Raw genomic sequence first — 253,969 nt, 5'->3', positions numbered from 1 at the left:
CAGAATGGTACTGCTATCTATGTTTCTTTGGATTGTGTTCGTGGGCGGATTAACCAGATCACCCATGAGGGAGGCACCAACATCTCCATTCTTTGGTTGGCATCATGATCCCAAATATGCAGATCTATGGTTTTGTAATTAACTAAAAAAAAACTTTTGAAAAATTGGTGCTTTCATAAGGTGCATACACACAAAGTAGAAACAATACAGGTTCAATTTTTAATAGCTGAAATGCACAGGTGCTTTTAATACTTCTCTGGTATTCAGATTCTATTTTTATTGGAATTATGTGAGAAGGAATGTAATGTACTGTAACAAATCAGTTACAGAAATTGAAATATGAACACTTTTTTTTTCTTCTTGGCTGGAACAATGACCTTAAAAAAGTACTTTTTAAGTGCTTTGGCTGGTTGAGCAATGACCAATTGAAGTTTTTCATATCTGTTTGATTTGGAATCGATTTAAATTTGTGCAAACAGTATTTACGTGTGTTTGTTAAAGAATGTGATTTTTTAATGTGTATTTGCGAGCTGATGTGATGAATTTGCTGCACTTTATCATAATGAAGTGCAGAATGTTGTACAGTGCACATCTTTTGTGTTTGTCTTTTTAAAACAATTGGGATTCAAATAATATAGCTTAATCTATATGAAAGATATCGATGCATTATTGACTTGTATTTTTTATTTTAATATTTTATTATAGAAATCAAATAACAAAATCCGTATGCATCTTTCAGATCATGAATATTTATATTTAGTACTATGAATGATTACTGCTGATCGTTATGTCCTCTCATTGTAATTTATATGAAAAAATACAAAACAGAGACAAATTTGTCCTAAGTTACAGTGTAGTGTTTTTAACTGTAAGTGGCATGTGTCTTCTATTACTGTAAATACTGTTGCCATGTGTTGCCTTTGCATACCATGTTTAATTGCTTCTGTATGTGCTTAAACTACAGATCACAAACAGTGAAGTGAACAAACATTTGGCAACATTAATGCCATGTCTGCTTTGAACTAGTGCATTTTGATGCAACGACTGGTAATTCATTTACTGGAGACATGATGTAGAGTGTAATCTTTTATAAAACAAAATTAAAGTCATAACTATTTTGCCAAAGAACAGAATATGCTTTTTATTATTTTATGTAAAAAAAAAAAAAAAAAAAAAAAAAAAAAAGAAACATTCTTAGAAAAATCTAGAACATGTTACATGTGGTTGTTATTGGTCTTGTACTAGTACACTGGTTGCTTTGTAAATGCAAATAAAATATATTTACCAGTTTTTGCTAACCATATGTTCAGGATCAAGGTGTCCACCCATAGTTGATCCCAGATGGGTACCAGACTACCTTCTAATGGGCAAAGCGTCAACTTAAAGAGGGCAGCAGTTTGGTGAAACCTCAGATGGCTGTACTGAAACGATACTGAACTACTGAAGTGTGACAAAGAAAGAATTATGTCACTGAAGCAAATAGTGCCCGAGATATAGCCTATTTGCGATACACTTCTTGCAAAAGATTAAAAGATTTTCAGGAACTTGATAATGAAAACAATTGTCTGCCGAAACATGACTAATAGTGCTTAAATTAGCACAAAAACTGACTGTGAGAAACAATAAAATGGGAATGGAAAGCAGGTGTGTGAAGCGCTGAACCAGATGTTTCTGGTGTAGATCAAATGAGATGTTGCTGCACATAAGAAAATATCCATATAACATGCTATAGTTGGAAAGAGAGACAGACATCAACTATACAGAGAGAGAAAGAGAGAGAAATATATAGAATAGATAGTAAATATACAACTACTATAGTAGTGTATAGGCCCTATCTGACATCTTAAAGTTGCAGATGTTTGGAAAGAGATTGTTTTGCTGGTTAGTTTCCATATGTGAACTTTCTGGTTTTTACACAGTGGAGGAAGTTTTTAGCTCTTTTACAGTATTTTTTATAGTATGTTTAAAAATTTTTAGACCATCTTTTATGACCAATCATAAATATACTAATGCAAAAGAAATTCAGGAATTTATATCCCCATGTGAACCCTGAAAAAAATAAAATAAAATGAAGAATAGGGGCCTAATTTATAAAATGTTATGTAAAACCTTCCTACATTTGATGTGAGATCATTTCTCAACTGTGCATATATGTGATTCAGATTCGAACATACGCACAAAAATGATCACACAAAAATCTTGCATACACCTCTCTTCCAGATGTGAAATCTATTTCTGCATTATAGGCCATTTATATGATTATTTTGAGATGTCTTTGCCCATATACTCAACAATTCACATAAACCAGAACAAATGAAATCTTTAAGAAGATTTGCAAAGAAAACCATTTGCTTTTAACATGAAATGACAATGAATTACAGCTGTCGCAAAAACCCGAACACAAACACAACCTCAAAAACTAATACAGTTTGATTGGATGCACTCACAAAAAAAACCCTGCTCTGTCAATGATTAAGAAAGTTTACATTCTGGTCAGAAATGTGTTTACTTTGAAAATATTTCCAAAATCAAGTAATTAACTTAAAGGCAAAGTATGCAAAATTGTTGCAGTAAAATATCCAAAAACCACTAGGCCAGTGTTATATATTTTGTTCAGTTAAATACTTACAATATCCCAAATGTTTCCAACTATTTGTAAAGCGTGAGAAAATCGCGATTTTAACCAAGGATCTGGGACGTGTCTGGGAGTCGCCTATCAATGGCGTCATATCTGCGACTTCGGTAAAGTTGGTTTTATATTCGCACATTCGGAATTCTGATAAATTCAGACTTTCCAATAAATGTGCACTAAACTAATGTTTGCGAATTTTAAGCAGCGACATGATATTGACAACCAACGATTGTCAACTTACAACATTTTTCACAGTCGATCAAAATAGGCAAGTATAGTTTTAATGGCATATTTACTTGTGAATGTCCACTGAATGTCCAATGTAGTGTGATTAACAAGGCTATTGAATACGGATGTCCGAATGTGTGAATATAAAACCAACTTTACCGAAGTATATCTGCGTTACCCTCGGTTTCCGGTTTTATTTTGTAGAAACCATGGAAACAGCAAAGGAGCTTATATATATTTAATGTTTTATGAGAAAAGGAAACATCTATTTGGTTACATTTAACATTTATAGACAGAAAACAAATTATTGCTATATAGCTCAACACGTCTTATTGTTTAAATCTAGTTTTCTTGATTTTCCGAGATACTTTTATTTCATGCATTTTGTCAAATGGCTAATACGGCATTTTCATCATACAATACGTTTTAAAATTAATTGCATTCCATTTATCAGCCACCCAGCATTTATTAATGATATTCTAAAATCGATCTATCTTCCTGCAGTGTGCAAAGTGTCTAACAGCAGCCAGTGAGTGAACGCACAGAGTAACGTTATAACATCATTTTCAGCACAGTCAAATGTATCTAATATGATAAACGGTGCTGTATTACCTCATACTCATGACCGGATGAAGCGTAAGAGGCGTCTGCGGCATAATAAGAAAGAGCTCCACTGCTCGCGAGGTGAGTGTCGCGTTTGTCTCTCATTGGCAATCGCTCCAGCGGCCTCGTTCAGCTCCAACAGCACTCACCCTGCTCTGCTTCATACTACAGTAATGTTAATAATCTCATTCATGAATATGATTTCTGCGCGAGTCCCGTACCAATTCTTTTCCACTGACTGTGAGGTGAAAATCTCCCAATAATCCGCGCGCAAACTTGGCGTCATCAAGCTACAACTTTGTTTTGAATAGGCGACCTCTAGCGGCGAAAAATGTACATATCGTAGGTTTAAATGAATATTGGGGATTGAATTCACGTTGAAAAAAAATGTCTGCAGAGATACACTTACTGTATATTAGAAGTTTATAGCTTCTCCCAAAATAATGAATACTTTTGATAGAATTTGTGAAATTGACCCATTTAACCCATGCATAATATTGTTTAAAATAAAACAAGCTGATTAATAAAACCAGTATGGCATTTGTTGGTTCACATGTATTTCATTTTGGAACAAAAAGACACAAAAACAAATTGAACGGTGCCAATTATTCCAGTCTATCAAGCAGATATAATTTAGATGCATACCTTAAGCTGTTTGTAATGAACTCAAGTCACAAACAGTTTACATGACCTTCTTTTTAGAAATATTATGTGATGATACTTGTTACTGATCTCTCTCACACACCTTCTTTTTATCCCCAATTTCATCCTCTCATGTGTTCTCTCCTCCATCTCATCTCTGTTTGCTCATTAGGCTGTTTACTGAGGCATGTTAATGAAGGCCAGCAGGTCACCACGCACAAACAGAGAGAAATTCACAGTCTGCAGCTCATCAAAACCTTTTCAGTCTCACCAGCCACAAATACCTTCCTCCCACTCAGCAACATTTTCCAATGAACTCATAAAGATGAACTTACCGTGTTTCCTATAGAAAGCATATTAGGTGTCTATGCAGAATTATAATCATTACCAAGATATGTGTGATGGTAACCATTTCACGCTGTTTGGATTTTTGTTTGAACACTGGCAAAAATTTGTCCAGTTAATTAAATCTAGATATAATTAGCGAGTTTGTTAAGATGCAACTATTGTTTTGCCACTGGCCATGACTCCATATTTCTTAGCAAATTTTTAAGACAGTCACTTTTACTCATACACAAGGTTAATGATTTCAACAAACCTCTTGGCTCTAACCCCAAGCATTAAAGGGTTAATTCACCCAGAAATTAAAATTCTGTCATCATTTACTCACCCTTATGTTGTTCCAAACCCTTTCATTCATCTTGGGAATACAAATGAAGATCTTTTTGATGAAATATGAGAGATTTCCATAGACAGCTACAACTAAGACTTTGATGTGTCAAAAAGTTCATAAAGAGATTGTAAAAGTAATCCATATGAATTGAGTGACTTTGTCTAAATCTTCTGAGACATGATCACTTTATATGCTTGAATTAAGCTCTCAGATTTCATCAGAAAGATCCTCATTTGTGTTCCGAAGATGAACGAAAGTCTTACAGGTGTCGAACGACATGAGGGTGAGTAATTAATTACAGAATTTTCATAATTAACCCTTTAAACTTACCACCATTTGTGCCACTGGCATGAGTGATATATATATATAATCACATGGCTTGTAGAAGACAGGTGTAGTATCAGTTTTCTAAATGATCATATTTTTACCTTGCAGATGATATAATGGGCAAAAAAGAGACATATCTACAGACCAGAAGATCATAGAGACTTGGAGAGTCTTTGACTTGGACCAGTAAGAAATCAAATAGCAACTAGCCAGATCACCATAACAACTACCACTAAAAACAACCGTTAACAGCCATATTAACACCCTTATATCTTGGTGAGTTTGCACCAACAGAAACAACTCACATTTTCTTCAGAAAGTGTAAACACCTAGTTTGGAATACAAAACTATTCTGGTCACAGTTACTGAATGACATTGATTGATTTGCTTTAGTTATAGCTGAGAATGAGCCAAGAATATAAAACACCAAAATGGAGTGAAAAAAGGAATGTATTAGCATTGTTCCAAAACATGTCAGGAAGAATGCTCTTGTCCTGAAACAATAGGCAGCTCAGACTCTGACAGGACACAAGATGTACTTGGTGTACTTTTAAAGAGCCGAGATCAAATCCATTCCCCTGTGTGCAGCGAGGTTAATTGCCTTCAGCAGCAGGAACTGAAAGATTAAGTGTGTGTAAACAGCTGTAAACAAATTACCTTCAATATACACTCACAAGCTGGCTACTCTGAGCACAGAATAAATTGTAGTGTTAGAAATTGGCTTATGTCATTATAATCACCAAGCCTGCATTTATTTGATCAAAAATACAGTAAGAACAGCAATATTGTGAAATATTATTATAATATAAAATAACTAAAATATGAATATATTTCAAAATGTAATTTATGTCCTATGATAGCAAAACTGAATTATAAAGCCGACATGAAAATGGAAGTTGCGATAGTCTTTTCTTCCCTATTGTGACATGAAACGGCTTCTCGAACAAGAAAAAATTGTCCATCTGAAACTGATGATTGTTGTGGTATGCTATTGGTCGATCTCATGTGAGTGACAGGTTGTCCCGCCCTCAAGAATCATTTCTTATTATTATCAATGTTGAAAATAGTTGTGCTGCTTAAGATTCAGGATTCTTTGATAAATATAAAGTTCAAAAGAACATTTTATTCGAAATAACATTATAAATGTCTTTACTGTCACTTTTGATCAATTTAATGCATCCTTGGTAAATAAAAGTATTCAATTTATTTATAAATCAAACATTGAATTGTAGTGCGGTATGTAGCAAATTTTTAAGTAAAAAAATAAAAAATAAAAATATAAAAAAAATAATAATAATAATAATGTGAGTGGTTTTTGCTTGTGCAAATTTCACTTCCACAAAGCTTGTTGTGGATGGTTGCCAGGACGTTGTTATGCAGTTGCTATGGTGTTGCTAGACATGTTCCTAAGTCAACATATTTTGTTGATCCTGAAGCAAAATTCCTATCTGTAAATTTAGTTCTAACCCTATCCCTACCCCTAAACCTAACCATACCCATAACTTATCCCTAAAATTAAAGAGAAATGATAGGTGAATAACAGTGATGTAGGAGCAGCTAACCCTGGTTGTAAGCCTAAACTTAACATAAACTGTAAAGCTGTCCCTCAAATCTGATTGACTGTTTGGAATGTTGTTCTAGGAACAACAAAGATTGTTGCTTTGACAGCCTTATTTTCTGTTCTGAACCCAATATCGTGCTGCATACTATAGAAGCTTGTTTCTGCCACAGAATAAAAAAGTTAAAAAAGGTATATAGGGATCTTACAATTCTTACTTTTTTTCTCAGAATTGCGAGCTATATACAATTGCGAGAAATAAAGTCTCAATTGTGAGTTATAAAGTCTGAACTGCAAGATACAAACTCGCAATAGACCTTTAATCTGTGTAGTGCCATATTTAAGTTTTGGAAATTCAGGAATGAAACTGAGGCTGTGATGAACAGAATACAGTGCATTCAATTGATTGTACTGTTGTTTAACAACATAGATTGTTCAGCTGATGAAAAAAACACTTTCAGCAGACAAAAACTCCATGAAACAGTTGTGACTTGTGACCTTTATATAGCACTCGACATTATAAAGACTGCAAGTCTGTCCCTCACAGCCCTGTTTTCTTCAGTGTTAAATTCAACATGAAAGTGAATGTGAAGGCCATACTCAGAATTTGTCCTCTGTATTTAACCCATCCAGTTCAGTGCACACACTAGGAGTATAATGAGTAGTGAATCAGAGCAGTGGGCAGTCATTTTTGCTGTGGCACCTGGGGAGCGATTGGGGGTTAGGTGCCTTCCTCAAGAGCACCTCAGTCGTTTCCTCCCGGTATTGAGACGCGAAACCACAACCTTTGGGTTACCAGTCTGACTCTCTAACCTTTATGCCACGACTGCCCCCTAAAATGGTGTCTAACTTGACTAAAGTCTATTGCGAGAAATAAAGTCAGAGTTGCGAGAAATGCAAGAAAAAAGTCAAAATTGCGAAATTCATATCTAACAATTCTGACATTTCTTCTCACAATTCTGGCTTTATTTCTTGCAATTCTGACTTTTTTTCTCACTGTGAGATATAAACTCACAATAGAGAGTTATAAAGTCTGAATTGTGAGATATAAACTTGCAATTGCAAGAAAAAAAGTCTGAATTGTGAGACTAAAAGAAGCAGCTACTTTTTAAAAAAATTTTAATCCATAGTTTTAGTGTATCCTCTGAAATCTGACCTCTTGAACACACGGCCAGAGTTTCTGCATATCAGGATATCCCTCAGGAAGTCCAGGGGTGATATCACATCAGATATACTGCTGTCATGCAGCGGGCCGAGGGCTGAATCTTTTCCTGTGAAGAACCTGCATGGCACATCTGGTTTGGATTAACTGCACCAAAAAGCAATACAAGCAAAAAGCAACATATGACAGTACTGCCAAAAAACCTCCTGGAGGAGACAGCCTACTAAAGATCTTGGCGCTCGCGATTGGCAATTAAGGGGCTGTTTACATGACACCGTTTTCAACTATAAATGGAAAACTTCATGTGACGTTCATTTTCAAGACAACGGTGTATGGTGGCCTGAAAACGCGAACCTTTGAAAATGATTTTCAAATGCACTTTTTTGAAAAAGATAGCATTCATGTTCTCTCCATGTAAACTACAGAAACGCGAATTGTGCGTTTACATGACAATGATGTACTAAAAACAGAATTTTTTTTTATTTGTTTTTTTTCGCATACAAACAACGTCAAAACAATCCCTGTTCACACGGATATACAAAAACGAACGCATTATTCTGCCAGGCCAGTAGTTGGCGATGTCACTTTGTAAAGAAACACTATGCGCCTATAGACTGAACACCTAATACACATGTGGATGATGTCACTGTTTTCACAAATTTGTGTTTTTGTTGTGTACATGGGGACGATAACGGTATAATTTCAAAAACTTGCATTTTCAAACCAGTTTTCAAAAGCGTACGTTTTCAGGCGATCAAAACATTGTTGTAATGAAAATCAACGTTTTTAGCTGAAAATGGTTTTGTGTAAATGGCCCTTAAAGAATTTGGACGTAGTGCTCTTTTATTTGTTAATGACATTAATTAGAGGGCGTTTACAAGGCGGAGATCTGAAGCGTTCAGTTGTGTTCAGTTCAGTTGTTTCAAGATCATTCGTGAGTTATAAATTTCACATCTGAAGCGAGGTGTACACACATTTGAGAAATGATTGTAAGATCAAGTCTAGCACGGTTTCTATAAAACATTTTATAAATGAGGCCTCTTCATTTTAACCCATTTTTAATCTTCATTTTAATGAATACATTTTCAAAATTAAACTCTTGATGCCATCAGGGTGTGGGTGCTGTTTGTTCTTTTTTCTCAAGAAATCTTTTCCATCTGCTTTTCTTGTTCTAGGTTACATTATTCTGTGAATATGAAGAGATAGAGGCACCATTTGTGGTTCCTCAGATCATCACACTGGCAGTATTTCAAAAAGCAAGAACCCTAAAGATCAGAAGTCTAGGATCTTCAGGATTAATATGTATTAACTGAAACTGAAATGTACAGTATACAAACCTTCAGAACACGCATTTAAACATTCTGCATACACCAGAGGCCATTACAAGCAGAAAGTAAACTGTTGATTTAAAGTCTTTTGGATTAAATCAAGATTCACAGCGTAAGTAAATGTGTGAGACTATAAAGCGAACACTTCAGCAGAAGACTCTATCTGTATGGTAATGGTTTCTGATCACATCACGCACATACTGTTGCTGATGCATTTTATCTGCAGTGACATGATAAGAAACAGGGCTAAACAGATAATAGCGGAACTGATGGTTTTCTATGTATAGCTGCCTGAGACAGATTGCATGACTATATAGGAAACAAATTTGCCTTGGTAGGCAACAACAAAGAAAGAAACTAAAAATTAGGAAAAACCAAAGAGGAAAACTGAGAACAATGGATGTCTTCTGAATGTAAACACTGTGACTGTCTGTCAAGAACAATTTGGAACGAAAAAAGAACAAAGGGCAGCTTTGGAAATTAATTTCATGTATGCATACAGAAGGAAAACAGGCTGAAATGTTCTGCTTTTTCATCACTGAAAAGTGACAACAGAGTGTTTTTTTTTTTTGGTACTGACAACTGTGCAAATCCAGCTTAGATCTGTGAGCTGCCAAACCTCAGTAAGGCTGAGGCTGTTGCTGCACATCTATTTGTATTCAGTGTCATGCGTGTTTGAGATGGTGGGTTTGGTACATTTGAGGCATTTGTAAATGGCACGAGTGCTTATCTTCTTTCATGCATGTTTGCACTGCTTATGATATGCTATAGGGCATTTGTTCAATTTCAATTGAGTTATGAAACTCCTCAGAACTGATTGAAATTAAATATTAGAATTAAAATTAAGTTGTATATATATATATATATATATATATATATATTTTTTTTTTTTACAAACTTTACAACATACATAGTATTTATTTATTTTATTTAAGTTTAGTTATTTTTCTATGATTAATAAATAGAAATAGAAAATCACAACTGAGCACAGTACACTTTACTTTCAACAGCTATAAGCAAGCTGCAGTCCACCATTTTCCCTCTTTGTCGCCATCTCTGTTTGAAACCTGCAATTGCAGTCATATGCGGAACAGTTATCTGTACGTGCGTTGTGCATCGGCACAGCTCTTCAGCGCGGATGAATCTAATGCTTGCTGTCAATCACTACACCGGTGTGGATACTGTACTTCAGAACCACAGATTCTACGTCTTGAAAGTGTGACAAATATAAGAATTTTCACCGGAAAATATCATCTGAACAAGTAAGTAACATTTCTGCCACTTTTGTTCTGACCAACTGAGGAAAAAAGCATTAGGCCTACGATAAATCACGCTGCCAACGATGATTAAATCTAACGATCGCTTAGCTCGGATCATGCCAAACCGATTACTGATATACTTTATTCTCAAATTGTTAATGTTAACAACATCAGCATTGTGTGACTGTGTGTATTTAGTGTGTATTAGCATTACTTGTAGATTTCAGTTTCTGTAGCCACTCTGCAGTCTTTTGCTTTTGACTTACGAGTGAATCTCCAATTGTCACTGCTGATTGTCATTTAGATCTTTCTGGATTACAATCCACCATCAAAATGATGGTGGACTCCTTACTTTCTGATTACGGATGTGACGTAATGACGCACAGACGAACTGCTGCATGCTCGAATTTCCCGCGGAAATCCACCATGTCGCTCTTATTATAAAACATTATTACAAGCTTACCGTTGTGAATCGAGCTAAGATAATGAGATGGTTTTGAACACTGGCTGGTTATGTACTTGCTCAAAAATTGATTTTGGATCATTTTTAACCAAAAAAAGTTATGGACTGCAGCTTTAAGAGTAATCAAGATTATATTCCTTTAATAAAGCAATTCGTCTATACAATAATATTTATAATTTATAATAATATATAGGTGGCCACTGCTAATAGAATATGATGTTTAAAATGATATTAAGATTTATTTATTTTTTTCTATCTGTGGTTTAGTTTGAACTTTTGTAGAAGACAGTGAAGACGTCATCGGTAATATTTCACTCTTGGGATATAAGCCATTTTTTATATGCTATTTACAAAAAATAAAGAGCATATTGTACTGAAGTTCACAGTGCACTAGTAAGGTCACAGTGCCCTCTGTGGGCTGATATCAGTCAGTATTCAACTCTCAAAGAAATTTATTATTCCTGTCACATCCTCTGGGGAGCCCTACTACATCACAACACATCTTACACACCCTGATGAAATGTGAAATTACATCCCCAATGACTCGAATAATCATGGCAATCTAGTTTTCTCTTCCAGTTTATTAATAATCTACCACTACAAGTCATTATCAGTCACAACAGAATTATGTAGTAGACAGACAGAAGACAGATTATATAGATAGATAGATAGATAGATAGATAGATAGATAGATAGATAGATAGATAGATAGATAGATAGATAGATAGATAGACAAAAATGAAGATGACAGCACATTGAGCAGTGAAAATGCTAATATACCCCCTTCAATGGCACAAAAGTATGTGGAGACATTTATGAAGTGCTGTTAATACTGACAGTACTGAAGGCTAAGTACTTTGCTGTTTTGCAATATTGTAGAGATTCAGGTGCTGTGTGAGTGTTTCATGGTAATAAGAGGCCTGACTAGGCCCAGTAAAACAGCAGCTCTCCTTGTGCTCTGCAGTATTTAATGAAGACCCTCTTCAGATGCCACTTCACTTTAAATGGCTTTATGTAACTTTTTGGGGTAAATTTAGCAGTCTGTTCACACTTGACAGTGCTTCATGACTTTTAGTTGGATCTCTGAAGTATACACAGAAAAACAATATATTTTAAATGTACTTCATCATTAAAAATGTGTAATACAAATACTTTTTTTAAATACATGACATACAAGTTTCAATAGGAATTACATGAAAAAATATTTTTGTAGTTTGTACTTTGTAGTTTAGTGACCTGCAAATTGATACAACCGTTACAGTAGGCCTAAAGACGCGTACGCGTCCGCGGATCCGACATGGGTCCGCTTGTTGGTACATTCCGCAGTACACTTTAACCATATTTAAAAGATTAAAGCTGCAAGCAGCATTGAAAGGGCTTTTTACACCCTGGGTCACCGCCACCCGATGGCCTTAGGAAAACAGTGTCATACATCGCGTCAGAGGATTACTCATTTGGTGCAAGTCGACTTGCACATTCTGCATGCGGTCTTTCACTGGAAGCTAGTTGTTTGAATTTATAACGTTTTAAATATAGATATTTTTCTTACAAAAACACATCCCTTCGCTTCAAAAGGCCTTATTAACCATTGGGAGTCGTATGAATTTTTTTTTTTTTTTTTTATGGATGGATGCATTTTTCTGTCTTCAAAATTTGGCCTACCATTCACAACCATTATAATCCTTGGAGGACTAAGGATATTTTTTTAAATATATCTCGGATTGTGCTCATCTGAAAGAAGATAGTCATATACACCTAGGATGGCTTGAGGGTGAGTAAATCATGGAATAATTTTCATTTTTGGGTGAACTATCCTTTTAAGTGGGTCAAAAAAGCACTCTAAAGTGCAGCTTATTGCATTTAATATAAATTTAGACTATAATAAATTTTCATTTAGTGTTAAAAGTGTCCAAAATATTGCCCACACAGCAAAAGAACTCCACGGCGGATCGGCCGCGGAGGTATCGCGGCTTCCGGAACGTATCCGCGAACGGACCCGTATCGGCGTCCACTTGCTCGCAGTGACGGATCCGCAACGAAGGCGGATCGCAGACCCGCCGTGGCTCTGCGCTGCATCCGCGCTTAAAACCTTACCTCCTCGGCGGGTCCGTTTGGGACCGGCAAATTGATACAACCGTTACAGTAAAGACATGGGTCTGCTCAGGATCCGCTGACTGACAGTAGAATTTACGGCGCCGCCCGGAGGCGGACCTGATCCTCTGGGCGGCGCCAAAACGAATGTGACAGTCACGCGGGTTTGGCGACTTGAATGCGGATCCGCCTAGGAGTCTCCTGCTGTGTGGGTGAGTTTGCACTTAACTATACAGTATTATTATGTAATACTCTTTTTAAAAGTATGCTGTATTTCATTTTCACAAGGGTAGGTGTTTGTTATGTTATTGCTAGGGTGTTCTGAATGGTTGCGAGAGCATTGTTTGATGCTTTTTCTAAGGTATACTGGGAGGACGCTTAGTCAGAAGAGCACACTGTCTTTCAAATAGTTAGCCTATGACTCAAGAGATGAGGTTTATTAAAAAATACAGAGACAGACTTGTTTGGCAGTAACATTTATTAGTGTTTCCCATGAAAGTAAAACACATTTCAAGAGGGTCTGTTATCTGCCTCTCTCTATATAATTTCAACACACTAGGTTTATATCTTCCATCTGAACATCAGTTCTTCAGATAATCACTTTTCTTTCAAGCAATGTTGGGTGAGAAAGAAAAAAATGAATTAACCCGGTCACATGGGTGACCCTGACAACACATGACTTCCTCATTCGACAAACTGATGGACATGTTGGGTAGCCGAGAAACAGTGGGAAAACACTGCTCTTAAAGGTCTGAGAGCTGCTACGGGGCAAAGCAAGAGAGAAAGACACACAGGAAGAAGAAGAAGAGAGAGTGCGATAGAGAAACATTGAGACTTTAAATATGCTTATATAGAGGCATGCCAAGAAACTACACACACTAATATTAAAGCTGCGGAAAACAACCAAAGCGAAAGACAGAGAGAAAGATAAAGATACGGTTGCAAAAGCATACAACTTCTAGCCACATAGAACATGCTTGCTTAGCAGATAAATACGTTGGGTAATGCTAACACAGAGTGAGCAAGCTAGCGACAGTGTACTATATATATTTGAAGCTAAGCTATCCATATTGCCACTAAAACTAACACCAGGTTACACTATTTATATATATATTTGAATATCTGGGATTGTATTTCACAAGCTCGGAAGGCAAGGCGTTCATGCACGTGCAAAGAGAGCAGGTTTGTAGCAGCAGCAGCGGGGAAAGACGGTACGGTGGGCGTTCCAAGACTACCACGGTGAGGATGTCAATGCGTTTGTCATGATTACAAGAGCTTAAAATACACAAACTATGTGACACAGCTTGTCGATCCTGAAAAGGGACAGAAAGAACACTCATATCTCAAAAATTACGAACTTAGCATTCCTTCTGTGCTGAAAAAGCAACTTAAACTAGCCGGTTGTTAGCTGGTTGAAGTTGGACTTCCAGCCTGACCAGGCTGGAAGACCGTCTCAGACCAGATTAGGCTTGGTTCAGGTTTGTTTTTCAGCAGGGTTGACTATAACGTCCTGTAAGGATACAGGTAGTAATGTAGCATTAGCAAATCTACAGAGGATTTCAACTATAAAGCAACTCTCATCCTGAACGGACATCCAAGCTGGGACACATTCAGACAATGCTCAGTTTCTTAAAACATCAAACTATGAACATCCATTGGACAGATCATCATACATATAAGCTAAAGTGCACAAGCTCCTCTTAAGGAGAACTGGACAATACTGGCAATTAATACTAAGGCAATACAGTTACAAACACACAAAAATACAAATCGGCACAGGATGTCAAGTTTATCACTTGGGCACAAATACAACCATCATTGGTTCAGAAATGGCTCTCATAACTACTGAAATGTGCTATAATAATCATTTCAAGTTAGTATGTTAAAATGCAGTGGCTTCAATTGGATTTGGAGCCAGTTCCTTCATACACATATCTTTGCAGTTACACAAGTCGTCATATTCAACACATCTGACACGCGCACACAACCATTTATGATTAAATATTTGTTGAATAGAGAAAATAATATTTTTTACCACACAAATAGACTCTGGCTTATATACAATACAGTAATGTATTCACATAGATATGTACTTGGTCAAGAACATCTTAAAAGTCTATTTACACTATCATAGGGCAGAACCCTATTATGCTTGTGTTATTTTCTTTTTGGAGTTTATATATAATATTAAATTTAGCACTGTTAATACCCTGAAATATCTATAATTCTATATAAGAAAGCTAAATAAGTATATGAACAGGTTGGTAAATTAAGAAATCTATTGCTATTATGTATGTAGGACGTTACTACACGTTTAGACTAAATTCGTTTTGATTTTTTTAAATACAGTATATAATGTGCATGTGCTATTGTTTGTTTTCAGGGGACATTGCTGATAGAATGAATTTTTTACTTTACTTGCTTAAAAGTGAACATCTACCTGGGCAGCACAGAGTTTCCAAGAATAACCGCCATTCAAATGCTGTTTTATTGCACTTTTCCAAGAATAAAGTTTCAGAATTTCCAACTAAAGGAATAAAGAATATAGTTAATTAATTGTACATTTGAAGTGGAATTCTCATTTTAAAATTTGTTGGTTTGTTCTGGGAGGATACATTTATTTTTGTTCTTTTTTTATTATTACAATTTTAGTTTTGTCAACTTTTATAAGCATAGTAGCATATAAAGGACCTTAGTTTTACATTTTAAAGTTACATTTTTTTTGTCAACATAGACATGTTTATATAAAGTAACTGTTCACTATAGATGACGGCAGCCTCGTCAATATTGTTTTCCAGTGCAATCATTATATTTGTGCTTGTTTTTGCACATTAATTAGTGCCAAGTTCTGTCAACTATTAATGAACTTCGTTGTCACACTTAATACTCAATTGCTCAGAACTCTTATGGTTCTGAATCTTGACAAATCAGTAAAACGTAAGTCACATATTGTCTGTGATTGCAAAAGCTTTAGGTATGATGAAATGGTTTTGGATAAATATGTGTCTTTACTATTATAATACAGTCATATATAATATTAATGAAATCTGGCACTTTGAATAACTGGTCAAATAGAAACTTATGACCTGCACTGAATAGAAGCAAATAACTCTTCATATTCTCATTAAACACATGTAAACAAAGAAAGTCATGTCAAAGACACTAAGATAGACAGTAAAAGCAGACGGTAACACTTTTACAGGGCTTTGGACCACGAAGCCCACAACAACGCTACAATACTAAAGTCTAGATATTTTCATTTTGTCATTTTTTTAAATCATACTATCTTTATGTGACTTTGGAGAAGAGGAATCAAAGATTTACCGTTACATTCACAACAAAATTCGATCCATCCAGGGACACAGTAACAGGTTTTGGTGTTGTAAGTTTTTAAAGATCATGTCCCAGTCGCTCAATCTCTTCAATGAGGAAGTCAATGTCTTCAAAGGTAGCAGCTGGGTTGGAGATGACCATACGGAAGAAGTTGACCTTGTCTCCTTGCGGCTGATAGCTCACCATGGTCGTTCCATACTCCATCATTCTGGCTTTGATTACAGGGGCAACCTGTGAGAGAACATTTTATTAGCTTTGGGAATGACAAAATGTTTTGTGCTTCATGTTTTTCACATTTTTTTAAACACACTTTGCCCTTGCAAAACTTGCTGGGTGTGGTAACGTAATCGATTACATTGATTATGCACTGTTTATGTTCATCGATAATCCCCTGTCATGTTTCACACAAAACAAAACTCTAGAGCAGATGCTAATGACTGGCAGCACCATTTAATACGAACCTGCACATTTTCAGGACTCACGTTTGCATTGAGTGACAGTATCAAATATGGCGATGTCCATAACATCAGGAAGATGACAGTGTGTTATTGAATAAATGAGTCCAATCGAGTTCATCCATCAGATATTTTAAACAACCAGCAAGGACTTTAAATGCTTAGTAACCAAGTGCAGAGAGTATGTTTGAGCTACATGCCTCGCATCTCGTACCCACTGCAGCTCCGCTGGACCTGCGAATGAACGCAAATCATTTCTCAGTCTCCGTGAGTAAACTAAACCCATCATGATTATACAGTTACCATTCAGTCATGTTGGAATTGCGTGACTCTCTTCTTTGTGAAGGTACAAGTTTCCTCTGCTGTTACCCAGCCTGCCGCCACTTCTCATAGCAGAGCTGCAGGTCTGGTTAACACTTTGGGACACCTGAGGGTTACAGTGGGAGCTTGTCCACCGGGTCAATCCCCACCGAGCTCCCGCTCCTTTAGCGTGCCATGTGCCGTCGAGCTGCCGAGTGATGCCGTGGGTCCCTCTCGTGGGGGACCCTGTGTGTCATTCAGCGCTCCGGATGAAAATCAGATGTCAATCGCTGCATCAGAGAGTGGGCTATTGTCCTCTGGAGAGAGTGATGAAGCTGAGCTTCCCCCCTTGTTGGTGATTGCTCACGCTGAATCGGATTTAGAGTTGACGACCATGCTTGCCTGGGCCAGCGAAGACATCGGACTCAAGTAGAACCCTCCACCTTGTCCGGAGCTCTTGCGGTTGATGATTGGTTCCTGGGTGCGGAGCACGGTTCACAGCCACATTCCACTCCAGTGCCTTTCTTCCCGGAAGTGAATGAGGAGGTTCAAAAGTCATCGTAGGCACCTATTAATGCCCGAAGCCTCCTCCACTCTCACTGCCGTCGATAGTGGGGCTGCCAAGGGTTAAATGGACATTACAGAGTTGGAGTGTGCAATTGCGCTGCATTTATGCCCGCAAGGTGCTGTCACCTGGTGAAATTACTCCTGACAGCAGCCCTGGCTAATAAGGCTTAGAGTGTGCTGGGCCACCTCTGCTCTGCATGCCATGGCTGTCCTGAGGTCCATCAGGCAAAAGCTCTCATAGAGCTGCACAAGGGTAGTTCTGAGCCTGGGTTGATGCAGGAACTGCGCTCAATAACTGACCTCGCCCTCTGGGTAACAAAAGTCATGGAGCAGGCCCTTAACCAGATGATGTCCAGCTTGGTGGTCCAGGAGCGCCATCTCTGGCTGAACCTGGCTGAGATGAAGTATGTTGAGCCCCCAGAAGGAAGGTGATGCACCCTGTCCAGGATACCACAAAACCCCTGAAGCGCCCATCAAAGCGGCCCTGAGACAGGCAACCCAGAGATGGAGGGAGCTACTTTGAACCAAGAGGTGGTGATTGCACCATTCCTTCCCCTGGAAAAAGGCCAGGTGGAGAATCTTCTGTTTCAGTTTATTTCTGTTCCGTCGCTGGCCCCAGGACCAGTGGTACCCACTTTTTCAATAAAAGAGCATTTTCCTCAGTCTCTGAGCCATACCGGGCATGGTCTGGCAGTGAGCAACACCACGTTTCCGTACTTTCAGCAGCTTGGGCTAATGGCGGACTATTGTCCTCTGGAGAGGATGATGAAGCTGAACTTCCCTCCTAATGGGTGACTGCTCATGCTGAATTGGATTTAGAGTTGACGGCCACTCTTGACTGGGCAGGCCTGGGCATAGGACTCGAGTGGAGCCCTCCACCTTGTCCGGAGCGCTCGCGGTTGGATGACAAAGACGCCCTGTCCTGCATGAGGAGATTGTGGTCCTGCGAAGAATCTCTAGCCAAGATGAACTCAGGGTTTCACAGCTCATACTTCATAGTACCCAAGAAAGGTGGTGGATTACAGCCAATCTTGGATCTGTTTTTTGAATCGGGCCCTACACAAGCTTCCATTCAAGATGCTTACGCAGAAAAGCATCCTTACATGTGGTCACCCCCTGGATTGGTTTGCAGCGATCAACCTGAAGGATGCATATGTCTTGACACACACTGGTTCTTTGGTTTGCTTTTGAGGGTTGGGCATACCAGTACAAGGTCCTCCCCTTTGGACTGTCCCTGTCTTCCTGCATCTTTACCAAAGTCACGGAGGCTGCCCTTACCCCACTGAGGAAGGTGGGTATTCACATCTTGAACTCGACTGCTTATTCAAGCTCACTCTCGAAATCTGTTATGCAAACACAGGGACCTGGTGCTCAGGCATCTCAGCCATCTGAGGCTTTGGATGAACTGGGGAAATAGCAAGCTCACCCCTATGCAGAGCATCTCTTTTCTAGGTATGGAGTTGGACCTGGTCAATATTACGAAGCGTCTCACCAACGAGCATGCACAGTCAGTGCTGAACTGCCTGAATACATTAGGGGGAAAACAGTGGTTCCACTGAAATAATTTCAGAGACTCCTGGGGCATATGGCATGGACCGGACCTCGACTGCAGTGGCATGGCAGTGCTGATCACTCTACGCCAGTTTCAACTATTGTTTTAGGGCAAGCACAGGTTGGTCTGCACGGACAACACTGCGATGGTTGCGTACATCAACAACCAAGGCAGGGTACGCTCATGTCACATCACAACTCACCTCCCCTCTCCTCCTCTGGAGTCAGCAGCAGCTCAAGTCGCTCTTCACCGTTCACATCCTGGGTGAGCTCAATTGTGCAGCCAATACCCTCTCATGACAGCTCACATTCCTGGGAGAATGTAGACTCCACCCCCAGGTGGTCCAGCTGATCTAGAGTCTATTTGGGGATTCACAGGTAGACCTGTTTGCCTTCCAGAGGACCTCCCACTGGCAGTTGTTCTATTCCCTGACCGAATTAACCCTCAAAAGCAAACAGCTGGCCCCAGAACCTATGCAAGTATGTGTTTCCCCTAGTCAGCCTGCTTGCACAGACACTGTGCAAGGTCAGGGAGGATGAGAAGCAGGTCTTGTTGGTCTTGACCTTGTTCTCGGACCTGATGCTCCTCATGACAGCTCACCCCTGGCAGATACCCCTGAGGAAGGACCTGCTTTCTCAAGGATGGGGCACCATATGGCACCAGCATCCAGACCTCTGGAACCACCATGTGTGGCTTCTGGACAGGACGCAAAGGACTTAAGTGGCCTACCACTGGCGGTGGTAGACACTATCACTCAAGCTAGAGCCCCCTCTACTAGTTGCCCTTATGCTTTAAAGTAGAGCCTGTTCCCTGAGTGGTATTCTTCCCAGTGGGAAGACCTCTCTAAGGGACATGTTGATGGAGAAAAACATGAGATGGGAGGGAAAATTATATGTAAATGCTTTTGTGTTCTCTCACAAATGTTTTGCGTTCCCCCTAGTCCCTAGTAACTTTGTTTCTTCGCAAGTGAACACACAACACACACAAGTTTCGTGAAGGAATGCAAAGGTTTTGCAAGTGAATGCAAAGTTTCTCAGGGGAAACACAACATTTTTGAAAGAAAAGGCAAAAACATTGACATATAATTTTTCCTGTTATCTCATATGTTTTTCCATTACCATGTCACTTTAGGGGATCCATACCTTGATAGTACAAATCATAAGAAATTTATTTGTATGCTTTTTACATTTATTTGGATGTACATTTAATGATATACGTTAAATCAATAAGAGAGTCGAAAGAAAATAATTTTCAAGACAAAGTGGAGTCTCTACGTTAAGCACTTCAAGCTAAATTCATTGCAGAATTTTAATATTTTTGACATAACCCTGTCCAGAATTTTTGAGGTATATTAATACAGTGCTTTCTTGTAAGCATACATCTGTTCTTGGCTTAGCTTGAAGCAGAACTGAATTGATTAGAGCAGTAGTTTTGGACAGTATGTGGGACTGTAATCTGAATAAAAGACACGCAGCCACTCATCACCACATAATTACAATCACTTCCCCTCAAATCTGTTGCAGGTTTCCAGCTATTAACAGCAGTGGCCTGTATCCAGCACCTACATAACCTTCCATCTCTATGAAACAAGCCTTGATATACTGGAACCTGTCCAGTTGTGTCTAAAAAACGAACAAAATACTGTTCCTATGGGTACCAAAAGTCTCTAAAAACCAGTTTCTATTATTTGTAACACAATAAGCGTTCTAGTTTCAGGTAGATGAGGAGGGGTTTGTGGGTAGTGTTAGAGACCCTCTTTGTATGAATAGCACGGGCGCCATCTGTTCGGCCTAATTGCTGGTTAGAGATTTGCTGGCATGGAAGTGACTGAAGAGCAGCCAGCCAATGAAAGGACACCTGATGCGCAGCCCCTCCCCCTACAGTGACATCATTGCAGGGATGTAATTTTAGATATTTTTCTGGTTTGAAACATCTAGACATTACAAAAAGACATCACCTTACTGTACATTACCTGCACTTTTTAAAAGTGTACTTAAGTGTGTTAACAAACATAGTCATGAAAATGTATTCTTTAAATACACTACAAGTGCACATTCAATCCAATTAAGCACACATCTTTTTCACAAGGGATGTTTCTCTGGCCAACACAAAATAGAAAAATAGAAAAATCTCAAAAATAGAGAATCTCATATATTGTATAGGCTAACGGAGGATTGTTTGTTCTTTTGCTAAGATAATAGCATGCAGTATTAACCTGATATCTCAATGTTAAATATGTTTTTGGGTTAATTAAATGACCTTGGGGTCTTTTAGAGCCCCCAAACAGAGCCTTAGGGTTAACATTCTTTTTTACTGCAATATATCATCGCTGCAAAAGCAATATGCATCATTTGAAATGTAAGAGTTCAGTTCACATCTATTGATTGAATCGAATTTTTCTCACCTTGTGCAGACGCTTCATTTTCTCCACTTTGTCCTCCAGGTAGCGCACACCCGGTGGAAGGTACCAGAAACACACATTGGTATGCTGAGGCTGCAAGGACACGAGACCACCAGATAGCATCAGCGTACGTTCACGCAACACACACACATACCTATCACTCAATTTAACGTACAACACACGCTTGCATAATAGAGCACTCTGGGGAGTCCATTAAAGATCCGTGACGGAATATTTGATTAGGGGCCGTCTAGGGCCATAATGGGAATTTTTGTCGCTGTCAGTTTGGAAGCAGCCATGTAATCTATTCAATCAAAAGGCTTTGTGTTGAGCGCTTGAGCAGGTAGCTCATAGACAGACACTACAGTCCATTAGAGGCCCTCATCCCCATTGTGGGACTCCAGGGGCCATGCTGGAGAAGAATGCCTCCATGCACCAGTGAAAAGGACTCATTAGCCATTCAGATGGTGGGACACAAAGACAAAACACAGATCGAGTCATACCTCACAGTGCTAGAACCAAAAAGAGCTTGCTAAACATCAGATCGAGAGCTGAAATGTTTTGTTAAATGTCATTCGATCATACTGCAACACCGCAACCTTCCTCGCCTTGCACTGCACTGACTTCAACAAGGGTGTGCTCACTGAGAAGCCTCCAGCCAAATCATTTTGTCACATTGGCACCAGGCACAATTTACATTTAAATGAGCCTCGAACGACTGCTCAGTCATTTCAAGGGTGAAACATTTCATGTTAGCTGAATTAGTGCACACAATCAGCTCTGCATTGGACAAAATTACTTGGAAATACAGGGCTTGCATTTAAATTTAGAGAGGATCATTATTTTTAAAAAAAGGCTGATAAAAAGTGATTTAGAAATACTGTGTTTTGTATCTTTAGCAGATGTGCTATTTCCTGACAATTCAGGATGGTAACACGTTACAAATAAAGTTCTAGTTGTTAACAATCATCAATTCTATGTTAATTTCAACATTTATTAATAAATTATTAATAAAAACAAAGTTGTATCCGTTAATATTATTTAAATGAACCTGAGCTGACAAGAACTAACAATGAACAGTTGTATTTTTATTAACTAAACTTAGCAAAGATTTTTAAAAAATACCATAATAAATGTATTGCTCATTGTTGGTTAATGTAAGTTAATGCATTAACTAATTTTAACTAAAGCAACCTTATTGTAAAGTGTTACCAATTAAATTAAAGGAATTATCAACTGCATTAATTTGAATAACTTTTTAAAAATTCTGAATACATTTAAACAATTAAATAAATCACACTACACAGTTTAGATTCTTTAAAAAGCATAAATAATATTAAAGCAGCATCTATGAATTCATTAGCACATACACACATTACACAGACACTGCCATTTAAAAGGTTGGGGTCAGTAATTTTTTTATTATTATTTTTTTTTTTTTTAATTAATGCTTGTTTTCAGCAAGGACACATTGAATTGATCAAAAATGACTGTCAAGACATTTATATTGTTACACAATATTTCTATTTCAAATAACCACTTAAAGGGTTAGTTCACCCAAAAATGAAAATTCTGTCATTAATTACTCACCCTAATGTCGTTCCAAACCCATAAGACCTTCGTTCATCTTCAGAACACAAAGTTAAAATCCGATGGCTTAGTGAGGCCTGCATTGCCAGCAGGATAATTAACACTTTCAATGCCCAGAAAGCTACTAAAGACATATTTAAAACAGTTCATGTGGTTCAACCTTAATGTTATGAACCAACAAGAATACTTTTTGTGTGGCAAAAAAACAAAAAATCTTTATTCAACAATATCTACAGATGGGCGATTTCAAAACACTGCTTCGAAGCTTTACGAATCTTTTGTTTCGAATCAGTGGCTCGGAGCTTGTATCAAACTGCCAGAGTCACGTGATTTCAGTAAACGAGGCTTCGTTACGCATAAGTGTTTTGAAATTTCAATGGTTCACCACTGGGGGGCGTGACTTTGGCAGTTTGATATATGGTCCGAACCACTGATTCAAAACAAAAGATTTGTAAAGCTTCGAAGCTTCACGAAAGAAGTGTTTTGAAGTCACCTATCTCTAGATATTGTTGAATAAAGTCACTATTTTGTGTTAATTGTCTTGCTGGCAATGCAGGCCTCACTGAGGCAATCGGATTTCATCAAAAATATCTTAATTTGTGTTCCGAAGACAAACAAAGATCTTACGGGTGTGGAACGACATGAGGGTGAGTAATTAATGATAGAATTTTCATTTTTGGGTGAACAAACCCTTTCAATTAGGCATTGTTATATTCATAAAAGAATCCTGAAAAAAATATATACCATGGTATACCATATAATATATACCATATATACCATAAGAAATGTTTCAAGCAGCAAATCAGCATATTAGAATGATTTCTGAAGGATAATGTGACACTGAAGTCTAGAGTAATGATGCTGAAAACTCTGCTTTAACATCAAAGGAATAAATTAAATTTTAAAATATATTCAAATAGAAAACAAACCCCCTAGAGTAAGTCCATGTTGTTAATTAATGTTGTTAATTACAGACCCCAAACTTTCGAATGGTAGTGTGCATCTATATCATGTTGAGTCCCACACAGTCAGATTTTGAACATCAACATAAAGCCTAATCAACACTGCAGCTTGTTTATACAGGAAGAGCCCACCTTACTGAGACGGGTGGGTTGTATTGTATTGGATTATATCACAATAATGAAATGCCACCGAAAATGAATTCAAATTGTGGTGTGGTAGCCTCACTGTAAAAATAACAGAAAACGTCTCTCCATTATTGTGGCTTTATTGTGATATTATTATTATTAGCATTATTGTGTGTAATATGCTGGGGGCGTCAGTGCACAGACTATGTGTGGTCCATTAATATCCTATTCTGTTTGCTCAAACCAAACAACAGCAGAGAATTTCTGTCAGCAGAAATGGCCTGTTGTTTTTTAGTTTACTATTTTGCCTAATTCCTTTTTTGAGTAAGGAGATTTTCTCTTTGCTCTATTCTTGAATTCTACTGAATAAAAATCATTGATGACAGGATGCAAGAGTAAGCCAAAAGAATCAAACACATCCAATAAGACTTACCTTTCCATCAAACACCATATCATATCCTTCCCTGTCCTTGATCTTGTTGTAGAGATATTCTGAAAGCTCCAGACATTTGTCAATCTGAGCCTCAAAACCAATAGTGCCCTTCAGAGAAAAAGAGAGAGGACAAACATTGTGACAACATAATACCTCACTATACAACCAATCAATTTGGATGACCTTGTAGCAAAACTACAGTCCCAAGTGTCTTTAGAGGTCATTTAAGGCAGGGCAACTGTGATGCTGACTTGTCTTAGCGCCAACTTATTCTTGTCTTAAAATGTTAAATAGTTTAAAGTTAGGTTAACCTAACGCCCGGGACACACCAAGCCGACATCAAAGAACTAGCGGTGATGAAAGCTGACTGTGTTGTCGCCTCTCGTTAACTGCGTCTCGGCCAAAAAACTGCACTTAAACACACCAAAAGGACTAAAGGCGACTGTCAACTAGCATGTGAGTTCTGCGCCTGTGTGTAAGTATATCGGTCTATTTCAGCAGGAATCAATAGTCTATTTTCATCATTCAAAAAGGGAAACCGAAACTAGGACTGCAGATAAACAAACCGTAAACAAAGCAGCGCTTGCTTACCATTTTGAATATCAATCACACTGATCAATTTCTTCATTCCAGTCGATTCATTTTTTCATGAAAATTTGTGCATTCGAATGCTCAGGTAAGATGATGTAAAATAATTACAGCCTTCTGTCTGCACCATCTTGACTTTCATCGTTTTCGCTTTTTAGCAAAGCTGAACAGCCAATCAGAGTTTTCTCTCTCACCGACAGCCCAAAGGCGATTTAACATTGCTGAATCGACCCAAAAACCCCTAACAGCGTCTGACTAGAGCCAACGGTGTGGAACACACCGAAAAAACTAAGCCGGCCAACGCTCAAAAAAGGCCTGACATTGCCCGATGTCCGACCATCAGCTTGGTGTGTTCTGGCCTTAAGATGGATGGATGGATGGATGGATGGATGGATGCATTTCATCAAAAATATCTTAATTTGTTTTCCAAAGATGAACGAATGTCTTATGGGTGTGGAATGACATGAGGGTGAGTAAGTAATTAAAAATTCATTTTTGGGGTGAATTAACTCTTTAAACATAAAGCTGTCAATACCTTAGCTCTCCACATTAGCCATAGTTTGAAGATGTCAACATGGCGGCCGCACTGCAGGGCCTTGTCCCCTGTGTCGTAGGACAGATCATAGTGCTTGTCCTGCTGGAACAGATAACAGGCCTGCATCTGATTGCAGCTCTGCATCAGTCCCTGGATCAGATAACAAGAAGAGGATGGAAACAAATTACACAAAATAATAAATTTTTTGTTGCAATGACATTCATATGACTACTGTGCATGTTTGAATACTTTTTGGGGCCTTTGTAATAATATGTTAAGTTTGGGTTTTGATGGAGAAAACAAAGAGTCTCACCTCCTCTCGAACCAGCAGAGCAGAGCACTGCAATGGCACAGCCATCATTTTATGAGGGTTCCAGGTCATAGAATTAGCCCTAAAATTGTATAAAAATAATTAAAATACCACATCATTGTGCATGAAATGAATAAATAGCTACATAATAATTTATTTTGATTCAGACAACATTTCTCCCTGAGGCACTGTGCTGTGCAGTGAAATGTCAAGTCAATAGAAAAATGATCAATTCCAATAATTTCATGGGGGAAACTTTTCAAACAGAAGTTTGTGGATTTCTCAATCGTATTTCAGTCATGACAACTCTTGGAATTAAGCATTTATTGATGAGAATAAAATGTAAGGGTTGTCACGGCGGACTAGATATCTTACGCAGCTGCTGCTACTGACAAGTACGAAGACTTGATCTGTTAAACATGCTCAGACATAAAGATTTAAGAAACATGCAGCTGCAAAAGGTAAAGTAAGAGTAACCCTCATAGCAAATCTAGACAGGTGGTGCTGGGGAGGAGGAGGGCTAAAATTAAGAATTCTCATAGCTTACACAGAGACTGTGCACCAGCTAGTATAGTTGGGATAATAAAGAGTTGTATAGACTAAAGGCCTGTTCACACCAAGAACGATAACTATAAAGTAGGGCTGGGACGATACAATAATTCTCGATCGATACAATGAATCTGGATCGATCCTGATATTTTCTTTCTCAAATCGATTCTGAGCTTAGGTTTAACAGCAGATGGCGCTCTAGGCTAGTTTTTAACCACACTCTCAAACGCTCAAGAAGAGGACTGCGGGACAGCACTCGTGCGTTCGTAATGTCATGTAAGTGGTTAAATATACTTGTACCTCGGCTCTGAGTGCTTTTATGATGCAAGATTTGTAATTCGCTTTAACCTTTTTGAACTTTATGAATGATTATTTTAGGTTTAAGTGGTGTGTGTAAAGGAACTGGAAGCAGGCAGTGTACATGTGTTTCTAAAGCATGTATAGTAGTGCCATCTGCTGTTTAAAAACTAAGCTCAGAATTGATTCTAGAGAGAATCGTGATACATCGGAAAATATCAAAATCGCTCCAGATTCTTTGTATTGCAAATCGAGAATCAATGTATTGTCCCAGCCCTACTATAAAGATAACAATAAAGTTATAGTTCTAAAAATCATTCTAAATATTAAAGAATAGCAGAGTTCACACCACGACTACAACGATAACGATATAGAGAAATTATATCGTTGGGATCACTTTCAGAATGTTTATTTTTTTCCAGCTGTTGAATGATAAAACACTGTTGGCCAATCATAATCCATTCTAATTTTAAGGGCTTGAGCATTTAAAATAGCAGACGACATTGCGGAGAAGTTAATCACAGAGGTCCAGAAAAAGCCACCACTGCTTGACAAGTCAAACCCCCTTTTCAAGGATACTTTAAAGAAAATGTATATATGGAAAACAATCATACCATTGGAATAAATGGTGAGAAGTATTAACGATGAGATCATTATGCCAGGCTAGCAAACAGTGTAACATAAAATTACCTCAGGTATCCAACGCTAGTTTCAGACAACATTGTCTTGCTTCTTTTGAAGATGTCGTTATTAATCCACTATATTGACTTTGTCAGCTAAATTCACTGTTAGATTAGATCTGTCACACTAGCTATTCACTCAAAACGTAGCATGCCGAGGACATCTTCTGGTTAGAAATGTGTAAACGCAAGAACAGCAAAAACATGTTGAACACACTTGTAACCGCAGCATGTGAGCTTAGAAAAAACGGACCATTATTGTTTATTGGTGTGGGCGCATATATAGTTATCATTATAGTTATCTTTATAGTTATCATTCTTGGTGTGAATGGGCCTTAAGAAATGTTACCAATAGGCCATGGCACCAGTGTTGAGAGAACCAATAAGCCAACAGATAGATTTTCATTACTGAACTAGACATTTGGTCGATGAGAAATGCAGATTGTACTGACCTCTCGACTCCATTCAGCTTCCACCGGTGTTTCCGGGACATTAGCAAACTTCCGCCCCATGCTCCCTGTATGAGCACAGAGGCAACAGTCATTTTAAAGGCATTCTATTATGTGTTAATAGAAACATGTTTGTATTTCTCATTTTAAAAAAAGGGGAAGGAAGGTTTATTCTTGATATACTAATACAGATATGAGAGAGGCTGCTCACTGCAATCAATAGGTGGAGCTTGCCATCCAGACCCCCCCTCGGTGGAGCTATAAGGTCCAATCACCCTAACCCTAATCTTAATCCTATAGCCCTAATTTTCTAAGCTCCACCCCTTAGAACCATAGAGGTGGATCTGGACTAGGTCAAGCTCCACCCATTTTACCTAATTGGCTCTGCAATGAGCACCACTTGAGATATGACCGAAAGCATGATACTCGTCTTTATTATTATATTTCTAAAGGCAGATATTATATTTCTTTTTTCATTAATATATTCAGATACATCATATTTACAGCCCATTTGAGACCACAGAGGACTGGGATATTGGTCTCATCTGTACTACATGACTAGCTGCTGCCTTTAGGTTGATGAATGAGGCTGAGTACATCCAAACGCAATGCATGAATTTGAGCTCCGGCATGCCTCCACAATATGTCTGGGTTATTGTGGAAATGCCAGAGGCTACAGCATCACAGGAAAAAAATGAGTAAAATTGAGGAATAAGGTATTGCATTAATCTTATCAGCCCCATGAGAATGAATACACACATGTACACACTCACACAGACTGATTGAAGGTAATTCCTCTAATAGGAAACATTTAGTTGAAGCTACACTTCTAAAGGAGGTCATTTATTACATGCCTGCTAAATTCACTCTGTGCCAAATTTCAAACACAGCTGGTTCAACAGTAACAAATCATGAGATTTTTACATTTTCCGTAAAAGAAGAAAAAAAAAGTGTCACAAGCAAAAAACTTCTGGGTGGCACTTGGTGTTCGGGGTGGTTTTTAGAGCATTGGTGGTCGCTAGAGTGTTCTTATTGGTTACTAGAGAATTGCCCTGCAGTTGCTAAAGTGTTCTCAGTGGTTCGTAGGTGGTTGATAGGGCATTGCAATGCATTTGCTAAGGAGTTCTAGTACATTGCTATTCAGGTGCTAGGGTGCAGTTGTTCTAGGTGGGTACTAGATGTTATGAGTGGTTTTTAGCTTGTTTCTATGCAATTTCAAGGATATTTTAGTGGTAGGTAGGTGGTTGCTAATGTATTCTGACTGGTTGCTAAGTCATCACTTTGTGGTTGCTAGGCTGTTGTATTTAGATTCACATGTTTTATTGTCCACTAGGTGAAAATTAGAAGTTTGATTGCTTACAAAAGTAACAACACACCTTTTCTCAACAGTATAGGAGATGTCCTACACAGAAGTTCAATTATTAGGGTTAGGGCCATGTTCAAATCCCTGACTTTACATATAAGCAATATATACACTACTGTGCAAAAGTCTTAGGCATTCATAAAGCCTAAGCTTTACGAATCTTTTGTTTCAAATCAGTGGTTCAGGGCGCTTATCAAATGTGAAATATTGAAATTGCGAAACACCTATGACGTAACGAAGCCGCGTTTACTGAAATCAGGTGACTTTGGAGCTCTGAACCACTGATTCGAAACAAAAGATGCGTAAAGCTTCAAAGCATTGTTTTGAAATCAGCCATTACTAGATATTGACGAAAAGTCGTTATTTTGTTTTTTTGGAGCACAAAAAGTATTCTCGTTGCTCTATAATATTAAGGTTGAACCACTGTAGTCACTGTAGAACTGTTTTAAATATGTTTTCAGTAACTTTTTGGACATCTGAAAGTGTTAATTATCTTGCTGTCAATAGAGGCCTCACTGAGCCATCGGATTTAATCAAAAATATATTAATTTGTGTTCTGAAAATGAACGAAGGTCTTACGGGTGTGGAACGACATGAAGGTGAGTAATTAATGACTGAATTTTCATTTTTGGGTGAACTAACCCATTAATTGTAATAATCCAGTGAGATTTTTGAATACAAAAGGAGTCTGACAACAGCTGGTGCTCCACACGGAGATCTGATCTCACCATCTTCGAATCTGTCTGTGATTACATGAAGAAACAGATGAAACTGAGACAAACTAAATCCAGGAGAACTGTGGCCATGTCTCTAAGACCGATGGGCAAAGATACAGTACTGTGAAGAGTTTTAGGCACTTGTGTAAAAATGCTGTAAAGTGAGGATGCTTTCAAAAATACTGTCATATATAGATTTTATTTATCAGTTAACTTCTATTAACTAAATCAAATCAATATTTGGTGTGACCACCCTTTGTGTTTTAAATAGCTTTTGTCTTTGGGCATCATTTTTCAGGTAGCTTTGCAGGAAGGTTTCTTCAAGCATTTTGGAGACACAGCCAGAGTTCTTCTGGATTTAGTTTGTCTCAGTTTCATCTGTTTCTTCATGTAATCACATGATGGTGAGATCAGATCTCTGTATGGAGAACCAGCTGTTGTCAGACTCCTTGTGAATTCAAAAATGACACTGGATCATTAAAATTAATGGCAAAATGGAAATTTTATTTCCTACTGACACACTACAGCAAAAGATATAAATAACTGGCTTAAAACCTTTTTTCGGGCGTGAAAATACTGAGACATTTGCACAGTACTGTATTTATAGAGCTCATCAGCACTCAATAGCCCTATGTTACAGGCAGTAATGCAGAACAATCGAGAAGGTCCTCAGTTCTGCATCCAGAGAATTATACTTAGGCTGTGCCAACACTGAGATCACTCTTGGATCACCGTCCACTGAGGTGAAACGTTCAGGAAGTTCATGTAAGTTCAGGGAAGCAGATCTACTCACATCCACATGCATCCAGATATCATGCTTCTTACAGATGTCCGCTATAGCGATCAAAGGATCAAAGGCACCATAAACCGTAGTGCCGGCCGTGGCGCTGACAAAGAACGGCACGTATCCCTGTGAGAAAGAAATCAGCGGGTTATTCGAGGGCCCATTTTGCCACAGAACCAGACAGATTATTCAAACAGACCCAGGAGAGACACATGAGACGATCACGGAGATACGGTCATTGAAATTACCTTCTGCTTGGCTTCAATGATCCTCCTCTCAAGGTCGGAAGGAATCATCTTACCCCTGGCAGAAATGAGAGCAGTAAAGCTGAAGTCATATGGTTTAGTGTTTATAACGTTAAGAAGTACATTTCTCAGTCGTGAAATAATGCGTCAATGGTGACAATCCAGACTAACCTTTCATCGGCTTTAATACAGATGACACTTTCTGTACCGATTCCAAGTGCGGCTGCTCCTTTCTTAATTGAAAAATGGCTCTGAAAGGTATAATGATAGAATAATAATAGAAACTGCTCTCAGAATATAGTGTCGTCATATGCTGGAATTAATAATAATAAATCTGTTACAAACATATATTAAAATGTTGTGCAATTAAATAATTGTTGTTATTTTTGGAAATATTTCACAAAGTTGACATGAGATGTATGCTGTCTTCAAAGAATAAAATCTATTATTTTTTCTTGGCTGGGCACCAAATAAAACACATTTTGTCTCTAATCATAAAATGTAATTTTTTAGCTCTATTAGTGAAAAAAAGGAAAAAAAAAACACCAAATGCGAGATGTGTGTGTGTGGTGGGTGACCTTCTTCAAAACCTGATTTGCTTCTATATATATATAAAATGTATTTATTTATTTTTGCCATTTTGGATTACTGTGGTCTATGCACCTACACTCTTAAAAATAAAGGTTCTTTGTTGATATATATGGTTCCAAACCTTTCTATTCTACAAGTGTTTTTTTATTGTGGAAAAAGGTTATTTCAACTATTAAAATGTTTTACACATTAAAAAATGGTTCTTTTAAGAACTGTTCACTGAAAGGTCCTTTGGGAACCAAAAAAATGGTTCTATGGTATTGCAGTAAAAAACACCTTTTTGAATCTTTATTTTTAAGATGTTGTGGTGATTTTTCAGTAAGTTTTATTGTTAATTAGAAAATTATCAAAATGGGGACAGAAATACAGTTTAGTGCATAGCATAATATATGTTGTATTACACAAATCATATAATAATGGTCATGAAACATGTTACATTAAAATAAAAAAGGTTAATATTTTGACACCGATGATTGAGTCATGTGCTGTTTAGGAGAAATATCTTCACTAGAGGTTGTTGTTAATTATTAAATTTAAAAGGATAGGTAAAAAGAGATAAATAAAAGGACGTACATGTTCAGATGTGAAGGCCACCAGTCTAGGTACGGATGACATTCCTTTCTCCTTCACCTCAGGGAACATTTTATAGCGAGCCAGTAGCATGGCATACATGTTGGAAATGGCGCCACCTAGAGAACAATAAAGCAATCCTTCCATTCCATCACTCAGGTAAAGCTTTACTGAAGTCCTGAATGTCATATACTGTGGTCTAATTCTCCAGAACACATCCCAGTTGTGATTTGCTTATCAGTACCTAAAATCTTATTCACTCAGAAGGGTTTTTTTTGCAAAGTGGGACAGAGAACAGCAGTGCAGAAATTACAAAGAATTGCATCAGTTTCACCTCTAATCATTTCATTTTCTTAATTGATATGGTTGAAGTCACACATTCATCGTTATCGTTAGCTCAAATAACTGAGATTCTTCTTTTCAAGATCCTCAAAGAGTAATGCAGTCATCCTGCCCTAACAACTTCAGACTTTCAGCCAATTCAAGTGCTTGCGCTCATGTCGTAACAGAAGCACACTGTGCAGAATTCGGCAGGTCACGCAGATTGACAGCTGCTTACCCGGGGAGAATATTCCATCACCGCGGCCATCCTGCCAGCCAATGATCTCCCTCATCTTCTTCAGCGTGACGTACTCCAACAACACGAAGACTGGAGCCACCTCATAGGTGAACCTGTTTGCACAGAGATCACATGACCCAGTTACACAAGCCAGAAAAAAATGTCACGACTAGCAAACATCACGACAACCTGTTTCGCAACTGATGTTTTGCAACAGTGCAGGTTTTACAGCAGCATGTTGTTGCAGCTTAAAACAATGGTGGACATGAAATTTTACAGTATTTTGATTTTTAAAATAAATTCTTTTAAATAATACATTTGATTTCTGATATAACCAATTAAACAAACTGAAAAAAGCTGTTTTCCCACAAACACTGTTATTACATTGTTGTTACACCGTTATTACATTGTTATTACATTGTTAAATTAAAGCTGATTCCCAACAACAACAAAAAAATTATTAGCCTGAATCTAATTTGAATTTCCATCTCATTTTCTCTCTGTGAATGAATCTAAGCACAAGATGAGGAAGGGGAGGTTATATTTTCTAGTCTGAATTCATTAGTGCCTTTCATTTTATTCCTTTCAATTGATATCTATTAGGTTAAGCCAGCCACCACAAAGACCAGGTCAGAATAATGCTTTTGAAGACAGAGAAAACGGAAATGATCTCAACCTGCTTTGTATTTTAATGGAAGGAGACACACACTCACATATTGGTGTTGGCAGTGGACGTTAGCCAATCCGCAGCCAAGCCAACCACGTCTAACCCAGTGGAGAGCTGATTGAAATACCTGGGGTGTGCTGAAGACAGAGGGAAAATACAAAAACAATGAATTTAACGTGTAAAGATATTTATGCCCCACTAATCGTCCACTATTAATAGTCACTTGCGGCTTGATGTAAAAGCTCAAATGAATTTCAGACCGGCGCATACAGCAGAAATCAATCTTTCTGATCATTCATATTCCCAAAACGAAAATCACTTTTCAAAACAATGGCTCTTATTTAAAATGCCACCAGAGAAAATAAAATCGTCCCTAGACGCATTCATTTAATATCACGTCATGTCCTGATCTGATTCGATTCGCCTTCAGGCAAAAATTGATGCGGTCTAAAAAAAAAATCTGTTTTACAAGCGAGGCAAACAATAGCAGAATTTATGTAATGTAAGATGATATAAGGAACATAAAAAAAGAATATAAATTTTAGTATGAACCCTTGTATATATTGTTTACAATTTAAAACACTTACCGGTTTTGATGGCGTATTTTAGCGTAGCGCGACAGCTGATCAGAATATCATCTAAAGTCTCGGGTTCGTCCGAAAGCTCCCAATTATTCCTTTGGAGCAATTCATTTGGATAGTGAAAATCAATCACTTTCGTTGATCTGTCAAAAGATTCCACTATATAAGCCAGCAATATATCAACAACCTCCTGCAGAAAATTCATAGTCTTCGCGTCCCCGTCCAATGCAGGTAAAAGATCTGTAACAAAATATAGAATATGATTGCATTAAAATAACAGATGATGGAGTTTAGTGCAAACAGCAAGAATGAGATAGCTTAATTTAACCTTGAATAAAAAAGAAAGGACAACATCTCCATTCATTGATAGCTCTTTTATCCAATCATTTACACTACAATGCACAGACAGGATTTTATTTTATTTGTTCCTTCTTTTTTTATATAATTGTTTTTATTCACAATTATGACATTTTCAAAAAAAAAAAAAAAAAAATGTTTTGGAAATGACATTTCAAAATAAGTAGCCTGTTAAACAAACTACGAGCAAAATCAAGAAACAGATAACCAAAAATATATATTAAAAACGAGTTTTAACGAAAACGCCGCTTGGATGAAGCACAAACAAAACAACTGACACCATTTAGAAATCGAATAAAACCACGTAATATAACCAATATAACCACGTAACATGTCTAGGCAATTTGTCCTTTTTTCAGGTTGATCTGTGCTCCAGATAGTGATGTGATATGAGGTGATTTACCTGTTGAATAGAGATCAGAGAAACACGCGGTGGCTTTGGAGCAGTTACAGGGTTTATTACAGCCGCAGCTCTCGGCTGAAGGCTCATCTTCAGCTTTAACCGGGGCTTGAGCTGCTTTCTCAGCCTCCCCGACATTTAACAGAGCTACAGAAGAAATTATTACTCTATTAACTGAACAAAAAACAACATCTCAAATTGTAGGAAAGGGTTACTTTTTAAACTGCACCTAATTCGTGTAGGAGTTTTCAGAGTCTAGACTCTAAAAACGAAAATATGCTTTTTAAAAATGATTTTAAACAGTTTAACCATATATAAAATGCCGTTTTCTGCATTCGGATCTTGTTCTAATCTGGCGCTGATCTAATCATAGCCATATTATATTTTAGGAATATAGGTGAGGCACAAATAAAGATCTTAAATATAGACTTGATGTTAAAAATAAACGTACCACATAATTTAGAGCCGATGCCTCCGCTGAATTTCTGGGCCGCCGCCTGACACCATGCTCTGGCTGAAACGATCAAGCGCGTGTGATTTTAACAGCATACCCGTCATAAAACTTCCATTAAGAACATCAATAATCCATGGCAGGGAATTAGTCTTAAAATACCGAAATAAATTCGGTTGTTTATCATACGACACACTTGACATTACATTTCGAGGTTTAAATTAACCTTGAGCATTCAAGACACAATAAATGTCGCATTTCTTTGTCTCATAGCCACTAATATATAAAACACAATTTCAGGTTTCCTTTTGACGCCATGCCACTTACGGGTGTTCGGGCTTTGACTGCCGTTTCCAGCCGCGTTTTCAGCACCTAAAAACCAAAACCCGTGTGATGCCATCGCGAATAGAGCGGATCAGAGCAGCGACAGAGAGACGCGAGCAGCGGCCATCCAGACGCGCGTCACGGGGGAACGGGAGCTGTCCGCAGCCGTGGTGCTGAATCCTGCCCAATGCGCCGAAAATCCAGCTGCGTGCGCGATGTATTCACAATCACACCTGTCCAAACGCTTCGAATCAAGTGCCTTAATTTCTAAGGTGCTCATAAAAAGATGTTCAAACCTCTCTGATGGAGAACAGCCGAGACAGAGTGTCTTTATTCAATTGGTGCGCCGTGCGCAATGATTTGGAGCAGCCGGAGACCGTCACTGAACTCATGGAGAAACACTGGCACTGATGGAGACACAGGCATCCACTGGCTCTCATTCTCTTTCACATATAGCTCAGCTGCAAATGCAAGTTGAGGATTCACAGTACATTTCTAAAAGCAATCCGTTGCGCGGGCTCTCCAACATGCAAACTTGCAACTTTAGCGGTAATAAAAGCTTCTTGTGGCGTAAAAATAATCCGCCTCACGTCACCAGAGAAATTCCGACGCGATTCGGCTCATGACGAACTATTTTGCGTCGCTAATCGTGACCACACAAACTAGTTTATGCGCCTCCTGGCGCACCACCCGCATCTGTGCTTTTATTTTTTTTAGATTCTGTAATTGCTTTACTCTAGCAGTGAACAGACTTCATCAGAAGCAGGAGGAGCAGCCTGGCTGCTTCATGGACCATGACATTCAGATCTGTGGTCCATATCCCTGCCCCCATCATCAAACCATTTCGTATTAATGTGAAAATTGGAGACCCAGTTTCAGACATGATTGGGATAACCTAGAATTAATCAAAACATTACAATGAATTTATTTATTCTCAATGCCAGTGTGTGTTGTTTGCGGTGATCGTGCGCCATGGCACACATGCTATTTATTTCTGCATGTGTAGAATAAAACGAAACCCTATATAATGTAGAAATGACGTGAAATACAAATATGCAGAAAATAACAGCTTAAGCTGGTTATGGTTGGTGTGTAGACCTTGTTTAATCGAGAAAAATACATAGAAAAGCACGTCAAGAGAGTTACATCGTGGAAATGTTTTGTTCAATGTATGTCATGAAGATACTAAAATGAGCATCACAGTGAAAAAAAAAAAAAAAATTGATCAATTATTAAATATAACTGGAATTCATTATGTATTTATTTCTGGAACCTGCTTTCCACTGTAACTGTTACATGAATTCCAGAACCCTTTAATACAAATAATGTGTTTCATATGAACTAAGATTAGGCTAAGAAACAATGACACATGCTGTAGATGGGAAGGGCATAAGAAAATGAAACTGATTCAATAATTACATTTCTCTGTAGCTTTTAACATCAACCATTATGTACACTATTGTATGAATTTTATCATTTAATTTGACTAATTACAGAATTAAATAATAAGAAAATCATATTTACAAATAAGTGACATTTCAAGAATACAAATATATTCGTATGTATGCATTATATGAACAAGATACAAGTGCATACTGTACAGTATGTGCACCTGGGAAATTATAAATATAATCCATATTTTTATGTCCTGTTAATATTTATGCAGAAATGATGCAGCAAGTCTGACTCACTAAATCAAAGCATCCAGGATCCATTAGAGACATTCATTCAAATATAACCCCTAATTAGTGGAAATATATAGGTCAATTTATGAATGTCTTTGAAGACAAATCTTTATTCACAAAGTGACTTATAAATGGATCAACATAGAAAACATCAACTGCTAAACCTGAGTTAAAAATCAAGCAAGTGCAGCACAAATGTCTGGTTACAATGTCAGCTCTTTGGCTCCATCCATGAAAACATCATTTCTATTCATTAAGTCTCTGATTAGCTAGATATTGTTACATTCTGTACAGCAAAAAACAATAATTGGACACTATTTTCGTAACTATTTAAACTAAACCCATATTGCAGTATTTATTATAAATGATTGATTTGTGCACATCATTTATCTTTTTGTAAATAAATGTTTTTTAAAAAGTTTTTTTTTTTTTGTTAAAAAAAATTAATGTGCCCTCATAATCTTTAATTAAATAACATCTCATCTCTTCTCTGATGACGTTTACTGGCGTGAGGGTGGGGCAACATGTCACTCACATGAGATCCACCAATAGCAAATCACAACCATCCAATCAATTCCCAATAGACAAAATGAAGTCCCGCCCTACATTTTTTTCTAGTTTGAGAAGCCGTTTCACCTGGATATAAATCACAATAGAGAAGAAAAGACTATCACAACTTCCGGTTCTTTGGGAAGCCAACCCAAAACGGTAACGGTCACCCAAAGTTTTTTTCTTCCCCTCCAGTGAGCTTTTAGCCACCACAATCGGATCAGTCAGATTTGTGAACAAATCATTTCAATCGATTCAAGTCTGACTCAAAAGAATGATTCTTTGATGAATTAAACATCACTTTGTGGCTTATTGTAGATTTGAAAGCTTCAGTTTCTTGATTTTTGTAATCGTGTGGAAAAGAGCAGATGGTACATTATTCAAAATATCTCCTTTTGTGTTCCATGCAAGAAAACCACATGGGTTTGTAATGACACGATGATGAGTAAATGATGCCAGAATGTTCATTTTTAGGTGAGCTCTTCCTTTCAGGACAAACAGCATTTCTTTGCTGACCACATCAGTCACTGACAGTATTTACAGTAGTCCTGTTGTTGAGGGTTATGGCTGTGTTAGAAGTCTTCGTCTCTGGGAGGTCTTCCTCAGTATCTTTCTGTAGTCATAGGGGTTTTCCTCACTTTGACTCTCTGTAGAGGGCATTCTAGAGAATGAGTGCCTGTGGACAGAGAGGGGCAGATAAAGCATGACTTCACACAGAAATGAAGATGCAAGTGAGAAAGTCAAAGAAAGCGGGGATATCTGCATCTTCTGCTCGAACACATTTATCATGTCTACCGCTCAGTGTATAGCAGTGTGAGGTCAACGTCTTGAGGAGGGCATTTGTTAGACAGAATGATGCAAATGTTTTTTCACCTCTTCTCATTTGGATCGTTAGGGATATCAGATTTAGGGATCTCGGACAGCGGTGTCTCAGAAGAGCGTCTTCTTTCAGTGGAAGCTCTCTGTTTGCTGGACCGCCGTCTGTCACTGGGCAGGCTTGTGGATTTACTGCTGGACAAACCCTGGTAGTACTGGTCATCGTTGTCCAGCTTTTTGGGGCTGGTGGGTGCAGAGAAAATAGATGAATTTGTACCTATACAGTCTCAAAAATAAAGGTTCTTTATTGGCATTGATGGTTCGGTGAAGAAACTTTAACATCTACGGAACCTTTTCAATAAACAAAAGCTTCTTTATAATGGAAAAGGGTTCTTTAGATTATTAAAATGTTCTTTAAATTGTTCTTTTAAGAACTGTTCACTGAAGTTCTTTGGGCAACCAAAAATGGTTCTTCTATAGCATCGCTGCAAAAATCATGGACCAATGAGTCTTTCACATTGAGTTTTAAAGGATAGTTCACACAATAAAATTAAATTCTGTCATTATTTATTCATACTGTAAGTCATTGATTTGTTTGATTTTGATTGAGTCATTGATAGGCTATTTTTAAGGTGTCCCCATCTACTTTTTTGAGTTTGAGTGAATCATGGCAAAACTATTCCTGTTTACAATGCTGTATTTGTAATTCTTTGTTTCAGAAAACCCTGCTTGCCTTTAGCCAAAGTTTATTGTTCCCGATCATAAATAATGTCTATTTTGTCATAGCAGGCTGCTATTAATGGGCAGCCATTATGCTATATTGAGTGCATTTCATGGCTGTTCTGCGATATGTAAGTGATGGCCTTCAGGACAGGCTCTGATTCATGGCTCCTTAGCAGACACAAATGTGAATGTTCTTTCAGTAGACTTTACCCATTGTCTCAGGGCTTATGTAATGAAAACAGCGATCTATGAAGCCAATGAAGCCAAAAGCCTACAGCCTGCCAGCTAGACCTCTGACGTAACTACATCAGTCAGCACTGGCCTTCTGATGCACTTCCTGTCTGTCTCTCTCCATTTGTATTATATCAAACAAACAACTAAATATATAAATTAAAGTTTCCTGTTTGTCATGTGCTTGCCTAGTCTTGTGTCATGTTCTCTTTGGTTTGTTGTGGTCATGTGTCTTGTTCTCTGTTTGGTTCATTGTCTTGATTGTGCACAGGTGTCCCTTGTCTGCTCATTAGTCTTGTGTATTTATAGCCCTCTTGTTTCATGGTTCCTTTGTCTAGCTTTGTTTGTGTAACCCAGTGTGGTGAGTTTGTTCATGTCATGATTATATGTCGTCAAGTCATGTTTAGCTCTGCAAAGTCTTTGGTTTATGGATTATTCACGTATCTTGTTTAATAAAACTGCACTTGGGTTCACAATGCAACTTGCCTCAGTGGACTATTTATTAAAGAAATCTAGATCCGTATCAAGGAACCCAGTGTTCGTCTCCTGTGCCTTCGTCAAGGGAATCTAGCCATTGAGGATTATGTTGAGGAGTTTCTTGAATTTTCTCACCTTGTGGATTTTAATGACATGGCACTAAAGGACATTTTAGGATGGGGCTAAATGAACCAGTTCAGTCTCGATTGCCAGAGGCAAAAATGAATTTTTCCCCGGCCCAATTCATTGACTATACTCTGTTAATGAGTGGCTCATCATTTACTGTGGGTTTTGTGGATGAGGAGCCCCGCAATCCCACAGTACCTGCCAAGCCAGAGAATGTTAAAATCATGCCTGTCAAGCCTGAGTTTCTTCACGTCATGCCTTCCAAGCCTGAGTTTCTTCACATCATGCCTTCCAAGCCTGAGTTTCTTCACATCATGCCTGCCAAGCCAGAGACCGCTCACGTCATGCCTGCCAAGCCTGAGTTTCTTCACATCATGCCTGCCAAGCCAGAGACCGCTCACGTCATGCCTTCCAAGCCTGAGTTTCTTCACATCATACCTGCCAAGCCAGAGACCGCTCACGTCATGCCAGCCAAGCCTGAGCCTGCTCACGTCATGCCTGCCAAGCCTGAGTTTCTTCACATCATGCCTGCCAAGCCAGAGACCGCTCACGTCATGTCTGCCAAGCCTGAGTTTCTTCATGTCATGTCTGTCAAGCCAGAGACTGTTTACATCATGCCTGCCAAGCCTGAGCCTGCTTGCGTCATGCCTGCCAGGACTGAGCCTGTTCACGTCATGGCTGCTCTGCCAGAGCCTTCAGCCAATATGGTCTGTTTTGGTTCATGTCTTTAATTTTGAAGTTTCGTCATACTCATGTTTCCAGTTTGTCATGTGCTTCCTTAGTCTTTTGTCATGTTTTCTTTGGTTTGTTGTGGTCATGTGTCTTGTTTTCTGATTGGTTCATTGTCTTGATTATTAGTCTTGTGTATTTATAGCCCTCTTGTTTCATGGTTCCCTTGTCTAGCTTTGTTCATGTAACCCAGTGTGGTGAGTTTGTTTGTTCATGTTATGTTCATGCATCAAGTCAAGCTGTGTTAGGTTTAGCTCTGCTTTTTGTTTATTTTGTGTTTGGTTTATGGATTATTATACAGATTATGCATATAAATCTTGTTTAATAAAAACAAGTGGAAATTCGTTACAAAAGAATTAATATAAAATAGAAAAATATATTATACTTGCATATTTTTATTACCAAAAAAATATTTATAATAATTTAATGCTTTTAAATATGATACTTACAATGATAAAGTATTTAAGCATTTTTTTCATTGTAGTAATATTTGTTTTTGTCTTTATGCTGAATGCAAGTTTTACAAAAATTCATGAAAGCAGAGATGTCTCTCAGATTCATGTCTGAGAGACATTACAAATGCCAAAAAGTATTAATATATGAATAATTGAATACTATATGATACTTAAAATAAAGACAAAAAATAAAGAACTTTTTTAGTGCTTGTTCTGAATTAAAAAAAAAATTGTATTAAATATTTGTTGGATTTTTTTTTTCATTGTGTTTTATGTTTTTCTGAGTTTATGCTGAATTTATTATTTTATTTAAATAATGACTGCATTTGTGTAAGGAGAATTTGTCTGGAAAACATGAAATTGCTGTAATGTCAAAATGCCAAAAATCACAATGGTCATAATAAAATATGCTTCATTTTCTTCATGAGAAATATAATTTCTTTTTGTTTTCTTTGGATTTTTCAGTGAAATGTGACCTGGACGTGGTTAGATTCATATGGCAGATACACAGTCCTGTAGAAACCAAGTGTTCTGCTACATCTGTCTGCTGTGTCTCTGTAGTTCTGCACATTTGTACTGCAGAACTCCCTTAATACCTGCATGTCCTCAGCATGCCCTTTTCCCCCAAGATACCTTAATGGTCTCCTATCTCTCTCTGTTTTCTCTCTTTCCACTGCCAATCCCTTCCTCTATTTCTTTCTGACACAACATGTGCCAGTTATCAGACAGAGCCAGAGATTTGTCCGTTCTTCTGACCTTCTCACTCTTCAAGTCAAGTCAAATGCGCAAACCATTTTACCTGCTCGTGTGACGTACAGTATTTACAAGTGAAACAGGATACTCAATGAGAAAAATATACAAGACCAGGAATATTATGAAAGTTGATTTCATGAATACTGATGTCAGCTGGTGTATGCTGCTGCTCAAATTGACTTTATTCATTTGCAAAAATGACTCGTCCTTGATGTTGTGCATCTCTATGAGTTCTGTTATAAAGCGTCCAACACCCTGTCTGTCTGTCAGAGCTGTTCGTCACTCGACTGGCCTGTGAAATCTCCTGTCAGCTGCGCTCATGGAGGTCCAGATACATGTTCACACACACAATATTTCACACATGCTGTGACACTGCGGATGTGTCACGCTGGCTTCACTCCTGACAGGAAAACACTACAGGAACGAGCCATAATGTGCCAGCTATTAGCGTAATTTGATCAATCTGAACATTGTCTATAATTCAGTTTTTATTGATTTTATACCAAATACTTTACCTATATTCTTTACATGCATTACTTTATGGCTAGCATGAGAACAACTATCATTGCATTAATTATTAGTCAGACAGACTAGATGGTTATACTAAGAATTTTTTAAGAGCAATTAAGATATGAACCTATTAAAAAGTGGCCTGGAGACAACACTGGCATTTTTATTAACACAATTATTCAATTTGATTTTAGGTGAACTGATATCATTCATGTGTGTTGGGATTTAGCTTTATATCAAGTGTTTTCTTATGCATTACTTTGCTTTTATGGCTTGGTTTGGAACAGTAGTATACTATAGTAATACCCTTCTGAAGTATTTGTGCCAGTATGCAAAATTTCTTACCCATGATGACCTACAACATTTCTAATTTGTGCACTGAACTTTATTCCACAATGCACTGCGTTTGATTTGCTTTTGACCATTTGACCATTTGATTTTTGCCTCTAAATCAGTTAAACGTTATTGGATTTAACAAAATTAAAATGCAAAATTACCACATTTACACTACTGTTCAGAAGTTTGAGGTCAGTAATAAAAAAACAAAAAAAAAAAAACTTTTGTTCAGCAATTTATATAAAAAAAAAAAAAAAAAAAAAAAAAAAAAAAAATAAATATATATATATATATATATATATATATATATATATATATATATATATATATATATATTTTTTTTTTTTGCCATAACAGGAATACATTTCATTTTAAAATATATTAAAATAGAATACAGTTCCTTTAAATTGTAATTAATATTTCTGTTTTTACTATATTTTTGATCAAATAAATGCAGTCTTGGTGAGCAAAAGTTGCCTCCACTTGCTTATTTAAATATTTAATGTGAGGTCATGTGACAACAATTTACCGTATTGTTTCACTGCACACGGTTTCATATGCTATTAAAATAATGCAGTATACAGTGTATCATGCGTAGTATGCTGTACACTAGTATTCCATTCCAAACATAGCTTTTTTTCTCTCTTTGTCTGCAAAGCAGCAGTATCTAGGCAGATTGTAGTTTAGTCTAACACTTCTTCTAATTGATTTACCTTTGTTTTCTCGGCCTCCTTTTATCGTCCTGGACAGACCTCTGGAAAAGACCCAGCATGAGAAAGATCATTTAAGCAGAAGCCCAGATAATTCTCAGATAAAGTGAGTGTCATTGTGTGATGCTGACTCACATGAATGAGTGTGTAGTATGTGGAGTCCTCTGGCGTGTTCAGGGTCTTTGGTTGTTGTGTGCGGCGAGGCGTTCGTGACTGTTTTGTGTCGGCTGTTGGTTCAAAACACATCAGAAAAATAAAAGGTGAAAATAGAACAGGAAAACCAAATTAACATTTAAAAAGAGTCTAGTTATATTTGACCTTGAAGCCTTTTGAACCTTTGCTATATATTTTATTATGGTCCCCTGTGTGCACATTGAACAAATAGAATACAACAAATAATTCCCTGGAGGGAGCCCCATTGCTACAAACTGAAGAATAGGATCAGCACTCAACATCCAGCTGACCTTTGACCCCTTTGTTCTTATCGAACAAACCACGCGGCACGGTTTAACCCTTGGGTCTCGCTATTTGTAATTATCCACTAACAATCAATCAGAAATGCCCTACCAGTCACAATGCGCTACAGACTGACACAGACACGGAAGCTCTGTTCCAAACCCTAGTGAGTAGTCTTCCTGTATACTGCCTACATAGGCAGCTACCTTCTAAGGCAGCATCTTAATTGAAATTAAACCTCATGGGTGACTGATTTGAAACACTCAAAATAGGCTATTCAATTCTCAATTGATTGCAATAGAGTTTGATATTAGCATGTTGCTAAGCTAACAGTGCAACACTGCAAAAATAGTAAATCTTTCATGAGAATGACTATTAGACTATTTGTATTAATTTTATTACTGGAGGAAATACATTTATAATTTTGGTATCATTTCACAATAAGGTCAAATTTTTTAACATTAGTTCATTTTTTAACATTATCTAAATTTGACTAACAATGAGCAATGTATTTTACAGCATTTATTAATCATTGGTAATGTTAGTAAATAAAAATGTTCTTGTTCATGTTAGTTCACAGTGCATTAACTAATTATAACAGATACAACTTTTAATCTTAAATATATATTAGTAAATGTTGATTACTATGATCAACTATGATTAACTCTTTCCCTTAGCATTTTTTTTTCTTTTTAAAGTTGCCAGCCACCGCCAGCATTTTTGAATATTTTCACAACATGGCCCCTAGAATATTTTGATATCTGAACATGCAATATAAAGAACGAACAGACCCTCTGCTTTAAAAACAAACAAACAGAAAAACATTTTATTCTAGCTTAATGCATCCTTTTTTCATCAGCACTTAAATGTGGGAAAGTTTCATAAAAAAGGCAACATTTTGAGCAAAAAGCTAAGAAAAATGCATTTTTGTCAAAGACTTTGTCCAGATGGACAATTTCATTCGATAACGTTGGGCAGTTTTGATTTATATGCTGTTTAATATTTATGATTGTGATATTTTACATATGCATCTGCTTACATATGCTATCGCAAGTTTCTGCTTCTTCTTCGCCTGTGTTTTGATCAGGAGATTCAGTGCTCTTTCAGAAGATGCATAATAGCGCCCCCTACCATATAACAGTGAAAACACGGAAAGCCGGAAATTTCCATCAATGGCAGGGAACGAGTTAATAAATGCTGTAGAAGTAATGTTCATTGTTAGTTCATAACTAATGTATATGTTAACAATATGTTAACAATGTACAATACACACTATATTGCCAAAAGTTTTGGGAAGCCTGCCTTTATGTGCACATGAACTTTAATGGCATCCCATTCTTAATCCGTAGAGTTTAATATGGAGTTGGCCCACCCTTTGCAGCTATAACTCTTCTGGGAAGGCTTTCCACAAGGTTTAGGAGTGTGTTTAAGGGAATATTTGACCATTCTTCTAGAAGCGCATTTGTGAGGTCAGGCAGTGATGATGGCAAGAAGGCCTGGCTCACAGTCTCCGCTCTAATTCATCCCAAAGGTGTTCTATGGGGTTTAGGTCAGGACTCTGTGCAGGTCAGTCAAGTTCCTCCACACCAAACTCGCTCATCCATGTCTTTATGGACCTTGCTTTGTGCACTGGTGCGAAGTCATGTTGGAACAGGAAGGGGCCATCCCCAAACTGTTCCCACAAAGTTAGGAGCATGAAATTGTCCAAAATGTCTTGATATACTGAAACATCAAGTGTTCCTTTCACTGGAACTAAGGGGCCAAGCCCAACCCCTGAAAAACAACCCCACACCATAATCCCCCTTCCACCAAACTTTACACTTGGCACAATGCAGTCAGGCAAGTACCGTTCTCCTGGCAACCGCCAAACCCAGACTCGTCCATCAGATTGCCAGACAGAGAAGCATGATTCGTCACTCCAGAGAACACGTCTCCACTGCTCTAGAGTCCAGTGGCGGCGTGCTTTACACCGCTGCATCCGACGCTTTGCATTGCACTTGGTGATGTAAGGCTTGGATGCAGCTGCTCGGCCATGTTAACCCATTCCATGAAGCTCTCTACGCACTGTTCTTGAGCTAATCTAAAGGCCACACAAAGTTTGGAGGTCTGTAGCTATCGACTTCTCTGGACTGTGCGCCTCAGCATGCGCTGACCCCGCTGTGAGATTTTACATGGCCTACCACTTTGTGGCTGAGTTGCTTCCACTTTGTTATGATACCACTAACAGTTGACAGTGGAATATTTAGTAGTGAGGAAATTTCACGAATGGACTTATTGCACAGGTGACAACCTATCACGGTAATTCACTGAGCTCCTGAGAGCGACTCATTCTTTCACAAATGTTTGTAGAAGCAGTCTGCATGCCTAGGTGCTTGATTTTATACCTGTGGCCATGGAACTGATTGGAACACCTGAATTCAATGATTTGGAGGGGTGTCCCAATACTTTTGGCAATATAGTGTATGTTAACAATGTAAAATGTTACCATAATTTCTGTTGAATTTTGAATTATTTTTTACCTTGTGCTGTTGCAAAACATTCAGCGTTTGCCTTCTTCATGAAGGATACATGCAATTTTCACCAAAATGTAAAGAATAATTTTGCATGCTTACTGTTTTGGAACAGCCTTCATGTAGAGAGCACACTTATGATGCCTAAAAATGCTGTCTTATGTAGGTTTTGAAACTGAGCTATAGAGTGTTACACACTGGAATGCCTTTGATAGAGAATACTTGCTTATAAAATATGATTTTTCTTAGAGATAAAGAACAAAAGATACAAAAATGACCTTTGATGTATTTGAATATTTGCTAACTCAAGCACTGTTTATCATGTATAAAAGTCAGGTATAAAAGAAAATTAATCAATGTCCACCAGGACCAGTGGGAACAGGCTGGAGAGTTTGTCATATTTATTGAATGTGTCTCTTGAAAGGTCATCAGCATTTCTTGATTGCTCAGAGGTATAAAGCCAATTTGCAGCTCTTATATTAATGCTTGCTGTAATTGCTGGGGCAATGCGATTAGCATTTAAAGACCTTTCATGTACACGGAAATGTGACTGCCATTCAAAGGGCACTTCTATGTGGAAACAATAATAATTCCATAATAATAATTGTTTCCACATAGAAAGATTATGGTTATGATTATTTACTATGACTGTGGAGCTTACAGATACATCTTACAATACAATAAATCATTAATAAACATGACAGATGACCACAGCGTTTACAAAGCAAATTAAATCTCCTTAGCAAGATTTTTGGAGAAGTTCAGCTTTCACAGAAATTGAGACTATGTGACAGAAGAAAACAGATCAGGAGGCCACATCTGTCATAAACAAACCATAATCACTGCTGACAGAATAATCTGGATTAATTTAAACACAAAGTGCATATCAGGAATAATAGAATCTGCAAGAATTATCCTTCCAAAAGCAATCAGATATATCGCAACAAAAATCAAATGAAGAGTAAATCTGTGCAGGCGGGGAAATTTTCTGATGACACATCTTGTTGAGCCCAATTTGCCTGTTGTGGCACTAGACATCCAATTTTTGATATGATCAGACAGTCACCGTTAGAGGAAACTTCACATACTGATAAAATCGATATTAAGCAAGTATAATTAAGGTAGAACTTTCTTACAGCTATTTTAATCTGATTCAGAAGCAGGTTTGGATAGTGCATTAGCTATATTTTTCCACCTTTGAAAAAACTTGTTTTCTGTGTAAATAACCAAAGCAGCCCTTCTGAAAAAGAAGTACACTAACATCATTTTAAAAAGAGTACTTGTTACGGAAATAAAAGATGGTAAAACTTTGGGTTTGGGGGCCAATTTCTTACTATTAACAGCTTGTATATTACTATGAAATTGGCAGTTTATTAGTACTTATAAAGGACATATTAATGTATTTTCTACATCCCTTTATCCTAACCTAATACCTAAACTTAACCAGTACAACAACTATCTTACTAACTACTAATAATCAGTAAATTAGCAGTGTATTGAAGCAAAAGTTGTAGTTAATAGTGAATATGTGTTCCCCAAACTAAAGTGTGACCTAAAAGATTATACTAAAGTGTGGACTTAAAGTAATGTTTTAGGACACTAAATTGCATGTTAATTGCAATTAAATGAAAACACTTTTCAGTTTAAATTTATATGAAATACAGATAGCTGAACATTGTATTTATATATTTTTTTTACTTAAATAGGGCTTAAGTACATCTTTATATGTAATTTCATAGTTACTATTCTTGTCTTTGAAATATGGTTAAAGTGTCAATGTACTGACAAGTATTTATTATAAACTAAAATATACTTTAATATAATTTTTATTGAAATTTGTATGTCATGTATTTAAATATAATTGTTATTACACATTTGTAATGGAGTTGCAAAATACTTTATATTAACTTTAAATGTGCTTAGTACGTAAGTCAACACATCAAAATAAGTGTAATTTTTTAAAGCATGGCAAATGATTATTAAAACTTATACTACGGGGCTACTGATTGCGAGATTTTGAATGGTTGACCAATGTTCTACTATGCACAATTAAAGTAGTTCCAGGCAGGTCTTACCTATTCCATATTACTTCGCTTCTTATTGTGACCACATTACTACCTTGAGGGTGCATTATTTTTCTATAATTTAACGGCCCATAGTCAATTTTTCCTTACATAATCATTCAAATGTACTAACAAGTAATTTCATTTGGCATTATTACAATGTACTGTAAAGGAGTATTTAAAGGGATAGTTCACTCAAAAATGAAAATTATGTTATCATATAGTCACCCTCATGTTGTTCCATTCTTCTGTTGAACACATAATAAGTTATTTTAAAGTATTTTGGTAACCAGACATCTGATGGCACCCACTGACTTCCTTAGTATTTTTTTACTACTATGAAAGTCAATGGGTGCCATCAGCTGTCTGCACAGAAAAATCCCCAGAGTTAAATCAACTCTGCTCAGAGTACATATGGTCCCTCTCTAAATAGTGTTAAAGTAACACTGAAGCAGAGTTAAAGTTAATGAGATAATTAAGCAATTAACAAGGCTGTGACTGAAGTCAGTTGTAGTTCTTGTGTTTCTCTTTTCTTCAGTGATTCTGCTTGTTAACAGCAGGTGTTCATCACTAATGCACAACCATTATTTAATTAATTGCTTAATTATCTCATTAACTTTAACTCTGCTTTAGTGTTATTTTAACACTATTTAGAGAGGGACCAAATGTACTCTGAGCAGAGCTGATTTAACTCTGGAGATTTTGTTGTGTGGTTACCAACATTCTTTAAAATATCTTCTTTTGTGTTCAACAGAAGAAGAAAAAAACATACAGGTTTGGAACAACTTGGGGTTAAGTAATGGCAAAATTTTAATTTTTGGGTGAACTATCCCTTTAAGTGGTTTAACAAACATAGTCATATAAGTGTACTCACTTAAAGTACACCTAAATGGCCTTTTATTTCATTAATATTATATTGCCTGCAAGTGTCGTTTTTAAAAATACAAAAAGTACACAACAAGGGCACATTCAATACAATTAAGTACACTTCTTTTTCACAAGGATGGGGGAAAGTCGTATAATTTTATTGCCTAAATGTTTCATTAGCCCCTTTCACACATACACTGTGTGCAGAATTATTAGGCAAGCTGACTTTCTGATCATATTTTTTTTCCAAGCACATTTTACCAATTTCAATCCACATCAATCTTAATAACTACTATTAATAATGTTTTTAATCATTTATAAGTGATATATAATTGTTCATGAAGGCTGGAAATGAAAAACGCTTTATATTCAGGTGTGCAGAATTATTAGGCAGGTTTGCTTTTACAGGCAAAATGAGCCAAAAAAGAGATTTAACTCAGACTGAAAAGTCAAAAATTATTAAATACTCACAAGAAGGACGCAATACTAATGCAATACTAGAAATTGCAAAGTTAAAGCATGACCAATGGACAGCAAAATGCTCATTGGGTCAGTGGGGTCATACAAAAACAGGTGGAAAAGAAAAGACACATGTTAACTGCAAAAGAGTTAAGAATTAAGGTGAAGAATTAAGTGTGAAACCATCAGGAACCCTTTAGTCTCCAGCGCCACCATTTTCCAGAACTGCAACCTACCTGGAGTCTCCAGAAGTGCAAGGTGTCAAGATCTCAGAGACTTAGGTTAGCTAAAGAATCCTAAAAAATGACCCGCTTTTAATAAGAATCACAAGCGGAAGTGTTATAAAATACATGAAGACTGGGTTTTTATAGGCCTTATAGACAGACAGATTGAGAGTGACTCCTGAAGGACCAGCACCACATCCTCTTTTACCACTGTTTGAAGAATTTATCTTCCAGAATCTGGTAGTAAGTTTTGGAAGATCATTTTTAGTCCATCTCTGCAAGACGGATATTTCAGGATTAGAGAGGGACTAAAAGTGAACTCCCACACTTTACTGCCAGATTCTGGAAGATAAATTCTTCAAACAGTGGTAAAAGAGGATGTGGTGCTGGTCCTTCAGGAGTCACTCTCAAGCTGTCTGTCTATAAAGCCTATAAAAACCCAGTCTTCATGTATTTCACAACACTTCAGCTTGTGATTCTTATTAAGTGTGGGTCATTTTTTAGGATTATTTAGCTAACCTAAGTCTCTGAGATCCTGGCACCTTGCACTTCTGAAGACTCCAGGTAGGTTGCAGTTCTGGAAAATGGTGGCGGTGGAGACTAAAGGGTTCCTGATGGTTTCACACTTAATTCTTCACCTTAATTCTTAACTCTTTTGCAGTTAACATGTGTCTTTTCTTTTCCACCTGATTTTGTATGACCCCGCTGACCCAATGAGCATTTTGCTTTCCCTTGGTCATGCTTTAACTTTGCAATTTCTGGTATTGCATTAGTATTGCGTCCTTCCCATGAGTATTTAATAATTTTTGACTTTTCAGTCTGAGTTAAATCTCTTTTTTGGCTCATTTTGCCTGTAAAAGCAAACCTGCCTAATAATTCTGCACACCTGAATGTAAGGCATTTTTCATTTCCAGCCTTCATGAACAATTATATATCACTTATAAATGATTAAAAACAATATTAATAGTAGTTATTAAGATTGATGTGGATTGGAATTGGTAAAATGTGCTTAGAAAAAAAATATGATCAGAAAATCAACTTGCCTAATAATTCTGCACACAGTGTACATATTTCCGGCTGAATTACCGGTAAATTATCGTTAAGAGATCATGTGTGAACAGGACCTTTTTAAAAATACCAGTAAATTGGTTCTGGCAATTTCCCGGTATGAGAAGTTATAACACTACCAATAAATTATCAGTATGATGCGATGTGTGAACAAAGAACAGGATAACCAGTATGAGCACATACAAGGTCAGAACGCACTAATGTAAGAAGTCTGCTTTGGGCCAAACATAAAGCTCTGCCTGAGCCATATACGGTAAGTTCTGCTGCTTTTAATTGTTTTTCTATGTAAACGCACTAAACGGATATCTGACCCTTGTACCATGACCCTGCCTTCTTTTCCAATCATCAGTGTTGCGGCTCTGCTTTTATTGCGTAGCCAACTTATAATGCAGTACTATAGTAACTATTATGCATCTCGTGTTTTTAAGAGCAAATCCGCATTCTGTGTGATCATCCCCTTGTGCCTGTCACTCAGACAACACTGTTGTCAAATTAGACAGATAGTAAAACCAAAGTGCTTCTCATCCAGGTGGATGAAGAAAGCGGCTCAGCATCAAACATCACAGAGTTCACCGTATTTTGATGCTTATGTGTGAATGGTATCTTATCGGTAAAAAAAATATGGACGGCACGTTTGTGTGATAATTTTACGGTAATTTACCGCAATTACTGTGTGAAGGGGCTATTGTTTGATGATGCAGTAGTGAAGTGCACTGCAAATGTCAGGAAGTTTAGAAGACCCAAACAAGACAGTTTCCTGCTTAATTATCATGAGCCGGAATATGAACAAATCACATTGTTTTTTACACTTTTTGCTTCCAAACTTTGGTGTACCAACTAGTTTGGGGGAGGAGGTCAGGGAAAGAACAGATAAAAGTAATGAGACTTGTTTACCTGGTGGCTGATAGCAGCCCATGTAGCCATTCATGGGTTGTCCTTTCACAAACATCCCATTTTTGCTGGGGTTGAGCTGATGGGCAAGGATGATTTCATTTAACTTCTTCTGCAGGGAAAGGTAATCCTCAGAAGCCTTGGAAACCTGAGCAGGTTACAAAGAAAAATTAATTTTGTGTAAAAGACTCATAATTTGTAAAGAATATATATGTCTTAAATCAAGTCTCATATTTAAATAAATATATAATCAACACCTCTCTGAAGAGCGACTCCACTTCCTCGTCCTGTTTTTGTGATGTAGCTTTCAGGTTCTTTCTGTCTTTGTAACCTCTAAAATTGCTCTGGATTTTAATGGCTGCCTGCTCCTCATCGTATTGGCCTTCTTCAGCCTGTATGTCCTCCTCTTCCTCTACCTCCTTCCGTTCCAGCTGAACATCTGTGATGTCCAGAACTTCCTCATTCTCCTGCTCCTCCACCTCTTGGGACATTTCTTGCTCTCTTCCTGTGGCTCCTTCTCTCTCAGCTCTCAATTTCTTTCTCTCCTTGTGGCCTCTGAAATTGCTTTGTAAAACAGTTGCAGCATGTTCTTCATCTGCCCCTGATGGACTGGAATCCAGGTCTTGGTCTTGCTCAAGTTCTAATGGAGGAGGTGGAAGGTCCTCAATAACAATGTCTGGTTCTGAAGCTTCTGGATTAGCCAGATCATCTTTAGCCTTTTTCCTTGGGATTTTGCCTTCATCCTGTAGTCTTTTACGCTCTTTGTGGCCACGGAAGTTGCTCTGAAGGACCACAGCAGCTTTGGCCTGTTCATCTTCTCCTGAGGGTTCAGCTGGAGCCTCATCTTCTTGTTCCATTTCCTCTGTGAATTCCATCAGTTCTTCTGGAGGTGGTGGATCTGGAATAGGGAGCTCCTCCTCAACAGAAGGTCTCTGTGTCTCCTTCTTCCCTCTAACCGGTATCTTACCCTCCTCCTGGAGTCTTTTACGCTCTTTATGACCTCTGAAGTTGCTCTGTAGAACAGTGGCTGCCTTGGCTTCCTGTTCAGGGTCCTCATCTCCTCCATCTGCAGCCTCTTCTTCAGTCTCCTTTTCTTCCTCTATATTCTCGTGCCCTTCCTCTTGTATAGAATCCAAATCTTCTTCAGAAGTAAGTTTTTCAGGGTTGGATGAGGAAATGGCCAGCTCATCCCCGGTCAAGGTCTTATTCCGTTCCCGACGCTCCTTGTATTTCTTCCTTTCTCTGTAACCTCTGTAGTTGCTCTGGAGGACCACAGCAGCCTTTTCATCAGCATCATCCATTTCACCTCCTTCCTGTGGTGGCTCCTCTGAAACTGGACCATCTGCTTCTGATGGGACCTCTGCCCCTTCCTCTGTTTTTTCAGTCTTTTCCTTTTGCATGGCTTCTCTGTGTAAAACAAATCAGTTTATACCACCACAGCATTGTCAAATTCTTGCACTGCAAAAAATGCTGTTCTTACTTAGAGTTTTTGTCTTGTTTCTAGTCAAAATATCTTAAAGTTCTTAAATCAAGAAGCATTTTCTTGACAAGTAAAAAGTAAGAACAACATTTTTTGCAGTGTGATTCTATGTGTATCTGACTCTGACTGGTCGATTGCAGCATTAAAGGAATGATTCACCCAAAAAATGAAAAATATCCCATTACATACCTAATTATATCCCATTATTTACACCTAGGATGGCTTGAGGGAGACTAAATTATAGGATAACTTTCATTTTTGGGTGAACTATTCCTTTAAGTGTCTAAGATTTTAATATATCCATTCATACATCTTCAAAAAAACGGTTGCCAGAAGTAGGGTTGTGGGGATGCTGCCAGTCTACTATACATTCACACATACACCTATGGACAGTTTAGAGTTTCAAATTCACCTATCCCACATAACTTTATATTGTGCGCGAAACCGGAGCACCCAGAGGAAACCCACGACAACACGGGAGAACATGCAAAAAACAGGCAGAAAAGCCTTCTGACTCAGCCCGGACTCAAATTGGCAATGTTAAAGAATTAGTTCACTTTAGAATTAAAATTTCCTGATAATTTACTCACCCCCATGTCATCCAAGATGTCTTTCTTTCTTCAGCTGAAAAAAAATTAAGGTTTTTGAGGAAAACATTGCAGGATTTTTCTCCATATAGTGGACTTCACTGGGGTACAATGGGTTGAAGGTCCAAATTGCAGTTTTAATGCAGCTTCAAAGGGCTCTACACGATCCCAGCCAAGGAATAAGGGTATTGTCTAACGAAATGATTGGTAATTTTCTAAAAAAATAAAAACTGATATACTTTTTAACCACAAATGCTAGTCTTGCACTGCTCTGCGATGCGCCACACATTACGTAATCATGTTGGAAAGGTCACGCGTGACAAAGGTGGAAGTACTGCGGTAGGGCTAAAAACTCCTCATTTTCTCATCCAACTTCAAAATCATCTGACATAGTTGTTTTACCTTTTTTTTGCAAAGGCCGTTTGACTTAGTCTTTGCACGTTCGCTTTGTAGACACTGGATCGGTACTTTTGCCTATCACGTGTGACTTTTCAAACGTGATTACATAAAAGGGTGGCGCATCACAGAGCAGTGAAAGATGTGCATTTGGTTAAAAAATATATAAATTTTTATTTTTTTTTAGAAAATGGCCAATCGTTTTGCTAGACAAGACCCTTATTCCTGGGCTGGTATCGTTTAAAGCCCTTTGAAGCTGCACTGAAACTGCAAGTTGGACCTTCAACCCGTTGAACCCCAGTGAATTCCACTATATGGAGAAAAATCCTGGAATGTTTTCCTCAAAAACCTTAATTTCTTTTCGACTGAAGAACGAAAGATATAAACATCTTGGATGACATGGGGGGTGAGTAAATTATCAGGAAATTTTAATTCTGAAGTGAACTAATACCGGTGTTACTTCATGCCTTTTCATACCAACACAAGTTGGAATAGCTACTGTAATCAACACTATCTCATGAATGTAGTAAAAATGGCCTTGCAGGACAGTATTCATTTTAGGGTCACCATACAGTATACCGTTTGTTAGATAGTTAGAGATTCTGGAGTCCCCAGTTAAAGCAAGAAAATGAAGACAAAGCTTGGAAAAAGGAGTAATAAAAAGAGCAGTAAGGAGTAAGAATAAGAGCATTAAGAAAAAGAGCTTGATAAGAGAGAATTTAAAATGACCTTTGATGAACCTTTGACTGAATATTATAGATTTTGTTTGTCAGCAGATTCTTTAAGCAAATCTACAATCAGATGGAATAAGAATGGGTCTTACTTTTTCCTCTTAAAGCTCTTCCGCTCTTTGTGTCCCCTGTAATGGGCCTGGATCTTTGCAGCAGCTTTGTTCTTCTCATCTACTAACTCCTTGTATGTCTGCCTTGCCAGATATCCTCTGCACACTGCATGAAGATAGTGTGATTTAGTGATTGTGTATGACTTCTAAACCCATTTAATACAGTGTCTTCAATACTTTTAATGATTTGTTTGTCTTACAAGCTTGAAATTGGGTTAAAGCAACTTCTGACTTTGCTTTGCTTTTGTCATCAGCCACTCGTTTCCGAACTTTGTGTCCTCGGTATGCTAGAAGAAAGAAGATTTTAGAGCTGGTCCAACAGAGTATTGGACTTTTTGCATCAGGTCAACAACATGAGCTCACCTGATTGTAACACCACGGCACTTTGTTCTCTCTTTTCCAGCATCAAACGATATCGTCTGAATGCCATCCACCCCCGTACATATGCCTGGACTAGAACAATCCGGTCCGTGGTCTGCCTCACCATCAGATTCAGCTGCTCCGCATGATAGTACTTAAGAAAGACCTGGACACATAACCATCATACTTATGAGCTTTCTTGAACATCAACTGCAGTAGTTATTAATGCTTTTCTTTAACAAACCTTTGTTTTGCCCAGAACCCAGTTCTCTAGTTTGGCCTTCTCCAAAATAATCGCACATGTCTCTGGATTCATTGCTGGCTCTTCATTGGCTCTAAATGCTAATATAGAGTACCTGAAAAATCCCAATGGTTATTAAAACACTGAACATAACAACTGAGAAATTCTACATTCAGGAGGCAATCCCTTTTTTCACCGGGAATGTGCTAATGCCAGTACTGGATCTGGTGGTCCACTACATGTGCTGGTCATATAATTAGAATATCGTGAAAAAGTTCATTTTTTTATTGTAAATTATTTTTAAAAATGAAACTTTCATATATTCTACATTCCCTACATGTAAAGTAAAACATTTCAAAAGTTTTTTTTTTTACATTTTGATGATTAGAACGTACAGCTCATGAAAGTCCAAAATCCAGTATCTCAAAATATTAGAATATTTCCTAAGATCAATCAAAAAATGGATTTTCAAAACAGAAAAGTTCAAGTTCTTTAAAGTATGTTCATTTGTACACTCAATACTTGGTCGGCAGCACATATTACAGCAAATGACTTGCTCTAGCACAAATTACAGCATCAGTGAAGTGTGGCATGGAAGTGATCAGCCTGTGGCACTGCTGAGGCACTACTAAGCCTTCAGATCATCTGTATATTGTTGGATCGACTGTTTCTCATCTTTCTTTTGAAAATATCCCATAGATTCAGGGGTCAGGCATGTTGGCTGGCCAATAAAACACAGTAATATCATGGTCAGCAAACCACTTGGAAGTGGTTTTTGCACTGTGGGCAGGTGCTAAAGTCCTGCTAAAAAAGGAAATCAGCATCTCCATGAAGCTTGTCAGCAGATGGAAGCATAAAGTGCTCCAAAATCTCCTGGAAGATGGCTGCTTTGACTTTGCACTTGATAAAACACAATGGACCAACACCAGCAGATGTCACGGCCCCCAAATCATTACTAACTTCAGAAACTTCCCACTAGACTTCAAGCAGCTTGGATTCTGTGCCTCTCCAGTCTTCCTTTAGACTCTGGGACCATAATTTCAACATGAAATGCAAAATTTACTTTTATCTGAAAAGAGGACTTTTGACCACTGTTCACTGTCCAGTTCTTTATCTCCTTAGCCCAGGTAAGATGCTTCTGACGTTGTTTCTGTTTCAGAAGTGGCTTGGTAGTCCTTTTCCTGAAGATGTCTGAGTGTGGTGACTCTTGATGCGCTGACTCCGGCTTCATTTGACTCATTGTGAAGCTCTCCCAAGTGTTTGAATCGGCTTTACTTGACAGTATTCTCAAGCTTGTGGTCATCCCTGTTGCTTGTGCACCTTTGCCTACCCAATTTCTTCCTTCCAGTCAACTTTGCATTTAATATGCTTTGATATTTCACTCTGTAAACAGCCACCCCATTCAGTAATGACCATCTGTGACTTACTCTCTTTGTGGAGGGTGTCAATGATTGTCTCATGGACCATTGCCAAGTCAGCAGTCTTCCCCATTAGTGTGGTTTCAAAGAACAAGAGATATCTGGAATTTATACTGTAGGGATGTTTATTTAATGAAAATCAAAGGTAAATATTCTAATATTTTGAGATACTGGATTTTGGACTTTCATTAGCTGTACGCTCTAATCAACAAATTAAAAAAAAAAAAAAAAACTTTTGAAATGTTTTACTTTACATCTAGGTAATCTAGAATATATGAAAGTTTCATTTTTTAAAAATAATTTACAATAAAAAAAATGAACTTTTTCACGATATTCTAATTATATGACCAGCACCTGTATATGCATTTCCACAGACGAAAAGGTGAAGCTCCTTGTCTTTGAAACTTATTTGTCATATATTTGATCAACTTTTGGCTGTTGCATCAAAGCCAGATTGTGATGGCATAATGGATTCTGAATTAAAATAGATTGGATGTTAAAATAAAAACTAAGATTGAAGATCATGATGGGTTTCATAATTGGTTTTGTGCAATGAAAAAGTTCCATGGATGTTCAGTTTCTTCATGGAACCATCAATGTCAATAAAGAGCCTTTATTTATAAGAATGTAGTAATATTACGTCACTGTTCAGTTCTCAAGTCAGTGGAAACACAGCCTGGTTATCAAGTCCCTTGGCAGAGGTATTGACTCCAGCACCAACACAGACACCATTTAGGTGGAAAAGAGGTCTATGCAAAATTGATATTGTTGGATCATCTGTCTGACCTCTCAATGAAATTGTTGAAGAGAATGCGGTGAGAGTAACCCTGTCTGCGGATCTTGGCCGTCTCTAGGATTCCAGTGTAGCGCAGTTGGATCAGAACCTTCTCCCTGTCGAACTTGTGGGCTTGACGATCATTATTGGGTTTTATGCAGCGCACAAAGTGAGGCTGGCCTGCCACCATCTTTGATAACAGGTCCATTAGAGAATACTGCAAAGTACATTGAAAAAAAGCAAGATTGTGAACAAGAGTGTGACCATTTTATTGGTTCTCATCATTATAGTCTTCAAAAGTCTTACTCTGAAGTAAGAGGCTACAGTTTGTGTCTTCATGTTGGTGGTCTCTCTGGGGTGATGTGTGCTGTCCCCTGTGCTCTCCGCCTGTACAAACACAAAATATTCAGCATGCTGATCATGAAAATCTACAGAAGAGATAATGGGTCTTTTTGTAAACATAAAAGGGGTCTTTTTATAAACATAAATCTGTTTATAATAAATTATTGCGTGTTGCTTCTTGGAGAAAAGTTATTCAACAAATCACCATGTGTACAGTGTCAACGGGCAAGGCAAGCATTGTTTTGTCATGGGTGGGAGTTAATTTCCGAGAGGAAGACTGAAAAAGAAATGCATAAAGATTGTGATAAGACAGTCTGATTTGAATCCAGGAAAGTATATAAAATTATTTGTTAAAAATTAATAATATACATGAAATTAACTACATGAATCAATTTGCAAAGCAATCTAACAAGCATTAATTTAGGGGGAACTTATGCCAATCATCAGTAAGACCAAATTTCTTCTCTAAAACCGGCCATGAATTTTTCACCAGGCTATATTATCAAGGTGTTTTCGAATACTGAACACAAAGCAGAATCACACACTGACACAGGTGCTTTTATTTTACGTGGGCTAAAATGGATGAAATCTTTCATGTGAAATTTTCTAAAGACAGCATGCTTAAATATGCAAATGAATGGTAATGTATGCAGGTCTTCATCAAAGACATCATTTCAATATGTTTAAAACCCTCACTCATTTCAGAGTATAACCTGAATGAGAGCTCTAAGTAGCTCAAATGTTCTCTTAATAATTCTCTTAGGAATAATGACCTTAATGCTAAAAAATACAATTTGGAACACAAGTAGATGTTTTTTAAAAAACACACAACTGCACAGAAAAAATTCACAATTCTCCTTATTCCACAGGGACACTCAATTCTAATGCCAATTATATGAACTAATCAAGCTGCAAATGAGTCAATCTACAAATGCATTAGCTATTAGACAGCTGGTAGGGTAATGTGACATGAGAAGATACTCTTTCATTCTCACAGACATGTCGTTTTCAAGAAATGGTGTCTCAACTAAATTTTATTTGTTCAATGTTCGATTCTCATAAAATAAGTCTACTAACTGTAAAAAAAACGTTGCTCTCAGATTTAATCAAAAATGTCTTAATTTGTGTTCTGAAGATGAACGAAGGTCTTACAGGTGTAGGAACGACATGAGGGTGAGTAATTTAAGTATCCCTATTATGGATTTTTGAAAATTACCTTTCATGGAGTGTGTAACATAGCTCTAAGTGAATGAAAACATCCTGCGAAGTTTTAAATCTGAAAGTGCACCATATATAAAGTATAAAGTCTCTCAAAAGTAATTAGTCAATTAAACGAGTCGTTTGTAAAACTTATCCCAAGCCGTTTCGTTGTGACGTCAAAACGAAACATTATCATTTTGCCTGCCCAATTATTGCGCGTGCAGACACCAGGGAAAACTTGAAACCGCTGTTTCCGTGAAGAATTCGTCAGTGGTTCATCAGTGGGTATCTTTACATCTTTACCACAGCAATATAGCCCAAACCTTGTGCTGTGCTCCCGTCACTTTACTGACGACTGCTTCTTCAACCTAAATGCGTTCAATGAAGGATTCGCAAGCCGGTTGTTATTGAAGTCAGTACCCAGTTTATTTGGACCAGCTTCTTCCTCCTCCGAATTACAATCTGTATGTATGATTAATAATAGTTGCTGTTATGTTCTCTGTAGCATGCACAATATGTATTTAGTTATGTGTGTTGTGTACGCTTCGCGCAGGTTGTAGGTCTCTTAGCTAACAAGCTAACAGCAATATGTGTTCGCTCGCAATTGTCTAGAAATGTGTTACATGTTTGTCGTTGTCATTACTTGGAGTTATGATAAAGAATAGAGCAATACGTTGGTGTACAACTGCAGTGCTTTATCAATACGTTTCTGTGTTGGTCTAACGCATAGGGGAGAGCGGGGCACAATCTAATGCTTTTTGACTTTCTCAATTTGTGTAAATCTACTTAGGGTTCAGAGAATTTCTTTTGTTCCATATTAATTTCACACGTGTCTGGTACAAATATGTGGCTTTGTTTCATTAATATGTGGCTTTGTTTCATTAATACAGCATATACTTTATTTACCCCAAAAGAAGGGAAGTGAAATATGACAACATGCCCCACAGGTGGGGCACATTGTAACATGTGATGGGGCACGTTGTAACATGACCATATGACAACTAAAAATGTTATCTGATTTAATTAAAAAAATATACATGACAAACTAAAATATTTTGTCAATAAAAGACAATAATAATTTTTTCATATAAAATAATGGCATTTTTTTAGAAATTCAAATTTAAATAATTTTGTGGTTTGACAGTGAACACTCTCACAGAACACGAGATAAATAGACGAGCCAGTACAAATGCTGTAAATTTCTTGAAATAATATTTTCTGGTTCAGGTTCTTCCTCTCACTCTTTATTCATATTTTTTCCATGGTTTCTCAAAAGAAATTCATTAAAGTTAAATATGCCAGTTGTATCGTAACTGTATAGAAAAGCATAGTTCTAGTAGCGGGGCACATTGAAACACAGTGTTACAACGAACCTGATCTGTGAAACTGGAATTTAAACCTGGTTAGTGTCTTCTGATAGTTAGTGAAGCATTAAAGAACTATCTAAACTGCTAAATACCAGATTGGAGTTTAAAATAATATCAGATTTGTCTAATTTTAAATAAACACAAAAAATATAGATGAAAAATTTGCTTAAGTAAGAAATTTACTTTTGCTATTGTTCAGTGATATCTTCCAAAGATGTATGAATTTTGGCGCATTTTTTTCTCTATATATTGTCAAGATGGCAACTAGTAAATATGCTAAGTTTCTTCATGCTAGCACGTGTGGAAGTATTTAAACCATGTGTGTTACAACAAACCCTGCATTAGTTTGTGCCCCGCATTCCCCTATACCATGACTGCTTGTGTGTTTACCACCGAGCTGTGGGCTAGCTTCACTAACATAAACGCGAAACAACTTATTTCCTCTCTGAGTCTTTATTTTTAGAACAGAGCGGAGCACCATCATTATTATAAAACAATGTAAGTGATGCAAGCACTGTATACTGTACTCCGTGTTAATCAGCAGAAGTCATCTGACCAATCACCGCAGATTAGCGTCACGCAAACGAGAGGTTTGGAAAAATTAATTGTTGAGCGAATCGTTTGGAGTCATTGAGCAAATAAGGTAAAAATGAAAGTGTTTTTTGACCTTGCATGCTTGTAAACCTGTTGTTGGGGATTCCCAAAACAAAAATAGGAACCTTTCAAATGCCATGAATAGGGACACTTTAAAGGTAGAATTTTCATTTTTGGGTGAACTAACCTTTTAATATTTATTGCATTATTTTAGTGTTGTGTGTTACCCTGATGGTGTTTATTCTTTGTGTGTATGACCCTTTGCACTTTCTATATATGAGTATTGGCTATGTTTTATTGACAGACCACTTACAGTGAACTTGATTCTTGTGTTTTGTTTTATTTTACCACTTGTATTATTGGTTTCAGTTAATTTTAAAGGTGCCCAAGAATGCTTTTTCACAAGATGTAATATAAGTCTAAAGTGTCCCCTGAATGTGTCTGTGAAGTTTCAGCTCAAAATACCCCATAGATTTTTTTAAAGTATTTTTTTTAACTGCCTATTTTGGGGCATCATTAACTATGCACTGATTTTTTCAGCGCGCCGCCCCTTTAATTCGCGTGCCTTTCATAATGTTGGGAACATGGGCTGGCATATGCAAATATTGGGGTGTACACCCCGACTGTTACATAACAGTCGGTGTTATGTTGAGATCCGTGTGTTTTCCGGAAGTCTTTTAAACAAGTGAGATTTACATAAGAAAGAGAAAGCAATGGAGTTTGAAACTCAATGTATGTCTTTTCCATGTACTCTTATTCAACTATGCCAAGGTAAATTAAAATTTTGAATCTAGGGCACCTTTAAGGTTGAATGATTCCTGGTACTTTGGGTCTGAATTTTTTTTTCTTGAAAGTTCAGAACTATTTCAAATTAAACAACAAAAAACGTCTCAGGTTATGACTATAACCATAGTTCCCTGAGAGAGGGAACGAGACACTGCGTCCCGAAGGGAGCGCTATGGGAACGCCCCCTTCGGGACGCAGTGCGAGTTCCCTCGAAAGGGAACGTCTCAGGTTATGACTATAACCATAGTTCCCTGAGAGAGGGAACGAGACACTGTGTCCCGAAGGGGGCGTTCCCATAGCGCTCCCTTAGGGACGCAGTGCGAGTTCCCTCGAAAGGGAAACACCATTTCCTGAGAAAGACCCACATGTACACAAACAGAACACCAAAAACAGTGAGCACAGTGTCGGCTGGCAAAAGGCACATTTCCTTTAAGAGCACTTCTCTACTGTACAGCACAAATACTACAGGATCATTACCTCACTGAATGATACAGAACTGAACAACATAAGACCCTCCAACTTTAGATAGAAGACATTATAGAAAGGAGGAGTGGGAATTTCATTGATGGAAAAGTAGAAGAGATGGAGAGAAAAAATAGAGTGGGAAAGAAAATTAGTGAAAGTGAAAGCACTGGAGCTCCTATAAAATAAAACAGCACAACCTTGATCATATTACATATGAACATCCAAATTGACATATCAATAGCTATTCAGGTTTCAGCAAGTTATTGTTGCTCATATCACTTCCATGAAATTTGCTAATCAAAACAGGTCATTTACATATGGAAGTCTTAAAGGCACAGTGGCAATAAGAGAACAGAGCAGAAAAGAGGGCTAAACAAGGTACCTTGGCAAAGTTAATGGTGCGCTGTGATTGTTGCGTGCCCATACGAGCAGAGCCCATAGCCTTGCCTTTAGTGTGAGCCAGGTTACCTGCACAAAGAGAAAGGTCAGGGGAAATAATATCACACACATTAGTAATCTGCTGTTGATACTTTATTAGATAAGTCAAATGTTGTTCAAAGATAATCTACCATTTATTTCACGGTTAACCATTTCAAGGGCACTGAGATGTATGGTCTTCAGAGGTCAGTGCTGTGACAGATAAATAAGCTTCACAATGGTCAAGTAGCTAACAAAAGACATATGAATGAAGTCTAGGTTTCAAATCCCAGCAGACTTCCTGGAAACAATCCCGAGTGAATCTCACTTGGACGTAATCGACTGTGTCAGTCAGACGAACCTCCATTCATCACATTAGATCACATGGGAGTGAGCACATTTTCCTTTTCTAGGGAGAGTGCTACATACATTCGTTCAGACCAATAGATCAACATCCCTGTTTAATGTTTCAGACAGGATGGTGTTTGTACTGACATTTCCAGTCCGTGTGATTGTGGTGTGACCTATAATGCAGTGTAATCTAATAGAATGTGACTATACTGACCATTGGGCCTGCTCATGCAAGCTATGCTTAAATCAAGGCTAGTATTGCTTTCTCTAGTGGATCATGTTAAGGGAGCACCACCTGTTAGAAGAATATTTTGGTTTAAACACAATTTAAGGGACCTGGTTTCACAGACAGGGCTTAGATTAAGACAGGAGGAGGCCTTAGTTAAATTAGGACATTTAAGTAGCTTTTATAAAAGTGCTTTAGAAAAAAAAAACATTACTGGTGTGCATCTTGAGACAAAACAATCGGCACTGACATAGGCTGAAGATATGTCAGTGCAAGTAGCTTTTAGTTATGACAGCTTCAAACATACATTTTAATATGGAACTAGGCTTTAAAGGGTTAGTTCACCCAAAAATGAAAATTATGTCATTAATTACTCACCCTCATGTCATTCTACACCTGTAAAGACTTTCGTTCATCTTCGGAACACAAATTAAGGTATTTTTGATCAAATCCTGATGGCTCAGTGAGACCTGCATTGATAGGCAAAATAATTAACACTTTCAGCGCCTAGAAAGCTACTAAAGACATATTTAAAACAGTAGTCTTTAGTCTTTAGTAGCTTTCTAGGCATTAAAAGTGTTAATTATCTTGCTGTCATTGCAGACCTCACTGAGCCATCAGATTTTATGAAAAAGATCTTAATTTGTGTTCTGAAGATGAACGAAGGTCTTACAGGTGTGGAATGACGTGAGTAATTAATGACAGAATTTTCACTTTTGGGTGAACTATCACTTTAAAGCCTTGTTCGTGAAACTGGGCAAAGATAACAGAATCTGTGTCATGTTGTTAGCAACCGTGTCACTGGTCCATCAGTCTAAAGGACAAGTGTGTGTGCTTACAATGAAAGACTTTGGGGCATATTGACTGGAGGGTTTAAAAGCACAAATGTACAGCTTGTATTTTCATTAAAGCACTAATTTAAATTATTTCCAACCAATAAAAGTATTGTTCATGCTGTAAAATTGTCTATATTGTCTTTTGAAGATGCACTACTTTTATATGTGGATGAACTTTAGATTATGTGGCATTTGCTCCATTTTCTGGATTCTGTATTTTATGATTTAGTACAAATTTATCATCAAAACTGGAGTCTAATTAAATTAATTCATAAAACTAACAATTTAATCAATCTTTTAAAACGTAATGAAATAAAAATTGACACAGTTGCTAGAAGAAATTATAAACTGTATATTGGTATAATGGTTGTATATAATATTCTTTAAAGGTGCCATCGAACGTTTTTTTTACAAGATGTAATATAAGTCTAAGGTGTCCCCTGAATGTGTCTGTGAAGTTGCAGCTCAAAATACCCCATAGATTTTTTTTAATTCACTTTTTTAACTGCCTATTTTAAGGCATAATTAGAAATGCTCCGATTCATGCTGCGGCCCGTTTAAATCGCACGCTCTCCGCCCCCTCCGGAGCTCTCGACTCTATCACTGCATAAAAAAAGTTCACACAGCTAATATAACCCTCAAAATGGATCTTTACAAAGTGTTCGTCATGCAGCATGTCTAATCGCATAAGTATTTATTTTGATATTTACATTGATTCTGAATGAGTTTGAGGCTATGATCTGTGGCTAACGGCTAATGCTACACTGTTGGAGAGATTTATAAAGAATGAAGTTGTGTTTATGCATTATACAGACTGCAAGTGTTTAAAAATGAAAATAGCAACGGCTCTCTTGTCTCCATGAATACAGTAAGAAAAGATGGTAACTTTAACCACATTTAACAGTACATTAGCAACATGCTAACGAAACATTTAGAAAGACAATTTACAAATATCACTAAAAATATTATGTAATCATGGATCATGTCAGTTATTATCGCACCATCTGCCATTTTTTGCTATTGTTCTTGCTTGCTTACCTAGTCTGATGATGAATCAGCTGTGCACAGATCCAGACGTTAATACTGGCTGCCCTTGTGTAATGCCTTGAACATGGGCTGGCATATGCAAATATTGGGGGCGTACATATTAATGATCAAAACTGTTACGTAACAGTCGGTGTTATGTTGAGATTCGCCTGTTCTTCGGAGGTCTTTTAAACAAATGAGATTTATATAAGAAGGAGGAAACAATGGAGTTTGAGACTCACTGTATGTCATTTCCATGTAACTGAACTCTTGTTATTCAACTATGCCAAGGTAAATTCAATTTTCAATTCGATGGCACCTTTAAAATAATAATAATAATACTCACATTAAATTAACATTAAATTAATACTAATTTAATGTTTTAATATAATATAATTACTACTACTACTACTACTACTACTTTTTAAAAAAGTCAAATTTTACAATAAATAGTAGTAACATATATTTCTGTTTCAATGATTAAAGTTAAAGTTTTATTTTGGTGGGCTTGTAGTGAAGACCTTTGAGTTTCAGTATGTATTTGCCAATAGCTTTTATCAAATGAAATGGTGAAATATTTGTGAAGTGATTCTCAGAGCAGCTCTGAAGATGAAGTTCATGTGGTGTGTCTCATATATTGAGACAACAGATGCCAAAAAACACCAAAAGATTTGCACATGCTTGAGTATAAAAACTGTGCCACTCATTCACACAGAGATATGTAGAACATGAGAGCTACATATATAAAAATTACTTTAAAAGTTTATGACCATTATTTTCGAATTTAGTTTTCTGATAAATATCTATCCTGTATATAAACGTATTGTCCAACCCTAATCTAGGATTTCACGTGAGTTAGGGCCTCAGTTTATTTTGCCAATGAAGAGTATTCACACTGCAGGACTCAAAAGTCATGGAAACTGGTGGATGTACTCAAAGCAACAAAATGTCCCCATCTGCTTTGTTCTTTGGCAGCACAATGGAAAAATGAGTCCTTGAACGAGGCAATTACACAATGATAGCACTGACTGACACATTATTAGAGGTCAGTGTTTAGAAAATCTATCTCACACAGACAGGGCGAATTAAACATACACATATGCACACACCTAAAGCTTGCATGTCTGGATGAATGTGTGTGTATTTGTGGGATCCCTATCAACATGAAAGAATAATATATGTATACAAAAGGACAAAAACTGAAGCATCTAAACAGCAGATGAACCAAAGGCTTTAAATGTTTCAACAGAGTAAAAAGTCAAAGCAAACCTGTTTTAGTGAGCGGGTGAGTCACCAGTTTACGGATCAGTTCATTTTCTGACGACCTCAGCAGAAGAACAATATCAGCAGGCAGAGCATCTCTGTTCTTAGCCAGGAAGCCGCTGGCATTATAGATCACCTAATCACATGAGAAACAAGATGTGTTTACATCCAACAGACTATTATCTTGACAGATGAACTTGGCTTAAAGAGATGAAAATTTACATTTTGTCATCATTCACGCACATACATAAAATAAGATATTTTAAGAAATGTCTTAGTGTTTTTTATCCATACAATGGAGGTCAAAGGCACAAACTGTTTTGCTACCAACAGAAGAAAGAAAGCCATACAGTCGTGGAATGGCTAAATGATAATAGAATTTTTATTTTTGGGTCAACTTTCCCTTTAATTCTCCTTCATATCTCTGTTTCTATAGTACTGTACATCTAAAAAAAAAAAGCTTAAATAAATATTGATCAAATATAAAACATTTCTACCTTGCCTGCATAGTGATGGATTCCAAAGCCCAGATCAACTCTCTTTGGTCTCCAGAAGTTTTTGGATTTTAAGTTGTCCTCAAATTTCTCTGATTAAACAAAAGACGCATTTATTACAATAAATTCATTCACTCATTCACCCATTAATTTGTTTCATTAGCTCATTAATTTATTCATTCATTTAACTGTTCATTGATCCACTCATTCATCTCGCTCACTCATTCATACATTTGCTCGTTCACTGACCCGAATCAAACTCTCATTCATTACTTCATCCTTCATCCATTCATGATATCATGAATACATTCATCCATCTGTTTTATTCAGTATACAGTAAATGAATAAAGCTAGGTCATAGAAAACCAGCTAGGTGTCTAGTCTTGGCATGTTGAATTATTGATCTGTCACTCAAAGACTCCATTGAGAGAGTCCTCAAGAGAACTTAGCATGCCAGTAAATGTTTGATGACAGCCTCTCCCTTGTTCTTGTGGGTCTGACCAATATGTCTGAGAATGTGTGTTTTTGTGTGTGTGACAGAGAGAGAGAGAGAAAGAGAGAGTGAGCAAGAGTGTAAGTGTCCCTGGTCATAAGCCACCAGGTTTACACAAATAAAGCTATAAGCTCTATGATGTTTTAGGGAGGGGAACTTGCCGACGAGGGTCTGGTCAGTTGCCTGAGGAAAGCGACTCTCCTCGTCCAGTAGCGATAACATGCCCATGGGCTTCTGAAGGAACAGGTCCAGCAGCGGTCTGGTTGTCTTCATATTCGATCACTCGAGCATCCACATCTTCATTCAGATACTCATCCTGCAGAGAAACCACATTATTTGATGAACTTTTTGAGGTTACTGGATGCAAATCTCTGAACCATCTGCATAGTTTTGTTTGGGACACTTAGAAGAGATGCTAGATGCTGTTCTGTTGAGCTTTCTATTCATCAAAGAATCCTGAAAAACAGTTATGATGGTTTCCACAAAAATATAAAGCAGCACAACTGTTTTCAACATTGATAATAATACGTAGTACATGTTTCTTGAGCAGAAAATCGGATGGATGGATAGGATGGATAGATAGATATAGAGTTTATAGAACTCGATTGAATGCTGTTAACTGAGCGCACAGCTGTACACACCCGAATCGCGCACACAGAGAAAGGCGTATTTCAGATAGTGTGCGAACACGAATTGCTTCCTCTTGCTTCCTTGCGCTTGAACGGATACATACACAAAATTATGTTAAAATACCCATCTCCCCAAGTATTCTCGTAAATACAGTCAGTTATGTCTTAAGTGAATGTAAACAGTTAAGAAAGAAATTGGATGTGTATCATTATATTGGATCCTTACATTAGGTCTTAAAATGATGGTAGCCTATAAATACCTGCTGCTGTCTGTAAAGTCGTTGTTTTTGTTATTTTTGGACCAAAATGTATTTTCGATGCTTCAAAAAATTCTAACTAACCCACTGATGTCACATGGACTACTTTGATGATGTTTTTATTACCTTTCTGGACAATGGACAGTATACCGTACATACATTTTTAATGGAGGGACAGAAAGCTCTCGGACTAAATCTAAAATATCTTAAACTGTGTTCCAAAGATGAACGGAGGTCTTACGGGTTTGGAATGACATGAGGGTGAGTCATTAATGACAGAATTTTCATTTTTGGGTGAACTAACCCTTTAAGTAATAAATGAAAAGTTAGTTACATCCCCCCACCATTTTTTAAAAAAAATTTCTGATCTGAAAAATTATCCGATCCGTGACTCAAAAACCATAAGATGATCCGAACCATGAGTTTAGTGATCTGTTGCACCACTAATAGACAGATAAATGCAGTTTAACAGACTTCTTTCAAAAAGAAGTTTTCAGTATTTCAGCTTTCAGTATTTATGTCTTTTGGATAGAAAAAAAATCTGAACACACACAATTTTAAGAACATTTCTTCATCCGGTCCAGATGACACTGTGGTTTCTTTAATTTCTCACCCCCAAAACAACACCAAAAAAATAAATAAATAAATAAATAAAAAGTGTGATTGACTTTGCATGTCAATCAGGTGGTCTTTTCCTGTATAAGTGAGCAGTTCTTGGCCAGAATATGCTGAAAATGGACAAGACCTCATGCTGATAGTCAAAATTCTGGTCATGTGAGACTAATTTTACATGAAATGTCAGAAGAAAACTCTTTATTATCAAACAATGCATTCATATATTGAAATGTCTTGTTTGATTACACTATGTCTCTGAATGTGATGTTTTCTGTGATCTTTACACTCGATACTGTTGTTTTGCACCTGAATTTCTCCTTGGGGAAAGTATATCTGTTCATCTATCCACAAATATTTGTAAGCTCCCAACAACACTGCTGAACTCTGCTGGCTAATGCCTGGAGCTCCATAACCTCCTAAATCTGAGCAACATGTTATGTCAGGCAATTCCTGCCGCTACATGATGACTTCCTGTGAGCAAAACACTCAACCCAAAGAGCAAATGATTTGGCTGTCTTGTCTCTAGACTGCCATGTTGATAAATAACAATACACACATGGACCAAAATTATTCACTGGCGAAACGCATCAACACACATACAGAAGCTTGTCCAAGAAATCTAATCTCTGGTGTGGATTAGAGCTTTTAGCCGTGGGTAAAGTCATCCAGTGAACAGGGAACAACCTCATTTTTTGGGACAGTAAGACTGCTGCTGACATACAAGCCTCAGGGATTCAAAAACAACAGCGATTCAAAGCAAAGGGCACACAAAAATAATAGAAAACACGCTCTACGGTGTTTACTTGAGGCTACATACTCCTGAGTGCTCTGAGTAAAAATATAAATACGGAGAACACACATCAACAAATAGGTTATGAATAGATTATACAGGTGATGCTCACATTTCACTCAAAAATTAATGAAAACAAAATATTTTAAGCATATAGACCATTTTAATTTGCATTTTGATATTATTTTTATTATTTTAATGACAATTAAGCACTCTTTCCCCAAATTCTCATTGTGATCAAAATATCATTCTCATACATTATTATTTGGGGTTGGAAAAGGGCTGGATCTATTTGCAAACAGCATCTTTTTTTTTTTTAACCACAATAGTAATGATGAGATCTGACAACTAAAGAGACAAACACAGGGCTGTAAATACACTAATCAAGGAAACGAGACACAGGTGCAGGGAATGAGTCAAACAATAGGTGCGTCCCAATTCGCGTACTTATGCACTATTCTATGACTTTTTTAAGTATAAATAGTGCGAGTAGTGCGTTCACACTGAAAATTCCAAAAAGAAAAAGTACACTTTAAATACCCGGATGATGCACTAAATTAACGGAAAAAACGAAGTGTGGAATGTTGGGCACTTCGTGCACTCAACTGTCGCAGCTTTAATTACGTAGTGGAGGGGAAGGGAGGATCAGACTTTGTTAAATGACAAAATAACCTTACAATTCACCTACAATAACCTACAATTCAATAACCTACAATTCACGCACTACATGGATGAGTGCATAGTGCACAAGTACATAGTGTATAAGTGTATAGTGTATAGAGTGTCATTTGGGACGCAACTAATAATTTACCATAGTAACACAAGCTAACCTATAGAAAACAGAATGGGAAAACAGTGCAAAAACCAAATTCAAAGTGAAACTAAAACAGATTCTAATTCAGATCACCTGTAATATAAGATTCCTGTAGTGCTTCTAATTTAAGCTGATTAAAATGATTAATTGGTTTGAGTAGGACAAACTTAAATTAAACAAATGAGTTCAGTCAAATTAACTTTTATGAGTTTTACTCACTTTCTTTTTCTTTCAAGTTCACAGAACTGATATATTTCAAGTGATCTTAACTGTTTCATTGTTATTTCTTTTAATTTAGACGAAGTTAAGAGTTTAACTGAAACTGGATAGGGATTTCTATTTCCCAGGAAAGAAAGGGAGAGTAAATGCTAAAATTAAGTGTTATATAATGTTTTTGTGCAAGATTAATGTTAAGTGGGAGATTTAGTAGTGATTAATGTTTTGTTATGCTAAATTAGAAGAGTTTCTGTTAATGTGGGTTTTTGGAGAATTACCATCATGGTATCAAGTGGTGCACGCAGCTTGGTTTAAGAGCAGGTACGTTAGATGCTTCATATTGTTGTACTCATTCAGCAAGTGTTATACCATGCTATTGTTAACATGTTAGCAAATTAGCAAGTTAGCATGTTCTGAATTACCTTGTTATAGCTAGCTAATTTTACACTAATAAAAATATTTACATTGGGGTTACATGATAAATTTAAGTTAAATGTATGAGTGTACTCAAACATTTCAAGTTAAAAACAATTACAATGTATGAGTAGTAAAAAAAGTTAAGTTAAAAAAAAAACAAACAAACAAAAAAATCAGTTCTGCTTACTTAAACTTTGAATTTCCTAACTTAAAAAATTTGAGGCAACTGATTGTCTCAAATCTTTTGAGTTTTGCCAACTTATTCGGCAAAGTGTAATTTAAGTTTTTACCATGTACATTAAAGATTATCTAAAAATAATCTAAAAGCACATTTTCCCCCAAATTCTCATTAGTATAATATAAAATAAACATTCCCATTTTTTTAAAATGTTTTTGTTATTTAAAAGTATTTATATTTTTGTAGTGGTATGTTTTACAGCCTTTTAATTAATACTTGTTTAAATTAAAAAAATAATAATTGTTATTATAGTATGTATAGTACTGTATTACAGTAATAAGAATCCATGAAAATCTATAAGAATCATCACTGATAAAAAATATAATTACAAATAATAATAATAATCTATTCAAAAGTAAAATAGGAAATAACTGTATATTTTTGTAGTGGAATGTTTTATTCTGATATTTTTAAGAATAAAAATATTATAGTATGTTTTCATTATATATGACCTAGGCATTTCTTTATGTTTTTGTGAAGATTTACCCACATAAATACCAATGAATTATGCCATCAAACCACAGATATGTGAACTTCACACTCACACATTTACATAAAGCAGCATTTGCTGTCCGCTTATAGAAACACCAGCAAAGTCAGCGTAAACCTGACGTAAACCTTGTTTCAGATGATTTATGAAGGCACTAATGTGGGTTAGTCTCAAACGTTTAGAGGCACCAAATCACTTTCCCCCCAAGGCTACAGTCAGTCTAGTCAGTCTGGGGAATTGCCACGCTTGTCTGCGTAAAAAGAAAACTGAATATTCTGCTCCCCTTCCCTCCCTCTCTCACAGCACTGTGAAACGATAAATGATGAGGTGTTATCACCATTTAGATGGAAATAAGGTTATGCTGAGGAAGAGAAATAAAAATGTTCCCAAAAGGCATAAAAGCTCACAAACTATTCAGGATTGGATGAGATGACTTTATCAGAGTCAGGATGTACCTGCTCCCAGGCGAAGATGTGCTGGTTAAAGTAGAATTGGATCTGCTCATTGGCGATGTTGATGCAGAGCTGTTCAAAAGAGTTCCTCTTAAAGTTTTCAAAGCCGAAGATGTCCAGGATGCCGATGTTCAGACCCTTGCCTTCCTCTCTGGAGAGAAATACAAGGATAGAATTAGGACACTTTTTATATAGAATTTTAAAAATGCTAATATTAAATAGCTGTCATTATTTCTTTTCAGCATTCAAATAGCATCTAACAACTATTTACACTTACTGCAAAGAAAATACTGCTATTTTCACAGAGTAAATAGCATCTATTGTTATTTACACTTCAGCCTCTGCCAATTCTTTCTAGTATTTGGTCAATTAGGAGACTTTTTATATAGGAAGCTTTTTTCCGCCTCAGAATAATAAAAAAAAAAGATAATTGCGCAATTCTGACTTTTTTTCTCAAAATTGAGTGAATATTAAGTCACAATTGCAAGATATAAAGTCAGAATTGTGGAATTACAAAGTCAGAATTATGAGTTATAAAGTCAGAATTGCAGTATATAGTCACAATTGAGAGATATAAAGTCAGAATTACAAGATATAAACTCACAATTCTGACTTTATAACACACAATTAGTTTATATAACGCAATTCTGACTTTATAACTCACTATTGTGAGTTTATATCATGCAATTCTGAGAAAAAAAAGTCAGCATTGTGAGAAAAAGTCTCAATTACCTTTTGTTATTTTGATTCAGTGGGAGAAACAAGCTTTCATAGTTGTATCTATCCTTGTATTGAATGATCAATTTGATGCAAATGTTTATATTGAGATTTTAGATTTTTGATTGCAAACATTGAAATCTTGGCAAATCCAAGCACAGTTTAGGCACGCTCTCTTTCTCTCACCCTGACTGGTTGTCCGGTTTCAGGAGAGAGTTGATGCGGTTGACGATCCAGCTGAACAGGCGTCCATAGAGGGCTTTGCCCATGGCGTCCCGCACCTCAGTGGCCTTCTCCACTGTGTTTGACCTGACAATGGTTTCGCCCCGTGTGACCACACAGTGAGAGGTCAGGGCTTCCTGTAGCTCATCCGCACGGATACACAGCAGTGAAGCAGCTGCACATACAAACATAACAATGTGATTAAATTTAGGAGTACAAAAAGTAAGTACTACACTGGTGATTATAAAGTACATACTTTCAGTACATGTGACAAGCCAGTACACCAGTTTTGGGACATGCTACGCATCTCATGAAATGCATACGCTGCAAAATTGTATCCCACAAACCAGAGGTTATTATATAGTTAAAAAAGAAAAAAAAAAAAACTTTCATTATTTGAAAGACAATAAAAAATTATTTTATCTCATTTTAGTTGCCAACATGTCTTATTTTCATTTTGTTTAACTTGATGCACTAAGATAACTAAAACTCAAATAAAAAAAAAAAAAAAAAATATACAGACATTTTAAAAATAACAAAAAAAAATGACACACAAGAAATGTTAAAATGAAAACAGAAATAAAAAGTAAAAACTAATTCAATAATATTAATAAAAACTATAATAGTGTCTCAGAAAAACTCATTTCTTTTACATTCTGTTAGCTTTAGCATTTAGCCAAATTAATTACCATAAAACTAATTCGAAAAGCCCTTTGCTAGGCTAATACTGTATATTTTTTATACTATTGTAATATTTATTAATATTTTGAATTAACTTTTATTTTTATATTTTCAGATTTAATTTTACTTTAAGTAATTTTAGTACTTCAAAATCAACTTATTTCAGTTAGTTGCCAAGTTTAGGTTTTTCATCTAAATAGCCTATATTTTATTTTATTTAAGTTTTATTTCAAAATTTCAAAAAACATTTTTAATAGTTTTAGTTTTAGTTATCACTCGATTTGGGACACATTAATCAAGGTTGGTGAACGTCAGTCCTGGAAAGCCTCAGTCCTGCAGTTTTGCTTCAACCCTAATCAAACACACCTGAACAAGCTAATAAAGGTCTGAAGGGTGACTAGGAACAGAGATTGTATATAATAGGGAGATAAGAGGGTCTGTTACCACTGGAGAAAGCGTAACAGCTAACTCAATCACGTGCGGCACCTCTCAGCCTATCGTGTAATGGCAGTGACGTCAGTCGCAACATTCCCTAGGCTGCTTTCTCTTAAAAAAATACATTTTTATCAAGCTAAAATCTACATATAGTTCCCAACGAAAGTATTGTTTAGTGTAAAACATGTTGAAGATTAGCAAACAGACTGTCCATTAATTAAATGATTAGCTATTTCCCCACAAAAGCTGTTTAATCAGCCTCTCATCCATTGACTTCCATTCAAAAAACGGCCTCTGGTCTCCTTCCCTGCGTACCGCCGGGGCGGGGCATTAGCATTAGCTGTTACGCTTTTTTGGCTAAACCTTGCAGGCTTGCCTTTAAGTGGCTTTGCTAGGAAGCTACAGGCAGGTGAGTTTTTATCAGGGTTGGAGCTGAACTGTGCCTTGGCTCTCCAGGACCAGGAGGGTAACCACTCTTGCACTAATCCTACACAGATATTCTATATAGCAGTGTTTATCAACTGGTGGGGAGACCGTTTTGAGTGGGTCGCGGAGTGTGCAGTCAAAGAAACAACAACAAATGTAATTCTATGTTTTTCTGATGTGAGACTTTTATTTTGAAAGACGTGTGGGAAAGGCTAATTTTACACTGTTGCCACTGGTTGTTTTTTGCATGCAGGTATGAGCAGTTTCCAGACTTTAGGGTATTTTTACCATCCTAACTGTTGTTTCCATAACCCCAAAATGCCACTTTATTTTCACTTTGTGATATTTTGTATATTTTTAAATGACTGTGGTGGCTCATATCAATTTACCAACTTTTTTGTACTAACAAAAACTAGTTTGGGACTGCTATTTAATAGCGGTATTTTGTACTGTTTATTCTTCAGTATTAGTTGTATTCTTACAATTTATATGTATGTTAAGTAACGTAGGATGGTACTTGTGTGTGTGTCAACCGTTTTTGTGTAATAAATGTGCTTGGTTTTTAAAAAGCAAATTTATTATAATTTTTAAAGGCTAATGATACACATACACACATACACACACAATTTTTTTTAAATTCTTTTAGTAATTATTTCAAATTCCTAATAAAATCGGGTCACGGATTAATGACCATGGGAAAATGTGGGAACCACTGCTATATAGTATAAATGGTGTGTGACTGGAGCCGCATCCCAAATTACATACTTGTAATAATCATTAATTGTGCACTTCACTAGTTATGATATACTTTTAGGTTCAAATATTTAAAACTGCTGTCTCATACCATACACAATTTTGATTTCCCTGCAACAGAAATGGCGAATCATCACAAACCCACAAACCCCTTCCCAACTGTAGCACAAGGGGTTAAATTATCTAGACACTTTAGGGTGGGTGAAATTATCTAGACACTTTAGGAAATCAACCCAGTATAATTTGAGATGCACTAACCCTGCAATACCATACTATTTACTACCCATGATGACTTAAACAAACAAAATTCCCCTTGAACTAGTCAAATGTGGTTTGCTGGTTTAAGTTGAATAAACTGGTCTGGATAAGCTGGGCAAAAGTGCCCTTAAACCCTCTAAAACTATTAAGTCAGTTAAGAGCAATAAACCACCTTAGGCTTGTTTTGGGTTTTTTTTTTTTTTCAGGAGGGATGCAAATAGGGATTTACCCAGTATTTTTTGTGGCTCTTCAGAATTATATAAACACACAATGCCCATGAACGATTATATAACTGTGCTCAGGCTCAGATCAAGAGGTTGTGTTGTACAGAGAGAAAGGTCAGCCTTGAAAAAACTGGAATGTGTGTTAATTCTTACCACTCTCTAGCACTGCCATGTTGGAAATGTTGCTTTTGTCCGTCTGATGTTCAGAAGCCACTGATGTGAACTCGACATCACCTGCATTTAGGATCCCAGCTAAGATACTGTACACGCTTCCGAGCTCCTGATGAAATTATGACATACAAATGCACCGCCGTTGGTCATATTAATGAATAAATAAAATGTATTAATTTAAAAGTACCACAGAAGAGACATCAAGCATAAATAACATGATTTATTACAGGACATCACAACTAATAACATCTGCATTTAAGCATCCTGACCCAGAGGAATGAATATGCTGCGTATTTCTGCAAATGTAGCATAGCAGATAATATAAAGTGGCACATTGCCATGTCTGTCTATTCGATTATGTGGATTCCCTTAAGAATACCGTGTTTAGTAATGTCACAGCAGTCAAAGTCATGTCAGTCAAATGCCTGTGATTACTTCTATCTCCCTCGAGAAATGGAAACTTAAACTGACATTACAGAGATAGAATAAGCTTCCTATAGAAAACATTCACATTTCATAACTCAGATGTTGGACTGGTTATGAAATATTCCATTAAAGAGCCATTAACCAATGGTTAAAGATAAGATAAACAAACATTGTGAAAGATAACTTTAAAAACTGGAGAAGATATTGTTGAATAAAGTCGTTATTTTTGTTTTGTTTTTGCGCACAAAAAGTATTCTTGTCATTTCATAAAATTAAAGGTGCCCTAGAACCATTTTTTACAAGATGTAATATAAGTCTAAGGTGTCCCTTGAATGTGTCTGTGTTTCAGCTCAAAATACCCCATTGATTTTTTTTAATACGTTTTTTTAACTGCCTATTTTGGGACATCATTAACTATGCACCGATTCAGGCTGCGGCTCCTTTAAATCGCGCGCTCCCTACCCCCCCAGCTCTCGACTATAATACAGTGCACTTACAAAGTTCACACAGCTAATATAACCCTCAAATGGATCTTTACAAGATGTTCGTCATGCATACTGCATGCATGCGTCGGATCATGTGAGTATAGTATTTATTTGGATGTTTACATTTGATTCTGAATGAGTTTGATGGTGCTTCGTGGCTAAAGCACTGTTGGAGAGATTTATAAAGAATGAAGATGTGTTTATGCATTATACAGACTGCAAGTGTTTAAAAATGAAAATAGCGACGGCTCTCTTGTCTCCGCGAATACAGTAATAAACTATGGTAACTTTAACCACATTTAACAGTATATTAGCAACATGCTAACGAAACATTTAGAAAGACAATTTACAAATATCACTAAAAATATCATGTAATCATGGATCATGTCAGTTATTATCGCTCCATCTGCCATTTTTCGCTATTGTTCTTGTTTGCTTACCTAGTCTGATGATTCAGCTGTGCACATCCAGACGTCCTGCCCTTGTGTAATGCCTTGAACATGAGCTGGCATATGCAAATATGGGGGTCATACATATTAATGATCCCGAATGTTATGTAACAGTCGGTGTTATGTTGAGATTCGCCTGTTCTTCGGAGGTCTTTTAAACAAATGAGATTTACATAAGAAGGAGGAAACAATGGTTTTTGATACTCACTGTATGTCATTTCCATGTACTGAACTCTTGTTATTCAACTATGCCAAGGTAAATTCAATTTTTGATTCTAGGGCACCTTTAAAGGTCCCGTTCTTCGTGATCCCATGTTTCAAACTTTAGTTAGTGTGTAATGTTGTTGTTAGAGTATAAATAAAATCTGTAAAATTTTAAAGCTCAAAGTTCAATGCCAAGCGAGATATTTTATTTAACAGAAGTCGCCTACATCGAACGGCCAGTTTGGACTACATCCCTCTACTTCCTTCTTTAATGACGTCACTAAAACAGTTTTTTGACTAACCTCCGCCCACAGGAATACACAAGAGTTGCGTTTGTAGAGTGTGTTTGTCGCCATGTCGTCGAAACGCTGTTATTTTCATCCCGCAGTCCAATCATCGGGTCTGATTCCGGCTCAAATTGATAGGGTAAAATTAAAGACATGTTTACAATAACACTGAGCGCGTGCATCTCCACGTTATGGTAAGAGGCGTGACTTTTCCAGGCAAGATGCGCTAAACTGCTGTCGAATCACAACACAGGAACCGCTGGCCCAATCAGAACTCGTTACGTATTTCTGAAGGAGGGACTTCATAGAACAAGGAAGTCATCAGCCCGTTTTTATGACAGTGGAAACAGCGGTATACAGATAAGTAAATTATGTGAAAAATACTGTGTTTTTTTACACGCGAAACATGAACACATGTTATATTGCAAACTATAAACACAATCAAAGCTTCAAAAAACCACGAAAAACGGGACCTTTAAGGTCGAACCACTGCAGTCATGTTGACGGTTTTAATGATGTCTTTAGTTTGGCCCTTGAAAGTGTTGATTATATTGCTGTCTATGGACGAGTCATATACCTCTCGGATTTCATAAAAAATATCTTAATTTGTGTTCCGAAGATGAACAAAGGTCTTATGGGTGTGGAACGACATGAGGGTGAGTAATTAATGACAGAATTTTTGTTTTGTGGTGAACTAACCCTTTAAGTTTATTCTAATATATACAAATATATATGATACATCTAAGGATGTATGCCAGTGGACGGTTACTGCTGAGCTTTTGCAGTGAATTCTGTTTTCATTGTGTAGTTCTTCACAAGAATTCAGCTGCTTACATCATTTCTTCTTTGTAGCTTCTAAAATATACTTTCGCTTAACAACCTCATGTGGTTACATTTCTGTATAAAGAAAATTAATTGGGTTTTTACTTCCATAACCCGACTGTTGTGCTCTGTTGTGATAGTTTCATGATCTTGGGATATCTTATTTCACTGATAAGCTTGAATGTGGCCTTTCAGACAAAATGGGCCCTGGCAATGTATTCCAGCATGCATCATTGATTCGCTTGATGCTAATTGTGGAGACTGATGGCATTAGAGCACTGGGTCACAACTTCTACATAACCCTCCACATAGGCCATCATCAGTGTTCAGAGCACTGGGCCTGAATGGACAGACAGGCTGTTCTCATGGTCCCTGCACATCAGCGTTCCTCCTACCTATTACCCTTCATTATTTAGTAATGCACTAAATGATGTACCTTATGTAGTTAATGTACCTTCTCCAAAAGAAGCAACATTTGCAATTTAGTTCAACAACAGTCAGTGCTGTCGCCTCCAATTTAAGAATTCTAATGTTCTAAATGACACATGGTATTGAAATGACAGTACAAAAATAAAGGTTCTTTGCAGCAAAGAACACTTATTAAAAATGTCACTACTAGTATTCTTGAACCCTTATTTTTTATATCGTAAGCACTTCATGTGATAGGTTTGTGTACCTCTAGGGTGAAGCCAATGACTTTGAAGCACTGCTCCACAGTCTCAAACTGCTCCTTGTAGAAGGCATTGCCCACAATGTCAGGCACTAATTTAACATTCTCATTGTGGAGATACCTGGAATTGAGAAAAACAAAGAGTACAAAATAGAAAAGAGGATGTCAAAGAGGATAGAGATAAAAACAGCAGGCTGTTATCAGGTGTTCAAGAACTTACTTTGGAGTTTTGCTGTCTGACAGCTTGTAGTGGCCGAGTTTCTTCCTCTCTGCCAGACCGGCATAGATATAGTAGAAGATGTGAAAGTTACGCTCCCCTCTAATAAAAAGAATGCTTGGTTATAGGATGGATTTTAGCATCTCAGCAATTGAGTAAAATTACTGGTGGTAAACAATGTCAAGTAAACAGAGGAAAGTAAATACTTTTTATATATTATATTATATATATATATATATATATATATATATACACACACACACAAATATTGTAGTCTTGACTGCATTCATCAAGCTCAACCATCCACCATTCAAACATGTTACCAAAATTATTGTAAGAAAAAAAAAGCACATTCTCCCGAAGCACGAGCACACTAAAAACCTGTTAAACAGCGTGTGAGTACTAAACTAAGTTCTCTTTTATATCTTATTGTGCTTAAACAAATGTTTTCCTTTAAAATCCTTATATTTTGGGGTTCAAATGTCCCCACATACATACACACACACACACACACACACACACACACACACACACACATATATACATATATATATATATATTACTGTATTTAGTATGTTTATATAATCATGTTTATATAAGTATGTTTATATAATCAGTCAAAAAAATTGTTGAAAAATATTATTAATTGATTTTTAATAATAGTATTAAATTATTTTTTTTCTTTTTGTACCCTAAATGATGTACCCTATTCACCCTATTCATTGAAAGTGCTAACTGATAAAACAGGATAACTATTAAACAAAATCAGTCATTTTGATCAATCCTTATCATGATATTTAATTTGGTATGCATGCTGAATTTGGCTTCAGCTTCATGGTCAAGGCCATATGCGATGAGTGGACTCTTACACAGCCTGGTGTACGACCCGAGACTTCTCCAGGAGGTATTCTGAGATCTGAGCTCCCACCACTGTACCTCCACAGGTGAACTTCATCTCCAGATACTTCCCAAAGCGACTGGAGTTATCATTGATCACAGTGCAGGCATTTCCAAAGGCCTCCACCAGACCATTGACCAGCAAAATCTTCTCCTGGAGGGTCCGATTGTTGGCCTGAAGAAAAACAAAAATACAAAAAGAGCTGGTCAGATAGACATTATTGTGAAATAAAAGTGATCAGGACAAAACACACACTTATTACATGGCTACTTCCCAATAAATGGGCATAAAATTGACTTGAGTTGAAAGTATTGTATTTTCTGAGAAGAAAAAAAGGATGAAGTGACATGAGAGAAATTGTATGACTAAAACTTGTCATAATAAAGCAGTGAGAACATAAAGCTGCTCTCCAAACCTTTCCGAGGACGGTCAGCTGTTGGACTAACAGGTGGGCACTCTCTGTTTTCCCTGCGCCGCTCTCTCCGCTGATAACAATGCACTGAACACAGAGACGAATACAGTTCAGACCATGACTGATACACTCCAGCAGCTCATAGAGGAACATACTCTACCTGATCAGCATTATAGGACACCATGGATTGATATGCGATGTCTGCGACTGCATATATATGAGGAGGGTTGGACGTTCTTTTGGCTCCAATGTAACTCTTGGAATGCTGTCAGAGAAACAAGGTATTCAACAACTGTGCTTGACTCATTTGATGGTTAGACTCACATTTCCTGAAACAAAAATCAGAGTGGTGCTTTCCCATATAAAACACACAATCTCCACTATGCTAAAGTATTTAGGGCATTGCTATGTGTTTGCCTGGGTGTTCTGAGTAGTTGTCAGCATGTTTTAATGGGGTTGCTAGGGTGGTCTGAGAGGTTTTTGGCACTTTGCTAAGCAGTTGCTAAGGTATTTTAACAATGTTCTATGTGGTTGCTAGGGTATTCCAGATGCCCAAATAGCAATCCTAAATGGCTGCTTTGATGTTCAAAGTGTTTTTAGCATATTGCTATTGCTAAGCTGTTATGAATGGTTGCTTGGGCATTGCTATGCAGTAGCTTTGGGTGTTCAAGGGGGTTGTCAGGGCATTGCTATACGGCTGCTACGGTGTTCTGAGTGGTTGTTGTCAGTATGTTGGATAAGCTTGCTAGATTAAAGGATTAGTTCACTTCAGAATTAAAATTCCCTGATAGTTTACTCACCCCCATATCATCCAAGATGTTTATGACTTAACTTTCTTCAGTCGAAAAGAAACTAAGGTTTTTGACGAAAACATTACAGGATTTTTCTCCATATAGTGGACTTCACTGGGGTTCAACGGGTTGAAGGTCCAAATTACAGTTTCAATGCAGCTTCAAATGGCTCTACATGATCCCAGCCGAGGAATAAGGGGCTTGTCTAGTGAAACGATTGGTCATTTTATAAAAAAAATAAAAATGTATATAATTTTTAACCACAAATGCTCATCTTGCACTGTTCTGTGATGCGCCATGCATTACATAATCACATTTGAAAGTTACGCGCGACGTAGGCGAAAGTACAGATCAAGTGTTTACAAAGCGAACATACAAAGACTAAGTCAAACGCCCTTTATAGAAAAAGGTAAAACAACAGTCTAAAAAATGCTGGGTTAAAAACAACCTAAGTTAGGTTGAAAATGGACAAACCCAGCGAATGGGTTGTTTTAGCCCAGCGGTTGGGTTAAATGTTTGCGACATTGACACGTGCTGGACAGTTTTATTTAACTCAACTATTGTTTAAAAATTACTATATGGCTAGCTTAAAAAGAACACAAAATAGGTTTGAAATAAAAAATCAGACACATAGAGGCAACAATAATAATCAAAAGGTGAACATTTATTAATAAGCAATTTAATAAATGTTTATTCATTCATTAAACTTCACAAATGTTCATTTATTAAACATACTAATAAATGTTAATTTACAACATACTTTGGGTTCCTTTTAATCAAGCAATACATTCATTTTTAAACAATAGTTGAGTTAAATAGAACTACCCAGCAGGTTGGGCAAACATTTAACCCAGCCGCTGGGTTAAAACAACCCATTCACTGAGTTTGTCCATTTTCAACCCAACTTGGGTTGTTTTTAACCCAGCATTTTTTTTAGAGTGAATGATGTCAGACGATTTTGAAGTTGGAGGAGAAAATGAGATGGAGTTTTTCGCCCTGCCGCAGTACTTCCACCTACGTCACGCATGACCTTTCCGACAAGATAACGTAATGCGTGGCGCATCGCAGAACAGTGCAAGATGACCATTTGTGGTTAAAACGTATATTATTATTATTATTTTTTTGTTTTGTTTAGTTAGACAGGACCCTTATTCCTCGGCTGGGATCGTGTAGAGCAGTGATTCTCAACCTTTTTTGAGTAATGGACCCCCATCATATTTGGAACCAACTTCAAGGACCCCAGAATAAGACTTTGTGACGACCAAATGTAATAAAGTATAATTTATTACTACGTTAGTTGATTTGTCCTATATTTAGTCATATAGTCAGTTATATTATACATATATTACCTTCTTCTTTTATGGGAACATGTTAAATGTCAATATATACAAAAATTCATATTCAGATATTTTATAAGGACCCCCTGGCTTTATGTCAAGGACCACTAGGGGTCTATGGACCCCTGGTTGAGAAACACTGGTGTAGAGCCTTTTGAAGCAGACTGAAACTACAATATGGACCCGTTCAACCCGTTGTACCCTGGTGAATTCAACTATATGGAGAAAAATCCTGGAATGTTTTCCTCAAAAACGTTAATTTCTTTTCAACTGAAGAAAGAAAGCCAAACATCCTGGATGACATGGGGGTGAGTAAATTAACAGGAAATTTTAATTCTAAAGTCAACTAATCCTTTAATGCAAGTTAACTGTAAGGTTAAAATTATTAGTGTGATTGCTTTAAAATCAAAAAGTTTAAATAGACTTTTTAGATTTGAAGTACACTATGAATGCACATTCAATACAAATAAGCACAAGAGTTTCCCAGCATACTTAAAGGGATAGTTTACCCAAAAAAAAATGAAAATTCTGTCATCGTTTACTCACTCTCAAGTTGCCCCAAATCTGTATGAATTTCTTTCTTCTGCTGAACACAAGAGAATTTTGAAGAATGTTGGTAATCAAACAGTTGATTGGCCCCACTCACTTCCATAGTATTTTTTTTCCCATAATATGGAAGTGAGTGGGGCCTATGAATTGTTTGGTTACCCAAATTCTTCAAAATATCTTATTCTGTATTAAGCAGAAGAAAGAAATTCATACAGGTTTGGAACAACTTGAGGGTGAGTAAATGATGACAAAATTTTCATTTTTAGATAAACTATCCCTTTAAGTGGGTCAAAAAGCACTGCAAAGTTCAGCTAATTGCATAAAAAAAAAAAATAATACATTTTCATTTAATTGTAATGAACATTTAATTAGCTAAATTGCCTGGAAACATTTAATTCAGTCTGCACTTTATACTTTTAAAGTATATTTCCGTAATAAGTACTCTCTTTAAAGGTATGCTAAAGTGTGGAGAGCATGTGAATGAATGAAAAAGGGAAATGAAATATACTCTCTTTCTGCAGAAGGTACAATGACACAAAACACACTGACAGGTGAGACAGAAAGTGAATGAGAGATTTGGTAGCAAATGGAATGTAGCTGACTATGAAATGTTGATGGCATCCATAATGAAATATTATACACGCACCTCAGGCGTGTATAGCTCCGTTTTCTGGAATGGATTGACCGCTATAAGAATGTCTCCAACATAGGTGTAGACGTGCTCCTTTGCGTAACGTCTCTGTAGCTGTTCGGTGATTGTGTTCTAACAGAGAAACAATTACACATCACAGATGGCCATCCCATCAAACCACTGCACGCCACTGCACAACAAAATAACCACCAATACCGCACAGGAGTCTGCATTTTCATGCATGACCGAACCTAGACACAGTAAGATGATTCATTATCTGACTACTGCATTCATAGCTCTTTACATTGTGATTACTGCACTCTGTGTACATTTTGTTGCCATATGCGGCCAATATGACCATTCAAGACAGTTACACACATCACAGGTCTCCATCTGGTGACATCAGTCCAAGGACACAGGCATAATTCAAGATCTTCCTGTCAGAACTGCTACCATAATGGATGAGAAAATATATCTAGTGTCAATGAGACCCTCTGAACTGATAGATCACCTTAAATGTGTTTCAATACAAACTCTGTTATTGTTCACTAATCTGTCTATTTATTTACTTGACAGTTAAAATATAAGACTGCTAGGATGAGTTATGGTCACTTGACAGTCCCTCTGAAAAATGCTCCAGGAAAATGTAAGAAAAATTCCAGCTGAAATGAATGGGCTGTCTGACAGCAGGATGGAAAATTTCCTGTCTTTCCTTAGTCTATGTATTGATGATCAAAAGTGTGTGTATGTGTGTGTGCTGTGGCCTTTCTCTTGTGCGGTCCGTATATATTCTTACTTCATCTAGAACCTCTAGGGTTGCCAGATCATCCACGTCGTCACACGTTTGACTTTGAGACTTCATATGGCTGCCTTTTTTGGTGTGGATACGCTCATGCCTGCAACAAACGATTATAGTCTTTGAAAAACAACCATGAAAGTTAAAATCACATAAATTACTCACACAAATTACCTTGTTGGAATTATTGATAAAGGCATTAAAGATAATGATGAAATAAAAATCAATAGTTACATAAAAATTGCTTTCTTACCCAAGTCATTTGAAGAGCACTATAACTAATTTCAATCTTTATTTCAAGGTTATTCTACTCTATAGCTTTGTTTCAAAATCTACACAACATAAATATTAAAATGGATTGAGGCAAGAAAAAAAAATTGTTGAATATGCTACATTTAAATTTAATAATTTAGAAGACGCTTTACACCAAATGAGGAGAATAACTGAAGCAATTAAACCAACAATAGGGTAACAATATGTAAGTCCTTAGTCTAACACAGTACATGTAGCAAGGTTTTTTTTTAAATACAGTGGTGGTCAGAATTATTGGCACCCATTGGTAAATATGATCAAAGATGACTGTAAAAATAAATCTGCATTGTTTATCCTTTTGATCTTTAATTCATAAAATTAGCAAAAGTCTAACCTTTCATTGAAGAAAAAGAATTGAAAGTGGGGGGAAAGTCACATTATGAAATAAATGTTTTTCTCCAAAACACATTGGACACAATTAGTGGCTCCCTTTTATTCAATAATTTTTGCAACCTCCTTTTGCCAAGAAAACAGCTCTCACTCTTCTATAATGCCTGATGAGTTTGGAGGACACCTGACAAGAGATCAGAGACCATTCCTTCATGCAGAATCTCTCCAGATCCTTCATATTGGGCTCAGTGACACATTTTTGTGTTGGTTTTGATGTTTGTTTTGGATCATTGTCCTGATGGAAGATCCAACTATGGCCCATTGTTGGATTTCTAGCAGAAGCGGATTTCTAGCAGAATCTCTCCAGACCCTTCATATTGGGCTCAGTGACACATTTTTGTGTTGGTTTTGATGTTTGTTTTGGATCATTGTCCTGATGGAAGATCCAACCATGGCCCATTGTTGGATTTCTAGCAGAAGCGGTCAGGTTTTGAATTTTTATCTGTTAGTATTTGATAGAATCCATGATACCATGTATCTGAACAAGTTGTCCAGGACCTCCAGCAGAAAAACAGGCTCACAACATTAAAGATCCAGCAGTATATTTAACCGTGGGCATGGGGTACTTTTATCCATGTGTGCACCAAACCCATCTGGTGGGTTTGCTGCCAAAAAGCTCTTTTTTTAGTTTCATCTGACCATAGAAGCCAGGTCACCATTTGAAGTTCCAGTCTTGACTGACAACTGAATATGCTGGAGATTGATTCTGAATAAGAGCAGAGGATTTTTCTTGAAACCCTCCCGAACAACTTGTGGGGATGTAGGTGCTGCTTGATACATTTTTTTTAGGCTTTCTGAGACTCAAGACTCAACTAATCTCTGCAATTCTCCAGCTGTGATCCTTGGAGAGTCTTTGGCCACTCAAACTTTCCTTCTCACCATGCATTAGGACGATTTAGACACTCATCCTCTTCCAGGCAGATTTGTAACATCTTTAGTTAACTGGAACTTCTCAATTACTGCCCTGATGGTGGAAATGGGGATTTTCAGTGCTTTAGCTATTTTTTTACAGCCACTTTCTATTTTGTGAAGCTCAACAATCTTTTGCTGCACATCAGAACTATATTGTTTGGTTTTACTCATTGTGATGAATGTTTAAGGGAATTTGACCTTTGTGTTTCCTCATGTTTATACTCCCATGGAACAGGAAGTCTCGGCTGGACAATTTCATGTTCATGATCACCCTGGTGTACTAAAAAAAATGTAAATATGAATGGGAATATACTTCAGAGATATTTTACTCATAAAATATTCTATGGGTACCAATAATTGTGGCCAAAGTGTTTTGGAGAAAAACATTTATTTCATAATGTGACTTTCCCCCCACTTTCAATTCTTTTCCTTCAATGACATGTTAGATTTTTGCTAATTTTATGAATTAAAGATCAAAAGGATAAACAATTCAAATTTATTTTTACAGTCATTTTTTATCATATTTACCAAGGGTGCCAATAATTCTGACCACCACTGTAAATAAATAAAAAATAATTAGACATACAGAATATAATAGTAAGTGTTATTATTAATGGGTCAAGTGTTGATGGAAAAAGATGCATCTTTAGCCGTTTCTTAAAAATGGCTAAAGGCTCAGCAACTATGCTAACAAAGAAATGCTGACCATGCTTTTTTTTTAATACTAAATAGTAGCCTATTATTAAAATATCTCTAATCTAGTTTTACCAATAAATAATATAGCTGAACTAGTTTACCCAAAATTTCTGTCTTTCACATCAAACACAAATGTTAGCTTAGCAACATGCTAATGGCAAGCCCTCACATACTTCTTTTGAGTAACAAATGCTGTCTAAGAAGGTAGCATCCTATGTAGACAAAGTTCATGTTTGTAATGTAGTTGAATTAAATGCTAGGTAAAGTATCTAGTGTAGGCAGACCCATAACGTTGGTCCAGACCATGTATTTACACATTTAACTTTTGTGAAAACACAAGAACACAACATTGGGTACACAATAAACACTTCTGGGAAAGTCACAAGGGGAGTTGCCACAACACATGGCCAGAGACAGAAAGCTGCTACTGCTACATCCACAGGAAGTAGGGTTGATCTAGCCCATGTGACAGTCAATATCTCATACCTGGCATCACTGTCTCTCCTTTCTGTATTTCCGAGATGGCTTAAATGATAAAAATAAAATTAATATCTTAGAGGCATAGCAGGGGATGTGATGGGGGTCTCGGCCCCTCTAACCGGTCCAGCCACAATGGTTAGTACTGCAGTCATCAGAGATCCCATATTTTTATGTACATATTTATGTAAGCTTTAAAATAAAAAGAAATGATGGCCCTGTTTACACCTGGTATAAAGATGCGTTTTGGTTACACAAGTAGAAGTGGGAGACATGTACCCATTTACACCTGGTGTTTTAATCTGTCTCTTTTGTCCACTTTTAACCACTTCTGTGCTGATTTCTTTGAGGGGAGGGTCTGTGGGCGGGTAAATGTATGGCCTTTTTCAGATCTTTCAATCTAATGGACGAAATAAGCTCAGGCAATTTACAAAGGAATGCACTCAGAGCAATATTAATTTCTGCTCTGATAGCCGCAAGTCCAAGGCAAACGATGTGAGTGCATGTTAGAAATCAGGAATGGTGAGAGAACATTGTGCTAAGTACATTTTTCGCTTCCCATAATGTTTACGCATTAAGTCAGAGGGTGGAGAGTAGGCAGTCTTTTGGGGATGTTCGAACACGTTCGACTACGCGAGCGTTGACAAGAAAGTCAAACACGTTTTTGACTACCTCTAGAAGTGTTCAAAAGTGGACAAACTCAAAACATTTTAGACCCTGTATTCAGCATCGTCCACTTGTGAGCTGATTGACCAAAATTAATCTTAATACCAGGTGTAAACAGGGCCTATAAGTCTGAAGTCCTCTTCCTGACTAAGGGTTGGCCCTTGGCCAAATGCAGTGGCTATAGAGCCCAGACCTTATGCATCAGGCAAAGGTCTGGATATGCAAGACTACTCACAGAAAGCACTAGAGCTGATTTTTATGTCTTTCTACCTTGTTTTCTCAATAACGCCAATTTGCTGGTTGAGGTCGATTAGTTCCATCAGCTGCTTCTGCAGCGTCCTCTCTCGGCCCACAATCTGTTTGATGAAGACATGCTGAAGAAGGTCAAGCACATTGGGCCTCAGCTCAAAATCCTTTATCAGACACCTGAAGGGGACACAATCGAAAAATGGGGGAATTTGTGCTGAAATGTCCCAAGATGTCACATAAAATGGCAACTGATAAGGACCATATTCAGGAAAAACACAAACAAGCTAAAGGTCGTTGAGATTAACTCAGTTACAAACAATGTTCTGGGAAAACAGCAGGAGGTTAATTGGAGTATGACGAGGCATTATGAGAAGCTCTTTATGAGAGTAATTAACCTACAAAATCAGTATAGAAAAGAAAAACTAACACAACTTTAACAACCATCAAACTTTATATCTACGTACATCACTGGCAAATAAAAAATTCACTTAATCTGTGTTACTCACTTGCATATAAAATCGTTAAAATCGTTTGACCAGAGCTCTGGTTGATGTAGGGTGGGTGGAGGATTTCTGTTCAGAGAAAAACAGATAAATAGGCAAAGATAAGTGTGAGATGAGAAATGAGGAGACAACTGCTCACAGCAAATTGATCCCATTAATTTAAAAGGGAAAAAAACATTCCTCACTTGATAAGATTATTAGATTACTGCTTAAAATTGTCTGCTGTTTAAATGAATCATTTCAACGTTCCTTATAAGTAAAGACGATATAATGTATACACAATAAAAAATGTCTATATACCAAAATGCATACCTGCATATAAAATAAGAGAGACCGCTGAAAATTGTCACTTAAGTCACTAACTAGAAGGCTTTAAGTTGGTGATCATTTTAAGGTATAGAGTAGAGTGCAACACTCAGGTTCCGGAAATGACAAATCCACAGGGAAATTGATTTTGGATGATAACTTATAAACCTTTAAAGACAAACCTACAGTACTGTGAGCTACGAGGTTGTTATTCAATGGTATTTGCTTCTGCTGAAGCCTTCAGCCTGCATTATTTCAGCCTGTTTTTAAGATAATTGTGTTTAACAGTGAAATTCCTGATGAAAAACAACATTACCTATGATGCTGTACACAAAATAACACCAATCGGAGAGTTGAAAAAAGCAACACATGCCAAAATAGCTCTTTAGCTCCGCCCACTCCCGTGAAGCACTGTGAATGATGAAATCAAGTCAATCTACAGGTGCGTTCATGCCATGAACTGCCAACTTGTAAAAAGCATTCACTTCCTCGTAGAGCTCGTAATTACAGCTTGTGAGATAGGAAATTTCCTAGAGCTCCTACTTGTACCACGTGACCACTGCAAATTCATTTAGGCGTTGATAGTAGTGTTTCCATAGAAATGCATAATTCTGAAGACATGATTGGCTCCAAATGGAATGTCATGTGTTGTCATCAAATTGATTCCGATTCTTATCGATTTCTAGTTTTGATTCCAATAAGGTAAACAAACAAACAAAAAAACTTAAGTATCATTCTTTTTGCAGAACATTTCTTTGCAGCTAAATACCATGAACAAAAATCAACAGGCTAAAGAACACTTTCACAAAAATTTTAACAAAAATACCATAGCAAAAACAACTAGTCTAATATAAATTTCAAGCATTATTAAAGACAAGTGAACACTCTTAAATAAGAACAGATAAATTAGCAATAGGACAAATAAATACAACTGAACAAAGATGTGATTGAAATAAACAGTTTTTTTAAGATTTTCAGGTATTCAGGTAAATAAATTGTAATCAAATGTAAAATAACATTGCACTTTATAAATAAAATATACATTAGAAATATAGTTACAAAAGTTATTCAGTCAAGATCAGCCAGTGAATTTTCTCCTTGTCTTTTGTTGTTTTGATTATTGTTAATTACACATACAGAAGCAGGATTATTGGGCTGCTATCACTTTAAGAACGAATGCACGGATCTAATATACTGTTACACATGTTTTCTTTCGCAAATGTTTACGTTCATTTAAGACATAAATGACCCTGAAAATGCTAAAGAATACTCGATTCAGTATTTGCGCACTATATGAGAGGTGGCTTTTCTTTGAGTCTTCTTGTGCTTGAATGGTTTAAAATCACATTAAAATGCACACAAAGAAATCAATAAGAGGAATCAAAATTTTTATTTTATAACAGGTATCCGATTCCTGACTATTCCAGAATTGGAATTGATTTTTGATTCCCAACCCTATTTATAAATATATAATCAACATTGTAAATGAGTAGTTTTATATTTCTCCATCGTTTTTAATTCAATTATCCTGTTCGCCGTGCTTTATGGGATTGTAGTTCTTTCCCTCATTAAAGCAATTAAAGGGATAGTTCACCCAAAAATGAAAATTCTGTCATTATTTACTCACCCTCAAGTTGTTCAAAACCTGTATAAATGTCTTTGTTCTGCTGAACACAAAGGAAGATATTTGGAAGAATGGTTGTAACCAAGCAGATCTCGCCCCCCATTGACTACCATAGTATTTATTTTCCTACTATAATAATCAATGTGGGGCGATATCTGCTTTGTTACAGACATTCTTCCAAATATCTTATTTTGTGTAAAGCAGAACAAAGAAACTTTTGGGTGAACTATCCCTTTAAGTACAAAGTCTTCTATCTTTGTTTTTTTGTTTTATTTTCAAATACTTTTTTTTCTTCAAATCAAAGTTTTCAGTGTTGTGATTCACCTCACAGCTGGTTGGCTTGCAAGCATATAATTATAACAAACAATAGGATAAAAATGACAAACTATTTCCATGTTTTCCCCACAAAATTACCTTCTATTATCTATGAAAGCCTGCTCTCTTTCTCTCACTCTCTCTGTACGCACAGTACAGACATACTAGCGCACACGGAAACAAATGCCCACAGAAACTTATTGTCAGCGCTGCCCCACAACTTTACCAGTAAAATAGGTTCACAACTGAAAAGCTATGACATTTCTCAGTAGTGAGGTAGCAACATCACTGTTCTTGAAGCAGTTAAACTTACAGTTGCTGCAGAACACATGCTTTATCTCTCTCTCTCTCTCTCTCTCTCTCTCTCTCTCTCTCTCTGTAATAATAACTGCATTAATCTGAAAATTGGTCCAACACACTAGAGCATTTTAAGGACAAAAAATCTGACAAATGTCTTGAAATGAAACATCTGAAAAAGTCTTGAGGTGTGGTAACCCTAGTATAAGTGCCCATAAATAAATAAATAAATAAACAACATGTTTATTTATCATGTTGTAATGTATTTTGTTTGTATGTTTTGATTTTATCTAATAATATCTAATAAAATTACACATTATGTTATGTTGTTTTTGTGCCGTTTCACTGTTTAATTTAGCTGAAAAGCCACCATAACCCATATTTAAATTGAGATATGTTGTGGAAGATGGTGTATTTATTACTTTAGATACGTACATCATCTTTGAAAAGAGTTATTCTTCTCAAATCAGTACCAAAATAAAAACAGGCTGAGGTTGCACAAGTGAAATGGCATTTTCAGTAAATTTGTGCTCTTGTGAAAAGCTTTGTCCATGAATGCTGGCAGAAAGCTTTTCCCTGCACATGTAAATAAGTAAGCAGATAGACACTTAACGGTGTCACGGAGGACCTGACAAGCGTTCCCTGCTGTGGAACAATAGAGCTAATTAGCCATCATTTGGTGTCCTGGTGAAGGGGGCTATTAACAGAGGGAGAGCAGGGTTGAGGAGGTGTACTCCAGTCCAACGGCTACCGCGTCAGGAGCGCGCTCAGTGCCTCTGACAGCGATTAATTACCCTAATGGGGGGGCATACATCTCTGCTTATCACACGCTGCACCCCACACAAACAGCGGGTGTCAATGGAAACGGCTGGAGAAACGCTTGGACTGTTAAAATGCATCCTTATCGGAAACACAGCAGCATAAAACAAAAAGATTACAGATGAAAACAACATGCCATCTGCAATTTTATGCACAATGTTAAGAGCACAGCATTAAAAAGACAACAGCAATGACGTAGGCTGGGATGTGTTTTTTTTTGTTTTGGTTACTCATGTTACCAATAAAAGCACCAAATAATGGGGTCGGTAAGATGTAATGGTTATGAAAGAAGTTACAATTGAAAAAAAAAATTTTTTAATTTTTTAAAATGTGTACAATTTAATTTGTTCCTGTGATGGCAAAGCGGAATTTTCAGCATCATTACTCCAGTCTTCAGTGTCACATGATCCTTCAAAAATCTTTCAAATATGCTGATTTGCTGCTCAAGAAACTGTGATACATCTTTTCAGGATTCTTTCAGGAAAAGAAAGTTCAAAAACAGCATTTATTTGAAAGCTTATAAATGTTGTGTCACTTGCTTTTGATCAACTTAATGCATCCTTGCTGGATAAAAGTATTAATTTCTTGATGAAAAAAATGGCTGCCTTTAATGTTTTTATATGTTAAAATGCTTAAAATTTGAATTGATTTAATAAACATTTATTAGAGATCCTCAGTTAAAACATTTTTGTTCTGTTTTCACATGTTCACATATCAGTGACGTACTCAGATTGTGCATGATTGGATGCTTATTTCTGGTTAATTTTGGCTTTTATGCTCCTGCACTCTAAAAAATCTTGGGTTACTTTTTTCTACCCAAGCCTTGGGTCGAGCTTTTTGGGTCATTTTTTGGGTTATTTTTCCAGTGTTTGGGCAGTTTTTGTGTCACCCATCTCCTGGGTCAGATGTAACAACCCAGTGTTTGGGTAGTTTCTGTTTTACCCAGATCCTAGGTCAGACGTAACAACCAAGGGGTTGAGTTATTTATCGCAGGCTTTTTGCGACCTTTGCAGGAAAGAGCAGTGCAGCTCCATCAAATTGGTGCATATCTTTGGTAAAATACAGGTTTGTGTACCTTTCATTTTATCTAAAAAATTTTTATTATTATGTATATCATTTAATTTTATGCAAAGCAACATAGGGGCGCGATGTGAGTCGCCAAAACAAGTGTCGCATCAGTCTTTTCGAGTGATTGAAATGCCTGATGCTTTGCATAAAATGTTATGATTTTATTAAAAAAGATACAGAATATAAATACTTAAGATGTTAAAATATGTTCTCAGAATTGTACACTGATCATTTATGGACATGTTATGGAGTCAGTCGCAGCATTTTTCGGCTACGAGTGAAATGCAGGGCGGCTATCTAAAGTTTGCAGTTCCCCCGCCAAACACAAGCCATCTCTGGCACGAGATCCAGCGGCGTTACACTTGAATTACTTCTAAATGTTTAATTTTTACTTCTAATATTTGTTAAACGAGCTTAAATGTAGGCAATATATTTTAAAATGATAAAATATGCTATACTATAAAATATAATAAAGGAATAATAAAATAAACGAAAATAAAGGAATTATCATGCAAACCAGTGGTTGTGAAAAATCAAAAATAAGCTAGTATTATAGTAAAAATGAATCAACCCATTGCTGGGTTAAATAAACAACCCAATTTGCTGGTTAAAATTAACCCAACGTGTTCTGTCCTATATTTACCCAGCCCTAGGGTTGAAAACAACCCAAATTTGGTTGTTTGTAACCCAGTGATTTTTAGAATGTGTCCACTGGCTAAATGTGTGTATTCCTATCCGTGGTTTGCTTTGTTGGTGGCAGGGGGGCTGAACACAGACATGGCTCGAGGCTTAGTCTGGTCTAATCTGGGTCACACAAATGTAACACTTAACATGCCATCAGCATGTGCCACTGGCCTAGTGCCGTTCAATGGGCACGTACCAGCTCTCAAACCCTGCAGTGCCACCATCATACCAGATCTCCTCTAATTCAACCCAAGACAAAATCATTCAACACAAGAGACACAAGTTCAAATCTGACTAATGCAAACCTGAAACATGACAGTTCTGCAATAAAATGGGGATGTAAAAAAGACACATATAGAGTGATATAGATCAATTTTGGATTTAGTAACCAAAAGACCCAATTCCTCATGTCTTTCCAAACCCGTAAGACATCGTTCATCTTTGGAACACAAATGAAGATATTTTAATGAAATCTGAGAGCTTTCTGTCCCTCAGTTGACAGCTACGCTACTACCACTTTGACGCTTCAAAAAGTTAATAAAGAAGTCACAAAACTAATCCATATGACGTGAGTGGTTTGGACCAAATTTTTTGAAGAGACACGATCACTTTATATGATGAACAAATTTAATTTAGGCTTTTATTCACATATAAACATTGATCAGCAAACATAAACAGAAGCTCAACTGAACTTGCTTCACTTGTGAGAACAAACATCTTCCAGAAGCTCAAAAGTGCTGTGTAACACACGAGAACGAACATCATTGGTTCTTGCTGAAGCTCAAATGTAGTGCATAACACGAGAACGAACCTCATGCTTGAGCTTCCGTTTACCATAACTGATGTGTGATTTGATGAATGTTTATATGTGAATAAAAGGCTAAATTCAATCTGTTCATCATATAAAGCAATCGAGTCTCTTTAGAATATTTGGACTAAAGTTCACATGGATTAGTTTTATGATCTCTTTATGAACTTTTCGAAGCGTCAAAGTGTCACTTGCATAGACTGTCAATGGAGGGACAGAAATCTTTCAGATTTCATCAAAAAGATCTCAATTTGTACGAAATTCTTACGGGTTTGGAACGACATGAGGGTAAGTAAATTGTGACGGAATTTTCATTTTTGGGTGAACTACCCCTTTAATATAGTTATATATTAATATATATTAAAATTCTAAAATAAAAATAATATATATATATATATATATATATATATATATATAAAAATTCTAAAATAAACAAATACATTTTTTATGAATATATAAATGTAACCTGTAATAAATGTATATATAAATCTAACCTGTAATAATAATACATTTTTTTTTTAATTCTATTTAAAATAAATGCAATTCTTTTGAACACTGCATTCATCAAGGAATCCTGAAAAACACAACTGTTTCAAACATTGATAATAATCAGAAATGTTTCTTGAGCAGCAAATCAGCATTTTAGAATGGTTTCTGAAGGATCAAGTGACACTGATGACTATAGTAATGAAAATTTCAGCTTTGACATTAACATTAACATAAAAAATATTATGTTAAATAATTATTTTGAGTAATATGATTTCACACTTACAGTTTTTATTGTATTTTTGATCAAATAAAAGGAAAAAAGAAGAGATTCCTTTAAAAAATATTTTGAACAGTAGTGTATATCCAAATATAAATATTCATTTCAAAATAAATCTTGAGTGAAATATTTTGAGAACATACAAATTTGAGATTATAATGGCTGCGTTCCAGTTTTGTCACATTGCATTGCTCGTTCTCAGTCTGGATAGGTGGGGGTGTAAGGTTTGCTTTTTTCATATAAGAAGGAAAGACCCAACAAAGACAGCCTGCAGTGTGTACATGTGCAGTCAAAAACATTACCACACCGCTCTGTGATTATCCCCATCACCCCCACCACTGCTCTGACAGCACAGCGCTCAATGGACGGATGCTGTGTTTGTGTGTGTGTGTGTTTGTGATTTATGAAGACACAAATTTGTATAATTACATGGGTATTACACTGGTATTACAACATAAACATGAAATATGAGGACATTTCATGAGTCCTCATATTTAAAATAGCTTTAAAAACATACTAAACATTGTTTTATTAAAAATGTAAAAATGCAGAATGTTTTCGGTGATGAGTAGGTTTAGGAGTAGGGGTAGTGTAAGGTGATAGAATGTACAGTTTGTACAGTATAAAAACCATTACGCCTATGGAATATCCTCACTTTGATAGCAAAACAAACGTGTGTGTGTGTGTGTGTGTGTGTGTGTGAGTTGTATTAGAACACAAAAGTGCTGCACCATCAAGATGACACTAGTGATAACAGTTCTGAGCCCGAGAACAGTAAACAATCAGATTTCACCTTCAGACAAGTGGACGCACGATGGAGAGAAAAATTGCTTGGTCTCTTTCTTGCATCCACAAAGATACATGTATTTCAAGAATCTGAGGTACATTAAAGCTGCTCTAACCTCAAAAAAGAATGAACATGTACTGGTTTCCGACAGCTCCAAGGCCCAAATATACAGCAGTGTCATCCATCTCTATGCTAAAATCAAATATTATTCCAAACACTGACACAAATGTGACCCTGTGCACTGTTTTGTATCCAAATATCAAAAAGTGTCATAAATGTACAAAAATGAGGGCGTCACCTTGGAATTTTGAAGAGAGCTCTCATTGGATGAAGTTCAGCGAGGGGCGGGTCTCCATCACCCAGCTCTATGGCCGTGATACCCAGAGACCAAACGTCACAGCGCTCGTCATACGTGGAGTCGAGCTGCTGCTCACACGCGATGACCTGGTCAAATATACAAACACATTCATTACTGAACTGCAAATATTTATAACGGACACTGACTGCTGACCACAGTAACCAGAGCACATTAATAAATGCTAATAAAATGGTGAAGTGCATATTTTTTCGTCATTTGTATATTAAAACGTCACTAGCGAGCCCAGAAATTACACAGTTCGGCTTTAACAATTTAAATACTTATACGTACTTAATGTATTATAGTATTGGAATGTACAGTATTTAATTTATTCATATTTAAAAAAACAGAAATCGAAAAATATGTCAACAAAAGGTAGTTTTTCAAATGTACGGTGATGGATTCAAGAATTCAAGAATGGGATCCCACTTTCAATTCATCAGTTTTTTTGAATTGCAATTAGAATGACAAAAAGAAGTTTTATTATTATTAAACTCAAAGACATTCTACACATTCTGGGAAATGAAGCATTCTTGATTATAATATTTTTTGCACGTTAACTATAAGACCTTATAATTACATAGTTTTAATGTTTAATAGTACAGAAAATACACAGGAATATTACAGACTCTAAAAGCATGTTAACATCTCATTAACATCCATAAAAATACAGAAAATAGAAATATAATTTAAAAAATGACTAAACTGGTGATGACAGACATAAAATGAATAAAGCAAAGTAAATGAATGTTTTTTCCTGAATAAAATGACATTTGATGAAAAATTTATTTTAAGGTGTACTTGTTTATACATTTAAGTACTGAGGAATACTAATTAACCACATCTACTTACTATAGGGTTAAGGTTAGGATCAAGGTTTGGTTTAGAGTTAGTTTTATGTAATTATGCACAATTTATAGTCATTACAATAACTATATGTAACATGCAGAACTAGGACTCTGTGAAATAAAGCATTACCAAAATGGCTTATGTATCCATTAAGAGCATTACGTTTACATCTCTTTATTGATCTATAATATTGCACAGTACACCAGAGAAAACAGAAAACCTGAGAATAGAATACAGGTGGTCTTACCTCAGAATTAGAAACAAAAATAATAGTGTGTGCAGTATTTAATCCATGTGATTAGTCCAGAGATGAACCCAGAATGTTCACTGTAGATGTTTAGGAATCTAAAAGTGCACTAATGATAAATCTCTGTTTGTGTTTTGATTGTATTGACACCTAGGACAAATTGAGGCACGTAAGCCTCTACCCTCGAGTCATATGGAAATTTTGGCTTCAACACTCTAAACAACTTCAGAGCTGTAGTCCTTATCCCCTGTCTCATATGGAAATCTTATGGAAAAACTAAGCCAACAAAAACATTTGCAGTCCACAATGTCACCCCCATGCTTTGCAAATGACTTGTCAATGTGTCTTACCTCAGGGGCCATCCAGAAGGGTGTTCCAACTGAAGTGTTCCTCCTTAGCCGAGTGTTTGTAAGCTGGGCAGATACTCCTGATGAGTGGAAGAAACACAAAAACAAAGTTTTATTTAAAACAAATTTTATGGATGACTGCTGGTTAAGGGTCCCGTTTTTCGTGTTTTTTGAAGTTTTGATTGTGTTTATAGTTTGCAATATAACATGTGTTCATGTTTCGCGTGTAAAAAAACACAGTATTTTTCACATAATTTACTTATCTGTATACCGCTGTTTCCACTGTCATAAAAACGGGCTGATGACTTCCTTGTTCTATGAAGTCCCTCCTTCAGAAATACGTAACGAGTTCTGATTGGGCCAGCGGTTCCTGTGTTGTGATTCGACAGCAGTTTAGCGCTCCGTGCCCGGAAAAGTCACGCCTCTTACCATAACGTGGAGATGCACGCGCTCAGTGTTATTGTAAACATGTCTTTAATTTTACCCTATCAATTTGAGCCGGAATCAGACCCGGTGATTGGACTGCGGGATGAAAATAACAGCGCTTCGACGACATGGCACAAACACACTCTACAAACGCAACTCTTGTGTATTCCTGTGGGCAGAGGTTAGTCAAAAAACTGTTTTAGTGACGTCATTAAAGAAGGAAGTAGAGGGATGTAGTCCAAACTGGCCGTTCGATGTAGGCGACTTCTGTTAAATAAAATATCTCGCTTGGCATTGAACTTTGAGCTTTAAAATTTTACAGATTTTATTTATACTCTAACAACAACATTACACACTAACTAAAGTTTGAAACATGGGATCATGAACAACGGGACCTTTAAGGATATCTTTGAATTGTCTGCAAGTACCTATTATTGGACAGATAATGAACTGGCTTTTAGCCAAGTGGCAATGGAAACACAATTTGAATAGAGATCAAACAAGGTCACAAACAAAAACAAAAAATGTGTTGTCTTGGTTTGTGTTGATCAAAGTAACCCAACACTACCCCCAAGCCTCCTGACTCAAACAAAAGTCGTTATTTCACTGTAAGAGCAGCATGGACATTATGCTATAAGTTATATTTCCGAAAGACCCTTCTGAAAAATCCAGCATTGCTGGTCAACAGCATAAGGTATGTTTTGCATGCTGGGACCAGCATGCAAAACAATCAACTGCAAATAAAATCAATATCTCACCAGAGGATGATTAAACAACTCCAAAAACAGCATTACCATATTCACTTATTACAAACAAGTTTGGCTTTATTTCTTTCATATGATACATGGATAAAGCTAGACCAGCACTATACCAGCATAAACCAGACTGGACCAGCATGGAATCCAGCAGGGAAGGAAGACACAATTTCCATTTTTGGGTAAACTATACCTTTAAAAAAAAAAAAAAAAAAGAGACATTTAGATAAAAACCTAAATAAAGTGGTGCAGGAATGACTTAAAAACCTGCAAGACTAATTCTCCACTGGCTCCTTTGAGATTTTCCTATGGGGTTTTATAATGGAGTTTTTCAATTTATGAGTAAAATACTGTGTCTGTGGTAAAGAACTTGACAATACTTGAAAAGTTTGCTCTACAATGTAAATTACTCCCAAAAATAATTTTGAAGCAGTTCTTTTCATTTTAAAAAAGCATATGTTTCTAACAAACAACTGGTAACACTTTACTATAAAGGTTCATTAGTTAAACATTGGTTAATGTATTAACTAACATGAACTAACCATGAGCTATACATTTGTTACTGTATTTACTAATCTTGGTTAACATTAGTTAATGAAAATACAGCTGTTCTTTCTTTGTTCATGTTAGTTCACAGAGCATGAACTAATGTTAACAAGATTTTAATAATGTATTAGTAAATGTTGAAATTAACATCAACAAAGATTAATAAATGCTGTATAAGTGCAGGTCATTATTAGTTCATGTTAACTAATGTAGTTAACTAATGAACCTTATTGTAAAGTGTTACCAAGTAACTAGATAAGAACGTTTGGAGTGTGAGTGTGCTATTTGCATTCTGAATTGTAATTAGTGTTTTCTATTTGCTTCTATGTAAGTAAATATAGTCAGCAATAGCTAAATGGCTAAAGTATAGCCTAAAACGAACCTAATCTAATGTAATGTTCTGAGCACAAACTTCAGTACATTTTCCCTGGGAATCAACCAGTATTTTAATAATTGGATTTCTGCTGTGAAGAACCATGACCATAACCACATTCAATTAAAATCTGTTAATCACAAAGAATCTGAAATGTCTAGATTAGACCAGATTAAACATTTTGTGCTGCTAAAATTAACTATGTACACATGAATCATTTAGAATCTTTTTTTAAAGGAATCTTTCTTCTATTTCTGATCACATTATAGCTTTTGAATCCCCAGAATTAAGTAAACAGCACATTCTTGGCGGTATCAAAAAGGATTCGTTGCATTCATAAGACTCACAAACATATTAAATCCCCACTACACCAGAAACAAACACAAAAACATGGCTTCACATATGCTGCGGGCTGTAAATGGACAGCAGACAATAGATGTACTGAAGAACAACAGACAAAAACACACACACCCCACTAAACAGTCTCCTGCGGCTGTTCCCTTTCTGCTACATTAGATCTGCACGGGGCCCCGGGGCCGGTCTTAATAATCATCAGAGATAACACTGCCAATTAGAATATTCATGACAAAGCCACCAAAGCGCCCTCCTCCATCCATCCCCCTCCCCTTCCTCTCGCTCTTTTTGTCTAATAATGCAGCTTCTTTCGTTCAGATGAGTCAGTGTGTGGGCTTTATCTGCTCAGCATAGCGTGAGCCCCTTCACAGGGATAACGCATTAGCACTGCGTGACTCTGAGCGCGCTCTGAGACGTGGGCATGTGAAACCCCTGCATACAGCCGCGGTCCGACAGCCACCCACTCGCCGTGGCTCCATTTCTGACAGTGGGAGACAGATATCACCCCCAGCACATCTCTGGCCAAGCACTCAACAAATGCACTCTTTTTGGAAAAATTAGGTTGACAGGGTAAACTGAGTGATGTTCAGGTGAGGTTTGGGATAGAAAGAGAATGGAACAATATCACTATACTGTTTTTACAATAGTTTTGGCATAAAGCATATGGGGTTAGGGGATTTACTAAAGACACACACTGAAAAATAGCGCTGAAAAGGCGTGGACACGGATATTTTTGCGGCTGACCTTATTACATATGCATTTGAAGGAGTTTCCCTTTCAGACCCAAAAATTTATGGGAGGAGAGTATTTAAATGAATTATGCAAGGTGATTTACGCTAGTCAATTTACTGGTATTTGTGCCATTATTTACCGCCCAAAAAGCAAGTCTTAAAAGGATAGTTCACCCAGAAAAGAAAATTTGATGTTTATCTGCTTACCCCAGGGCATCCAAGATGTATGTGACTTTCTTTCTTCAGTAGGACACAAATGATGATTTTTAACTCCAACCGTTGCAGTCTGTCAGTCGTATAATGCGTGTCAATAGGAACTTCCTCTATAAGAGTCAAAAAAACGTGCACAGACAAACCCAAATTAAACCCTGCAGCTCGTGACGACACATTGATGTCTTAAGACAAGAAACGATCGGTTTGTGCGAGAAACCGAAGAGTATTTATATCATTTTTTACCTCTAAAACACCACTATGTCCAACTGCCCTGCAAATCCAATGTGTGAGGTCAAAAAATGTGTTCTGATGACGGAAGTGATGTCTCGCGCTTTCAATGAGTGCGTTCAGATCTCACACACCGGATGTGGAGGGCTGTTGGACATAGTGGTGTATTAGAGGTAAAAAATTATATAAATACTCTTCGGTTTCTCGCACAAACCGATCGTTTCTTGTCTTAGGACATCAATGTGTCGTCACAAGCCGCAGGGTTTAATTTGGATTTGTCTGTGGATGTTTTTTTGTCTCTTATAGATGGTGTTACCACTGACACACATTATACGACTGACAGACCGCAACGGTTGGAGTTAAAAATCATCATTTGTGTTCTACTGAAGAAACAAAGTCACCTACATCTTGGATGCGCTGGGGGTAAGCAGATAAACATCAAATTTTCATTTTTGGGTGAACTATCCCTTTAACCCTCTGAGTCTGAGGCTATTTGGGGCTTGGAGAAGTTTTGACATGCTAATTTGTGCGCTGCTTTTCAGTTGTTCATAAACATTGCATAAATGACAAAAGTGTCTTACACTGTATTCAGCACAAACTAGGCTACCATAATATGTGAGGAACATGTACGTACATGTTTGTATTTTTGAAGGAATAATGTTTATGCTGGTTATTGAAAAAACAAAAAACTTAAGTCACTGAAATGGCCAAAAAAAGTATATTAAATCTGTGTTCACAAGACTTTTGGGTATTGGAGGTTGTAGACAGAGTCTTTGCTTCAGAATTATGTAAAAATTATGCTGCCTACTCCTTCATATAAAACAATATATTGGGTTTAGTTTTTGTAAGACACTTTTTGTCAAGAAACACTGTATGCGTGGAGGCGTGAATGAAAATAATGGGCCATTTCTGAGAAGACAAAAGAATCACATAATAATGACCTGAAATGACTTGCATTAATGAGGCCTACTCTGTGAAAAAAACCCTTGTAATAATGTCTCAGCTTCATAAACAAACTGTGAAATATTATTACTTTAAAATAATGTATTCTATTATATTCTTTAAAATATAATGATTTCTGTGACAAAGTTTGAACAATTTATATGGCATCATATAGGCTTTTAACACAATTTGGAGAAATATTGAGGGATTCGAATTTTCTATATTGAGAAGTAATATTTATTGTCATCACTATGTTGGATTTTTTTTATCATACTTGCCAGGAGGGCGCTCTTTGTACACCTAGTCCAAAATTATTCTAAAGAAGAAGAGGACATTTCAGGAATGGTGTTTTTAATTCATACTTGCAGCCAGAGGGCGCTTACCACATTCAAGGTCCAGTCTTCTAGAAGTAACCATTTCTTTAACATCCAAATAAACACTTTTCAAGTAAAGACATCGTTAAATTTGCGTCTGATAGTCTCCGTGGGCGTGGCCGCAACGTGACTACAGTGGTCCAACTTTAACGTTTGGTTTTCGATGAAGATTTAAAACGAACAGTTTCTTTAATGTGTAATTTTTTTGTCATTTGTTCATAAGGACAAAAAAACTTCGTTCAAAAAAAACGCATTGCTTTATTTTACAAAAAGCACTTTGTTTTTACTCTGAGTGTACACAAATAAAAGAAGACATTCTATAGTTTCAATTGATATATTACTACTCTATGACAAAAAGTGACAGAGTATTTTAAGTCTGTTTTGCTGCAATGTGAAAAAAATCCTGCAAAACGCGCCTGCGCATTTTCAGACCTCAGGGAGTTAAACTAGACACTAATTTGCGCTGCTCTTGGTAGATTGCATCAGTCTGATTGGAAATGATCTGGCTGTATCTGTGTTCTTTATAGGGTTAGTTCACCCAAAAATGAAGTTTCTGTCATTAATTACTCACCCTTGTGTCTTTCCAAACCTGTAAGAACTTTGTTCATATTCGGAACACAAATCAAGATATATTTAATGAAATCCGAGAGGTTTTTTATCCCCCATAGAAAGCAACATAATTACCACATTCAAGGTCCAGAGAAGTAGTAAAGACATCGTTAAAATAGTCAACGTGACTACAGTGGTTCAACTTTAATGTTATGAAGCGAACAGAATGCATTTGCGCACAAAAACAAAACAAAAATTGCAACTTTATTTAACAATTTCTTCTCTACCCTGTCAGTCTCCTACACTGTTTATACTGTATAGACAGTGCAGCGCTTCCATGTTCTACGTCAGTATTATAAGTATAATTATAATGAGTCGCCAATAATGAGTCGCGTTCTGACGTAGAACCTGAAAGCGCTGCACTGTCTATACAACATAAACAGTGTAGGAGACTGACAGGGTAGAGAAGAAATTGTTGAATAAAGTCATTATTTTGTTTTTTACACACAAAAAGTATTCTGTTTGCTTCATAACATTAAAGTTGAACCACTGTAGTCACGGTGACTATTTTAACGATGTCTTTACTACTTTTCTGGACCTTGAATGTGGTAATTACATTGCTTTCTATGGGGGATAAAAAACCTCTCGGATTTCAACTAAAATATCTTAATTTGTGTTCCGAAGAGGAACGAAGGTCTTACGTGTTTGGAACGACATGAGGGAAATAATTAATGACAAAAATTTAATTTTTGGGTGAACTAAACCTTTAATGTGCGCATTGCCAGTAAATCACCCTTAGAACTTCCCACTCCCATCGGCGCTTTTATGGGTTTGCGCCCTGTTTAGTAAATCTGGCCCCAATATATTAATTATGTAAGTTAGAGATGTGCCCGAAGCCGAATACCATATTCGGAAAGGGAATGACGTGTACTACTGAGCACCTAAAGGGAATACACATGACATGGGAGGAAAAAATATATTTCTTTGTATATATATATATATATATATATATATATATATATATACATACATACAGGTGCTGGTCATATAATTAGAATATCATCAAAAAGTTGATTTATTTCACTAATTCCATTCAAAAAGTGAAACTTGTATATTATATTCATTCATTACACACAGACTGATATATTTCAAATGTTTACTTCTTTTAATTTTGATGATTATAACTGACAACTAAGGAAAATCCCAAATTCAGTATCTCAGAAAATTAGAATATTACTTAAGACCAATAGTTATTAATTTTTTAGAAATCTTGGTCAACTGAAAAGTATGAACATGAAAAGTATGGGCATGTACAGCACTCAATACTTAGTTGGGGCTCCTTTTGCCTGAATTACTGCAGCAATGCGGCATGGCATGGAGTCGATCAGTCTGTATCACTGCTCAGGTGTTATGAGAGCCCAGGTTGCTCTGATAGTGGCCTTCAGCTCTTCTGCATTGTTGGGTCTGGCATATTGCATCTTCCTCTTCACAATACCCCATAGATTTTCTATGGGGTTAAGGTTAGGCGAGTTTGCTGGCCAATTAAGAACAGGGATACCATGGTCCTTAAACCAGGTACTGGTAGCTTTGGCACTGTGTGCAGGTGCCAAGTCCTGTTGGAAAATGAAATCTGCATCTCCATAAAGTTGGTCAGCAGCAGGAAGCATGAAGTGCTCTAAAACTTCCTGGTATACGGCTGCGTTGACCTTGGACCTCAGAAAACACAGTGGACCAACACCAGCAGATGACATGCCACCCCAAACCATCACTGACTGTGGAAACTTTATACTGGACCTCAAGCAACGTGGACTGTGTGCCTCTCCTCTCTTCCTCCAGACTCTGGGACCCTGATTTCCAAAGGAAATGCAAATTTTACTTTCATCAGAGAACATAACTTTGGATCACTCAGCAGCAGTCCAGTCGAGACGCTTCTGGCGCTGTCTGTTGTTCAAGAGTGGCTTGACACAAGGAATGCGAGAGCTGAAACCCATGCATATGTCTGTGCGTAGTGGTTCTTGAAGCACTGACTCCAGCTGCAGTCCACTCTTTGTGAATCTCCCCCACATTTTTGAATGTGTTTTGTTTCACTCTCCTCTCCAGGGTGCGGTTATCCCTATTGCTTATACACTTTTTTTCTACCACATCTTTTCCTTCCCTTCGCGTCTCTATTAATGTGCTTGAACACAGAGCTCTGTGAACAGCCAGCCTCTTTTGCAATGACCTTTTGTGTCTTGCCTTCCTTGTGCAAGGTGTCAATGGTCGTCTTTGGAACAACTGTCAAGTCAGCAGTCTTCCCCATGATTGTGTAGCCTACAGAACTAGACTGAGAGACCATTTAAAGGCCTTTGCAGGTGTTTTGAGTTAATTAGCTGATTAGAGTGTGGCACCAGGTGTCTTCAATATTGAACCTTTTCACAATATTCTAATTTTCTGAGATACTGAATTTGGATTTTCCTTAGTTGTCAGTTATAATCATCAAAATTAAAAGAAATAAACAACTTTTTTATTTACAATTTGGGTACCACAAAAAATAAATTTGGCATAAAATGCAAATTCACCCAAGCTAGCCTGTTACTGATTTTACTGTGAACAATTCAATCATGCACTGGACTTCAATTATTTAGTCTACTTAAAAGTAGGGAAGGCAATTTCAGAAAGGCTAGCAATAGAAAGCCAGCTTTGAATAGATAAGATCCCACCCTCCTTTCAGAGCGCTCTCCAAAGCCACGCCTCCTTCAAAACACATGAACGCACACAGCTAGTGCAGAGTCTGCAAAGCATCATGAGAGACGAACGTTAAATGTCCTCATGTCTCGAAGCACATAACATTACAATAATAAAGAACGCAAACAACTTGGGCCACGTTCACACAGCAGCAGAATACGGTTGTCAGTCCTGTATTTGAGTCCTTAATATGGTTACGTTCACATGCAGTAGGGTTATTTACGGGGGTGACAACTGCATTTTATAACCGAACTCACACCTGTTTATTTTCAGGACTCACAACCGCATTCTCGGAATATTCACGCTGAGTGAACGGAACAGAACTGGACAACTAGTTGTCTGTCACGTCATACAGTGCGAGAAGGCCAACTGACTTTTTCCACACTTTGATAACATTAGCTAACAAGCTAGTTGTTTACAACATAATAATCTGGTAAACGGATGATGATGTTTTTTTATATCATATTTTTAAGATACATTTGGTATAAAAAAGATGGCATTCATTTGTTTAGGTTTATGACTCTTGTTAACAGCTTAGCACAAAGTGTACTTGTTTTACTCCATATGAGCACAGCGTCCTTCAAGCCCTGTCTGAAATGAAGGCCGAGTACATCATTTGATTATTAAGCTTCCATAAATGATATGCAAATTGGGAATGATTTGTTTGGATCATGACAGAAACCACTCCATGGTTTGATAATCGTGACTTTCTTTTCTGCATTGATACTTTTGTTGGGGCAGGACATATTGAAGGGCTTATGTTTTTTTTGTTTGTTTGTTTTTTTGTAATATCTACTTGCCTTTAGTTTGCATCACAGTCTCCTACCCTACTGTCAGATGCTACAGCTACACCATTATGCAGGGGAAAAAAAATTCTTTTTTTTTTTTTTTTAAATCTATTATTTGTGGCCATTTAAAAGTAGCAGTGTATTCTGACACAATCATTTTAGCAGTCAACATATTAATCTCAAATTTTGCAAATGTATATTTTATTCTCCCCTCTCTGATATTATATGTTATGCTTTATTTAATCTACTCAGCTTAAAATAGTTAATAATGAAGCACTGTGTACGTTTTTATGGTGCCATCATTTGTATACAACACTGAGAAGGAGAATGTCATCAATATTTTTGGTACAAGAGAAAGACGTAGAAGTACACTAACCTATATATGGCCTCAACTAAAAGCTAGAAATGTAAGCTTTTTCATGAGGCCTTTAAAGCTTTAAAGACCTTTCAAAAACATCTCTTTGTGTCATGCACTAATGCCACATTACCATTTTGCATTATGTGGTTGCATTAACACTAATCAGCCACTCTGCATGCACTGCTTATGTAAATGTACCATGTTAAATTATGAAACATGAAGCATTTACATAAATGTTTTTACATATATATTTGAAAACCATATATTTTGAAAGAAATAGCTTAAAGAGGATGTTTATGAGAATGTTTAGTCTATGTTGAAACTGTGAGGAATTTTTATACTCAAAACTAGAGAAAAATAAATAGAAAAATAATATTTAAAAGTCATTGTCAAATTTATTTTAATTTTGAGGCAAACATCATAAAATAAGTCACAATTAATGACCTTTAAGAGTGGAAAAACTCCATATGATCATGTCCAGACAGATGGAAGGATAGCCAGACAGATAGATACCGATTTGCATACTATCTGTCCCATTTGAAATTAGAATTAGTGTTTCCCAAATCAGATGCTGAAATGAGTATCTCAAAAGCACATGGATAGTTTAATATTTCTGGTGGAAATTTGAAGTGCAGATCCAGGCACACTCAGCTTAACCCCATTAATGGCTAATAATGCCCACAACCAATTGTATGTTGGAAAAGAAATCAATAGGTTGTTTGCACATGACGTCACAGCAGCAGCGCGAATGAGTCTGGAGGGCAGGGAGTGATTTTTCTATATGGGAATCCTATCAAAAACTCAAAATTCGTATGTTTTGCGTCGTTTATGGTTGGTCAGATCGATAAAATCGAGAACCCAGAAGGTGTTTATATCGTTTACACATTGCTTATACCGTTTTTTATAACTTATATCGTTTTTTAACTTTAAAAGTTGTCGCCTTTAATAGCGTTTTGCGTCGGCTGCTGATACTGAAATTAATACCTGCTTACCTTTTTTGTTTTTGACTTGGTTAAATATCCACATTCTTCATGGTATCGTTTGCAGGGAAGAGAAGCTATTATATCCCACTGAATGATAATTTGGTGTTTTCACTTCAGTTTTGTAGTATTCCGTTCACAATGTTGATCTGGTTACCATGAGAACAGTGTCACGCGCTGCTGCTTCAGCCATCATATGGTAGAAAATGTCAAAAAAAATAAATGTTTAACAAGCTGACAGAAGTCGATTAAACAGCAAAGACAACACTTTCAAAAACACTCAGCTATATGTGATTATTTTATTGAGTTACAGGGAGTGGGTTAAATCAGTGACATTAGATCTGATACGGCGTCTTCCCGTCACCTCCTCAACCTGCTTCCCTTACTGTGTTTTTACATGTATAAAAGGCAACAATTGTATTACACCGTCCAGTTTTTTCCCTGAATGATGATGTGAGCTCCTGTTGCAATTCTCGATTCAGCATGACCTACAATGGCGATATTTTTCACAATCGCGACAGAAAATCAAAAATACTGCCCTATAACTTCACTAGCAGAAAGGCAGCGCGATGTAACAAACCCAGACTAGATCTGAACGCGGCGTGACGGCAGCTTCACATTGTCTATATATCTATCTCCTCGATGGCAGGAATTCTTTTAATTCAGTGGAAAAGTCGCTCATCTTCATAACATAAAGATCACGTCCAACATATGTTGTGATTTTCTGTTTATACCTTTCTAAACCAGCACAGAAAGGACTTTTCTCCATCTCTTCCATTCTAATTTTCAATGCTTGCCCTCCACCGGTATTTCGCGCGTCACCAAAACCACGTGATTGCAAACAACCTATTAGGACCACAAACACACATAAAAAAGGGTTAAGAAATTACATCTCCGCATAAAAGACCCACCAATGGCAGATCAATGTGCTACTATATTTCTCTCCAATAGGGGATTAAATGAAATTAAATGTGAAGGATGTTAACTAAGATAATTGTCAAGGTAGTTTAAATGGTGACAGGTTGCACGTAAATTAGAAACAAAGTAATCTGTTAAAGATGCAATTATGAAGTATATTGTATAAAGCAAAAAGTCCCAAGGCTTGCCTATATTCTTCTGCGACACACTCAGTAAGTATGTACCTTTTCTTTACAAAAACAGTTCATACTTTTAGGCTGTAGTATAAGTAGGTCAATTTTGACGCAGCAACTGGCTATATGCTGATGGATTTCTATTGGTCAAATTTCTGTGATGTCACTGAGGAGTTCAGTCTCTGTCCTTGACAAACTCTGACAGAAAGCTCATCCTGCTGACAGCAACTTTACTACAGCAGTTTTGAGTGCTTGCATGACTCATCACTCTATCACGCTCTCGTTTTTCTGTCTTTATGTCTCCAGAACACTCACTACACCTCTCCTCTCTCTTTCTATAAACCCATCCCCCAACACCTCCCTAAAAAAAAGAGAAGGATGTCCCGTTATCTCCCGCATCCCTCGGATGCATTCGACTAATTATGGGCTTTATGTGCCTCTGCTCTGGGACTGATACTCGTTGGAGGGGGGCTTTGGGAGGGGTTGGGGGGCACTATCTCCTCTCAGGGGCTAAATGCGGCCCAGAGAATAACATAAGAAGAGATTACATTTAAAGTGGATTTTAGGCTGGAAATTAATAGTGAAAGGGGTGAAGGGAACGTGTGGAGCATAGCAAACATTAGTCAGTGCAACATCACAAAAGCCTACGATTGGCTGTTTATTCCCAGGAAAAGCATTTACTGGTTTTCTAAAGGTTTATAAGCTCTTGTATATGGCTGTTCAGGCAGAGGCTCTTAAAAATGCTTCACTTACAGCCTCAATGATAAGGCCACACGTTTCCCCGAAGTAATGAAAAGAGGCATTCGGGAATTGTCCGTTTCACTATTGTATTTTTGCTTGGGATTCAAGAGCTGGTTTTATTTGGAACTAGTTTCATTTTTGAGAAAATCCAGAACAGTCAATTGATTTTTATGTATTTTAAGCACCATCAAACAAAAGCAAGAGCACCCTCAATTGGAGACTGTCCTCCAAAAAAACACCTCAACCTCAACCACCTTTTTACGACCTATATTTATGTTTTAAAGTCATATGCCCTCTAGCTGGCATAAAAATAATGACAGTGTCGTGTTACATCTGTTGCAAGCGGCAACCTCCCCCAGTCTCTTGTGAAGCCAATACGGAAGTGACTTAAACGGCGATTCATCGTCTGGCCGCTAGGGACAGGCTCCAAAAGAGAGCAGAATCTCAGTGAGTTCCATGTTAAATTGGCCAAGTTTACAGCAGAAAAAAACATGTTTACAAGTTGGTTCAAATTGTGGTTTTGGTCTATACTGCTAATTTTCCCTTCATGACAACTGTGAGGGGGGTGAATTTTTTTCTAACTCATTCTTTTAAATTATATTAAACCTTAAAGTTCTGCATAATTAAGGGCATGGTCACTTGAGTGACAGGTAGATGCCGCTGCTGTCTGTGAGCCGTCACTTTACCTCAGCTAATTCCAGCTGCTGAATTTGGCATCTCAGCCGTATTTATGCTCGATTATTTTATACAATTATAAAATATGGCTTGCTGCATAATATTCGAGACTGATGTGTGTCTGTGTAGATGTGCATGCATGCGGAAGAAACAGAACACACGTTGTTGGATCGTGGCATTGGCTAAAAGTTTTGTTTGTGAGATTTACTACAATGACAATACCAGGAGGATATACAACTCTGACAGCACTGTCTGGATATTATAACTAAAACTGCTGCACTATTTTGAAAAAATATACTTTGGACACGGGCTCATTTGTTTGTTAGATACGATCGTATACAGTTTTACAACATAAACGCTGCTCAGATTACATCCTTTCTTGAAGAACGATGACAGAGAGCAGAAGAAGAAATGTTATGCAAACAATGGATAATATATCAATATTTCATGGACAAAAAGTACTGTTTTTTGTTTTGCAATGGACATTTATATTTTACCCAAGTGCCACAGATTGGATTCATCTCGCGATCTCTATTATAAAGGTATGAAGTCCCATTTTAATTTTCCATGTTGTTATTTGCACACCCAACACAAATTACTGGTGTTGGAGCATCTATATCTTTAAAAAAAACACCGTAGATTGACAGTAAACCTTTAGAACTTTCTGATGATAAAACTTATCTTCATTAATAATTTAGATAGTATCTAAGATAGATAGATAGCTCCTTTGCTTGCTAACATGGTCACGTCGAGCTAGGCGGGCGTGGTTTCAGCAACCAGTCACATCAGCTCAAACCACCTCCCCGCCTTTTTGCCCATTTTCAGTTATCCGGGAGTGACGTGTGGTGACGCGCAGCTAAGATGCGTGTCTTAGCATCCAATTTTTACCTAGGAAACTTTACGCGTCAAAACTGCTGTTCAGAAATCTATGGGTGACGTCACGGACACTACGTCCATATTTTTTTACAGTCTATGGTCTGTCGTCATGAAATGACGTATGACTGTTGTTACCAATCAAAATGTGTGTTCATTTAAATGCAATGTGTGGACTTTTTACACCAATTGTCCTTTTTTTTTTTATTAACGACTATACCTACCCCACCCCTAAACCTACTCTTAGTGATTTATAGTGCATACACACTTTATAAGCACATGCGTTTCCTGGGATTGAACCCATGATCGCATGATCACGTGATTGCATATTGTTACATATTGCAATGCTCTACCAATTGAGTTATGCGAAACCCGAAATATGACGCAGATAAAAGGGAACAATGCATTAAAATGTAAGTGTCCTATTGTCGATAGGGGCGCAACTTTAGTAATCGCTCCTATGGGTCGTATTTCAGGGAAGTGACAAACAACCTATGCGTATTTGAGCTCCGAAGAACGTCAAATGTTTCTATTTACAACGTGCTTCTTCAGTGGTAAGCAATGTAGCCATTCACAGACATGTTTGTTAATCTCTTGAACACAGTGGCCAATCAGGGGTGTTTAATTTAGACAGAATCCACTCACCGCTAAAACACCGGAGTTGTTGTTCAGTGCTGAGTTTTGCACACTCACGAAAAAGTAATGATTTGTAAATAATCTTTTAAATGTCTCAATGTACATTGCTATTCATGTTATGGTGGCGCCGTTGCTTACACATCTGCACTGCTAGAGTACCCTCTCTAATTCCAGAAGCACCCTCAGTGATTTGATTCTGGAACCGGGCCTGAGTGGAATCACAGAATCCTGAATGTTTCCAATCACATCATGCAGCTCTGTTTTAACACACTCTATTAAGAAAGACTCATTTGGTGAAGAAAAGCTAGAAGCAAAGTCATTAGTAACTGAAAGCAGACAATATCCTCTGTCCCAATGACATGACAACAGTCAAGGGCTTTAATGCAAGTGTGTTAGACATCCATCATCAGCGTACATGTAAATGCACTGCTTTTGATGAGAAGAAATAAGTGCTATTCAATTAGCATTGAAACACTCACATGTAATGGCTTTGACCCGAGTATAAAACATGGTTGATCAAGCTATCGGTCTCTCACTTCCACACAAACACACACTCAATCATTCAGGCTTTCTCTTTCACAGCCAGCAGTCACTTCTCAATAAAAGAACAACTTCCTCACCAAAGTCAACCAGCTTGATTCCTCCTTCTGTGGTGAGCAGGATGTTGTTGCCCTTGACGTCTCGATGGATGGTCTTATTGATGTGTAAATGCTGGAGACCCTTCAGAGACACAAGCACATGTTACAGAGCCAAGCAGTGAAATGGCTCACAGAAAAGGTGCATTTAAAAAAAATACAGAGGAATCAGGTTGGTTTTTCAGTTTTACCATGAGAGCTTCATGCAGGATAAAGGCTATGATGGGTTCCTCCATGCGGTCTCCTCTTTTCAGCATACCTTTAGCCAGATCTGTGACAGACCCTCCGTTACACAGCTGCAAAGAAATACTCTAATTAATTTAAAGAACACATTTTTATGCAAACATATACAGAGCAACCTGTTAAATATTGCAATACAGCCTGTTTCTGGTAAGCAAACAAACAAATAAATACATAAACAAACTCTTAATTCAGATTGGATGAGCCATATTATCCATATTATACAGAGTAACACTTTAGTATAGGGAACATGTATTCTTTTCCCTCAATAAACTCCTAATTTACTGCTTATTAATAGTTAGTAAGTTAGTTGTTAAGTTTAGATATTGGGAGAATTACCTAAATTTGCTGTAATTTTCTGTATTTTTGTAGTATTTATTAAAGCTGCAGTCTGTAAGTTCTGCCACTTTGATGCCATCTCTGTTTGAAACCTGCAATTGCAGTTATTTGCGGAATTATCATCTTTATGTGGGTTGTGCATCGGCATGACTCCTCAGCGCGGATGAATCTAATGTTTTTGGAAGTCTTGGAAGTATGACCAAAATAAGAATTTTCACCAGAAAAAGTCATCTGAACAAGTAAGTAACATGTCTGCCACTTTTGTTCTGACCAACTGAGACAAAAGCATTAGCATACAATAAATCGTGATACCAATGGTGATTTAATCTAACGATTTACTTTAGTGTGTATTAGCGTTACCTGTAGATTTCAATGTCTGTAGCCACTCCGCAGTCCGAAGACTTTTGCTTTTGACTACGAGTGAACCTCCAGTTGTCACTGATGATTGTCATTTGGACCTTTCTGGATTATAATCCACCATCAGCATGATAAGTTTAATTATTCTGCCTTCACGTGCTATCAGAAATTTGAAAATTCCCACTTCTGATGTTGTGATTATGAGCTCATCGCATTCAACTTTCAAAATGGGAGGGCGTTCGTGTGCAATTTTTACCTAGGAAACTCGTATTTACGATAATTCCGAGAGCACGTGAAGGCAGCATTATTGTAACTGCTGTGAGAAAAGTCTATAAATGATCCATCATCCTCAAATGTGATAACTGGGACTCAAATTATAAAACATTATTACAAGCTTAACGTTGTAAATCGGGCTAAGGAAAGAAGATAGCTTTGAATTAGCGTTTATTTTTAAAATGTATATTACTTTTTATTTTATTTTTTAGTCATTTTGTTATGCTTTTGTCATTTTACACAGCTGCAAACAAATGAATAAACAAATTAATTGTTATTGTTTAGTAAATTCATTCATTCATTAAAACATTTTGTATCCAAACATATACAGTATATACAGGTTGTATACCATATATTTGTATGGTAATACAACCTGTTTCAGAAAGTAAGTAAATAAATAAATCTTAAAAGGTGAAAAACTTTCTAAAGATCACTTGCTTTTAAAAGGCCTCACATCACTTAAACAAATCAAACATTAGATATAAAAATGAATCCATTTCTGATTCTTCATGATTCGACACTAAAATACTGCTTATTCTTTCTTTTCATCAAGCAGACCAGTAGATCAAATGATAGGTTCCTCATGCTCAAATTAACAATAGGAAATATAATAAGGTTGTAAAATTGTTCAAAGAGGTCTTAAATAGTCCAGGGAAGCATGTTTAAAATGCCCAATTTCCATTGCTTTACAAAGTCTATTACATGATTTTTGTAGCAACAACTCCCAGTAAAACTAACTAAGGGTTGATGCTGTGGTAATAATCAATGCTAGATGTTTTCCTTCAGTCAGAGGACATGGAGGTGAAAATTGTTCTTTTTTCCCAAGCAAGCTCTCTTGAAATTACATAAAATTGTCTAGCATGTTGCCAAGGCAACAACAATACCCTCTTATTTAGAGCCATTTAAATCGACCAAAGGCAAACACGGCTGTCTTTGGACCGCTGCTATTGTAATGGGACAAAATGTTTGTTTGAATGCTCTGACAGACTCTTAGACCCAAAATCTATTCTCTTCTATTTTGATGAAAGAAATAAAAATACAGAGGCAGTGATGTGCACCTTGTACATCAAGAAAAAAACATGTCTAACCATTAAAGAAAAACAGCAAATTGGCCCTAACATTACTAATGCAACCAATTACAAATCCTTTGAAAACAATCTGCTTGATCCTGCCTTTCAGCAGAACACTGAACACTTCAAAGGGAACATCAATGACTCACATCACTTTATGTCCCGAGAGGGCATTTAAATTTTCAAATACATTTACTGCTATTTCCAAGACGCCTCCCAAGGAGTTCAGATGAGAGGGTGGACGGGCTTGATTTCCCTGATTATGCATAAAGCTCAAACATCTGCAGAACCAACAATTATGTAAAGCCAAATTGTGTCATTTCTGTGGCACCAAACAGAACTACAAAAATAACTGCATTTCTAAATTTTCCTGAAAGTAAGTATTGTTGGCTTGCCGTTGCTGGTGTTTTGAGTGGCTTTACACATTCCTATATGGATATAGGTCATTTCTAGGTACTGACTCAAGTAAAAAGAGCGAAATCTCCATGATTTTTCATCTTCTGTTTTATTGTCTGCCAGGGGGAAAGCTACATTCCATCCAATTTTTGTAATTAACACCCCAGTGAGTTAGGCAATTTGAGTTATCATTCATGTCTGTAGTACAAACCTGTGGGGATTTACTTGCCAAAATGTAATAGTTGGTGCCAATTCACACAAAATGCGTTTTTGCATTTCAAAATGTGAAATGCGGGCCAATGAAATGAAAAGAGCAAGGTCTAGATACACGTTTAAAATAACAACAACAACAAAACATTTAACTTGAGCTACATGTTTTAGAACGCTGTGTATTGCGCAAGATGATGCAAAAGACAAGATGTGAGTGCAACGGTCAAATAGGCAAACTCTGCCCTGGAGGGCCACTGTCCTGCAGAGTTTCGCTCCAACCCTATGCAGTACAACAGGAAATGGCAACAAATCCCCAATGCTAGGTATATTCATTTATTTTGAACAGACAGTAGTGCAAATTACAGTTTGTTCCACCTAGCGGCATTTAGTCACCCCTGAAGTAGTTGGTATAGTACAGCCTCCTTTAGTATATTAAGCAGTAAGCAGGAAACAAAATGCACTCTTGCATAAAAGCATCTCTTGTGTAACAAAAGTATGAAATAAATAGAATAATGAAAAATAAAACTTGTGCAGAGATTAGTTTTTATACTCCTGTAGTGTTTTTCTGCTTACCTCCAGTGATTGGCTCATCTGGATGATTGTTGTCTGATATGTGTTGGCATGTTGGTCATATTTCCACTCACATACCGTACAGGTCAATCATGTATATGTCATTTATATGTCCCACCCATTTCTAGGACATGCATATTTAATCACTGGACTGTAGTAGTGAGACTTCCAGGACATAAATCAGCATTTTGTATCATTATAACAGCGGAAACAACTTAAAATACTCCATTGCCCATACTCCAGTTTCAAATTATGTATAACATCATTCGAAACTGTAAAGGGTCTACTTTTATTTGTGTACACTCACAATAAAAACAAAAACATTTTGCTTTTGTAAAATAAAGAAAACAAACATGCTGCTGCTTTCTGCCATCCCAGTTTCCTTTCCGTGAAGTTTGTGCATGAAGCGTGTGACAAATTAAGACAGATGTTTTGAGAACGTTTGTCTCTTCCCTCACCTCCACATACGAGGATCTAGTCGACATAATGACCCGCGCCTCGACCAAGTTAAAATTAGACTGGTCAGTGGAGAGTCATGCCTGTACGTACTCCTTCAGACAAATTAAGCTAATGACGTTATCTCTAGGCGCTCTTATATTCTCTGCCAGCATGTCTGTGACATCACCTGTGGTAGCCAATCAAAACTGGTGTGTAACAGATCCCATAGCGTCAAATCCTTGACGCAGAGTCTCGTTCCCCTTCTCAGGGAACCATGCTTACAGTCGTAACCTGAGACGTTTGTGTAAATGTCGAGTTTAATATTGTTTTTATACAACAGTTCAATAAACAAAAAATATAATAATGTTACTTACATTTTAGACACATTATTGACAGCTATGTTGTCTGTTTTTGCTTCGCCAGCACAAATATATCCAAACAAAGTTCAGCATGTCCATGCAACTCACAGTAGTGGAGTATCAGCAAAGAATAAATCATTTTTTTTTAACAAATTGGCTGAGTGATTCAATGACTCATTCAATAAGACATTTGTTGCCACCTACTGGCATAATGCTAATCGTAATGATGAAACCTCAAGAAAGAGTCACTGGAAACCAGCACTATTAAATGCAACTACTGACAACGCAGTGATCAACTTGAGGACGTTGTGAAATCTGTATGGAGATATCACTCTCAAGTTAAATTCTTGATTGCATGGATTCCTATTGAAATTACTTGATTTCATGCTTGTGAAAATTGGCAGAAAAACGGTAAATGTTACCGCACCTTAATAAGCTCTTTGACCCTCTACAATAAATTTAGGAAAACAACTAAACTATTTCCTGTCTTTTTTTCTTTTATAACCCCTCTCAAAAAGGGCAGCCCAGCATTCAGTTTAACTTGTTCTGGATGTCCAAGCTTGATAAGTGGTGGGCAGAAAGGGGCATTTGTCATTGGTTTGAGCAGTAAAGGTGAAATGTGGACACTTGAATAACAAGGTATGTTAGCGGATGTGAAGTGGAAAATTCCCACAGCTTCAGAGACCATTTTTAAATTTCATTATTACTGTGCCACAGGGGACTATGGCATTGTAGCACACCTTCATGTTTCACTACCATTTATCAAAGTTAATTGAGCTAACTGCAGGAAGCGGCCCATTTCATTTATAGATACAGTAAACGCTTCAGTGTCAAGCACAGCTGGCAAACGTGCTTCATTTGAGATGCTGATACATTTACTGAAGGTAATTGGAAGTCAGATTGTTCAATACATGGAACCCTTAAAGGATCTTTAACTCCCTGAGGTCTGAAAACGCGCCGGCGCGTTTTGCAGGGGTTTTTTCACATTGCAGCAAAACAGACTTAAAACACTCCGTCATTTTTTGTCATAGAGACATAAGTAATATATCAATTGAAACTATAGAATATCTTCTTTTATTTGTATACACTCAGAGTAAAAACAAAATGTTGTGCTTTTTGCAAAATAAAGAAAACTAAAATGATGCATGATCTGTCCTCTCCCTCTGAACAAAGTTTAATCTGATAGTTCTCAGAAAATGAACTATAACTTAGTGAATACTAATCACAAAAAAATTAGACTTATGTCTAAAGACACGTTGAAATGTCAGGTTTTAAATCATGTAAGTCATATCGAAAACAAAAATTCTGTGTTTATGTAATCTGTATGAAAAGAGACACATGTCAGAAGTCTGTGATTCAGCTCATTATCCGCTAATGCGGCCACGCCCACGGAGGGAAATTATGAGTCAATACAGGCATACATCATCTCAATCATGTATTTATTGTCTTGAAAAGTGTTTATCTGTATGTAAAAGCCATGGTTAGCGACCTCTGGAAGACATGCCGTTAGTTCCTGATATGTTCTCTTCTTCTTTAGAATAATTTGTGGACTAAATGTGCACAGAGAGCGCCCTCCGACTGCAAGTATGAATTGAAAACACCATTCCTGAAATGTCCTCTTCTTCTTTAGAATAATTTGTGGACTAAAGGTGTACAGAGCGCCCTCCGGCTGCAAGTATGAATTGAAAACACCAGCGCTCATAGTGATGACAATGAATATAGAATAAATATAACTAATCTGTATAGAAAATTGACATAAACATATGAGAATCCATCAATATTTCTCCAAATGTGCATGCTTTTAAACTAAAAACCTATATTGAGACTCTTTGCATCACAGAAATACATTATATTTTAAAGAATATAATACAATACCATTATTTTAAATTGAACTGAGACATGATTACAGAGGGTTTTTTTCACAGCCTACCTGACTGAAAGGCCTCATTATTATGCAGCACCATTAGAGGTTCTTTATACGATTCTTTTGTCTTCTCAGGTGTAAATGACCCATTATTCATGATGATTCACGCCTCCACGCATACTGTGTTTCTTGACAAAAAGTGTCTTACAAAAACTAAATCAATATATTGTTTTATATGAACAAGTATGCATTATAATTTTTACATAATTTTGAAGCAAAAACTCTAGCCTACAACCTCCAATACCCAAAAGTCTTGTAAACACAGATTTAATATATATTTTTGGCCTTATTTCAGTGACTTAATTTTTTTGTTTTTTCAATAACCACGCATAAATGTTATTCCTTCAAAAACACAAACATGTGCATACATGTTCCTCACATATTATGGTAGCCTAGTTTGTGCTGAATACAGTGTAATGACACCTTTGTCATTAATATGTTTATGAACAACTGAAAAAAGCACAAATGTCAGGGCATGTCAAAACTTCTCCAGGCCCCAAATCAGCCTCAGACTCCAGAGGGTTAAAGTCAATGTGGAATCAAAATTGACATATACTTAAATTTGAATACACACTCCTAGTCTTATTTGTGCTATTTTGACCAGAAAATAAATCCCAATGTATTACACATAAAACAATAATTCACAATATTCATAACTGCAGAAGAAACAATAATGCCAGCACTGAAATCCCAGACATAAATCAACCAAAGTTCTTCTGAATCTCAGTTCCTACTGTTAAACTTGTACAGTAATTCTGTCAGAGTGCCATGAAGACTAAAGAGCAAAGCTGACCTCATTGCGTCACAGCCACATCAGCCCAAGATCATCTGCCATCATTAAATTTCACTCTGACACAGAAAGACAGAGAGAGTGAGACATTTATCTGACAAAGAGCAACTTGAATGTTTTACTAAACACTTCCTTCAAGTACTGCAACATTAACGTCCAGGTTTCAGGTTTAGGTTCAGGCTTATTCTGTAAAGACTGGAGCTGTTGAGCTCCAAAACATGACCAAAAAAGCTTTCTTAAAGGTTCAGAATTTTGGATGTCTCCAGCAATAGACTTACATGCATCAAAGGTCAAAAACACTTTAATTTTCTCATAATATACATAGCGCACCACATAATTTCTCATAGAGTCTGAAAACGCCTCTCTAAATCCCTCCTTTCCGCAAGCTTACTCTGCTATGATTGGTCAGACGGCCCAGTCCATTGTGATTGGTCTACAGCTTACAGTGTGTGACGGAAATGTAACGGTCCATATCAGAATTTCAGCTCCAGAGGCTTTCTCAGAACAGTTTTTTTATTACTATTGTATCAATTCCAGCACGAGTCCTCATTCTTTGGAAGTGTATGAAAAGTGGATTTGCAACACTCCAAACAGCTTTGTAACAGATCAGGGTGTTTTCTCTGTTAATTGTAATTCTCTTTGTAATCTGTAGGTGTCAGACTCCTCAGGTAAAGAGAGTAGGACCCCAGGTATAAAGGACAAGGAAGAGAGGGATACTAATATTACTTATACTAATGTTATTTGCATGAAGTGAACCTGAGACTGCTTACTCCAATTGGATTTGCTTCATACAAATAACATTAGTATCCTTAACAGTCTTAAATGAGTGCCGAACTAATAGTTCCTCAAAGAAACCCACAGCATGCTGAAAAGCTAGAACAACCATGCTAACCATGTGGCTCTCTTTTTCTAACCCTCTCTTCTTTGTACTTTATACCTAGAGTCCTACTCTCTTTATCTGAGGTGTCTGACCCCTACTGATTAGGAAGAGAATTACAAGTAACAAAGAAAACACCCTGATCTGTTACAGCGTTACATTGTTACCTAGGTATGTGATAGAAAGTGAGGCTGGACGTTAGGGGCGGGAATCGGAGGGTACCTCACGATACGATACGATCACGATAAATGGCTCACGATAACGATAATATCGCGGGTCAGCGATTCTGCGATAATCGATATATCGCTAGACAATCCTATAATGATACATTGCGATATTGGTCTTAATATGAAAACAAAATGCACGTGAAAAGGTTAAGTGCAGGTTAACGGATAAATCCGATCTTATATGTACATTTAATAGAGTTCACGTCACCGAAAGCAAGAAATATGAGGTGCATTTTATTGACCATCAGTTAATTTCAAAATCAAAGACTGCAATAGGAGAGAGCGGCAACAGCACTGGTATTAAGGTCTCATTACTTTTAATGAAGATAATTGTGTGTTATGCGTCTGCGACTTACTTTCACTTTCATATGCGGCAGTTTGCGCGTCAGCTTGCTGAAGAGATCTGCGGCGATGTGTGATGCAGTAGCGTTGTCATATCTGACTCTCACATGTTTCAGTTTTAGTATTTTTGGGAGAAGTAAAATTTACATATGTAGTTTCAACAACCACATGCATTTAGACTGAGCATAGACAGTTTTGACTGGAATGCGTCCCAGACCATCTCCTGAAGTGGTTTGAGCGATCGGATTTAAATCCGTCTCAAATGCGTTTTTAGGCATTTAGGCATTTAGACCTGGTCTTTTCACGATCGGATAGCTATCCGATCAGAGAAAATGCATGAAGTCACCAGGTGCAAACAGACCCTTTGACGTTCTTCAAGCGCTTAGATATACACGGGAGCGTTCGAAAGCAGGCGTCTATCAGAGGATCCCTAATGTATGTTTTCAAATGCTCCCGTGTATATCTAAGTGCTCGGTGAAGAACGTCAAAGATGTCTACGACTGTCACATCAATGGTATAAAAGTGCGTCAAGACTTTGAACTTAAACGTGGCTGGGGCATCTATTTTACTCACACTGCTGTCCGCCATCCTGTTAATAACCTCTTTTTCTTAGGCTAGTTAACTTAAGTTCACGTTTCCCTCATTCATGTGTCGAGCGCCGCCTTGAAGTAGGACGCTTTGAGCAAAGAAATCTATATATAGCGCTTTATTTTTTTAAATTAAAATATCGATATTTGGCGCAGCGATACGATTCTCGTATCGCACAGAGAAGGATGACGATATATCGCCATATCGATATTTTGTCCCACCCCTACTGGACGTGCTGTTTCAGTTCACAATCGATTCTTTCTTTTAGTAGACAATAACATTATTTGTCGTACACTTTGATCTTTAAAACTTTGCAGACCTTTTACATTCACAAACAGCTGTATTACACTCTACATTAAAGGTAATATTCGAAAAAGCATATAGAGGAACTTTAAAGGGTTAGTTCACCAAAAAATGAAAATTCTGTCATTCATTACTCACCCTCATGTCGTACTTTCGTACCTTCGTTCATCTTTGGAACACAAATTAAGATATTTTTGATAAAATCCAATGGCTCAGTGAGGCCTGCATTGACAGCAAGACAATAAATACTTAAAAAAGTTCATGTGACTACAGTGGTTTAACCTTAATGTTATGAAGAGACGAGAATACTTATTGTGCGCCAAAAAACAAACAAAATAATGACTTTATTCAACAATATCTAGTGATGGGCGATTTCAAAACACTGCTTCATGAAGCTTTGAAGCTTTACGAATCGTTTGTTTCAAATCAGTGGTTCGGAGCGTGTATCAAACTGCCAAAGTCACATGATTTCAGTAAACGAGGCTTCATTACGTCATAAGTGTTTCGGAATTTTAATGGTTCACCACTGGGGGGCGTGACTTTGGCATTTTAATACATGCTCTAAACCACTGATTCAAAATAAAAGATTCGTAAAGCTTCGCCCATCACTAGATATTGTTGAATAAAGTCATTATTTATTTATTTTTTTTGGTGCACAAAATGTTTTCTTGTCACTTCATAACATTAAGGTTGAACCACTGTAGTAACATGAACTGTTTTAAATATGTCTTTAGTAGCTTTCTGGGCACTGAAAGTGTTAATTGTCTTGCTGGCAATGCAGGCCTCACTGAGCCATCAGATTTTTATCAAAAATATCTTAATTTGTGTTCCGAAGATGAACGAAGGTCTTACGGGTGTGGAACGACATGAGGGTGAGTAATAAATGACAGAATTTTCATTTTTGGGTGAACTAACCCTTTAAAATATTATTGTGTTTTTGTGAAGAATCATCTGAATGGTGTACACTAATAGGAGATGAAGACTTTACTCATAATAGATTTCAATAAAAATTGTTTTAGTCATGCATGTTTTTCACCATCTTTAAATCACAAGTCTGGACATGTTTCACTAAACATCAGAGAGAATCCTCACTGACTGCCGCATCTGTAGATATGCTAGTAGCGTAGTGTTGTTTGCTGATGCAAAGAGTGAAATAATTATTGGGCTTTACCTGTTATCAGTATCAAACTGAAGAAGCAGAAAAGAAAAAATTGAGATTGTAGATTGGTATGGCATAAACAAGGTGGAAAGATTGTAGTAGGCAGGTAGGGTAGGGAATTAATTATTGTGTAGACAGATATCTAAAACTCACTATTGTAATTTACATAAAACTAATACATGGTCATCCCTAACCACATTGACGAGACCAGACAAGAAAGTCAAATTGATAGTTTACTCAAAATTGAGATTTTCTGCCACTATTCAAGACATTCATTCATATTTGAATAACAAATAAAGATATTCTTAATATTCTCGCATCATTTATATCCATTCATTGAAAGACATCCATATGAATAAGGCTGTTTCAGAAGCTCGAAAGTGTGCGCAAGCGCAAGAATCAATGAGGTTTGTTTTTGCGCCTGATGCACACACGTTTGCCCTTCCGTTGACCATATGTGCTACATATGTAATTTCATCAATGTTTATGTGAATAAATGCCTAAATTACAATTTGTTTATTATATAAAGCGGTCAATCGTGTCTCCTTAGAAGACTTGGACTGAACCTGCTCACTCCGTGTAACACTTAAAGGATTAGTTCACTTTCAAATAAAATTTTCCTGATAATTTACTCACCCCCATGTGAGAACTGGCGCTGCATTCGTTCCGTAGGTAGAATAGGGAAGGCGTAGGACATACAGCGTAAGCTCTTTGAAGAATACGAAAGTGCGGTTTTGGCGGAAGCACGTGCAAGGCGAACATTTGTTTATATAAAGCATATACATTTGCATTTTTTTTCAAAAATGACAGATTGTTTCACTAGATAAGACCCTTATTCCTCGTCTGGTATCGTTTAAAGCCCTTTGAAGCTGCACTGAAACTGTAATTTTGACCTTCAACCGTTTGGAGGCCATTGAAGTCCACTATAAGGAGAATAATCCTGGAATGTTTTCATCAAAAACCTTAATTTCTTTTCGACTGAAGAAAGAAAGACATGAACATCTTGGATTACATGGTGGTGAGTAAATTATCAGGAAAATTTTTTTTGAAAGTGAACTAATTCTTTAAGGTGAAGTTTTTCAAACCTTATGTTATACTTAGGGAAATAGGAGTTACGGGGCTTTATGCAACACTTATCATTTTTTAAGGGATTACTTAAGTGAAAAATACTGTATATACTTAAGGGAAATTCTTAGGGTTTATGACGTTTCACCAAAAGATCCCCTTAAGTAATACTTAACGGTTATTTTCTGCAACACCATTAAGTTTAAGGGAAACTTAAGGGAAAATTACACTTAAGGTGCTTTATGCAACCAGGCCTAAGAATTTAGCACATGAGTTTTATGCAATGTATCACTTTCATTGTATGGAAAAGAGGAGCATGAACATTCTGCTAAACCTCACATTTTGCGCTCCACAGAATAAAGTCATAAGGGTTTAGAATGACATGACAATCATCAGTCAATCATCATTTTTTAAATTTCTTGCTCATATTATTTTATTTTTAGACCATATCACTCTGGATTACCTCAGGCTGTGGAAGACATGCTATTAATATCATCAACTGATGAGTCATCAACATAATTCCTTACATACGGATGAAAAGACTCAAGACTAATTCTGCCATCCTTCCTCAACTCCCACTGCCAGCATGGCTAATGCCTTTCAAAGTCTTAACATAGGCTTTAAAAAACCAAGCTTAACCTTTGATTCATGGGTATCCACTGCTAAGTTCTCATGACAGTTTACTAGTTACTTTCTAGTAACATACCTGGGTCTTCTGACCTTAAATATTTGATTTTGGAACTGCATTTTTTGTAGTGCAGCAGACGATCAAATCAGTGGCTTTCTTTGAGCTAGTGTGGCCCTCACCTTTCAAGAAAAAAACACCTCTTTTGTCTGGGCGACCTTATCATTTACACTCAAATAATGAGCTAGGTGTCCATTTTCTCTCAACGTTTAATGAAAAAGCCCTGACAAACAATGCCATTTTAAACCTCATTGTGAATTAATGATGGGCACAAGCTAGACACATCAGACATGGTTCGAAAAGGGCTTTGTTTCAAAGGGTGCGCCAAAGAGCCAGCCATTCAATACAAGAAACAAGGCCAAAAACCACAGCCACCACTTTGACTATATTAAGGGGAATGAGTGAAATTAAACAGAATTGCGCCATTTGATCTGTTGTTTTAAGCACAGTGTCTTAAGTTGAATATAATTACATATATAATGACATTGGCAATACCAGTCTGAAACAATGTGTTGACAACTTCAAAGAAATCTTCTTATTTATATTAAGTATTTTATTAAAACACTGGAGGTAAGCCATATCTAGAGACCAGAATATTATAGACACAGCATTTCAACAGGGTAAATATACTCAGAACACTGCATAACAACACCCTGGCAATGACCCACAACACCTTAGCACTGCACTCAAAAAAATGAACTTTCACTGTTGTTAGTTTCACTCAAACCACCCTTGTTCACATTACTTAAAAAACTCATGTAACTACATGAACGTAATTTAACTGCGTTGTTTCTACTAAAATTGAGTATTGTCAGCTTTACTTAGCAAGTGTTTGTTCAGTCAACCTAACATTGCTGTGTGAAACGCTCACATTATTCTTGACATAACTAACTGTGCAGTGGATCCGTAGTTCCCAGCATGCTTTGCATGGGACTGCATTAGGAGAGTAAATTTAGGGATTAAAGTGTTATTTTGTGTTTTTCAGTAAAGGGAAAGATGTTGTTAGTTTATGTTAGTGTTTAATGTTCAGTTATGTTGGACATTTAGAGTAGTTTCTGTAATGTTTTTGAATTTTGTGGTTACCATCATGCAGAAGAGTGTCGCCTGTGTTTAGGCTGTGCGCACTCATATACGGATATCCATAATAGGATGAAATTCCTACTCTCAATTCAATTCGGTTTGTTCAATTAGTTATTTTTTGAGTGCATTTTGATATGATGTATCCTTTTTATTTAAATGATTATTCAAAAAAAAAAAATGTGTTCACCTTACGTAATCAACATAACATTATTAAGTAAACTGCACATATAAATATTATGTAACAATGACATTCAAATGATTTGTATTTACTCAAAGAAATTTTGTCAGCTTTACTTGAATTTCTTTTGTTCATTCAACTAAATAGTTTTTTGTACAAATTACTCAATATTGTTGCATGGAACCACTTGACACTTATTTTTTAAGTAAATCCAACAATTCATTTTTTTGAGTGTGTGTCAGAGAGTAAAGAATGTATAAATGTGAGTTTGTCTGGATAATGAGGCATAGTAATAGATATGTGCTGTCCTAACAATCATCACTGAGCTGGATTTAAAGTTCCTGTGAAATAACCACTTCATAAATAAACCCTCATAAAAGTGGGTTGCTTTCACTGAAAATTACAGAAAGGGCAAACACACATATGAACAATTCACCTTATATCCAAATTAAACCCACATACAAACTCATATTTATACATTGTTTACTCTCTGACACAATGCTAAGGGTCGTTGCCAGGGTGTTGTTATGCAATGTTCTGATTATTTTTACCCTGTTGAAATGCTGTGTCTATGATATTCTGGTCTCTAGATATCATTCTAGAGTCTTCAGTGTCACATGATCCTTCAGAAATCATTCTAATATGCTGTTTTGATGCTCAGGAAACATTTCTTATCATTATCAATGTTGAAAACAGTTGTGCTGCTTAATATTTTTGTGGAAACCATTACACTTTCTTTAGAATTCTTTGATGAATAGAAAGTTAAAAAGAACAGAACTTATTCAAAATATATTTTGATGTAGGGCTTCCCCCTAATAGTCAACTAACCATTAGTCGACAAGAAGAAAGGCTAGCACGGAGGCACCGATGCGATCACTTGAACTTAAAATACCCTGTCATTTTTAGTCATACAGATAAGAGTAATACATCTTTTGAATCTGCGAAGAGTCTAATTTCATTTCTGTGCACTCACAATAACAACGAAACATTGTGCTTTTGTAAAGTATTGAAAGCAAACAGGGTGCACTTCCTGTCGTCTCTCTCTGTAAACTTGAGCATGCCAAAAAAAAAGAACCGAAACTTCATGTAAACTTGTCTCACAGAAATGACAAATACATCTATAGAAATTGAAACGTCGACTTGTAAATGAACCAATTCAAATGGAAACAAATATTATCAGGTTATGTAATCCATATGAAACGTGCATATGTGTCCACTACTGCGGAGATAACGAGTCAGCATCTTCAATTTCATCACTGCAGCCGAAAATACAGAAAACACTAGTTTATCAATTAATTAAGCAATCTCCTTGCTGTTTTTCTCCAACCAATTCATAATCATTACTTCTTCCAGTGCGCTGTGGAAAGATTTATGCGCGTGCCTGAATACTGATTAGTAGAGATGCACTGATGTATCGGCCAACAATCGGTATCGGCCGATAAAACCTTTTATTATCACTATCGGCCATCAGGGCCAATTATATCCTGTCAATCAAAAGTGTGCGGAAAGTCGTGTTCAGACTGTAACTCATACATACTGCTGTGCATGAAGAAAATCACTCTTGTGTTGAATTTTAACGCATTAACAGTTTAAAAATGACGTTAAAGCAGGATCTCTTTGACCCTATGAATCACCCGTAGTTCAAGCCAAGGTTGCCAGGTCTGCGGTTTTTTTTGCCATGAATTCAACAAGTGCTTATGAAAACTTCCTTGTGTGATACTTTTATACAAACATTTACATTTTTATTTGAGTGTAATTATTATATCTGAAAATAAACAGCAGCTGAATATAATACATCTGTTGTTAACTGTAACCTCTAATATTGTTGTGTACCAAATGAGAGGTTTCCCTGTATAGTTTGCAACATTATTTGGGAGAGATTTTTTTTTCCTTAAGAAAAACCAAACTATCGGTATCGGCCGATATCATTCTGAATAATCGGCTCTCAGTGTCGGCAGAGAAATTTAACATCAGTGCATCTCTACTGATTAGGCTTTGTAGGCATTTAAGGCTATGCATTATGATTTATATGGTTTATTAATAATCGTGCGATTAGTCGACTGATCGCAAATGAATGACTACTAGTCAACCAGAAAAATCTTTAGTTGAGGGCAGCTCTATATTTTTGTAAAAATGAAAATGTCTTTACTGTCACTTTTGATCAATTCAATGTCTTTACTGTCACTTTTGATCAATTCCTGCTGAATAAAAGTATTGATTAAAATAAAACGTAACTGATAACTTTTTACAATAAGCTTAGCATTGGTTAACAAGTATCATGAACAAAGAACATTGTTTCTCTCCATAAATAAACTATTGTTCATTGATAATGTTAAATGTTTACATAATACATTAATGTTAATTTATGCAAATTAAGATACTAAAATCTGTAAAATGTATATGCTAAAAATAGCAGTAACATAGATTAATGAATCTTATAAATGTTGCTGACTGCTATGCCATGTTAGCCATACTGCATAATGTAAACCTATAGAATCATATTGCAGGTGTTTGCAGATAACTTTTTTAAGCAATTATGCAAGGAGCAATTTATATTGATTGTCTCCAGTTTCTAAGAATCCAGTCAATAAATTCACTTCATCAAGAAAGCTTTTACAAACTGCATATCCACAAAAAAGCTGCATTTTAAAAAGAAATAAATGAAATCCTTCAATAACAATGGAAAAGAGACATACTGTTTCATGTGAAACTACAACAATGAACCGCTGTCATCAGTCCTGTCCAAGCCATTAACCACCAACTGGAGCCTACAAGCCAACTTGAACAAAACTGAATCGAGATCATTTCTGATATCTTTGAAGTTTTAATGTGACTGAGCGGAGTCAGCCACTTATACGATGAGGAACCGGTGAGTACAGATGAAAGCAGTTCCCTTCATATCCATAATTAGAACCCACAACACAAAAGAAAGGCAGAACAAGCACCAGGCCTGATGAGCAGGCAGCAAAGTGGAGGACGCAATTTGTGCGAGTCCTCTCTGTAATCAGGGGTCACTCAGTGTGGAGGAGCCTTCTTCCCAGATCCTACTGAAATACAGAAAATTACAGTTCAGAGGGGACAACTGTAACCATGGCAATTTAACCCCCCTGCGCTCCCCCATCTCTTTGACTGCCGCTGACAGCTTAAATGCTCTACTTTGATTCCAGCCAAAGGATTAACTTCCACATTTGGATTGCTGACTGTGGATTTTGCATGCAGGAGTTTGCATACAGAAATGCAAAGCTCTTTAGGGAAACGCGAACAAGAAAAAAGACCATACCCTCTATTAGAGACGGTGGAACTTGCTTAAAGCTTTGCAAAAGAAGAAAATTGCTTTTGTAATTTGTGGCAACTGTGTTTTAGAAAAACAGAATGTGGTTTCTTCAGGGAGAGAGAGAAATGTGCAAATTCAGCTACACTATGCAGAAATATCTAAACACTTTATAAACATGATATTATTATTTTTTTGTACAGTGTCCCCAAACAGTAGGACACATATAATAAAAAATATCAAACTAAGTAATACCAGAGCTTTTCTCTGTGCTTTCTGAGCCTTTTTATTATTTTAAACACTATATTTATTGTTGACTGTGTGATGCTTGACAACTTTATACTATGTATAGGCATATCCACAATTTATTTATTCTTTTATTTATTATACAAAAACTGGCTCAGAAGGTTACATAACTATGTGGGACATGTTAACTAACCCTCATCATACCCACACCGAGACTGAGGTAAAATCTGACACCAAATAAACAAGAGCTAATCTCTCCAAGCAGGTTTAATATATTGAACATGAGCCAAGATTGAATTCAGCTGTGCAAAAGCAGAAAAAAGACTGCTTATGATCTGTTTCCCCAAGGTAACAGTATTGATACTGTGCTTAAAAAAAAGATAATATACAAAACTAACTAACATTTGATCATGTGATTTCCAAAGGTCTTTATAGTCAACAAAATGTCTCAGAAAGGTCTATTTGCATTGCGATCATCAGAAAACAAATATAAGTGGAGAAGATGTTCAGGGGCACAGAGTGTTGAAAATGATCTGAATCACAATTTTGAAAATGAACTGCAAATGAATCGCCCCATACAAAAAAAATTAGTGGTTGATGTGTTTGGTAGTTTTGAACGGATATCTAGAGAGCAGAGTGGCAGATATAATGCTGGTTATGATAGCAAATAAGACAATAATTACTCAAAATTCACTAAAAAGTATTTGAAAAAAAAAAAAATTATTCTTTGAAAAGTTGGAATATTTTGGAATGACTTCACTTAATCGTTTTTGTCTAATGCTGAAATTTCAAAATGATCAAATATTGGCCATATACTGTATTGGTTGATAAGTATCAAAAAAGATGTTATGAAATTACCATGTTTAGTGGACATGATAGCATGGTAATAAGTGTGTGAATTATAGAGATACTTTCAGGAGGATCAAGTTATAAAGATAATTTACAAAGATATTTCAATAAAATTACGTAAGTTAGTTAAGCCTATACTGTAAAAAATGATTTTCTTTTGAGGTTATTATTCATTAGAAAAGGTGGTACTCAACTTATTCAAATGCTGTAAAACACATGCGTACAGTTGTAGCTGATATTCACTGATCAGGCATTACATTATGACCACCTTCATAATATTGGTCTCCCTTTAGCTGCCAAAACAGCCCTGACCCGTCGAGGCATGGACTCCTCTAGACCCCTGAAGGTGTGCTGTGGTATCTGGCATCAAGATGTTAGCAGCAGATCCTTAAGTCCTGTAAGTTGCGATGTGGGGCCTCCGTGGATAGGACTTGTTTGTTCAGCACATCCCACAGATGCTCGATTGGATTGAGATCTGGGGAATTTGGAGGCCAAGTCAACATCTCAAACTCGTTATTGTGCTCCTCAAACCATTCCTGAACCATTTTCCTGCTGAAAGAGGCCACAGCCACCAGGGAATACCGTTTCCATGAAAGGGTGTACATGGTCTGCAACAATGCTTAGGTAGTTGGTACATGTCAAAGTAACATCCACATGGATGGCAGGACCCAAGGTTTCCCAGCAGAACATTGCCCAAAGCATCACACATGCCTTCTTCCCATAGTGCATCCTGGTGCCATGTGTTCCCCAGGTAAGCGACGCACATGCACCTGGCCATCCACGTGATGTAAAAGAAAACGTGATTCATCAGATCAGGCCACCTTCTTATATTGCTCCTTGGTCCAGTTCTGATGCTCACGTGTTCACTGTTGGAGCTTTCGGCGGTGGACAGGGGTCAGCATGGGCAGCCTGACTGGTCTGCAGCTATGCAGCTCCATACACAACAAACTGCGATGCTCTGCGTATTCTGGCATCTTTCTATCAGAACCAGCATTAACTTCTTGAGCAATCTGAGCTACAGTAGCTTGTCTGTTGGATCGGACCACACGGGCCAGCCTTCGCTCCCCATATGCATCAATGAGCCTTGACCGTCCATCGATGGTTCACCACTGTTCCTTCCTTGGACCACTTTTGATAGATACTGACCACTGCAGACCAGGAACACCCCACAAGAGCTGCAGTTTTGGAGAAGCTCTAACCCAGTCGTCTAGCCATCACAATTAAGTCCTTGTCAAACTCGCTCAAATCTTTACACTTGCCAATTTTTCCTGCTTCTAACACCAACTTTAAGGACAAAATGTTCACTTTCTGCCAAATATATCCCAGCCAAACAGGTGCCATGATGAAAAAATAATCAGTGTTATTCACTTCACCTGTCAGTGGTCATAATGCTGTGCCTGATGGGTGTATGTTTTTGGGCCCAAACTATTTCTTCCGACTTCCTTTAAGCCTTAATATAAGGGGGTCAGACCCACCTGTCACAGTTAAGCTGCAGCAATCCAAGAGAGAATGCAGAAGGATGATTAAACTGACTAAAAACAGAGGGAAACTAAGCACTACTCGCTATAACATAACATTAACACTAGACAAGGAACTAAGGAATACCAAGGGCTTACATACACAAGGAAAGCTAATTAACAAAACAGGGAACAGGTGTGAACTAATTAAAAACCATGAAAACTAACTAGTGGCAGGAAAATGAGAACAAAGGAAACAGGAACTAGAACTAAACCAAACCAAAACACAATGAAACCAAAATACATGTGACACCGCCAAACCAAAACAAATATACCCCAAGCACTACCTATGTTTGGATATGTAACATGATAATATCATAGAATTCTATTTGAAGTACCTTGGAGTCCCATGTAAATACCATAGTACTCTATATGGGGTTATAAGCAGCAGAGACTGTCCTCCAAAAAAAATGACCCTATAGGTCGTTTTTCAAGCACTTATTACGACCTATATTTATGTTTTGAAGTCATGCGCCCTCTAGCGGGCGGAAAAATAACGTCTTTCGTCGTTAAGTTACGTCTGTCGTCATGAAATGACATTTGACTGTCATTACCAATCAAAATGCGTGTTCATTTAAATGCAATATGTGGACTTTTTACACCATTTCTCCAATTTCCATTTAGCAAAACTCATTTTTTTATTAATGACTACACCCACCCCCATCCCTAAACCTAACCTTATTAATTTATAGTGCATACACACTTTATGAGCACATGTGTTCCCTGGGATCAAACCCACGATCACATGATCACATGACTGCATATTGTTATTGCAATGCTCTACCAATTGAGCTACGCGAAACCCGAAAACATGACGCAGATAAAAGGGAACAATGCATTAAAATGAAAGTGTCCTGTTGTTGAAAGGGGCGCAATTTTAGCAAACGCTCCTATGGGTCATATTTCATGAATTAAAATGAAAGTGTCCTGTTGTCCATAGGGGTGCCACTTTAGTAAACGCTCCTATGGGTCGTATTTCAGGGAAGTGACAAACGTCCTATATGGTCGTATTTGTTGGAGAACATGTTGAAGCAGCATGGTATTACCATCCAATACCATAACTGTTCCATGGTACTTTTGTGAAAATCCAACAATAGGCTTCAATTTTTAAAACATGTTATGAGAATATTTGAAAAATAAAGCAGTTCACAATTTAAGCATATTGATATGTTGTATTATGTTATAATAAGCATTATGGCACTTCATACTGTACATAATATTCTGTTCCTGTACTGACACTTTCCAATTACTATATAATTCAGCTGTAATAACACAGCTACATTGGTAAATTCACTACAATGTAAATAGGCTGTCTGAACACATATTTTTTCTGAATAATTACTGCTGAAATGCATAAATAATGAGCAGTGTTCATCAATATTTAGTTACAGTACAGTGCAATATAAAGTGACCTCACTGTCAGTACACTGGAATCCATGACTGTGGTAGACCATCTATGTCCTGCTAAAGCCTGTGTGCCTGAATACAGAATTGGTATCTGAACCTGCTCATCTTAGCAGGACACAGCCGGCCAACATTAGTAGTCATGTCTACCCTCCCATACCTGTCCTGCCACGAAAACTCCATCTAGACCTACTGCTGAGACTAAAGTCTCTTATGTAACACTTATCCCATTTCCTTCAAACTGCTCTCAAGCAGTCAAACACATAAGGTCATGTAGGCCTAATGTGATTTTAAAAATGACATTATATATATAGATTCACCCTCCAAAAACGTCCATTTCACAACTTTGAGAAATGTTCTGTATGTTGTAATTTAAATGTGCTCTTACATATAAAGAGGTGTTGATACTATTAGCAGCACATTTTGCTAATCCTCTATAAACAGATTTTCACTGTTTTCATACGTATCCCATCAGCCCACACTGCGATGGCAGCAATAAATCCATAATGTGATAATGATATAGCATGCAGTACACAACTTTGCTATGATTTACAAAAACATTAGCATATGCATGTTTTCCTACTGCAAATATAAAAAGCACGATTGATTAGGGCATTTAAACATGTTTTTGCAGATAATGTCACAAGCCCAATTTAACACGCGTGTGATATACAACAAGCTTAAAGGGTTAGTTCACCCAAAAATGAAATTTCTGTCATTAATTACTCACCCTCATGTCGTTCCACACCCGTAAGTCCTTCGTTAATCTTCAGAACACAAATTAAGATATTTTTGATGAAATCCGAGGGTATCTGATCCACACGACGTCATTGCACCTTTTGATGTCCAGAAAGGTAGTTAACAAGGAAGCCTGCACTGAGTTCACTACATATGACAATGGTTCAAACTGTTGAATAAAGTGATTATATTTGTTTTGTTTTTGTGCACAAAAAGTATTCTTGTCACTTCATAACAATAAGGTTGAACCACTGTAGTCTCGTTGACTATTTTAACCATGTTTTCAACTACCTTTCTGAACGTCAAAAAGTGCAATGACGTTGCTGACTATGTGTGGATCAGATCCCTCGGATTTCATCAAAAATATTTTAATTTGTGTTCCGAAGATGAACGAAGGTCTTATGGGTGTGGAACGACATGAGGGTGAGTACTTAATGACAGAGATTTCATTTTTGGGTAAACTAACCCTTTAAATAAATTAGATGTTAATGCATGACATAGAATTGAACTTCACCTCTAGCACTAGCCATAGCTGGTCCCCGTTCTTGACATCCTTCTTGTAGAACATTCCAAAGAACTTGACGACATTGGGGTGGTCTGAAAGAGCTTTCAGGATGTTATACTCAGCTTCAATTTCCTCATCAATATCCTGAAATAAACAGATGAATTGAATTGATTCACACTCTTTGCTGTTTTAAATGTAAAATTCAAATTTATTGTAAGGAAAACAGGAATACTCTAAGTAAATAATGACAGAATTATATTGACAAAATAACAAAATTTCATTTTTGGTTTAACTTTTGGACGTTTGGGTCCAAACATCCATTTTCATTTTTAAGTGAACAAAGACATTTCTTAAAGGGGACATCGGATGCAAAATTCACTTTTTGGAAATAAATGTGTGTTGGCAGTGTATCTACACAACCACTCTATAATCATAAAAATCCACCCAGTGCTTTTTTTTAATCCCCACAAATCATAAGCACTTTGTCAGGTCAATCTGTTCACAGATTCTTGGCAAAGTGACTTAAATTTGCACAGGCCCCTTCCACGACTCTTGACAGACACTGCAGTGTTAGCATAGACCCGCCCTGAGTGAGCTGTAAACAGTCCACCATGTAGACAAGAATGTCTCTAAAGCAACTGAGGCGTTTTGTTATTGGATATAAGAATGAACATAGCAGTCGTCCTTTACTCTCGACAGGTAAAGGGAATTTTGAAGGGAATGCGCCCCCGGATCTACCTATATGCGTTTATGTCTGCTCTAAAAAGTTTGTTTTGCTAAAAAGTTCCTGAAGGCTGGATCAGTACCTCCAGAAGATGTGAGTAACGTTATAGATTTTTTTAAGAATCTTTGCAAATAACCTTTACTAATAATGTGCTAGTTAGCAAGTTCCACGACAAATGCAGCTAAAGTTAAAGGTCAGTTCACACTGCGCAGATAAACGGCAACAAACACGTCTGTTGGAGTGTGTTGGATTAGCAGCCTCCGAAATGAGACACAGCTAGTGTGATACCCCTGTCGGCGTCTGTTGCCGTTTACTCGTTTACAAACTGTGTTTGTGTTCGGAGTTTGTTTTTACCCAAATGAAAATGTTAAATTGGCGTTTGTTGGGTCGGGGAATGTCTGAGCGGTGTGGTATGATTTTCCAGCAAACAACAACAAACTCTGACGTAATCTGACCTGGCCACAAACCGTTGCCATGATGATGAGGAAATCCCTTGCAAAGACTGTTGTTTGATCGCGCCGGCGCCTCACGCACACACAAAAAGCACTACAAACGTGACATCACAGCTTGTTCATTATCAAAACAATACAGTCGAACAAACATATATGTCGTCATTTCTATTTAGAACCTTCTCACTGTAATTCATAACTGCATGTTTATAATAAACAATGCATTAAGGTGATTATCTTATTACAAACTGTGTACATTTTATATAAAGATAACATGGTAATACTACAATAAGGTTTATAAAGGTGTTAGTTAATGACTAACAAGTAATTTTCAAATGTATTTTAATCATTTTTGAGCATTTATAACTGCATAAATAAGAATGGTGAGTTCAATGCAATAAGTGTTTACAGTCCGCTCATGGAAGATAGGGGTGGACAGTAGCTCATTATCATTTAAAGGGACATGCCCCGAAATGGCTCGCTTTGAGCAGAGCTGTTTTTGACAAGGTAAAACGGGTGTTTTTTTACATAACCATTCAGAAATTATAATCAAAGTATGTTATAGACTTTTCATGAAGACCCTAAAGAATCATACTAACTTGTGGAAAATTGCATCCGATGTCCCCTTTAAACTATTCAGTGTTTATTGAAACACAAATGGAGGCACTGATGCAAAATAAAAATATTTTTGCTAGTCATTTTATCTATTGAATTTAACAAAGCCAGAAAGGCCATAAAATGTCAGCATTAATAAAAGCCCCACAGCAGTGAACTACAAACAAGGCATAGATTGAAATAATATTTGTTGGCTTCCACGTCCTCCAAGGTTTTTTGACCAACATCAGAAAATAACTGTTTACTGATTGAACCTGGAGGAAAAACAACCTCTGAGTGAGGAATTTTAATGGACATGGTACACAGGTCTTTCTGTGATGCCTTTTGGCTTCAAAAGTGCTCCATATATCTATTACTACACATGATTCCTGCATTTCCTGCTGTTGGAAAGCGGTGAAAACAAATATTTGTTCATATCTGAGGTACAATGACTATGGCAGCTGCAGTCTATTAAATTAAGCCAAGATTTATTTGATCTAGATTAGTAATTTTAAATATACTGGCAACCAAAGGCCATTGAAATACTTCCAAGCCTTCTTTCAGGACTTTGAAAGGGTGAATTGGAGAAAAGCAAATGAACACAAATTGCACATTTTCTGAAAAGCCATCTCATCATGATTAGTCTGGGTATGTGCTGTTAGAGGCCCTTTTATTTGCCCAATCACTAAAAAGAAAGAGTGTGTGGATGGAGAAGTAACGAGCAGGACAGAGACACAGAGAGCCTTTTGGCGTTATCTGTAGGATATAGATGTTCTGTTCTTAATATGACAGTTGTGAGTGGATGTTCTCAGTGCTCAGTAATTGCCTGCAGGCCTCTCTTAAGGCATAAACACTCTCACAGGTACACACAAATGCGCAAATGCATGCATACAAACAAATGTGAACTGATTGAACCTGAAGGGCCTAAAAATGACCCTGCCCTTAATGAACCTGCCCTTCTGTGCAAATCTGATCTTGAGTTTGCTCTGTGTTAAAAAATGTTGACTTTATGATATGACTCCATCTCTCTTTATGACCTAATAACACACACCACATACAGGTTTGATCTAGTAGGGTTTTACTCACATGGATTGGATCCAGTATTTTGACAGCGGCTTTGCTGCCATTGACCCTGTTAAGCACTTTATAAACTTTTCCATAAGTCCCTTTACCAATAGTCTCAATGATCTCCCATGTGTCTGATGGATCTGGAAAGCTGTCAAAGACGATGGATTTCCCTGAGCGAGGAAACATCTTCCCGAACGATCTCCTGAGGAGAAAGAGCACATATTGAGTCTTGAGCCGAATGTTTTTTTGCAGTTAGAGACGGCCCGCTCACTGTGTTCCCATTTGACTTATAGTGGCTAACACAGAAGTTGTTTTATCACTTGTGACACCTGTACAAACAAGATAACACTTTTAACAACCATGTGATGAGTAAAAGAACTTCTGCATGATAAATATATACTTATATGTATGTATGAGCTTAGTTAGTCTTAGCACAGCTAGGACTATTTCTGTTTGACAGTAATGTTACTCCAGGATTAACAAAATCCATATATAGAGTAGTAACATGTCCTACTTAACAAAATCACCCTTTATCATGTCTGACTTAATGTATCCTTTAGACTTTTGCAAAACTGTTGGCTTTTGCCTGTTGTTGAGGATTGAAAACTTGTTTTGGACTAAAAAGTCCTGGTTCAATTTATGTCTCAAGGGTTTTGATATCAGAATTTGTGAATTCCTCTTCAAAAAACAATGTCTGAGAGAAGCAGGAAGATTTGATCAAAGGTTGAAAGATCTGAGGGTGCAGTGAGCCAATTTTTCCAAAGAGCCGGACGTTATGTTCCTTCAAATACATCATTATGTTGCGGCAACTCAATAAAACCTGCCTGTCCTCCACAGAAACTATGACTTAGTAAAAGAAAATCATTACATTTCATTTGGCACAATGCAAAAACTTTGACAGAAACCCAGCAGCAGAGTTATACATGTTCTGAAGAAAACATGAGTATTCTGGGTAGTTGCTATGCAGTGGCTGAGTTATGTTCTGGGTGTTTGCTAGGTGGTTGATCACTGGCCTAAATCAAAAGAGCTCACCTCCATTTTGGTCTCTAGATATGACTCGGAGGTCCTTCATTCTAGGGGTGTGCAATATCACAATTTTAGATCGTGAACGATTAAAATGTCTCCATTTTATTCTCCTCCAACAAATGGAGGTCCAATACTGCTCCTGGAGGGCCACCTTCCAGCAAAGTTTAGTTCTATCCCAAATAAAACACACATAAAACAGCTAATCAAGATCTTCAGGTTAACTAGAAACTTCCAGGCAGGTGTGCTGGAGCTAAACTCTGCAGAAAAGTGGCCCTGAAGGAGCAGGATTGGACACAATTCTTTTGTCTGATCACAAATAATATCATATCTAAATTTATACAAACTTGTCTGCTGAGTTACCTTGAAATGAAGGAGCTGTTTGTATTATTACAGAGATCTTCACCCCTGTTTATGGGGACCCACTCTTCTGCAAGGTTTCCTTACAACCTGCTTCAGCACACCTGTCTTGTGTGATCCTGACATGCTTGATTAGAGTTGGAGCTAAACTCTGCAAGATAGTGGGTCACTAGGGGCAGGGTTGAAGACCTCTGTGTTATAAAATGCATTATTAAAACTAAAGGAGATAAGAGGATTGTTGTCAAAGCTGCATCATTTCCTTTCATTTAAATAGCCCACACAAAGCTCTTGCTCCCTGTGATTTAAGCACTTCATAAGAGTCATACATTGTTGTGATGGAGAATGTGGGCATGCTTCTTTAATGTGAGTGAATAATGGAGACCCCGATTCAAGCTGATTTTATGGGAATAATGTCGGAATTGATTTTCTGGAGCAAGAGATGCTTTAAAGTTTGTACGAATTTGCCTTACAAGCATCTAAAAATTTGCCTATTGCCTTCCATGGATCCAAATTCCAAAATCAGGTTCACTCACCTCAAGTTTTATACCTCAAGTTTTCTTTTTCTTCTTTGAATTATTGTTGCAAATGATTGTAGAGGATCTGAATATTTTTAAGGATAGTTGAAATACTTTTATAGATACACTCTAAAAAATGCTGGGTTAAAAACAACCCAAGTTGGGTTGAAAATGGACAAACCCAGCGATTGGGTAGTTTTAACCCAGCGGCTGGGTTAAATGTTTGCCCAACCTGCTGGGTAGTTTTATTTAAACCAACTATTGTTTAAAAATTGCTATATGGCTAGCTTAAAATGAACCCAAAATAGTTGGGAAATTAAAAACCAGATGCAATTAGAGGCAACAATAATAGACAAAAGGTGAATGTTTATTAATAAGCTTTAATATTTTATTAATATAAATTTAATAGTTTATTAATATAAATTTATTAATATGAAATTTAATAAATGTTTATTGTTTAATAATTATTCATTGAACGTTAATAAATGTTCATTTCCAACATACTTTGGGTTAATTTTAATTAAGCAATACAGTAATTTTTAAACAATAGTTGAGTTAAATAAAACTACCCAGCAGGTTGGGCAAACATTTAACCCTACTGCTGGGTTAAAACAACCCAATTGCTGGGTTTGTCCATTTTCAACCCAACTTGGGTTGTTTTTAACCCAGCATTTTTTAGAGTGTAATAAATATACTATTATAGATACTAAATTTGAATTGGATGAGCATTAAAATGGCTGTAAAAATGAGCATGCACATGAAATATTACAACCTACAGTTAAACTAATAGAAAATATTATTTTGCAAGATTGTGTGGAAAAGAACTGTGTAAAAAATTCTTTAAATGTTCTCCTATCGTGTGCCACTGGAGAAAAAAAACAGTATGGATTTGAAATAACATGAATATGAGTAAAAAATGACAGATTTTCATTTTTGGCAGAACTATCCCTGCAGTGCAAAGGGATGGTTCATATTTCATCTACTGTTTGTAAGAAGTATCTGAAATAAGGCATTTTTTCTTTTTCTTTTTTACAAATTCCATTTTCAGAGAAACCCAAATCCCATCCAAACAGTAATATCAGTCATAAATACTTTAGAAAAGAAGTAAGAACAACACATTATTTCCAAACAATAGTTAAGCAAACTTGCCAGTAAGTACTGTAAGTAATCACTGATCTTATTATACTGTATGTCTAACAGACTCACCATTTATAACCCTACCGGGTAAAAGTTCAACCAGCTCTTTCTCTTCTCTAACTGCAATTAAACCTACTTTCAAGATGTAAACGGCATAGGTCAGCATGTCACTTACATTCTTTTCTTAAAAGGTCGATGAACATTTTGTTGAATAAGTCCATATTGACTCTGTTGAGGCAGTCGCGCTGTGTGAACACTTGTGGAGGAGTTAACCACAGCTAAAGCTAATCTCAGCAAGCCATGCCTGGCACCAGAAACAATGCTAAGCAGCAGAAGATATGTTGGGATTAAGAGGAATTAGTTGACTACGCCATGAGCCTTTCCTCTTTTAGATGCTCATTGATAAAGGTGCCAAAGCTAGTTAGAACAACTAAGAATATAACGCCAGGGGGACTACCTCTTTAACCCAAAGAAAGTAACTAGACAGAGTAGCTTAGGAAGCATCCTTATCCTTTGTTAGGGCTTTTACACCAAAGAACGCTTTTCATGCAGTGTTTAGTATTTACATAACCCAGCACTTTTGCCATTTTTTTCTAGAGTACAAATTAGTTTTTTAAGCAAAAAAGGCACACATTCCATTTTCTTTAGAATTAATGATTATGTATGTTGGAAGATTACTTACATTTTTAACATCATTTGGACCATTTCTTTTCTAGGACAAGTAATGGGATCAAGTTCCATTTTCTCAATTTTACACAAATGGTAGTGCTAGCTGCATTTTTCTATAATTCACTCAATCATTCATCCCAGTCAATCATTACCAGAGTTAATGTGCTGAGAAAATGATCAAACAGATATATAAGTTCATCAACCACTACAAACAACACTTGGTCCCAAAATAATTAGCCCCCTAATGAGGGACATTTTAATCTAGGCTAAATCTGCAATCCTATTACCTACTCCTGCAACATTTGTCTGTTGGCAGTGGTTCTTTTGCTCAAGTTCAATTCATATTTTGTACCCATTTGTAGCAGCAATTAAGTTACACTGTTTCAGGATATACTATGCAGTCAAAGGGAGCATGTTGGCCTGCCTCCTTTCAGCAAAAAACAGCATAAATTAGACCGACAAGTTAAAAAAATCTGTTATTAAACGTAATTTGAGCATGATAGGACATTATCGGTCATTACTTATGCCAAGTGATTAGCCTTCTAAACAGCGAGGCCACGTAGCATGTAACTGAGCACATGTAGAGCCTAATGTAAAGTGCACAAGGAACTTCCAGACATGTTCAATAATGAAGTGAGCTTCTATATGTTACAAAACTCCATGACACAGAGACACAGGAGAAACCGAAAGATAAGACTAGCCCACCTCAGCACTCACAAATTACAAGACATTTGGTGCAAGTATGTAAAATGACCTCCCCTACCTGAGGTACTTAGAGGTTATGAGATGCATTAGCGTATGCATTATTAAATGACCTTGCTAAGGGAAGCATCACTATTACTGCTTATACTTAGGGTTTGAGGCATTAATGATAATGTACTCTTTTCATTTGGGCCAGTAAGCAACCACCCAGAACACCATAACAACCACCACACTCTGGCAACCTCCCAGAACACCTTAACCCAGGGTTCTCAACTCTGGACCTCGAGGTACTCTTTCTCGCAGAGTTTAGCTCCAACCTTGATCAAACTCACCTAGCTCTAACTTTAGGAGGGTTCATGCTTTGTTGTAATTTCCACAATTGACTCTTCGCTGGGAGTTTGATTGACAAACGATCTAACCAATCAGAATGCAGAATCTGCCATTTTTCAGTCAGGAGTTAGAAGATTAACCTCAGTGGACTTGAACTTGAAAAATTGTGGTGTACTGACATATTTCCGCGTTTGAAACAACATTCCTTCTCATGTTCATTCATGTTTATTTGATGCTATACATTAACTAATAGGAAGAGATGATCGGTTCACGAGCCGCTTGAGCTGAGGCGCTACAGCGATCTGCCACGAAACGTTTTTTATTGTTCGAATTTCAAAAGCTGTGACTTTGTTTAATATCATAAGTAACCTGCCCTGTCTTGTCTGTTAATGTGTTGTCAGTTTCCTCTTTGCTCCGCAATGTATTTTTCACTCTGTGTGGCGTGATGGCTTGTTGGACAAAGCAAGGGGGGCGGGTCTTTGCGAAGCATCAATTACATGATTTAAACTTGTAAAAATGAGCATGCAAAATGATTTAAAATCGTAATTACAGCTTGAGAGCTCCTACTTGTACCATGTGACTGCTGTACCAGCTGCAGATTCATTTAGGCGTTGATAGTGGTGCCATAGGAATGCATAATTCCCAGTCTGAGGACGTGAACAGCTCCGAATATAACATCATATGTTGTCATATCGAGACTGCGGTAATTATGACATGGCATGAGCAGCATTTTAAGTAATCCTGAAGACCTTGATTAGCTTGTTCAGTTGTGTTTTAGTTGGAGCTAAACTTTGCAGGAAAGTCGACCTCAATGGCCAGAGTTGAAAACCCCTGCCTTAAACTTTTGGCAGCAACACTCACCTTTAAGCAATCAAAAGTAAAGAAGGCTATGTATGTTTGCATTCATTTTATAGTTTTCACTTTATTTTGATGGTCCCTTTAACACATTCTGTTGACTATAGGTAACGTTGCACCTACATGTCAACTAATTCTCACTAGAGTATTAGTAGAGTATTAGTAGACTGGGTTAGTGTTAAATTAAATTGACATGTACTTACTTATAGTCAGTAGAATGTCTGTTGGTTGACCATCAAAATAAAGCATTAGTAGATATTAAGCAGACAGTCTACTGATACTCTAATGAGATTTAGATGACATGTGGTTGCAAAGTTACTTATAGTCAACAGAAAATTAAGTGTTACCATTTTGTACCTTATTAACCGTAACTCAAAGCAAAATTTAGCTAGACACACAAGGGAGAATTTACTAAGAACAAGAGCTGGTTCCATTTTATTTGCACATGCTGCAAATGCACTGGTTTAACATTTGATTAACTAAAGACTTTATGCAAATCAGGTAAAGTAAAAATGCTAAAATTGTGTGCTATAACACTTCTGGATTTGTCTGGTTAAAATGATCATATACATAATTTGCTGAATTATTTCAACCATCACAATAGAATGTATTCCCTTATAAATAAAATTGTGTTTACCACAGCAAAAGGCAAATAGCAATGATCTTTGTGAATAGGTTACAATCCATAATGAGGCTAATTTGCATAGAAAGGAAGTGGTTTTCCATCAGAAGAATGACAATGACTTAATTTTAATATGGCACAATGCTCTTTTAAAGCATTTAGCACCTAGCTAAACCACATTGCGGGTGCAGTGTTTTGCCCTGAAATACTGTGCACAAAAGTGGCGCAATTGTAAATGTAGTGCAATATAGTCAATTCAGCCTACATTTGCATACCTGTTTTGGCCAGATGTCATCTCTGCCTGCTTTGCATCCAGAGAGCAACTTCATGAAAGTGCTCAGCACTCTGAAACATTTCAAGATAATACATTTTACACTATGGTAAGGCTTGTCTCCTTATTTCACCTTTTTGAAGAACAAAAGTCGCAGCAACTTGAGGAGAGTAAGGAAACAAGAGCCAGGACCGCCAGGGAAAGAAAGACAAGAGACCTGAGCTAATTTACAAGGCTGTGAGCGGGTTGAGGTTTCAGTTTAACCTTTGTAGGGCAAAATATACAGAGGAAAAGAAAATCCAAGCATTGTTTTATGAATACACATTATAAATATGCACATTAAGAAGTCAACAATAGCACTCCACGCATAACTTTTTATCCAACATGTGCTGTTACTCCAAACATGTTACATTTAACCTCAAACATTACAAATACATGTACTTCAAAGAATACCTATTACTAACTACCAACTGCTTCCCAAGGTCAAATATTGTCATTAAATCAAAAACATGTAACTGATCTTTACCTGACATTTTAGATGCAAATCAGAACCACATCCCTATACATTCTTGTTGTGGCTTAGGACATCTATTACACACATTCACATGTACACGTACACATTCAAAGCACCAAATTGCAGCCAAACCCACCAGTGAAAGTAAGCAAATCACACGAATTTGTATATCTAGCCCTGCCCTTACTAAGTTAATCTAAGGCACTGAAAAAAATTCTTTCAGCATACACCTCAGATGCAATACAACCAGTTTCACAGATAGCTCTAATGCTTGTCTTTTATAAAAAGCAAAGCAAGTTTTTCTATATTTACCAAGAAATACAATATATTTACTAATACTGCAGTTTCTGCAATTCTACAATAACCCATGAACACCTGCTTTAGGATCCAACTTTCAAAGCAAAAGGTAAAAGCCCACACCATGCAAGTAAACTAACTTCAACTTACAGTTTGCCGCTGTCTCTACATGCTCAGGTATCAATCAGTCATACCTTTCCGTCACAGAGGAAGAAGACTGTGCTAGTTACTACCTACAGTTAGGTTATCTCTCTGTTTTATGTATTATTCATCAACAAAAAGTAACACAATATTGTACAATATCCCACCATGCTTGGCTTCTGACTGTTGCTTTAATGTCACCTCGATGTTGCTACTTGGCTGAGGTGACCTATGGATGAAGGCAAGCAATATCATTTGCAGATAACAGAATGAAACAGGCAACTGTTTGGACACCCGTACTGTAAAAGGTGCAACAGGGCATGACACCAGACTTCAGGCTATAAAATAGAGTGATAGAGTTTCTACCTACAATGCAGGCACTAGGTAAAAGGAGGGTTAGGACAGACAGCTTGATTTCTTTGAATTTTATTGCCAGAATTCTGTGTTTTGACTTAGCCGATAATGACTCTAACAGAAGGTAAAGTCTGCACTGTTGCAAAGATTTAATGTTACTTATCTATCTTAGAGAGACATCTAGTGTCTCTACCTCTGACAATGACAACACCATGACCTAGCAGACAAGGTTATTTCAGTATCAGTATGGTGAGTACAGATAATTTCATTTATTTATTAGATATTGCTGCATTTGTATGTTCATAGTCAAGCGCAAAAACAAAGTCTGCAGGCAATTTATTGTTTCAAATTCACCTGTCCTGCATGCCATTAGAAAGCCCCCCTGACTCAGGTGGGACTCAAACTGGCAACCTTCTTGCTGTGACAGGCAACATTGGTACAAACTGAGCCACCATCTTGCCTCTAAAAAGTTATTTTTAAAGTTCTAAAGTTCTAAAGTTTTAAAGTTCTTTTCTCAAAAAAACATCTTCTTAGCTTCTTGTAATTTAACTGCAGAAAAAGGCTTTAGCTTAAGATATTGCCACCTAGACAAACTTACAAACTAAACAGACAGACTTATTACATTTTTAATAAGAAAATATGAGTGGTTCTTGCCCGTGTAAATGCTAAGGTATTGTGGGTGGTTGACAGGGCATTGCTATGTGGTTACTATAGGTGTTTACTTATTGGCAGAAGTCACAAAATGCCACTCTATGTATAACTCTCTATGGCTAACTTTGAACGGTCAGTATTTGAGATTGACAAAGCAGCTTATAATAGCGGTGACCAGTGTTAGGAGTAACATATTACAAGTAACGAGAGTTATGTAATCAGATTACTTTTTTCCCAACTAGTAAAGCATTACTTTTAAATTTACAACAAAATTCCTGAGTAACTTTTCAAAATAAGTAATGCAAATTACTTTGTTTTCCCATTTATAGACTGAAATAAGAGATTATTTGATATGCAGTGTTGCAATGTTGAGAAAACATTTCTCAAAAATGAAATGATTTCTGTAAATTCAGTGATAAAATGCAGTGTGGGTCTCAGTTTTCAGTGATATAGGAACATGACTAGTAACTGGTCTGTGACCTTCTGAATTTATATAAGCAGCAGGCTTATAAGGAAAATTTAAAAGATAAAAAATAGAGAGAATCAATTAATTATGTATAATTTACAGCCATTGTGAGAATAACATGTAATTATTTAATCAATAAAAAAGTAACTGAAGTATGATTACAAGTATTTTAAAACATAATATTTTCTAATTACAAGTACTTAATTTTTGGAATCTGATTATGTAATCCAGATTACATGTAATCAGTTACTACTGAGAAACACTGCTTGTTACCATGGAAGGAATATTGACTATAGTAATATTAAAGATGGCAACATCCATAAGACTGGAAAGTCTTATCACATATGACACAACAAGATTTCAATCTTGGTTTAGTAACTAACAGATGTGTAGATATGATGTATGTGTCATGTGAAGGTTTTAGATCCAGACACTGTCTTCCACTGGAGCTGCGGTCAGTTTTGTGGTCTGCATGCAACTTATGCTCCCCTCTCTACTCAGGAGACTCTCTACTCTTATAAAAGCTGCTGTTAATTAAAAATTGAATGATAAACTTCCATGTCATTAGGACTCTTGTTGTTTCAAATGTGAGAAGACTTTAGCCCTGAGGGTACTTTCTAACCTCTTTACACAGTCTCTTGTCTATGTAGGCCTCCATCTTCGCTGTAGCTTGCATGCGTTCCGCTCTGTTCTGTTTATGCAGTTTTTCTTTTGACTACCTTGTGAATCGACGCCCCCCAGGGCACGGTTGCCACCTTGGTTGCCACCACGGTTGTCATCTGAACTAATGACCTGCACATACATATTCGTACATATGATGCCGAAATTCGCACCATGCGCATTGTACGCTGACCCTCGCGTACGTGTAAAAAGTGGGGTGTGACGAGACGGGTATCTCACGAGACGAGACGAGACTCGAGATTGAGTTCACGAGACGAGACGAGACAAGATTTACACACTATTTTTAAGAAATCCTCTAGTGAAATACATGACTAGAAAAAATTTTCTGCAGGTGTATTTGAAATGTTTTACATCATCTTTGATGTTATTCAGTTCTTTTCTGTATGAATTATCATATGCTAAAAGACAACAATTAATATTAAAAGGTTTTGCACTAACTCAAATGTCTTCTCTTCTGTATGATTTCTCTCTTCAGTTACTGTACATATTTATGAGCTTCTACAACTTTGACCTCCTAACTGACCCTTTCCACAAACTGTCATAGAAATAAAACAGTATAAATAAAAATGACATTTACAATAAGGTCTCATATTAACTTAATGTATTAACACACCTCTGAGCAATATATACAGTATTTATTATCTTTGTTTATGTTAGTTAATAAAAATAGTCATTTGTTAGTTGATGATAGTTCCAGTGCATTAACTAATGTTAACAAATGAAACCTTACTGTTTGTGCTTAAAAGATTAAGAGAAAACTGTTATTCGTTTTTAATAACACTTTACAATAAGTGCAACCATTCGCACCCTTCAATTTCAAAGGCAAATAAGACCAACTTTTTCTTTGACAGCTAAGAGATGGTTACAACTACACTGCCCAGCCTAAAATAGTTTCATATTGAGAGATTTGAGAACAGGGAGCCGCTTTCAAAATGCGGGGTTGAAATCGCGTTTGAAGCGCGTGCGCGCGCGTTTACTTTCACTTTCAGTGATCGCGCGTACTCTTTAAATATGAGCGGCGGTGACTTCCAACTTTATGTTTTTTATTTAAACACAAAGCAAAAGGACAGTGGAGGTGTAATGTAAACTAGCAGTGCTTTCTTTCCTAATCATCCTAACACTCTGATGGCAAACCGAGACTTTTTCGCCTCGACAGAAATTCTCACACTTTAGTCTCGCATCTCGTACACGAGATCTCGTCACACCCCTGTAAAAAGTGAACTATACTTTGGGCTTTAGCAGTTTTATAGAAGACATCATCTTTGATATTCCTTGTCATCTTTAATATTTCACTGTCACTGTTGTTAAATAAACAGTGAACAGATGTAACATCTAAGTAAATGCATTTGCAAAGCCAAAACACAATCAGTGTTCATTTCAGGGTTTTACAGCCTCATGTAATTTGAGAACATGTTTAAGTTCCACAAAGAACTTTTTATCTTCTAGTGCTTTAGAAAACCCTTTACATTCTTGTGCATGTATATGCTTTAAAAAACTTAGAAACCAAAACACAAATGTAACATCTCCAAAGAGCCACCTCAAGAACTCTATACCGCTAAAACTAGTTCTTGATATGAAGATAGTGCTTTGCTGAAGCTAAGGTGCTGCTAAGACTCAATTATGCCTAACGGTTCATAGATTTGTTGCTTGCCACATTCAAATACAAGCCATCAATCTACCCTTCTCTGCATCAATCAACACTGACTTAAAGTCTTTCCTAAGCTTCCATTCTCTCTTTGCTTGACTGGATGTCTGGTAAGTTACAGCATTCAACTCCCATCATAACATCCAATAATTGGCAAGCATTGACAAGCATCTTCTTCTTTGTCAATCAATTTCAGCAGCCTTTCACACTTCACTGGGGACAACACTCACCAACAGGGGCTGAAGCCCAACCTCTATATGTGTGTGTGTTTATCTGTGTGGCCTGCAGAGATAGAGCGTTATACCTGAAGAGCTGCAGAAAGCTGAAATATTCATGGCCGCTTCTCTGTTTCTCTGGTTTGTTATGAAGCTCCCGTGGTGTTCATTAGGTCCCTCCCTTCCCCGTGGTTCAGTTTTCAAACCAGAGGAGACTCTAGATGCCATGCTGTTCACTTGCCATGTGCAACCCAAAAAGGCTCCGTTAGAAGATGCCGCTACCTCTTCCTGTGGACCTTGATCATCTCGTTTGACCCTCCCTGCCTCTTTCTTTCCTTCACACTCTCTCTCTTTAGCACTTTCTATCATATGACTAGCCCAGGCAAACATCATAATTCGAAGCAGTAAGGCAAAGCCAGCACTGATATTTCAACCTCTAGAAAGAGGACCATCAATCACAGGCTGATAGGAGGACCACAGGCAATCAATAACTCTGTATGAAGTCGTCCACATCCCGACCCACAAGGAGGCCCCTCATCATGCATCACGGTGACACCTCCCCGCCCCCCTTTTAGGTCTCCCTGGCCTCTGACGGCCTTCATTTCCAAAGGGGCCCAACTTGATCAGCCTCTTTAAGTGGTGCTCCCTCAACTGGATCTCTCAGGCTTGAGTTACCACAGCTAAAGTGCCAAATTTCCTGCTCTGTTGGGTTACAAATGGTGCAGTCCAACCCACAGGCGGAGACACAGCAGTGGCCATAATGACCCCATGATTAGTGTGGGCAACGGGCCCACAACCTACTTGGACTGAATCTCTATACCAAGACCAGCCCCCCAATTCTGACAATGAGCCTGACAGACACATTACCTGCTCTGGGCTTCTATTCAAAGCAGAGAAGTACAGTCTCTATGATTAACCAGTGTCTTTTTATGGTGGTTATGATTTAACCAGCAAGAAATATATGAAGAAATATATGAGACTGCGCTAGCCTGTACAAAAATGTTAAAGGATTAGTTCACTTTAAAATGAAAATTAAAAGGATTAGTTCACTTTAAAATGAAAATTACCCCATATCTAGCTTCTGCCAGACTGTTCATCAGAAAGTCATATACACCTAGGATGGCTTGAGGTTGAGTAAAGCTTGGGGTAATTTTCATTTTAAAGTGAATTAATCCTTTAAAGTGTTTTAAACGGTTGCCAGGGTGTTCTTAATGTTTGCTAAGGGTTCTGAATGTTTTTAGTCTATAGCTATGCTATTGCAGGTATTGCTGGAGTACGGCAAGTTGTTGCTAGGTTAAAAAAAATATAAAAAATAAAAAAGACTAACTCTAAGTCTCTATCCCTGTGTCCGTTTATGCTTTCTAGTATGTGAAAAACTGAAGTGCGCATCCGACGGACACTTTACTATTTTCCAGTGAGGCCAAAGAAGGGTAGTCGTCAATCGCAGGGAACCATGATGCAGCTAACGTTATATATCATGATGGCATGGCAGATCTAGTATGTCCAGATTGCATTCCTAATTCGCAACGCGACAAATTCTAAACAGTAAACTGATGCCCTGTTCTATTTCTGATGTGCTCCAAGCGCAACTGTCGCTTTGTAGCGTCCAGTGTGAACAGCTTCTAGCTGTTGCGGTGCAGCACGATGTGACACTGGTTGCATCCGTAGACACAGTATTGCACAGAGAGCGATTAAGCGATGCGAATGTATGATGCGATGACTCTTGAATCGAAAATAAAAGATGCCCATGGAGATATTCACACCGAGCATGATCAATCATGGCGAGACAAAGCGAGATTTTTTTTTCCAATCAGCGTGTCAATTTTTTCCTCATCACCCCACGATGAAATGGCCCATCCAATTACATTTAAGCTTTAAATCTTGTGCCTGGAGCCATTGCTTTTGGACAAAAGGGCGAGATTGGTAGTGCTGTTTTGAAAACCAGTGTAAACACCAAAGAAAAGTATTCAGGAGGAGATAAGAGAATGAATATTGAGTTCTTGTTATCATTGGTGTCTGAGAACAGATGTATTCATACATGTTTACTTATATTGTTTAATATTTCTTTATACAGAATATAATTTCTATTCATTTTCCACTGAATTATGTGATCTGAAGAGCGTGGAAATCTCAGAAATTGTTGTGTTTGATGCTAATTGTAACTCTAATGCAGCTGTTACCCAGCTGTGACTGATAGTTTGTGTTTGTGCAGTAAAAAAAGGTTAAAGCCACATGGAAAATTATGAGATACATACATGAGGAAAAATGCATTCTCGGTCAGCGCCACCTATCATGCAGGTGTGAATTAGCCAAAGGCGATCAATTGTTTCACATTCGGTGTGAAAGCACAGTCCGTTGGCGATTCGCTACGCTTTATCGTGTCATGCTCAGTGTGAAAGGGCCTTTAGTCTTAGAGCTGCCCCATTAATAAGCTACTTAATGAGATGATTGGCTGTAACCATATGTTAGTGAGACAATAAAGTCAAAGCTACTGACTAAATTCCAAACATCAACCAGGCCATGCAGTGTTTAACTATTCTGCAATGTATCAATGATACAAAGTTGCCTTCTGTAATTAAAAGGATTTCACAGGTTGCATCGTCAAATGTGTGAAATTATCAGCAAGACCCTTTCAATGCAGGTTATGAAGATGAATTAAAGTCTGTAATTAAGCAATACTGCGGAACATAAGTTTTACACTCTCCATTGGACTGTGGACTGATGCTTTAGGCATATGTCCTACTTAGATTTGTGTTTCATCATCCCACTCAGAAGAACATTATTCACTCTGTGTTTGACATTTTATGCTTGCCATTTCCTTACAATGACAATGAAGATCATAATGAGAAAAATGTCATGCTGACAGATGCCTAATGCAAAATGCTCATGGTTATTAAGATACAATATAAAGCTTATTCCTGTTGTGCAGGACATTTTTCATGTCCCCATCATGTGTGTCATATATGTATCAGATAAAATATTAAATTATTAATATAATTATTAATATAAATAAAATTTGTTTTAACCCATTTTGTTATGGGGTTTGGGGTGTTAGAGTGCTGAAATTGTACTTTCTTTAAAGAAGAAAGAAGTCAACCTAAGGAAACAATTTAAAAGTAGCCCCAACTTGTCAACACTGTCATTTAGGTTGTCTCACTTTTAACCATTCCATCCTGGATCAAAAAAATCTTACTTCAGCTTTTAATTTCCACCCTATTCTTTTGAAATCCTGTTCATTTTCTTACTACTATGTTAATAATAAAATGTGGAAATAATCAAGTCAAGTTCACCCTTTTATAGAAATATTTCTCTAAATTACAATGTCAGCATAAAGCTACAGACCAGGGATGACCAGTATATGAAAATAATCATACTTCATTTTCAATAAACAATTCATGGACTGCAATTTTGATTGCAAATTTTGCTATTTATGCAAAAGGGAAAAAATCTGACCTTTATCTCGTCATGCATCATTTGTGTACACTATTAGCTTCAACAACAGAAGACACACAGCTGTCTCTTCATATTCGTCTCATCAGTTTTTTTTTCTTTGCTTCTTTCCACAATCAGTGCATCACAGCTGGAGATCCAGTGTATTTACACAGGCGTCGTGATTGTTTCCATACACACTTGAGTCTGAGCTGTTGTGAGGCAGGTGTCGATTCAAATGGCTTTGCCTCAGGGTGACAAGCATGTCAAATTCATCAAGTCCCCCACCACTGATGGGCCACCCAAGGTTAATCTACTCATCAAAGTACAGATTTGACTTTTTGTGATTTTCCAATATCTTAAGTTAAATGCTCTTTTTATCCTACACTAAAAAATGCTGGGTTTTTTCAACCCATGGTTGTGTCAAATATCGATAAACCCAACCACTGGGTTTAGGAATTTAATTTAAATTTTAAACTAACAGATGGGTTTGTCCATATTTGCCCAAATATAGGTTGAAACAACCAAGAGTGTAGGAAATTTAAGAATTCCAAATAGAATTCCAAATTTAAATAAATAAATAAAAACAAATATGAAAAAAATAACTAAAACATCTGAAAAAAAAACTGTGCCACTTGCCTCAAAGTCAGTAGCTGGCAAGATATTGCTAAGGCGTTCTGAAGAGGTTTTAGCATGCTACTATGTGTAATAGTGCATACTGTACGTGTTTGTTTATATCACTAACTCTAAGTATGAGCAATAGACTTTAATTACTTATTTCTGTGAGCACAACTGTATCAGAAGGTGGCCTCATGTCTTTCACCATGAAAAAATACTACAATTACCATTTCATTCCTTCTAACCATTTCAATCATTTTCAAATACAACTTCTCGAGGTTGTGAAATCCCACAAAAATATCTGTCAATCAATCAATCAATCATGATCTGGATTTATGTGGTTGGAAGACAATAAATATTCAGTGCAAGAATAGTGTAAAAAGACTGAGAAAAGGCTAACAGTGAAAGATCAATGTAAACACCATAGTAAAGAAAACAAAATCATAAATGAGATCTTTAACATCTCATTTGTTTCTTCAAGATACCTTTTTGATAGAATACAAAGCAATTTGAGACTTTTGCTTAAGTTTCCTGCTTGTCAGATATTGAGAAAAAGACCAGTAATTTCTCACATCTCCTCTAGATTCAGAAGAAATCTCAACAATATCTCAAAATTTATTGAGGTGCCAAGATGCCAAAGTCAGCAATCTCAATATGGCCTCAAACATTTCTCAAGAAATTTCTTCAAGACCAAATCTGTGCTGTGTTAATTATTATATCTCTAAACTATTTGTATTTCTCCAAAGAAATATTAGGAGAAACATCTAAGACAAAGTTAAATTAATTAAAGTTTTTATTCTATTATCCAGATATGCAAGAGCAACATCTGAATAATAATAATAATAATCTTCTGGGAAACCTGCAAACAATTCAAAAAGACACTTCCCTGATCAGACCAATCAATTATTCTAGTGTCTAGAATACGCTAGCAAAATACTGTTCTGACCGACATTAATACAAGTTTAGTGCAAACAGTGGTGGTGAAAATGATCAATGTTTTGCCAGATGTATGAAGACTGAATGAACAATGTTTATGATTTAATGATGGATTCCTGGAAAGACATCAAATCTAGTGTATCTATGGTGGAAATAGATTATAGCGCTTACCAGAGGTGAATGCAGCTGTCTCCAGACATGGTTGGACAGTTCTGCACTGAGCGATTTGGATATGTGTGGCTGCTTTTAACACAATTATCTCATCCAAAGTGAAGTGGCTTCAGTGGGTGAAAGCATCTTAGCCCACACACTGGACTCAAGACCAGATAATCATTATAATAACCATCATTCAGAACAGCTCCATCATAAAATGTCAGATCAGTGGGAATGTATAAGAAGTTTACCCATTGGGAAAAAAGAACAACACATCTGAAATGAAAAACATAGATTATGACACATTGCTCAGGCATTCTTGAATAGCATGAGAGACTTTACTTGCAGTTCAGTTGTTTTATTTAAGCTTTACATTTACTGATGTTTATCCAAAAAATATTCAACAAAAATAAATAAAAAAGGACAAAAATGAAACAATCCTTGACATACAATAAGAGTCTAGAGGTAGAAAATAAATTTGGATAGCATATAGCTCAGATATTAGATCATGGAAGATTTGATGAGAAATGATTGCAATCTCTGGCAACTGACTGCAGACTTATCTTCACAAATCCAAACAAACTTTAGGACATTATTGGAATCTCTTCTGAAACGTAATACTAGAGGAGACACATGATGAATGGGATCTTTCAACAGAATCTCATGGCAATTGCTAACTATTTCACATTTTGGCAAATTGGTGGCTAATCCGTATGAAATTGTACGATCGCATTCTTTTGTACGATCTGCTTACACCCCAGGGATGGATATGTTTAGAGGTGGACATTCATGCTCACTTATTTTTTAATAATAGTACTTTTTGTACAATTAACATTGTATGAACTCATACAAAGTCACCACCTCGTAACATAGTTATGTTTTCCCGTGAGATCAGGTTGGATGTTTTGGCAGGAGAAACCCCAGTCTCTAGCATTAGTTACTAGTGTGCCTCTTGAGGCCAGGGGACTGAGGTTTACTTGCACAGCTTTTTACTAGCTGACCTCCATTACACACCCCCCCTAAACCTCACTCCCATCTGGGTCACAGTACCAATGTTACTGGTCCTATCAGCACCGTTCCGAGCGGGATTCATACCAACCTCAACAGCATGGGAGACGGGCACACTAACAAGGACGCTAAAGACCATAGCCTCTAGCATTAGTTACTAGTGAGCCTCTTGAGCCCAGGGGAGTGAGATTTACTTGCACAGCTTTTTACTAGCTGACCTCCATTACACTCACCTCCTAAACCTCACTCCCATCTCAGTCATGGCACCAATTTAACTGGTCCTACTAACACCGCTCCAATAGGGATTCAAACCAACATCACCGGCATTGGAGGCGGGCGCACTAACAAGGACACTAAAGACTGCAGCCTCTAGCATCAGTCGCTAGTGCATCTCTTGAGGCCAGGGGAGTGAGGTTTACTTGCACAGCTTTTTACTAGCTGACCTCCATTACACTCACCTCTTAAACCTCACTCCCATCTGGGTCACAGCACCAATATAACTGGTCCTACTTGCACCGCTCCGAGTGGGATTCAAACCAATGTCACCGGCATGGGAGGCAGGCGCGTTAACAAGGACGCTAAAGACTGCAGCCTCTAACATCAGTCGCTAGTGTGTCTCTTGAGCCCAGGGGAGTGAGGTTTACTTGCACAGCTTTTTACTAGCTGACCTCCATTACACTCACTCCCCTAAACCTCACTCCCAACTGGGTCACGGCACCAATGTAACTGGTCTTAGCACCGCTCCAAGTGTGATTCAAACCAATGTCACCGGCATGGAGGCAGGCAGGCACGCTAACAAGGACGCTAAAGACCGAAACCTCTAGCCTCAGTCGCTAACGTGCCTCTTGAAGCCAGCAGAGTTAGGTTTACTTGCACAGCTCTTTACTAGCTGGCCTCTGTAACACTCGCCCCCCTAAACCTCACTCCCATCTGGGTCATGGTACAAGTGTAACTGGTCCTACTAGCACAGCTCTGAGCAGGATTCAAACCAACCTTTACTAGCTGGCCTCCATTACATTTGCTAATCATCTGATCAGCCTGCATTAAAATGCTAAATAAAGACGTCAACCTGAAGATTGATTTCTAAATTCTGAAATTCTAAAATAATCCAGAGGATATTTTTACTACTTCTCCTATGATAGAGAGAGAGACAGTGTGTTCGAAAAAGATTTGTGAAAAGCCACAGATTCTCTTAGCAGGTTTGATGGGCACTGAAGGTTGCAGGCACGCGTCAATAGACTGATGTGGCCAATGATGAGGCCATTGTCATGCGGGGGGACGTGAGATGAATGTGTTCCTGCTGGAGCGCAGCTAAATCTGCTCACCATTGTGAGGGGCTACTGGAGCATGACTCCCCCCAGCTGCTGCTGGAGATAGCAGATGTACTGCTTTATAAGATCCCTATTCACACAAGCAGATCAATTTGACCACTAATATTATATCATATTACTTTCAGATATCTGATGTTAGAATTCTGTCTCTTTACTTTCTCTCAAATGTTAGTGTTTTCTTGCTAATAAAATATCATTGTGTAAATGTTTGATAATTAAAAACAGGTGTTAACTGCATCTCACTAAAGTACTGGTAAGAATTAGTAAAGTGATGTCACCTCATTGTCTAATCTATGTAATGTAATGCTGAAAATGTTCTTGTGAATCTTTTGCTGATATGCAAATAGGGAAATCTTCAATTTACAAATTCTCACATTACAGACTCTAGTTCCGCACAAAACTATTAGGGCTGCACAATTAATCAAATTTCTAATCGCGATTACGATTACGGATGCCACGATTTCGTAATCGTCCAAAGGCGCGATTACAAGGAAAAATATCCACTTACATTATGCTGCGTGTTTAAGAGGTGTGTTTAGAGCATGTTACATCACGAGAGGCGAATCACGACTACTTCAGAATGTAAAAGGTCTAACCTAGCACAAAAGGAGCAACCAGTGACGTAGGTGTAAGCTGATATGTCGAACACACGTGAAACACCAGCACCCGCCAAATACACAGCCTATGTATTTACTCCACAAACTAACGCTACAATCATGAAAAACAGTGATAGGACCTCTCAACCTCATGCTAAGGAGAAAATCCAGCGCGACTTTGAGCAGACCAAGCAAAACATGATTAAGCATTTCTGCTAAGCTAGCGACATTGGGCATCAACCACACGGCAAAAGCTAATACTTTTTCATACTGTCTATCTTCTTTGTATAACAGTTCTATCTAATGTGTATTAGACAGGACTGTAAAACAGATCGTAAACTAATCAAGATAGAGAATGCGAGCACTGTGTGCGCAGGATCTGCCCGAACTGTTTGTGATAACAGTTGTGATAATTGTAATTAATAATTGCAATTACAATTTCAAGAGAATAATCGACAATTATGATTTTTGTCATAACCGTGCAGCCCTAATATCTATAGTCTGGTTCACCTGACAGTTTTGGAAAGTTAAAGCTGGCATGAAATGGTAATTCACCTGATCTATTTTCTAAACATATGGAATGATCTTATTGTGAACAAAACCCAGCATACTACTGCAAATTAGATTAATATAAATAAAACAAACATTAACCCTACAAAATTCAGACACATCACACTGTGAAACACATATCACATTTAGTCTGTGCTTCATTTGTGAGGCTGGTTAACATGAGCTGTTGAATTTTACTGCATTTGATCTAGTTTGAAGTCATTATGCAGTGCCTTGATTGAATCTATATTTATAGACATCTTTGATGTACAAATTGAATTCTACATTTCATCTACATATTAAGTGAACTTGCAGTTTCCACAGGAAATTGTTAATAATTTCTTTAATGATTTGATAATGATTTGCCTTTAATATCCCCGAATAAATCCCCAGCTTATGGGAGAAAACAGTGAATTAACAAGGTTAGACATGCCTTACTTTTATAATTGCCATCAAAATTCCCAGTCTGTAACTCAGTTGTGTGTAGTCGGCTTCTGAAAGATCACTCTCCTGCACTCCTCAAGTTTCTAGTGATCCTGAAGACTTTTATTAGCATGGTTCAAATGTGTTTAATGTAAGCTAGAGCTAAATCTGCTGAAAGGTGGCCCTTCCCTGCTATAACTAAATCTACGTCATTGCGAATTTGGACAAGAGCTCTCAACATGGACTTTTAAATATTAATTACAACAAAAAACGTCATAAACCATGTCCAAGTACAGTTATGCCATTTCACAACCTCTGGTTTTGCATTTCTACTGAGTTGACAACTAAGTAGATAGCTGGAGATGATGGTTATGTGTCAGTGAGAGGCCCTTGACAGAGAGTGTAAAAGCTCATCAAGCCTTCAGAGTTGTATAACACTTTATCCATAATAATCCACCAGAAGGATGAGTCTTACTCCAGCATTATGAATTCTGCAATATGACTAACACCAGTGTTGTTAAAAAATTGTCGTTGTTGCTCATGATAAAGTCGTGACCGTGATGCTACTGTGTAGGCGGCTGCCAGGGCATTGCGGTTGCTAAGTTGTTCTGACTATTTTAGCGCATTTTGTGTGGTTGCTATGCCATTCTGAGTGGTTGCTAGGGTGTTGCTAAGGTCATTTTGGTGGTTGTTTACTGGTAAAAGTTCCCAACGCCAACCCAATCTTGCTCCTAATTAAATCACACCTGAACCAGTGAATCAGGATTACTAGCTCTGCATCTGAATACTTCTCTACTGTATAGTAGATGAAAAACAGTATGCGAAAATAGTAGCGTGTTGGAATTCACAGTATTAATAAAACAATATCCAAAAATGACCTACTACTTCCACCGAGATTCTGAATTGTACATCCACTGGACACTATCCCATGAGACCACTGGAGAGAATGGCAGTGAAGCGACACAACTGACGAAGCAAGTCACATGACAATGACAACATGGCAGATGTACTACATCTGGATTTTATACTACACACATTAACACTATATAGTCGCAAAGTCCACTCCTCATCAAATATACATTACAATAAATTTACATTTATTCATTTAGCAGACACTTTTATTCAAAGCGACTTACAAATGAGGAATACAACAAACAATTCATCTTAAAGGGTTAGTTCACCCAAAAATTAAAATTCTGTCATTTATTACTCACCCTCGTGTTGTTCCACATCCGTAAGACCTTCGTTCATCTTCGGAACACAAATTAAGATCTTTTTGATGAAGTCTGAGAGGTTTCTCTCTCTCCATAGATATTAGGGGTGTAACGATACGCTCAGATCACGATACGGTACGTATCTCGATACAGAGTTCACGATACGATAGGTATCACGATATTTTGAACAAAATGAAACTGAAATTCAAACAAGATTTATTAAAAAAACATGAACAAATTTCAATAATTTTCCTTATTGTACATACAAGATCACATTTCAATAAAATAAATAAATATAAAATTTTAATAAAAACCTTGTATTCAAATTAACAGTTGAATAGGGCTGTCTGTCACTGAAAAAAAAATTTTAAATTTAACATGAACTTAGAATTATGAATAGGGGCCGTTCACATATCGCGTCTAAAAACGCGTGGAAGGCGCGGCCGCACCGCTTCTCCTTCTTTCCAAAGCGCTTGCGCTACTGTGGCGTCGGACGTTGCTATGCAACCATGAACTGAGCTCTCCAAGAGGATCAGGATGTTTCTGCAAAGGATAAATGATTTCTAGCCCTTGCATTAGTTTTACTACGAGATATATTGATGGAGATAAGATATAAAAACCACCATGAACAGCTATGATCAGCTGTTCGGCTGAGCTTTTGATGTTTTGTTATGGAAATGCCATATCTGATCGGTTGATTCTTGTCACACGACCTGCGGTGCGCTTGCGGCATTCTGAGAAGTTGAGAATTGCATGCGCGTTGTGACCGCGTTGATCCCATTATGAGCGCGCCTGCCGCCCGGCTACATTTGAAAATAATAACTGACTTGCACGCGGAAAAGACGCAATATGTGAACGGCCCCTAACTTAAAGCAACGCATCGCAAGCGTCTTTTGCTTTTCTGTGAGCACAGCTGTTGCTGTGCACTGCGGTGAAAGAAAGCCACGACTTTTCTCACGCGACCATGCAAGAGACTGACATGAGAAACGTTTAAACCTGCTTGCAAGATTCAATGTGTGCCCGAAACACTTACTGAACTAGAGAGCTGATTGAGACACACCATCTACGATAAATCGTTACACCCCTAATACTTATAGTAATTTAAAAATGTGGTAGCATTGGATCTGGACAGGAAGGATAACTCTGGGAGTTGGAAGGGGTGTGTCGCGATTCTGCCTTCTCACATCGCGATACAGGTTCGTGGACCTGCGTATCGCGATTTTGGTTTCATATCGCATATCGTTACAGCCCTAATAGATATCCAACGCAACTACCACACCAAGGTCCAGAAAGGTAGGAAAAAGACATCATTAAAGTACTCCATGTGACTCCAGTAGCTTAAACTCAATTTTATGAAGCTACACGAGTGGACCTTGGAGTGGTAGTTGCATTGGATCTCTATGGAAACATAGAAACCTCAGACTTCAGAAGATTAACAAAAGTTTTACGGACGTGGAACGACACGTGTGTGAGTAGTAAATGACAGAATTTCCATTTTGGGGTGAACTGACCCTTTAAAGAGGCAATTAACACAAGAACTACTAACTGTAACGGAGTACAAGCTAGAACAGGGAGGGATTAAGGACTAGTGAAAGTATAGACAAATGAATAGGAGTAGTACCTACTCAGACAATATGTGGAAAGTGGCCCTACAGGAGCAGGATTGGACCCCCGTGATCTATGATATTCTGGTCTGTAGATGTGGCTATGGGTCTATGGGATTTTTTTTCACCGGTTTTACTGCCCACTAGGATCTCTGATAACTCAGAAATGTAAACCGCTCCTCAACAAGCCCCACAATTTGACATATCATTCATGTCTGTAGCACAAACGCTGCAGGACGAGTTACACAGCAAATTTCAGTACTCCAGGTTAGTGATTTGAACAAACATCTTACCCTAAGAATGAGCTAAAGGAAAATTATGCTTATCTTAGTGCAAACCATTAATTAGGAAAAATCAAAATCAAATCCTATCAAAACATGTATTTGGGTGTCATCTTTTACTGGACCTCTACACTGCTGCCTAAATCATAAGAAATGACGTTACGAATGTGTGGGTTGGTTGGTTCACGCTTCTCCCAGGCCTGAGGGAGGATTTTCCAGCCGTCTCATCTAGTTCTTTCCCTGGTTTGATTAGTCTCTCAGCTGTCTGAGTCACCTCGCCTGAGCACGACCAACAGCCAGCCAGATTCACGTTTGTATTTCACTACACCCTCACGCCACCGTGAGGTAATCGCATTTGACACAATCAATGGAAAACACCACAAAAACGGACAGAAATAGTATCCATGCTAGAAACTCATTTATGGGTACAGCTATTTCAGCCTTTTCAACTGAAAGCAAAAGGTTACACATAGAATTGTAGAATCAGTGGTGTTCTAATGCAAGTGGCACTATTGCTTATACTGCGGTTCAAATTCAGGGTGAAACTCATCCTTCATCCTTTCAGCCACAGGCATGAATAATACCTCAAATAATGAGTTATAATATCTCACACAGAACTTGTTTTTGCGTTCCATTGTTTTTATATCTATCTAAATATGCAATGACAAATGTCTTTGACCATTGAGCTCACTTTTTGTATCTTTTTTAGTGTCTCGTGCATGATAGGGCTGCTAACCGTTAGTCAATGAGAAGAGGCTTATTCGACCAAAATTTTATTAGTCGCTTAGTCGCAGGGGGTAAAAAATTCACAGGAAGTGGCGAAGTCATGCAGTCTGTGATCGACAGATGATTAACATCTGGACATCCAAATGCTCGCCTATCATTAATAGACCTCAAATATGGCTTATCATCTGAAACATGTAAGTAGTGGAAACTTTACATGGCCTTTCGCTTTAACATTAACCTAGAAAAATGTGGGCTATTCAAGTGTTTGTGTGGAGTGTGAAAGCTGAATAAAACGAGCTTACTGCATGACAGCTAACATGGAGGCGCCGGTGCGATCACTTGCACTTAAAATACTCTGTCATTTTTGGCATACAGATAAGAGTAATACAGCTTTTGTAAAGAGTCTACTTCATTTGTGTGCACTTACAATAACAACAAAACGTTGTGCTTTTGTAAAATAATGAAAGCAAACAGGGTGCGCTTTCTGCCGTCTCTCTCTGTAAACTTGAGCGCGGCAAAAAAACAAAAAAAAAACAACCGAAACATCATGTAAGCTTACCTCACAGACATGTAAAATATATCTATAGAAAGCTAAATGTCTACTTTTAAATGAACCAATTCAAATGGAAAACAAATATTCTCAGGTTATGTAATCCGTATGCATATATAGTCGCACGCACTACTGCGGAGATCACGATTCAGCATCGTCAACCTCATCATTGCAGCCCAAAAACACAGAAAACACTAGTTTATCAATAATTATTAAAATGTTAAAGCAATCTCCTTGCTGTTTTCCCTCGACGCATTCATAATCATTACTTCTGCCGGTGTGATATGGCAAGCTTTATGTGTGCGCTTTAGCGCTGATTAGGCTATGTAGGCATTAAAGGCTCATTATCATCATTATATGGTTTATTAATAAACATGCGATTAGTCGACTAATCGCTTAAAATGACCGACTTCTAGGCGAACAGAAAAATCTTTTTTTCAGCCCTAAGACATGACATTCTAAAAATACGCTGCTCAAGTTATATATTGCTGCCTTCATGTGCTATTGGAATTAGCTATCGTAAATAAGAGTTTCCTAGTTAAAAATTGGACATGAACACCCTCTCAAGTCATATTTACCACTGGGAAGCTGTGGGATAATTTTAAGACCCAAGTTCCTGAGTTAGGCTGGCCATAAACTTTAAACATGGTGGAGGGGAGAACGATTGCTGCTGTGACTGGTATTCTTTTATTAGTTTTTTCCACAACAGCTACATCGCCTCATCTTGTCATTAAAGTAGTACATATTTACATATAGGCCTATGAATAATCATTTGAAGCATATTGTATGTTTTATACACAGTGGAAATAGCCTGTATTTGACCGAAATTCCAGAATTGTCAGCAAGCTGACTATCTAGAATGTTTATATGGTTGGCAATGAATGGGAGGCTAAATATTTTGGCTTTAATAAGATTTTCCCAATAAATAGGCAAAATTAAACCTGGTGCCCTCCATAATTCCTGTTATTTCGGACAACAAAGCACTTGAATGGGACAAGCTCGTAATCACGACATCAGAAGTGGGAAGTAGGACATTTCTGATAGCATGTGAAGGCACCATAAGCCTCAATACCTTGTGGTGTTTTTTAATTATTATTATTATTATTCTACAGCTCACATCTCACATTATTCGATGCTATATAACCGAAAAAAAGAAAAAAGAAAAAAAAAATCCATAAACCTACACTGAAGGAGGGACCTGAACCACATCTAGGAAATAAAATACCACAAAGACTTGAAAATGGGCTCTTTTCTCACCTAGAAACCACATAGCAACACCCTCTCATAGTAGCGAGTTTTGCACCACTCATATTTTCTCCTGGAAAAATTTTTTTTTTCAGTATCCCAATTGGTTCACAGAGCACATGCTGTTACAGCGCTCGCACATGCTCTTAAAACCTTTGTGGCTGAACAGGTGAGCCCATCGGCGTGTCATTAACCAGGCTTATCGTAAGGGTCAAACCGAGAGAAAGTAAAGAATACGGCATCTGCTTATCCCTTTTCCTCGCAAAGGACACGATTATGCCTTCCGAAGACCATTAACAGGATCATGTAGCGCTTAAAAAGCAAATCATTGCCCCTTACCCGCTGAAATCCCATCGCTCCTCACTGCAAGGCATTGTGTTTTAAGGCACCACCATGTACACTAGCACAAACCAACATGTTTCCATTGGTTACCACTCTGCACCCCATCTATCAGTATTGGCTGATATGACAGGCTGTGATTGGCTGATAATGACCGGCAGTTGACATAATTTCAGTCCTCTAATTTTCCCTGTCATTAACTCCTCAGAAAGAACGCCACATTTTTCAGAGCACAATGCCACACGTATACTAAAAAAGGGATGGGTTGTAAAAATAAAAGAAAGAAACGAAACCTCCATATGTGTCTGACTAAAAAAAGAAGTGGCGAGGGGGGACTGAGAGAAATCTCTCTACGTACTTGTTCTTTGCTGACGTCTGTTCTGTCTTTCGTCATAGTGCTTGGAGCCAACTGGGTCGAGGAGGTGGAAAGGGGCGTTTTGCTGCTTTTTTGCATAATATGTCATCAGCCTTCTTTGTCTTGCTGATTGTAAGCATTGCTTACCACACACACACACACACACACACACACACACACATATAAAACAAAATTAATTAATCACACATTTTCCTGTAATTATTTGCAATTAATCAAACCTAACATTAAAGATTTGTATATATTTTTATATTGTAATACTTTCACATTGAATCTGCAAAATAGTGTAGAAACAACATAAAGAGAGTATATTTTAACTATTTGTTTAATAGCATATTTTTATTAAGCACTATAAATGAAGACCAGTATCACTGATACCAGTACTGATACTTTTAAATGGATTTTTTTCTTCTCAATTTTAACCCTTAATTATAGCCATTCTACATTACAGTATAATTGAAAGTTGTTATATAACTGAAAAAATATAACAAATTTTAATTTAAGGAAACAAATTTCACATAAATCCACTGTTAAATAAATGTCACATTTACCTGTGCCTAAGGTTTTTATTTCTACTGGCCCAGTCGGGCCGGTTCAGATTTTTACCTGCCCTGCTAAAATGCACAGAAAAGTTATTGTTTTTGACCGATGTAACCTTGCAAACAGTGCTTTAAGATGTTCAGGTAGGTCTAACAGGTAGGCCTAAACACAGGCTACAAAAACTGAATAATCAAACACTGCACAAAACTTGACTGCATACATTATAAATTGAATATAGATTAATACTTTTTAAAGCTACAAAAGTTATTCAGTCAAGAGCAGTGAGGGATATTTTTTTTTCTTTCTTTGATTAACAATGACTCAGACAGCAGCAGGTTTATTAGGCTGCTGTCACTTTAAGACCTGAAGTATACATGACACGGATCTGACAGAAATCCTACTTTCTCACAACTTTTTACATTCATTTGACACTTTTTAACTGATTTAAGACTGAGCTTACAAGGATACTTGAATAAACTGGAACTTTGACATAATTTCGTGTTTTTGTCCATTCTTTAAGCGCAAAGGAGAACTCAATGAGGTACTGGAGCGCTGTCAGAAACGGCATTCTTTTGCATCTTGTCATGCTTGAATGGTTTAATAGCATTTGAATGAATGATAGCATGATCATATACTGTAGCGCAGCCAAATGATGACAGAAATGGATGCGTTAATTGCATTATATTAATACACGTTAAACTGAAAAAGAAATTAAATAAATAAAATAATTTGCAAAATTAACTTGTTCATTTTGACAGCCCTAATATATATATATATATATATATATATATATATATATATATATATATCCCATATATATATATATCACATATCTATATATGTGATACAAACTCCAATCAATTTAAATCTATAGGATGCTAATGTAGAAGAGTCAATGACTTTTACAGTGTTATGCACATACAACTATATAAAGCCTGGGAAGTTATTGAGACTTTCTGGAAAATTCCAGATATACACCCCCTCCTGCCTCCCTGCATGTAATATCTATACAATCTGGCATCCCATCATGCACCTTGCGAAGTTGACACCTGGGGCATAAACCGTAGCTCATGACCCAGAAAATAGAGGTTGTGTCCTTTTTATATCCCACAAGCCTCTGAGCATGAGGGGAAGTCTGCAAATATGGTTACAGACCACACCCACCGAATACACTAGCAGTTAGTATAACAAACATGCCATGAAAAAACAAAAAAACAAAACAAACAACAAAACTGCCTCCACATATTTTCATTACCGTTTTTGATAGGTTTATAAAGATTCACCCATATTTCTGTACTGATATCAACATCTCATCATATATGCAAATATTTGACAATAAAACAGTTCCAACAGAAACCGACATGATATCTAAATTGAAGTGGTATAATCCGGAGGCGTGAAACAGTATTTTTCCATTCAATCTCTGCCGCAATTTTCAGTTTGCTGTGACGATTTTTGGCTCCCCCTCTGGCTCTGAGAGGAGCCATTTTGTTTCTCTCTCTGAAATGGGGGTGCGGCATGAATCATGAGTCTCAGAGAGACGCTCGCCTCTAACAACCGCACACTTCACAGCTGATTGTGCAGAGCAGGAGACGCAGGCTGCCGGCAGGGCCATCTCAGCCTGAATACATTACGTCCCAGCTTTTTAAGTCAGTGAAGACTATTACCCAGAAGCCCTTTGGAAGTTCTTATCAGTGCCAACCAGATGGAGAACATGTGAGCGATGTCAGTACCTGCAGACTTGTTGATAAAACAACACAGCCAGAAATCTGAAATTGAAAAGAGATTGTGAGGTTTACTGGCTTGATTTGGTTAGTAATGAAATCTTATTAATATGTAATGTTTAATTGTTTAATATGTATAAGGAATTGAATTCTCTGGTACATATTTAGCTCCATTAGTGGTTTTAGGCTAGAGACAACGAGTTAATGTACTTGATGTGCTTTTGTTTTCCTAGGCGTGCATATGCGTCGTTTGTGTTCAAAGAACATGTCAACACTTAATTTTGTGGACGCGAGTTACATGATTACAGGACATGACAAAGCCACAGTTTGACTTCAGTCCAAGCCCATCATGCATCCAATCAACTCATATCCTACAAATACATTCCCCAAACCCACAATAATCATGTATGCCTGCATATGCCATAAAGACATGTAACAATTCAGTTTTTACAGCAGAATGCATGTCTGCCCCCTTGTGTCTGAAAATAATTGAGGAATGTCCAGGGCATATTTCACCCCAAAATTCACAGAAAGAAACAAGAATGATTTTAGGATCTTATTGATTTTTCAGTTTTAAAATATTTTTATGATAAATAAGCACATTTAAATCATACAGTTAATGTAAAAAAATCTCATATTTTTTTAAAATAATATTAAAATGCTTAATATATATATATATATACACACACAGTGTACAGCAGAGTACATCCCCTCTGAACAAATACAAAAGATGTATTTTCTTTATGATCACTAATACAATTCATAAAAAGATGGCAAAACTAAAATGTATTAAACATATACATAATAAAAAGTGAGAAATATATGTCATTAATAGCCATAAAATAAGTAAATTAGCCAATTTTGTTTAAATTAAGGATTGCAGAAATGAGTACACCCTAGATTTAATTCAACAAAAGCATAATATTCTAGTACTTAGTATGCCCTCCATAATTTTGAATATACTGCTCTGACCCTTCTTGGCACGGAGTGTACAAGTTCATGACAAATTGTCACATCTGTCCTGTTTAACTCCTGGATGATGAGCTCCTTAAATGCCCTGATCTTTAATGGGGAGTGTTGCTCAACTCGTCTCTACAGAATCCCCCACAAGTGCTCAAGAGAGTAAAGACTGAGTGCAATACATGTCCACAGAAAGTTTTTTCACCATAGGAGAATGCATATCCTCATTGTCATGTTGAAAAAATGCCCAACAATACAGTAAATGAGGAAAGGGTAACATCTTCTGTTTCAAGTTTGTGTATTAAATTACACAGTGGTGTGGGAATTCATGACAGCATTGATAAAGCACAACTCCCTCACACCTTCAGCACTCATACATCCCGATATAAGAGCTTTACTACCACTGAACTTTACTGTGGGAACCAGGCACTTCTCACTGTACTCCTCCTCTAGCAACACCAGAACATTCTGGATGCTGTTAGATATAAAAAGATTGATTTGGTCTCATGAGAACAGAATATTGATTCCCAGAATATTGATTCCCTATACTTTATTGTGCTTTGGCTACAGTAGGTAGTTCCAGTGAGAACAACAACCATGTCATTTCTGCAGGCTGCATCTTACTCTGTGAGATAAACAGTCACTCTTTTCATAGCTTTTGCTGGCTCTGAGACACTCACTTTGGTATTTCTCCTGCTCTTTGTCTAGCAAAAAAAAAAAAATCCCTCATCACTAAATGAAAGCTTAAAATGAAGGTCTGATTATTTCAGGGGCCTTGTCACAAGTCCATTTTGTTTTTTTGTTTTTTGAATTTCTGTGTTACATTTACTATATTTCCACACTTAAAACAATGCTTTGGTAATCCTCTTGTAGCACAGTCCTCTTTTGTGCTAAGAAATAAGTCTCCTAACAGTTATCTCCCAAGTGGTTTCATTGTTGTCAGCATTACGTCTCAGAATGATTCAGAGGGCTATATAACACTTTTAATTGTCAAGAAATTACTTCTCTTTAAATGTTTTGGTTCAACATACTTACCTGTTGATCAAACATTGCCTTAACCTTACACCAGAAATGTTTTATTTCGTTTTATTTAGTAACTTTTAGGAGGGTGTACTCATTTTTGCAACACAACATTTTATCACCTCTATGAACAAATATAATTTATTGTACATACAATATTATACATACAATACATACAATGTAATAGATTATTTAAGTTGTCTTTAAATTACATACTGTGTATGTGTGTGTGTGTGTATATATATATATATATATATATATATATATATGTTTTAAAATGTTGTTGGATATTGTAGTATGTTTTTGGATTGTTTTTCCAGGATAAACAAAAGATGTTGGCGAAAATCACGGCGACCGTACCTATAAATACTTCCTTGAAATTAAATTCGAGCAGAGCACTAAAACAACCATAATGAATTGACCCTTCACAACAGATCCTTTACAATTAATCCTCTACATACATGGAGGCTCTTCTCATTGAGTGCTAAGGCCCTGTTTTAATAAATATCTCAGAAATGCACTTAATTTTGCAATCTTTCATTCCACATATTGTTTTGAATATTTCATTGTCTTTCTCATTTTGTTTTTTTCTCATTGTTGCTTATCACTGAAACTTTTATTACCTTTTCGAAATAATCCATTAAAGGATTACTTCACTTTCATCCTAGGTGTATATGACTTTCTTCTTTCTGATGAACATAATCGGAGAAATATTAATAAATATCCTGAAGCATCAGAGCTTTATAATATCAGTGAACGTGACCAATGAGTATGAGCTGAAGAAAGTGCTTCCATCCACATCCATCCATCATAAACATGTGCTCCGGTGCATTAATAAAGGCCTTCTGAAGCAAAGCAATGTGTTCGTGTAAAAAAAAAAAATTAAACAAGTTATGAAGTAAAATATCTAGCTTCCACCAGACCGCCTTCCATATTCAGCGTACAAAGAAAGTGTAAAACTCTTGCAGTTCACAAAGCTTACGCTACATCCTACGCCTTCCCTATTTAACTTACGGAAAAAGTGTAACTGGTGTGACACCAGTTTACACTTTCTTCGTAACTTGTTAAATATGGATATTTTTTTTTACACAAATGCATCGCTTTGCATCAGAAGGCCTTTATTAACCCCCCAGAGCCGTGTGGACCACACGTTTCTGATGGATGGATGACGTGGATGGAGACACTTTCTTCAGCTCAAACTCAATTGGTCCTGTTCACTGCCATTATAAAGCTTGGATGCGTCAGGATATTTATTAATATATCTCCAATTGTGTTTGTCAGAAAAAATAAAGTCATATACTGTACACCTAGGATAGCTTGAGGGTGAGTAAAGCTTGGGCTAATTTTAATTTGAAACTGAACTAATCCTTTAAACAGTTGCGATTTGAGGAGCATGCACTAATATCTTCAGTTTCATTTGGAAGTGGTGGAACTATGACACATTTTTGTAGGTCAAAACCCAGAAGCAAGTTAGCATTTTAGCACTTCCGTTTCCATCGTTAAAGGTCAAAAGGTCAATGGCTGAAATAAGGTCCGTGGTTAACACATTTTATTCTATGACATAAAATACATCAGTATTAACCTACCTATGTTTTAGTTATAGTTCCACCACTCTATTATGAACATTCATAAAAGTGCCACCCAGTGGAACCAAATATTTCAGGAACGGAATATATTGTAACACAGAAGAAACTTTTCTCTATTTACGGATATGTCGAGACATGCACGGGCAATTGACACGTCTGCAATTTCCCACAAAATCAATCCCATCAGGTCTAAAGTATAAACACGTATAACAGGCTTAACGTATTCAGTCAGGATAAGACAAAAAAGAAGAAGGATTGATGATGTATTGACTCATTATTTAAATTTTGTTCATTTTGAACAAAAAAGTTACATAGTGTACCTTTAAAATGGCTACAATGGCTGTCCACTGTTTATTTCTGATAATGTGTGATAAGTGTCAGTGATATGATGACGTGCATTAACCAGACACTGTATCATTCTTCACAATTGCTTGCAGGGAAAACGACCAGGATGTAGCACAGTATACCCATTGGTGCATGTGTAGGCCTTTGGCATTCACTTCCTGCTCTGACCCACTTAGAATCGTGTGCTGGTTATTTTAGGACACCAGTCGCACACCCTGCAGCACAAACACACAGCACGAACAATGTTTTAGAGGATGGTGTGGTAGTCCAGAGCCAAACTGGCATGTGATATCCAATACAATGGCTGCAAAAGAGATATTTTCTGCTGGACAAAAACAGCAAAACAAGCTGATGAGTGCAAGGACCATGCAAATACAACATGATGCCACTGCGATTCCATACTGCGGGGGTGATAAAATATATATAATTTTTTTTGCTTCATCGGAATGAGATGACACTTGGTGACTTTTGTCGCATTAACTATGTGAACATACAAAAAAAATCATGAACATGATTCAGATATGTTAAAGGGTCGGAAAATAAATAGTCACACGTGGCTCTTTTGCGGTCAAAAATGACGACAATGACGGAAATGAATGGGAAATACAAGAAAAATCTTTTGGTGTTACAAACTACAAATCAGCCACTGTGCAGAAAAAAAGTGCACAGCAATGAAGCGGTGACACTCCTAAATGCCAAGAGTGCAAAAAAAAAAATCTAAGCCTTGACAACAAGTAGTCTTTGAGAATGTTTAAGTATAAATCAAAATCCAAAACTTAATAAAAATAAGTATTTGTGTCTAAAAACCACTAGACAATTTATAAGCCACTTTATATAGAACTATATAGGAATCTAGTGGTTACATAAGTTTATTTTTACTCCCACCAGATGTCACTAATCTACCTTCAAAAAATTTGATTATAAATGCTTCTATTTTAACATGGAATACTGCTTTAATTGAAAAATAATTTTAAAATATATTAGAAAGAAAAGTGTATTATTTTCAATGGGGAAAATAGCTAATAAAAATTGTATATATATTGCATAGTATCATAAAATCCCCTCAAAATTTCAAATAATAATCAAAAAATATTATTGAATAAAAATATATCACATTGGTTTTCCTGAAAAACAAAAAAGTTACATTTCAAGGCTTTGGTCACTTTTGACCATGATGGAGACAAGTGTGACCCCCTAAACGAAGAGGACGAATATATATATACATATATACATATATATATATATATAGAGAGAGAGAGAGAGAGAGAGAGAGGCTGTCAATAGATTAATTTTTTTATCACGATTAATCACACTTATAGTGAAATTAAGTATACACCATTTATCTTAACATGTCCATTTTGCCATCATTGCCAATATCCAGCCAAGTAAACCATCAGATTGAAGTGTGATTCTCACAAAACTGTATTTTTCAGCTTTTTTCAAGGTAAATTTAGATGTCTTTCCAAAAAAGAACACCAAATAACCAAATATTTTTTTCATATAATTCATACATTTATGTACACCAAAGCACCCATAAAAAAAAAAAAAATTACAGCAAAAAAAAACGTTTCAGAATTCACAATGTATAGTATGTGCAACAGCAAAGAGCTTGTTATATTTTAGACAAGTCAAGTTGCGATACTGAACAGGACCACATGGAGAACCAACCGCCTTGACCTGCATATATACTAAAGTACACAGCAACATACACAGGACAAATACAAACATTATCCTGAATGTGTGTGAAAACAACGTGAATGTACTGAAATGTGTCTGTGCATAAATACAATGTGCGACAGCGCTCATTCAGACACAGGTATGAATAATTCTCTCTGCCATCTCTGATTTAATCAACATGGACTTTAAAGGTGCCCAAGAATGCTTTTTCACAAGATGTAATATAAGTCTAAGGTGTCCCCTGAATGTGTCTGTGAAGTTTCAGCTCAAAATACCCCATAGATTTTTTTTTATTAATTTTTTTAACTGCCTATTTTAGGGCATCATTAACTATGCACTGATTTTTTCAGCGTGCCGCCCCTTTAATTCGCGTGCTCCCTGCCACACGAACTCTCGATTATATTACAGCACATTTACAAAGTTCACACAGCTAATATAACCCTCAAATGGATCTTTACAAGATGTTCGTCATGCATGCTGCATGCATGCTTCGAATTATGAGAGTATTGTATTTATTTTGATGTTAATATTTGATTCTCTATGAGTTTGAGGCTGTGCTCCGTGGCTAACGGCTAATGCTACACTGTTGGAGAGATTTATAAAGAATGAAGTTGTGTTTATGAATTATACAGACTGCAAGTGTTTAAAAATGAAAATAGCGACGACTCGTCTCCGTGAATTCAATAAAAAACGATGGTAACTTTAACCTCATTTAGCATTAGCAACATGCTAACGAAACATTTAGAAAGACAATTTACAAATATCACTAAAAATATCATGCTATCATGGATCATGTCAGTTATTATTGCTCCATCTGCCATTTTCGCTGTTGTTCTTGCTTACCTAGTCTGATGATTCACCTGTGCAGATCCAGACGTTACTGGCTGCCCTTGTCTAATGCCTTTCATAATGTTGGGAACATGGGCTGGCATATGCAAATATTGGGGCGTACACCCCGACTGTTACGTTACAGTCGGTGTTATGTTGAGATTCGCCTGTTTTCCGGAAGTCTTTTAAACAAATGAGATTTAGATAAGAAAGAGAAAGCAATGGAGTTTGAGACTCACTGTATGTCTTTTCCATGTACTGAACTCTTGTTATTCAACTATGCCAAGGTAAATTCAAATTTTGAATCTAGGGCACCTTTAAGATCATCTTACTTACGCAATTTCACATGCTTCCATAATTTTTTTGCGTTAAATTATTTTAATGCGTTAAGGATTTGGAATTAATCGCATGCGTTAGCGTTGACAGCCCTAATATATATATATATATATATATATATATATATTTTTTTTTTTTTTTTTAATACCATTTTAATACAATATTCAATATAAAGCCAGACCATTTCATATTATTTAATAAAATTTTGTTGTAGAATAATGCCTTTTCGTGTATTGTTACAGTGGATTTCCAGTTCAACTACTACGATTTAAAGTTAGTAGATGGGGTTTCTGTCATATTTTATATATTACTGTTATGACTGTAGAAAATGAAAACTGGGTTCTGAAAGGCAGTTTTGCTCCTGGCTGAAAACATGTTCTTATATCAATCTGACAGATTACCACTTACCTACGTAGGGAATATAGCGGTCACGACTGGTCATCTGGTCAAATAAGCCTGCAGGTGTGCTCTATTCATCAAGTGTTTGGGATCTTACATATGCGCAGTTTCAGGAGGAAGGATGGTGAACTCTGGCTCAAAATCATGCCACTGCACCTGCCACCCATTCAGCTCATATGAAACCGCCCTGTGAAATCCGTCACTTACAGGACCTCACTGCCGCAGCTGCTGCGGTCGACTCGGTCCTCATTCCAGTCACGTCCGTTGCGATGCTTCAGGCTCCATTAGGCTCAAAGCATGGCGCCCCCTTCAGCAAGACCCTCCGGTTCCCTCATCCGTCTGCACGAGGACCACAGCTGTCTGCCCTGAAAAGACAGCAGGTGGACACACTCTCACACACTCAGCCTGTTTATTTATCGGAAGTCATCCCATCAAAAATGACTGCAATAGCAATCAGCAGTCCCTGCTTTGTTGTAAGAGAGAGAGACAAACTGGAAAGAGAGATAGACAGGAAGCCGCGAGAAAAAGTGTGTGAATGACAAAGATAGAGTCCCACAGAAAGATAAACAGTCACAGAGGAGCCCTATAATGGCTTTGCACTGCTAATTTGTCACTCCACTTGAACGGCAAACAGCAGGAAAACAGTGACAACACGCCACACTGTCACTTCCTGCTGCCCAAGAACCTTCATCTGGGGCTCATTCTACTGGTGAAGACATCAGCTAAATATAGACCTCTAGAGAAGAAACATCCACCAGAGGAATGATGTCTTTATATAGAATAAAAATATATAAAAAGGTGATGCTGATTGGTCGATACAGCATTTCAGCTACAAAGACAGTTAAGTTTTCTCTACAAGAATATAAAAACAACTCTGTACACAAGCGATATTTACTGTGGTTTTCTCTTCACACATCATGTGTCTCATATTTCATCTCATGTTCTTCACTGACACTAATGGTAAATAAGTAACTTTTGATTCAACTTTATAGGGGCAAACTGGTTCATTGTGATGGAAATGATGTCAGAGCCTAATTAAAGGACGGCCATTATTAGTGGCAAAAATTGTTTATTTTCACACAATAAATAGCTAAATGGTTTATCATTATTTCAACCTTGTTTAGCTGATTTAAAGGCAGAGTTAAGAAGTATTTATAATTATGTTTATGGTGGATTTTCATGGTTTAAGATTGAAAGTCTGGGTCAAAGATAAACTATAAAGTGTTGAACAAATGAAAGGCACTTAAAATGTAGCACAAATAAATGATGAAGACATGATAAAAGATTTCCAATAAATTATTAACATGATTAAGCAAGCATACTAGCATGAGTTACATCAACTATGAAAAGGGAACTACAGAAGGGGTTTCCAAAAGGGTGGATTCACGGTGATGCCATAGAACATCCATTTTTGGTACCCCAAAGAACCTTTTAAGGGTTAGTTCACCCAAAAATGAAAATTCTGTCTTTAATTACTCCCCTCATGTCTTTCCAAACACCGTAAGACCTTCGTTCATCTTCAGATTCAGATACACAAATTAAGATTTTTTTGATGAAATCTGAGAGGTAAAAGTAACAAAATTACCAAATTCAAGGTCCAGTGAAGTAGTAAAGACAGCGTTAAAATAGTCCACGTGACGACAGTGGTTTAACCTTAATGTTATGAAGCGACAAGAGTACATTTTGTGCGCAAAAACAAAACAAAAAAATAACAAATTTATTCAACAATTTTTACTCTTCCCTGTCAGCCTGCTACGCATTTGACGTTGTGAACGCAGTTCAGCGCTTCCGTGTTTACGTCAGAATGCCGACTCATTTTAACAAGATCCTGTGTCAGCATCACATTCATGTGTCGTACTGCTCACGTGATCAGCGTCGGCCAATACTGAGCTGCCGTTCTGATGTAGAACGTGGAAGCTCTGCACTGTATTCACTGCGTAGGAGACTGAAATAAAAGGGAAGAAACTGTTGAAGAAAATCGTTATTTTTGTTTTGTTTTTGCGCACAAAAAGTATTCTTGTCGCTTCATAACATTAAGGTCTTGTAGTCAAAAAGAACTAGTCAACTACACGCTGACTATTTTAACAACGTCTTTACTACTTCTCTGGACCTTGAATACGTTAATTTCTTTGCTTTCTATGGGAGATTAAAAAAAAAACTTGCAGATTATAAAAATATCTTTTTTTTTCCCACTATAAAGAACCTAAATTGTGCAATGCAAGGTTCCATAAAGGTTCTTCAATGAACCATAGATGACAATATTGCAATATTGAACCTTTAATTATAAGAGTGTATTGCCAATAGGTTGATAAAATAAAACCAGTGAACATGAGTAACGGAACACATCTTTAACCCCCGGTTTCACAGACAAACTTATGCCTAGTCCAAGACTAAGATACATGTTTGAGCTGCTTTATCTGAAATCAACTTGCACTTACATATCTTAAGTGCCATTGTTTTGTCTCAAGATGCACACCAGTCATGTTTTTTTGTTTTTTTTTTGGTAATAGTTTACAATAATGTTTATTAGTTAACATGAACTAATAATGAACTGCACTTAGCATTTATTAATCTTTGTTGATGTTAATTTCAACATTTACTAAAACATTATTAAAATCTTGTTAACATTAGTTCATACACTATGATCTAACATGAACAAACAATGAACAACTGTATCATTAACTAACGTTAACGAAGATACAGTAACAAATGTATTGCTGGTTAGTTCATGTTAGTTAAAGGGTTAGTTCACCCAAAAATGAAAATTCTGTCATTTATTACTCACCCTCTTGCCGTTCCACACCCGTAAGACCTTCGTTAATCTTCTGAACACAAATTAAGATATTTTAGTTGAAATCCGATGGCTCAGTGACAGTGAGGCCTGCATAGGGAGCAATGACATTTCCTCTCTCAAGATCCATAAAGGTACTAAAAACATATTTAAATTGGTTCATGTGAGTTCAGTGGTTCAATATTAATATTATAAGCGACGAGAATATTTTTGGTGCGCCAAAAAAACAAAATAACGACTTATTTAGTGATGGCCGATTTCAAAACGGTTTCAAGAAGCATCGGAGCGTTATGAATCAGTGTATCGAATCATGATTCAGATCGCGTGTCAAACTGCCAACGGCTGAAATCACGTGACTTTGGCGTTCCGAACAGCAGATTCGACACACTGATTCATCTGTGCTCCGATGCTTCCTGAAGCAGTGTTTTGAAATCGGCCATCACTTTATAAGTCGTTATTTAGTTTTTTTTGGTGCACCAAAAATATTCTCTCGCTTTATAACATTAATACTGAACCACCGTACTCACATGAACCGATTTAAATATGTTTTTAGTACCTTTATGGATCTTGAGAGAGGAAATGTCATTGCTCCCTATGGAGGCCTCACGGAGCCATCGGATTTCAACTAAAATAGCCTATCTTAATTTATGTTCCGAAGATTAATGAAGGTCTTACGGGTGTGGAACGGCATGAGGGTAAGTAATAAATGACAAAATTTTAATTTTTGGGTGAACTAACCCTTTAATATATTAATTAAAGAACCTTATTGTAAAGTGTTAATGTTACCTTTTTTTTTTTTTCAAAGGCATGTTTATAAAAAGCTACTTAATTGTCCAAATTGAACTAAGGTCTAATCCTGGCTAAATCTAAGCCCTGTCTCTAAAACCAGGCCTAAATGAACTTAAAAAGCACAATTCATCATTTTAGGGAGAGTTCACCCAAAAATGAAAATTCTATCATTATATATGTATAATTTTCACAGAGCTGTATGACTTTCTTTCTTCTATGGAATTTAAAATAAGATATTTTGAGAAATGTCTTTTGTTTGTTTTCCAAACGAATGAATTCAGTGGAAACTAAAACTGTTTGGTTACCAAAATTCAGAAGAAAGTCGGTCATACAACTTTGCAATGACGTGAATAAATGATGACAGAATTTTAATTTTGAGTGAATTATCACTTTAGCATTGTATGTTTCTTGTCCGGCCTCCCACTTACCTCCAAGTTCGTCTGTGCAGATATATTAAAAGAAACAAACAAAGAGCAAACGGTTACACCAGAGCCGTTGAAAAGGGTTACACATAACACACTCAACCAGCAGAGGTATCAGAGCGCCCTCTAGTGTCTAGGCGTGGAGTTCGCTCTTGATTTCTCGGTTGGCGGAGGTGCTCAGTTCATTTGAATAAGTCCATCAAAACGATGCGCTCACTTCGATCAAGACCCTTCTGGTCAGTTATATATTACAGGTGATCACCAGTGACTGTCCGTATAGCCTTCATATCTTTGAATGTCGCTTAAGATAGAAACAAATATCTTTTATTAAAATATGCATATCTACAAATATAAAAAACAAACAAACAAACATTTGTTTCTCAACAAATGCCAATAAAGCATATCCATTACCTTTTCTTTATGTTGCTTTTTTTTTTTTTTACAAGCTATCAAGCAGCAACTGCTTAATGAAATGCAAAATGAAATGCAAGTTCCATGTGCTTTGTTCTACATAATGCACCAAAGCAATGCATTTTCAACAGGTTACTGAAAATTAACAAACATTTCATGTCATTCATAACCTGTTGTCATAGGTTATTTAAGAAAAGACTTAAGGTGTGGCCACCCCTGTTGGAAAAAAAAGAAGAAGAAAAAGAAGAAAAGCTAAAACCAGCCTAATCTGATTGGCTGATCTTAGCTGGTGTTCAGCTGGTTCTTCCAGTCTGACCATCTAATGGAGTGGCCGAAACCCATCTACATCCAGGCTGCTAAACCTGCTAAGACCAGACAATCATCTTAGGTTGGATTTAGCAGGGTTTTTTAGCAGGGACATTTGCCGTTGCCCAGGTGAAATCCCGTGAGACGAGGGCGAGAGCTTTCAGACTGCTGTATAGATCATGTAAGAGGTCAAGCGGGGCTTCATGCATCACTACACTACTGAAATGGAAATGGAAATGATATTTTGCATGTAAAATTTTGGAAAAATTGCAAATCTGCAAGAAAAAATATGGATTCCATATTGAAATGACTGAATTTTGGCAGAAAAAAAATGTGCTAACCAACAGTAACTGTGGCCACACCTTTAGTGACAGAGATAAAGACATTTTATCGTCCCCAGAAAGTCGTACAGTTATAAATTGACAAAATTTCCACTATTAATAATAATAATAACAATAATAAATATTGAATACCTAATACATACCGGTAATTGTTCAAAACTCATTCAAATAAATTATTAACAATGATAACATGATTACACAAAAATAAAATGTTTGAACATTAAGGGTCCATGCAGTGCAGTGGCTTGAGACGTTTCATAGGACCCATTTAACTTTCTCCTACTGTTTCATCTGAAACCCCTCGACAGACATGAGCAGAGAGAGCGCCAGTGAGGTTCTCGATCTGAGAGCGGAGGAACCTGCGATCCTCCTGTAGGTCCTGCACCTGTCTCTCCAGAGCTTCAATCCTCTCCTGTTTGCTCTCCAGCAGACAGTGCAGTTTCGTGATGGTCAGCATAACACTGCTGGGTACATCTTCCATAATCGGCGGTATCACTGCAGAGAAAGAGAGAGAAAAAAGAAACTATGTATTTGTTCCTACAGAAGAATAAAATTCTCTAATTAACTATAATCTCATTTAGTTACACACTTTGACAAAAGGACACAACGGACAGTGGGGAGTAAAAAAAACAAACAAAAAAAAAACATTATCACAGTCTTCCATTAATAACAACCCTGGTTGGGATTCGAACAAACACCCATCTGGTTAATGACAAAACTGTACCAAGCACATCACTCAGCCCGCAAAATGACAGAAGGGCGCTGCATGAGAGGTATGTCTGGTTCTACAGGGGTGCTCAAACGAAAGAAACAGCACCCTCAGTTGATATTGTGATAATATCATATTGGCGAAACTGATTTAACAAACACTCCAGTGTGTATTTGCATTTGTGCTCTGGAGAGCATCAAAGTGTTTCTATTTACAATGTGGTTTTGCAGCGTTGAGCAATGAAGCCAATCACAGACATGTCTGTTGATCTCTTGAACGCAATGGCCAATCAGAGGTGTTTTAGTTAGTCTGAATCCACTCACCGCTCAAAACGTCAGAGTTTTGGTTCAGTGCTGCTGACTCACGAATCCTCTCATTATAACAAATGAAGTGTAGACGAGATGTAAATAAGAGATTCATTATACACTGCGTTCCAAATTACTATGCAAGTGACATATCAGTAAGATTTCAGTAGAATAAACATTCAGATTTTAGTTTTTCTAAGAAAATGTTTGTTTGTTTATTTATCCATGTCTTTTTAGATAACTGGAATCAATCTCAGACAAAATAATTCGCCAGATCTATGGAAACCCTACTTAGAGGTTGTTCCACATTATTAAGCAAGTCACAGTTCTCATGCAATATGGGGAGGAAGAAAGATCTTTCTGAAGATGAAAAGCATGAAATGGTGCAATGTTGTGCAAAAGGCATGAAAACAACTAATATTGTGTGAAACTGAATGGAGATTATGGAATTATCATAAGATTTGTGAGTGATTTAGAGCACAGCAGAACTCGGTCAGATAAAGGCTTATTGATGAATGTTCCTGTCAAAAAAATTAATTGTATTAAAAGGGCAGCTATAAAAAAAGCCAGTGTTGAGCAGCAAACAGGTATTTGAAGCTGCTGGTGTCTCTGGAGTCTCAAGAAGCTCTCCATGCAGGCTGGCAGTTGTGCGTAAAGATACATTTCAGCCATCACTAACCAAACCTCACAAAGAGAAACATTTACAGTGGGTTTAGAAATACATTTTCAAACAGTTTTATTGCTGTGGTGTTTTTATACCATAGCTGAAAATGGCCAGTTATGAACTCCACATATCTTGCAAAAGTCATTTTAATACCCTCCATCTCACTTCCCAGTATTCCAGCCCAAATCATCACCCACCAGCTCCTTGCTGACGTCGCAGTCTTGTTAGAACGTGGTGGCCATTCACCAACCATCCAGAAATCCATCCATTTAGACCATGCATTGTAGTACGGCATTAGTCAGTGAATACAACTATTTAAAAATGAGTCTTCATGTATTTCTAAACCCACTGTAAATGTTTCTCTTTGTGAGGTTTGGTTTGGAGTGGCTGAAATGCATCTTTACGCACAACTGCCAGCCTGCATGGAGAGCTTCTTGAGACTCCAGAGACACCAGCAGCCTCAAATACCTGTTTGCTGCTCAACACTGGCTTTTTTTAATAGCTGCCCTTTTAATACAATTTATTTTTTTTGACAGGAACTTTCATCAATAAGCCTTTATCTGACCGAGTTCTGCTGTGCTCTAAATCACTCACAAATCTTATGATAATTCAATAATCTCCATTCAGTTTCACACAATATTAGTTGTTTTCATGCCTTTTGCACAACATTGCACCATTTCATGCTTTTCATCTTCAGAAAGGTCTTTCTTCCTCCCCATGTTGCATGAGAACTGTGACTTGCTTAATAATGTGGAACAACCTCTAAGTAGGGTTTCCATAGATCTGACGAATTATTTTGTCTGAGATTGATACCAGTTACCTAAAAAGACATGGATAAATAAACAAACAAACATTTTCTTAGAAAAACTAAAAGCTGAATGTTTATTGTACTGAAATCTTACTGATATGTCACTTGCATAATAATCTTGGAATGCAGTGTACAGTGTAGACAGCATCATTGATTATAACAGAACTTTATGAGATTGCGAATGAATCGAGATGAGTGACAGCTTTTTATTGATTTTAGATGCCTATTATCATCCTTTTAGTGCTTTAGATTACATTAAGTTTATGATAAAGTTGGCATCAATGAAAAAAACTTAGTTGACAATGTTATATTGAACTAATTTACACACTGCTTGCATCATGACATGATTTTCATACATCACCATGACATGTTAATTAAGCATGACAGCGCAGTTACCAAAGGTATTAGTGTTTTCTTTAAAATAAATTTAAAGGTGCTCTATGTAAGTTTTTGACTGTGCTAAAGCATAAAAATACCACAATATGTTTGCAGATATTTATTAAACATGTTCCGTTCACATACTCGTTTCTCTGAAAACCAATGCAACAGCCAGTTATTTTACTTTGAAATTTGCGTTCTGTGTCGGAATTTCTGTTTTTGTTTCGGTCTGTGCAAGACAGCAGGTTGCCAATTTAACCAATAGTATTTCTCCACCGTGGGTTGCCAGTTGGCTGAAAACACATGCAGCGAATTGCAGCCGTGGATGCCAGCAAACAAACTGGGTCAGAGATTGCAGATTCTACCCAACCTAAAAAGCCTCAGCATACATCTAAAAATCTCTATGAACGGGAGCATATTAAAACGCGATGTCAACTCATCATAAATCGATAAATCAACTAATTATCTTACATTGTGTAAGTCTCCTCGCCTTCCAATGTCAATTGAGCTCACTCCTGTTGCGTGTCTTCAAACTGGCAACCCGCGTGAGTATAGAGTCTGAGGAGGAGGGGGTGGGACAAACAATATTTTGAATTTGGACTGCAGTACCCATTTCAACCACCAGCTGTCATTCTTACGTAGAGCACCTTTAAGCTTCTGTAATGTTTTTTCGCCAGTTTTATTGCTACTTGCTTTTACTTCTAAGCATGTTCTTTTAAAAGAAACCATGACTAGAGCTGTGTCCGAAATCACCCCCATACCCTTAAATAGGGCACTATTTGAGGGGACAGCCATTTGTAGTGGTGTCTGAAACCATAGTGGATGATATTGAGTGCTCTCATTCAATCCCACAATGCACCACAATAAAGAGTGTACAACCGATGTACACTCAGCGGCTAGAGACAACTCATAATGCACTGTGAGAATCACGTGCGAAATGAATTCCCGCATCTGACTAGAAGATGGCGCCTGCAGCTGAATCATTCATCCATCCATTTTCTAAGCCGCTCGTCCAATGTGAAAACAGAGCATTATTATACAGGTATAAATTACTTTTTAAATTGATTATTAAATTGTTAATTTAAGGCTTATACATAGTTTCCAATTTTATCTTACTACAGGAGCAGTAAGCACAAACTATGCAAAAGCGCATACTCAGTGTCCAAATTCGCTCGTTTTTCATTCACTCCCTCAAGTGAACTATATTAGTGGACTACTGTAGGGAATAGTGAATGAGGGCATGGGGGTGATTTCGGACACAGTTTAGGACTACAGTCTAAAGCAGGCAGGCACTATCTAAAATCTCATCTAGGGCGCCAACAGAGCATGGGCCGGTCCTGACTTCACTGCAGACAATACTTAAAATGTTCTCTCTATCTGTGTCCCATCTTTTCATTTTGGAGATTGACAATGATTCTCAGTAAATGACAAATCACGTACTGGAGGTGGCACTGCTCAGAGTGTTGTCCTGCTCTGTATAATCAGCAGCTGGCGGTGAGTTTATATTTTCCCACTGGATTACTTCAGTCTCTGGTTCCTGTTTCATCCAGCTGTAGCTGCTCACGGGACTCTCCTGTCTCGCAGAGCTGGAGTCAAGCTCACTGCTGGGGGAGTAAGGAGCGAAATCCTGCAGCCATTGAGAGCTCATCTCAAAATGAGAGCTGCAGGAAGATAATAACATACAACAATCAAACAATCATGGAATAATTGCTCTTTTATACATTACTATAATATTTAAAGGGTTAGATCACCCAAAAAAATGAAAATTCTGTCATTAATTACTCACTCTTGTGTCGTTCCACACCCGTAATACCTTCATTCATCTTCGGAACACAAATTAAGATATTTTTGATGAAGCGATGAGAATACTTTTTGTGTGCAAAAACAAAACAAAAATACAAATTCGTCTCTCCCCGTCAGTCTCGTACGCAGTTAACGCAGTGAACGCAGTTCAGCACTTCCGTGTTTACATCCGAACTGCGGCTCAGTATTGGCTGAGGCTGTTCACGTGAGCAGCATGACGCACGCGTGTAACGCTGAAGAAAGAGCAGGCCAATAATTTAGCTGGAGTTCTGATGTAGAACCTGGAAGCACTGAAGGTAAGCAGCGTACAGGACTGACAGGGGAGAGATGAATTTGTTGAATAAAGTCGTTATTTTTGTTTTGTTTTTGCGCACAATAAGTATTCTCGTCACTTCGTAACATTAAAGTTGAACCATTGGTGGTCACGTTGACTATTTAAATGCTGTTTTTACTACTTTTCTGGACCTTGAATGTGGTAATTTCATTGCTTTCTATTGAGGATAAAAAACCTCTTGAATTTCATCAAAAAAATCTTAATTTGTGTTCCGAAGTTGAACGAAGTTCTTACATGTTTGGAATGACATGAGGGTGAGTAATTAATGACAGAATTTAAATTTTTGAGTGAACTAACCCTTTAAAGTAGGGTTGCACCAAAATGAAAATTTTGGGCTGAAACTAGGGCTGCACGATTTGGGGAAAATGTCATATTGCGATTATTGAGGTCAATATTGCGATTGCGATTTGCGATAGCGATATAATAAACAAATAGTATCATGAGTCATCTTGCTTGGTTCTCAATGAAAATACACACACAGATTACTGATAATGCTGAAATGTGTATTTCTCAACTGAAACTAGCAACAACAGCAAACAAATGCACAGCGTTTTCAAATTAAAATATTTTTATGAAATTAAATAACATCTTTGCATTACTGCAAACTTGTTATAATCCCATTTAAGATATTTGTTTCTTTACTAATCTGTAGTGGTTCAACGGATCACAAAACTCACGGTTCGGATCACATCACGGTTATGACGTCACAGATCGGATCATTTTTCAGATCAGCACAAAAAAATTTGGATGGGGGTAACTTAACTTTGCATTTATTACTTAGCCCACTTAAACTATTCTGATACCATAGCATAAACTGCTAGCCTAAATAATACATTATTAAAGGCAAGTGAACAGCGTGTAAAAGAACAAATACTGTACACCAATTACAACAAGCATAGATAAATACTACATAAAGTTACAAATAAAGTATAAGGTCTAACTGTAGTATTAATTTTCATGCACAGAAATGTAATAATTAAATGTAAAATGACACTGTTCATTGTATAAATTTAATATAGATTAATCTTTGTTAAAGCTGTGTTTTGTTGGTTGATTTACATGACAGACAACAGCAGGTATTTATAGGTTGCTGTCACTTTAAGAGTAAGACATGCACGCGCACATCGGACAGATATACATCCGAATTCTCACCTCGTTCAATTAAGACATAACTGAATGTGTTTACATGAATACTTGCTGAGAGGGGTATTTTGACTGACATAATGCGTGTATGTGACATAGTATGTGACCATCCAAGTGCACTGAGGACGCGAAAGAGAAATCAATTTGGAGTTCGCGAGCTATAACGCGCCTCTCTCTCTCTCTCTGTGCGCGCGAGCCTTGTATGTATGTGCGTCATGTGCGCACCGATAACAGCGCTGCGTGCGATACTGAATTAAATCCTCTTTCCTCTTCAACCACTACTAATCTGGGTTTATAATCTTATAGCCAAAATATCGCCATATAACAGAGGTAGCGTTTTTTCTTGCCACCAGTTCAGTGACCGTTTGCTCCGCATCCATCTTTACCCGTTCTCTGCGCTGCACACCGGAAAAGTCATGACCACGCGCGCCACACATGCCACTGCCTAAACTGAAACTGACTGGTCTTCTTTTTATTAGCGGTGTATAAAATGGGCAAACAGCTCTCAGATAATGGGTTGTTGTGTCCACACATGTATTTTTTTATTTATTTATTAACTTATTATTTTATTTCATAAAATCGCAGCATTTTGCGTCATATAATCGCACAAGCTTGACATCGCGAATGCGATATGATTAATCGTGCAGCTCTAGCTGAAACCGAAAATTTTGGATGCACCTGGCCAAAAACCGAAAACAAATTTTTTTTTTTTTTAATTATTATTCATTTCTTATTTTAAATTAGTTATTTGTTTAATTGTATTATTAGACTTTTTAATTAAATTCAATAATTTTACTGAATCTGAACTTAAAAAGATACAAGGCAAGTCACTTCGAAGTTGTGATCTTCAAAAGCGGAGCGGCACGCAAAGTTACAAAAGAGAGTGAAACCTGATTGCTGAACATGGAGGGGCGGAGCGGCATATTTTCAGCCTATTTTCTCTTCCGGCCAAAAACCGGAAATGCCATATGATAATTTTCAGCGGCCGATATTTCTGTGCATCCCTAATTTAAAAGTTCACTATTTAACTTTTGGCCCTCTAGCAGTTAAAAAAACAAAACTGCACACATTTTGCTGAAGAACATTGTTTTGGTTGTTCTTCGGCTCTGCGTGACTGTGCAGATGAATATAGTTATCCTACTGCTCATAAAACATGCAATACTGGGCTTAAGAGATATAACCAGTTTAGATGGAAATGATCCCATGCTGACTAGCTGAAGATGTTACTGTAGGTATACCCATTAATAGACATGGTACTTCCTTGAAAATAAATTCCAGCACAGCGAACAAGAACCACAATGAAATGACCCTTCACAATAGATAATGCTTTACAATTTAAAACACCTTACTTTCCTGTTGAGTTCTTTTTGCCATCAGACTCTCCTCTGTTCTGTGTTTTTTTTTTTTTACATGGGTGATTCCCTGAGGTTCGAGATTTAGCGTGCTCCATGTCAACCTTTCTCACTCGTTTTCACAACTAACCTATGCTACTCCCACACCATACACGCGTCAAAGTAGCTGGAGCGATTTTTCTCTATTTACGGATATGATGAGACATGCACGGGCGAGTGACGTATGGATGTAAGGATTATAAAAAGTGTATTAAATAATTATCATTACCATTATTTTTATTATATAAATACAGAAGACATATAAAACTGCTACAAAATAATGGTTCCTGCCATCTTCAGTTTTGAAAACAACTGAACAAAGGAACATACCAGGATTGCAGAGGTAAATTACGAAGCTTGTTTCTGCGACTTCTCTGGTACTGTCTCCATTTGTGCCTCAATTCCGCCTGTCTTTCCTTAGAGAGTTCGGATACTGCAGGATGTTTTGTCTTTCCCTCTCTCTTTCTTCGTTGATAGCTACGAATTTTTAAATAAAAAGAAAGTGTTTTAGTATCACATACTAAAAAATGTCATAATTTCCTATTTGCATAATACATCATTTATGGTAATAATAGTACAACTTAGAATTAGAGCAAGGTCATTTCAATTACTGTTTGCTATTATAATTTAAGATTCGCTGTGGAATAAAAATCAAACACCTTTCTCTTCTTTTTGCAAGGTATCTGGCCCTGGCAACAGGATCAGCATTCACCTTCGCTCTGTGTCGAGCTGATTTCTCATTGTTTGATAGTGGCATCTATAAAAAGAAAAAAAAAACTTAATGTGTTACAATACAATAATGTTCAAATACAAATTGTGGCAAGAAATGGGATATACCTTTAGGGTAGCATCTAAAATCACCATAGTTTGTGTGCTAAATGGGAGTCAAATGGGGTAACAGGTAACACCATTTGACATTTTAGTTTCCACATTTTTCTGAATAAAAAGTATTTTGAATTATTAACTTTCAAAGTTTTCCAAAAGACATTTCCATTCATATGTGAACCTCAGCAAACTTGTCATGTCATGGAAAGATCAAATTATCTGCTGTTTTGAAAGACATACTAACCTTGATTCACAGCCATGAGGATTTTCAGGGTTCCTCTCTTTCACAGTCACACCATTTCCTGTTTCACGGTCACATGACAGCTGAACTACATGTCGTCGGTTACACCAGCGATAGGGGAGGGGCTCTGGTTACACCACACAGAACAGCTTCACTACAAGACATAATGCATGTTATAACAAACTGCTTCATACGTTGTTTTTCAAGGATTTCAAGCTTGTGATGAGACATTTTCTCCTAGTCATAATTTAACAGCGGTTACACCACCTAGACATGGTTTGTCCAACAACAAGAACAGAATATCAAGATGCTTTTAGTTCAAAGAATCATGTCAAATAGCTAACAATTTAGGGAGGATGACTCGTTCGTGAAGGATTGTTTTGCTGGATTGTTTTGAAGGAATTAGTTGAACCGGTTCACAAAACGTTCGTTCACGAATTGGACTCTGAATCAGTCCGTCCGCGCAGATCTCGAGTCAAACGCTCAACTGACTCATTTGAACAAGAATCGTAAGAACCGTAAGCAGTGAATTTGGGATTTGACCCGTTCAAACCAATTAGGTGGAAAGTAAGTTATATTTAATAACTGAATCGCAGATTACAAATAATACTTACATGTTTATAGCATTTTATTAAAACATGAAAAGGAAAAAAAAAGCCAAGAGATGTAAATGAATTCTCGTATTATTTAATGCAAATCCTAAATGTATTTAGGTACTGTTTTCGAGCTTAATCGTGGCGGAAACAAGCTGGGACAAAGGAAAATTGCATCACAGACTATACTAAGTCAAGTATTAAAATATTCAAAGACCATAATAAACAGCAGTTTCTTCCTACATGTTTGGAGCATGCATTGCGTAATGACGTAATTACGTAAAAAGAATCTCCGAATTGTCAGGTTCTTTAAAACGAACCGTTCATAAGAACCGATTCGCAGAAATGAGTCGGACATCCCTTCAAACGGAACTGTTCAAGGGCCATAATGTGCTGAAAATCGCTGTCAGTATAACCGTGAACACTAGGATGAGCAATATTTCTGATGAGCAAGATTTAGTATCTGATATTTATATCCAGGGACCCCCCAAGGGCCTTAAGGGGATGCTATGAGGTCTGTGAAAAAGTTCTGAGAAAAATGTAATTTAAAAAAAATAAATAAGTAAAAGTAAATATGCAAATCAATTTGCCTAATATAACCAATTATAAGAATTAATGGTAACACTTTACAATAAGATCTCATTTATTAACATTAATGTATCAACTAACTTGAACTAACAATGATCAATGCATTTGTTACAGTATTTATTAATCTTTGGTAATGTTAGTTAATAAAAATCCATTGTTCGTTCACAATGCATTAATGTTAACAAATACAACATTTGATTTTAATAGTTTATTAGTAAATATTGAAATTAACATTTAACTAAGACTAATAAATGCTGTAAAACTATTGTTAATTCTTAGTTCATGTTAACTAAAGTAGTTAACTAATGAAACCTTATTGTAAAGTGTTACCGAATTATAAATAATATAATAGATATAATTAAATGTACAGTATTTGACATGGCCGTTTTATTCTGTTTTCTAAAGACTGGTCTATAATCATCCGATTGACAGTTACTTTGTTTCTCTTCGTGTTTATACATCTTACAGTACACTAATAGTGGGTAGAAAAATGGACAGATGTGTAAATATATTTAAATATTTAAATATTATACACATTCCTAGCATTTTTTACTGTATAAATGTTTTTTTTAAACATATATATGAATATATATAGAATTGTTATTAGTATAACATATTTAAAGGTCCGTGGCATCAAAATTGTTGGAATATCCCTGGTTTAATACAGCACAATGGTTAAAATCACTTGCAGCACCTTTAATTGTTAAACAACTCTGCAGACATTTCAAAACCACAGAATGAAAAACAAACATTTTAAACAAAACAAATCACAAGTAGTGTTCTTCAACTCTGGCTTTTGAGGGCCCGTCCTGCAGAGATCAGCTCCAAACCTGATCCGACTCACAAGCCTGCAATTTTCTAATAACCCTAAAGACCTTGATGACCTTGTTCAGGTGTGTTTCATTAGGGTTGGAGCTAAACTCTCGCAGGACAGCGGACCTCAAGGGCCAGATTTAAATTACCCTGACATAAAGGAATGTGATGGAACTGTGTGAGAATAAAATCTTGGTAGAGTTTATGTGAAGAACACAAAAACACATACATGACCGGATGATCTATTTCACTCAGCTACTGTATGCAACAATATGTGCAACTTAAGATAAAAAAAGCACAGTTCTAAGAGATCTGTGCATTTATTACACAAACTACTTAAAACTTCTAAGAGATGTACGCACAGTAACTCGTGTGATAAAACTTGTGGGTAAAGAGATATATCATCATATGCATAACACATGTTTTAATGTCACCCGCTATTTTTATTTCCTTCCAAGACCCAATGCCTCTCATTTCCACTTTGCAATAGTCTCAGAGCGCCCTCTAGTGTGCAAACATGGAGAATGTTTGTTCAGCAGTACTAGGCAGCCGTTCTCAGAAGCTTTCACCCGCTCCATCATTATAAAACAGCAGTTCAGTTGTGATATTGTAGGCCAACCTGGAAGACTAGTTCACCATAGTCTTAAGGTTCTCCAAATGGTTTTCAGAGTAGCAGTTTTCAAATGACATCTGAAATCTTTGTATACATGTTTTAGAATTACGTATGACAAATCACTGTAGTCCTTAATAGCAACTTAATAGCAACAAAGAAAACTCATATATACCCATAAACCACCAACCCACTAGATCAAGGCTCAGAAATCTCAAGTCTTTTCCGGGATGTAGAATTACAAACTGAACAGCTCTGCAGAGACGACACACTGCTGGGCATAGCTGAGAGTGTTTCCTCACAAGGCCTGAACCACCAGAGGAACAGACTTATGCAACCAGGTGCAGTTCTGCGATGAGGGCCGTATTTGGGACACTGTCAGGGAGGGTCAACCAGGCCATAAGATGGAGAGCCCAAAGAAGGTCCTTTACAGTATAGCCTACTGTACTCCTGGGCACATGGAGGCTGACTCATAAAAATTGTCCCGGGCCCTGTGAACCTTAGTGACAGATTTGGACGGAAAGCCCTACTCATGCTCTTCTTCTCGATGAAGGCAGATCAAGACCTAGTCACGCTGGGAAACACACCCTGTTGAGAAGAGATTGAAATACAGCTCAAATCATTATTTGAATGTCCTTGTTACACATATAGTTACTACAGTAATAATGATGAATTATGCAGTTACATGCAACTAACCCTAAACAAAATCCGGTAACACTTTATTTTACAGCGCCAGTTACACGTTACTACATGTACTTACTATAGTAATAACAGTAAATGATGCATAATTACAAGTAACTAACCCTAACCGTAACTCTATAGTAAGTACATGTAGTTAATTAATAGTACTTATTTGAGTAACTATGGCACTGTAAAATAAAGTGTAACCTAAAATCCTAATCCTACCCCTTTACTAAGTACATGTAGTTAATTATTCTTACTCAGTACACCTTAAACTAAATTGTAACTACCTTTTTTTTTTTAACAAATGTTCACTATTACATGTATTTACTCTTAAATCTTTACAAAACACATTTACACAATGGACCTTAACAGCTAAGGTGAATTTATGAACAATCCAGATTCCAGATACACAACCGACAATGGAAGAACACTCACTAAGTTACTGTAAAAGTGTGACTTCATGTACCTCTCTTCCCTTTCTTCTTGTGGCGTCTCTTTTTCCTGACGCTGCTGGACTCTTCAGATGAAGAAGTGCTGCTGGATTCATCAGTGAAGCTCTCATTATTGGCAGATGAGCTGGACGAGCACTTACGCCGCCTTTTACGTGACCTGGGCTCTGAGAACACTGATGTGCTCGCTTTAGGAACTGAGAATAGTAGTAAACAAGAGCACATGAGCAAGTGTAACAGGAAATGGAACATAAACTGCAAAATTCTTTTATTCATCATTTGAGCTGAACATGAAATGACTCGTCTGTGAAATCTCCGATTTTAAGAGTCCGAAATGACATTTTTTATTCTATGCACTAAATGACAATGCTCCTTTTTAAAGGGTTAGTTCACCCAAAAATGAAAATTCCGTCATTTATTACTTACCCTCAAGACCTTTGTTAATCTTCGGAACATAAATTAAGATATTTTAGTTGAAATCCAATGGCTCTGTGAGGCCTCCATAGGGAGCAATGACATTTCCTCTCTCAAGATCCATTAATGTGCTAAAAACATATTTAAATCAGTTCATGTGAGTACAGTGGTTCAATATTAATATTATAAAGCGACGAGTATTTTTTTGGAGCGCCAAAAAACCCAAAATAACATCTTATTTAGTGATGGCTGATTTCAAATCACTGCTTCAGGAAGCATCGGAGCACAAATGAATCAGTGTATCGATTCTGCTGTTCGGAGCGCCAAAGTCACGTGATTTCAGCATTTTGGCGGTTTGACACGCGATCTGAATCATGATTCGATACACTGATTCATTGTGAATCTTCCTGAAACAGTGTTTCAAAATATTCTTGTCGCTTTATAATATTAATATTGAACCACTGTACTCACATGAACTGATTTAAATATGTTTTTAGTACATTAATGGATCTTGAGAGAGGAAATGTCATTGCTCCCTATGGAAGCCTCAAATTTTGGTAGTTGTAAAGTAGTTTAAGCGCTTTACAAATTGCAAATTAAATTAACTAATTTTGCATTGTGGCCTAGTTATATTTTGGTCTTTAACAACACTCTATAAAAACATGTTATTTAAATATACAGATCACTTTAAAACTTAAATGTTTAAGAGGTCTTTTATTCCGAACGCCATCAAAATCATCAACTCTGACTGATAGTGGCATGAGCTGTATTTTTTTATTTTTTTTCATAAAGACAATATTATATTAACATTTTGCAGAAAATGAAAGAAAACTGCATGTCATGTTGGTTACATTTTATTTTTAATTATAAAACGGATAGATCTGGGCCTTGATTCCTATTGGTTGGGCCATGTTTGAAGCAATTGTAAAATTCCCAAAAACATACAGCTGATCGCGTTACATACAGTCAAACCAAAATGTATTCAGACACCTTGAACATTTTCATTAATACAGTTTATTCACTATAGTTTAAAAAAGGGTAATAAAATATGTCAAGATATCAGAGTTAGACTGTGTCAGAAAAAAATAATGTTAATTCAAACTGATTTAAATCAATTTTACTGGTAGTCCACTGTATGAAGAATTTTTGGGTATAATGCGTCACAGTTGACTTTATTTTGCTATCCTCACTTATAAATGAACTATAGTGTCCTGCACCCACTACTACAAATATATCAAAAATGACTGAATAATTTTTGGTTTGACTAAGTAAGATGTGTATGTTGCTACGTCTGGCTTAGCAACCACTCTTAGCAACGTAAACATAGTTTGTTCTCAATTGATTTTGTTTACTGAAGCTTACCGAGTTGTGTGGAAGAGTATTGTGAGAAAGATATCGAGTGACCGAGTGTATTACCTGCATTCAGATTTAGCATTTTCTTTCAGGTCAGTCCTATGTTAATAATAAAAAATCAGTTTGAATGACTGCTGCGATCTTGTCCTTTTAACATTTAACGGGTTTTCCTGTGCCCTGCTGACACTGACAGCGCTAGTCAAAGCATTTGTCATTTGCGTCTTGTTCCGTGTTCACAACAAGTTTCAATATAAAAGTCTTTGTGACTGAGTGACTCACTCATAAAGACAATCTTTGCCGCCATCTAATGGCGTAATAAATGTAACTTCTGTTGCTGTTCACGGTCAGGGACTATTTTTTCCAGCGGAGGGAAGGAAATGATTTAATGATTTTACTTCATGAAAGCTGCATTGATACATATTTTTTGGCTTTAATATTTGTATTGTGTGGTAACTGTATTTTTTAAGTTATGAAGGTTTAAATCGCAGTTGAATTATAAATTGGAATGCAAACCAAAAAACAAAATTTTTGAAAAATTAAAAAAACTGAGTTGTCTCATTTTGCAACGAAACTCTTCATTTGTATTGTGTGGTAACCGTTTTATAAAAGCAATAAGCCCCGTGAAACCATGGTTTACAGTGAATTATTAACAGCTTTATAACTCACAAAATATTGTGTGTGTGCAACCCATGTTGGCAAACTGAGTCGCAATGAGCACATTTTCAAAAATGAGTTGTTGTTATTATTCTCACATTCTCTTTTAAAAAAAACCTTCAAAATGATGTATGATTTGTTGGAATCAGACACAAAAAAATTTATGAGCTACACCTGTTTGAAGTCGATAGAGTCAGCAAAGTCAATTTTGAGAAAAGGTTCCAAAACAAAATCACCTAGCAACCACTTTAAAATCCCTGGTAATAAATAATATCCTACTGTACTGCACGGATCTAATATAATGTTACACATCAGATGTTAACCAAACATCTTAACCATCAACAGTTAACCAAACGTTCATAATGTTTGCATGAATACTCGCCAAGACAGATATTTTTTTTTAAGTACTGTAATTATATGTATACGTGTATACCTGGATCGCGCGCTGAGGCGTCTTTTTGCACAGGCTTCTTATGTCTGCAGTGCAAGTAAGATAGTTTTGTTTACATCAGCAAGAGTTTGAAAGTCATATATTTCATTGGTTCACTATGTTCACTATGAATATTCACAAAATTTGAAAGCTATGCTTTAAAATGATACCAAACTTGTGCTGAGGGAAGCAGTCATCCAGAAGCAAGCTGAGAAAACCGGCATTTTTCATGGTCAAAGGAAATGCACTCCTCTCAGAAAATGTAGAAATAAAGATACTTTTAGGTGTTTAATTGCTATTTGCAGCATTTGGATGGCTTGACAAGTACTGTAATTCTGTGTATATTTGTATATCGGGATCGCGCGCTGTCTGAGGCGTCTTTGTTCGCATGCTTCGGATCTGTCAGTCAGCATGAGAAAGATCGTTTTGTTTACATCAGAATGAGTTTGAAAATCACATTTCATTGGTTCAGACTCATGCCACTAAGAATATTCACAAAGTTGAAATGCTGCGCTTTAAAACGATACCAAACTTGTGCGACTAATTTTGCCAGCACGGGTCACATATATATAAAATCCATTATAACGTCTAAGGGTTTTGAATAAGGTCAATTATTTAAATCTTTCCACCGCACCTTCAGGCACTGAAACCAAGCGAGCGCCAGTGAGGTTCTCGATCTGAGAGCGGAGGAACTTGCGATCCTCTTGTAGGTCCTGCACCTGCCTCTCCAGAGCATCAATCCTCTCCTGTTTGCTCTCCAGTAGGCACTGAAGTTTGGTGATGGTCAGCACAACACTGCTGGGTAAACCCTCCATTGGAGGTTCCGCTGCTGAGAAAAAGAGTCATGAATTTTATCACTCAATCTTCATCCCATCATTTAAATATAGAGAAGCTAATGAGCTCATTGACATGGATTCTCAAAATATTAAAAAAAAATCTACATATATATCGTACTGGCAACAGCACTGCTCAGAGATTTGTCCTGTTCAGCATCAGTGGCGGCCTCTGAATTCATGTTTTCCTGCTGGATTACTTCAGGCTCCGGTTCCTGTTTCACCCAACTGTGGCTGCTCACAGGACTCTCTTGTTTCGCTGAGCTGGAGTCGAGTTCACTGCTGGGGGAATATGGAACAGATTCCTGCTGCCACTGAGTGCTAATCTCAACCGGAACGCTGGAAGAGAACAAAATCATACAACAATGTTATAATTCCACTTTTCATATTATTTTAATGCTATCCTATTTAAACATTACTTGAATAACTAATGTTATTTGGTGTAACCAATAATAATAATAATAATAATAATAATAGACTAGTTTAGTCTCTTTTTAAAGAAGGCACATGGCAGATTATTGCTGAAGTTGAAAAAAAGAAACAAAACAAAACAAAAAAAAGTTATAGGAGTTTGTTTATTATATAAAAAAATACCATTTTAAAAATGTATACATGAAATATATATTTTGCCAAACATGTATAAATCTAAACAAGCTGTGTTCCAAATTTGAGGTTGGTCTCTCAAAAAATTAGCTTTCAGTAACATTTTGTTTGGGTGCAGTACCACACGTTTCCACTGTGGCAATTTTTTCAAGACCATTTAACCTTTTTGAATGTCCATGATCTTTAATCAGGGCTCTCAAGTGTCACGCATTGAGCGTGACAGTCACTCATTTCGGTCTTTTGTCACGCACTCCCGCCACACACTGTATTTCTCATGCAGAAAAACTATTTATCATATATTTAATATACCGCAGCGCCCAAAATGTATCTGACCATGCGCAGGAATCAAGCGCGTCTCCCCTGGAGTTCTTATTCGAGCCTGCCACTTATCAGCCAATCAAAAAAAAGAAACAGGCTACACAATAGCCAATCAGAAAATAGCACTATTGTATCTGGGTAAAATTTAACACAACAACCAATGAAAAAAAAGCATATCCTGGAATTGTTCACCATCATCCTCGTTCACCCACAGAGGAAACCACTGGAGCTCTGAGCATCACTTTGAGCACAGAATAAGTCATGATCTCCTGTTTTAATGTTACAACAAATTCACAACTTGCTTGACACAAACAATGACAACTTGAGTGCTGTTAGAGAATTCTTTTAAGTAGATTCATACTGTCTTCTTTACGCTAAAGGTGCCCTAGAATTAAAAATTGAATTTTCCTCGGCATAGTTAAATAACAAGAGTTCAGTACATGGAAATGACATACAGTGAGTCTCAAACACCATTGTTTCCTCCTTCTTGTATAAATCTCATTTGTTTAAAAGACCTCCGAAAAACAGGCCAATCTCAACATAACACCGACTGTTACGTAACAGCCGGGATCATTAATATGTACGCCCCCAATATTTGCATATGCCAGCCCATGTTCAAGGCGTTAGACAAGGCAGTATTAACGTCTGGATCTGTGCACAGCTGAATCATCAGACTAGGTAAGCAAGCAAGGACAACAGCGAAAAATGGCAGATGGAGCGATAACTGACATGATTCATGATAACATGATATTTTTAGTGTTATTTGTTAATTGTCTTTCTAAATGTTTCGTTATTATTGTATTCACGGAGACAAGAGCCGTCTCTATTTTCATTTTTAAACACTTGCAGTCTGTATAATTCATAAACAACTTCATTCTTTATAAATCTCTCCAACAGTGTGTAATGTTAGCTTTAGCCACGGAGCACAGCCTCAAAATCATTCAGAATCAAATGTAAACATCCAAATAAATACTATACTCACAGGAATCGATGTATGCGTGCAGCATGCATGACGAACATCTTGTAAAGATCCATTTGAGGGATATATTAGCTGTGTGAACTTTGTAAATGCACTGTATTATAGTCGAGAGCTCAGAGGGGGCAGGGAGCGCGCGATTTAAAGGGGCCGCGGCATGAATCGGTGCATAGTTAATGATGCCCCAAAATACTCAGTTAAAAAATGTATTAATCTATGGGGTATTTTGAGCTGAAACTTCACAGACACATTCAGGGGACACCTTAGACTTATATTACATCTTGTAAAAAAACGTTCGATGGCACCTTTAAGTACTATATTATAGTTTCTTTTAGATAGACAGGAACATTTTGTTTACCTGCTTGACTAGTTTTGGCTACTTCCTGTTGCCTTCTAATGAAGTAGCCGAAACTAGTCAAGCAGGTAAACAAAACGTTCCTGTCTATCTTAAAGAAACTATAATACAGTGCTGTTTAGGGGTGTAACGGTACACGTATTTGTACCGAACCGTTTCGGTACAGGGCTTTCGGTACGGTGCACGTGTGTACCGAAGCATTACATTACAACCAATATTCACCACCAATAACCGCAATAAGCTCTGCGTTTTGTTACTTTCGATAAGAAACAAAGTGTCATCCTTCAAATTCTGTCCACGAAATCATGAAGTTTAAACAGAAAATGCCATTTTGACGTGCTTTGATGTGGGGTGACAGATCACTGTACAGGCGCCTCAGTTCAACCGGCAGCGCGAGCGCGGAGCGCAAGTGAATGTGTTCATCTCTTCCTCCTTAATACTAGTTACAGAATAAACATGAAAGAACATCTGAAGGTATGTTGCAAGATTCAGTACAACTTACTGAAAGGGTCATATCTCATGTAATCGCTCATTCAGTGTTTCAACGGTGGAAAGACATCAATGAAAGCTTCCGTATTCAACAATGATGCATTTACCTCAGAAAAGCCATTCAGTGTTCACAGCTTGTTAGTTCGCTAGAGAAATGAACTCTTTCGCTTAATATATGCACTGTATTAGCCAATATATTCATTATTTTACTTAACCTTTTAGTGATATCCTGATTAGGCTATTTAATGTATGTTTAAATAAATCTGATGTTAAAATAACAGCCACTGTGTAGAAATGATTATATTTCAACAACGAATTGGAGTAAAAACATTTTAAAACATCAAGTTAATGCAAAAACTGCCTTAGGTGCAGCTTACAGGTTTGTATACAATTTGTTATTTGAGTGTTGATTATTTTATCTAAAAATAAAAAGCAATTGAATTTAGGCTAATAGTTTGGGCTTCTTTCAAGTTAGGGCTCCCTACATAGTTTATAGCATTAGCAGAGATCATTTTTTTTATCCTTAAGAAACTTTTAGTTTTAATTTAATTTAATATATTTAAAGACAAAAACACAATTTGTTCAGTAAACCTCTGTTTAATAATAAAAAAAAGCAATTTTATGTTTAGTTTTCTCTCCACCTGCTGTACCGAAAACTGTACCGAACCGTGACTTCAAAACCGAGGTACGTACCGAACCGTGAGTTTTGTGTACCGTTACACCCCTAGTGCTGTTAGAGAATGTTTCCCAGATAATCAGCATCAGTTTTTCATGAGTGTCTGTAACTTAGCCAACAGTTTTACAGCCTGTTCACTGACAACACCTGCTCAGAACAAGTAGTCTAGGCCTAGTTATATTTTCGTTATCACACGATGACTGATCTCCAAATAGGCTAAATAATTTTATTAGCAGTAAATAAATTAAAGAGTATTGCATCGTCGATGTTATAGGTAACTTAAAATCATGTCATATTTTATATCCTGGCCATGAATGCATTAATCATTGCATCTGTCTTTCAAAGATGTTAGGTAACTTTTTTTGGGGGTTGTGGTTGGAGATGTCACTCTTGCCTGTCTTCAAAACTTGAGAGCCCTGTTTAATTGTGTGTATAAAAGGTTTTGGCACTTGCTATACCAGTTTTGGACCATTCCGATGAAGTAGAAAAAATTCTTAAAAAAAAAAAAAAAAATCAAAACGTAAATTTTTTCCAATAAAAAAATGACAACAGGACCAGAGGGTTAAACATTCTATTTTATTCTTCACATTTTGTAAGTATTCATGAAGGTTTTGCAGCTGCAGACTTCCATTTTTATTTAAAAAATATATATATACACATTATATTTAGGGATGCACCGATATGATTTTTTGGGGTCGATACCGTTTATCATTATCCACGTTTATTTAGGTAGGCTAAATGGATGATTTTTGCATATCGTTTCATTTGTACGGTGAATATGGAAATTTTGAGAAATGGGCCCAGGCACAAGACGAAATAGAAGACTTGGAGAAGACGCTGAATGACAAAAAGCAGCACAAAGAATTAACACCATTCATTTAAATAAATGATATGATTAGTTCAAATAAAGATTGCCTTGTCACTGTCAGTGTTGCCTGTCATTCATAATTTTAATAAATCCATTAAAGAATCATTAAGTTAGCCTATGTTAGCTATATGCTTAAGCAACGAGGTGACTTCAGACTGTAGATTTTAAAGAAGAGACACACAGTGCAGGTAACTCACACATGCATCTCTCTCTCTCTCTCTCTGATCTTTCTCTATCAGTTCTCTGACTCTTTCTTTTAAAAATGAATTTAAATAAATGTGATAATTCGTTAAAAGCAATCCGATAGCTCTACTTTATTTAAAGTGGATGGAGTGCTAGAACTAATGAGCCGTAACTTAAGAAAATAACCTTCATTTTTACCCATCTGTTAAAAAAAAATTACACTGTAAACATCAGTTACAGCTTTAACTTGTTTTTAACTTGGCAAATAACCAAGGTATAAGCGGGATAATCCACGGCTAGCCCAGGGTTTCTGCAGGTTTCATCAAATCTAATTTAATGCTTTTTAATGTCTTTTTAATAACAATTTTTTTTATTTTTTAATGCCATATGTCGCTAAATGTCGATAGATAACGTCATACGGTAATTAGAATATTCATCATGTTATTGTTGTAGTCGCATTCTGCCAAGTGTCAGCCCTTTACATTTGTTTGCTTCTCTAGTGCTACCCTTTTTGCTCACATAATATATTTTAATACAGCCAAAGTCCAAATAAAATTGTTTCATCTATATATATTTCTGGTTTTGTTGTTAGACAACATGAAATGACTGAAATGCAGCCCATTAAGATTACACAGGACTGTCATTCACTTGTACGAGTAAAAGGGTTGCTTGTCCGAGAAAAAAAAAAAAAAAAAAAAGGGGTTTTTTTGTGGCGTAAATATACATTTAAAATTTCTGAAGCAATATCCTTGCAGCTTTGACATATTTATCCTATGCAGCTTTGACATATTTAAATCTGCATATTTGTTATAGATTTGTGACCCCAGCTTAAACTGAATGCACTGCTCCTCTCAGCCACTCACTGAATAGCAAACGCGCAGAGAGAGGTGAAAGCAAGCAAAATCTCGAGCTCGTGCGGCAGTACCAGGGGGTCTCGGAAGGTAGATCAGGTTAACAAGTATATTCGTGCGCTTTCTTGGAAAAAAGTTGCAAAAGGGGTCTCTGAAAAGTCGCTAAGTTGGCAACACTGATGCAGCCTTTCGTCTCCAGGTCCCAGCCCGCCGCTGTTCAAAACGGCGTTACGGCAATTTTGCAACGGCCGGAGGCCAAAATGGTGCCACTTGTGAATACCAATGTACATATTTTGCAACTGCAAATCAAAGTTATTAATTATGAAGGCTATATTCAATATACACTGGTAGTAGTTTTTTTCTTCAAATCTATCTAAAAAACTGTAATGCCTGTAGGAATAAAATGTAATGCTTTTTTAATGCCATTTAAGGCCTTAATTTCCACAGAATCCATTTAATGACTTTTAAGTAAGGGATAATCCACGGCTAGCCATGCATTAAAGGACGCACCCTATGTTGCCTCTACGTCGTGCATTAAAACCCCTTTAATGCATGGCTAGCCGTGGATTATCCCTTACATAGTTAGTGACAGATTGCAAGCATATTCGTCTAAAATAAGTCTGTATTTTTAGCTTCAGAATCATGAATATTTTTATTCTACTGTTCACCATTGTCCTGTGCATTGGGTTACCAGCACCAAGTCCAAGCTTATTCATTCCCTCTCCTAATATAATTAGCATTTTAATCAACAGTACTTTTTTGATTAACCTTTTACTAGGGCTAGGTATTGACACAATTTTCAAGATTTGATTACTATTCACATGCTTTCGATTCAATTACTATTTTGATTCGAGTATAATGAATCAGTGTATTGAATTATGATTCAGATCACGTGTCAAACTGCCAATGGCTGAAATCACGTGACTTTGGCGCTCCGAACAGCTGATTTGACACATTGATTCAATTTATGCTCCGACGCTTCCTGAAGCAGTGTTTTGAAATTGGCCATCACTAAATAAGTCGGTATTTTTTTTGGGCGCTCCAAAAATATTCTCGTCGCTTTATAATATTAATATTGAACCACTGTACTCACATGAGGTGATTTAAATATGTTTCTAGTACCTTTATGGATCTTGAGAGAGGAAATGTCATTGCTCCCTATGAAGGCCTCACAGAGCCAGCAGATTTCAACTAAAGTATCTTAATTTGTGTTCCGAAGATTAACGAAGGTCTTACGGGTGTGGAACGGCATGAGGGTGAGTAATAAATGACAGAATTTTCATTTTTGGGTGAACTAACCCTTTAAATGAACTTTTATATATACAAACACTTAAATTACACTCAATGTTTTTATTATAAATAAACTTTAGAATTAATAATCATATTTCTACTCCAATTTGTTTTTATGAAATATAAACATTTAAATTGCGACTGTCATAACTGATTTATTCAAACATGCATTAAATATTGAAGAACATTAAAAATTATAATGAATATGTAACGGTGCATAGCTATATATCAGAAAGTTGCTTCCTAGAGTTCACTTTTCTAGCTGACTAATGAGTTTATGGTCACTGAATACGTTTTTCTGAGGTAAATGTGACATTGTTTGCAAGCTGTTTTATTGACGTCTTTCCGAGATTGAAACACTGATTGAGCGATTACACAAGACATGATACGGATTTCGGTAAGTTGTACTGTATATTTTAACATACCTTTAGATGTTCATGCATGTTTATGTCGCGCTGTAACTGGTATTAAAGCGGAGGAGAGGATGATCACATGCTTCTCTTTAACTGAGGCGCTACAGCGATCTGTCACGCCACATTAAACAGCGCCAAAACTAGGGCTGCACGATTAATCGCATGCTTTTGTCATGCGTGTCTCGTCAGTAAAGCCGGTTCTGTGATTAGCGGTAAATGTCCATCACCTGCTTTCAAATGGAGCGGCACTTAATATACAGAGCCGTAGTTCGCGGACAAGCTACGCAATATCGCGTTCGTAATCGAAAGCGATTCATCTGCGATTATGAACACGATATTGCGTAGCTTGTCCGCGAACTACGGCTCTGTATATTAAGTGCCGCTCCATTTGACAAAGCAGGTGATGGACATTTACCGCTAATCACAGAACCGGCTTTACTGATGAGACACGCATGACAATCTCGTGCAATTAATCGTGCAGCCCTAGCCAAAACTGTATTTATTTTTTGAATCTCATAATAAGATGGACGTCATTTGAAATCTGAGACTTTGCTTCATATGAAAAGTAACAAAGCACAAAGATTATTGCGATTTATTGGATGGGAGGCGCTACATATTCTGCTCCATCAACTGAAAACAGACTAGACTAAACGATTCTTGGGATTTAAGAATCGATATCAGTTCGTAAAAATGAGAATCAATTAAAATCAAGAAATCAATATTTTTACCCAGCCCTATCTTTTACCATATGTCTTGGAATATCGCGATAATATCGTATCGTGAGTTAAAAATATGTAACGAATCGTGACATGACGGTATCGTTACACCTCTCGAAATGAGCATTCTTAGTGCCTGTCCAGTCAAAAAATAACCAGAATATAACTTTTGTACGAATTTGGTGTTTGGAAACTGGATAAGTCCCACTTCTGTTCAAAATTTTGAACATTTTAAGTTCTTTTCATCAATATTTAGGCCAAACATACCTGTGCAAACATACCGCCATGATCTCCCTCGTTTCGTTCATTCGTTGTATTGAAGTGAGCCTCAGACTGTGATTGGTGTAGATGGTTCTCGTGCCGGCCTCTTTGCATATTTTGGGCAGCATTTGGGACAGATAATTGACTCCCAAAGGAACTGCAGTGTACCAGATCTCATCGCTGGTAAAATACGTCCTTTTGGGCTGCAGGTAAAGCGCTTTTGCGTCGGCGGGAATTTTGCTCAAATATTTCTCCAGAGAGGCAACCGGACACAGCGGATTGCCAGGCTCTTCATACATAGCCTTTCGTTTCTTCTTGCCTTCCCTTTCCTGCAGGTTTTTCATGTCCTCGTTTAATGTCATCGTGAAGTATTTGAATCCGTTTTGGTCTCGGTTCAAAACAAACGCGTTTGGCTGCAGGTGTCGGTTCCCCTCCTTACCCCGGAGTCCGAAATGTAATTGTATGTCATACCACACCTTATTTAACAAGCCTTTTGGGTTGCCAGGGTCCAGTGCAGTAGAATGCTTCAGCATGTGCTGGTCTTCGAGTGAAATCGGAGGGTAATGTGCGGTTATATCCCTACCGGAGCGTCGCATCTGCTTAACAACCCCTTTAAAAACATTGTTGGCGGACCTGAATTCGGCGTCCTGCATCAGATTCCACGCGCGGTTGAGGGGAGGGTCGTTGATGAAGCGATTCAACCCAGCCCGAAGCCCGACATAGCTGCTGATACCGTACAACTCTCCCTTGCTCGTCCGAATAGATCCATAAAACTCGCGCAGCACCGGGTTCAGCTCCGACTTTTCGGCGGTTTTAAAGTCGATTGTCAGCTGCTTCTCGCGCAGCCAGGCTTTAAAACAGTTCACAGCCCATATTGTTTGCTTTACAGTACTCGATTCGTTTCGGTTGTGTTCTAATTCGTCTAAATCCGCTGAGGACACATTCGCACACCTGGATATCTGTGCTGCTAAACTGGGCTCTCCTCCCTCCGTCTCTTCTTCCTCTTCACCTGAGGAGCTTTCGCACTTTAGGTCAAACATATTCATGGAAACACGATCCGCTGGTTAAATTGGTTTTCTTCTAATATATCATAAATGCTCAAGGTGTTCGTAGGAACATACATGGCATCCAGAACTAACCTTTCCATGTCTGTACAAAGCTCGAATGAACCAGTATTTTAAGCGACTTGCTGACCTGTATACATAAACAGACACGAGTGTTTTCAGGATTTCTTTGTTCTTCTTCATGGAGATACTGGCGGATGGAGCGTCACAGAAACATACCGCCCCCTACAGTTTACTGTGCGAGCAACAGGAGCGATCTAATCCAAACCATGAGAATTGAAGTTCTCTGTTCTCCACTTCTATTTTATTTAATCTTAATTTAACATTGATACTTTATCATTGATATGTTATCATGCAAAAGCAAATAAACCAAAAAAATTACGAAATGTTCAATCAAAATCTTCTAGCCTATTTGCTGCTCCTTCTGAATTTCTTTTTTTTTTTTTCGATTTGCTTTGATATTATTATTATTTTATAGAAACAAGGAGTGTCCATTTATTAAAATAAGTTAAATGATTATTGAGTAAAGGATAATGCACAGCTAGCTGTGCACTAAATGATTTTGATGCATGACGTGTAGACCTAAGAACCTCCCTATATGCAAAGCGGAGCGCTTTCAAATAGTTTAATGCACAGCTAGCCGTGGATTATATTAAAGTAAACTTCAGTATTGAGATTAATGTTCTTCAGGCATCCAACTCTTTTAAACCAATGGATTTATACATGACTTTTCCAGTCATTCATGATTTACTGCATATGTTTATATGCTGGGTAACGTTAACTGATTACATACATGTAATCTGGATTACATAATTAAAAAGGCCTACTTAGATTATTTTACATTTTAGAATACTCATAATCAGACTACAGTTACTTTTTTATTGGTTACATGATTACATGTTATTTTCACAATGGCAATAAATTATAATTCATTGAATCTCCCTATTTTTCATTGAATCTCCCTATTTTTCTTATCTTTTAAATTTTCCTTTCTAAAAAGCCTATAAATTCAGAAGGTTGGGAACAAGTATATAGTCCTAAAATTCTTTTTCCAAATTTTTAGGTGTTGAATATGTATATGTGGGCTGTATGTATGCATTTAACAATTGCTAAGATGCAAAAAAAAATAAAAAAAATTCAGAAGGTTACACAGACCAGCACTACTCAAGTAATATATCACTGAAAACTGAGACACATTTGATCACTGGATTTACAGAAATAATTTAACTTTTAAGAAGAGTTTTCTCAACATTGCTTCCAGGCGAACACATTAATTTATTATTATTTGAATTATCACTCATTGAGACATTTATTACCATGTATTACTGTTTTTGGAAGGCCAACACTTTTTTTGTCAGCTGAACCTCCTTAACCTATATATTTACTTGAAGTTAATAAGTCAATAATAATAATAAAAATTAAGTTTACGGTTCTCTGATGTCAGTTAATGGTCTCATGACATGCATGCATATACACATAAAAATAATATATATATACACATATACATATATATACACATATACATATATATATATACACATATATATACACATATACATATATACACACACATATATACACACACATATACATATATACATATATAATATATGTGTGTGTATATATATGTGTGTATATATATGTGTGTATATATATATATATATATATATATATATATATATATATATATATATATATATATATATATATATATATATATAGTGCTCAGCGTAAATGAGTACACCCCCTTTGAAAAGTAACATTTTAAGCAATATCTCAATGAAAACAAAAACAATTTCCAAAATGTTGACAAGACTAAGTTTACTATAATATCTGTTTAAGTTATAACATGAAAGTAAGGTTAATAATATAACTTAGATTACACATTTTTCAGTTTTACTCAAATTAGGGTGATGCAAAAATGAATACACCCCACAACAAAACTACTACATCCAGTACTTTGTATGGCCTCCATGATTTTTAATGACAGCACCAATTCTTCTAGGCATGGAATGAACAAGTTGGCGATCTTTTTCCATTCTTCAAGAATGAGCTCTTTTAGAGACTGGATGCTGGATGGAGAGTGATGCTCAACTTGTCTCTTCAGAATTCCCTATAGGTGTTCGATTGGGTTCAGATCAGGAGCCACTGAATCACTTTCACCCTGTTCTTCTTCAGAAATCCAAAAGTGGCCTTAGATGTGTGTTTAGGATCATTGTCATGTTTGAGAAGTGCACGACGACCAAGGGCACAGAGTGATGGTAGCATCTTCTCTTTCAGTATAGAGCAGTACATCTGTGAATTCATGATGCCATCAATGAAATGCAGCTCCCCGACACCAGCAGCACTCATGCAGCCCCACATAAGGACACTGCCACCACCATGTTTCACTGTAGGCACCGTGCATTTTTCTTTGTATTCCTCACCTTTGCGACACCATACAGTTTTGAAGCCATCAGTTCCAAAAGCATTTATCTTGGTCTCATCACTCCAGAGTATAGAGTCCCAGTAGTCTTCATCTTTGTCAGCATGGGCCCTGGCAAACTCTAGGCGGGCTTTTTTGTGCCTGGGCTTTAGGAGAGGCTTCTTTCGTGGACGGCACCCATGCACGCCATTCCTCTGCAGTGTACGGCATATTGTGTCACGGGAAATAGTCAAATAGTTGGCTTTCTACTTCTTTAGATAACTGCAGTGAACTCGCATGCCGATTTTCTTCAACCCTTCTCATCAGAAGACGCTCTTGTCCGTGGATGACCTGTACGTCTCTGTGAGATGGTTGCAGTTCCATCTTTTTAAAATTTTTGTACCACTTTTGCTACAGTATTCTGAAGTAAAGCTTTGCTGATCTTCTTGTAGCCTTCACCTTTCTGGTGTAAACAAATTATTTTCTTTCTCAGGTCTTGTGACATTACTCTTCCATGTGGTGCCATTGCTGACAGCATGAAATGGGAAGGGATTTTAACACCCTTTTATAGTCAACTGTCTGCTGGACACCTGTGTAATGAATAATTAGACTCACCTGTGGTTGAATTCTTGTTAAATTAGACATTTGTAAAAAAAAAAAAAAAAAAAAAAAAAAAAAAATTAGCTTTGCTCCAGAGACTTTCAGTGGGGTGTACTTCATTTTTGCATCACACTAATTTGAGTAAAACTGAAAATTTTGTTCTCTAAGTTATATTATTAACCTTACTTTCATGTTATAAGTTAAACAGATGTTATAAAACTTAGTCTTGTCAACATTTTGGAAATTGTTTGTGTTCATTGAGATATTGTTTAAAATGTTACTTTTCAAAGGGGGTGTACTCATTTATGCTGAGCACTATATATATATATATATTCTAGTAAGAGATTTATTTTGATTGTTTTTATTTTAAAATTATTTATTTATTTAGCTTTTCATTAAACTCACGAATGAACCCCAGAGAAACTTTGATTAGGCCATCTCGATCATCGGTGAGCAAAGTAACACATACCATGCAACAACTTCTCTTAACGTGGCGATTCGGGACAGGACAATATTGTGCTGCTAAATAATGGTGAATAATTTAATTAAAATATACAATGAAGAGTATATTTATATAAATAAACATTTAAGTAAATGAAGAGACAATCACAGAATAATAATACTAGTCCTCCAGTAACTTTGCAAGATACTCCAGTGTACTTTGAACGGCTTTATTTTATTCAGTTAATTATTTCATAGAATGAAATACAATTGTGTTAATACAGAAGATACTAGTCCAAGTTCCATCTCACATTTACTCAAACTACGTTTCATTTAAATAGTCATTTCACAGATAGTAAGCCCTGCATACTGAATAACACATGGGTCTATGTTCTTGATCTTAATTTGATAAAATGGATGAATTGATAAAATGATAATGGTAAAAAAAAATGAGGGGGGAGAACAACACAACTCTGCCTTTATTCTTGTGTTAAAGATATATTAAAATATTATGTAATTTATATTAAAATATTCCATCTAAATATTATAAATACTTTAGTTTTGTGTTAGTTACAACATTACTGATTGTGAGTAAAACTGTCACTTCAATAACGCAGATATTTTACCACAGGTTGACATATTAGCTGCATAGAAGTTTCATAAATAATTTTGCTGACCATAAATGTTACATTCAGTGTTTCTCTGTATGCGTCATAATGTCGTTCACACATATTCAGAATTCACATTGTCATGCACATTTTGAAACGGTCAGTGAAACTGTGAGGTTTTTGTATGGCAAAATACTGGCAGGAAAATGATCTCATGACTGATATTTGACAGTAAATAAAATTGCTGGTCTTGCATCATTTATGTTCTTACTTCTCAACTCAAAATTATCATAATGTAGGTAAGCTAACAATGTTATTTTGTAATCCCAGAAACCACAAGACTCCACTTAAACAAATTCAACTGGCCAATTTAGTGTCAAAAACAAGGAATGTCACAGAAACTGGACACACATGCATGTTTCTGTTTGTGAGGACAGCTGATCATGAGACTTTTGAATCATGTTATGTATATTCATAATTTAAACAGGCATATATATTGCACAGTACATACTTTGATACATTGATATTAAAAATGTATTTGAAAGTTTAGTCCCTACTTCTCCACTTTAAACTAAGGTTTATAAAATTGTGTAGACTATAGGACAGAAAATAAGTCATGTTAGTTTGCCTTGATTGGGACTTTAATGAAAGCTTCCTTGGTCCATGGTAAGCACTGGGGTCTGATTGTGCGTCTCAGTGAAGGATGGCCAGCAGGAGGCGCTTGAAATCTCCACCGCATTCGGAGCTGATGGCGTCTTTTAGAGACACATCATATTTCTCCAGGTACATGTCTTTAATGGTCTCCAGATCAATCTACTCAAACAGAAGAGTGTACATTACAGGCTGTTTTGTAAGACAGTACAGTGTACTTTAATGTCTATGATCAGAATAGCATGTTATACTAATCATAGTATTTGCTATTTACTGTGCACGGTATGCAAATGCATGCATGAAATATCTGGAAACCTGCTACATTTGTAACATGAAATCCCAAAATGCAATGCATTTCCAGTTTGACAATAGAACCAATAGTACAATACCATTCAAATGTTTGGATTTCTTTTAAATAAAGTATTACTTTTATTGAGCAAGGACGCATTAAATTGATCAAAAGTGACAATAAAGACATTTATAATGGTTACACAAGATTTCTGTTTCAAATAAATATTAAGTAGCACAACTGTTTTGAACATTGATAATAATAAGAAATGTTTCTTGAGCATCAAATAGTCATATTAGAATGATTTGTGAAGGATCATGTGACACTGAAGCCTGGAATTATGATGCTGAAAATTCAGCCTTGCCATCACAGGAATAAATGACATTTTTAAATAGATTAAAATAGAAAAGAGTTCTTTTAAATTGTAATAATATTTCACAAAATTACAGTTTTTGCTGTATTTTTGATCAAATAAATGGTGAGCAGAAGATACTTTAAAAAACATTAAAGAATTCTACCGACCCCAATCTTTTGAATGGTAGTGTAATATCATTCATGACTGTTAACATCCCAAAGTTAGAAATAAATGGGAAAATACTGGATTTAAAATGCAACATAACCTTCAGTATACTACTGTTTAAAATTCTGAACATAACCAAAATGACTAGGAATACTAATAATATTATAGCTTTTTACCTTAAAGGCCCGTTCACACCAAGAACGATAACTATAAGGATAACGATAAAGATATAGTTCTAAAAATCATTCCAAATTTAAAGAATAGCAGAGTCCACAGCACAACTATAACAATAACAGCACATAACGATGACAGCCAATCAGAATTCATCCTGCTTTAAAGAGCTTGAGTACTTAAAGCGGCAGACGACAAAACTGCAGCGTGCACTTTAAATAAACAGAACAGTATTGTGCGTTGGTGTGGACGCTAATATAGTCATTGTTCTTGGTGTGAACGGGCCTTAACACTACTCAAAACATACAGAATGAGGAATGGTATTATACCTCTGAGCGACACACAATGATGCGGATGAGAGTGTCTTCATCAGTTCCGGCTCCTTTCATAGCGGCGTTCAGCCTCCGGGCAAAGAATAGCTGGGGGCTCTTAGCACACCTCACTATGGGTTAGATGGGAAGTGTTAACCGTTTAGCACCGTTTTACTGGACTGTAGTATAACTATACAATGAATAAAACTGGAAGCTCTAGTATTGTAGTATTTTAACATAACAATTTGGCTTTGTTCACACTCTGCCCAGTTTGCAAATAGTAATGACTTAAGGCCCTGATATTTACCACTTAGTGGTAAAAATATGTTTATTTACTTTGCAGTGGTATACTGATAGCAAACATCCCAACACCGCCCACACTGCAGAGAGTGACATGAATATGTAAATATGTGCTGTACGCTTTCCTGTCAATAACAAAATAAACAACAAAAATGACAGCGGTGAGAAAACAGCAGGTAAGAAAGCATCCGATCATAGTGATGTGGATATATCTGCACCAGCTCTGCAATTCGACACTCTTTCACATTTATTTATATCGCACTTTATACAATAGGTTGTTTAAAAGCAAGCAGCTTTACAGTATTAAACATGAAAAAACAGTGTCAGTGTCTCTTTCAATTAGAATTACAACTTAAATGTCTACTATAAAGCAGCTCTCTATTGTGCTCATGTTTGTACTCGCAGATGTCTGACTGCGACGAATCAGACGTCTGACCTCGACGGCCTGAACAGAAGAAATTAAACGGAGAAGAAGGCGGAGCCTCAGAGCACACCTATGGATTACATTATCATCCTGGGCCAATGGTAGTTCGAAGGTGTTTATCAGCCAAAGTTTTCTAGAAAATTTCCTTTGGCAAGCTGTTTAGAACTCCTGAACAAACACAAAACAAACTTTGTTTTGGCCTGAATTTGTTTGAAATGACGTCACACAGTCTTCGATTTCGTTTCAAGTATATCAGGGCCTTTACAGTTGTCAAGAAACAAAAGTTGCCGTGATGTATATCAGAGTAAAACAGCTACTCTAGGTCTCAAACAAGAAAAAATGTTGGGCGGGACTTGATTTTTTCCATCAGGAATGAATTGGATTGTTGTAGTTTGCTACTGTTGTGATCTCATGTGAGTGACAGTTTGTCCCGCCCTTGCGTTCAAAAATCACATCATCAAGAAGAGAAGAGATGTTGATATTTTGAATAATTTGATTAAAGATTACGAGGGTACGCTAAAAATAATGATGTGCATGGATAATAAATACTGCAACATTCCTTAAAAAAACAAGAACTGTCAATTTTGATTTCATTCAGACACACTACAAAAAGCTGTAGACACTACTGGACATTGTGTGATGCTACATTAACTTTCTCAAAGAGATTTTACTTTACAACTTTCCATTTCAAAATCAGATGTCATGTGATTTCTTTACTGTTCATACTACAAAAAAAACGAAATGGAGTCAGATATACCAAAAAAATCTGAATTTGCTGTCAGTGTTTACAATACAAACCAAGAGTAATGAAGCAGTCCTTCAGAGTTCCAGAGGTTTCCTTATCAATTGCATCCAAAATCTCAGTTCCAGAAATCTGTTGAAGAACATGAAATATAATGAAAAGTAATCCAGAGCTATTACAAAAAACTAAGACAATTTATTGTACTACATTACTACCTTAAAGGGATAGTTCACCCAAAAATAAAAAGCGATCTGTCATTTTAGAAAAAAAAATGTAAATGTGTATGCTTTATATAAACAAAGGATCGCCTTTCAAGTGGTTCCGCCAATACTGCACTTTCGTATTTTCAAAAATCTTACTCTGTATGTCCTACGCCTTCCCTATTCTACTTACGGAAAAAATGGAACTGCCGCTGCGTTCGTTCCGTAAGTAGAATAGGGAAGGCGTAGGACATACAGCGTAAGCTTTTTGAAGAATACAACACTTTACATTTTTTTCGAAAATGGCCGATCATTTCGCTAGATAAGACCCTTATTCCTCGTCTGGTATCGTTTAAAGCCCTTTGAAGCTGCACTGAAACTGTAATTTTGACCTTCAACCGTTTGGGCTCCATTGAAGTCCACTATAAGAAGAATAATCCTGGAATGTTTTCATCAAAAACCTTAATTTCTTTTTGATTGAAGAAAGAAAGACATGAACATCTTGGATGACATGGGGGTGAGTAAATTATCAGGAAAATTTTATTTGAAAGTGAACTAATCCTTAAAAAGACGCAAAAGTATCACAGAATGATCCCATGCAATACGTGTTGTATATTCCAAGTGTTCTGGGGGTATACGAGAGGGTTTATTAAAAAAACAAACCAAAATGTAACATATTATTTAACGTCTTCTGTGCATGACTGCACGTTCGTGCGACTATTAGCGCCGTAGTTCACTCCGACTCACCCAGAAAAAGCACACAAGTTGTGAGATATCAAGATGAATAAAAATGCGACATGAAATACAATGCCTAGAAATCCCAAAGAGTATCTGTGTACTATCTTCACTGAGTTGAATATCTCCAGAACTGAACTCCGGTTGTCAGTTGACGGATGCAATAATTTATTGTTGTGATGAACACAACAAATATTTTCACCTCAGAAAAGAAAGTATATGGATTGCACTTTATGTCGTGTTTTATTAATTTGGATTTCTCACAACTTGTGTGCTTTTTCTGGGCGAGATGGAGTGAACTGCTGCAAGAGAAAGAGTTTCAAGAAAGTGCACGTCGAGCAGCCGCACACAGAAGATCAACGGCCAAGGTCAGGATTTTCGTTAAATAATATTTTAAATTTCATTTTGTATTTTGTTGTACTAAACCCTATCATATATCCCCAGAATACTTGGAATATATGTCACGTGTCGAATTAGATCATTCTGTGATCCTTTTGATTTGATCTACTTTTGATTGTTATTTTCATTTTAGGGTGAACTGTCCCTTTAAGCTCATAGAACAGAATAAACTCACGGCTTCATAGGCTTTGAATGTGGCCTGCAGCTGTAAGTAGTTCCTGGTGGCCAGAATGAAGCTGAAAGTTGACTCATCTGTGCCAAAGCAGCCCTCTCCAGCCTTACAGATAATCAAAACATATATTAACAAACTGGAATAAGACTGGAAGTGGGACTAAATATTAATATCACTATGTCGTCATAAAATATCCCAGGGTGATCTCATTCATATTAAAGGGTTAGTTCACCCAAAAATGAAAATTCTGTCATTTATTACTTACCTCATGCCGTTCCACACCCGAAAGACCTTCATTAATCTTCGGAACACAAATTAAGATATTTTAGTTCAAATCCGATGGCTCCGTGATGCCTTCATAGGGAGTAATGTCACTTCCTCTGTCAAGATCCATAAAGGTACTAAAACACCTCTAAATCAGTTCATGTGCGTACAGTGGTTTAATATTAATATTATAAAGCGACGAGAATATTTTTGGTGCGCCGATTTTTGATGGCCGATTTCAAAACACTGCTTCAGGAAGCATCGGAGCACAGATGAATCAGTGTGTCGAATCTGCAGTTCGGAGCGCCAAAGTCACGTGATTTCAGCCGTTTGGCGGGTTTGAACCGCGATCCGATTCATGATTCGATACACTGATTCATAATGCTCCGATGCTTCCTGAAGCAATGTTTTGAAATCTAAGTCGTTTTTTTTAAGTCGTTATTTTGTTTTTTTGCCACACCAAAAATATTCTCGTCGGTTTATAATATTAATATTGAACAACTGTACTCACATGAACTGATATAGATCTGTTTTTAGTACCTTTATGGATCTTGACAGAGGAAGTGTGACATTACTCCCTATGAAGGCCTCACGGAGCCATCGGATTTGAACTAAAATATCTTAATTTGTGTTCTGAAGATGAACGAAGGTCTTACGGGTGTGGAACGGCATGAGGGTAAGTAATAAATGACAGAATTTTCATTTTTGGGTGAACTAACCCTTTAACATGTATTTCCTATCACACATTAAATCATAAAAATGTAAAATAAGAGAAAAACTATCAAAATAAATTGTATTTGTTGGCATGTCATATGACCATTAACTGACATTAGAGAACCGTAAACATGCAAATGTATTAAGTGTCTGAGATTTTAACTTAAAATCTCAGGAGGTACGTCAAGGAAATATTTGAGGTCCAAAGGGTTCGGGTGCCAAAACATTTTGGAAATCCCTGAGATAAACAATGAAGCAAAATATCAAACTATTAACAGCATCTAAAACATAAACAGAACAGCATATAGCTGAATGTGTGAAATGCATTTCATAAATGTCATGCCATTAACATTTCTAAATACTAATAAAGTAATAATTAAAGCTAATAAAGTAATAAAAAATAATAATAATAAATAAATAAATAAATAAATAGTATACACTACTGTTCAAAACTTTTTAAATTAAATGAACACTTTTATTCAGCAAGGATGCACTAAATTGATCAAAAGTAAAGATATTTATAATATTACAAAATATTTCTATAATAATTACATGCTGTTCTTTTGAACTTGCTATTCATCAAAGAATCCTGAAAAAAATGTATCACTGTTTCCTCAAAAATATTGAACAGCACAACTGTTTTCAACATTGATAATAATAAATGTTTCCTGAGCATCAAATCAGCATATTAGAATGATTTCTGAAGGATCATGTGACACTGAAGACTGTACTAATGATGCTGAAAATTACTTTGATCAATTACATTACAATTTTAAATATATTAAAATAGAAAATAAAATTGTAATAATATTTAACAATATTCATGTTTTTACTGTATTTTTGATCAAATAAATGCAGCCTTGGTGAGCATAAGAGTTATACAAATAGTCATGTTTTAGATGCTGTTCACACATTTATATAGTGTTTCCAGACATGTGCTGAACTAAGCTTCATGTATAAATATCTACAGTATAAAGTGAGATCGTGTTGAATGTCCCCTACTTCAAATAGTGAGACGGCATCTTGCTCTGCCAGTGCTTCGTCCACCTCGTAGCTCTCATCTCTGTTACCCTACAAGAGAGAAAGTATTAACCAACACCCTTGACCGAGAGAGTGAAATCCAATCTGAGTCACGTCATTGAATCCTGCCTCTACTTATCTAATGAAAGGGGATGTGAAACACTGCCAACTCCAGAGCTCTATAGGGACAGGAGGAAGAGGGAGGGGTGCTAAACACAGGCCTACACTGAGAGCTTCATGTCACCCAGGACTGCACCGTAGTCATTTTGTAAGACGTGAGCAACCATTTTGATTTAGAATGAAGAGGATTTACCTCGAGAAGCAATGTTAGCAGTCGCCTAACATCCCCACTGGTGTCTCCTTCAATGTCTGCATCCAAATCTCTGTCATGCACTGTAGACAACAATATACAGTTGTTGCTTACCAAAAGTGGTTTGTTTTATTTGATAAAACAATAGAAATACTGTTCAAAATGAAGAAAAACATATTTCCCACGTCTACACTTATTGTATTGTCTTTTGATTCTTAACTAAATTATTTGAAACATCATGAATCTATAATCTGGTCAAATCGTGGTAGAAATATTTATGTCAGAAATATGAAGACAAAACTGTAATTATGACAATTTACACCATATTGACAAAGATGTTACACCAGTTTTACATTCACAGGCTTAAGAACCATATTTTTAAAAAGAAATTAAAGGATTAATTAGTTCGCTTTGAAATGAAAATTACCCCAAGAAGTACCCTAAAGTCTTCCTAGGTGTATTTGACTTTCTTCTTTCTGATGAACACAATCAAAGTTATATTAATAAATATCCTGATGCATCCCAACTTTACATTGGCAGTGAATGGCACCAACAAGTATGAAGCTCAAGACACTCCACACAGCTCCGGGGGGTTAATAAAGGCCTTCTGAAGCAAAGTGATGCGTCTGAGTAAGAAAAATATCCATATTTAACAAGTTATAAAGTAAATTAAAGGTGCCCTAGAATTAAATATTGAATTTATATTGGCACAATTGAATAACAAGAGTTCAGTACATGGAAAAGACAACTCCATTGTTTCCTCCTTCTTATATAAATCTCATTTGTTTAAAAGACCTCCGAAGAACAGGCGAATCTCAACATAACACCGACTGTTACGTAACAGTCGGGATCATTAATATGTACAGTACGCCCCCAATATTTGCATATCCCAGCTCATGTTCAATGCATTACACAAGGGCAGGCAGTATTATCGTCTGGATCTGTGCACAGCTGAATCATCAGACTAGGTAAGCAAGCAAGGACAACAGCGAAAAATGGCAGATGGAGCGATAATAACTGACATGATCCATGATATCATGATATTTTTGGTGATATTTGTAAATTGTTACCATTGTTTCTTACTGTATTCATGGAGACAAGACTGTCGTTATTTTCATTTTTTAAACACTTGCAGTCTGTATAATGCATAAACACATCTTCATTCTTTATAAATCTCTCCAACAGTGTGTAATGTTAGCTTTAGCCACGGAGCACTATCAAACTCATTCAGAATCTAATGTAAACATCCAAATAAATACTGTACTTACGCGATTAGACATGTTGCATGACGAACACTTTGTAAAGATCCATTTTGAGGGTTATATTAGCTGTGTGAACTTTGTTTATGGTGTTTAAGGCAAGCACGAGCTCTTGGGGCGTGGAGCATGAGATTTAAAGGGGCCGCACACCCTGAATCGGCGCATTTATAATGATAGGCAGTTAAAAAAAGTAATACAAAAAAAACTATGGGGTATTTTGAGCTGAAACTTCACAGACACATTTAGGGGACACTTAAGACTTATATTACATCTTTTGAAAACATATTCTTCGGCACCTTTAATTGAAATTTTGTAGGTGCCGCTATCGAGCCGTTTTGCCACACCTAATTCTGAAACCCAGGATATTTATTAATTTTTCTCTGATTGTGTTCATCAGAAAGAAGAAAGTCATATACACCTAGGATGGCTTGAGGGTGAGTAAAGCTTGGGCTAATTTTCATGATTGGCCCTCTGGCTTGTCAATCACTGCCATTACGTTCCTTGTGAGAGACGTGCGCGGATTGGCCCTCTTGGCCAATCATGGCAGTGATTGACAAGCCAGAAGGCCAATCGTTTACGCGATGATCACACAAACGATTGGCTGATGTTTTTAAGGCCCTACCTCGTGCACAGATGATGTATATTGATATTATTCCTTTCAGTGCACCAAATAAATAGTCTTTTATCAGTTAGTAAAGACAGTTTCAAGTAATATTGCAAAAATGTATAAAACAAAACATCCTCTATAGCACCTTTAAATCTTCTCATAATATACATTGCGCATCACCTCATTTCTCAAAGAGTCTGAAAACGGTTCATTCAAAGATTCGGTCTCTCTAAACCCCTCCTTTCCATGAGCCTACTCTGCTCTGATTGGTCAGACAGACCAGTTTGATGTGATTGGTCTGCCACTGCCACTACAACTACAGTGTTTGAGGGCGGGTCAAAGTAGATGTTGTTCGCAGGCAGCCAATGAAGACCATAGGCTGGCATTATAGAAATTTGTTACATTGTTACGTAACAGGAAGTGAGACTGGAATTGCTGATGACTTCTTTCTTATAGGAGACAATAACTTTATTTATCATGCACTTTGATCTTTAAAACACAGCAGACCTTTTACATTCAAACAGCTATATTACACACCGCATGAAAGATAATATTGGAAAAGCATAAAGGGGAACTTTTAAGTTCTCAACAACTCCTTTTTATAGTGTTGAAAGTATATTGAGTCATTCTTACCATAGATGTAGGTGTCTTTGTAAGTGGCAATCTCCTGTTAGAAAACAAAAAGTAGTAAATGACTCATTTCTATTTCTAAATCCATTCAACTGAAACTATAATAGTAACGGACAGACATTTTTCCCTGCTTTGAGAACAGTCACAAACACAGGAACTTGCAGATGCTTTCAGTTCAAAACAAACTGACATACAGCATTGGTAGCAGTGCACAGAATCTCCACCAGGACATCCTCGTCTGTGCCAGCGCCCTTCATGGCCTTCCTGAGCTCCTTAACAGCAAACACGTGGGGAGGATCCAACATGGCAATGATGGCATTCTCGAAGTTTCCAGACAGCTCGCTCTTCAAAACCTCCACCAACTCCTTCACAGAAAACACAAAGCTTTGAGTGCCCACTCTTTATTCTTAAAAGATGTCCAAATGCCATTTTCATTTTTAAAAACTACTTCTATTTGACATGAAAGGGTGTTTTCAGAATACTCACGTCATCATATTTCTCAAAGTATATTTGTTTGATCTCCATTCTCTGAGCTGCACTTCGATTGGCTAGAATGTTTATGATGGCTTGCTCATCAGTTCCTTGAAAATTTAACAGAACATGTCATTCAGATTTATCCAGCAGTTATGAAAATAGCCTGTAAATAGCAGACCAACTATAACTGCATAGTGAATTGTAATTGGGTCAATGAAGTGACTGGTCATTTTTTGATGGGTCAAGGCCTTAATAATAGTAAAAAAAATCAAAAATATGACGTGAGTACAACTAGATCTCTTTTATTGAATCCAAAAGGTTTTAATTATATTTTGCTCCATATAAAAGGTATTTTAAAGGTTTTGAAGTGTCAAAAGTCATTCAGTTTAACCGTCCAAAGGCCAATACAGTCATTTCATTTGTGAATAAAATATCTTAAAATGAAATAAATGTATATATTTTTTATGGCATGTTTTTATAACATCATATATCAACATGGTGCAAAATGATGTCCGGAAAAATGTATTTCATTGATGTCATTCGGAGTAACCAATATAAATATTTTGGATCAAGTTATGTGGTAAATATCAAATGACAAGATGTGACATTATTCAAACACCTGCAAAGGACCACATGGTCATGAAGCAAAGTACTAACTCTCTTTTAACTATTTGAAAAATTCATGTTTTCACTTGTTCATACGCATGTCCCGAAACATCAGGTAATTCGGTACAACCACTATATAACATGGAAAATGTTTTTTATTAGCTAGCTTTTATTAGTTAGCTACCTATCTTATTCAGTATAACCAAAAGTGTCATTCGGTAAAACCGAAAATTTGGTTAAACCGAATGACTTTTTTGGTGACAAATTTTGTCCATCTTGTAAAAAATGACAAAAGCAGTGTTAATCGATTATAAAATTCACATAATCTCATTGTTAACACTTAGAAAAACTTCAAAATTAATAATATCTCCATTATGTTTTTTTTTTACACTTTTAAAAACATTATTCGTCACATCAATGACACAATTGCATTTGATAGATATACTAAATGCAAGTATAAGATTGGAAAAACATCTCACCTAAACCTTTGCAGGCTTTGCGGATGGCCTTTATATCGGCAACTACATCGAAGTCTTCATAAGGAACAATTGTTGGCTATTGAATAAAACCAAAGAGAATTATTTCCAATGTTCATCATGTTTGATGCTGTTCACAGTGAATTACAATATGTCTTAAACATTCACATGAATTAGGTTACTTAAAGGGATAGTTCACCCAAAAATTTCTATGATATAAAAAATACTATGATAGTCAATGGGGGGCGAGATCTGCTTGGTTACAAACATTCTTCTAAATATCTTCCTTGGTGTACAGCAGAGCAAATAAATTTAGATTTACATTTACATTTTAATAATTTAGCAGATGTTTTTCCTCCAAAGCGACTTACAAATGAGAATAGTAGAAGCAATCAAATCACCATGCAAGAGTACGCAAGTGCCGTGTCAAGTCCCAGTTTCACCAGCAAAGTGTTCGTAGCAAAAAATTTTACATTTTTTTAAATACACACAAATACAGAAAAGTAAAGATGAAAAGTGCTAATGGGTCAAGTCTTGACGAAAAAGATATGTGACTCAGCTGCTTGGATAGAGTGTGGCAGGTCATTCCACCAGCAGGGAACAGACCAGGAGAAGGTCAGTGATTTTGTGCCCCTTTGGGATGGCACCACAAGGCGCCGTTCACATGCAGAACGTACACTTCTGGAGGGCGCATAAGTCATTTAACCTAATTAGGATTTCATTTTTCAGTGAACTATCCCTTTAATTCATGTTTTAGCATTCAGTGAAATGTGCTTGCTACGACATTGGCGGTCATTATTATTGGTTGAGGACATTTATATGTGCCACCAGTAATCAGTTACCATTAAATATTGACTACAACATTTAATTTTAATACAAGAAGTCAGGTTGTTGCAACTGGTCCTTTCACATTAAAAATGAAAATGTCACTGCTTATTATTACTACATAGTTTTTGCTTTATGGAAGCAATTCTTGCAGCTATCAAGAATAATGTGTTTAAAGCAAAAATCTGTGGGGACCACTGTTATGATACTTTAATGAGAAAAATGTTTCTTATATATTTTAAAGATTCAAAAGTCCTAAAACATTTTGTTTTTTGTGTTTTGTTGTTGTGTTTTGTGTTCACCCTATGTTGTAAGTTTTGCACTCCTAATAAAAAAAACGAAAAAAAAAACGTCCTACAACATTTATTACTGTTGCAACGGTCGATGGTAGCACTCAGTAATTTGTTAAAGAATTAGTACACTTTCAAATAAAATTTTCCTGATAATTTACTCACCCCATGTCATCCAAGATGTCCATGTCTTTCTTTCTTCGGTCAAAAAGAAATTAAGGTTTTTGATGAAAACATTCCAGGATTATTCTTCTTATAATGGACTTCAATGACCTCCAAACGGTTGAAGGTCAAAATTATAGTTTCAGTACAGCTTCAAAGAGCTTTAAATGATACCAGATGAGGAATAAGGATCTTATCTAGCGAAACGATCGCTCATTTTCGGAAAAAAATACAACTATATAAACAAATGATCGCCTTACGAGTGCTTCCGCCAAAACCGAACTTTTGTATTCTTCAAAAAGCTTACACTGTATGTCCTACACCTTCCCTATTCTACTTCCGGAACGAACGCGGCGCCAGTTCCATTTTTTCCGTAAGTTGAATAGGGAAGGCGTAGGACATACAGCGTAAACTTTTTGAAGAATACAAAAGTTCGGTTTTGGCGGAAGCACTCGTAAGGCGATCATTTGTTTATATAAAGCATATACAGTTGTATTTTTGTAGAAAATGAGCAATCGTTTCGCTAGATAAGACCCTTATTCCTAATCTGGAATCCTTTAAATCCCTTTGAAGCTGCACTGAAACTATAATTTTGACCTTCAATTGGAGGCCATTGAAGTCCACTATAAGGAGAATAATCCTGGAATGTTTTCATCAAAAACCTTAATTTCTTTTCGACTGAAGAAAGAAGGACATGGAAATCTTGGATGACATGGGGGTGAGTAAATTATAAGGATTTTATTTGAAAGTGGACTAATCCTTTAACTTCTAACCATCAACCAAGAGATACATTAGAAAAAAATAAATAAAACACTTTTATAACATAAAAATATTTTTTTTTTCCTATAAAATTTTCCTAAAATGTATTTAAAAAAAAAAAAAACTATTTTTTTCCCAGATTTCACAGAAATATGCACTGAGCTTTTGTGTGTGTGTGTCTCTCTCTCTCTCTCTCTCTCTGTGTGTGTTTGTGTGTAAGTGTCTCTGTGTGTGTGTCTCTCTCTGTTTGTGTGTGTGTGTATAGCTGAAGAGGTTTAGTGTTCTACTATTGCCCACAGTCTCCCCCATATGGACAAAAGGCCGGCTGAGGAATGCTCAGAGGAAGCGCCCTGTCCAAACACAATCCTGATGGATCGAGGCCCCTGCACAGCAAACATGAAGCGGAGTTTGTCCCAGTCTCCTCCCAGAGCATTTCCTCTGACTCACTCAGATAACGTGATTCTCATACATCCTTTCTTTACAATATCATATAACTTATATAATCTAAATCACCGTAATACATATTCGAAAAGTGGAAAAATGGGTTTTAATCAGTTACCAATAAAAACAATCGCGAATTACAGTTGTAGGCTAATAACAGTTCACGCGATAAGGGCCGTTTGCCAAATGCATCGTGGCAGCGCAGCCCAGATCAGGTCTCTTAACTGTCTTTATTCTCCGTGTTCATTTTTCTGTCCTTCTTTGTAAAACAGATTTAAGTTGATCGATTTTGCGCCGAGTCCCGTGCCAAACTGAGCGCAGGAGGACACTGACTCTCTCTGACGTGTGTAAGTTGTGAATTAGCAGAGAAATGAAATGAAATACTCACTTGACAGTTTCCCATGGTGAGAGTTTCTGCTGCTTGATGATCAGATGATCTGACCGCTGTCCGAACTGCAGGCCACACGCGCACGAGTTTCTGTAAATGACGTCAGCACGTATGGAAATAACGGGATGGATTTTAAACGTGCTCATTAGAGAGGCAGCATAAACAGGTTTGGCATCTGGATTTTTGAAAACCACTATAATCATCTTAATTATTGCTATACATGACTTCTGCATGCATTATAATTATTAATTCTGACTATGTCTAACAAATATGCATTTAAATCTTGCAATTTTGAAGTTTTTTTAAAAGCAGCAGTTTCGGGCAGTCTCAAGTAGTTGAGAGAAGCAACAATAGGCATGACCTAAAACCACATATATGCCAAACAAACAGGTTGGGAGACACACAAGAACGTATTTTTATAAACTTGTGTTTCTTTGGCATCTATAGAAAGATGAATTAAGGGCGCCCCCTACTGAACAATCATTTCAGTTACTTGTCTCAGAGTGATGACTTATAACATCAGGGGCCGTATTCACAAAACATTTTATCTTACCACTAAGAGTTCTCCTAAATAGCAATAAAAGTTCTTAGCTAAGAGGTTTATCTTAAAACCTATTCACAAAGCTGCTGAGACAAACTTTTACTAAGGAATAGAGAGAAGTCTTAAGCTAAGAGTAAGGGGTTGACCTCATTGCTATGAAGTATACACACAGTGATTGGCTGATGGTTGAGGAGTCAGCGATTTAATCATAGAAATATTGTAGAATGACGTGTCATGTTTCCATATTAAAGTAATGGTTTTAAAATACAAATGTGCCCTATTCAAATAAATATTTGTAATAAAAAAGTCAAAATAAAATGTTGCCATTGTTGCCATAAAGGTTTTAAAATAGGCTAAGTGTCACTAATTAAACTAGTATATATAATTAATTTTCCGCTTCTTGGGTGTCTGCATCTCAAGAGAATGCAGAATTCAAGCGACAAATTATAAATTTGTTTTATAAACAAAGTTTGGGAGAAACATATTCAAACAGTCATATTCAAACTTTGGGTTTGGGCTAAGTTCCAAGCTCGATCCCCTTGCACAGCACACCAAACACGCTTATTTGTTAAATTTTTTGTTTTTGTTTTTTTTTTTGTCGTTTCATCGTAGATTCAAATCTATAAATCAAAATGTATTGCATTTATAAAGAAAAAGTTCAGCACCTAAGGCTCTATCGCTACTGCCTCATGGTGTACAGTGTCTTTGGGTGGATTAGGACTGTTTGTGATTTGGTCTTAGTAAGGAGTCCTCTTGACTACTCCTAATGTTTCACAGATTTAGGAGCTAGTTTTAGCGCTAAAATGTTTTGTGAAATACTCTTAGAGCAAAAATTTAGGACTCCTAAAATTAGGACTGACACACCCATTATTTTTAAGAGTTTCTCCTAAATCGGTAAGTTACACTGTAAAAAATTTCCTGTAGAATTTACAGTAACTTACTGGCAGCAGTTCGCCAGTAACTTACTGTAAATTATACTGTATTCATATTTACAGTACCATTTAAATTGCTGTAAATGTATTTACAGTACCATTTAACTTGCTGTAAACATATTTACAGTATAGTATTTTTTGCTGTAAAGAATACAATAATTTTAGGGTCTTTTCTCTAGAAGTATATTTTAATACAATCAAAAAATATAACTTTATACTGTAAAATTTCCTGTAATTCGTTGTCCACTGTTTCTATTTACTATAAAGCTGTACAAATTGTAAATTACTATATTTTAACAGGTCTCAGTAAATAATAAAAAGACAATGACAACTGTATAATGTTTATAATTTTGTTTTTAATTGTTCAATTGTAATACTTTAAATTACATTTTAATATTCTTGCAGATTGAACTTTCAGTTTTCTTCACAAACTCTGATATTCCCAGGCCTGCAGTAACATTTATACATAAAAGTTTAATATTACAGCATTTTAAAACAATTAATGAACAAATTCAGAAGAACAATTTTAAAAACTTACAAATTTAAAATAACTCTCCACAGTGGAATGTGTTTGCTCTTATAGTTTAAAGGGTTAGTTCAGCCAAAAGGGAAAATTCTCTCATAATTTACTCCCTCTTATGTTGTTCCAAACCCGCGTGACCTTCGTTCATATTCGGAACACAAATTAAGGTCTTTTTGAATAAATCTGAGAGCTTGCTGTTCATACATTGACAGCTACGCGACTACCACATTCAAAGTCCAGAACGGTTGTACAGACATCATTAAAGTAATCCATGTGACTCCTCCAGTGGTGAGGAGTGCTTTATGTGCAAAAAAAACCAAACAAATATAATTTACCACTTTACTTACAAAAGTTTTGACCTGCAAACGAGTAAAGAGAGCACCATGAGGCATGTTGACTCGAGAGCTGATGTAATTCCGTGAACGTGCTTTGAATAATATTATTTTGAAAATAAAGCGGTAATTTTTGTTTATTTGCGCAAAGCAGTTGCGTCGCTTCATAAAACTGATGTTAAACCACTGACTCACATGGATTACTTTAATGATGTCTTTCTAGCTGTTCTTGACCTTGAATGTGGTTGTTGAGTAGCAGTCACTGGAGGGTGAGAAACTATGTAGATTTCATTAAAAATATCTTAATTTGTGTTCTGAAGATGAAAAAAGGTCTTATGGGTGTGGAATAACATATGGGTGACTAATTAATGACAGAAATTTTTGGGTGAACTAACCATTTAATCGTTTTGCCAGATGAATATTTTACCAGAAACTCCTTAAAGGGTTGAAAATAATCCCATAATTTACTCAATATAATCAAGCCATCCTAGGTGTATATGACTTTGTTTCAACCAAACATATATGGAGTTATATTAAAATAATATCCTGGCTCTATAAACTTTATAATCAGAGTAATTGGTACCTTGTTTTTTGATGCCCAAAAAGTGCATTCATCTATCATAAAAGAAATCCATACGACTCCAGGGGGTTAATAAAGGCCTTCTGAAGCAAAGGCATACGTTTTTGTTAGAAAAATATAAATATTTATAACTTTATAAGCTATGACTGGCCTCGGGTAACAGTCGTACACAAGTCAATTCTGGTGGAAGAGTGTATTGGTATTGGCGAACGCGGAAGCACAGACGAAAGAACAAAACTACTCACGTACGGACGTTACTGGAAGCTAGTTATTAAAGTGTGTAAAGTTATAAACATGGATATTTTTCTTACAAAAACCCATCAATTCCCTTCAGAAGGTCTTTATTAACCTACAGGAGCCATGTGGATTTTTTTTTATGATGGATGGATGTGCTTTTTTGGGCTTCAAAAACCATGGTACCATTTAAACCCATTATAAAGCTTTGAAGAGCCAAGATATTTTTTAATATAACTCTGTTTGTATTTGGCTGAAAGAAGAAAGTTATATACAACTAATGGCTTGAGGATGAGTAAATTATGAGATCATTTAAATCTTTGGGTGAACAAACCCTTTAATACAGGAGGATACATGAGGGTTCAGGCCAGAGTTCTTCCTTTGCACCATCTTCCCACTTCTTTTGCTGAACTGGAACTTTGAGGAGAACTTGCTGTCGGGGTTAATCATCACAATGAACCTTTACATAAAAGAAAAAATTCATTAAATCATTTGATGTGTAAAAACGTTTTAAACATTAAGACAAAAATGAAAATTATGTCATCATCTACCCTTATTTTGTTACAAACCCATAAGACTCTGATTCATTTACAGAACACAAATTAATTCATATTCTTCTCTTTTCATTTTTGTCTATCCAGTCAACCAAAATTTTTTAGTGTCAAGTAAATAAAGGCATTGTAAAAGTAATCCATATGATTTGAGAGGTTTAGTAAGACACATAATTGATTCTCAAATTTGAGAATCTGTATACTGTATTTATGTGCTATGTATTTGGATGACCAATGTTTATATGTGAATAAAAGTCTAAAATCATATGGATTGATTTTAATATGTCTTTATGCACTATTTGAACTGGAATATTTTGGTTGAGTGGACTTTAAGTGGCTGGACAAAAATGATAAGATGTTAAAAATATCTTAATTTCTGAACAAAAGTCATGTATTAATAACAGAAGTTTAATTTTTAACTGCACAGATAGATCTCAAAATCATATTTATGCTTTCTTCTGAGGTGTGCTGAAAATGGTGACAAATAAAAGTATTTTACAGGTGTGCTGTAAAAATACTTATTACTGCCAGCAGTCGGACATTCAACTTTTACCACCTCAAATGTGCCATTTTAGGCGTCCACAGATACTGGCGAATTTAACGTTAGTCGACATGAATGTACAGCCATAAACAACACCGCATTTACAATTCATATCGTGTTGTTCAGATCTGTTCGTTATTTTTGTGGGCTTGTTGTGTTTGCACTAACGTTACATGTGCAACGTAGTGCGGAGAGGCTTTGGAACGAGCATGGCCATTCAGAAACTGCACACGAAAAACTGGAGTTCGCCATGTTTTTGTGCTTTTTGGCATGATTAATAACGGCGTATAATGTCTTCACAAAGACGCCACAGTGTTTGCATACTAATATTGCGGGTTTTACTCTTGCAATAAATGCATGCTGTACATTCATATGGGGCAATAAGTTAAAGCCAAACAATTATATATTAATTACAAATCACAACGAAACGACTGACTTTAAACCTATGCTTTAAACCCACAAAAGCTCGTCACAGTTCAAATGAACACTCACCTGCTCCCAACGTAGTCGAGTCAAACCCAAGACAGAAACCAGTTAATGTTCATAGGCCCTACTTCGATGGTGAAACGTTCTTTAAAAAGGAAAGAAAAGAGAAATATTCATTTTTACACAGAAAAGTTACACAGAAGTTAAGTTTTCGTCAAACTAAAACGAGTTTCCCAGACGAGTGTCACAAGGCTCTCTCTTTACACCGTCAAGTGTGACGTGACTTCACGTGGCTGCATATTTTGTTCTTTTTTCTTTCTTTTTTTTAGTTAAACCAAAAATACAAATTATGTTAAGAAAAAGCAGGAATATTTGTACACACCTTTGCAGCTGCCAGGTTCTTGCATCGCTGTCTTCCTTTTCTTCTTTCTCCAAGCGGAGACATAAGCCTCTCTGTGATTGGTCAGTTTTCGCGCTCATTTGTTTTTACTGTATTTCAGTTTACAGTAAATGAAAAATACTGTATTTTATTGGCGCCAATGGGATATTTCCCATAATGCAACTTTAAAATACAGTAACATACTGTATATCTGTTTTACAGTAAAATACAGTTCATATTACAGTAAAATACTGTGGTATTTACAGAAATCGCTAACAGTGTAGGAGCTACTTTTAGCCTTAAAATGTTTTGTGAATACGGCCCCAGATATGTTAAAATGCTTTATTTATTTAGACCAACTTTACAAATTAATGCTGATGTAAAGTGTAGATCAGTATAGTGTACAGACCAGCAACTTCACTGACAGCAAGAGGAGAGATTCAGCTTTCTTTCATCAATTGTGATTCTCCTACACAACTTGATAAAACACTAAAGCATTTAATCTAAATAAGAGGTTAATATTACATTTATGTTGCATACATTATATGTATTAGACTGTTGATTGCATTAAATCAGTTTACATCACATTTGTCATGATGATATCAAAATCTCCATTCTCCATTACCTTTCTATTTTTGTTGAATGATGAGTTAAACCTACATATTTCCCCCACATATTGTGACATGCATGGGCAAAATAAATGTGTTGCCTATGTCACACTAGTCACTGTATTTTTTAAATAAATAAAGGGTTAGTTTACCCAAAAATGAAAATTCTGTCATTAAGTACTCACCCTCATGTCATTCCACACCTGTAAGACCTTCGTTCATCTTCTGAACACAAATTAAGATATTTTTGATGAAAATCTGATGTCTCAGTGAGGCGTGCATTGCCAGCAAGATAATTAACACTTTAAAATGCCCAGAAAGGTACTAAAGACATATTTAAAACAGCAGTTTGGTGGTTTGATACATGCTCCGAACCACTGATTCGAAATAAAAGATTTGTAAAGCTTCGAAGCTTCATGAAACAGTGTTTTGAAATCACACTATCACTAGATATTGTTGAAAAAAATTATTTTGTTTTTTTTGGTGCACAAAAAGTATTCTCGTCACTTCAAAACATTAAGGTTGAACCACTGTAGTCACATGAACTGATTTAAAGGTGCTGAAGAGGATGTTTTGTTTTATACATTTTTGCAATATTAATTGAAACTGTCTTTACTAACTGATAAAAGATTATTTATTAGGTGCACTGAAAGGAATAATATTAATATACATCATCTGTGCACGAGGTAGGGCCTTAAAAACATCAGCCAATCGTTTACGCAATCATCGCGTAAACGATTGGCCTCTGGCTTGTCAATCACTGCTGTGACGTTCCTTGTGAGAGACGTGCGCGGATTGGCCCTCTGGCTTGTCAATTGCTGCCATGACGTTCCTTGTGAAAGACGTGCGCGGATTGGGCACTCTGGCATGTCAATCACTGCCGTGACGTTCCTTGCAGAACGTGCACGGCTCGATGCTCCAGAACTTGAGACACATGTAAACCTGTCTGGAGTTTGGACCTGTCTGGACAGGAGTAACAACTGCAGATTATGTGTTACCTGCGGTGAGTCCGACATAATGAATCCACTAACACTTACACAGCGAATGCCGGTGGTAAACACTCGTGTTCCAATACTCGTGCACGAGTTTTGGGAGGCGTTCCCTTGAAATGAGCTGTGAAGGAGGGCGGTTGTTCTTACGCATGCGCTCATTTCAAAAACTCACTAACAGTCTTTGGTTTCTCAGTCGACGAAAAGATCCTCTTTAGCACCTTTAAATATGTCTTTAGTAGCTTTCTGGGCATTGAAAGTGTTAATTATCTTGCTGTCAATGGAGGCCTCACAGAGACATCGGATTTTATCAAAATTAACTTAATTTGTGTTCCGAAGATGAACGAAGATCTTACGGGTGTGGAACAACATGAGGGTGAATGACAGAATTTTCATTTTTCGGTGAACCCTTTAAAGATGCAGTGTGTAAATTTTAGTGGTATCTAGTGATGAGGTTGCAAATTGTAATATAGAGAAGCTACGGTGGCCAATACAGGACAAACATGTCATGTCTGAGACAGAAGAGAATAGCCAGTCAAGCAAATGCCGCTCTGTAGAGCAGTTTGTCTGTTTAGGGCTTACTGTAGAAACATGCTGGCGCAAAAGCGACTTAACCTGTCAGGGGACCTGCGGTGTATGATAGAAATGTTTTTATTACCTTAGAATGAGCCATAACGGTTCATTATGAAAGGTCTTTATAGACCACTGAAAACATAGTTATGTATATTATATTGCAGTTCTGTCAATAGATCCTCCTAAAATTTACACATTGCACCTTTAAACATTGTAGTTGCAAATATACTTGTAGTCAGTAGAACATCTGTTGAGGAACCATCAAAATAAAGTGTTAGCAGATATTAAACAAAACCCTGAGAGTTAGTTGACATGTAGTTGCAAAGTTATTTATAGTTATAAAGATGTTAGTATCGATGTGTCTAAAGTGAACCACCGAAATAAAGTGTCCCCCTTACATTAGCATTGTGTGCAGAAATCAAATGTAATGAATCAATGTTAAGTGCTAGTACTGAAACTGATCTTAAAGGAATGGTGCACCTGTTTAAATAGAGCAGACTGTTTAAAAGCGTTTCTCCTTTTGTAATTATTGAAAGCATTTATTCAAAGGGATCATATACAGATTATATATATATATATATATATATATATACATATATACAGATTGGTCATATAAAAAAGTGCTAAATAAATAAAGATGTCTTGACTTAAAAACAAAGCAAATGTGTCTGTGATGAACTGATGTCTCGCGGTCTCTCTGTTCTCGCTCAGACGTGGACAGGCTCTGATCTCTGGTGTGGCGGCTGGAGTTCCTGTCAGGTTGGGGTTGGTCTTCAGGCTTCGGGTCAAGTCTCGAGCTCAAGTCCTCCACCAAGGACAGCAAGCATGTTATTTCCTATCCAATACAAAGATTATATGAACAAGTCAACTCATGAATGTTTTTAGAGCTAATTTATAACAGAACTGAATTCTGTTTGCATCACTGATTCTGTTATTTTCCTGTTTGAAGCCGCTTTGAAACAATCTGTATTGTATAAAGCGTCATATAACGAAGGTGACTCGACTGGACTATAACAAGAACATTACAATGAACACAAATTACAATCTCACTACAAATCATCCAGAATTGAAGACAAATGATAATAATCCTACTCTGTCTGTTACACTTCCTCACACCTGAAATCACTGATGGGGTGAATCTCCTGAGCTTCTCCAATCTAGATCATTTCTAATCCACTTATCTTGTAACATCTGCTCTAATGTCGGCCGTTTAGTTGGATCCCGGGTTAGGCACTGGCTAATCAGATCTCTGCATTCTGTACAAATTTTAATAAGGAGAGAGAGCTGGTTAGTCATGACCATGTGACTTGGCATCTATGAAAACAGCACCTACAACATGATTAATATCATGTAAAATGTTCCTTATCTTTACTGTAAAAGTGAAGTATGTAGTTCCTGCGACACTAGTGGCACCTACAGCGGAATTACAAAATAAAGCATATTTTCGTAAACCCTTGCAAACGTCCCTTTCGCGCATCGCGTCTTCCACAGATTAAACAGCTCTTACCGGTTCTCGTGAAGGCATGTTTCAGGTCCAACATATTAGGAATACTTTTAGCTGTGTTGCATTTGTCTTTATGAAAATATATCGGGTGCATGAAGATGCTGTATGATACTGAAGCTGCTTTGTAGAATCACAAATACTCTGTTCGCTTTGACCCGTTTAATCTTTGATGCTATAAATGCAGCGAGTTTTGGCTTTCACTGCTGTAACTAAAGCTGAATTTATTTTCCCATGACTCCGCCTGCTACAGTAGCCACGCCCCAAACTCTCGCTATACATTGAGCTATATATGAAAAAATCTTACATACTTCACCTTTAACAGTTTCTGTGCAGAGCCTTTGCTTTACGTTGATCAATGTTATCAATATTATTCACTCACCTTTGGATAAGTTGGAGTTCCGAAATGTAACTTTAGCTTGTACGATTCCCATTCCATCCCTAAAAGGAGAACACGTGTTCACCATCTCGTACAACAACACTCCTAGAGCCCAGACGTTCGCTGCGACGGCGTGGAATCTCGGTTCTGTGAGGACTTCAGGTGGGCAGTAATCCGGTAATCCTGTGAGCAGACATTTGCACATTGTTGAGAATTTTTTTTAAAAGCGTCAAATAATCAGTAAGTCTCTACATTCAGGTTTCCACACTCTCAAAATGCTCACCGAGGTATACGTTGCTCTCGTAGCCATCGCTACTAAACAGCTGACCGCAGCCAAAGTCTATCAGCTTGAGCTCGAACGTGTTCTTCTTCAACAGGAAGTTCTGCACATGAACATCATTATGAAAAACGCCACGCTCAATGCAGTGTTGTACTGCCAGCACAGCCTGTCGCATGATGACCCGTGCTGTTGTTTCGTCCAGTTGAGGATGACGAATGATGAAGTCCAGCAAGCTCTCGCAGGGTTCAGGGAACTCCATAACCAGAGTGAACTTTCGAGGATGTTCAAACCAATTGTATAGTTGTATGACGTAGGGGCTGATGGGTTCTCGCCTCATCATCAGCAGCAGCGCCACTTCTGTAACGAGAGGTTCGGGATGCCCAGGCTAGAGAAAAGTAGTAGACAGAAGGTTAGTTGGGTAAAAATCTGAAGAAAACATTTTTTTAAATGTACTTTTCTTTGATCTTTGTAGATGTGTTCAACAGAGCCTTTTCAGCTCAAAGTTATTTGGTGTTTCTAGGCTTATTTGTCTATTATATTTACACCTAATGCTTCCTACAGGTGTATAAACTACAGAAATCAGCACTTAAACAACTAAACACACATTCAGGTTTCGGCCAACTTACAATATCAAGATAACGGTTGTTGTCAGTCTTGCGAATCCGCTTGATGGCAACCTGAAAACAAATAATTTCATTAACGGTAAAAGTATTCAAGCAGCTGACCTTGCACCAAGTATTAAACCATCTGTTAAATGTCTTCAATATGTTTTGATGCATGCAAGAGCAAAATGTTTGTACAATTCACTAAGATTTACCTTTTTGCCATCAAATTTGCGTCTCCCCTCGTACACCCTGCCAAATCCTCCGGATCCAATCATCTCTCCCACGTTAAAGAGAGACTCAAAGGACTCTGAAAACAAACAGAAAAATATGAGCTTGCTAGAAAATTGTTTTGTATTGAAAATATCAGTTCTGCTTGTGGCGAGAAAATAATATTAATATTCTCTGAAAACAAGACAACAATACTGTTTAAAATAATGTTGGAAAAAAATGACTGGCGATTTACCTTTCTTTGTCTTGACTCTGGAGTGATCAGGTGACGGCTCAGGATCAGGTGACGACTCCAGATCTGCTGGAGGGACAAAAGGCTCCACAACATCCCCAGCACTACTGTGGCAACAGCAGCTGAAAGGACTCTTCATGGCCTTCCACAGCATCTTCAAGAAAGATCGAAATCCTTTCCTCTTCCTCCTTTCTGTAGGTTTTTCTGAAATAAAAGAAAAATAATGGAAAACAATTATTAGAAACATCTCTGACCTCAAATTAAGCAATGATAGAATGACATAACTTATATTTTACTGTGATATTTTTAGCTGTAATTTTGCAAATCTAAAGTAATGGAAATATTTCCTATATTGACTTCTGCTTAATGCCTGCATAAATGTCCCAAAATCATATTTTACAATATTAATAGTCATTTTATTTCACAATTATCACTATATTTTTCTTAATTTATCTGATCTTTCATTAAAAAGAGGACACATTCAGGCTTCATTTGGCCAACTCTGGCACATGTGGCACAGTTCTAGTTATGGCAAAGATCATGGGCCACATCTTAAAATATATTTAATATATATATATTTAAATAAACATTGATTTTTATTAAATCTTATTAATGACATAACCAATTCTGCAATACTTGCCATGACAGCCATTTTGACAACTTTGTGTGTATTTGACAATTCATGTGCAATAAGTCGTAAAACAGAATTGTTTTCAGGATCGTATGCTGCGTGAGAAGCGGGTGTTTCGGGTGTGTGTCAGACAGCACAAGTACCATTGATCTGTACACTTTACACGGCCCAGCCTCATTTCAGTCTCACCTGTTGAGCTCTTGTTCACAGGAGGAGACTCCATGGCAAGCCTCTGCTGTCTCCAACTCTCTAAAGTCACTGTTGGCTCGACAGGAACTTGACCTGGCAGCGGAGGGTTCATCCACTCTTCGAGGCTGTCGCACCTGGACAAACAGCGTTTGCCACAACTGCCCTGTTCGTTTGGGCTCTCCGATCCATCACCGCTCCTCCTCCAACAGACGCTGTACGTGCCTCTGCTGCTCAGGCTTAATGACTCTCTACAGAACCGCCTCTTTACATTGTCCTCAGAGAGGGACAAAGATGATGTGGACATGATGCCCGCTGAGGAATCTGGAATATTTCAAACATCCAAAACTGTTATTTAATAATATCAGTAATCAATGTATTAACTGAGCCACAACTCCTTTAATAAAAGCTTATTCTGACCTCTGTGAGACCATGTAGCAGGTCTTTTAAATGGAGTGGATGGACGTCCGTCATCTGGGCTCTGCTGGCTGCCGCTCTGCCACTTCCTCCTCCAGTGATCCTGACCTGTGGACACAAAAACAGACTCCGAGGGCAGAGGAGTTAAATATCCAGGTAGCTCCTGGCTCAGTGTCTGGGTCGGGTCTGGCAGCGGATCCTGATGGCGGTCATCAGAACCGGGTCTCCAAACCTCCTGACCGGCCGTCTGAGAGGAAGAAGCTCTCCTGGATCTGGAGGCTGGAATATTTCAGACATCACATAGTTAGTAATGTTTTAATAATAATCAATAATCAATGTCAGTGGTCAATTACAAACTGGTACTATATTTACTCAAATTGAAAAGTTTATTTCATATGCATGGAATCAAATACATGTGATCACCTAATGTTAGCTGGGAAAATTGTGGGATCAAATGGGTTCCCTCACACTTTCACATTAAGTCAATCATTGTACAACATCATACCATAAAGAAATGAAAAACTAAGGCACTCACCTCCTCTTCCACCCCTGTGAGCCTTCGACATCCTCCTCCAAACTGCAATAAAAACAATACAAAATAAAATATAAAAAAGAGAATAAAACACAACTCTCCTCAGAAATACCCCACCTCAAAAAAAAAGAAAAAGAAAAAAAAAATAATAATAAAAGAAAAGAAAAAATAACGTAAATGAAACACCAAACTCCTTCTAATAAGAAAAGAACAATAAAATAAAACTGTCCTTAGAAATAATATGAACTCTTCAAAAAATAAAACTATGTATCCTCCGATCTCCTTCTAGAATAAAAGTCTCCTTGAAATCCTCCAAACAGCTTCAAAATCCGCACTGAAAATGCTCTGCAAAAGTCTCTGAATTCGCCTCGTCTCTCAGTCAACAAACAGCGATCGGTTCGAGTTTGTATACAGTCAGAATTCATAACTCGCGTCCCTATAGCAACTAAAATTTGAATCACTTCAAAGTCACGTGTGTGAGCAGAGCGCGTGAGCGCGCATTGAATCTGAAAATTTATTGAAGTTACTAACTTAATTTTGACGTTTTCTTTAATACATGTTAGATTTATTCTTTCTTAACAATTATTATTCCTATTATTATTATAATCCGTGGAATTAAAATCCATCCTGTCCAAAATCTTTATTAGGCCTATTCATAATTGAGCAAAAGCGTCACTTCTCAAGGCAAATGGATCTCATAATCATTGCTTCTGTCTAAAGTGCATGATGAGGCCAGAAATGTCCAAGCCTTCATGAAAACTGTACGCCAAATTATCAGAAAAGAAAAACGCAGCGCAGTTTCAAGTTCAAAGTTACAAAACAGCAAATAACCTCCATTCATGAACATATGAATTTATATATGGTCAGACACTTGCACGTGTCACCATTATTAACATTTGACCAAAATGAAGCTCAAAAGAGTTATGAGGTCGAATTTCGGAGATTGTCAGAGACGCTTTGTCCGTCATTAAAGCCGCATCTGAGGCGCATTACCGTTTCCATCATCTTATTATAAAGTTTACTGTAGCTATGCGGACACTCAGTTGTTGTTGTTTTCTGACATTTGGCCTAAAATCTCATGCTATTAAAGAATAAGCTGCTACGCACAGACTTCAGACATTATTGACTATGACTCGATGACAAATGCTAGACTAAGACACTCTCTCCGCTCCTCAAACACTAGTTTTTATAGAGAGAGTTTTTTGAGTGAAGAAAACGCTGTACTTATTCAAACAAACAGTTCTTTATTTACCCTCATATTGTAAACAGCACTTCATTCACGATAGGGGCGGGTGGAGTTATGGGGTTTGACTGACAGTTTGAAGAGCCAATGGAGTTACGAGGTTTAGTCACAAGCTCTTTTTAATACTTTTCATTGGTTAAACATTTCAAAACACAGAGACGTAATGATTTATGGAGAAATTTTTTTTTTTTTCACGAAATTTGTAGATACCAGGTTTCTGCATGAAAGCGACCATATGAATTAATGTTTTGAATCTTTTAACTACAACTACACACTATAAATGTTTCTGCTTATTTTCGCATGTCCTTCTGCCTCATGTAGCCCCGCCCCTTTTCAGCGCTGCGCTCGTTGTCTTTTGTCTTCCGGTTTTTATTTTTTTGATTTAGATTTTTTATGAAACTTTCAAAATTACAGAATTCAATAGCAACACAATTTCACACATTTCCACATTTTTCAAGTATACAATGAAAGAACAATAGTTAAAATAAAAAATAAATAAATAAATAAAAGGGGATCACAAACATCTGTTAAATTCATTTAGCAAATATACAGTTCTTTGGGCTTTTCGGTTTTTTGAAAACTTTATTCTAAATAACCTTTAAAGACTGTTTGAAAATGAGCAAAATTGGCTTTCGAGTTATTCCATTTAGATTGATGAATGAAAAATGTTCCCAATAACAAAAACAAATCGACAGTATATATATTATACTTTTGGAAAAGTCATATTCATGTGAATGAAGTAAAACAGAGGACAAATTTAAGACTAGGTTGCAATTCATTTTAACACTTAGAAATTGTGACATCTCATACCAAAAGAAAGATGAACAGGCACATTCAAAAAAGAAATGCACAATAGACTCTCTTTCACAATTACAAAAAGAGCAATTGTAATCAATATCCAGATTAAAACGCTCTAATGGTTCTTTCACAGGATATATTCTGTGAGCAATTTTAAATGACACTTCTTTGGTTTTATTTGTTACACAATACCGACTAAGAACTCCCCAAAACTTTTCCCACTCAAATGAAGGAAACATTAATCCAAACAAATTTAGATGGAGGAGAAGAGATATTAACAAAAAGAGATCTAATCGATTGGTTACTGCATTTATCATTAATTAAATCAAGTTGATCTAAAAACAAATATTTAGAGACTGTACTCCCTACAGTGTTACACCAAGTACCCTGATTTCTGAATAGAGATAGAACTTTGGCAGAAATAGAATTAAAGGCAATACAATATTCTTTAACAGAAATATGACACTTAAATTTAAGACATAGTTCATTAATACTCAGAAACCGGCCATCAGAATTCAACAAGTGACGAACTAATAATATCAGACTCAAACCAATGTCTAAAAAATAAAGATTTTTTTTTGGTGTGTGATATACTTGTTATTCCATATAAAAAACGAGCGAGGAGAGAAGTTGTGCTTAAAAGCCAGACACCACGTTAAAGGACTTGCCTGTGAAAATTCGATAATTTGAGAGGCATTTTGTTAATATCAAAACTGCATCTAAGAAAAAAAAAATTATACCACCAAGTTGTTTAAATAAATGGTTAGGGAAAATATTTTAACCAATTTATGTGCTATTCAAAGTTGTAAAATCAACAACATTTAAACCACCCTGATCATATGGAATGCATAATATATTTTTCTTTAAATAATGAGGTTTGTTTTTCCAAACAAAATCAAAAAATTAACTTGTCAAACTCTTTGGTATAATGTCTTAGGTACAAATAGAGCTTGGGAGACATATGCAGATCTTGACAAACCTTCAGATTTAGACAGTAAGACACGACCATAAATGGACAAATCTCTGTGCGACCAAGAGTTCAATTTTCTTTTTGTACTGTTGAGAATTGGATGAAAGTTAAGAGAATGACCATAAGATTCATCTTTACAAAGTTTGACACCAAGATATGCGACTACCTCCTCAACAGGGATTCCATCAATTTCATCAAAGTTAACACTTTTAAGTGGAAATATCTCACATTTGCTAACATTAAGGTTGAGACCAGATACCTTAGAGAAATTATTTATGGTACCAATCGCTTTGCTAACCTCTGCAGCAGTTTTTTTTAAAAGAGTGTTGTGCCAAAAATCTTGAAAGAAATTCATATTTACGTAACAAGAAAGAACCTGTGTGATGAGCAGAAAAAGAAACGGAGAGATTGGACAGCCCTGTCTAATGCCCCAGAGAGAAAAAACCTACCAGAAGTCCCATTAATCATTTTAACAGAGCTGCTACATTCTGTGTACAGGGTTGTGATTGCCTTTCTAAAAAATTTAAAGTATTCTAATGTTGCAAACATGAATTTGTGCTCCACTGTATCAAAGGCTTTATTAAAGTCAATAAATAGTATTAGGTTGACATCATGAAGAAGGTGACTGTAATCAATAAAATCAAGAATAAGACCAATATTGTTGCATATATGCCTCCCTTTCAACCTGACTGAGACTGATCAATTGGAATCCAAACCTAATTTCAGCCTGCTGCTGGCAAAAATAAGAGAAAACAGTTTGGCAGTGTTTAATAATGTTATAGGTCTCCACCCATCTAGAGATAGAGTATCCTTATTTGGCTTCGGTATTAAGGTAATTACACCCTGTCTAAGAGATGGAGGTAAAATGCCATTCTTTATAGATTCATTAAACATTGCTAAAATAAATGGGCAAAGGGCATCTTCCGGTTTGTATTTCCACAGCGATCTCTTACATATTTACGTATTTCCAGGTCTCCTGACATCTGCTTTAAATATCACAATGCTCATGATAGCTTTCATTAACTCTACAACAAGTAAATCAACTTCACCAGCTAATTATTCTTTGACTGAGATGCCAAAGAAATATACAGAGTAACCGAGAAAACCAAGTTCAAAGACAATTTATAAAGATTTGCCGCGCGAATAAGTTGACAGAAAAATAGTCGCGAAGCTTCTTATAGTCAGAGGAATGTTGAGGAACCATCAAAATAAAGTGTTAGCAGATATTAAACAAAACCCTGAGAGTTAGTTGACATGTAGTTGCAAAGTTATTTATAGTTATAAAGATGTTAGTATGGATGTGTCTAAAGTGAACCACCGAAATAAAGTGTCCCCCTTACATTAGCATTGTGTGCAGAAATGAAATGTAATGAATCAATGTTAAGTGCTAGTACTGAAACTGATCTTAAAGGAATGGTGCACCTGTTTAAATAGAGCAGACTGTTTAAAAGCGTTTCTCCTTTTGTAATTATTGAAAGCATTTATTCAAAGGGATCATATACAGATTATATATATATACATATATACAGATTGGTCATATAAAAAAGTGCTAAATAAATAAAGATGTCTTGACTTAAAAACAAAGCAAATGTGTCTGTGATGAACTGATGTCTCGCGGTCTCTCTGTTCTCGCTCAGACGTGGACAGGCTCTGATCTCTGGTGTGGCGGCTGGAGTTCCTGTCAGGTTGGGGTTGGTCTTCAGGCTTCGGGTCAAGTCTCGAGCTCAAGTCCTCCACCAAGGACAGCAAGCATGTTATTTCCTATCCAGTACAAAGATTATATGAACAAGTCAACTCATGAATGTTTTTAGAGCTAATTTATAACAGAACTGAATTCTGTTTGCATCACTGATTCTGTTATTTTCCTGTTTGAAGCCGCTTTGAAACAATCTGTATTGTATAAAGCGTCATATAACGAAGGTGACTCGACTGGACTATAACAAGAACATTACAATGAACACAAATTACAATCTCACTACAAATCATCCAGAATTGAAGACAAATGATAATAATCCTACTCTGTCTGTTACACTTCCTCACACCTGAAATCACTGATGGGGTGAATCTCCTGAGCTTCTCCAATCTAGATCATTTCTAATCCACTTATCTTGTAACATCTGCTCTAATGTCGGCCGTTTAGTTGGATCCCGGGTTAGGCACTGGCTAATCAGATCTCTGCATTCTGTACAAATTTTAATAAGGAGAGAGAGCTGGTTAGTCATGACCATGTGACTTGGCATCTATGAAAACAGCACCTACAACATGATTAATATCATGTAAAATGTTCCTTATCTTTACTGTAAAAGTGAAGTATGTAGTTCCTGCGACACTAGTGGCACCTACAGCGGAATTACAAAATAAAGCATATTTTCGTAAACCCTTGCAAACGTCCCTTTCGCGCATCGCGTCTTCCACAGATTAAACAGCTCTTACCGGTTCTCGTGAAGGCATGTTTCAGGTCCAACATATTAGGAATACTTTTAGCTGTGTTGCATTTGTCTTTATGAAAATATATCGGGTGCATGAAGATGCTGTATGATACTGAAGCTGCTTTGTAGAATCACAAATACTCTGTTCGCTTTGACCCGTTTAATCTTTGATGCTATAAATGCAGCGAGTTTTGGCTTTCACTGCTGTAACTAAAGCTGAATTTATTTTCCCATGACTCCGCCTGCTACAGTAGCCACGCCCCAAACTCTCGCTATACATTGAGCTATATATGAAAAAATCTTACATACTTCACCTTTAACAGTTTCTGTGCAGAGCCTTTGCTTTACGTTGATCAATGTTATCAATATTCTTCACTCACCTTTGGATAAGTTGGAGTTCCGAAATGTAACTTTAGCTTGTACGATTCCCATTCCATCCCTAAAAGGAGAACACGTGTTCACCATCTCGTACAACAACACTCCTAGAGCCCAGACGTTCGCTGCGACGGCGTGGAATCTCGGTTCTGTGAGGACTTCAGGTGGGCAGTAATCCGGTAATCCTGTGAGCAGACATTTGCACATTGTTGAGAATTTTTTTAAAAGCGTCAAATAATCAGTAAGTCTCTACATTCAGGTTTCCACACTCTCAAAATGCTCACCGAGGTATACGTTGCTCTCGTAGCCATCGCTACTAAACAGCTGACCGCAGCCAAAGTCTATCAGCTTGAGCTCGAACGTGTTCTTCTTCAACAGGAAGTTCTGCACATGAACATCATTATGAAAAACGCCACGCTCAATGCAGTGTTGTACTGCCAGCACAGCCTGTCGCATGATGACCCGTGCTGTTGTTTCGTCCAGTTGAGGATGACGAATGATGAAGTCCAGCAAGCTCTCGCAGGGTTCAGGGAACTCCATAACCAGAGTGAACTTTCGAGGATGTTCAAACCAATTGTATAGTTGTATGACGTAGGGGCTGATGGGTTCTCGCCTCATCATCAGCAGCAGCGCCACTTCTGTAACGAGAGGTTCGGGATGCCCAGGCTAGAGAAAAGTAGTCGACAGAAGGTTAGTTGGGTAAAAATCTGAAGAAAACATTTTTTTAAATGTACTTTTCTTTGATCTTTGTAGATGTGTTCAACAGAGCCTTTTCAGCTCAAAGTTATTTGGTGTTTCTAGGCTTATTTGTCTATTATATTTACACTTAATGCTTCCTACAGGTGTATAAACTACAGAAATCAGCACTTAAACAACTAAACACACATTCAGGTTTCGGCCAACTTACAATATCAAGATAACGGTTGTTGTCAGTCTTGCGAATCCGCTTGATGGCAACCTGAAAACAAATAATTTCATTAACGGTAAAAGTATTCAAGCAGCTGACCTTGCACCAAGTATTAAACCATCTGTTAAATGTCTTCAATATGTTTTGATGCATGCAAGAGCAAAATGTTTGTACAATTCACTAAGATTTACCTTTTTGCCATCAAATTTGTGTCTCCCCTCGTACACCCTGCCAAATCCTCCGGATCCAATCATCTCTCCCACGTTAAAGAGAGACTCAAAGGACTCTGAAAACAAACAGAAAAATATGAGCTTGCTAGAAAATTGTTTTGTATTGAAAATATCAGTTCTGCTTGTGGCGAGAAAATAATATTAATATTCTCTGAAAACAAGACAACAATATTGTTTAAAATAATGTTGGAAAAAAATGACTGGCGATTTACCTTTCTTTGTCTTGACTCTGGAGTGATCAGGTGACGGCTCAGGATCAGGTGACGACTCCAGATCTGCTGGAGGGACAAAAGGCTCCACAACATCCCCAGCACTACTGTGGCAACAGCAGCTGAAAGGACTCTTCATGGCCTTCCACAGCATCTTCAAGAAAGATCGAAATCCTTTCCTCTTCCTCCTTTCTGTAGGTTTTTCTGAAATAAAAGAAAAATAATGGAAAACAATTATTAGAAACATCTCTGACCTCAAATTAAGCAATGATAGAATGACATAACTTATATTTTACTGTGATATTTTTAGCTGTAATGTTGCAAATCTAAAGTAATGGAAATATTTCCTATATTGACTTCTGCTTAATGCCTGCATAAATGTCCCAAAAACATATTTTACAATATTAATAGTCATTTTATTTCACAATTATCACTATATTTTTCTTAATTTATCTGATCTTTCATTAAAAAGAGGACACATTCAGGCTTCATTTGGCCAACTCTGGCACATGTGGCACAGTTCTAGTTATGGCAAAGATCATGAGCCACATCTTAAAATATGTTTAATATATATATATATATTTAAATAAACATTGATTTTTATTAAATCTTATTAATGACATAACCAATTCTGCAATACTTGCCATGACAGCCATTTTGACAACTTTGTGTGTATTTGACAATTCATGTGCAATAAGTCTTAAAACAGAATTGTTTTCAGGATCGTATGCTGCGTGAGAAGCGGGTGTTTCGGGTGTGTGTCAGACAGCACAAGTACCATTGATCTGTACACTTTACACGGCCCAGCCTCATTTCAGTCTCACCTGTTGAGCTCTTCTTCACAGGAGGAGACTCCATGGCAAGCCTCTGCTGTCTCCAACTCTCTAAAGTCACTGTTGGCTCGACAGGAACTTGACCTGGCAGCGGAGGGTTCATCCACTCTTCGAGGCTGTCGCACCTGGACAAACAGCGTTTGCCACAACTGCCCTGTTCGTTTGGGCTCTCCGATCCATCACCGCTCCTCCTCCAACAGACGCTGTACGTGCCTCTGCTGCCCGCTGAGGAATCTGGAATATTTCAAACATCCAAAACAGTTATTTAATAATATCAGTAATCAATGTATTAACTGAGCCACAACTCCTTTAATAAAAGCTTATTCTGACCTCTGTGAGACCATGTAGCAGGTCTTTTAAATGGAGTGGATGGACGTCCGTCATCTGGGCTCTGCTGGCTGCCGCTCTGCCACTTCCTCCTCCAGTGATCCTGACCTGTGGACACAAAAACAGACTCCGAGGGCAGAGGAGTTAAATATCCAGGTAGCTCCTGGCTCAGTGTCTGGGTCGGGTCTGGCAGCGGATCCTGATGGCGGTCATCAGAACCGGGTCTCCAAACCTCCTGACCGGCCGTCTGAGAGGAAGAAGCTCTCCTGGATCTGGAGGCTGGAATATTTCAGACATCACATAGTTAGTAATGTTTTAATAATAATCAATAATCAATGTCAGTGGTCAATTACAAACTGGTACTATATTTACTCAAATTGAAAAGTTTATTTCATATGCATGGAATCAAATACATGTGATCACCTAATGTTAGCTGGGAAAATTGTGGGATCAAATGGGTTCCCTCACACTTTAACATTAAGTCAATCATTGTACAACATCATACCATAAAGAAATGAAAAACTAAGGCACTCACCTCCTCTTCCACCCCTGTGAGCCTTCGACATCCTCCTCCAAACTGCAATAAAAACAATACAAAATAAAATATAAAAAAGAGAATAAAACACAACTCTTCTCAGAAAAGAAAAGAAAAAGAAAAAAAAATAATAAAAGAAAAGAAAAAATAACGTAAATGAAACACCAAACTCCTTCTAATAAGAAAAGAACAATAAAATAAAACTGTCCTTAGAAATAATATGAACTCTTCAAAAAATAAAACTATGTATCCTCCGATCTCCTTCTAGAATAAAAGTCTCCTTGAAATCCTCCAAACAGCTTCAAAATCCGCACTGAAAATGCTCTGAAAATGTCTCTGAATTCGCCTCGTCTCTCAGTCAACAAACAGCGATCGGTTCGAGTTTGTATACAGTCAGAATTCATAACTCGCGTCCCTATAGCAACTAAAATTTGAATCACTTCAAAGTCACGTGTGTGAGCAGAGCGCGTGAGCGCGCACTGAATCTGAAAATTTATTGAAGTTACTAACTTAATTTTGACGTTTTCTTTAATACATGTTAGATTTATTCTTTCTGAACAATTATTCTTCCTATTATTTTTATTATTATAATCCGTGGAATTAAAATCCATCGTGTCCAAAATCTTAATTAGGCCAATTCACTCAAATAACCTTCATTCATGAACTTGTGAATTTATATATGGTCAGACACTTGCACGTGTCACCATTATTAACATTTGACCAAAAGGAAGCTCAAATGGAGTTATGAGGTTTTGACCAGCAAATTAAGCTATAAGGGCTATAAGTCAGTCATTAAAGCCGTATCTGAGGCGCATTACCGTTTCCATCATCTTATTATAAAGTTTACTGTGGCTATGCGGACACTCCGTTGTTGTTTTTCTGACATTTGGCCTAAAATCTCATGCTATTAAAGAACAAGCTGCTACACACAGACTATTTCAGACATTATTGACTATGACTCGATGACAAATGCTAGACTAAGACACTCTCTCCGCTCCTCAAACACTAGTTTTTATAGAGAGAGTTTTTTGAGTGAAGAAAACGCTGTACTTATTCAAACAAACAGTTCTTTACTTACCCTCATATTGTAAACAAGCAGAGATCTCTCTCCAAAGCGTGCAGCACTTCATTCACGATAGAGGCGGGTGGAGTTATGAGGTTTGACTGACAGTTGAAGAGCCAATGGAGTTACGAGGTTTAGTCACAAGCTATTTTTAATACTTTTCATTGGTTCAACATTTCAAAACACAGAGACGTAAGGGGAGACCAATAGTAATGATTTATGGAGAATAAGTAAAAAATAAAAATGATCTTTTAACTGGGTCATTCTACAGAAACGTCCACTTTTGGTATGAGAAAATGTCTTAAAATGTATTTCTTTTTCTAACATTTAAACTTAGACCTCATTATTATATTACACTTGGAATACACATAAATGACAGCTTAATGATTTTTTTTTTTTTTTTTTTTTTTGTTCATTTATTCAAAGACCGTTCAAAGATTTTTTGTGACTGGTGTTACCTTACTTCTCTGGCAATTTTAAACGTTTTTATGAAATATTATTTCTCAAGTTTTTCAGCACATGCAGTCAGAGTTTCAGAATAATAATGATAATGCAAAAAAATAAGGAGATTGTGTTTTTTTTTTATTTTAATAAGGTTAGTTAAAAGTGTGATTGAATGATGTTAATTCCATTGTTCAACCATGTATTTGCTATAACAATGAAAATATTTGAAAAACAGTTATAAACAAGTAATGATGCAATCCTTTAAATCTTAATTCTTGAGTGTAGCAGAATTCAATAGATGTAAAATTATTACCATGTCACATATGACACATTTTATTTAATGTGACAGACAAAAAACAGTAACATGCAATGAATCACCAGTGACATATCCATAAGACCAACAATCCTTATTCTTCAACTATAATTAAGTAGATGGGACTAAATTTTTACATTTGGTGTACAATCAAAGACTTATCATTGACACTTAGTGAAAGCAGTCAGTAAAAGATCATAAACAACATTTTAAAAATGTCTGTTAAATAAGCTGTCTGTAAAGTCGCTGCACTGAATTTAGCCAAATACCCTCAATTTAGCCATATCTGCCCAAAGGAGGATTAACAATGAGAAAGCATAGTTAGAATCATCTAATCTATTTTATGCAAAAGAACTTAATGAATAGCTTTAAATAAAGTTTATCTATAAACGGGTAACACCAGTGACAATTTTCATAAAAATTGTTTATATGTAATTATATGTAATTGTTTTAATGAATGTACAGATGTTATTTACAAGCGTATGTAGGCTAATTTACAAATGTGAGAGTTTTAGATGTTATGTAGGCTACAAAATGTACAGTTATTGTAGACAGTTTATATTATGGGAGTTTTTAATTGATCACGCTGAATATAGCCTGCAGGAAAAAAGTTCATGATCAAAACAATTTATGTTTCTAGCAGTGTTTTTATTATCAATGTTTAATTGAATAATTTCAGTAGTAATTTATACATCCACTACATTCACATATCCAGTCAGCATCTAAATTTTATTATTTCTTCACTTTTATGGTGCAGCCAACTGCTGTTCATAATGTAATGGTGTTATAATCTAATGTTGTGTGGAATGTTAGCATTATGATATTAATCAGGCGATGGGTTTTGGTTACCTCACCTCATGACTAAATGCTGCTGTTTGACGTCAATAAGAAACGTATTTACCTTTACTAGCAATGTTGCTCTTTTTCCACTAGATGTCAGTACAGCACAAAAATAGTAGAATGTTTAGAAAAACCACTGGAGCAGAATTGATGAGGTGTTCTGTAGTGTTATATTAAGTGTTATTTAGACTTACAGATTGATTTAATTTGCATATTAACTATCCTAGCATATGTGAAATTAGTATAAGTGCATCACAAATCATACTACAAGAATATTACCACAGTCCCTTATGCAATGAAAGAGGTGTTTGTGTAAAAATGTTGAAGAATGGGAGGCCATTTTTATGTCAACAGCAGATTTTATACTAAATGAAGAAATAATGGAATTAAATTATAAATTAGGGGGAGACCGGATATGGTTGTAACATAACCAATCAGGGATAAGCTTGGAGTCCTATGATAATCAGTGTTTAGCCACTTCCTCCCAGATCTAACTTTTATTATTAAATTGTAGTTTTGCATTTTTAACCTGCTAATTTCAAACCATTATGCTAATATGGCTGGCTAAACACTGGCTGACATGGGTGGGGCGGGTTGTAACACAAGTATTACAACCATCCACAACTAAGAACACTTTCTTTTTAATAATTTTACAGAATGTAGACAGTGGAAAAAAATGTTCAAAGAGGGACAGGTCAGTCAGATCAGTTGCAAAGAAAATGTTGAGAGCCAGTGTTGAGTATTCTGAACCTCAGACAATGAAATCTTTTATTTTGTCTGTATGGAGCCATTTGGTAACTCAAAGCCAAAGGAAGTGTGGGTAAAATGTGGACCCACCAAGCCTACACTATTTTTCTAAAACACTGATTTTTAACCACTGTTACTCTATAATTGAGAATATTCACACATAGACACACAAATTTACACTTTTTTTGGGTTACACTTTATTTTAAGGTGCCTGTATATTACAGTATAATTATACATTTAAGTACTGAGTAATGACAGTTAACTGCATGTACTTACTATAGGTTTAGGTTTGGGGTGAGGGTTTGGTTTAGGGTTAAAGGGTTGGTTCACCCAAAAATGAAAATTCTGTCATTAATTACTCACCCTCATGTCGTTCCACACCCGTAAGACCGTCATTAATCTTCGGAACACAAATTAGGATATTTTTGATTAAATCTGATGGCTCAGTAAGGCCTCCATAGCCAGCAATGACATTTCCTCTCTCAAGATCCATAAAGGTACTAAAAACATATTTAAATCAGTTCATGTGAGTACAGTGGTTCAATATTAATATTATAAAGCGACGAGAATATTTTTGTTGTGCCAGAAAAACAAAATAACGACTTATATAGTGATGTCCAATTTCAAAAAGCGTTATGAATCTTTTGTGTCGAATCATGATTCAGATCGCGCGTCAAACCGCCAAACTGCTGAAATCACATGACTCTGGTGCTCCGAACTGCTGATTCGATACACTGATTCATAATGCTTCTAGAATCCAAAGCTTCCTGAAGCAGTGTTTTGAAATCGGCCATCACTAAATAAGTCGTTATTTTGTTTTTTTGGCGCACCAAAAATATTCTCGTCGCTTTATAATATTAATATTGAACCACTGTACTCACATGAACTGATTTAAATCAGTTCATGTGAGTAACTGATTTTAATAACCCCGGTAGTGGGGTAGATTGTAACAAAGGCACAACATGTATTTGACATCAACTCATAAGGGCTGTGATTTTCTTTTACAGAGGTGTGAATTGGCGCTGTTGTAAACAAATACTTTGTATAAAAGTTTGAGCACTTTAGCTCAAAAATTAATTGAGTTACAGTTGCTGATTTAACCCAATCTTAAATGATTCAATTATATATGGATAATAAAAAACACTAGGTAATCATATTTTACAATAATATTTATTGAAAATGCTTAACATGCACTTCTCTTGCTCTCTTCGCTCCTCTGCTCTCTGTCTTTGCCAATACCTTTTGTGTGGAATAACATACAATTTCTACAGAGTATAGTAGGCTATGTGTACTGTGCACATTATGCAAATGTGTTCATGAATACCAGATGAACAGAATGTTCAATATACAACCAGTCCAGAGCACATGGCTTAAAATAATATATCCCATAATGCAATGTTTAACTTGACTTTCCATTTCCAGTGTGAGAAAGAAAGAAAGAAATATAGATAGATAGATAGATAGATAGATAGATAGATAGATAGATAGATACAAGGGCGTAGATTTGGTTTCAACATTGGGGGGGTTGAGCGTTGGTATGCTACCTGTTTTTTTTTTTTTTTATTAAAAAAAAAATCTGTTTTATGTGTAGCGTTATTGGATAATTTATTTCTTCTTTATCTATCTATCTATCTATCTATCTATCTATCTATCTATCTATCTATCTATCATAACTTTATGGAATTTATCTATAACCATGCATCAAATTCTAACATAACGGAGTGATTCTAAAAAGAAAGAAATTACGTTAAATATTGAAACCGCCAGTAGGTGGCAGCGATTCGACGTTTTAATAAGTGAGCTACTTAAATCGTTCATTCAAGCCAATTAGTTCAAAAGTCAGATTAATTAGGGAAGAAAACAAACACCAATGTGAATATTTTTGTCATTGATAAAACACTATTGAAAAATGAAGTAACAAAACAGATGGCTGTTTTGGTAACTGGTTACAGTTACACTGATAGTTGGCTAAATTGCAATGGATTAGCTAGCTAAAATATATGTGGAGTGTACCTAGCTATTACAATGTTTTCATACCTCCTTCTCAGTACATGCTTTATTCTTTTTAACATCCCTCTTTGAACAGAAGTTTAATATAGTCGGCTGGGCAACGGTTCTCTTCATTTTTTGGTGCTAACCGTGCTCTCCATTCAAACATTAGAGCTCCACTCGCGTTGTTTTGGTGAAAGTGCGACGCTCATTGGTTGGGCGTTACCAGTCGGTTCAATGGAAGGGGGGTACTTTTTGGACTAATTTATTATGACAAACTCATATTCGATTAGAAACAAAATTATTGTTACAAAATAAACGAATTATACATATGTTAGTATAGATCTACTGTGATTTTCATGTTGAAATATTGGAGGGGTTGTAACTGATGGATTTGAATATTATCCCCCCGCAAACTACGCCCCTGGATAGATAGATAGATAGATAGATAGATAGATAGATAGATAGATAGATAGATAGATAGATAGATAGATAGATAGATAGATAGATAGATAGATAGATAGATAGATCAATCGCCAGACAAATGTTGGTTTCCCAAAGTGCTGTTTATTTGCTGCATGTATGGGAATGAAAACTATACAAATCAAAAGTGTATAAACTAGGAAAATGCTCCAAGTTTACAACACTGCTGTTCACAAAACCAATGCAATAGTAACATCTAATGATGTTATAAATTCACATTGTGTGCATGTTAACATAATGATGTTTATCAGAAGTTGGGTTTCGGTTACCTCACAACTAAATGTCGGTGTTTGACAAGATGTTGGCATGAGATGTTGGAAGATGTTTTAACTTAAAACCAACAAAATATCAATGTCTGCTATTGTAATATTGTAAGATTCTGGCATTAGACATTGTCCTGAAATACAATTGTCGGTCACTCAACGTCAGAACCTAAATTCAACCATAGAGAAATGTCTCATGATGTTGGTGGTCATTGAGATTCAGCAGCACCAGCTTTTCTGGGATACCTCCAACACCTCATCTCTTCCTTTATTCTAAGTTACCTCATTCTATCTAATCCCGTAGACTGAGGGGTTAATTAGCTCAGAGCTTGAGCCGAGTCTTGGGACCGAGCCCCTCCTACAAGATCGGCAAGCCAAATTCCTTTACATTTATCAAGACTGGATGTGAACTCGTGAAGCTTTACATAAATCCATGTTAGATTAGTTTTCTACACAGTAGTTTACATGCATACTGTGCAGTATTCACTAAGTCATAAGCGAGTATTCCATTCTAAACGTACCCTGTGTGTGTGGCGTGGGTGGAATAGTGGAGTTGTAGCGTTGGTGCTGACAGCCAAGCGCAGAGGAATTTCTCATGGTAATGATTCTCAGTGTAGAGAGGGCCTTTAATTGGGTGAATATGTCATAAGGGCTCACAGTTAATCATAGCAAATAGAGGATGGCTGAGAGGAAGTTTGGGTCGTTTGGGAAATGGTGAAGAATGTAGGTTGTTGTAGTTGGGCTTTAGCAATCTGTGCCATATGTAATTGGTGACTGAATTTTTTAGATAACTGGATGTTTCTCATTTATGTGATGGAAGCGAGGAACTTTTTGAAGCCTTCAATGCCTCTTAGATGATAAAATGTTTTATATAAACTAGCAGCAGACACTGTAAGCCTGTGCGTTAAATAGTGACTCACTTATTTAAAAGAATGAAAAAGAATTATGAATAAAATTATGAAGGCATAACTGACACACAATTGAGTCTTACATTTAACTGCTATTCTCAATCCCTTGAAGCTTCAGGCAAAGAAAAAAGATTTAAAAATATATTTATATTAAATATTTATTTATATACATATAAATAAATTCACATATCATTACATTGAGTTGTCATGAAAAAGTTATAAGATGGACACTAACATATACTAACATACGTAACCTGATTCAACAAATACATGAGCAATATCACACTCGTAGCCGTGCAATATGGCTGTATATCAGCACGGCTGCATTTATACAACGTTCAAGTGTATAAATAAATAAGAATCAACAACGGATTGTCTTTAAAAACCTTCTTTTGTGAGGAACTATTTCCTTCTGTCACAGATTCAAATCTCAAGTTGACAGTTTGCACGTCCTGATTTTGCTGAGTTAGATGCGATCCTGGGTCAACATATTTTGTTGATCCTGGAACAACATTCCAGTCTGAAAATTTAGTCTTAACCCTATTCCTACCCCTAAACCTAACCCTACCCATAAGTTATCCCAAAAATCAGAGGGAAATGATAGATGAATAACACTGATGTAGAAGCTCCAATTCGAGATTTTAAGACTAAACTTGACATAATCTGTAAACTTGTCCCTCAAATCTGATTGGTTGATTTGAATGTTGTTCCAGGATCAACAAAAATGTTGACCCAGGAACATGTTGAACTCAGCAAAATCAGGTTCTGCTTGATGGTTTAACAGTTGAGCCCATGACTCTGATACTAATTTTAAAACATCACTTTAAAACAGTAGCCAAACGAAGCAATGTTGAGCCGCTTCATTGAAACTCATTAATATTTATATAAGTAATATATGTAGAGTATTATGAGAGAGAGATCGCCTGAGCGAGTGTATTACCTGCATCTAGCTGATATTCTTCAGGTCAGTCTTATATTCATAATCACAAAATCAGTTTGAATGTCCGCTGAGGAAAGCGATATCTTTGTCTTTGTCCTTTTAACATCAGGCTTTCATCACTCTCATGACAGCGCTAGTCAATGCATTTGTCAGTTGTGCAGGGTTGCCAGGTTTTCACAACAAAACCTGCCCAATTGCACAGTAAAAATTGCGTTTTGGGGTATAAAATATGTGGTTTTGGTGGGGCTCCCCAGGTAAAAGCCACATTCCAAAGGCTAAATATCATGTTAATTATGGTCGCTTCAACCCGCGGACATGAAAAACAACCCGTGGCAACAGTGTAAAAGTAGCCCAATTCCGCGGAAAAACCACAGACTTGGCAACACTGCAGTTGATGTAAAAACAACATCCTTGTTTCCATGTTTCAGTCCATTTCAATATAAATGTCTTTGTGACTGACTCACTCACTCATAAAGACATCTCATGTTATTTATGTTATTATTTATTGAACAAAAATATTTAAATGAACAACAGTAGCCATTATAACAGTATAAGAAGTAAAATAGGCAATAAACACAAGCAAACAGTTTAGACAAACGTACAAAAGCAGCGCTCTAGTTACAGGATTTAATTTCAATGGAATCTGGAACAAGTAATAGGTTAATAAGACCAGTTGATATACCCAAAATGAATTATACCTCATGTTTAAACACTGTCTACATAAGAGCCAGCGGCAAATTCCTGAAGGACTGGCCGAGATGAAGCTGTTCTCTGCGGGTACATGAGCGCTGAACGGTCTCTGACGACCTGGAGCAAGTGTCTAAACAAATTTTCAAATAGGCTCTACATATAAATCACATATCTGAGGTCTACAACTATTTTCTCCCCTAAAAAAGTCTTAAAATTACATTCTGTTACAAAATAACAGTAGTATCTAGAATATAAATAAATTAGGTTTTCTCGTC

General features: G+C 36.8%; 7 protein-coding genes and 1 long non-coding RNA gene across 18 annotated transcripts; all 8 read right to left on the bottom strand.

Annotated features, from left to right (window-relative positions):
• Window positions 1–13,426: 13,426 nt before the first annotated feature.
• On the bottom strand, window positions 13,427–36,401 carry gad2 (glutamate decarboxylase 2). The gene is made up of 16 exons (XM_048174979.1): window positions 35,705–36,401; window positions 35,378–35,440; window positions 34,930–35,073; window positions 34,176–34,409; window positions 33,635–33,725; window positions 32,922–33,034; window positions 32,366–32,481; window positions 31,373–31,452; window positions 31,205–31,259; window positions 30,966–31,082; window positions 28,097–28,161; window positions 26,122–26,200; window positions 25,809–25,958; window positions 24,686–24,793; window positions 21,578–21,667; window positions 13,427–16,530 (listed from the first exon to the last, which is right to left on the bottom strand). The coding sequence occupies exons 1-16, from the start codon at window positions 35,775–35,777 to the stop codon at window positions 16,357–16,359; spliced, it is 1,752 nt and encodes a 583-aa protein (XP_048030936.1). The 5' UTR covers window positions 35,778–36,401; the 3' UTR covers window positions 13,427–16,356.
• Window positions 36,402–37,949: 1,548 nt separating this feature from the next.
• On the bottom strand, window positions 37,950–166,311 carry myo3a (myosin IIIA). The gene is given in 37 exon segments (XM_048174702.1): window positions 37,950–38,611; window positions 38,809–38,994; window positions 43,805–43,845; window positions 43,937–44,028; window positions 52,343–52,487; window positions 52,597–53,746; window positions 55,626–55,749; window positions 55,844–55,930; window positions 56,007–56,169; window positions 56,248–56,359; window positions 58,449–58,654; window positions 58,744–58,824; window positions 58,985–59,056; window positions 63,574–63,659; window positions 67,317–67,446; window positions 67,808–67,896; window positions 68,459–68,558; window positions 68,560–68,613; window positions 73,219–73,366; window positions 74,119–74,329; window positions 77,085–77,211; window positions 80,452–80,566; window positions 80,666–80,764; window positions 81,532–81,734; window positions 81,976–82,059; window positions 82,133–82,237; window positions 85,296–85,412; window positions 86,077–86,176; window positions 89,800–89,955; window positions 90,285–90,350; window positions 98,054–98,199; window positions 99,560–99,636; window positions 114,534–114,633; window positions 114,740–114,844; window positions 136,558–136,692; window positions 139,402–139,585; window positions 166,192–166,311. Coding segments are annotated over 36 exon segments (5,295 nt in total). The 5' UTR covers window positions 139,570–139,585; window positions 166,192–166,311; the 3' UTR covers window positions 37,950–38,496.
• Window positions 166,312–179,925: 13,614 nt separating this feature from the next.
• On the bottom strand, window positions 179,926–189,734 carry LOC125257963. Of its 3 annotated transcripts, none has more exons than XM_048174703.1 (7): window positions 189,627–189,734; window positions 189,286–189,436; window positions 189,054–189,152; window positions 188,876–188,973; window positions 188,547–188,693; window positions 184,986–185,206; window positions 179,926–181,176 (listed from the first exon to the last, which is right to left on the bottom strand). In XM_048174703.1, the coding sequence occupies exons 3-7, from the start codon at window positions 189,078–189,080 to the stop codon at window positions 180,950–180,952; spliced, it is 720 nt and encodes a 239-aa protein (XP_048030660.1). In that variant the 5' UTR covers window positions 189,081–189,152; window positions 189,286–189,436; window positions 189,627–189,734; the 3' UTR covers window positions 179,926–180,949. The 3 variants fall into 3 exon arrangements, with proteins under 3 accessions (XP_048030660.1, XP_048030662.1, XP_048030663.1); XM_048174705.1 differs by having other exon boundaries at window positions 189,054–189,090; XM_048174706.1 differs by lacking the exon at window positions 189,054–189,152 and having other exon boundaries at window positions 189,627–189,729.
• Window positions 189,735–191,138: 1,404 nt separating this feature from the next.
• zgc:174877 (uncharacterized protein LOC570025 homolog) lies at window positions 191,139–205,973 on the bottom strand. Of its 3 annotated transcripts, none has more exons than XM_048174832.1 (5): window positions 204,709–205,973; window positions 196,825–197,042; window positions 196,505–196,699; window positions 193,037–193,186; window positions 191,139–192,474 (listed from the first exon to the last, which is right to left on the bottom strand). In XM_048174832.1, exons 1-5 carry the CDS (start codon window positions 205,746–205,748, stop codon window positions 192,452–192,454), a joined length of 1,626 nt encoding a protein of 541 aa, XP_048030789.1. In that variant the 5' UTR covers window positions 205,749–205,973; the 3' UTR covers window positions 191,139–192,451. The 3 variants fall into 3 exon arrangements, with proteins under 3 accessions (XP_048030789.1, XP_048030787.1, XP_048030786.1); XM_048174830.1 differs by having other exon boundaries at window positions 193,037–193,216; window positions 196,505–196,696; window positions 204,709–205,972; XM_048174829.1 differs by having other exon boundaries at window positions 193,037–193,216; window positions 204,709–205,971.
• Window positions 205,974–209,427: 3,454 nt separating this feature from the next.
• Window positions 209,428–224,113, bottom strand: anxa13 (annexin A13). 2 transcript variants are annotated; one of them, XM_048174751.1, is made up of 11 exons: window positions 223,959–224,113; window positions 221,097–221,172; window positions 220,024–220,118; window positions 219,732–219,902; window positions 219,541–219,574; window positions 217,045–217,124; window positions 216,714–216,782; window positions 214,737–214,838; window positions 213,284–213,359; window positions 211,780–211,892; window positions 209,428–210,632 (listed from the first exon to the last, which is right to left on the bottom strand). In XM_048174751.1, the coding sequence occupies exons 1-11, from the start codon at window positions 223,971–223,973 to the stop codon at window positions 210,513–210,515; spliced, it is 951 nt and encodes a 316-aa protein (XP_048030708.1). In that variant the 5' UTR covers window positions 223,974–224,113; the 3' UTR covers window positions 209,428–210,512. The 2 variants fall into 2 exon arrangements, with proteins under 2 accessions (XP_048030708.1, XP_048030709.1); XM_048174752.1 differs by having other exon boundaries at window positions 219,732–219,899.
• Window positions 224,114–227,316: 3,203 nt separating this feature from the next.
• On the bottom strand, window positions 227,317–229,236 carry LOC125258416. The gene is made up of 3 exons (XR_007182609.1): window positions 229,001–229,236; window positions 228,685–228,763; window positions 227,317–227,560 (listed from the first exon to the last, which is right to left on the bottom strand). It is a non-coding gene; the product is annotated as an uncharacterized LOC125258416 (long non-coding RNA).
• Window positions 229,237–231,762: 2,526 nt separating this feature from the next.
• LOC125258473 (aurora kinase A-like) lies at window positions 231,763–237,456 on the bottom strand. 4 transcript variants are annotated; one of them, XM_048175426.1, is made up of 11 exons: window positions 237,411–237,456; window positions 236,162–236,203; window positions 235,630–235,905; window positions 235,213–235,533; window positions 234,396–234,596; window positions 234,145–234,239; window positions 233,954–234,004; window positions 233,331–233,712; window positions 233,051–233,230; window positions 232,284–232,423; window positions 231,763–232,002 (listed from the first exon to the last, which is right to left on the bottom strand). In XM_048175426.1, the coding sequence occupies exons 1-10, from the start codon at window positions 237,433–237,435 to the stop codon at window positions 232,290–232,292; spliced, it is 1,707 nt and encodes a 568-aa protein (XP_048031383.1). In that variant the 5' UTR covers window positions 237,436–237,456; the 3' UTR covers window positions 231,763–232,002; window positions 232,284–232,289. The 4 variants fall into 4 exon arrangements, with proteins under 4 accessions (XP_048031383.1, XP_048031382.1, XP_048031385.1 ...); XM_048175425.1 differs by having other exon boundaries at window positions 232,310–232,423; XM_048175428.1 differs by lacking the exon at window positions 232,284–232,423.
• Window positions 237,457–240,626: 3,170 nt separating this feature from the next.
• On the bottom strand, window positions 240,627–246,159 carry LOC125258515 (aurora kinase A-like). 3 transcript variants are annotated; one of them, XM_048175499.1, is made up of 11 exons: window positions 246,093–246,159; window positions 245,015–245,056; window positions 244,483–244,758; window positions 244,144–244,386; window positions 243,323–243,523; window positions 243,072–243,166; window positions 242,881–242,931; window positions 242,258–242,639; window positions 241,979–242,158; window positions 241,212–241,351; window positions 240,627–240,930 (listed from the first exon to the last, which is right to left on the bottom strand). In XM_048175499.1, exons 1-10 carry the CDS (start codon window positions 246,142–246,144, stop codon window positions 241,218–241,220), a joined length of 1,656 nt encoding a protein of 551 aa, XP_048031456.1. In that variant the 5' UTR covers window positions 246,145–246,159; the 3' UTR covers window positions 240,627–240,930; window positions 241,212–241,217. The 3 variants fall into 3 exon arrangements, with proteins under 3 accessions (XP_048031456.1, XP_048031455.1, XP_048031457.1); XM_048175498.1 differs by having other exon boundaries at window positions 241,238–241,351; XM_048175500.1 differs by lacking the exon at window positions 241,212–241,351.
• Window positions 246,160–253,969: the final 7,810 nt, after the last annotated feature.

The sequence above is a fragment of the Megalobrama amblycephala genome, linkage group LG22 (assembly GCF_018812025.1).
Source record: "Megalobrama amblycephala isolate DHTTF-2021 linkage group LG22, ASM1881202v1, whole genome shotgun sequence".
Classification (NCBI taxonomy): domain Eukaryota; kingdom Metazoa; phylum Chordata; class Actinopteri; order Cypriniformes; family Xenocyprididae; genus Megalobrama; species Megalobrama amblycephala.
Note: the sequence above shows the minus strand (reverse complement) of the source record. Positions and strands in the feature narration are given on the sequence as shown.

What these genes read in the sequence shown, in the direction of transcription:
- zgc:174877 (XM_048174829.1), bottom strand. Translation starts at nt 205,748, where the DNA reads ATGAATATGTTTGACCTAAAGTGCGAAAGCTCCTCAGGTGAAGAGGAA. An exon ending in ATGGCGGTATGTTTGCACAG is followed by an intron (nt 197,043 to 204,708) that starts GTATGTTTGGCC and finishes GTTCTCTTCCAG; the next exon opens with CGTTCCGGTTGAGATTAGCA. An exon ending in TCTGAGCAGTGCTGTTGCCA is followed by an intron (nt 196,700 to 196,824) that starts GTACGATATATA and finishes TCTTTTTCTCAG; the next exon opens with CAGCGGAACCTCCAATGGAG.
- LOC125258515 (XM_048175498.1), bottom strand. Translation starts at nt 246,144, where the DNA reads ATGAAGTGCTGCACGCTTTGGAGAGAGATCTCTGCTTGTTTACAATAT. An exon ending in TCACAGGGGTGGAAGAGGAG is followed by an intron (nt 244,759 to 245,014) that starts GTGAGTGCCTTA and finishes GAAATATTCCAG; the next exon opens with CCTCCAGATCCAGGAGAGCT. An exon ending in ACAAATTTGATGGCAAAAAG is followed by an intron (nt 242,932 to 243,071) that starts GTAAATCTTAGT and finishes ATTTGTTTTCAG; the next exon opens with GTTGCCATCAAGCGGATTCG.
- LOC125258473 (XM_048175425.1), bottom strand. Translation starts at nt 237,435, where the DNA reads ATGAAGTGCTGTTTACAATATGAGG. An exon ending in GCAAATTTGATGGCAAAAAG is followed by an intron (nt 234,005 to 234,144) that starts GTAAATCTTAGT and finishes ATTTGTTTTCAG; the next exon opens with GTTGCCATCAAGCGGATTCG. An exon ending in CGAGAGCAACGTATACCTCG is followed by an intron (nt 233,231 to 233,330) that starts GTGAGCATTTTG and finishes GTCTGCTCACAG; the next exon opens with GATTACCGGATTACTGCCCA.
- gad2 (XM_048174979.1), bottom strand. Translation starts at nt 35,777, where the DNA reads ATGGCATCACACGGGTTTTGGTTTTTAGGTGCTGAAAACGCGGCTGGA. An exon ending in AAGCTGAATGGAGTCGAGAG is followed by an intron (nt 26,201 to 28,096) that starts GTCAGTACAATC and finishes ATACAATTTTAG; the next exon opens with GGCTAATTCTATGACCTGGA. An exon ending in AAATGAAGCGTCTGCACAAG is followed by an intron (nt 16,531 to 21,577) that starts GTGAGAAAAATT and finishes GTTCTCTCACAG; the next exon opens with GTTGCCCCTGTAATCAAAGC.
- LOC125257963 (XM_048174703.1), bottom strand. Translation starts at nt 189,080, where the DNA reads ATGGTGATTTTAGATGCTACCCTAAAG. An exon ending in TTTTAGATGCTACCCTAAAG is followed by an intron (nt 188,974 to 189,053) that starts GTATATCCCATT and finishes TTCTTTTTATAG; the next exon opens with ATGCCACTATCAAACAATGA. An exon ending in TCTGAGCAGTGCCACCTCCA is followed by an intron (nt 181,177 to 184,985) that starts GTACGTGATTTG and finishes CTTTCTCTGCAG; the next exon opens with TGATACCGCCGATTATGGAA.
- anxa13 (XM_048174751.1), bottom strand. An exon ending in CAAAGACACCTACATCTATG is followed by an intron (nt 217,125 to 219,540) that starts GTAAGAATGACT and finishes TGTTGTCTACAG; the next exon opens with TGCATGACAGAGATTTGGAT. An exon ending in TGCTAACATTGCTTCTCGAG is followed by an intron (nt 216,783 to 217,044) that starts GTAAATCCTCTT and finishes TCTCTCTTGTAG; the next exon opens with GGTAACAGAGATGAGAGCTA.